Source organism: Pristiophorus japonicus, chromosome 15 (genome assembly GCF_044704955.1).
Source record: "Pristiophorus japonicus isolate sPriJap1 chromosome 15, sPriJap1.hap1, whole genome shotgun sequence".
Classification (NCBI taxonomy): Eukaryota; Metazoa; Chordata; class Chondrichthyes; family Pristiophoridae; genus Pristiophorus; species Pristiophorus japonicus.
The window spans coordinates 124,384,302-124,651,235 of NC_091991.1; the positions used below are offsets into that span (position 1 = coordinate 124,384,302).

General features: G+C 46.7%; 1 protein-coding gene and 2 pseudogenes across 1 annotated transcript; all 3 read right to left on the reverse strand.

The window, feature by feature from the left end:
* Positions 1-10,713: 10,713 nt before the first annotated feature.
* On the reverse strand, positions 10,714-10,948 carry LOC139225960 (U2 spliceosomal RNA; annotated as a pseudogene).
* Positions 10,949-11,074: 126 nt separating this feature from the next.
* LOC139226071 (U2 spliceosomal RNA) lies at positions 11,075-11,305 on the reverse strand (annotated as a pseudogene).
* An 11,577-nt stretch (positions 11,306-22,882) lies between these two features.
* On the reverse strand, positions 22,883-243,229 carry LOC139281594 (transmembrane protein 114). Its single transcript, XM_070901744.1, has 4 exons — positions 243,046-243,229; positions 242,741-242,821; positions 173,753-173,890; positions 22,883-23,118 (listed from the first exon to the last, which is right to left on the reverse strand). Exons 1-4 carry the CDS (start codon positions 243,227-243,229, stop codon positions 22,883-22,885), a joined length of 639 nt encoding a protein of 212 aa, XP_070757845.1.
* Between the last annotated feature and the right edge of the window lie 23,705 nt (positions 243,230-266,934).

Genomic DNA, 266,934 nt, shown 5'->3' on the forward strand with positions numbered 1-266,934 from the left:
GATGGATCGCCCCGGCCAGTGTGAGAACACCACCGCAGGTAAAGGCTATAAGTAGAGCTGGAGCGCTGGGCTCTGGAACATTGTGGGCCGCCCCGATCTGTCTGAGAACACCACCACAGGTCAGGGCTATAAATAGAGCTGGAGCGCCGGGCCCTGGAACATCGTAGCGGAGGTGCAGTGAATGAGGATACGGGGTCCAGAAGGGCCACGGGCCCAGGGGCAGCACGGACCTGCCCACACTGTGATATGTTTGCGCACTAGGTCCATGAAGCAGAGCTGGTCTCCAGTTGTCCTGGTTAGTCCTTGCCACTGGATAAAGGCCTAGCTCTGTCATGCCCGTGTGGTGGCTGATGTGCAAGGGCCACCACACATTAAAAAAATTCACTCACAGGCATCTTCCACCCCCTCAACTGGAATTCAGGACTAGAACATCGTGCCCTTCATTGAAACATCTGTGAACTCTCGTGGAAGCAAGTCATCCTCGTTCGAGGGACCGCCTATGATGATGTAAGATGGATTATACCACTCGTACACAGTCAGCCAAAAGGTGACTGGAATGTTTTCTGTAATTTATTTAGTCTGATCTTGTGTTCAGACCAAATAAACACCCCGTTGAATTTTGAGTTCCTCTGTTACACTAGCCCAGATACTTAATTATGGAATATTTCCTTCTTTGGCCTGTGGTCAATTTTTGACTTATTATGCCCTTGGGATGTTTTGCTACATTATAGGCACTATATAAATATAGCTTGTTGTTGCTGATTTGGTGGAGTACTCCAAGATTCTGCTGGGTCTCAGAAATACTACTTTATGTTGTGACAAAGTATAGTCTATCAAATGCATCTCCCAGACATACTGATGATCAAGAGAGGAGAAAAATGGGATATTTGTAATGTGTCTGCATTATCTAATCACCAGGGAGGTTTGAGTAGGGACACTGATGTTCTTGACCCAATTTCTCAATACTGCTTTTCACTTTCATGTTTTAAATCACCCTTTCTTTCAAAAAAAAACCTTTTAAGCCAAAATAATCATGGCACTGCACTCTGTCCTCACAACAGGGAGCTGTGTTCAAAGTGAGTACGGGTCGGAGATCGGGCGAGAATTCTGTAATGCCATTCTCCACCACACTGCCTTGAAAATCAGCTCCCCGCTGGAAGTACCAGGCCAATGAACTGATAAGATGAGAGCAAAAGAATTAAGTGAAAAAACTATGTAAATCCAATGTGGAACAGAATTTAAACAAATGAAAGACAAATAAATGCTAGCACATAGGGATATTGACATTAAAAAGGCAGAAAACAGGATGAAAACGCCATAGGAATGTTAGCTGGCATTTGAAGCTCCATCCTTAGCTTTCCACCATGTCAAATAGAATTTGTTACCACTAATGCTCTGCCATTCTTTCATCACATCCTGCCAAAGTGATGTCAATTAAGCTTTGTCAATGTTCCAAAAGTGGATTGATGCTGTCAGTTCTCCAATGCTCCTGACCGCAAGTTGGAATTAGTGTGGCTCTGGGAATTGCGAGCATGCTGGTTACTAGTAGGGCTGCAATATGTATGTTTTTCATTGCCACAAATGAGAAGTGGGAGCTAAGGGTAGACAGAAGACTCATAGCCAACCCTGAGGCCGGGGGGTGGGGGGGGAGTTTCCTGGGATCTTCTCCCATTCCACCATCGTATATTCAGCAGACAAACAGCAGATACGTGCGTAAACAGGGTCCTCCGCACTTGTGCCAAAATTACCATGGTGGAAAGAGAGAAGCTCTGAGGAAATTCGCCTCCGTGTGTACATGGCAAGAAGCAGCTGCTGTGCTAATGAAGTAGCATTGCTTTGCCAGGCAAGCCATGTGGTGGTTACTGATCTCTGCCAACTCACAAAAGACCAGCTGTATATAAAAACAGATAGCAAGAGTTTTTATAGGTATATAAAAAGGAAAAGAGTGGCTAAAGAAAATGTTGGTCCCCTAGAGGACGAGACTGGGGAATTAGTAATGGGGAACATAGAGATGGCAGAAACTCTGAACAAATATTTTGTATCAGTCTTTACGGTAGAGGACACTAACAATATCCCAACAGTGGATAGTCAAAGGGTTATGGGGGGGGAGGAACTTAACACAATCACAATCACTAAGGAGGTGGTACTCAGTAAGATAATGGGACTAAAGGCAGATAAATCCCCTAGACCTGATGGCTTGCATCCAAGGGGCTTAAGAGAACTAACGGCAGGGATAGTGGATGCATTGGTTGTAATTTACCAAAATTCCCTGGATTCTGGGGAGGTCCCAGCAGATTGGAAAACTGCAAATGTAACACCCCTATTTAAAAAAGGAGGCAGGCAAAAAGCAGGAAACTATAGACCAGTTAGCCTAACATCTGTGGTTGGAAAAATGTTGGAGTTCATTATTAAAGGAGCAGTAGCAGGACATTTGGAAAATCAAAATTCGGTCATGCAGAGTCAGCATGGATTTATGAAGGGGAAGTCACATTTAACAAATTTACTGCAATTCTTTGAGGATGTAATGAACAGGGTGGATAAAGGGGAACCAGTGGATGTAGTGTATTTGGACTTCCAGAAGACATTTGACAAGGTGTCACATAAAAGGTTACTGCACAAGATAAAAGTTCACGGGGTTGGGGGTAATATATTAGCATGGATAGAGGATTGGCTAACTAACAGAAAAGAGAGAGTCAGGATAAATGGTTCATTCTCGGATTGGCAATCAGTAATTAGTGGGGTGCCGCAGGAATCAGTGCTGGGACCCCAACTATTTACAATCTATATTAATGACTTGGAAGAAGGGACCGAGTTTAAAGTAGCCAACTTTGCTGACAATGCAAAGATGGGAGAAAAAACAATGTGTGAGGAGGACACAAAAAATCTGCAAAGGACATAGACAGGCTAAGTGAGTGGGTAAAAATTTGGCAGATGGAATATAATGTTGGAAAGTGTGAGGTCATGCACTTTGGCAGAAAAAAATCAAAGAGCAAGTTATTATTTAAATGGAGAAAAATTGCAAAGTGCTGCAGTACTGCGGGACCTGGGGGTACTTGTGCATGAAACTCAAAAGGTTAGTATGCACGTACAGCAAGTGATCAGGAAGGCCAATGGAATCTTGGCCTTTATTGCAAAGGGGATGGAGTATAAAAGCAGAGAAATCTTGCTACAGTTATACAGGGTATTGATGAGGCCACACCTGGAATACTGCGTACAGTTTTGGTTTCCATATTTACGAAAGGATATACTGCTTTGAAGACAGTTCAGAGAAGGTTCACCAGGTTGATCCGGAGATGAGGGGGTTGACTTATGAGGAAAGGTTGAGGAGGTTGGGCCTCTACTCATTGGAATTCAGAAGAATGAGAGGTGATCTTATTGAAACTTATAAGATTATGAGGGGGCTTGACAAGATGGATGCAGAGAGGATGTTTCCACTGATGAGGGAGACTAGAACTAGAGGGCACGATCTTAGAATAAGGGGCTGCCCATTTAAAACTGAGATGAGGAGGAATTTCTTCTCTCAGAAGGTTGTAAATCTGTGGAATTCGCTGCCTCAGAGAGCTGTGGAAGCCAGGACATTGAATAAATTCAAGACAGAGCTACACAGCTTCTTAACAGATAAGGGATTAAAGGGTTATTGGGAGCAGGCAGGGAAGTGGACCTGATTCTATGATCAGATCAGCCATGATCGTCTTAAATGGCAGAGCAGGCTCGAGGGGCCGTATGGCCTACTCCTGCTCCTATTTCTTATGTTCTTTTGCATTCTCCAGTCAGTGATGCCTTTTCTGTAGAATCAGGGTAATTTCTGCACTCAAATGTTAAGCCACTAATCATTTCCAAACTGTAACAATGAAATCACAAGAGTGAGCCTCTGTGTAGTCATACAGCAGATGATGAATATATTGTTGAGCATGAACAAACTGCATATCAATGTTCGAACCTGTGGGCTCCCTAGGTTTCAGGGATTAATTGAATGTCACTGGCTATTTAGGCACTGTCCTTCAATTCTGTAGCATACGTAAATCAAAAGAACTTTCATTCCCTTAACGTGCAGATAGCCAGTTACCATCAAGAGAGCCTTCTTGTGCTTTGCTAGTGCACAGCTGGGACTGAGTAGCTCCAGAAAGGTGTTCTCTGTACCTGGTCTAAAGTCAGCAGGTTACACATATGTCAGTTAAAGAACTTGGCAAGACTGGAACTGGTATTAGTCAGTCAAAATGGGCGTGATCTCCAGTGTTAACATTAGCTCCAAGGTGGTGAAAGATTTCCTTCAGTAGAAGCACAGGTGACATCACAATGGAAGAACGTTAGCATTAGTAAACCAAAAAAAGTAGTTCTCAATGTCCCAAGTATGAAAAGCTTAAAACGTACCCAAACGGATTTTAAGAAAAAGTACAAGTAAGTACAGTGTCAAAATCAAATGTAATCTTCAAGTGTAATGGGTTTAGAGGATGGAGGATATTGAACCAGAGTGGCAAGATGTAATTCAGTACCAATTTAAAGTTGTTATAAATTCCTATGATGATTGTCTCACACTGAACCAGATTGATCACAAATTCAACATTCCATCCTACCCCAAGCTGAGTTGCTAACGACATATCTTCTCCATCACAAAGACCATCTACGTCCACCTCATACTGTTGCCCATCTCTCTCCCATCCTCAGCCCATCTGCGCTGAAATCCTCATCCATGCCTTTGTTACCTCCAGATTAAACTATTCCAATGTTGTCCTGGCAGGCTTCCCATCCTTCACATTCTGTACACTTCAGCTCATCCAGAAATCTGCTGCCCATATCCTATCTCATACCAGGTCACATAAAATGACTCCTGTCCTTGCTGACCAACATTGGCTCCTAGTCTCTCAAAACCTACAATTTAAAATTCTCATCCTTATTGTTTAAATCTCTTCTTGACCCCACCTCTCCCTATAACTTCCCAGGGTTAATTTCTACATCGAAAGGATTGAAAAGCAGAGAAGTTATTTTAAACCTGTATAGAACCTTGGTTAGATCGCACTCAAGAAGCTCGACAACATCCAGGACAAAGCATTCCCTCCACAAAAACTCCCTGCACATTCACTCTCTCCAGCACTGGTGCACCGTGGCTGCCGTGTGTACCATCTACAAGATGCACTGCAGCAACTCGCCAAGGCTTCTTCGGCAGCACCTCCCATATCCGCAACCTCTACCAGCTAGAAGATCAAGGGCAGCAGGTGTATGGGATCACCACCAACTCCAAGTTCCTCTCCAAGTTACACACCATCCTGACTTGGAAGTATATCACCGTTCCTTCATCGTCACTGGGTCAAAATCATGGAACTCCCTCCCAAACAGCACTGTGGGAGTACCTTCGCCACACGGACTGCAGCGGTTCAAGAAGGCAGCTCACCACCACCTTCTCAAGGGCAATTAGGGATGGGCAATAAATGCTGGCCTTGCCAGCAACGTTCATGTCCCAGGAATGAATTGAAAAAAAAGAATACTGTGCACAGTTCTGGTCTCCATATTATAAATTGGATTTTGAGGCACTGGAGAATGTGCAAGATAGCTGTGCAAGGATGATACCAGAACTGAGAGGTTATACCTAGCGGGAAAGATTGAACAGGCTGGGGCCCTTTCTCTGGAAACAATAAGGTTCAGCGGTAACCTGATAGAGATCATGAATATTCTGAACGGGTTTAATAAGGTAAACATAGAAAAAAAATTTCCACCTGTGAGGGCATCCAAAACTATGGGCCATAAATATAAGATAGTCACTAATAAATCCTGTAGGGAATCTAAGAGATACGTCTTTACCCAGAGAGTGGTGAGAATAAGGAACTCACTACCACATGAAATAGTTGAGGTGAGTATCATGGATACATTTAAGGGGAAGCTCGATAAACACATGAAGGAGACAGGAATTGAAGGTACTGCTGATAGGGTTAGGTGAAGAAGGATGGGAGGAAGGGTATGGAGTATAAACATCGGCATGGAACATTTGGGCCAAATGACCAGTTTTTGTGCTGTATATTCGACGTCATTCCTCCAGCCCTACAACACCCCTCCCTAATATTTTCAAATACCTCTCCTCCTTCAAAGCACTCCTTAGAACCCACCTCTTTAACCATGTTTTTGCCACACGTTCTAATATCTCCTTCTTTGGCTCAGCATCTATTTTGTCTGACCTTGTGAAGTTTTCCTACGCTAAGGGCACTACGTAAATACAAGTTGTTGTTGTGCACATGCATATATTATGCTGTAATTACACCCATCTCCCAGTGTGTCACTGCAGCACCTCCAATGGTTGGAGGTTGTCATTCCAGCATCACATTTCCATTTTAAATACGGAAATGGGAATTCATAATGGAAAAATGTTGCCAGAAAATGTGCACAGATATATTATGTTGTGAGTGTATATATATGTATACTTTCCTTCATTTTCATGTCTATATAATTGTTGTAAATGAAGCCACTAAGCACTTTGATAAGTGCTTGCAGTAAGAGTAAATTGATTATTAGCATTCTTTAATATATGATTTGAGAATACTACATGCCTATTGGTAAAGGCAATTTTGTTCACTGTTGATATCATTGGCTCACTTGTGTTGGAGGAGGAAGGGGCTACGGCACACGAGTGTTGGTGCATCGTTTTTTTCTCACACCCCAATTAATGGAATTAAATTACGACAATTAATGGGTTAATACTCTCCAAATAGCTGAATTTTTCACTTTTGCACTACTTCAGTCATTTTATTGATGTGCATGAAGGAAAATCTATTTTATACATCCCTGACAACAAAAAGAAATTTAAACAAGAGAACTTTTAATTATGGATAAACCACATTAAAATGCAAGTTGAGAACAGGAATCTGGGGGAACATTTTTAACAGACATTGCTCAGAAAAAAAAGCAGTTGTAGCCGAGGACAAATCTGGGATTGCTATGGAACCAGAGGAACCGACCAGCACGGTCTTCAGATAAGACCCTCATTAAACTGCAACAAGTCACACTCATGATGAAGTAACCCCATTTAACTTTGAACCAACCAGGAACAACAAGGGGAAAAGCCATACTTGAAGGAGCCAAGGGAAGGTGCAACGAGACCTGGGTGTCATGGTACATCAGTCATTGAAGGTTGGCATGCAGGTACAGCAGGCGGTTAAGAAAGCATACAAATTGGCCAGAAATAGCAGCGAACCTGGGGACTGGGAGAAATTTAGAACTCAGCAGAGGAGGACAAAGGGTTTGATTAGGACAGGGAAAATGGAGTACGAGAAGAAGCTTGCAGGGAACATTAAGGCGGATTGCAAAAGTTTCTATAGGTATGTAAAGAGAAAAAGGTTGGTGAAGACAAACGTAGGTCCCCTGCAGTCAGAATCAGGGGAAGTCATAACGGGGAACAAAGAAATGGCGGATCAATTGAACAAGTACTTTGGTTCGGTATTCACTAAGGAGGATACAAACAACCTTCCGGATATAAAAGGGGTCAGAGGGTCTAGTAAGGAAGAGGAACTGAGGGAAATCTTTATTAGTCGGGAAATTGTGTTGGGGAAATTGATGGGATTGAAGGCAGATAAATCCCCAGGGCCTGATGGCCTGCATCCTAGAGTACTTAAGGAGGTGGCCTTGGAAATAGCGGATGCATTGACAGTCATTTTCCAACATTCCATTGACTCTGGATCAGTTCCTATGGAGTGGAGGGTAGCCAATGTAACCCCACTTTTTAAAAAAGGAGGGAGAGAGAAAACAGGGAATTATAGACCGGTCAGCCTGACCTCAGTAGTGGGTAAAATGATGGAATCAATTATTAAGGATGTCATAGCAGTGCATCTGGAAAATGGTGACATGATAGGTCCAAGTCAGCATGGATTTGTGAAAGGGAAATCATGCTTGACAAATCTTCTGGAATTTTTTGAGGATGTTTCCAGTAAAGTGGACAAAGGAGAACCAGTTGATGTGGTATATTTGGACTTTCAGAAGGCTTTCGACAAGGTCCCACACAAGAGATTAATGTGCAAAGTTAAAGCACATGGGATTGGGGGTAGTGTGCTGACGTGGATTGAGAACTGGTTGTCAGACAGGAAGCAAAGAGTAGGAGTAAACGGGTACTTTTCAGAATGGCAGGCAGTGACTAGTGGAGTGCCGCAAGGTTCTGTGCTGGGGCCCCAGCTGTTTACATTGTACATTAATGATTTAGACGAGGGGATTAAATGCAGTATCTCCAAATTTGCGGATGATACTAAGTTGGGTGGCAGTGTGAGCTGCGAGGAGGATGCTATTAGGCTGCAGAGTGACTTGGATAGGTTAGGTGAGTGGGCAAATGCATGGCAGATGAAGTATAATGTGGATAAATGTGAGGTTATCCACTTTGGTGGTAAAAACAGAGAGACAGACTATTATCTGAATGGTGACAGATTAGGAAAAGGGAAGGTGCAACGAGACCTGGGTGTCATGGTACATCAGTCATTGAAGGTTGGCATGCAGGTACAGCAGGCGGTTAAGAAAGCAAATGGCATGTTGGCCTTCATAGCGAGGGGATTTGAATACAGGGGCAGGGAGGTGTTGCTACAGTTGTACAGGGCCTTGGTGAGGCCACACCTGGAGTATTGTGTACAGTTTTGGTCTCCTAACTTGAGGAAGGACATTCTTGCTATTGAGGGAGTGCAGCGAAGGTTCACCAGACTGATTCCCGGGATGGCGGGACTGACCTATCAAGAAAGATTGGATCAATTGGGCTTGTATTCACTGGAGTTCAGAAGAATGAGAGGGGACCTCATAGAAACGTTTAAAATTCTGACGGGTTTAGACAGGTTAGATGCAGAAAGAATGTTCCCAATGTTGGGGAAGTCCAGAACCAGGGGTCACAGTCTGAGGATAAGGGGTAAGCCATTTAGGACCGAGATGAGGAGAAACTTCTTCACCCAGAGAGTGGTGAACCTGTGGAATTCTCTACCACAGAAAGTAGTTGAGGCCAATTCACTAAATATATTCAAAAGGGAGTTAGATGAAGTCCTTACTACTCGGGGGATCAAGGGTTATGGCGAGAAAGCAGGAAGGGGGTACTGAAGTTTCATGTTCAGCCATGAACTCATTGAATGGCGGTGCAGGCTAGAAGGGCTGAATGGCCTGCTCCTGCACCTATTTTCTATGTTTCTATGTTTCTATGTTTCTATGTACACATGAGAACCACGGGAAAAGTCTGAACACAAAAACAACTGGCACAATACCTGCAGTCGGCCAGGATAAACGTACCCTGGCCTAATGAAGAGAAGCCGTCTAAAGACTTCAACAGACTTCAAGCAATCGTCAGTTTGGTTCCTACATCTGTCTGTAGATATAAAGTTGGGACTGTTATGTAATGATGTGTGTATCGTCCCAGTACCGTAAATGTAATGTAAGCACTATGCCACACCACAGAGGGCGCTGTGGTGGGAAACCCTGGTAGTACCTGTAACAAGGACTATATAAGGCTGACCACCATACCTGAGAGGCACTCTGGAGCTGAACAATAAAGGACGAAGGTCACAGCAGTTAGACTTACACCAGACCGTGTGGAGTCAGTGATTTGTGTGCTACATACACCACATTGGCAACGAGGAAGCGGACGAACTCCACACAATCATGGCTACTCTGGGCTCGCTAAAGGATTTGACCGTGGGCAATGATTGGGAGGCCTTTACGGAAAGGTTCGAGTACTACTTCACAGCAAATGACCTGACGGAGGACACATACGCAATGAGAGAGAAGCGTAAGGCGATATTGCTCTCCAGTTGTGGAGATGAGGTTTACTGTCTCGTCAGGGATTTGCTGGCACCTGGGAGCGCCAGGGACAAGTCATACGAGGAGCTGACTGAACTCATTCGTGACTAGTTGAAACCAGAGGAGAGCATCCTCATGGCCAGATACAAATTTTACCATCACTGCAGACCCGAGGGTCAGGATGTCACCAAATATGCTGCGGACCTCAGGAGACTCGCGGTGCCGTGTGATTTTGGCGCACACCTTGACGAGGCGTTACGGGACGTTTTCGTTATGGGGATTGGCCACGAGGGCCTCCTTCACAAGCTGTTAGCCACAGAACCCACAGTCACTCTGACAAAGGCCATCACCATCAGCCAGGCATATATGACCCCGACTTGCAGCACCAAGGAAATAATCCACACAGTCTCAAACCCGGCAGGCACTGTCCACAGGATAGCGCCCACCACGGACAAAACTGCAGAATATGGCTCTGCCCGGGGCAGAGAGCACAGACCGGGATCCTGGGACTCAGAGTCCGCTGAGGGGGGCCAATCAAGTAGCACCATGCTGGCGTTGTGGAGGAAGCCATGGGGCTCACCGGTGCAGGTTTGCGGAGTACACGTGCAATACTTTTTTTTTAAATTCGTAGCCAATCTTTCCAATTCTTTGTCAAATCACAAAAGCCAGAGGTCACCTTGCACACATCAAGGATCACTCTGCGCCAATGCTCTTAGCCAAAAGGCCGAGAGCCACTGCACCGTTCCTGGAAGTACTGCAATACCAGGTTCGTGCCATGGAGGTGGATGGGTCAGGCCCCCCACACACCTCCGTGGAGGTGGATGGGTCAAGCCACCCCACCGTGCAATACTTTTTTTTTTTTTTAATTCGTAGCCAATCGTTTCCAATTCTTTGTCAAATCACAAACGCCAGAGGTCACCTTGCACATGCCAAGGATCACTCTGCGCCAATGCTCTTAGCCAAAAGGCCTAGAGCCACTGCACCGTTCCTGGAAGTACTGCAATACCAGGTTCGTGCCATGGAGGTGGATGGGTCAGGTCCCCCACACACCTCCGTGGAGGTGGATGGGTCAACCCTCCCCACCCACCTCCTGTTTCCAAAAATGCAAGGATATACCTTCCTGACCAGGGAGAAACCACCATGAGGTCATGGTGGCTGGTCAGAAACGGTACTACACTTGATCTTAGCCAAAAGGCCGAGAAGTGATACTTTTTTTTTAATTATAAATTCGTAGCCAATCGTTTCCAATTCTTTGACAAGTCACAAACGCCAGAGGTCACCCTGCACCAGTCAAGGATCACTCTGCGCCAATGCTCTTAGCCAAAAGGCCTAGAGCCACTGCATCGTTCCTGGAAGTATTGCAATACCAGGTTCGTGCCATGGAGGTGGATGGGTCAGGTCCCCCACACACCTCCGTGGAGGTGGATGGGTCAAGCCATCCCACCCACCTCCTGTTTACAAAAATGTAAGCATATACCTTCCTGACCAGGGAGAAACCACCCGGAGGTCATGGTGGCTGGTCAGGTTAGTTATGCAGATCTTAGCCAAAAGGCCGAGAAGCGATACTTTTTTTTTATCCACAAATACTGCCTACCTTATTCCAGTATTGGCGGTTAATTTGAGGACAGGATTCCTAACATAAATAGTACCTTTGCATTCTTCAAATCCTCATTCTGTTTTCTTTTATTTCCTGGAAATATTCGACATAACTAGTGCATAAGAGCAAAGTTATGCCTCTTTCTCCGAAGAAATTCACATGTAACCGATTTACGGCAAAACATTGCTATGTACTAATTTCCCCGATTGTTTGTGCCACTTCCAAGATACATCCACCAAAACTTTCTGCCGCTCATTTACATAGCCCCGCCCCCATGCAAAAGGACAGCTCATGTGCGCTTCCGGGATTTAGGTGAATAATGTGATGATGTAGATCTATACCCAAACTTTCTGTGCAGCACAACCTAAAGTCTTCTGATATTGGCATAACTGAGTTCCATAGTAGCTTTGTTCAAGTTCCTTTTGAAATTTTTCTTACTGAGACCTGCACTGTTCCTCACTGTTAGTCTCAGGCAATCTCAAATTTTTCAGAACCCTCCCCATTCCAGCCCATGTGTTCAGAAGAACTAAGAATCAGCAGCGGCCTTACCAATGGATAAACCCCTGTTCTGCAAATTAATGGAAGAGGAAGAAGACCAACAGAGTCAAAAGACACTGAGCGTGAGGCTCCATGGCAGAAGACACATCGCTATTACTGTTATTGGTGACACTGCATTTGCACCTGATTTATGTCAATTTTTATGGACTGGTGTTTGCAAATGAGCTCTGCAAGAAGTTACGGCATAAGTTGCCATTAGTAAAAAAACTGGGTAAATTTCAGCGTAAATTCAGTGTACGTGAGATCTAGGAAACCCTAGGCTGATAATTCAAGCAGTGATCCTACCTTGATTCCACCTCCCCTTTTTAATGTCTCTTTGTTCTACTTAATCTCCCTCTCACCCCTTTACACCATCACCACCCACCTGCCCACACTACACTTGGAGTCTATTCTGCAGACAAACATGCCGGTTGACAGTTTATGACCACAAGTCATGTGGAAAGGATTCTTCTTTACAATTTGTCCAAGGTTGATAAAGCTAACCTCTCAGGACACCTTGCATGTAAGATTAGAATTGCACCTTACTCTTGAAGCCAGGGAGATCTAAAGATTTGTACGTTATAGCTGCGAGACCACCACAATACGATTATGTCATCTCACAACCCGTTTGAAGTATTTGGTTTGCTTATATATAAGGGGAAAATAATCAGTCTCTTTCCTAAACCAGTCTGACATTGCGATCATTACCTGAAAGTGTACAGTTGTTGAAACTCAGTAATGATACCATTACCTTTACTTTCATCTGTCTTTTTGCTTCCAAGTAAAAAAAAAAGCTTTGGTCCCCACTTTGACTTGTGTATTCAAGCAACAGCATTTTTTTGAAAAAAACCAGAAGGTTATCAGTGATATATTTAATCATACCAGTGCAGAGCTGATGATCGATTTTCTATGACTTACAAACAGATAAAATCAGAATGATTTATTATCGACTGACTCCAAGCCATAAATATGGTTAGGTGACAATTAAAATTTTTAAAAACTGAAAATAATAAATCCGCCTAATTTTAGAGGGGCATTTTAAATAGTGTACATACTTAGTATTTCCTGCCCAAATGAACAGGTATGAGTTGCCAAACTCACCTCCAACATCCTTGACACTGGGATAATCCCAGAGGTTTAGCACCGTTCCAAAGTCATTGCCACCCTAAAGCCAGGAAAACCAGCCAATGATCCCAAAAATGTCCACCCCTTCGCCTTTCTGTCTACGGTCTACAAGGTGGTCAAACAGCTCGTCCTTAACCGGATAAACCCGGTTTTAGAAGCCGCCCTCCCAAACGAGCAGGCGGGTTTGAGAGAGCGAGGAAGCTGCTCTGACCAGGGCCCTGCACTCATTGCCAACATCGAGACAGGGCTCCAGAACCAGCTGATCGGAGCGTCCTTCATAGACTTGTCATCGGCCTCCGGCACCGTCTGGTGAGAAGGTCTGGTACTGAACCTTTCAATGGTCATCCAGTGCCGCAAGACCCTCGGGCTGACCAACACCCTAATGAGCAACAGTGTGTTCCGCCTCTATCTTAGTGAGCAGACCAGCCGAACACGGACCCTGAACAATGGTCTGCTGCAGGGATCGGTGCTCACACCGACACAGCGGACGTGCCCTGCACCAATTCCCGGAAATTCGCATATGCCGATGAGATGGCACTGCAGACACAGGTATCAACGACGGAGGAAGAAAGTAACAAGCGACCTGCACCTACTGAAACGCTACTTTTGGTCCTGGCCAATCCGGAGAAGACATCTGAACACCAATGTTGCCAGGAAAGAACTCAACATTTCATGTGGAAGGCAACTTGCGAACTGCACCAAAAGTACCTGGACTCTCACTATAGGCCTCATCTCACCAACACCAACTAAAAAATAAAAACCCGGGTGCACCTGGGCCAGAAACTGGCTGGAACATCACGGGGGAGCAGAGCCGCAACACTTCGCACTGCAACAGTGTTCCTAGTCTACACTACTGCACAATACTGCTCTGCCTCGTGGTCCTGCAGCCACCACACACAGATCGTGGACGTACAGCTAAAAGCTGCCATGAGGACAGTGTCAGAGACGCTCAAAGCCTCTCCAACTGAGTGGCTGCCGGTGCTGTCCCGCATTGCCCCACCTGCCATTCGCCATGATGCCACCGTGCTCCGTGAGATGGGAACAACCAACAGCAACACCGACCTTACCATTCACCAAGACTTGAATAACCCACTATGAAAGCGCTTAAAATTGCGCCGGCCAATCTGGGAAACAGCAGCCAATGTTTAAGCAGCTGGCCTTCATAGCAAGGGGATTTGAGTACAGGGGCAGGGAGGTGTTGCTACAGTTGTACAGGGCATTGGTGAGGCCACACCTGGAGTATTGTGTACAGTTTTGGTCTCCTAACCTGAGGAAGGACATTCTTGCTATTGAGGGAGTGCAGCGAAGGTTCACCAGACTGATTCCCGGGATGGCGGGACTGACCTATCAAGAAAGACTGGATCAACTGGGCTTGTATTCACTGGAGTTCAGAAGAATGAGAGGGGACCTCATGGAAACGTTTAAAATTCTGACGGGTTTAGACAGGTTAGATGCAGGAAGAATGTTCCCAATGTTGGGGAAGTCCAGAACCAGAGGTCACAGTCTAAGGATAAGGGGTAAGCCATTTAGGACCGAGATGCGGAGGAACTTCTTCACCCAGAGAGTGGTGAACCTGTGGAATTCTCTACCACAGAAAGTTGTTGAGGCCAATTCACTAAATATATTCAAAAAGGAGTTAGATGAGGTCCTTACTACTAGGGGGATCAAGGGGTATGGCGAGAAAGCAGGAATGGGGTACTGAAGTTGAATGTTCAGCCATGAACTCATTGAATGGCGGTGCAGGCTAGAAGGGCCGAATGGCCTACTCCTGCACCTATTTTCTATGTTTCTATGTTTCTATGTTTCTATGGTATCAACCCACTATCAGGATGGATGGAATTGTGAGACGCATGCAATATAAAGGCGACGGCTGCGAAGCCAGGTCGCTGATTGCAGTGCGGGCAGGCACAGCAGGAGGGGCGAAGGAACAGCAAGAGTTTGTAGAAGGAAGTGACCAGGGCCCAGGAGAGGCGTGAGTCTGCGGCCCAGAAGAGGCGCGGGCCCAGGGGCAGTACGGGCCAGCCCACACTGCGATATGTGCACACACTAGGTCGGTGCAGCAGAGCTGGTCTCCAGTCGTCTTGGGTAATCCTTGCCACTGGACCAAGACCTAGCTCTATCAAGCCCGTGTGGTGGCTGGTGTGCAACGGCCACCACACATTAAAAAAATCCAAGCACAGGCATCTTCCACCCTTCAAGATGTAGTTCGGGACCTGGAATATTAGGTCCTTCATTGAAACACCTGTGAACTCATTCCTTTTTGGCATGGAAGCAAGTCATCCTCACTTCAAGGGACTGCCTATGATGATGATGATGATGAAAGAACCAATACCCCATCACTGACCCAACAGCAGAGATCCCTGGCTTTGACCTCCCTCAAAGACAGTGGACAGCACTCAACCCAATCCGCACAGGGCACGGACTATGCAGCCACCTGATCCAAAGTGAGACTGCGGCCACGAGTCCTAGACCATGGACACATCACATCAACCTGCCCACTGAGATCTGTTGCGGGAGGCACCTCATTTCCCCACTCGGTATCTCACGAGGGTAGTGAATGGAGAGCCAAACTAGACATCCCATTGTAAGCTTTTCCCCTCATACCAAACACTAACAATTTTCTGTCTGGTTTGAAGAAGCAGTTTGTAACTTTCATGAATGTATAATTGATGTTTTTCTTTCCTTTGTAAAATTATCGTAGTACAGTAAGCTTTGAATGTTGACTCTGCTTCAGCTATTGATGCCCTAATAATTTCAGACAGTTGTATAGTTCTGGTACTGCGAAGATTAATCTATTTCTACAATACCGCTCTTTGATTGATCAGTAATTTGTAACCTGGTACTTCCTGATTTATCCATCATTTTGAGCCCAGCTTCAGAGCTACGTGCATTAATTGGTGCCATGCTGTACATAATATGCTAATTATCTACTGACTAACATTTCTGTAAAATAAATACTTATTCCTTACGTTGAAACCAAAAACTAAACACCAACCGAGGTGAATTTCGGTGTTTATAATTTTTTTCATTTTTGAATCATTATTTTCTTTGATCTATAATTAATGGAACATTTTGCAAACCAAGGCTCCTGGAGTGGAGCCTTGCAAAACAGTTAGCATGGTTTGGACGATTAGTCATGGGGATCTCAGTTTGCAAACGATTAATTGTAATGTCTGAAAATTGTCAGTGCGGTGAGTTGGGCACACAGCCATCTGTCAGTAATTGTCACATTGTGCCTGAGATCTTATTTCCATTATTTTGTTTGTTTTCACATTGACACTGATAGAATGTGAGTGCTGAAACTTAGCATGTTTTATTTGGCAATACAGGGTGTTTTTTTTTTAAGTTGTGCTTTTGTTCAGCTGCCGTTGTTTAGCTGAAATGTGAAGATGAATACTGTACCATTTCAACTTAACAAAAGTTACGGGGAAATAATTGGATCAAGTGAAGCTGGCACAAGTTGGCCAACAGCAAGCATGGTGTTTCTGCCTCCCTGTTGTGGTGTATGAAAATCTGGTTATATTATTGGTAGGAGTTTAAATGCAATGCTTTAATTGTATGTTGTTGATCATGTCTGTATACAGTATGTATAGTGTGTCACTCTCCAGCTCACAACGAAGATGAAAAACCTACTAGCTGCAGTCTCACAGTTTAAGGATATAACCCCACACAGTTGCCCAGCTCTGGTGTGGCATAATTCCACCGTTGCAACTTGCAGGAACATGTGTGAATTGATTTCAATGTATCTTCCACTTGTCAGTTGCGCCATGCAGCATGTGTTTTTTCTCTCTCACTCACTATCAGCAAAATAACTGTCGCTATATTTTCTCCTATTTATTACCGGCTGATGATTGTATATTAACTCCAGCCTAACAAGCAAGAATCCAGTATGAAGTAGAAATAATTTGGCTATTGTTTTGATAATGTAGGGGACATCTTCAGACGTAGAGAAATGTTAATCTCCCACCAGTGCTGATACCATATTATTTTGACTCCAAATCCAGAATTTTTTCGCTTCCGTGCGTGTGAGATTGGAGGCGGGTCGAGAAAGTTGAAATAAAGTGGAGCTGGTCCTGAACCCGGCATCATACCACCTCCTCAGACCTTTTACATGGGAGTGTTTACCAGCGAGGCCACAGCCTGAACTGTAGAGGCGGGCGACCTAATTTAGTTCATTATTAGGTAGTTGTCAGACCCTTAAGTGTCTTTTTAACCCTACAATTTCCCTGGATGACCACGGGAATCATGCAGCTCGGGAACCATGTCTGTGAACCCGAGGCAGAAGTTCAGTGGCCATTGATCCAGCTCATTAGTGCAAAGCATGAAAAGTACAATAAATACTCCCACCTGACACCTGGTCATTTTACTAAGGCAGATGTTGTTGCTGAGTGCATTGTCACCACAGATTTAGTTCTCTGGAGGTTGGAAATGTTTTCAGCAAATTGGGGAACCACTGGCACCTCATTGGTACAACTTATCTCACCATTGACAGATTGCTTCTCTCATCTCAGCTTTGCCTGCCATCTATTACTTCAGCATGAGTGCCATTTATACTGTCTCACCTTGGTGCACAGAATTGGACCACTATCAGCCCTAACACCAGCAGCAGCAGGTATACCAGTGGCACCAATAACAACGCCAATCTTCTCCTCGATGACCTGATGCTGCACAGGATGGAGGACATCAGCACAAGGCTGCACCGCATCGGAAGCAATAAGAGGGTATACAGGCAGAGGATGAGCTTCCCCAACATGACTGAGCAGCAGTGTCAAGGGAAACTCAGGTTGTCGCGCCAGGTTGTCGCAGGCATTTTCAGCTTGCTGGAGCAAGACCTGCAGCCCAGAGTACCGGGTGGGCACACCTCATTGAAATCCCGCCCAGAGAGGTAGTCTATGAGCCTCTGCCAGTTATTCCCCATAGAGACCATGTGTTCATGTGAGTGGCGCATCAGTTACTCCATGCAGGTGGCCATCCTTTCCATGGAAGAGCCTACAGTCACCATCACCTGCGACATGGTGGTGCTCATGTTGGAGATGGACTCCTCCATTCTCTGCACATTTGCTGACATCGCGGTTGCAAAAGCTGTTACAGCCTCCTGCACTTCTTCCTGCACCTCCAGGATCGCCCTCTATCTGCATGGCCCCCGAGGCTCAGCGTCTGCATGCAGCTGAGCAGAGCTGGGAGCATTCTGCGCCCTCCAGCGAGGAGTCTCCACTGCTGTCCCTGTCTCCACCACCTGCTCTTGCTCACTTGTGACGTGAGACACCAGGAGACAACACTACTCTATCTCACGTGGGATACACCGAGGTGTGCGTATCTGCACTGGCATTGCTCAAGGTGCACCTTCAGAGACTGGAGGCTTCTCTGAGGAGTCGTCGTCATCTTCGTCTTCCTCCTGGACTCTGGGGTTGGGACGGGGGGGGTGGATGGGACATCCATTACTGGATGAGCAAAAATGTTCTCCAATAAAACTTTGGTAAGGCCGAAGCTATTGTTTTTGGTCTCCGCCACAAACTGTGTTCCGTAACCACTGACTCCATCCCTCTCCCTAGCATCTATCTGAGGCTAAACCAGACTGTTCACAACCTAGACGTCATATTTGATCCTGAAATAGGTTTCCGGCCACATATCCGCGGCATAACTCAACTTTTTCCACCTCTGTAGCATTGTCTACCTCCGCTCCTGCCTCAGCTCTTCTGCTGCTGAAACCCTCATCTATGCCTTTGTTACCTCTAGACTTGACTACTCCAACTCACTCTTGGCTGTCCTCCCACATTCTACACTACGTAAATTTGAGGTCATCCAAAACTCAGCAGTCTGTGTCCTAACTCGCACCAAGTCATGATCACCATCATCCCTATGCTCACTGACCTACATTGGCTCTTGATTAAACAATGCCTCGATTTCAAAATTCTCATCCTTGTTTACAAATACCTCCATGGCCTTGATCCTCCCTATCTCTGTAATCTATTTCAGCTTCACAACCCCATGAGATGTCAGCATTCCTCAAATTCAGCCCTCTTGAGCATCTTTGATTATAACTGCTCAATCATCCATAGCCGTGCCTTCAGCTGCTTGAGTCCTAAGCTCTGGAACTCCCTGATTAAACCTCTCCGCCTCTCTACTTCTCTTTCCTCCTTTAAGTCGCTGCTTAAAACCTGCCTCTTTAACCAAACTTTTAGTCATCTGCGTAATTTCTTCTTACATGGCTCGGTGTCAAATTTATTTGTTTTGTCTTATAACACTGCTGTGAAGCGCCTTGGGACATTTTACTACCTTAAAGGCGCTATATAAATAAAAGTTGTTGTTGAGAGTGATGGAATGAATGTAAGGAATGGTCGAGTTACATCTTTAGGGGGTGGTAATGCCAAATGGCCCCTTTGTGTGTTGTTATTGATTTAATTGCATTCAGAAGAGGGTGAGTGTGAGGGTTGGTTAGTCAGATGGGGATATGAGGATGTATCTAGAGGGATGAGTGGACGTGCAAGTTGGTGTGAGTAAGGATGTGCAGGAGTAGGTTACGGAAGGCAGAGTGATGGGGATGTGATGAGAGGCACAGCAGGATGAAGTTGAGTGTGGCTTTGTACTCACCTTTCCGGATCTAATGAGATAATTGAATGCATTTCCGGTAGCGCACCAGGTCCTCCTGACAGCATCCCTGCTGTTGACCTCCTTTGCTATCTCCAGTCAGGCTTGTTTTGTCTCCTGGGGAGGTCTCTACCGCACATAAGGGAAGAGGACCTACCTGCGTGCTCCGACTCCCTCTACAAGCATATGGAGAGAGTCATCCCGGGAATCAGTCTGGGTAAAACTCTCTGCCTCTGTGTAGTCATGTTTCCAAGCCTTAGCTGCTCCAACACTCAACTGCTCCAATACAGTGACTGCACAATCCTAGATGAACCTTCAAATGCATTGTGGCCAAGGCTCCTTTAAATAGGCTGGCTGAAAATGAGTCATCGATGATGTCATCAGACCTGCACCATTTAAGGATGTGTTTATTTGTACTGCAAAAATGGCCACCATGCTCCACCCTTTGTCTATGATTGGACCCCTTGGAGTTTCACAGAAATTTGTAACTGGAATCGCCCATTCTAAGGTCTCACTGACTTTGCAAATTGTATCTCGATCCACTTTGATTTCCCGAAGCGACAGAGGACAGAGCTCCCCAGAAGACAGCAAAGGCCAGCCAAAGTGCCTTACCCCAGTCCAAGAGCATGCCTCCCCCAGCCGAAGTGCTTTACTCCAGTCCAAGTGCATGCCTACCCCAGCCAAAGTGCCTTACCCCAGCGCAAGTGCATCCTTCACCCACCTCCCACCCCCCCTACCGACCCCACCATAGATGGGGCAGGCATTGTGTACGGATTGTCAATAGGTTTATTGGGTATGAAGTGAATAGTGACAGTGTCGTGACTTCTGGACATCATCCACTCCAACGATGTCCCTTGTAGGGGTTTGGAAGAACATGATCCTTCTTCCTTGAGATCCCCCTCTCCCCTCCAATTTCCCCCTCCCCCCACCCATATCCCTCCCCCACCTCCCTAGTGTCTCTCTCTCCCTCTCCCTCCCTCAGTGTCTCTCTCTCTTCCAGCCTCTCTTGACCTCCCACCACTTCTCTGCCCACCACCGTGGCTCTCAGCCCCCCAAGAGGGGCCGGGGTCGGAGCAGGGGAGTCAGGGTGGTGTGGGGGAAGAGAGTCGGGGGAGGAGGTGTGGAGAGTTGGGGAGGAGAGAGTCAGGGCCGGGGCCTGAGCGGGTGAAAAGGGTCAGGGCCTCGGCGAAAGTCTCAGGCCACAGGTCCTGCTTCTCGGCACCACATGGAGGGAATGATTCGGGGCAGGGAGGGGGCGGAGCTTGATGGGGCGAGACTTGACAGACACGGCAGGGGGGTGGGGCTTGATAGATGCATGTCTGTCAAAAAAAGTGCAGTACAAATAGTTACACTGCCTATTTAATAGGGCCGGGTAACGCGCAGGGCTGCCTTAATAGGCGACATTAAAGGAAAGTTGTTCTGAGGAGCGGCATGAAATGGGAATGGGATCCTGACCCGCCACACCCGACCCGACCAAGTGAACAAAGTTCCGGCCTAATAGTCCAAAGCTCATTCAACAAAGATACCAAGGGACTACAGAACATCCTTGCCACATATCTCTCTTTGTAGAGAAAACCGTGTTCATTATTGAGAGTTTTAATTAAGAAATGAATAAAAAACATTTCAGTAGTTTAATGCTTTTGGTAAAATTGTGGCCAAAGGAATTTCATACCCGGAGCTTCCACCTAAGGGCAGCCGCTGTATTCTCGGAATCGAGTTGTTGCGGCCTCGCTGTGAGCAAGCACCACAACTGCTTCACTATACAGGTTATTATTGCATGAATGCTTGGGAGCTTTTTATTCTTTTGAATTCCGAAACATTAAAAAACAGTTAGAATAGTATTTATCATAAACAATGAAAGTGATGATCGTAAAAGATTGTTTATTTAATATTTTGTTTATTAGGTACATTCATACCACATTTGTAGCTGCAGTGTATTAAAGGTCAAGCGACAAGTTTTTAACTTCTGTGCACCTGGCAAAAAGCAACCAAAGAATTAAATGTTATTCCCTTTCTTGCTGTTCCCAATCCAGCTGCAGTATTTTAAAGGCAAGTGTTTTATTTTTTTCTTCTATTCTGGTTAAAAATGAATTAGATTGGCTCCTCCCATGGCCCACGCAGTTCATGCAGTGAGTTGCTGAACCATAAAGACTTGGAAGATCCCAGACTGCATCACCAGTATGTGCTAACTTAGCTGGGGCAGTGATTGGGGAACCTCCAATTGACTTCAGCTAAGTGAGCTAGAGAGCAGAAAATCAGCTGGGGTCTTCTATCCTATCGTTCCTCAGTAAATCCTGCTGGAAAAGTGTATGTGTGGACAGGATCAGGGCTGAGATTTCTCCTGTGGGTGAATAGCCAGTCAATGTTCACTGTCAAGGCTCACAAATAAACAATGAACACTTGGGCCAGATGCTGGAGAGCGACAGGTGTACATGGAACCATAAACACGCAAAGAGACGAGGGAAGGGGAAACTTATTGATTTAAAAGAAATATATTTAAAAACATTTACTCTTGGCATTCTTTGTCACAAGTTATTGCTCGCTTGTGGTACTTTTTACAATGAAATATTTGTTTGCCTCTAACATTCCTGCAGCCAAAGGTTTAAGGGTTAATTCTGCAGTCCTACGCTCCCTATGGGAGCTCAAAACCTGTGCTCAAAGGGAGTGAGCATTCAAAACAGGATTGCAATGTTGGAGCCCAATTAACCAACTCATGTTCCCAGTGGGCATAAATCTCCGTAGGGCATGTAGGATTACGTGAATGGCCTATTAATCTTTTGGGAACAGTTCCAGTTTATTTAACGATAATCTGCTACATTTACTGTAATTGTAGATAATAGAAAATGGAGCAGCACACAAGAAATATATTTTTCTCTGCAAAAACATAAAACCTTGCCTTTGACCTGTAATTCTGGGAGCTCTCCCTTCACTGCTGTATTAAACTGGTACAGTCACCATGCACAAATCACCGGCAGCATTTCTTTGTTACATTTTTCTGTGAAAGTTACAACAGCAAAGATATCTTAATCTTATTAACAGTTAAACAACATAAACAAAACAGTGAATAAGAAGTGACTGCTTTCATTAAGTAGTTCAGCTACTAATATTTAATTCCACATTTTCAGCATTGAGAGCATTTAAAATCATTCTGACTTTGTGAGAGATACATATTTGGGCAGTTTCCCCAGATTACTGAAACCGTTCCATGATTTCTATGGCAACATCATTTACAGAAACCTTACTTAATTGCCTTTGTTTCATCTCAGTTTTGGTTGATTTTACACGAGGTACGTGTTAGCTTCTTGTTGCTTCTTCCTGCCTCCTTTTCATACCTGTCAATTTTGCAGCTAATATGAAAGTGACACCTGTGAAGACCTCGGCAATGAATGAGATCCATGCCAGAGCCAAGGACCACCCAAACCTGATGTTAATATCTTCCAGAATCTTCTTCCCAGACAGACAGACGGCTTCTTTGAACGCTGCTGCAGAATATCCGATGTACACACTGACCCCACCAAGAGTTACCAGCGCTGAGTTAAACAGAAGATGAGACTTTGATTAGATACTGGCATACTGATGATGCTTTTCCGACATAGAATCATAGAATTATAGAATGGTTACAGCACAGAAGGAGGCCATTCGGCCCGTCGAGTCCGTGCCGGCACTCTGCAAGAGCACCTCAGCTAGTCCCGCACCTCCGCCCTTTCCCCACAGCCCTGCAAAACATTTTTCTTCAGGTACTTATCCAATTCCCGTTTGAAAGCCACGATTGAGTCTGCTTCCACCACCCTTTCAGGCAGTGCATTCCAGATCCTAACCACTCGTTGCGTAAAGACGTTTTTCTACATGTTGCCTTTGGTTCTTCTGCCAAATCTGTGTCCTCTGGTTCTCGACCCTTCCGCCAATGGGAACAGTTTCTATCTACTCTGTTCAGGGCCCTCATGATTTTGAAAAGACCCCTCATGATTTCTTAGCCATTTTTTTTTGTCATATTAGTCATCTAACAGGCATTAATGTAATGTCATGTACAACTACGGAGCTCTATGTTAAATAATATAGCATGCCAAATGATTCTAATGGATCAATTGCCTGTAAAACAGAATTCTGTTTGTTACCATCACATTAGCAATATATTTCTATCTTTAGACACAGAGATGCCGATTTTCATTTTCGGCTCATAACAGGCAGGTGGTGGGCAGTACGATTGGGGTGCTCGCCCAATGTTATCTGCATGGTTGGGCCTTGTTACAAAATCGGTGAGCTGAGCAGGCGTGACAGCCAGCCAGTCAGTTGGTGGAGAGGCAGGAAATCCACAGAGCTGAGCCAAATGTGGGGCATTAAAGTGGGGGTAGGGGGAAACAATTCCAGGGAGGCAGGAAGAATTTTGTGGGACCAGGGGAAGCACCCATGCTCCTCTTGGCCCACAAAAATCATTAGCAAAGCTGGTTAATGAGATTACCTGGTCAGGCAGATAGTGTGCTCAGCCAATAAGGCAGCATTCCCTTTTACCGTTTTGAGACAAATGATGAAAACATTTTTACTATCATTAGAAATGGGAGTAATGCTCGAGGATTGGAAAGTAGCTAACATAACACCATTTAAAACAACAGAGGAGTGAGCCTAACATCTATGGGGTACAGTATTACAAGGCATCCTGAAAGAGGAGATAAAACATGGTTTATAAAGAGGGAGTTGGCATGCATTGTATGAGGAATCCAGTGGGGCTCTGCAGGGCTCAGTACAAGGTCCCTTGCTTTTTGTGGTATAAATCAATGATTAAGACTTGAATGTAGGGGGCAAGATTAAGAAGTTTGCAGATGATACAAAAATTGTCCATGTGGTTGATAGAGAGGAAGAAAGCTGTACAGGAAGCTATCAATGGGATTAGGTGGGAAGAAAAGTGGCAAATGGCATTCAATCCGGAGAAGTGTGAGGTAATGCATTTGGGGAGGTGAAGGAATACACATTAAATGGTAGGACACTGAGAAGTGTAGAGGAACAGAGGAATCTTGGAGTGCATGTCCACAATCCCTGAAGGTAGCAGGACAGGTAAATAAAGTGGTTAAGAAGGTATACGGGATGTTTTCCTTTATTAGCTGAGGCATAGAATATATGCCTCGGCTAATAAAGGAAGGTTATGCTAGAACTGTATAAAACACTAGTTAAGCCACAGCTCGAGAACTGCGTAGTGTTCTAATCACCACAACACAGGAAATATGTGATTGCACTAGAGAGGATACAGAGGAGATTTACGAGGATGTTGCCTGGACTGGAGAATTTTAGCTATGCGGAAAGATTGGATAGGCTGGGGTTGTTTTCTTTGGAACAAAGGAGGCTGAGGGGAGATTTAATTGAGTTGTTTAAAATTCTGAAGGGCCTAGATAGAGTGGCTAGGAAGCACCTATTTCCCTTAGCAGAGAGGTCAATAACCGGGGAGGGGTGGGCATAGATATAAAATAATTGGTAGAAGGATTAGCGAGGAGTTGAGGAGAAACTTCTTCATCCAGAGGGTGGAGCGAGGCAGAAACCCTCATCACATTTTAAAAGTTTGGGATACGCACTTGAAGTGTCGTAACCTATAAGGGTATGGACCAAGAACTGGAAGGTGGGATTTGGCTAAATAGCTCTTTTCCAGCCGGCACAGACATGATGGGCCAAATGGCCTCCTGCTATGCTGTAAACTTCTATGATTTTATGATTCCATGAAATAAATTGTGTCAACATGACAAGCGGCCACCAGTAATGGTGCCACAGGTATCTGTGCTGGGGTCCCTGCTGTTTAACAGTGTCAATTATTTAGAGCTGGGACAGGAACAAATCTGCCTATGACACCAAATTTGGAGGGCGGGTTAAAACAAAGGGGAGGAAAGGGTGGGAAGGTGAACTAGTAGATTAAATTAGTAAATTAATTTAATATGGATGAATACAAGGTAATGGGAATGGAAATAAACAGTGGAAATATAAGCTAAATGGCTCGAGACTACAGGACACAGTGCAGGAGGGGGAACTGGAGGTAGTGATAGGTAATCCAGTGACAGTGGTAGGAAAGGATAATCAGAGGTTGGAACATATACAAAAACAAAACACTGTGGATGCTGGTAATCTGAAATAAAAACAGGAATTTCTTGAATTACTCAGCAGGTCGGGCAGCATCTGTGGAGAGAGAAACAGAGTTAACATTTCAGGTCGGTGACCTTTCATCAGAACTGGAAAAAGTTTGAGATGTAACAGGTTTTAAGTACAGAGAGAGGGAAAGGAGAATGGGGAGGAAAGAACAAAAGGGAAGGTCTGTGATAGGGTGAAAGGCAGGAGAGATTAAATGACAAAAGAGATGATGGTGCGAGGGAAAAAGGGATGCTGATGGGACAAGTGAAGGAACAAAAGATGGGTCTGGGGGTGTGATCATTACCAACAGCTGCTGTCCGAAAAATGGGAGCACAAGTTAGGATCTGAAATTGTTGAACTCAATGTTGAGTCCAGAAGGCTGTAACGTGCTTCATCAAAAGAGGAGATGCTGTTCCTCGAGCTTCCGTTGAACTTCATTCGAATAGTGTAGGAGGCCGAGGACAGAGAGGTCAGTAGGATTACGGCTGAGAACTAAAATGACAAGTTTGAAAAAATAGCCAGAGAACATATCTCAAAAAGTGGCAATTCAGTCTGCAACTCACTTCCTCAAAAAGGTTGATCAGATAGGATTTTCCCCATTTGAAACCATTTTTGCTTATCTTGCAGATTATTTTTAATTTTGCTCCTGACAATTGGTTCTATTAGTAATGAATACTAATGGTTCCAGTTTCCAGAGTAGATTTGGTATTTTTTTGAAGACGGGTATTATCTTCACTTGTTTGAAATCTACTGGGACCACTCCCACTTTCAGTCACTTTCTCATCATGACTGTTAGCATCTCATGAATCTTGACTCTCATCTTCCTCTGTACACTGGGATAAGTACTATCTGTCCCTGAAGAATTGTTTGTTTTGAGTCTGTTAAGCCTCTCTGGATTATTTTCCTTGTTGATGAAAAAGAACATGATTTGTCCAACCTGACCGATGAACGTTGGACACATAATTTTTTATAGCAAAACATTCATCATACAATTAATGATAAATAGATGAAAATAAAAGTCATGCGTAGAGGCATACTTCCTGTGACATTTTCCCATCATGCCTTTTCCACCACGTCTGTCATCATACCTACATTTTACACTTAAACACATGGTCACAGAAAGTTGTTGAGGCCAGTTCGTTAGATATATTCAAAATGGAGTTAGATGTGACCCTTACAGCTAAAGGGATCAAGGGGTATGGAGAGAAAGCAGGAATGGGGTACTGAGGTGAATCAGCCATGATCATATTGAATGGTGGTGCAGGCTCAAAGGGCCAAATGGCCTAGTCCTGCACCTATTTTCTATGTTTCTAAGGGCTGGATTTTCGGCTTTGATGATTTTGGGGCAGTAATGGCGGAGGCGCGGTATAGTTTGCGCCCGGGAATAGTTTGCGCCTGAGTCATCAAAATTGGGCAGCTGGGCCCTGAGTGTGGGGCGCAGCGCTAAGGGAGGCGTTGTACACCTCTCTTGGGCATTAGCATGGGAAAATCCCGAGCTAGAGAGCCGGGCTGGAAGCACTCCAAGAAACACCTGGGGGGAAAGGGGGAGGAAGTGAAAAAGGAACACAAAAACATTCCCAATACATAGCCTACGCCACCACAACATAAATCACAAAAAAAGTTTTTTAAAAAATGATCACACTTACCTTCGGACTGCCTTACTGCAGTCGGTATAGGTTGTCTGCCCAATTTTCCAGGCAGTCACTGTGGGGCGCGTTGCGGGGCGTATGGGTTAAGCGAGAATCCTAAAGCCCGTTGGTGTCACAACCAGGGGCGTTGCACACCGGCGCAGCTCTTCCGCATGGTACTGCTCCGTGCCGCCACAAAACCGGCCCCGAAAACCTCTATCCACCCAGAAGACCTCACCATGCCATTGCCGCCACTCCGGGGCGAAAAACAGAGTGCAAAGGACTGGAAAATCTGCCCCTTAGATGTTCTATTAATCCCTGATTGGGTCCCCTCAGCTTTGTCTCTAAGGTAGGTAGCACTGTCCTGCACAGAGCCATCCACCTGCGGCCTGTAAAAATTGAGCTGCTTGCCTGATGCTTCCTCCAGCTTCCCCGCCCAGAGATGGCCTTTCCCTCTTCTCATGTGTCTCTTGTCACAGCTGTCCCAACCGCCCATGCTTTCCTTCCAGTCCCTTCCCCCAAAAATTATAGTACCATCCTCTGCTGTGACAGGAGAACCAGCTTTAACTTAAAGCCAATTTTTAGGCCTTTGTCTTAGTGCGGATGCAGGGACAGGATTACCCAAAGGACATTCCCAGTACTGAGCTGGGAATACTCTTCTAGTTATTTAACGTTTATTTTGTTCATAGCTCCTTGCTATCACCTATCACCGCTCCTGTCCCGAGTATTTCCCCAGCTCTAAGCTGCCAACACTTTCCCCAAGAAAAGCCTCGTAGTTGTATTCCCAGCTGTGGCCTGGGAACCAGCTTTATGTTCTTTATGTAGCTGCCAACCATCGGTGTTAGGAGCAGGAACCTGCTCTCTGAACCTCGCTCAAGCCGTGACTCCTAAAACAGCCTATCTGGTTCTGGCTAACTCTCGATCTATAAAGTGTCAAAACTCGTCTCTTCCACACGTGCACAGAAAAGGTAAACTCCTGTACTTTATGGAACGTATCAACTTTGCTGTTTTAGCAGCCACAACATGAATAGAGTGAATAGGGATTTGAAGGTATGTAGATGCTAATGCAGGAAAACACTTGGTTGTACAGGACGAAATGTATGCAGCATCTAAATAAGAAATGGTTTCCTGGCCGGCCTCCCTCCAGCACCCTCCGTAAACTTCAGCTCATCCAAACTCGACTGCCCATGTCCTAACTCACACCAAGTTCCACTCATCCAGCACCCCTGTGCTCACTGACCTACATTGGCTCCAGTTCCGACAAAGCCCCAATTTTTAAATTCTCATCCTTGTTTTCAAATCCTTCCATGACCTCACCCCTCCCTATCTCTGTAATCTCCTCCAGCCCCACAATCCGCCCCCCCCTCCACTCCCCGAGATCTCTCCACACCTCCAATTCTGGCCTCTTGCGCATCCCCGGTTTTTATCGTTCAACCATTGGTGGCTGCGTCGTCAGCTGCCCAGGCCCTAGCTCTGGGATTCCCTCCTTAAAGTTCTCCCAACATATTTTTCTTCCCTCTTTTTACAAAACAGACATGTTTATATTGGTTCATAGTGGAAGTGTATCAATTTCCAAAAGTCAATTACAGTGAGTTTATTGAGCAATATGGACCAAACCTCTGTTCTCATTCCAACATATTTTGTTCAGATACCAATGCTGCACAAGTAGCATGATGATATAAGTCAAAAGAGAACTGAATACTTCAGTTGAAAAATGTGAAAAATAAACCACCCGAAACCAGAACCAGAAGTGGGGCCCTGCAATGGGCCGACCACGTTGTTCCTCAGAGCTTGCGAGCGGCGGGGGGAGAGAGAGAGAGCCTGCGGGTGGGGGGGGGGAGAGAGAGAGGCTGTGGGTTGGGGGAGAGAGAGAGCCTGTGGGTGGGGGGAGAGAGAGAGAGCCTGTGGATGGGGGGAGAGAGAGAGCCTGCAGGTGGGGGGAGAGAGAGAGAGGCTGTGGGTGGGGGGAGAGAGAGAGAAAGCCTGCGGGTGGGGGGAGGGGGGGAAGAGAGAGAGCCTGCGGGTGGGGGAAAGAGGGAGAGAGTCTGCAAGCAGCGGGGGTAGAGAGAGAGAGCCTGCGGGTGGGGGGAGAGAGAGAGAGGCTGTGGGTGGGGGGGAGAGAGAGAGCCTGCGGGTGGGGGAAAGAGGGAGAGAGTCTGCAAGCAGCGGGGTAGAGAGAGAGAGCCTGCGGGTGGGGGTAGAGAGAGAGAGAGCCTGCCGGTGGGGGGAGAGAGAGAGAGGCTGTGGGTGGGGGGAGAGAGAGAGCCTGCGGGTGGGGGGAGAGAGAGAGGCTGTGGGTGGGGGGAGAGAGAGAGAGCCTGCGGGTGGGGGTAGAGAGAGAGAGAGCCTGCCGGTGGGGGGAGAGAGAGAGAGGCTGTGGGTGGGGGGAGAGAGAGAGCCTGCGGGTGGGGGGAGAGAGAGAGGCTGTGGGTGGGGGGAGAGAGAGAGAGCCTGTGGGTGGGGGGAGAGAGAGAGAGCCTGCGGGTGGGGGAGAGAGAGAGCCTGCGGGTGGGGGGAGAGAGAGAGAGCCTGTGGGTGGGGGGAGAGAGAGAGAGCCTGCGGGTGGGGGTAGAGAGAGAGAGCCTGCGGGTGGGGGGAGAGAGAGAGAGGCTGTGGGTGGGGGGAGAGAGAGAGCCTGCGGGTGGGGGGAGAGAGAGAGGCTGTGGGTTGGGGAAGAGAGAGAGTCTGTGGGTGGGGGGAGAGAGAGAGAGCCTGCGGGTGGGGGAGGAAGAGAGAGCCTGCGGGTTGGGGGAGAGAGAGAGGCTGTGGGTGGGGGAAAGAGAGAGAGCCTGTGGGTGGGGGGAGAGAGAGAGAGCCTGCGGGTGGGGGGAGAGAGAGAGAGCCTGCGGGTGGGGGGAGAGAGAGAGAGCCTGCGGGTGGGGGGAGAGAGAGAGTCTGTGGGTCGGGGGAGAGAGAGAGCCTGCGGGTGGGGGGAGAGAGAGAGAGCCTGCGGGTGGGGGGAGAGAGAGAGGCTGTGGGTCGGGGGAGAGAGAGAGCCTGTGGGTGGGGGGAGAGAGAGAGAGCCTGCGGGTGGGGGAAGAGAGAGAGCCTGTGGGTTGGGGAAGAGAGAGAGTCTGTGGGTGGGGGGAGAGAGAGAGAGCCTGCGGGTGGGGGAGGAAGAGAGAGGCTGTGGGTTGGGGGAGAGAGAGAGTCTGTGGGTGGGGGAGGAAGAGAGAGCCTGCGGGTTGGGGGAGAGAGAGAGAGGCTGTGGGTGGGGGAAAGAGAGAGCCTGTGGGTCGGGGGAGAGAGAGAGCCTGTGGGTGGGGGGAGAGAGAGAGAGCCTGCGGGTGGGGGAGAGAGAGAGAGGCTGTGGGTGGGGGAAAGAGAGAGCCTGTGGGTCGGGGGAGAGAGAAAGCCTGTGGGTGGGGGGAGAGAGAGAGAGCCTGCGGGTGGGGGAGAGAGAGAGAGGCTGTGGGTGGGGGAAAGAGAGAGCCTGTGGGTCGGGGGAGAGAGAGAGCCTGTGGGTGGGGGGAGAGAGAGAGAGCCTGCGGGTGGGGGAGAGAGAGAGAGGCTGTGGGTGGGGGGAGAGAGAGAGAGCCTGCGGGTGGGGGAAAGAGAGAGCCTGTGGGTGGGGGGAGAGAGAGAGAGCCTGTGGTGGGGGGAGGGGGGGAAGAGAGAGCCTGCGGGTGGGGGGAGAGAAAGGGGAAGCGGGAGGAGAGAGAGGGAACTCAGGGAAGACGGATCACATTCTTCTAACCCCCTTTACACCCACACCCAATTTCTCGGAAAGCTCGGTGCATGTGTTACAAGGGACATCGTTGGAGTGGATGAAATCCAGAAGTCACGATTCTGTCACTATTCATTTCATACCAAATAAAGCTGTTAACAATCGGTGACCTATACACAATGCCCCATCTATGGTGGGCGGGGGGAGGGGTGGGGGGGGGTGAGGCAGCACTTGTGCAGGTGTAAAGGACTTCAGCTGGGGGAGGCCGTACTTGCGCTAGGGTAAAGGACTTCGGTTGGAACTTGGTGGCTTTTGGGAGATCTATCCTCTGTGGCTTCTGAAGTCAAAATGGATCGAATTATAATCAGTCAGAACTTGGGCTGGACGGTTCCAGTTACACATTGCAGAGAAAGTTCAGGTTGTGGCTTATCCTTCAAGGGGACCAATCAGCAAAAGGTCAATTGATAATGGAGAGCCAATCAGAGACAAGGTGGCCATTTTGGCAGTACAAGTAAGTGCATCCTTTATATAGTGCCTTTAATGTAGTAGAACGTCTCAAGGCACTTCACAGGAATATTATAAGAGAAAACAATAAGTTTGACACCGAGCCACATAAGAAGAAATTACAACAGAGAGGTAGGTTTTAAGGAATGTCTTAAAGGAGGAAAGAGAGGTAGAGAGGCAGAGAGGTTTTGGGAAGGCATTCCAGAGCTTAGGGACCAGGCAGCTGAAGGCACGGTAACCAATGGTTGAGCAGTTATAATCAGGGATGCGCAAGAGGGCAGAATTTGAGGTGCGTTGACTTCAGGTTCTTTAGTCTTAGATATTTGTTAGTCAGTAGCAGTAGCAGGAGTAGACAGTTTATAGCGAGCATACTGTCTCTTGCTTTGTCTTTATAGGAGTAGCAGTCTCTCTGGAAGTTCACTTAGGTTCTCTTTGTTCTGTAAGAACTTTTACCAAGCAAATATAGAAAGGTGCCTTTACAGGCACCATGTATTAGGACAACAAGTAAAACACTGAGTTGGCTTGTGGGGCTGCTGTAGTGAGTTGCAGGCAAAGTTAATGTGTCTCTTAATGTTACAGGTGCGGAACTGAAGATCCAGAGAGCTCCGCCACCGAAAGGGGATTCATTGACCAAACACCCCAGCAGTGAATGCTGGGAAGGAAAGAGATCGACTCAACCACACCGCTCATAAAGGCGACGTTATGTAAGATCTGAAGGTTGTTAATCGCACATGAGCTATTTAATAGGCAGTTGTTCAAAGCGTAAATCGGAACTTGCACCCAAAATTACATTAATTCCCGTGCCCATTCTACCGTTGTCACATTACGCCAAAATATCCTGCCAATCTCATGAGCATATGCTGGAATGTAAAAATTAGCATAAATCAGTGTAAATGGCCATCACGGTTTGAACATAATTTGAACATAACGAATGGGGTCTCAAGGCGATAGGGTGGAGTACTATAAAAGTGTGGAAGCGGGGGCAGGGGAGAGAAATTACTTCAGAGTGAGGCTGGAGAATGCAAGGTAAGTGGCAGAATATTTCTCTGTCTTCAAGATTTTTCATTAATCATTTAACGGGAAAGTCTCCATTGTCTCAATTCTTTCCCTTCTCTGCTGCTGATTCCCCTGAGACGGCTAGCAAGGTGAGGTCTTTCAACTTCATGGAGGGAAACCTGCAGCTGCTCCTGGACAAAAAGAAGGTGGGATCGGTTGCTCAGCTCCCCCATATCCCAGCCTTTACATGCGGTTAGGAGGTGGCTGAGGAACTGTGTGCCAAATGCATGATCCTCAGTGTCACAAGAAATTCAATGACCTGATCAGAGCAGGGAAGGTAAGACACTCACCATGCTCTCGCTTTGTTCCTCGCCCACTGTGGACGCCGCATTCAAATCTCTATGGCGGATCTGATTGATCAGTGACCTTACAGCGAACCCCACCCCCACCGCCCCCCGGAATGATGCAGACCAGGTGTACCTTCAGTTGTTCCACACATTCAAATGAGTAGAAGTCTAACTTTTCTCTTTTTTTGTTTGTGCAGAGTGCAATGCCGGGTGGGGGGCACCCCCAACATCCCCTCATTGAGAACCCCCGCCCCCCCAACCCCATGAGCAGATGGTCCCTCCTGGGCTGCCACATCACAGTGGCTGCGTTGGAGGCCGAGATGGGGGAAAGTCCTGAGACAGGTGAGAACCTCAATTCTCCAGGACAGGCATTGAGAGCATTCACCTCCCCATTCCTTCCACCTCCCCATTTCTTCCTCTTCCCCATGGGGAATTCCAGCAGTGGCAAAAGCAACCATTCCTGCCCTCTATTCTTTGTTCCCAGAAGGCAGTTTTTCTGAAGGAGGAGGGGAAGAGGAGGAGGAGATGCAGCGGTGGTGGGGTTGGAGGTAGCAGCTTCAGGATGACCTGGAAAACACAGATGCTGGCTCTGTTATACAAGCTGTTTGCACTAGAGCTGCACACCAGAGCTGCACACCTTCCTTCTTGCTTCCACCTCTCTACCTCTCTCCATTAAGATGCTCCTACCTCTTTGGCCAAGCTTTTGATCACCTGGCTTAATATCTTCTTATGTGTCAAAAATCTTTTGATAATCGCTCCTGCAAAGCGCTTTGGAATGTTTTACTACATTAAAGGTGCTATATAAATACAATTGTGATTGTTGTTGGTGGTGCTGCTCAGGTCTCAGGCCACCTCCAATCAGAGTCAGAATCAGAGTCAGCTGACTCTCCTCAACATTCCACCAGGGTGAGCGAGCTGCAGGCCTGCCGAGGCACCTGCCGGCAGAACATAAGGAGCGGCAGTAAGTCTCTGGAATCTGTCCGCAGCAACATGCAGCTGCTTGCAGGAGTGGCCGTTGAGTCTCCTTTAATGCTGAGCACCGACAATGCACAGGTGATGTTAGAGCTGCGAGAAGCATTGGGACACACAGCAGGCACGAGCCAGGAGCCAGGGAGGGGGCCGGTGGGGCTTCCAACTTGATAAAAGCTCAGACGACAGTGCGGGATATAACTGCTGCCACCCTGTCACCTGTCAGGCTGATGACTGGGTCCGCTGATCAAGTTGATGGGCAACAGGTGCGGTCCAAGTGCCTACTGCTGCCAACTCTCACTCTTCCATCACCAGGTACTATGCCTAGGGTTGCCAACCCTCCAGGATTGTCCTGGAGTCTCCAGGAATTAAGGATTAAACTCCTGGTCACAGTTGCGAGTAACACAGGCGAAAAAACATCACAGTGGCATTAAATTTTTATTTTTTATTTTCTTTGAACACTTTTGCTTATTAGTTATAAAAATATTGAAGTTGGGGAAAAAAGGCTGTTTCATTGAGTCATGATTAATCCAATTGGATAACAAAGTGTCTGTTCCCTTTCCAATTGGCCGTGGGAAGGCAGCGTGCCAGGAGGATGGACCAATGGCAGGAGTGTGATGGCGGGCCAGTTGGAGGCAGGAGGTCATGTGAGGAAACCTTCAGGAATACACCCAATCAGAGGTGGCAATCCTATTGGTGCCACCAGCACAAGGCATCTCCGGATCTCCATCTCGGGACACAAACAGCAACTGCCCTGACATGGCAGCATCTGGCCGTCAGCATGCACCGGCCACAGTCCCATGACCCATCAGCTCAGTATCCATCCAACACGCCTCACCTTTCCTGTCCCAAGGAAACTGGAACACAGCACAGGGGAGAGCTGGCAGATGACTTGTCCAGGCACCGAGACCAAGCGGGGTGTGTGGAGGGAGTTGGGACAATTCTACTATCTCCTCTTTCTCCTCCTTGGTCTGGGGGTGAGGGAGGGAAGCCGGCTGGCTGGAAGGTTGTGATCGTCCCTGTCATGTCCCCTTTGTTTGATTTCAAAATGTTATTGCTGCGAAGTGAAAACATTTTGACTCATAGAGATTAATGTTTTATTTAAATCTGTCAAAGTTTGCTAAAGTTGTAAAATTTGCTCATGTTTACGTAAAGTTCCCAATCCGACTTTAACTCATCGCGCAGCAAGTCGGAGAGTCAGCTGATGGCCTTGTTTGTAAAGCGCAGTGATCACACGGTCAGTTTCCCCAACATCTCCGAGCCGAGGCCTGTACACTTTCCAGTTCGGGTACTTGTATGTGTGGTGCGCTGTCTTCACTGGTGGTGCTTCACTCTCTGGCCCTACCGTCTCCAGTTAGAAACATAGAAATCGACAGCGCAGAAAGAGGCCATTTTGGCCCATCGTGTCCGCGCCAGCCGACAAAGAGCCACACAGCCCTCAGTCAGCAGCCCTGAAGGTTACACATAAACGTTAGTGGGAGTTGTGTACAGACCTCCAAACAGTAATAGTGATGTTTGGGAAGGCATCAAACAGGAAATTAGGGGTGCATGCAATAAAGGTACAACAGTTACCATGGGTGACTTTAATATGCATATAGATTGGGCTAACCAAACTGGAAGCAATACGGTGGAGGAGGATTTCCTGGAGTGCATAAGGGATGGTTTTCTAGACCAATATGTCGAGGAACCAACTAGGGGGGAGGCCATCTTAGACTGAGTGCTGTGTAATGAGAGAGGATTAATTAGTAATCTCGTTGTGCGAGGCCCCTTGGGGCAGAGTGACCATAATATGGTGGAATTCTGCATTAGGATGGAGAATGAAACAGTTAATTCAGAGACCATGGTCCAGAACTTAAAGAAGGGTAACTTTGAAGGTATGAGGTATGAATTGGCTAGGATAGATTGGTGAATGACACTTAAGGGGTTGACTGTGGATGGGCAATGGCAGACATTTAGAGACCGCATGGATGAACTACAACAATTGTACATCCTTGTCTGGCGTAAAAATAAAAAAGGGAATATGGCTCAACCGTGGCTATCAAGGGAAATCAGGGATAGTATTAAAGCCAAGGAAGTGGCATACAAATTGGCCAGAAATAGCAGCGAACCCGGGGACTGGGAGAAATTTAGAACTCAGCAGAGGAGGACAAAGGGTTTGATTAGGGTAGGGAAAATAGAGTACGAGAGGAAGCTTGCAGGGAACATTAAGACGGACTGCAAAAGCTTCTATAGATATGTAAAGAGAAAAAGGTTAGTAAAGACAAACGTAGGTCCCCTGCAGTCAGAATCAGGGGAAGTCATCATGGGGAACAAAGAAATGGCAGACCAATTGAACAAGTACTTTGGTTCGGTATTCACTAAGGAGGACACAAACAACCTTGCGGATATAAAAGGGGTCAAAGGGTCTAGTAAGGAGGAGGAACTGAGAGAAATCCTTATTAGTCGGGACATTGTGTTGGGGAAATTGATGGGATTGAAGGCCGATAAATCCCCAGGGCCTGATGGACTGCATCCCAGAGTACTTAAGGAGGTGGCCTTGGAAATAGCGGATGCATTGACAGTCATTTTCCAACATTCCATACGCTCTGGATCAATTCCTATAGAGTGGAAGGTAGCCAATGTAACCCCACTTTTTAAAAAAGGAGGGAGAGAGATAACAGGGAATTATAGACCGGTCAGCCTGACCTCAGTAGTGGGTAAAATGATGGAATCAATTATTAAGGATGTCATAGCAGCGCATTTGGAAAGAGGTGACATGATAGATCCAAGTCAGCATGGATTTGTGAAAGGGAAATCATGCTTGACAAATCTTCTGGAATTTTTTGAGGATGTTTCCAGTAGAGTGGACAAGGGAGAACCAGTTGATGTGGTATATTTGGACTTTCAGAAGGCTTTCGACAAGGTCCCACACAAGAGATTAATGTGCAAAGTTAAAGCACATGGGATTGGGGGTAGTGTGCTGACATGGATTGAGAACTGGTTGTCAGACAGGAAGCAAAGATTAGGAGTAAATGGGTACTTTTCAGAATGGCAGGCAGTGATTAGTGGGGTACCGCAAGATTCAGTGCTGGGGCCCCAGCTGTTTACATTGTACATTAATGATTTGGACGAGGGGATTAAATGTAGTATCTCCAAATTTGCGGTTGACACTAAGTTGGTTGGCAGTGTGAGCTGCGAGGAGGTTGCTATGAGGCTGCAGAGTGACTTGGATAGGTTAGGTGAGTGGGCAAATGCATGGCAGATGAAGTATAATGTGAATAAATGTGAGGTTATCCACTTTGGTGGTAAAAACAGAGAGACAGACTATTGTCTGAATGGTGACAGATTAGGAAAAGAGGAGGTGCAACGAGACCTGGGTGTCATGGTACATCAGTCATTGAAGGTTGGCATGCAGGTACAGCAGGCGGTTAAGAAAGCAAATGGCATGTTGGCCTTCATAGCGAGGGGATTTGAGTACAGGGGTAGGGAGGTATTGCTACAGTTGTACAGGGCCTTGGTGAGGCCACACCTGGAGTATTGTGTACAGTTTTGGTCTCCTAACTTGAGGAAGGACATTCTTGCTATTGAGGGAGTGCAGCGAAGGTTCACCAGACTGATTCCCGGGATGGCGGGCTGACATATCAAGAAAGACTGGATCAACTGAACTTGTATTCACTGGAGTTCAGAAAAATGAGAGGGGATCTGATAGAAACGTTTAAAATTCTGACAGGTTTGGACAGGTTAGATGCAGGAAGAATGTTCCCAATGTTGGGGAAGTCCAGAACCAGGGGTCACAGTCTAAGGATAAGGGGTAAGCATTTCGGACTGAGATGAGGAGAAACTTCTTCACTCAGAGAGTGGTGAACCTGTGGAATTCTCTACCACAGAAAGTTGTTGAGGCCAATTCACTAAATATATTCAAAAAGGAGTTAGATATAGTCCTTACCACTAAGGGGATCAAGGGGTATGGCGAGAAAGCAGGAATGGGGTACTGAGGTTGCATGTTCAGCCATGAACTCATTGAATGGCGGTGCAGGCTCGAAGGGCCGAATGGCCTACTCCTGCACCTATTTTCTATGTTTCTATAAACCTATGAATATTGGCGGAAAGGTAAAGAGCATCCAGCCCAACCAGTCCAACCACACACAATTGTGATATCCCATGCATGGCAACATCTTACACTCCACCCCAAGTGATCTCCTGGGAGAGGTTAAAAACCCAGGCCAATTGGGGGGAAAAAATCTGGGAAAATTCCTCTCCAACCTATCCAGGTGATCGAAACAAGTCCAGGAGATCACTCTGGCCATATTCGATTCCAGAAGTACTTACCATTGTATCTGCGCCAGCCAACAAGAGGTTATCCAGTCTAATTCCACTTACCAGTTGTAGATCCGTAACCCTACAGGTTACAGCACTTCAAGTGCCCATCCAAGCACCTTTTAAATGTGATGAGGGTTTCTGCCAACTTTCCAGGCAGTGAGTTCCAGACCCCCACAACCCTCTGCTTGAAAAAGCTTCCCCTCAAATCACCTCTAAACCTTCCACCAATCACGTTAAAATTATGCCCCCTCATAATTGATCTCTCCACCAAGGGAAATAGGCCTTTGCTATCCACTATATCCAGGCCCCTCAAAATGTTGTACACCTCAATGAGGTCTCCTCTCAGCCTCCTTTGTTCCAAGGAGAACAAACTTAGCCTATCCAATCATAGCTAAAATTTTCCATTCCAGGCAGCATCCTCGTAAATCTCCTCTGCAACCTCTCCAGTGCATTCACGTCCTTCCTATAATACGGTGACCAGAACTGCACGCAGTATTCCAGCTGTGGCCTAACCAGAGTTTTATACAAGTTAAGCATAACCTCCCTGCTCTTGTATATCATGCCTCGGCCAATAAAGACAAGCATTCCGTATGGCTTCTTAACAACCTTATCCACCTGGCCTGTTACTTTCAGGGATCTGTGGACAAGCACTCCCAAAATCCCTTTGTTCATCTACACTTCTAAGTGGCCTATCATTTAATGTGTATACCCTTTTCTTATTAGCCCTCCCCAAGTGCATTATCTCACACTTCTCCGAATTAAATTCCATTTGCCACTGCTCTGCCCACCTGACCAGTAGATTGATATCTTCCTGCAGTCCATGACTTTCCTCTTCATTATCAACCACACAGCCAATTTTAGTGTCATCTGAAAACTTCTTAATCATACCCACTATATTCAAATCTAGATCATTGATGTATACCACAAAAAGCAAGGGAGCCAGTACTGAGCCCTGCGGAACCCGACTGGAAACAACCTTCCAGTCACAAAAACCTCTGAGCCAATTTTGGATCCAACTTGCCACTTGGCCTTGGATCCCATGGGCTTTTACCTTCATGACCAGTCTGCCAAGTGGGACCTTATCAAAAGCTTTGCTAAAGTCCATATACACTACATCGTACGCACTACTCTCATCGACCATCCTGGTTACCTCCTCAAAAAATTCAATCAGGTTAATCAAACAGGTTGATCTTCCCATAACAAATCCATGCAGACTGTCCTTGATTAATCCTAGCCTTTCTAAATGTAGAATTATCCTGTCCTTCAGGATTTTTTCCAATAATTTTCCCATCACTGAGGTTAGGCTGACAGGCCTGTAATTACTCGGCCTATCCCCTTCTCCCTTCTTAAACAAGGGTACCACATTAGTAGTCCTCCAGTCCTCCGGCACCATGCCTAAATCCAAAGATGACTGGAAAATGATGATCAAGGCCTCTGCTATTTCCTCTTTTGCTTCGCTCAACAGCCCGGGATGCATTTCATCCGGGCCTGGGGACTCATTCACTTTCAAAGCTGCTAAACCCCTTAATACTTCCTCTCTCACTATGTTTACTTCATCCAAAATTTCACACTCCTCCTCGAAAGCAGTATCTGCATTGCCCCTTTCCTTTGTGAAAACAGATGCAAAGTATTTATTCAGAACCATAACAGCATCTTCCGCCTCCACACAAAGATTACCCTCATGGTCTCTAAAGGCTCTACCCTTTCTTTAGTTATCCTCGTACTTTTAATATATTTATAGAACATCTTTGGGTTTTCTTTAATTTTACTTGTCAAGAATGTTTCATGCTGTCTCTTAGCATTCCTAATATCCTTTTTAATTTCACCTCTGAACTTTCTATATTCTTCCAGAGATTATACAGTATTTAGCCATCAGTATATGACATACGCTTCCCTTTTTTTCTTTATCCTCCCCTATAAGTCCCTAAACATCCAGGGGGCTCTAGAATTGTTATTCTCACCCTTTTTCTTTAAGGGCACATGTTTGGCCTGAGCCCTCCGGATCTCCGCCTTGAATGCCTCCCACTGTTCCGACACTGATTTACCTACAAGTAGCTGTTTCCAGTCCACTGTGGCCAAATCACTTCTCAACTTAGCAAAGTTAGCTTTTCCCTAATTTGGGACTTTTATTCTTGGTCTATCCTTGTCCTTATCCATAACTACCTAGAATCTGACTGAATTAAGATCACTGGCACCCAAGTGCTCTCCCACTATACCCCTTCCACCTGCCCAGCTTCATTCCCCAAAATTAAATCCAAACCCGCCCCCTCTCATGTTGGGCTTGTTACATACTGACTAACAAAATTCTCTTGAATGCTGTTTAAGAATTCTGCACCCTCTACACCCTTCCCACTATATTTGTCCCAATCAATATTAGGATAGTTGAAATCCCCTACTATTACTGCACTATGGTTTTTGGACTTCACAGAAATTTGCCTACATATTTGCTCTTCTATCTCCCTCCCGCTGTTTGAGGGCCCAGCAGTGTGATTGCACCTTTCTTATTTTTCAGTTCGACCCATATGGCCTCATTTGATGATCCCTCTAACATATCATCCCTACTCACAGCTGTAATAGTTTCTTTAATCAATACCACGACCCCCTCCCTTTTTATCCCCTTCTCTGTCTTGTCTAAAATTCCTGTAACCAGGAATATTTAGCTGCCAAACCTGCCCCTCTTTCAGGCATGTCTCTGTAATGGCTATAATGTCATACTCCCAAGTTCTCTTCCTCCTGCTCCATGATAATGGCAAGTAGGGCTAGATCCAGCAATAGAGCCATTTCTATTTCTCAGAAGGACTGGAAAATAGCTGTCGGGTTCCACAGGATGGGAGTAGCTTCAATGCTTCTTGGAGCACCTGGTTTGTGCCTGGTCCAGGTGACTTCAGGTGTCTGTTTCCCCGAAAACCTGGTTGTAATTTTAATAGAACTTCTCAACCAGTGTATTTGCAAGGGATATGGGTGGGGCAGGGGTGGCGGGGGGATGGGGGGGGAGAGGGGAGGAGGGTGGGGGCGGGGGAGAGTAGGGGAGGCAATATTATGAGCTTGGATATGTTTAGGTGCAGGAATTAATAAAAGATTGAAGAAATTTGGATGTATCATAATCATGTGCTTAATTTATTTATACTGAATGTTCCTCGATCTTTCACGCTGCATATATGCTTTGATTTCATGCGTCTCTGGCACAAACCCACAGGGCATTATAACCTGTGCCAGACTTGACAAATTTAGAACCAGCACTTTTCAAAGTTACTCAAGTAATTCCCCTGTTATTTTTTTTCCCTTATGAATGACCGCGTAAATACATCTGCTATATCTCAAATTACCTTTTCTTTTCGCATTATCCTGAAAGTGAAGCATTTTCATGAAAAAAATGAATTGATTAGTAAAAGGATTTACATAACTAACTCCTGACTATTTCATTCACTGAATGGTCTGGATTATATAAACAAGTCAAATAATGATTCACTGGTTTCCTCAGTTCTGTCAAATTAAATGTAATTATCAGGTTTCAGTTCATTGAAGTAACATAATTGGTTTGGTATTCACAGGTTATCCAACATGTTTCACTGTGTGAGGCCTCACTGAGTCCAAACATCTTTCCTGCACAGAATTTAATTATCAAACATAGTTCTATTCTGCAAGCATTCAATTGTGCAATGCATAACAGATGTCATCAACCCATTTAAAATATGTAAAGCGCTGAAAAATATTGCCATATCAGAGAACCTGTGTAATGAATGTCAAGTTCTGTGGGCAGATGCATGGTCTGGAATAGCCATCTTATCTAATCATTATATTCAAATGGCATTTTTATAAGACAAATTTCCTGCCAAAATCTCAATATGATGGGACTTGTGTGTTGGTAGAATTTGTTATATTTGGATACTGATCCAATGAGTTATTTGTCAGGGAAAGAGTGGCTGCTTTGACTAGGCACCTATTTACATGAGGTAAATATGTGCACTTGACACTGCCTCAGTTAGCAAGTTTTGCTTATTGATGGGTGCAGGTTCCATCTTACCCTTGACCCACACTTAACCTGGTCTTGTACTGGCCCCTCTCTCATTCCTACATGAGTCTGGCTGTTATTACACTGGGCTAGATCCCCTTCCCCTCTCAGCAACTCTCCCAGCACAAATTAGAGAGATTGCAGCCTCTTCACAGTGTCAGCTGTGGCTCAGTTGGTAGCACCCTTGTCTTGGACTCAGAATGTTGTAGGTTGAAGTCCCACTCCAGAGACATGAGCACAAAACTCTCAGCTGACATTGCAGTGCAGTGCTGAGGGAGTGCTGCACTGTCAGAGGTGACATCTTTCAAATTGCTGTTTGTGGGAGCTTGCTGTGTGCAAATTGGCTGCTGTATTTCCTATATTACAACAGTTTCAGAAGTACTTCATTGGCTGTAAAGTGCTTTGGGGCGTCCAATGGTTGGGAAAGGCACTACATAAATGTAAGACTTTCTTCCTTTATACTTTAGCCCAAAACAATCTGTTCTCCTTTTTGTCAGCAAATGCTGACACACTTACCAGTTTCCGAAAAAGCTGGGGTTAACGAGATTATCGCTGGATATTCTTATTAGTTCTCACACACATCACTCTCCTCAGCTCACTCACTGGTTTTAGTGGCTATGGCCAAATACAAATAAATCTTCACTCAGATAACATTCATCATCATAGGCAGTCCCTCGGGATCGAGGAAGACTTGTTTCCACTTTTACCTTGAGTTCTTAGGTGGCTGTACTGTCCAATACGAGAACCACAGTCTCTGTCACAGGTCGGATAGATAGTCGTAGAGGGAACAGGTGGGCAGGGAGCCTGGTTTGCCGCACGCTCCTTCCGCTGTCCTTCGCTTGATTTCTGCATACTCTCGGCAACGATACTCGAGGAGCTCAGCGCCCTCCCTAATGCACTTCCTCCACTTAGGGCGGTCTATTGCCAGGGACTCCCAGGTGTCAGTGGGGATGTCGCACTTTATCAGGGAGGCTTTGAGAGTGTCCTTGTAACGTTTTCTCTGCCCGCCTTTGGCTCGTTTGCCGTAGACGAGTTCTACTCAGAGATAATATTACATAACACCCAATTAGGTTATCTTGTGACAAAACGCAATACACAGACGCTGCAATACCTGCCATTCACAATAGCAGAGGCACTGAGAGCAGACAGCAACCCAGCCTAGTGCATTCACACTCATAGGAGTGGAACTCAGCGACCGATAGTGAATGGGTAGCATTGAAAGGGGCAAGTGGGTAGCAATTGAAGGGGGTAAACGGATGATAATTCAAAGGGACGGCAATGAGTGATGGGGAAATACATGTGCAGCAAGGGGATAAGGAGCATAGCAATAATGGGGTTGGGGAAAGATGGCAATGAAGAGGAGAGAAAAGGCACAGACCTGCCATTTGATCTTTTGGAAGGGGAGAATAAGAGCAATGTTAGAAGTCATATGTTTGAGGGAGTTGGGGAGGTAGAGCAGCAGTGTGAACTGAGGAATGGGGGAGGAGGGTGCCAGCGTGTGCTGAGAGGGAGTGGGGGTGGGGGGGTTTGCCAGGGTAAATTGAGAGGGAGTTGGGGGGGGGGGGGGGCGCGAGGATGCCAGTGTAAGCTGAGTTTTCCCTTACAGTTCATGTACATTTTTTTCTCCAATACAAATGAAGGAATGTTGTGTTCTAACAGCTTGCTAGAAAGATCATATAATTACTTGTTTTCATATGTCACAGGCGCCAGTTATTTTGAGGCGGTGGTCAGTTCTTGCAGCTTTCTGGGGTGCTGTGTGTAGACCCCATCTCTCCAGTTTAGCTGAGGACCGACTCTGGGGCAGAATCATTAGTCTGAATTATTTTGGACACCAACAGGTCAAGCCACGAGACCTGTACAAAAGGACTGCATTTGACGATTGTAACACTGGGTAGATAGAAGCTTTCATAAGACTGCAGCTGTTGACAGTAACATAGATTAAAATCTTCTTAAGGATGCCCATCCTTTTACCAGATGACTGTGGAGGTTTGGACTGACAGCCAAAGTAGCATCAAACTCTTTTTGTTTGTTTAAGTCCAATTAAAAAAAATATTAGGGGGCAAAATTTTCCTTTGTTTTGCTGCATTAGCGCCTCCGGGATCAGCAACGGGGTGCAAGACAGTTTTTGCCATGGGGAGGGGGGGTGCTACCGCCTTTCGGGAAATTGCCCGGGAGGTTTGGAGGTGATCACCGGCAGCGCCGCACCCCGCGGTTAGCAGCCCGGGCCGCCTTGCGACCGGAGATGATATCATCGCCATGCACGGCGACCCCTCACCGCCCTGTGCCGACCCCTCAATGCCCCGTGGGCCGAAAGGCTGGCGGACATCCGTTCTAGGTGTCGAAATCTCGACCTCCGAAAAGAATGACTCCGACACTTACAGCTCCGGCAGAAGTTTCTTTAATTTACTTGCTAGCAAGGGGCAGGTCACACTCAGTCAAGGGCTAAGTGAACACCTCTGCAATGGTACAGTTTCACGAGATATTTATACAGTAAAACCCAAGTTATGGCCTCTCCCTGTGTATTGGCTCTGTCTCGTAGTCAGTGAATACAGATAAAGAGTTAATTACTACATCCTTGTCCTGACATGGTTTCCAGATATTTCCTTTTGTCAGGGTTATTAGTTGGCCAGCCGGCCATTACTCCATGAGAGTGTGGTAATGAGCTATTACCTGTCTTGCATTGTGTCAGGATTAGTTTCCTAGTCAGTTATCTGTTTGCATCAAATGGATGAGGTCTCTACAAGAGATAATGGCTGGTGGTTTGAGTACTTCGAAAAGGGTGGGGTGGCATGGAACTTGTGTCATATAGACAATAGGAGAGCACCATGGGGGGGTACTTGTCTCAGCATGACTTGTCTCCTAGCTGTCTGATGGCCATCAGCCATCTCAAACCAGGTTTAGCTGTTTATGCAAGCTGACTGTTTTTATGCAGAAAGTTCTGGAAGGACCAGGACTCCATTTTGTTATATATATATTGCAAAGGGCACACGAATACCGTATGGTATCAGCTTAGATAAAAATACATTTCCACATAGGGGAGCTGTTTAAATGGGAAGCCTGCAGTGCCCCGGGCCGCCATCTTTGTTTGTCGGCTAACCCTTGGGTGGGCTCAATCGTGGTGGCCCTAGTGTGCTCCGGGCTGTCATTGTGCAGCCCGGCACTCCCTCTTGGATGCAGGGCTGCTGTAGTGCTGAACCCAGCACCGCAGGTAGCGTCCCGGGATCGCCCCGACAGGACACGGAGTGCCAGAGACAGCGCTCTGCTTCCTTTCAGGGGCGGCAGGTCTAATTCCGCGTCGGGGTGGGACTTCTGGGCCGGGCGATAAATGTCCCGGCCCAAGAAGGTTACTGCCTCCAATCGAGGCAAGGGCAATTTTCCCCACTTAATTTCTGTGTCTCACACAAAACATTCTGAGGCCGATTTCCCTCCCCCCCTCCATCAGCACTAGCCAGGGAGAGTAGCAGAGCATCTGAAGCGGACCATGCCGGTCCAGCCCACGTGTGCCTGAATTTCCTGTTCCAAGCAACTGAGAACAAGGCAGGAAACTGGAGCACAATGGCCGTCCTAAGATGCATTTGCATGGCTGCATGATCTCAAGCAGCAGCAGCCAAAAGTCCTGAAAGCCCAACGATCCTGTTTGGGAGCAACAGAAAAATGTTTGACTTATCTTCAGTGTGCCCCCTTAAAACCTCCAATCTGAGGAATAGTCCCCAATGCCAGCTTTGTGGAATACCCACTGCACCGCCACATTCCATTGCTGCATGAACAAGAAATCAAGGTGTGAGGGCTGGAGATGCCCCCTTCTGCTACATTAGTGGGACATTTGGAAAAACATAATTCAATCAAGCAGAGTCAGCATGGTTTTATGAAAGGGAAATCATGTTTCACAAATTGTCTGGAGTTCATTGAGGATGTAACGAGCAGGGTGGATAAGGGGCAACCAGTGGATGTGGTGTATTTGGATTTCCAGAAGGCATTCGATAAGGTGCCACATAAAAGGTTACTGCACAAGATAAAAGTTCACGGGGTTGGGGATAATATATTAGCGTGGATAGACGATTAGGTAACTAACAGAAAACAGAGAGTCGGGATAAATGGGTCATTTTCCGGTTGGCAAACAGTGACTAGTGGGTGAAGGATGAAGGGACCGAGTGTAATGTAGCCAAGTTTGTTGATGATTACAAAGATGGGTGGGAAAGCAATTTGTGAGGATGACACAAAACGTCTGCAAAGGGATATAGGCAGGCTAAGTGAGTGGGAAAAAATTTGGCAGATGGAGTATAATGTAGGAAAATGTGAGGTTATCCACTTTGACAGAAAAAATACAAAAGCAAATTATAATTTAAATGGAGAAAAATTGCAAACTGCTGCTGTACAGATGGACCTGGGGGTCCTTGTGCATGAAATACAAAAAGTTAGTATGCAGGTACAGCAAGTAATCAGGAAGGCAAATGAAATGTTGGCCTTTATTGCAAGGAGGGATAGAGTATAAAAACAGAGAAGTCCTGCTACAACTGTACAGGGTATTGATGAGGCCACACCTGGAGTACTGAGTACAGTTTTGGTCTCTTTATTTAAGGAAGGATATACTTGCATTGGAGGCTGTTCAGAGAAGGCTCACGAGCTGATTCCAGAGATGAGGGGGTTGACTTATCAAGATAGGTTGAGTAGGTTGGAACTATATGCATTGGAATTCAGAAGAATGAGAGGTGATCCTATCGAAACATATAAGATAATGAGGTGGTTCGACAAGGTGGATGCAGAGAGGATATTTCCACTCATAGGGGAAACTAAAACTCGGGGACAATGGGCTAGAACCTCCACTTTTTTTGCATGCTTAACGCCCACTTAATGCCAATTTTACCGCTGAAATGACATATAACGTCCAGATATCGCCCATTTAGCACAAAATGGAAACTGACGGGCTTTTTTAAGAGACTTATCACCGAGCGTTATTTTCTCAATGTGCTTAACGCCGGGAAAAAATATTACCACCCGCCCACTTTTTTGGGCAGAATCAGCAGAATGGGTGAAATTAACACCCATAATATCGCCCAGCGTTACTTTCCACACGGAATTAACGCCGAGATTCAATATGAATGCCCGCCCACTGTTTTTTGTCGTAAAGAGAATATTTACCCAAACTAGGGGCCATGGAGATCGCCCATCGTCAATTTCACCACCTCGCTCACATATCGTCCAGAAGATCGTTCGCTCAAAAAACTGCCCACAAAAAGTGGAACGAACCGGAACGAATGCCAGCGGTGTGGCTGGCATTTGTTAAATCCAACTCTTACGTGAGGAGCTGTTATCTGAAAGATTTGCCTGAAAGAGCGCTGATGTGAGTGACAATGCTGACACACTGCTGTGTGTGTGCAACTCAGACATCAATGGTGTCCATCACCTTGGTGCTAGTTAAAGTTTACGTTGATTAATGATCAGTTGCATTTAACCCTTTCATGGTAAGGAATCAACAGTGTGTAACGTTCCAGCTATCCGAGACAATGCGCTACAAGGTTATGTTCAATAACAAAAGTTTAATACCAACATTGGTCTGAAATCATAAGTATCACAGCCAATAACACCCAACCCCCGCCCACACCCCACTTTTTTCACCATTGACATAAATCACATGTTCAACATGTCCAGCAACACAGAATACAAAGGCAAAGCAGAAGCGTGGTCCTCAGCCCCCATACATTGCAACAAATTGCATACAACCAGATGGAGATATAACCCAGCCATCACCTGTGCATATGCACCTCACTTTCCTTCCCCCCTCTCCTTTCTCCACCTCTACCCCTTCCCCTCCTCGCTCCACGGTGCCTGGCTGAGGAGTTCCTCAGGCGGTGCCTCATTGGGAGGGATGAAGGCAGATGCGTTGGTTGGACGGGTGCGGGAGAGGGGGGTGCCGAGGGGGCAACATTCTCCGATGCAAAAGCAGGATCTTGGTCCTTGCTCTCATCTGTCGTTTGCGGTGGTGGTGCGGGACCTAAGGTGAAGTGCCACACTCGGGGACCACTAGGAGGCCTGTGGCAGCAATGTTCCTGGCTATCGCATCCAGGGACTCCGCCATCCACAGAATGTACTCGGCCATGGTGGCCAGTTGTCGGAATATGCCCCCCAATGCTTCGATGAGCTGGTCACCAATGTCTACAGTCCTCCTGGACAACTGTACCATTTCTCTGCTGTCATGTCGCGCTCGTGGAACAGACCTGCTTCGTCCGCTTCTGGACTATAGCGATGCAGGTTCTGCGAAGTCCGCGCTCTTATCCGTCGAGAACTCACGTGGCATCACTTCAGGGTCTGCAGATGCATCCGTGGCTGTCCGGGGGTGCTTCCCCACGAGTACGAGCACTTGCTCCTCCATCTCTGTGATGTCACTGGGGACTGGTGGCCCCCAGTCTCTGCACGGACCTCATTATTCTGTAAAAGGTGAAAGGACGACATGGCATGAGATCATTGCGTGATATAATTGCTAGGTACTGTCACAGTGTCTGATACAACAACACATAACCGACAGATGTAATCATGATTATTATGATTATTATCATTCTTTACCTAAAGACGTACACCGTTACCGCAGGCTTTAAGTAAAATATTCCCAATAAAAGTGCAAGACCTCACATCTGCTGATAGTCACTCATGACTGTTACAAATCAAATTATATAAATACATAAGTACATGTAAATCAATGTAATACTTACTCTTGCGGATCCCACAAGGTCGTTCCATCGTTTGCGGCATTGGTTGCCCTCAAGCACCTCGTTGGTCGCCGACGAGACCACCTCTGCTATCTCGGTCCATATCCTCTGGTAGGCCTTTGGGGTGGGCTTCACATGCCCTCCCTGTGTCAAATCACCCCAGCGTAACTCGACCTCCTGCAGGCGGGAGGTATTTGTCTCGTCCGAGAAACTCCTGGCTCTTTTGCAGCCTCCAATGTGCTCCTCTCCCACCTCACTGCTCTCTCTGGCATCAGTCTCCACAGCGTGCTGTGATGCCTCCTTCTCTCTCTCCATTATATGGCAAATTTGGTCAAATATGTGGCTGGTAACAGCTAATTTTTGTTTGCCTACTTGCTGTGAAACTCTAAAGTCTCCCTCCTTCCTCCCAAAGCAGCCACACCACACCCAGCCACGCCTTCAGTCCCTCTGATCTCCCCCTCTCTCTCTGTCTCCTCTTCTGCGCATGTCATGGTGACCCTTGACCTCCAAGATCACGGGAATCGAGCATTGCCATGCCGTTGCTAAGGATGGCCACACTTTACGGCAGCAGGTCAAAAAAATTTAACACTACCGCCCATTTGATATCGCTCGCGTTAATGCCCATTTTCAAAAATGTAAACTAGGTGTTTTGAGAATGGGTGAGAAGCCGGCGATCTGAAAACCTTTTTTTACTGCCACGCCGGAAATAACACCCATTTTTGGACGATAAGCACAACAGTGGAGGTTCTAGCCCATAGTCTCAGAATAAGGGGCCGCCCATTTAACACTGAGATGAGGAGGAATTTCTTCTCTCAGAGGTTTGTAAATCTATGGAATTGTCTGCCCCAGAGAGCTGTGGAGGGTGGGTCACTGAATACATTTAAGGTGGAGATAGACAGATTGTTGAGCGATAAGGGAATTGTTGAGTCCTCACACTCTACTGTAAATCAACACGAGGCACATACTGGGGACAAGGTCACTCTGTGACCTGTACCTTTATTCACAGGACCAAGGAGTGCTGACCCTGCGTGGGACCTCCCTTTATATACCTGGATGACCAGATGAGGAATGTCTCCCACAAGTTCAACCCTGTGGTCAAGGTGTGCATTTCATGTAGTGTTGAGTGTACAGTGTTGTTATATGAAGCTTACAGTTACATGAAGGTTGCATACATGACATCACCTCCCCCCCAATGTCTTTGGGTCAAAGATTGAGTCTTTCAGGCAGTCGACACTCTCTCGTGGAGCACCGCAGTTGGGGCTCTGGCTGTTGAGCCTTGGCATGCGTCTTTGTCACCTGTGGTGATTCCAGCTCATACAGGCTGGCTGCAGGGACTGTGCATGCTGCTGAAGGTTCTTGTTGCTCGTTCACTGGCAGTGGTGTGGGCAACATCTCATGATTTTCCTCAGGTTCCTCAGTGTCCATGCTAAACCTTTTATTTACTTGGTCCAGATGCTTGCAGCATATCTGTCCATTGTTAAGTCTGACTACTATGGGCCCCAATTGGGCCCCAATGCGTGATTAAGAACAAATACAGGGTCATCGATTTCTATACATCTCCCCTTTGAGTTACGGTCATGGCACTCATTTTGGGACTGGCGCTTGCCTTCAACAATGTTTGACAGGTCTGGCTGAATGAGGGACAGCCGAGTTTTTAGTGTGCGTTTCATGAGTAGTTCCGCTGGCGGGACTCCCGTGAGCGAATGCGGTCGGGACCTGTAGGCCAACAGGAGGCGCGATATGCGACATTGAAGGGAGGGTCCTTGAATCCGGAGCATGCCTTGTTTTATGATTTGGACTGCATGTTCCACGTGGCCATTGGAAGCTGGCTTGAACGGTGCTGTCCTGACATGTTGATGCCATTACCCGACATGAACTCCCGGAATTCATAGCTATTGAAGCACATGCCGTTGTCGCTAACCAGAATGTCCGGCAAGCCGTGGGTCGCAAAGACCGCACACAGACTCTCCACTGTGGTGGATGTCGTGCATGAATTCAACATGATGCACACAATCCATTTCAAGTACGCATCAACAACAATGAGGAACATTTTTCCCATGAATGGGCCCGCGCAGTCTACGTGAATAGGTGACCATGGCTTGGTGGGCCAGGGCCACAGGCTGAGTGGGGCCTCCCTGGGAGCATTGCCGTGCATCTGCGAACACAGTGTTCCAGATCTGCATCAATTCCCGGCCACCATACATGTGACCGGGCAATGGCCTTCATTAGCACAATGCCTGGGTGCTCGCTGTGGAGTTCCCTGATGAATGCTTCCCTTCCCTTCTGGGGCATGACTACCCAGCTGGTCCATAGTAGGCAGCCGGCTTGGATGGAGAGTTCATCCATCCGTCTGTGAAACGGTCTGACCTCTTCAGGGCATGCTCCGTGTGTGGGCGCCCAATCCCCAGTCAGGACACATTTCTTAATCAAGGATAGGAGGGGATCTCTATTTGTCCAGGTTTTGACCTGGTGGGCTGTGATGGGGGAGCCTGCGCTGTCGAAAGCATCGACAACCATGACTATCTCAGCGCTTAGCTCCGCTGCCCCCTCTGTGGTGGCCAGTGGGAGCCTGCTGAGTGCATCAGCGCAATTTTCGGTGCCTGGCCGGTGCCGTATGGTGTAGTCATACGCAACCAGCGTGAGAGCCCATCGCTCTATGCGATCTGACGCATTGGCATTGACAGCTTTGCTGTAGGACAACATGGATGTTAATGGCTTGTGGTCCATTTCTAACTCGAACCTTCTGCCAAAAAGGTACTGGTGCATCTTTTTCACCCCGTAGACACATGAGAGTGCTTCCTTTTCAACCATCCCATATCCCCTTTCTGCTTGGGAGAGCGACCTAGAAGCATAAGCCACAGGTTGGAGTTGGCCCTCATCATTACTCTGCTGCAACACGCACCCAACCCCATAGGATGATGCATCGCATGTCAAAACTAATTTCTTACAGGGGTTGTACAGGGTCAACAGCTTATTAGAACAAAGCAGGTTCCGCGCCCGATTGAAAGCCCATTCCTGACAGTCCCCCCAAAACCAATCGCAACCCTTACGCAGGAGCATGTGTAGCGGCAGAAAGTTCCCGAATAGTTCAATAGTCCCAGAAATGAACGCAACTCCGATGTGTTGCCAGGCCTGGGCGTGCGACGGATCGCCTCCGTTTTGGATTCGGTAGGCCGGATCCCGTCTGCGGCAACCCTCCTGCCCAAAAACTCGACCTCGGGGGCCAAAAACACACATTTGGACTTCTTTAGTCGCAGGCCTACCCGGTCCAGGTTGTGGAGGTGTTCCTCGGTGTCTCGACCCGTGATAAGGATGTCATCCTGGAATACGATTGTTCTGGGGATGGATTTGAGCAGGCTTTCCTTGTTCCTTTGAAAGATTGCGGCTGCTGAACGAATGCCAAACGGACGCCTGTTGTAAACAAACAGCCCCTTGTGCGTGGTGATGGTGGTCAGTAGCTTGGATTCTTTGGCCAGTTCTTGGGTCATGTAGGCCAAAGTGAGGTCCAACTTGGTGAACAGCTTGCCGCCTGCCAGCGTGGCACAAAGATCCTCCGCTCTCGGAAGCGGGTATTGGTCTTGTAGTGACACTCGGTAGATGGTGGCCTTGTAGTCGCCACAGATCCTGACCGAGCCATCCATTTTTAGGACAGGGACGATGGGGCTTGCCCAGTCGCTGAATTCAACAGGCAAAATTATGCCCTCTTTTAGCAACCTGTCCAATTCACTCTCAATTTTCTCCCGCATCACATACGGCACAGCTCTGGCTTTGTGGTGCACTGGTGTGGCGTCCGGGGTGATGCGTATCACTACTCTGGTACCTTTGAAAGTCCCGACACCAGGTTGAAATAGTGACTCAAACTTCGCTCCACAGATGAAATGGCGTGCACATCCCCCCATTTCCAGTTCATCTCGGCTAGCCAGCTTCTCCCCAAAAGCGCGGGACCAGTTCCCGGGACAATCCAGAGTGGCAGCCGGTTCTCTGATCCATTATGTGTGACCACCAACATTGCACTGCCTAGCACTGGGATGATCTCTTTGGTGTACGTCCGTAATTGCGTGTCAATGCGTTCTAGTTTGGGTCTGCTAGCTCTGAGTGGCCATAGTTTCTCAAATTGTTCGACACTCATGAGTGACTGGCTGGCTCCTGTGTCCAGCTCCATGCGTACCGGGATGCCGTTTAACAGTACTCTCATCATCATAGGTGGCATCTTTGTGTATGAGCTGTGGATGTTTGCCACCTGAACCCGCTGAACTTCAGCATCCATTACTGTGTCCCAAGCATAGCCCTGCCTTGCAGACCGCTCTTGTGGTTCATCTGCTTCGTAAACCAGCCTCTCTGTGGGCTTCCTGCACATTCTGGCTAAATGTCCACTGAAGTTACACTTTCTGCAGATAAATTTTTGAAACCTGCAGGTTTTTGCAGCATGCCTGCCCTCGCACTTCCAGCATGAGCTGAGATTATTGTGAACAAAAGAACTGCTACCAGGCATTCCTCTCTGATTGTCTCTTTGATTACTCTTGAGCACTCTGTTAATGGGTGTCAATGGCCCCGTCCCAGGACGTACTGTCCCTTGTGTTGGTGTAAATGTCCATTCCATCTGCCATTGTCTGTGTTGAGGACCCACCCTAGAGTCTGTTGCTGCCTGGTTGGTGTCGAATTGCCCTTGCCTGCCTGCGGGGCTCTGAGTCACGTTTACGTTAACTCCCTGCTCCATCGCCACATTGGGAGCAGAGTTGCGCGTGTATATGAGCTTGGTTTCCTCCTCCCCCGCCATGAAGGTTTCAGCCATCAACGCTGCTGCTTCCAAGGTCAAGTCCTTCGTCCCAATTAGCTTCCTAAAAATCCCGGCATGACCAATGCCCTCAATGAAGAAATCCTGTAACATCTCCCCCCTGCAGGTGTCTGTGAACTTACAGAGGCTGGCCAAGCACCGAAGGTCCGCAACAAAGTCCGGTATGCTCTGTCCTTCCCGACATCGGTGCGTATAGAATCGGTGTTGGGCCATGTGCATACTGCTCACCTGTTTGAGGTGCTCACCGATCAGTTTGCTGAGCTCCTCAAAGATCTTGTCCGCCGGCCTCTCGTGTGGAGCAGGTCTTTCATCAGCGCATACGGCTGTGGTCCGCAGCTGGTCAGTAGATGCGCCCTTCACTTGTCAGCCGTTGCCGCTCCCAGCCAGTCCTTCGTGACAAAGCTCTGCTGGAGCCTCTCAACAAAATCGTCCCAGTCCTCACCAACACAGTACCGTTCCTCTGTGCTACCAGTGGCCATTCTCGTGAGTCGTTGATCCCCGTTTCTCGTCACCAAATGTTGAGTCCTTCCACTCTACTGTAAATCAACACGAGGCACATACTGGAGACAAGGTCACTCTGTGACCTGTACCTTTATTCACAGGACCAAGGAGTGCTGACCCTGCGTGGGACCTCCCTTTATATACCTGGATGACCAGGTGAGGTTTGTCTCCCACAAGTTCACCCCCTGTGGTCAAGGTGTGCATTTCTTAGGTGTATACAGTGTACAGTATTGTTACATGAAGGTTACAGTTACATGAAGGTTACATACATGATAGGAATAAAGGGTTTTGGGGAGCAGGCAGGGAAGTGGAGCTGAGGCCAAGATCAGATCAGCCATGATCTTATTAAATGGCGGAGCAGGCTCGAGGGGCCAGGTGACCTACTCCTGCTCCTTTTTCTTATGTTCTTATGTTCTTATTACCGTGACATTGTTGGACCTGCTCCGCCCCAGTGTGCAAGCCGTGGAAATCGTGGAACACCGTAACGGAAAGGGAGATGTGACATAAAAAGCCTCTGCCTCTTTTTATCTGACCTTTGTGTCTGGGAAGTGGATGTTCTGTGGGGGCAAAGGTGAGGAAAATCTGTCCCCCTAAGAAAAGCTTTTATTCATTACCATATTTTCAGGAAAGATGCTCTGGGATGGGTGAGTGAGGATTGAGAATGTGGTAGTCGTAAATAACCCATAATCATCCCCAGTGTTAAATGCCATGTTGGCTCTGTTATAGTTAAGTGGAAAAAACACTTTTGTAATGTTACCACTCAAACACACTCTGATGCCAATTTTAACTGAACACTCCGGCAGGGAATCCCACGGATCGGGTGGAAGCTCAGTTTTACACCCCGTCCAATATTGTTCTTCATTGAATTTACTGGAGAGTAAAATCGGGTGTGGTCTAAAATCAGTAATGGGTGGGTTATGTTAAAATTGCCCCTTCTGAGTCAGTCACTGGGAGGAAATAATGATTTAGCATTGGTTCCTTTAGCATTGTCATTACATCAAAGTTAAATTTGGGCCAATGGGGGTAGAAATGGAACCTCCAGCAACATAAATTAAAGCAATGCCAAATATATACAGGGCATATTTTAACTTCCACAAAATATTTGTTAAAAAGCTCTAGAGATAAATGATCAGCTTGCTGATTACACAACACAGAATACTGTATAAGCACTAGTGTGGTTTATAAATGATCTGAATCCCAAGATCAGATCAGTGTCTCCAAGCCTCTAATAAACTATTTTTACTGTATGCTATTTTTGTATTTCCTACCAAAAATACATACATTTAATAGGCATAATTTTTCCCAGTTATCTGCGCCGTTTCTTTTGGCGCGAGCCGCTTTTTTCGGCCAAAATTAAAATATCCAAGTTTCCCCAAAGTTTCTGCACCAGCGTAACTCAGTTAGTTATGATTTTTTTAGGTTAGTTTTTTTTTGTGTCATAGGGGGCGTAACCTGATGTCTGCACCAGTTTTTCACAGTTAAGCAAGTTTGGCCAAGTTACAATTTTCCTAGGACGGCGTATGTGACCACTCTCAAAAAACCTTCTGGGCACTTAAGAAAAACCAGCGCACATTAAAAAATCGGCGCAGAAAGACACCATTGTTTTTATACAAAGTTTTGGAGGAAGTCAAGAAGACATTAAATAATGCATCATGAAGCTATATTTTTTCAAACTTAAAATGGAGAAAATGGAAGTCTAATGCAATCCTTTAATTTTGGATTTTTTTTTTAAAAAGTGCCACGCCACCAGCGAACATTTCCTTACTGGGCTCGAGAGTTGGAGCATCGGCCGGCAGAATCGTTCCCTTGCCCGGACACAGGGGCATGGTGCTCAATTTCAAAAGAAGCCCAGGGGGGGTTGGGGTGGGGTGAAAGCCGAACAGAAGGCATGAGAAGCCTTACACTATGCAGCAGCATCAAAAGAAGCCCAGTGGGTGGGGGGTTGGTGTTTGCCGAGCCCGTGTCCAGGCGAGGGAGCGATTCTGCCGGCCGACCCGCGAGCCCGGTAAGGAGACGTTTGGCCGGTGGTGGGGTGGTACTTTGAAAAAATCTAAAATTAAAGAATTGCATTAGACTTTGTTGCTACAAATGTCTTCATTTGAATGCCTAGCTTCCCATTGTGCATGCACAGAGCTGGGTGTGGTCCATACTAGGGCGTCGACCTTGCAGAGAGAGAGAACAATGAAGCTTTAACTCCTTGTCCTGCTGTTTTGAGCTTCTTGCAAAGGTACAATTTAATCATGGGGGCAATATTGACAATGCCATATCTCGTGCAAGCCTTCTGCTGTGTTTCCGCAAAGAAGTTGTAACTGAGATCTGTGAGTTAGTAAAAGCAGACCTGCAACCTAGAAGCATCAGGAGGACTGCTTTGTCAGTTGAAGTGAAAGTTACAGCTGCACTTTCATTCTATGCATCTGGATCATTCCAGGCCACAACTGGGGATGTGTGCGCCATTTCTCAACGTGCAACACATATCTGCATTCGGCAGGTGACTGCTGCACTATATGCCCAGGGGAATGACTACATAAAGTTCCCCATGACCACCCAGGCAATGCACGAAAGGGCTGTGGGGCTTCTCCAGGATTGCTGGCTTCCCAAAGGTACAGGGCCGTAGTGATTGTACCCACATCGTCTTGCGAGCACCTTTGGAGGATTCCGAGACGTACAGGAACAGAAAAGGCTTCCAATCCGTGAATGTGCAGCTCGTGTGTGACGACATGCATCGCATCATGTCAGTTGATGCGAGATACCCTGGGAGAATCCATGATGTGATCAGCCTATGCAAGAGCGTTATATCTGCCATGTTTCAGTAGCAGCCGGAAGGGCAAAGCTGGCTACTGGGAGACAAAGGGTACAGCCTCGACACCTGGCTCATGATGCCCCTACATGTAACCCGGATGAAAGCTGACCTGGAGTATATGTCGTACATTATAACATGCAGCATAATCGAGAGGACCATTGGCATCTTGAAATGGCATTTCCGATGCCTGGATCATTCCAGAGGCTACTTGCAATATTCCCCTGAAATTGTCAGTCAGTTCACTGTTGTGTGCTGCATGTTGCATAACTTAGCCATCATGAGGCAGCAGCAGCTGGGAGTAGAAGACCCACCTGTGGTGAGAGTGGCTGATGATGAGGAGGAAGAGGCAGATGATGAGGAGAAGGAGGAGGACAAAGAAGCCATGCAACTACCTGAATCTGGAGCATGACGGTGGAGGGCCGTCGTGCCCCTTTAACGATTGCTCGAGCTTTGCGCCAGCAGCTCATTCGTGAATACTTTGCTGCCTGAAGGCTCAGCAGTAACTATTCCAAATGGACCATGTTTACTGTTTGGACCTGTTCCGTAATGTTGTGTTGTGTTAATGGAACAAATAATGGAAATTATTCTTCTTTAGTTCAAAATGTTGTGTTAATAATGGAACAAATAATGGAAATGATTCAGTTATAATTTAAAATATATTTTATTCAAAAGTTTAACAAACATTTGTTTGTGTTTAACTTAACTTTAATAAAAATTATTCTTGTATCAAACTTCAAAGTTTTCAGTTAAGATCACTTACCAACTTTAACATCACTTACAAACTCTAAGATCACTTAAAAACTTTAAGATCACTTACAAACTTTTAAACTTGTAAATTTACATAACTTACAAAAAACTTTTAATTTGAGAACAGTTACACCAGTAACAGCAATAATATCAACAACAACAACTACAGCAGCAAAGAAAGGCTGCACCCATCTCTCCTCCACCTTATTCTAAGACCGCCCACTGCGCTTGGTCTTGGTGACTCCACCCCTGCCCGCAGGCAGTGGTGCAGCATTTCTCAGGTTGGTACCGAGCTTATTCTTTCGAACATCTCGGGTAATGCGCACTTCTTGATGCGGGGGGCGGGGGGGTGGGGGCGGAGGGATGGGGGTGGGGGGGGGAAGGCGGTAAAGTGGAAGGCCCGGCTTGGGCCTCTTCAGAGGCTAGTCTGGGGATTGGAGTGGGAGCGGCAATTGATTCTGTCAATGGCTGCGAGGTCTGGGAGTGTTCCCTTATTACAGCAGCTAACTCCGACATTCCCTCCCTCATGTACACTGACAGTGTCTCAACTACCTGCAACATTCCCTCCATCATGTCTACCGACAGTGTCTCAACTATCTGCGACATTCCCTTCCACATGTTCCCGGACAGTGTTGCCATTTCTCGTGAGAGTGTTGTTACTCCTTCCGACAGTCCCGATATCTCATCACCCACCCCACTGATGGTGTCCAGGAGTGATCGTGTAAGATCAATGCTCTCCGCACTCACTACCATCATCTGAACCATATCTATTAGATCCTGCACCTCAGGAGAGCGCTGTCGAGCTCTCCTTCCCCTCCTCACCCTGGGTGTGGCTCGCTGCATCCGACTGGGACGTGCAGCCTTGAACGGTGGGGCCCTGGGTGTGCCTTGCTGCATCCCACAGCCTCGGACTATGAGAAACCATGGAATGTCCCACCAACATTCGTACCACTCAGGAAAGGGCCTGGCACCTCAATGGGCGGCACCTGCACCTCCTCCAGAGTGAGTACATCAGTGGGGACTTCATCCATCCCCCCCACCCACCCCCCCCGCCACTACCCCTCCTCCTCACCCCCATGCTCTTGGTCTGGAAGGTGGGATTGGATGATGTTCTCCTCTTCAGGCTCGTCCACGTCTGAATCTTCTGCATCGGCTTCAGCCTCATCAGGATTGGCTTCAAGTTGTGCAAAATATAACAGAACAGACAAATGGTTAGCAGCAGAGGAGGGGGCAGGGTGGATGGCATGAGTAGACTCACACAGCGCAGGCAGCAGGCTCATTTGAAGGACCACGATGAATGATAGCACATTGCATCAACCGAAGCGTAGCAGATGGAGACATCCCCATGAACCGAAGCATGGCTAGCCCATGCAGTATTTAACATTTAGCAAAGCCAGATTGTGGAATTTGCAGGACTTACCCTCTTCCTCGAGTGTGGGCCCAGCTTATGCAGTGGTGGTTGCTTTTCTCCAGGCAGTGGTGGTTGCTTTTCTCCAGGCAGGACCCATCAAAGCAGCGACCCTGACTTCCACAGGTGTCAGTGGATGCAGATTTGCCGGGCCTCCTCCGATTAGAGTTCTTTCCCTTTTGTTGTGTGCCACTTTCCTCTGCAAAAATGAAAATATATCTTTTTAGAGAAGGTGTCTTTCTGCTGGGTGGGACATATACAGATGGTCACATTCACAATTGCAATTCCATTGAATAATTGAAAATATTACTTGACCAAGGTCCTGCCACTTCTTTTTACACTGGCCTCTGGACCTCGGGGTGATCATCATTGCACAGTAATCTTCTGCAAGTTGGTTCCAGCGTTTCATTTCTTTTGTTGAAGCTTTTATGTGACCTCTGCTGGTGTCCAGCTCATGCCATTTGGCCTCAATTACAGTAACGAGTGCCTCCACTTCATCCTGTGAGAAATTCTTGGTCCTTGAGCCGCATTGCATCTTGTATTGCAGCTCCGATTTTTCCAATGAGAATTAAAGTTCTCACACATAACTGGCTCTTTAAAAATGGCCGAATGCAGACCGGGAGCTTTACTGGGCATGCGCGCTCATAGAAATCACGTCAAAAACGTCCTTTTCTTTTCGCGCATGCACAGAAGGGGGGGGGGGTCATCGTTTTTTCGCCGCCAACATTAGGCTCCACCTCCTGAAGCTAAAGGACAGGCTGCCAGCGCCAATTTCAAAAAATAGAACGTGAAAACTTTCTAGTTTTTTTTTTGGAGTAGTCGGGGCCACAAAAAACGGGCATAACTCTGGCAATACGCCAAAAGATGGCATTGGGGAAAATTGAGCCCATGGTTTGTTGGCTCACATGGATGAAAATGCAGAATGAAAAAGGATCTCGCAAAGTGTTGATGCTATGTTTTGTAGAAATATCTGGTTTTCTTGAATGGTTAAATAACAATGGAATTCTCCAGTCCAATGCACAGTATATCGACTTTACAATTGGAAGCTTAAATTAATAATGTAAATCTCAATTTGATCTGTAGTAACCAGTGGTGTGTATCATCCTTCATCCTCCCCAGAGAATTTCTGAAAACATTTTTGTTTTTAGCATTAATTAACATCTGCGATGGGGAACTGTAAATTGAATGTTTCTATTTTAAGATGACTCGAAACACTGTGTAAAAGGACCGTGTTTCAAAGAAAGACACATTGGTCAATGATTTACAGGGATTAGCTGATCAGTTGATGAATTTAATATTGAGAAGTATAAAGTAACGTATATTGGTGCGAAAAAATAATCTGCATGATTTTTCAATTCAGGACCTATGTATTAATACCCAGAACAGAGAGACTTGGTGGCAGCATTTGACCAAATACTGCAATCGTCTTCACATGGTGAAGCAACAACTGCCAAAACAAATTGCACTTTGACATACACATGCGAAGAAGAATACAGGACTGAGAAAGTAATGTTAACTCTTCAATAAATGACTGAACCTATACAAACATAAGAGGACTAGAGTAATACAAGTCAGGATCTTGTTAGGTTTCACACCACTGAGCTGTGAAAAGAACAATTTGTACACTGTGAAAAATTGTTGATAGCAGGCAGATTAACCATTTTGAACCATGAAGTGAGAATCGGTCAGATGGATGCAGAGAAAATAACTAAAGAGCATAGCCTAGAACTTGGAGCAGGCTGGAAGCCTGCTGGTGCCACCATGAATCGAAGTTAACGATCACCCGAAATAATAGCGCTGACAGCACCAGTTTGTTGGTGCTGCCTGTAATGTCTGTAAGCTTGTAATGTTTGTAGCTCCACACTGTGGATGTGGACGTATTGTGTACTGCAATTGCAGAGTTAATAATAAACAGAACCAGGCAGATTCCGGAGGCTTCCAGAGAGCTGCCTGCCATGTAGGAAGCGGTGTGTGCTTGTGCTCTGTGAACATATCACACTTGGCGATGAGATGGGATTTTTCGGATGATTTAAAGCTTAAATTTTGTTGGGGAAGGATTCAGCCAGCTGACAGAGAGACTTTGGAAGTTTCTGTCTTTGGAACAAAGCTACAAAATCCAGGGTAAAATACAGCACACGGTGTGAACAGCTAGAGATTAAAATGGCAGGTGTAATCGGACATTTGGGGGAATATAGACACGACCAGGAACGTTTTAAAGCATATGTGGATCGGCTACAAATGTATTTCACTGTAAGCAACATAATCAAAGTTCCAGACAATGCAGTCCAGAATCGGGCTGAGTTGGAACATAAGAAAGCGATCTTCTTATCGGAGGCGGGTCCGGCATTGTATGAAATCTTTATAAATCTGCTTGTGCCTGACGAGCCACAGGATACAGCGGTTAAAGAGATTTTAATGAAGCTGGAGCAGCACTATAACCCCAAACAGTTAGAAATTGCTGAAAGCTATAGTTTTGGGATTCGGAATCAAAAGTCTGATGACGTATCAGTGATTACATCGTAGCATTAAAAAAGCTATCGACGCACTGTAATTTTGGAAACTTTCAAAACCAAGCATTACGGGATCGTTTTGTTTGTGGGGTGAAAAATGATGCGATCAGAAGGAAACTATTGATGATGGATTACTTGACTTTTGAGATTGCTTGTCAGACAGCGAGGTCGATGGGTATGACCGAACAATATTCCCGAGAATTAAATAATAATTACGGTCATCAGTCAACTGAGGTAAATCACCTGCAGGTTCAAAGTAAAAGACGATGGGGGCCCAAAGTCTCAGAAACTGGAAATTCTAACAGAGCATCGAAGTCGTGCTATATGTGCCTGGGACAACACATTGCTCAAAGTTGTCCATACGTGAAGGCAGAGTGTTTCTTCTGCAGAAAGATTGGGCATCTTGCGAAGGCATGCCGACTGAAGGGTAAACCAGCTTTCAAAGCTATGAGTCCAGCGTTCAAAGCTATGAGTAGAAATCCCAAGAGACTACATAGCATGGAAGAACAACAACAGGACGAGGAGATGTTAGAGTTCCACGTCATCAGGAGCACGAGGTTAATGGATAGCGATTCAGAAAGCATCAAAATCCACATAGATGTTGCGGGATTCAAGATACCAATGGAAATTGACACGGGTGCATCCGTGAGTGTAGTACCGGAGTCGATGTACCTCGACAAATTGCGTGATTTCCAACTGGAGAAATCCAAGATAGAGCTGCGAGGCTACTCGGGAGAGAAAATTCCTGTGGTAGGTCGTATCATCGTACCGGTGAAATATAAAGATCAATTTCAGAACTTGCCTCTAATAGTAGTGAAAGGAGACAAGTCTGCCTTACTAGGAAGAAATTGGTTGAGCTCACTGAAGCTGGATTGGAGTGAGATTTTCTGTTTGGAAGTGAGATTTTCATCAACGGATGAGGTTATCAAGAAGTATCCGAAGGTGTTCTGTGAAACGGGCAGTCCGATCCAAGGCTTCAAGGCAAGTGTCAGGGTACAGAAGGACGCTAGATCGGTTTACTACAAGCCACATTCCATACCATATGCACTCAAGGAGAAGGTTGAGCAAGAACTCAAAAAACTAGAGACTGAGAACATTAGTTGTAAGATAGATTGATGTAATTGGGCTACACCCATTGTTGTTGGACCTAAGTCTGATGGTAAAGTAAGATTGTGTGGTGATTATAAAGTAACCGTAAACCAGGTTCTAGAGGGTAATGTCCCCAATACATTGCCGAATATAGAAGATTTGTTCACAACACTGACAGGTGGTCAGATCTTCTCAAAACTGGATCTTACGAATGCCTACTTACAGCTTGAACTAGATGAGGAGTCCAAGTCATGTTTGACTATAAATACTCATCTAGGCCTATATCAATTTAATAGGATACCGTTTGGAGTGTCTTCCGCCCCTGCCATATTCCATGGGGTGATGAATCAGATTTTGCAAGGTATTGAAGGGGTAGTATGTCATTTGGATGACATACTCATTTCAGCACCAAATAGGCAAATTCATAACATATTGAATGAAGTCCTCAAACGGCTAGAGAAGCACAGAGTACGAGTGTCTGCTCGTAAGTGTGAATTATTTAAAAACTCAGTGGAGTACTTAGGGTACAGAGTAGACAAAGATGGTTTACATCCAACCATGGAAAAATTGGATGCAATTAGAAATGCACCCACTCCCAGGAATGACACTGAACTTCGTTCATTCTTGGGTCTTTTGAGCTATTATGGGAAGTTCCTACTAAATTTGGCTGCAGTATTACATCCACTGAATGAACTATTGAAAAAACAGGTCCATTGGAAGTGATCAAGAGAATGCAATACAGCATTCAAGGAGTGTAAAAGCAAATTGGTAGAGAGCACCATGTTAGTTCACTATGACATATCTAAGGAGATTAAGCTAGCATGTGATGCCTCTTCATATGGAGTTGGGGCAGTGATCTCTCATGTATCATGTAGTGGGGAGGAGAGACCAATTGCTTTTGCTTCATGCACTCTCAGTGCCAGTGAGAGTAATTATACGCAAATTGAAAGGGAAGCTTTGGCATTAATTTTTCGGGTCAAGAAGTTTCACAAATACTTGTATGGTTTACCAGTATGGAGCATAAGCCCCTAAGTTTACCATCGGTATGGAGCATAAGCCCCTAACAGCAATCCTCCATCCAAAGTCCCCAGTTCCAACATTAGCTGCAGCCCGAATGCAGAGATGGGCTTTGATTTTGTCAGCATATACATATGATATTGAATACAGACGATCAGCTGATCACAGTAATGCTGATGCAATGTCTAGATTGCCTTCCCCATCACAAGTTGCACCCGATAGGGAAGCAGTGTTTTATTTTTCATACATTGATAAACTGCCAGTCACAGCTGAAGAGATTGGTAGAGCAACCAAACGTGACCCAGTGATGTCAAAGGTGTATGATTATATTGCAAATGGATGGCCAAACCAGGTAACAGACAAAGATACACATCCATTCTTCATTCGTAGGAATGAATTATCAGTCGATAAAGATTGTATCATGTGGGGTGCAAGAGTGGTTATACCAAATAAATTCAGGTCCAAATTATTAGGAGACCTCCATGACCAACACCTGGGAATGTGCTTGACCAAGAGTTTTCACGCAGTTATTTATGGTGGCCAGGTCTTGATAAAGATATAGAGTACATCGTGAGTCAGTGTACAACATGTCAATCGGTAAGCAAGCAACCACCACCAGTACCATTACAGCCATGGAAATGGCCTCCCAGGGTGTAGCAAAGGCTACATATTGATTTTGCTGAGTTAGAAGGACAATTGTTCATTGTGATTGATAGCCATTCGAAGTGGGATGAGGTGTTCCCAATGTGGAAAATAACAACAAGTAAAACATTGGACATTTTACGAAAATTATTTTCTTCATTTGGCCTCCCTGAAGAAATTGTTTTGGATAATGGACCACAATTTCGTTCAGAAGAATTTGCACAATTCACGAGCAAAAATGGTGTGAAACATACAAAGGTTCCACCATACCAGCCTGCTTCGAATGGTGCAGCAGAGCGCACTGTACAAATTGTAAAACGTGCCCTCATAAAACAAATGTTAGATCTAAATCCAAGGAAACGACAGTTGCCATTGGCTCACAAATTGGCTAATTTCTTTATTACATATCAAAATACTCCTCATACAACTACTGGTAGAACACCAGAAGAGTTATTTCTCAAACGACAGCCACGAACCAGATTCTCGTTGTTAAAACCAAATTTGGCACAGTCCGTGAAAGAGACACAATTAAGACAGAAAGAGAATCATGATAGCGGTAGAGTAAAAGAGAGAAGTGTGAAATTAAACCAGAAGGGGAGAGTGAAGAACCATCACCATACATGGTTAAAGTGGTTACCAGGAAGAGTGGTGATATGTGGTCCTCGCACATATTTGGTAAAGATGTTTGATAATGGACAGGTTAGGTTTGTTCATATTGATCATATTTTACCTACAGACATGGAAGGAGTTGAAGGTGGGAATGAATCAATTATTTCTGACTCATCAGATAGTTTTGATACACCAGTAGCAAATCCTAAATTCAATGTACTGGAAACAAATCCAGGAGAGAATCAGAATGAAAGTCTGAGTCCGAGTCAGGAAAACAAAGAGCCTGAAGTTAGAGTGAGTTCAAATGAAAAGCAAGGAAATTCCGTGGAGGAAAACGTTCCTCAGGATGAGCCTCGAATGAGTGTGAAATCGACACCAGGCTTGGAAGGTTCTGGAGGCTTCGAGAGCGAAGGTATCCTCTTCGAAACAGAAAACAAGTGGTAAAGTTAATTTTGTAAATATGGAAAAAAAAATAAGTTTATATCCTGTGTTATGTATAAACATCAAAGTTATGTTTGATGTTTGTGATAATAACTTCTTCATTAAGGAGGGAGAAATGTAATGTCTGTAAGCTTGTAATGTTTGTAGCTCCACACTGTGGTTGTGGACATATTGTGTACTGCAAATACAGAGTTAATAATAAACAGAATCAGGCAGATTCCGGAAGCTTCCAAGAGAGCTGCCTGCCATGTAGGAAGCTGTGTGTGCTTGTGCTCTGTGAATATATCACATTGCCTGTTAATTTAAATTAGCACGGCGCAAAACCTGACGTGCAACCCTGTTTTTCCAGTGGTAGTCCCAGCAGGAGGCCCAGTGTAGCTTGGCTGTAGCGTCTCTGGAGTGAATGCAGCGTTATCTTAAAGCTAGCCTGTCATTTTAGAAAGCAGTGTCGGTTCCTTAAAGAGTAACTGCCTTCTAAAATGAAAAACTAAAAATCTTTACATAAAAAAATGGGAAAAGCACTTTGGCACTAACACAATAGACTCAAGAAGCCAAGGGAAGGTCTCACTTGCAGCACTGCAGCTTTGTGCAGGGTGTCAACACTGCAAGAGATGTCCTCTAACCAAAGGGGTCAACAAGCTTTCCAGAAAGAATGTTGTGGACCCACGTCTCCGAGGCCATTAATGCCAGCAGTGTCGCTCCATGACCTGGCTCCAATGCCCAAAGAAGTTTCATGACCTCAGACCAGTGGTCAAGGTCAGTGAATGCATCTTCAAAAGCCGTCTCCTACCGACTGCAGCACGAGCCTCACACACTGCTCAATGCATGAACTCCCCCTGGTCCCCACCCCAGACTGGTGACTTACCAATTAACAATTTGCATCAAACATGAGTCACAGCTCCCATTCCTTGCTGCTGCTCATCCTTAGCAGGGACATGACTGAGCCCTTGGCCAGCGGCGGGGCTGAAAGGATACAAGATGCTGGTACCCTCATACGTTATCCTCCTTCTCACATTCCACTTCCCCCTCTTCCCACAACATCTGCCCATTTGCAAGTTGCACGTGGTGTAAGCATGCAGCACTTGCTTTCCCGTCCTCCTCTCACCATGACTCTACCCTTGTGCCTTCTTCATTTCACACACCCAAGAACTCCAGCCTGCCCAGCCAGTGATTGAGCAAGGTAAGGGAGAGAAGTATGCTTTCCTGGCAAAGCCACGTGATTGCTTCACCTGCTGCTCCCTGGTCAGAGAGAAGACAATGAAGTCCCTTCTCCTGGCGTAAAGAGCGCCTGTCACCTCCCTTATCCCGTGGGCGGCGAACTGGGGAACGTTACAGATGTCGCCTGCTCCAGCCTGGAAGGATCACAATGTCAAGAAATTCAAAGCCACGGTCACCTTCACAGCCACTGGCAGCACTGGCCATGTCCTGGAGTGAGGCTGCAGGTCTGGATGCAGGAGGTGACAGAGTTCTGTGAGCACCTCCTTCGGAAAGCGCGGACACCTCACACACTGCTCCTGGCTCAGGCTGAGGTAAGAGAATTGCTTTCTGTCAATCTCCCTCAGAATCTTTTTTGTTTCAATGAGATCAACTCTCATTCTTCTAAACTCCAGAGGGCATAGGCCCAATCTACTCAATCTCTCCTCATAGGACAATCCTCCTCTCCCGAGGGAGCTGCTCGCTCGCAGCCTAACTCGCTGCTGTTAAATGTGGAAGTTGGCGGGTTGGAGCCGGCTTCATGGCACGCTGTCAAATTCAGCGCTTTTAACCCCTTCCCCCCATTCCCAAACCCACGTACTCATGCAAGTTAAAATTCACCACAATATACATTCAAAATGAAGTTATGGTAATATAAGGTATCAGAACTCTAATCATGAAATTGTATTTTATCACATACAATAGATAAATATAACTAAGTTGCGAAAGGCATATTATTCCCAGTCATTTTACTTTTATTAAAAATTGGGAGTCTCATTTTCTCTCACTGTTTTGATAAAAATCAGTGTTTGATGGAGCGAATTAGATTCTTTTTTCATTAACTTGCATTTGTGTGGTGAAGGTTGCTTAGATATTAATGTCCTTAGTGCTTCCGAGTTTCTGCAAGAAAATATCACACAAAGAAGCGTGAGACAAATTTTAAGCAATTATTAGCAACCGAAATGAGAGCCTTATGTGTATATTCTTTTAGAAGGGATTAGAATTCAGATTATTTTAGACTAGGCTCAAAATTAGCTTCCACATCCAAGCCCCCTTACTCCACTAAAAGCACAGTACAATAAGATGACAATAGCATTAAACCAGGAGGCCGAAATTGCCCCTTTTTGTGCACCATTAGTGCCTCCGACCGGGCGCAATGGTCTTTTTGTCCAGGGGCGGGCAGTGGTAGCACCTTGGGCAAACATGCCCCTGAGATTTTGAGGGCGATTTTTCGGTAGCACTGCAGGTCTGCGCACAACAGGCGATGACGTCATCGCTATGCGCGCGACCCCTTTGCATTTGCGGTCCACGGGGGGGAATTGCCCCGCAGGCCGCGAGACTGGCATGGGTCGATGTCAGAGTCAGCTTTGCGGGGTGCTGACATCCGACCGGAGCGCCCCTTAAAGGGGAGGCCGTGTGCGCCCCGGGCTGCCATTTTGTCGGCCGACACTTCGGTTGGCCCGACAATGACAGAACTTGCCTCGAACGGGCTGCCATCCTGAGGACTGGCACTTTCTTTTGAGTGCCGGGCCATTGGCCCGGTTGAGCGTGTCCCTGGTGGCCTAGTGGTGGCCACCAAAGGGCCTGCAGAGTCCGTAGCAGCCCTCCCCTTTAACTGAAGGGGAGAGGCGTTGCAGCGCGACATCTCTACGCGGAGCTCCCGGGCAGCGCTGATCTCTTCAGCACGGTGCTGAACTGGACCCCGGGAGTGCCCCTCCAACGAAGCAGAGTGCCTGAGTCAGTGTCCGCCTCGTTTGAGGGGCGGCAAGTCCAACTGCATGCCGGGGGGAGGGGCGGGACTTCCGGCCCTGGCAGTTAAAGTCCCACTCCCCCGGAAGGTTACCGGCCCCAAACGGGGCAAAGGGCAATTTCGGCCCACAGGTTTTTTTGCAAATGAACAATTTCAGCAATAGACAATGGGATATACTTTTTGAGCGATGAGTGAGTAAAGGTTTACGGGGAGCGGGCAGGGAATTGGAGCTGAGTCCTTGATCAGATCAGCCATGATCTTATTGAATGGCGGAGCAGGCTCGAGGGGCCAAATGGCCGACTCCTGCTCCTATTTCTTATGTTCTTATGTTCTTATGTTCTTATACTGCAGCAATACCAGGCAGTTTCACATTGACTTTGTAGTATATGTAGGCACCTTTAGTAATGACTCCACAAGGCAGGGTATGATACTTAAACTGTGCAGACCTGCAGTCCTTTATTTGCAGCTCGAGTGCAGACAACAAGCTGTGTGGTCCTTTTTATACTGGGTAACCTGCAGTGTGCAGATAACCCTTAGGTCTCCAGCAGCAGCATCCTCTTGTGTACAGGCAAGGTGTGTACAGTGTAAGCGTACATTCAGTGTTGCATAACAGTGTTACAGACATCACACAGTAAACAGGCATGTATACACAACAACGCTTCCCCCCTAAGCATTTTTCATATCCTTATTGTCATGCCCAGGGGAGATGATCAGTGGTGGGCTATGGGAGGTTGTGGTGAGGGTTGTGTGGTTGCCAGGTGTGACCCCTGTGCTTGAGGCTGGCCTCGAACGTTTCCCCTCCCTCACATACAGACCATGTGGGTGTTATTGTTATGGGATCCCTCGGAGGGGGGGGGGGTAGCCACGGCAGCAGTGGGTGGTGTGTATACACTGTGATGTGGGTAGTTATGGGCAGGGCCACAAGACTGGGTGGGTTCCTTGTCCACTGTTGTTGTGGGGTGGTGGGCAGGGCCACAAGACTGGGTGGGCTCCTTGTCCACCAATTGGGATGAGGGTCAGGTCATCCCAGGATTTGCCAGTGAAGCTGGAGGGTATAGGCCTCATGCTCCTGGTGTTGGCCCTGGTGGCCAGGGGTTGTAGGGCTGATCTGGTGCAGGTTGCCATTGGTGGTGGCTGGGCTGTCCATTGACCACTGTCCCTGTAGTGGGTCTGCTCCCACTGGCTGTGTGTGTCCTGCAAGGGGCATCACATTGGTTCCAAAGGTCCAGGCTACATGGTCAGGTAGCCTGCTGGACCTAGGGGTCTCCCACAGGGGGATTCCATTGGCATCAGCATGGTCCCTGTAGGACCCAATGTCCTCTGGCAGTGTCCTACTAGTATACATAACACCTTGGCTCTGATCACACATAGTTGAGCCTGCATTATACATTCTAGCATTTGCATCACTTTTGGATGTCCTGGTTTCTACAGACATGGTTACATTAGGCATTTCACATTCTTTATCATTATTGTTAAGCATAATAAACTTGTTCTTAGCCTTACTGACACCTGCGTTCATCTCATTAGTCACATTAGTTAAACCAGCATCACAATTCATGGTTACATTGCATACATTTTTATACTTGCACCCTTTAATTGCATCTTTAGCTTTAAAATCCGTGTACTCAAATAGTAGAAACTTCCCTTTTACATTTTTTTGGTTACCGGGCTCCTTTAAGGGAGCCTTCAAATCCGATTGACCGCTCGGTGTCACGCTTTGCTCCTCCATGTTCACTTGTGGTATGGCTGCGGACATTTTGATTACAAGTTTTTCTCCTTGTGCTGCGGCTGCCATTTTCTGGCTTTCCTGCAGGTAGGCTGTGGTGCTCGTTCCTTCCACAGGTTAGACCCTGGACGTCGGGAATCCATTTCTTTCGCCGCTTGGAGTGCTGCCTTGGCTTGGAAAGTGGAGTTTGGATCCTCGGTCTTGGAGATTTCACCAGGATGCTATGGGTAGTCGAGCTGGACAGTGGAACCTCCGGATGCAGCAATGGATCCATGTTCGAGGTCGATTGGCGGGATTCATCCAGAGTTCTTCAAAGGTCACTTGGCTCATCACAGACTGGCTCGCCCCTGTGTTGATCGCCATAGAAACTGGGACCCCGTCGACGCCTACTTTCATCGCCCACGGAGAACTTTCGGTGGAGCAGGTATGAGTTCCATACTCTTCTTCCGGGGTTGAGCAACTTCACCTTCCTCTGTGTCGGAGCCCCGGTGATCAGCCAACTCATCAGAGATGCGGTGAGTAAAGCTTTTTCTGCGCATCCTTTGAAGGTGCCTTTTCTCTTTGCATGCATAGTCTTTGTAGTGGCACTGGTGGGCCCTGTAGTTTCCTCCACAACGTCAGCACGGGGCTAGCCGGTTTGCCCCATGTGGTGGACTCAGGGTTGCGGGACTCGGGGCAGCATTTCTGCCCTTAGAAGTATCAATGCTGTGCACTGCTCTCGTCAGTTTAGAGTCCCTTAGTGCTTCATTTAGGTGGTCGCCAAAGTCACACAGTGCAGCCAGTCTCCATAAATGTTCCAATCTTTCTACAAAAGCATCCCAATCTTCCCCATCGGTAAATTGCTGAAAGTTGCTGAGATTCAACATGCTGAGCATGTGGTTCGTGACCTCGTATTCCCATCGCCAGTTGTAGCGTATGTAGGCACCTTTAGTAATGACTCCACAAGGCAGGGTATGATACTTAAACTGTGTAGACCTGTAGTCCTTTATTTGCAGCTCCTGAGTGCAGACAACAAGCTGTGTGGTCCTTTTTATACTGGGTTACCTGCAGTGTGCAGGTAACCCATAGGTCTCCAGCAGCAGCACCCTCTGGTGTACAGGCAAGGTGTGTACAGTGCAAGGGTACATTCAGTGTTGCAGAGCAGTGTTACAGACATCACACAGTAAACAGGCATGCATACACAACAGACTTGATACAGAAACTGCGGTTTGATCATGCCAATTTCAAAGCGATTCAAATCTTTCCAACCATGGTGAGACTTCTTTGCGGAAGTGGTTTTACATTAGTTAATCTTCACACATATTACAATCTGCAATCAGTAGGGAGCCACTTTTTAAAATGGGTTTTATATATTTGATGCTCTTTTTGTTATGTTTAATGCAAAAATGTAACATACCTAGTGAACTGTAGTCGTGACATTTGTAATTCTGATCTTTCCATACTGAACGCTTACTGATCAGTAAAATAAATTTACTGTAGAGAGAAGGAATGACAGAATCCAAAATACATAACAGCACCAATTCTGTGAGGCATCACCAGTACAGGGCTCACAGGCAGTGGGTGTAGGTTGAAAAGTCGGCCACTGACCTCGAGCAACAGGGCATCCAATTTTCCATTAATTGAGTTGGGGCGAAAAAGTAATGCTGCACTACCAGCATACAGCCTCATTTTAAAATGTAAATGTACCTTAAAAAAATTCCCATGCTCAATCTCGTGACTACAGCTGAGTCCCCTGCCACTATGTTTACATATCTTTCCTGGTTTATGCGACTATCCACCAAAGTTACAGTGGGCGTGCGGGAGAACCCCTGTGGAACTTCACACCTTCTGTAAGAGGTAACACCGTCATTCCTTTTCCTGTGCAAAGGAAGCATCAAATGGACATGAAACACAGCTTCCTCTGGGCAGCAGGGTTCCCTGAGTGCACAGCAAGTGGGCATCAGTGCTGTTTGTATCAATCTCATAATATTCATGAACCGAAAGAGTTTGCACTTAAACACTATAGCTGACCAATAGAAAAAATGACTTGCATTTTATACAGCGCCATTCACGACATCCCAAAGCACTTTACAGCCAATGAAGTACTTTGGAAGTGTAGTCACTGTTACAATATAGGAAACACAGATGCCAATTTGCACACAGCAAACTTCCACAAACAGCAATGTAATAAAGACCAGTTAATCTGTTGTTGTGCTGTTGATTGAGGGATAAATATTGGCCAGGTTACCAGGGATAATTCCCCTTCTCTTCTTCGAAAGAGTGCCATAGGATCTTTTACGTCCACCTGAGAGAGCAGACAGGGCCTCGGTTTAACGTCTCATCCAAAAGACGGCACCTCCGATAGTGCAGCACTCCCTCAGAACTGCACTGGTGTATCAGCCTAGATTTTTGTGCTCAAGTCTCTGCAGTGGAACTTGAACTCACAACCTTCTGATCCAGTGGCAAGAGTGCTACCCACTGAGCCACGGCTAACACCTGAAACATCATTCTGCATGTTATCCAACAAGCAGCCATGATGGCTTCATTGTGCAGCATTCCACATTGCCCAATTTATTTGAAGGAGAAAAACCATCAGGTGGGTGCCTCCTAGGGAAACACTGATCCCACCGAGAAACCACAAACAGCCTGCATACGTCAGCATCTGTTTGCTGTTCTGTGGGTGCCAGCTCTACCCCCAAGAAAAGTGTGCCACACAGCTTAGATGTAATGGCCTTGAAATTGTAGTGTCTGCGACAGCATGCTGTCAGAGTAAACCATTTGAATGGCCCCCAACTTTCAGGTTGCGGTTGCGCGTGCAGGAAATCCAGAATATGCAATCTGTCAAGGTATCCCTTGACTGATCATCTGAACCACATGGAAAGTCAGTATTGCTGGCACAGAGTTGGGCTATTTTACCCAGCAATTGTCCACGAAACTCCTGCGACTGGTAACAGCAGGCATAGGGCCTGTGTTCATCAGCGTAAGGTTATACATAGGCCTTAAATCAAACATTTAAAAATCAAAAATGATGCATATACTCTTTAAATTAGTTTATGCAAATATTGGCGTGCATTAAGATGTCTAAAATTAATAGTCAAAATGTTTTATTTTTATTGAGTTTGGTGCAATGAAGGGACTTATGAAGAAAATTGAAATTCAGTACATTTATAATTATTAGAATTGTGTAAATTATGTAATTATTTGAGGATTTCATTGCATAACATTAGGGGATTCCCTTTGTAAATGATTGAAATGGAATCCTCCTCTCTCATTGGGATGCTTCCGAACTGCCTGCCTCCCGTGGGCCTTTACGCTGCTGTGTGCCCACAGGCCCGAGACTGGAACTCTCCACAGCCTGGGGTTAGATTCGGATTTGTTTTGTGTGTCGGAGGCATACTCCGGAGGTACTCCTCCGACCACAATCTCCACCCCAATGAAAAAGTGTGCAAAGGGACAATGGCTTGCACAATGCTTCGAAGGATATCTCCCAGAGGAGTACTCAGCTTCGGTTTGTAACGTGGCTGATGGGCTGATCAGAAATATGTGCAAAAATGAGGAGCGCACTTGCTTATCTTCTTCTCCATTTGAGAGATCTTCACGAGAGAACTGTGTGAGTGCATGGACTTGTGTTGGTGACCTCCCTCTTGGCTCTTGTGCTTTTACTGCTGAGTGGCCTTCAGCCCGTGTAGGGCAGCCCTCCATTTGTGCAGTGTTGCCCACTTGTCTCTGCTGTGTCATTGTGAACAATTAGTCCACTTTTCTGCCATGACCATATGCCCTTTTAAGGCAAGCTGAAGCCCTTTAAGTAGCGGTTTCTGTGCTTCACAGCTAAGTGTGTGACAGGTCAAACTCTTTGGTCAAGCTTACCCTGTGTTCATAGCCTATTCATATTACAGGAAGGAACAACAGTTGGTGTAGCCTGCCTCCCCCCTGTCTCAGCCCATCTGCTGCTGAAACCCTCATCCATGCCTTTGTTACCTCCAGACTTCGCTATTCCAACACACTCCTGGCTGGCCTTTCGAACATACGACAGGTAAAGACTATCTGTCCCATCGAGCCTGTCCCACCACATATACACTCACTCCACCCCTCCCGAAACCATGTGAGGCAAAAAACAGATTTTAAAAAATATGCCGATTTGGGGGAAAAAATGTGGGAAATTCCTCTCCGACCCAGCTAAGTGATGACTGTAAACCTGAGTTCATCCAAAACTCTGCTGCCCAACTCTCATTCACCCATCGCTCCTACATTTGCTGCACTACATTGGCTCACGGTTACGCAACACCTTGATTTTATAATTCACATCCTTGTTTTCAAATCCTTCAAAGGCCTCTCCCCTCCCTATCTCTGTAATTCCTCCACCCCTACAACCTACCGAGATATCAGCGCTCCTCCAATTCTGGCCTCTTGATCATCCCAATTTTAATCACTCCACCATTGGTGGTCATGCCTTCAGCTGCCTAGGCCCTAAGCTCTGGAATTCCCTCCCTAAACCTCTCCGCTCTCCACCTCTCTTTCCTCTTGTAAGATGCTCCTTAAGACCTGCTAATGACCAAGCTTTTGGTCATCTGGCCTTATCTGGCTCGCTGTCAAATTTTGTTTGCTAACAGTCCTGCAACGTGCTTTACCATGTTAAAGGCGCTATATAAATACAAGTTGTTGTTGAGTTACCAGCACATTACGCCTGTGCCATGGGTCAACAGAATCCCATTTTTGACCAACGATCAATTGGGGCTATATCGAAACTTCTGGCTCACGCACTACATCAGTTGTTGCCCACATTAACAAATGTTATTAAAATCGGCTTGTTTTCTTAGAACTAGTCCAATGTATCCACATGGGGCTATCATCTTATTGTGGTTTTATAGGCAGGCAAAACTCCCCTCCGTGCTCAATCTCATCTTGGATTAATTAAAGCAAAGCTTTGGAGACTAGGGAGATCATTTTGAGTAAATTGTCAATCTGGTACTTCAATTATCTGACAACTTCAGAATAATTTCTCTTCAATACTTCATGTTGCTTCATTTGCTGTTTGCTCTGACATCTATTTGTATTGTTTGAAATGGCTCAGGCTGTTTTGAACAGCAACGCATTTTTAAATATCAGCCGCAGAAATTAAGCATGTGCCTGTGATAGTAATAGTGAGGCCTTTGAGTCACCTGAGTTGCATCATCACATCGTTCTGCCAATGTCAGGGCAATCGGCACCCCTCTTAATACCATGGGCCCGAACGTGGTCGACTCTAAGGCCCGCCCATTTCTCGGCGGTCCCCGAGCGGCACCTACCTTTTTTCCGCCCTCTGTCACTGGGGCCAGTCGGGAGCGAGTTTCACCGCGGGGTGAGTCGGCGGCTGGGAGTGGTGTCAGCAGACAGTGGCTGCAGTGGGCGGTATGTGGCAGACCTCTCAACTCGGAAGATTTCGGAGGCGCGAGACTTGTTTTTTTTTGTAGTTTCATTTTCCAGCTGATGTGATTGTTGAGGCGAATCGGGTTGATGGGACAGCTGCGCATGCACTTAAAACTCTTTTGAGTTGAAACTCACTTAAATTCTGATCGCTGCTTTGCACCTGCCAGTTGGAGAGGGGAGCGTGTTGGAAATACAGAGCAACAAAGTATTCAGCAGCCATCCATCGAGACAATTAAAATGAGTGGGCAAAAAGCTTCAAGGAAGACTGTTAAAACCAGACCCAGAGCTCCCTGGTGTAATGATGAAGAACTGGAGGAGCTTGTATCAGAGGTGGAGCACAGGTACAAAGACTTCACCCAGGATGGTCGTGGAAAGCCTCCACCACCCCAATATAGACGCATTTGGTGGGAGATTGGTGAGGCCGTGTTCTCAATGGGCAACATTGTGCGCGATGGAGACCATGTAGGAAACGTTGGAACGATGAGTGAGCATCAGCAAGAATGAGTAACCATTTATTGGTGCCCTCCCGTACAACTCTAAAAGGTTCTGTGCCAGACGTTTGTGTGTGTGTGTGTGTGTGTGTGTGTGTGCGCGAGTGTGGGGCATGTGCAAAAGGGGTCAAGGTTGCAAAATTTTTTTCTGCAGAAGAAGACATTCAAGTCAGCAACCCTGAGAGCCACGGCAGAGGGCCCAGCAGAGGTCATAGAATTGAGCAGCCCGGGGGAGCGTGCCTTGGCATTGGTGGGTGACCACCACCGTGCAACCATAAAGGGTGATGCAGATCCTGTTATAGAGCATGGTAAGGGTATAATAATCTCCGGTGTGCGTGACGCTCACGTCATGAAAGGTCACGCAATCTTAAATCAAAAGTGTTTTCACACACACTTTGTCGGCCATTCTTGCTGTGTCCAAGTAGCGATGGAACTCCTTGATGCAGCAATGCGAGATTGGACGGCTCAAATGTCATCCTGACCAACCCCAGCCCCTTGAAATGTTGTCCTCTACCTGCAGATGGTGAGTCGGACAGCAACAAGCAATGCACACCATCCACCTCTGGCACACAAAGGAGAAGTGTTATCTCAAGTTCTCCATTCCCGACGTTGTCACCAGCCCAAGACAACAGCTCATTCATCCAACCCTCGCCAAGATCACCCATGTCCATCACACCCACCTCCACCACCCATAGTCAGGAAGACCAGGAGGGAGAGGAGGGAGAAGGGCCCGTGGTAGAGCCACTTGAGCTCGTGGAGCTGCAAGAGGAAGACACAAGCCTCCTGACATGTGTGCCACCTGTCCAGAGAGCCTCGGCATCGGGATCCGAATTCATGGGGTTCAAACCGGACGAACCAGGAACAAGTGCTGGCAGGGGCCGAGACCGTTGCGTTTAACCAACCATGCCACATTCACACACATAGACCCAACAATCACCTGCGGATGCAGGACGGCTTGCAGCCATTAACGAGATAGTCCAGCTATCGAGGATGAACGCTGAGCTAGGTCGCGATCTGCTGCAGACCATGGCTGGGATAGCTGCCAGCATCACCGCCTTTACTCAACACCATACTGACAGCATGGAGTGGCTCATTAGTGCGGTGGAGCGCAACACAGAGTTTATCGAGGCAATGAGGCAAGTGATGGCTGGTGGCCAGGTCGTGCACAGTCCTGAGCCCACGCCCTCAAGACTTACAGATCCCGAGGAGCCGGACAGACCGGCTCCATCAATCAGGCCCCCAACCTTCTCGCCAAGATGGACATGTCTGCAGAGAACCGGCTGCCCTCCTGCACAACCTGATCAAGCAGAGGCGCTGAAGGGCAGGGGCACGGTACGCCGTGTTGAAGGCAGAGCGAAGAAGAGGACGAGGGAGGGGGGAGAGAGGTGGTGGTGGCAGGTAGAGGGGCGGCTGTTGGTGGTGTATTTGCTCGTTAATGTTATGATATTAACATAGTCCCAAAGCAGAGAGGACAGCAGAAGCAGTGCCGCAAAAAAGCTAATGCCGGAGCACTTAAAGACCCAGCTAAGAGAGTCCTATACAGCCAGCGCCTCACAGCTAATCTGCTGTGTCTTGATGAGACTGAGATGCTCAATGCCCACAATGCTTGGTCTGCCCTCCAGGCCTCTATAACCAGTGCAAGAGACACTTGGTTACTCAACCAGAAAACACCAGGACTGGTTTGATGAAAATGATCAGGAGATCCAAGAATTGATAGATCGTAAGCACAGAGCATTTCTGAGCCTCAAGCAACAACCCAACTCAGGAGCTGCAAAGCAACATTACAAACAGCTCAAGGTTGAGGGCCAACAAAAAAAAACGGGACCTAAAGAACAGGTGGAGAAAGCATAGGAGATACAACAACTAGCTGACAGCCACGATATGCGAGGATTCTTCATTGCAGTCAAGGCCACCTACGGTCCAAGGCCCCACCCAACTCCTGGCCAAGAACGGGGAAACACTCATCAAGGACACCGAGGCTATCAGGGCCCGCTGAAGGAGCACTTTGAAGATCTCCTCAATCGAGATTCTGCCTTTGACTCGAGTGTTCTCGACTCCATCCCACAGCATGCGACCAGCCACCACCTCAGTGGAACCCCAACGTTGCACGAGGTAGGCAAAGCCATAAAACAGCTCAAGAATAACAAAGCTACGGGTACGGATGGAATTCCTGCTGAAGCGGTAAAGTATGGTGGAGAGGTGCTGTTGGCGCTGATACATTACCTCATCTCTCTCATTTGGAGGGAGGAGAGCATGCCGGGATATCTGAGAGATGCAGTGATCGTGACCATTTTTAAAAAGGGCAACAAGTCCGACTGCGGCAACTACAGGGGAATCTCCCTGCTATCAGCCACTGGGAAGGTTGTCGCTGGAGTTCTCCTCAACCGTCTCCTCCCTGTGGCCGAGGAGCTCCTACCGCAATCACAGTGTGGAATTCGTCCCCTACGTGGCACAACGGACATGATCTTTGCAGCATGACAACTACAGAAAAAATGCAGGGATCAGCGCCAGCCCTTATACATGGCCTTTTTCGATCTTACAAAGCCCTTTGACACTGTCAACCATGAGGGCTTATGAAGTGTCCTCCTCCTTTTTGGATGCCCCTAAAGTTTCTCAACATCCTTCGCTTGCTCCATGACGACATGCAGGCTGTGATCCTTCCAACGGATCCATTACAAACCAATCCACGTCGGACTGGGGTCAAACAGGGTTGCATCATCGCTACAACCCTCTTCTCAATCTTGCTCGCTGCCACGCTCCACCTCACAATCAACAAGCTCCCTGCTGGAGTGGAACTAAACTACAGAACCAGTGGGAAGCTGTTTAACCTACGCCGTCTCCAGACCAGGTCCATAGAAACATAGAAAATAGGTGCAGGAATAGGCCATTCGGCCCTTCAAGCCTGCACCACCATTCAATATGATCATGGCTGATCACTTTTGCAACTTTAGTACCCATTCCTGCTTTCTCTCCATACCCCTTGATCCAGTTAGCCGTAAGGGCCACATCTAACACTCTTTTGAATATATCTAACGAACTGGCCTCAACAACTTTCTGCGGTAGAGAATTCCACTGGTTCACAATTCTTTGAGCAAAGAAGTTCCTCCTCATCTCGGTCCTAAATGGCTTACCCCTTACCCTTAGACTGTGACCTCTGGTTCTGGACTTCCCAACATCGGGAACATTCTTCCTGCATCTAACCTGTCCAATCCCGTCAGAATTTTAATATGTTTCTATGAGATCCCCTCTCAATCTTCTAAATTCCAGTGAATATAAGTCTAGTCGATCCAGTCTTTCTTCATATGTCAGTCCTGCCATCCCAGGAATTAGTCTGGTGAATCTTCGCTGCACTCCCTCAATAGCAAGAATGTCCTTCCTCAGATTAGGAGACCAAAACTGTACATACTATTCAAGGTGTGGCCTCACCAAGGCCCTGTACAACTGTAGTAAGACCTACCTGCTCCTATACTCAAATCCCCTAGCTATGAGGGCCAACATGCCATTTGCCTTCTTCACTACCTGCTGTACCTGCATGCCAACTTTCAATGACTGATGCACCATGACACCCAGGTCTCGTTGCACCTCCCCTTTTCCTAATCTGTCACCATTCAGATAATATTCTGCCTTCCTGTTTTTGCCACCAAAGTGGATAACCTCACATTTATCCACATTATACTCCATCTGCCATGCATTTTGCCCACTCACCTAACCTGTTCAAGTCACCCTGCAGCCTCTTAGCATCCTCCTCACAGCTCACACTGCCACCCAGCTTAGTGTCATCTGCAAACTTAAAGATATTACATTCAATTCCTTCGTCTAAATCATTAATGTATATTGTAAATAGCTGTGGTCCTGGCACTGAACCTTGCGGTACCCCACTAGTCACTAATTCTGAAAAGGACCCGTTTATTCCTACTCTTTGCTTCCTGTCTGCCAACCAGTTCTCTATCCACATCAATACATTACCCCCAATACCATGTTCCTTAATTTTGCATGCTAATCTCTTGCGTGGGACCTTGTCAAAAGCCTTTTGAAAGTCCAAATACACCACATTCATTGGTTCTCCCTTGTCCACTCTATTAGTTACATCCTCAAAAAATTCGAGAAGATTTGTCAAGCATGATTTCCCTTTCATAAATCCATGCTGACTTGAACTGATCCTGTCAATGCTTTCCAAATGCGCTGCTATTACATCTTTAATAATTGATTCCAACATTTTCCCCACTACCGATGTCAGGCTAACTGGTCTATAATTCCCTGTTTTCTCTCTCCCTCCTTTTTTAAAAAGTGGGGCTATATTAGCTACCTTCCAATCCATAGGAACTGATCCAGAGTCTATAGAGTGTTGGAAAATGACCACCAATGCATCCACTATTTCTAGGGCCATTTCCTTAAGTACTCTGGGCTGCAGACTATCAGTCCCTGGCAAGGGACCTACATTTGTCTTCACTAATCTTTTACTCTTCACATATCTATAGAAGCTTTTGCAGTCAGTTTTTATGTTTCCAGCAAGCTTCCCCTCATACTCTATTTACCCCCTCCTAATTAAACCCTTTGTCCTCCTCTGCTGAATTATAAATTTCTCCCAGTCCTCAGGTTTGCTGCTTTTTCTGGACAATTTATATGCCTCTTCCTTGGAACACTAATACAGGAGCAACTAAAACCGAAAGAAAGCATCCTCACAGCCAGGTACTGGTTCTACACTTACCGGCGACCCAAAGGCCAAGAAATTACATTTACAGTTGCACATTTACGAAGATTGGCTGCACTGTGTGATTTTGGCGACCACCTTAACGAAGCACTAAGAGACATATTCGTCAACGAAATCGGCCTCAAGGGACTCCTCCACAAATTGCTCTCTGCGGGCATCACAGTCACCCTGCAGAAAGCAATTAAAGTGAGCCAGACCTACATGATTTCAGTCGGCGACTCCAGGCGAATACTGACCCAGGACTCCAAACCGATGAAAGCAATGCACTGAATGGCTACTTCTAAATGCAGAAATGCTGCCCCGAGTCCCGCAACCCTGAGTCCACCACATGGGGCAAACCGGCTGGCCCCGTGCTGGCGCTATGGAGGAAACCACAGGGCCCACCAGTGCCGATATAAAGACTATATTTGCAAAGGCTGCAAAGAGAAAGGGCACCTTTCAAAGAATGTGCAGAAAAAGCTTTACTCACCACGTCACTGAAGAGTTGGCTGATCACCCGGGCTCCGACACAGATGAAGATGAAGCTGCTCAACCCCTGGAAGAAGAGTATGGAATTTATACCTGCTCCACCGAAAGTTCTCCGTGGACGATGGAAGTAGACATCGACGGAGTCTCAGTTTCAATGGAGATCGACACGGGGCGAGCCAGTCTTTGATGAGCCAAACGACCATTGAGAAAATTTGGATAAATCCCACAAATCGACCAAAACTGTCTCCTGTCCAAGCGAAGCTGCTCACCTACACCAAAGGTAAAATCCCGGTCGTTGGGAGCGTGGATGTCCAGGTCTCCCAGGGTGGCATGTTGAACAAACTCCCCCTGTGGATCGTTGCCAGCGATGGTCTCACGCTGCTGGGAAGAAATTGGATGAACCCGGTCCAAGTCGGTCGAAGTGGCGAAGGCGTCCGGGCTCCAGCTATTGACATCCCACGCAGTTCCGAACGTGAATCCATCGCTGCATCTAGAGATCTCACCGTCCAGCTCGACTGCGTGGTGACGACTCCACAACACCACGGCAAAACCTCCAGGACCGAAAGTCCAAACTTCACCTTCCGGGCCGGGGCAGGACTCCAAGAGACAAATATCATCAAGAAAAGTGGATTCCCGACGTCCATGGCCGAACCTGAGGAAGAAAAGACCACCACAGCCTACCTGGAGGAGAGCCAGAAGATGGCAGCCGCAGCAAGAGAAGAACCACCTACAATCAAAATGGCCGTGACCAGACCACGAGGGGTAGGGTTGAAGGAGCGACACGTGGCACCGAGCGGTGAATCGGATTGGAAGGCTCCCTTAAAGGAGACCGGTAATCAAAAAAATTTAAAGGGACAGTTTCAACTGAAAGATGACGAGGACTTTAAAGCTAAAAATGCAGTTAACGGGTGCAGGTATGATAGTGTAACCATGAATTGTGATGCTGGTGTAACTAATGTGAAAAATGAAATTAATGCTTGTGTAAGTAAGGTTAAGAACAAGCCTGTAATGTTTAATGATTTTGATAGAGTTTTCAAAATGCCTAATGTAACTATGTATGGTGAGACCATGATAGCTTAAAAAAAAAAGTTGAAATCTTTCGAGGGTCCAGGCCACTCATCAGTGGGGCCCCACATATGTTGTTGTGGATGCTGGTATTTCTCCACTCATTTGGCATATTGGCTGCAAATCAAACACCAGGTCCCATCTGAGAAACAGGAGCAGGAACTCCCAGCTTTGGATGTCCCTATCCCTGTTCTACCCATCATTTGCCTTGTCCGAGGCAGCAGAAGTTCCACCAGTCGTCAATATGGAAACTCCCAGATCACCACCGTTTCCTTGGTGATTTCAATGGGCTCGCCCTGGAGTCAGGGACTGTATTTCAGGACCATAATAATTGCAGTTGGAAAAGATGACATGAATTGCGAATAAAATGTATTGTTGTCAGCATGCAACCTTCAAGTCATTTTTCAACATAGATCGAAAAAAGATTTTGTTTGGTGACTGCCCTTTCTCTCCAATTCTTCAATTTGAACTTAGTCTCATCACGTAAGAGAACAATGTACTTTGACTGCCAGTTTACTGAGCAAAATGAGTCAAACATCAATTCAGAGTAGACATGGCCACAAGACAAAAGACAAAAATTGGAGTTAGTTGTTCATAATTATCACAAAAAATGAAAAGTCAAATCTGTGAACTAAAATAAACTTTGTTAAATCAAACCCTTAGATAATATTGTTTTAAATTGAAAAGAATTGAACCTTTTGCTGTTCACAAATCAGAAATCTCCCACTCGAATCTACTTATTCCCTGGTACCACAGGAAGCTGCACTTAGGTCCTTCAAACTTCAGTTATGAGAACTACATCAGAAGGACTATGGCCTGGATGCACCTCCCGTTTGCGCCTCCGCGGGGCGGTAACTGGGCGCTAAGGGCTTACCGATCTGGCGCGGTGAAATCACCAACACCCGTGAACTTCTCTGGCAGTTTTGTGCTGGCACTGAGACTTACCACCTCGATCTGTTGCGCCCCAAAGATCATGACATCATCCAGTGCGCAACGCCCCGTTACCGCCCTGGATGCAACATTCGCTCCTGCCCCCTGCAGCATCGCCGGGCATCAACAACAGCACTGCAGGAGGCGTTGTCACCTCGGCCGGCCACTTGGGGAGTGCTAATTAAAGTGGTCAGGTAGGGCAAAATTTATTATGTCCCCATTCTGCTGTTTTTTGGGGATTTTTTTGGTCCCTGCGATTGCTCAGCCCTGCACTCTCTCAGTGCTTGAGGCTGCTATGCGCCTATCGCAGGTGCCGTCGCCCAACAAACAGCCTGAGGATTCATTCAATGCAGCATTGGCCCTTCCCTTTAAGGTAGGGAAGGAGGCTGTAAAACCAGCAGTGCTGTACTGAACATTGCTCAGCACTCTGCCACTACCCCCCTCTCACTCCCTTTAGCGCTCTAAGGGAAGTGGTACCAATTGATTTAGTGCTCCACTTCCCTCTCGGAGCACTAAAGCAGAAGTTTCCAGCAGAATCAAATCTTTACCGCCCGCCAGTACTTTTACGTTATTGCCCCAAATGGGGCGCTATGCAATTTCTAGCCCTATATTTCTAAGACCCAAAAGTTTCTAATAGAGATTTGACTAATCCGTTTTCTCATCAAGCAAAATTTTATTTGGAAAGCTGATCTATCAGTTTATTTTTCAACTTCTGTGAAAGAGATTGTATTTCTCTTTTTTTCCAAACTTCTCAATTATTTTTATGAAGTTGTTGATTCCTATTGGATGTCCTTTTTCAGGTGCTGACAACCCTCTAGTACCATACCCAAATGCACAGTGTGTAAGTAACAACATGATTGTCAGCAGATTATTTGGCAACAAGCAGCATCACATCTGAACCAATCCCAGGGATAGATTCTCATCTTCACCATCTGGGCAGTAATCTGGCAGGCCAATCTCCTGCCCTTTGGAGAACCTACCTATTCTTGCTCCATTGATTTCACTGGAAGAAAATCAGGTGGGTTTGATAAAGGATGAGCAATCTGACACCATCCGCCATCCCCCCCCCCCCCCTCCCACCGTACCCCAGTCATAATGGCCTAGTTCTAATTTTAAGATTATGCCTTTTCGTTCAAACTATTTCTCTGTATCTGCACTATCAAGAGGGAGCCAACCTGAATTGTATGGTAAGAGGAAGTTTTTATTTACCCATCATGGGATGTGGGATAATCAATGTCCATAAGAGTGGCTCGATAGCATCACTACTGACCAAGCTGGCCAAGTCCTGAAGGACATAGCTGCCAAACTGGCCCTGTGGCAGATGGTGCGAGAACCAACACAAGAACACCTAATTGACCATGTCCTCACTAATCTACCTGTCACAGATGCATCTGTCCATAGCAGTAATGGTCAGAATGACCACCGGACAGTCCTTGTGGAGACGAAGTCCGGTCTTCACACTGAGGGTACCCTCCATCATGCTATGTTGCACTACCACTGTGCGATAAATGGAATAGATTCAAACCAGATCTAGCAGCACCAAACTGGGCATCCATGAGGATCTGTGGGCCATCAGCAACAGCAGAATTGTATACCACCACAATCTGTAACTTCCTGACTCAGGATATCCCTCACTCTATAGCATCAAGCCAAGGGACCAACCCTGGTTCAATGAGAAGTGTAAAAGGGAATGCCAGGAGCAGCACCAGGTGTATCTAAAAATGAGATGCCAACCTGATGAAGCTACAACACAGGACTACATGCATGCTAAACAGCGGAAGCACCATGCTATCGGCAGAGCTAAGCAATCCCACAATCAACGGATCAGATCAAAGCTCTGCAGTCCTGGTACATCCAGTCGTGAATGGTGGTGGACAATTAAACAACTAACGGGAGCAGGAGGCTCTAATAACATCAACATCTTCAATGATGGTGGAGCCCAGCATGTGAGTGCAAAATACAAGGCTGAAGCGTTTGCAAACATCTTCAGCCAAAGGTGCTGAGGAGATGATCCATCTTGGCCTCCTCCTGAGGTCCCCACCATCACAGAAGCCAGTTTTCAGCCAATTCAATTCCCTCCACATGATATAAAGAAACGGCTGAGCGCATTGGATACAGCAAAGGCTATAGGCCCCAACAACATCCCAGCTGTAGTGCTGAAGACTTGTGCTCCAGAACTAGCCGTGCCTCGAGCCAAGCTGTTCCAGTGCAGTTATAACACTGGCATCGACCTGACAAAGCGGTAAACTGTGCAGGTAAATCCTGTTCACAAAAAGCAGGACAAATCCAATCCAATTACCGCCCCATCAACCTACTCTAGATTATCAGCAAAGTGATGGAAGGTGTCATCGACAGTGCTATCAAGCGGCACTTTTTCACCAGTAACCTGCTCACCGATGCTCAGTTTCGGTTCTGTCAGGATTATTCAGCTCAGAGCTCATTACAGCCTTGGTCCAAACATGATCAAAAGAGCTTAATCCTAGAGATGACGTGAGAGTGACTGCCCTTGACATCAAGGCAGCATTTGACCGAGTGTGGCATCAAGGAGCCCAAGTAAAATTGAAGTCAATGGGAATCAGGGGGAAAACTCCCTACTGGCTGGAGTCATATCTAGCATAAAGGAAGATGGTTGTGGTTGTTGGAGGTCAATCATCTCAGCCCCAGGACATCACTGCAGGGCAGTGTCCTTTGCCAACCATCTTCAGATATTTCATCAATGACCTTCCCTCCATCATAAGGTCAGAAGTGGGGATGTTTGCTGATGACTGCACAGTGTTCAGTGCCATTCAAAATTCCTCAGAAAATGAAGCAGTCCATGCCTGCATGCAGCAAGACCTGGACAACATTCAGCCTTGGGCTGATAAATGGTAAGTAACATTCGCGCCATGCAAGTGTCAGGCAATGACTATCTTCAATAAGAGAGAGTGTAGCCATCTCCCCATGACATTTAACGGCATTATCATCGGCGAATCTCCCATTATCAAAGGCCTGGGGGTCACCATTGACCAGAAACTCAACTGGACCAGCCACATAAGGGGCTACAAGAGCAGGTCAGAGGCTGGGTATTCTGCGGCGAGTCTCTCGCCTTCAAAGCCTTTCCACCATCTACAAGGCACAAGTCAGGAGTGTGGTGTAATATGAACACCATCACTTGCAAGTTCTCCTCAAAGTCACACACCACCCTGACTTGGAAATATATCGTTGTTTCTTCATCATTGCTAGGTCAAAATCCAGGAACTCCCTCCCTAACAGCACTGTGGGAGTACTTTCACCTCACGGACTGCAACGGTTGAAAGAGGTGGCTCACCACCACCTTCTCACAGGCAATTAGGGATGGGTAAACGCCCCCGATCTGCAAATAAAATTCTTATGTACCTGGTGGTCCGGGAGGTACGGAGACACTCGGTCCTGGGCCTCTCTGGGTATCCGCGGGTAGAGGCCCACGTATCCCAGGGGTGCAGGCGGTTCGCAAGGGGATTCCGTATGTACAGAAATACCATAAGTATCAATGGGAATATCCCCAAAAAATACCTCTACACTTCAAATAAATAAAAAAACCATCACATATTTAAAATGAATTAAAATGACATTTGAGGCACATCCATCTCACTGATCTCTGAAGAGGGCAAGGCCAGGAGCGGAGCAAGGGGCTGAAGAGGGCAATGAATTAGGTTTATAGACACCGATGTCAATCTTTATTGGTTTATATTTAAAAAAAAATAGCAACTCATATGGGCAGGATTTTCGGTCTTCTGCCGCCCCTGTTAGTGCCCCAGAGGGGCGGCAGTGGTGAAGGTAAGCACTTCCGGGCAGGCGGCCAGCTTCTAGCACCCCGCCGGGAAATTCGGTGCCGGTTTCGAGGGGGCGCAGAGGATTACCGTCCGGATGTGGCGAGCCGGAGAGCAAGGCCCCTGGTTGCGACACCTCGATATTTGGATCGCACCCGACCCATATCGTTCTGTAGAGCGCCCTCGTGGAGATGCCTGTGGAAGCTGGTGGTCCGAGCTGTAGCGGCCACAGTGAGATAAGTAATGTCGATCCCAGGTAAGTGTGATTGATTTTTTTTTTGCGATTTACGTTGTGGTGGCGTGAATTATGTATTGGGAATGTTTTTGGTGGGTTTTTTTCAGGTGTTTCACCCTCTTCCCCCAGGCCCCTCTCAGAGCGCTCCGAGGCCGGCTGTTTAGCTCGGGATTTTCACTTGCTCAGCCGGCCTAGCACTCTAAGAGAGGTGTGCAACGCCTCCATTAGCGCTCCGCTCCAAACTCCAGGCCCAGCTGATGAATTCTGCGGCGGCAGACACATATCCATTTGGCGCCGTAAAATTTACCGCTCCACCCGGGACACCGCCGTAACAAGGGCGCAACCGAATCTCTCATGCATATGATTTCTTACCACATTTCCTGAGTTTTATGAGTTTGTCTCTAGATTGATGAAAGGTTGGGATTGGCATTACTGAATACATGTTTTCTTAAAAGCAACTCTAAAACACTCTTTACATGTAGTACTTTGATGATATGAGTATTATATATTATTATTAATAAATTTTAATGGTGGTTGGAGGGGGTTCTGATGGTAGAGTGGGGAGCAGATGGTAGTTGGGGGGGTGGGGGGAGGTCCAATGGATGTGGGGGTGCAGCAGGCAGATCGCTGGGGTGGGGAGGAGTTTACTAGGTAGTTTATTGGGCCTGGAGGAAACACTACTCCTCCTGGCCCACAGCAGTACTGTAAAGGCACTGAACTCATGGAGTCAGCCCTTCTCATCTCCTTTCACCTGTCCGGTTTCCGGAGGCCTGAGAAACAGCCACTAGCACCATTCTCTTCAAGCTTGCTACTCTTTGCACCAACTTCTCTCATGGCTCTTTCCTCACCACGCTGCACTCATCTGCTTTCCGTTCAACACCTCCCGATCTTGATTGCCTCTTGCTTTCAGCATCTGCACAACAAGCGGGAGCCCCACAAATCTGCGCTCTCCTTTACATGAGACACTCAATGAATCTCGCCGTCTCTCTCCTTGCAGGACAAGACATTTCGAAGCTGGGAGATTCTGTGAACTGAGCCTCTGACTATTACTCAGAATCCTTTTGAAAAATGCTCAATCACGCAGATCAACTACATTAAGTTTAAAATTAATCTTATTTGGTTTTTTTTAAAGCTGCATTGTGACGCCCATCATCAGGAGGCGAATGTTCAGCCTCTCAGTGCCATCCTAACGCTTGTATCTTTTCTGTTTCCTCTAGGTTCTTCTCAACAGCCACAGCCTCCTGAAGAAGACACTTCAGAGGAAGAGAATCCTTCTGGAAATGCACCAATCCCAAACACCAGTACGGAGATTTGTACCCTAGCTAGGTTAGACAGTGAGTGGGAGGGCCCTGCACGCGGTGATGCACACAGCATTAATAATAGCAGGTTCTGGTGGCAGGGACAGTCCAGGCGAAGACTCACCAGAAGGCAATGTCCTCTCCCAGTTCCGCTGAGGAGATCAGCGATGTGGACTTCAGGGGCCCAGCAATAAAAAGAAAACTGCTTGCCTCACACAAGCAGTTATATCAGTTATTGGCAGACCTTCCACAGAGTTTCACCAACATGGCTGAAAGTGTGGATCAGTTCACTTCCAGCCTGTGTTGTCATCTCGCATGGCTTCAGCACTCTGTAGGCTACCTTTGAGAGTGGGATAACCTCCATGAACGCTGCATCCGGGTCCTCATAACCAGAGTCCATGTTCAGTGTTTGCAGATTTGGTGGAAGCTCAAACAGCTGTCATGCAGACTCTGGGCTGAAACTTTGGAGAGACAGATTTCAGCCTTGGAGTGGGAGACGTCCACCTTGCCCAGACTGATGGAACAAATGGACAGGAGCTTTCAAGGTGTCACTCATGTTCTGTAATCTGCTTTCCCACATCAGTCTGATGTGGGGCTGACACTCGAGTGCAGTGCTGAGGGAGTGCTGCATTGTTGGAGGTGCCATCTTTCGGATGAGACTTTAAACTGAGGCCCTGTTTGCTCTCTCACATGGATGTAAAAAATCCCATGGTACTATTTCAAACAAAAGTAGGGGAGTTATCCTGTCCTGGCAAATATTTATCCCTCAATCAACATAACAAAAACAGATATTCTGTTCATTATCACATTGCTGCTTGTGGGAGCTTGCTGTGCACAAATTGGCTGCCGCGTTTCCCACATTACAACAGTGACTACACTTCAAAACTATTTCATTGGCTGTAAAGCGCTTTGAGACGTCTGGTGGTCATGAAAGGCGCTATATAAATGCAAGTCTATCTATCTATCAGTAAAAGTGCTGAGTCCCAACCCCATGGCGATGGCAGTGGCATGTGTCGCGAGGCGAGAGGCGACAGTCCAGGGTGCATGGAGGCCTACAAAAGGCCACGAGTGCAGGAGTCGGGCAGCGTCGGCGAGAGGCTTTGCAGCTACAGAAGGAAGGCAAAAAACAAAAAAGTAGAAAGAAATAGAAAGGTGATGTCACAGCCAAGGGGGTAAGTGATTGGCTGGTGATTGGTGAGTAGTTTTTCTTTTTGCTCTTCTATAACAGTGAGTAAACTTTAGCATTGTTGTTGCCAATTTAAGTGTATCTAAAGGTTAAGTCATGGCAGGAGAGCTCGGTCACGTGATATGCTCCTCCTGTACCATGTGGGAACTCTGACACTTCCGGTGTCCCTGACGACTACGTGTGCGGGAAGTGTATCCGCCTCCAGCTCCTGATGGTCCGCGTTGCGGAATTGGAGCTGAGTGGATTCACTCTGGAGCATCCACGATGTTGAGAATGATGTGAGTAGCACGTGTAGCAAGTTGGTCTTACCGCAGGTGAAGGATTCACAGCCAGATAGGGAATGGAAGACCAGCAGGAAGAGCAGTGCAAGGAAGGTAGTGCAGGGGTCCCCTGCGGTCATCCCCCTGCAAAACAGATACACCGCTTTGAGTATTGTTGAGGGGGATGACTCATCAGGGGAGGGCAGCAGCAGCCAAGTTCATGGCACCGTGGCTGGCTCTGCTGCACAGGAGGGCAGGAAAAAGAGTGGGAGAGCGATAGTGATAGGGGATTCAATTGTAAGGGGAATAGACAGGCATTTCTGCGGCCGCAACCGAGACTCCAGGATGGTATGTTGCCTCCCTGGTGCAAGGGTCAAAATGTCTCGGAGCGAATGCAGGACATTCTGAAAAGGGAGGGTGAACAGCCAGTTGTCGTGGTGCACATTGGTACCAACGATATAGGTTTAAAAAAAGGGATGAGGTCCTACGAGACGAATTTAAGGAGCTAGGAGCTAAATTAAAGAGTAGGACTTCAAAAGTAGTATTCTCGGAATTGCTACCAGTGCCACGTGCTAGTCAGAGTAGGAATCGCAGGATAGCTCAGATGAATACGTGGCTTGAGCAGTGGTGCAGCAGGGAAGGATTCAAATTCCTGGGGCATTGGAACCGGTTCTGGGAGAGGTGGGACCAGTACAAACCGGACGGTCTGTACCTGAGCAGGACCGGAACCAATGTCCTAGGGGGAGTGTTTGCTAGTGCTGTTGGGGAGGAGTTAAACTAATATGGCAGGGGAATGGGAACCAATGCAGTGAGACAGAGGGAAACAAAATGGAGACAGAAGTAAAAGACAGAAAGGAGATGAGTAAAAGTGGAGGGCAGAGAAACCCAAGGCAAAAAACAAAAAGGGCCACTGTACAGCAACATTCTAAATGGTCAAAGTGTAATAAAAAGGCAAGCATGAAAGCTCGGTGCCTCAATGCGAGGAGTATTTGGAACCCAGGAGAGGGCTCTGAGCTAGTTAGAGTGGGTGAGAGCTCAGATGAACAGGACCCCAAGAAAGAATGCAAAAGGCAGGAGGCAACAGAGCAGAGTAGCACTGGAGTAAGTGTAAACCACAAGGTGATAGGAAGGGACAATATGTATGAATATAAAGGGACTGCAGGAGGGGTCAAAACTAAAAATCATGGTTTAAAAACTAGTATTAAAACACTCTACCTAAACGCATGCAGCATTCAAAATAAAGTAAATGAGTTGACAGCACAAATCATTACAAATGGGTATGATTTGGTGGCCATTACAGAAACGTGGTTGCAGGGTGGCCAAGACTGGGAATTAAACATGCAGGGGTATCTAACAATTCGGAAAGATAGACAAGAAGGGAAAGGAGGTGGGGTAGCTCTGTTAATAAAGGATGATATCAGGGCAGTTGTGAGAGACGATATTGGCTCTAATGAACAAAATGTTGAATCATTGTGGGTGGAGATTCGAGATAGTAAGGGGAAAAAGTCACTGGTGGGCATAGTTTATAGGCCCCCAAATAATAACTTCACGGTGGGGCGGACAATAATCAAGGGAATAATGGAAGCATATGAAAAAGGAACGGCAGTAATCATGGGGGATTTTAATCTACATATCGACTGGTTAAATCAAATCGCACGGGGTAGCCTTGAGGAGGAATTCATAGAATGCATACGAGATTGTTTCTTAGAACAGTATGTTACAGAACCTACAAGGGAGCAAGCTATCTTAGATCTGGTCCTGTGTAATGAGACAGGAATAATAAACGATCTCCTAGTAAAAGATCCTCTCGGAATGAGTGATCATAGTATGGTTGAATTTGTAATACAGATTGAGGGTGAGGAAGTAATGTCTCAAACAAGCGTACTATGCTTAAACAAAGGGGACTACAGTGGGATGAGGGCAGAGTTGGCTAAAGTAGACTGGAAACACAGACTAAACGGTGGCACAATTGAGGAACAGTGGAGGACTTTTAAGGAGCTCCTTCATAGTGCTCAACAAAAATATATTCCAGTGAAAAAGAAGGGCGGTAAGAGAAGGGATAACCAGCCGTGGATAAACAAGGAAATAAAGAAGAGTATCAAATTAAAAACCAATGTGTATAAGGTGGCCAAGATTAGTGGGAAACTAGCAGATTGGGAACATTTTAAATGACAGCAAAGAATGACTAAGAAAGCAATAAAGAAGGAAAGATAGATTACGAAAGTAAACTTGCGCAAAACATAAAAACAGATAGTAAAAGCTTTTACCGATATATAAAACGGAAAAGAGTGACTAAAGTAAATGTTGGTCCCTTAGAAGATGAGAAGGGGGATTTAATAATGGGAAATGTGGAAATGGCTGAGACCTTAAACAATTATTTTGCTTCGGTCTTCACAATGGAAGACACAAAAACCATGCCAAAAATTGCTGGTCATGGGAATGTGGGAAGGGAGGACCTTGAGATAATCACTATCACTAGGGGGGTAGTGCTGGACAGGCTAATGGGACTCAAGGTAGACAAGTCCCCAGGTCCTGATGAAATGCATCCCAGGATATTAAAACAGATGGCGGAAGTTATAGCAGATGCATTTGTTATAATCTACCAAAATTCTCTGGACTCTGGGGAGATACCAGCGGATTGGAAAGCAGCTAATGTAACGCCTCTGTTTAAAAAATGGGGCAGACAAAAGGCAGGTAACTATAGGCCGGTTAGTTTAACATCTGTACTGGGGAAAATGCTTGAAGCTATCATTAAGGAAAAAATAGTGAGACATCTAGATAGGAATAGTGCAATCAAGCAGACGCAACATGAATTCATGAAGGGGAAATCATGTTTAACTAATTTACTGAAATTCTTTGAGGATATAATGAGTATGGTGGATGGAGGTGTGCCGATGGATGTGGTGTATTTAGATTTCCAAAAGGCAGTCGATAAAGTGCCACACAAGGTTACTGCAGAAGATAAAGGTACGCAGAGTCAGAGGAAATGTATTGGCATGAATAGAGAATTGGCTGGCTAACTGAAAGCAGAGAGTCGGGATAAATGGGTCCTTTTCGGGTTGGAAATCGGTGGTTAGTAGTGTGTCACAGGGATCGGTGCTGAGACCACAACTGTTTACAATATACATAGATGACCTGGAAGAGGGGACAGAGTGTAGTGTAACAAAATTTGCAGATGACACAAAGATTAGTGGGAAAGCGGGTTGTGTAGAGGACACAGAGAGGCTGCAAAGAGATTTAGATAGGTTAAGCGAATGGGCTGAGGTTTGGCAGATGGAATACAATGTCGGAAAATGTGAGGTCATCCACCTTGGGAAAAAAACACAGTAAAAGGGAATATTATTTGAATGGGGAGAAATTACAACATGCTGCGTGCAGAGGGACCTGGGGGTCCTTGTGCATGAAACTCTTTTAGAGTCTACCTGCGAAAACATAAACATTAAACTGTGCCACCCGACCTGGGTGACACTCCAGACATTTACAAGGCCCATTTTTTTTTTCCCCCCTTTTTTGTGTTTTTTTTTTTGTTTTTTTTTTGTTTTTTTTTTTTGGGCACTAAAATCACAATTTTTCCCCAGTGCCCCCTATAAAAGGGAAGGGGACACTAAAAGCACCGGCAATTAAAACAAATTAACTTTAAAACGTAAAATCAAATTAAAATTTGGTTGCCGGGCGTGATGATGCACTCCAGTCCCTCCGGTGCCCACCTCTCGCGGAAGGCCGCGAGCGTACCGGTGGACACCGCGTGCTCCATCTCCAAGGACACCCTGGACCGGATGTAAGAGCGGAAGAGAGGCAGGCAGTCAGGTTGAACGACCCCCTCGACCGCCCGCTGCCTGGACCGGCTGATGGCACCCTTGGCCGTGCCCAGGAGCAGTCCTACGAGGAGGCCTTCGGACCTACCCGCTCCCCTCCGCACAGGGTGCCCAAAGATCAGGAGAGTGGGACTGAAGTGCAGCCAGAATTTCAGGAGCAGCCCCTTCAAATAATGGAACAGGGGCTGCAACCTCGTGCACTCAATAAAAACATGGAACACGGACTCCTCCAGACCGCAGAAATTGCAGGCGGCCTGGGAGTCCGTGAACCGGCTTAAAAATTTGTTGCACGGCACTGCTCCGTGCACCACCCTCCAGGCCAAGTCCCCGATGAATAGTGGGAGGACCCCTGCGTAGAGTGCCCTCCATCGGGGACCCCCGCCTCCTCCGGACGGCAAGATGGTGCGCCATGGCGTGTCCGGACGGCCGGCGAGGATGGCAAAGTTGAGGGTGTGCAGGAGCAGCCCGTACAGGAAACCCCTCCGCGCGGAACTGAAAGGCACGGAGGGGATTTCCCCGAGGCGGCTCAAGTTGTGAGGCGCCGGCCCCCGAGGGAGGTTCCGGGGTTTGGCGCCGATGAGGAATTCCGTCCGGACGGGGGTCAGTTCGGACGGGATCTCCCCACGTGCTTGAGCCTCCTCGATACACCTAACGGAGTCAGGGCCCAGAGCTGTTTTTAGCGACTCGATGGCATCGGCCGCGCGGCGGACGTTGGCAGAATTTAGGCGCCGCGCCAGCGTGACTGGCGCCATCCAGCCCGCTCCTCCGCCATCGAGCAGGTCCCTGACCCTGGTCACCTCACCAGCCACAGCCCTCTCTTCCGACCGCCACATGAAGCCTCGGCCGTGGAGGTACGGATTCCCGAGCAGCGGCTCCTGCAGGACGGCCGCCACTCCAGCCGGCGGAGAGCTGCGCTTGGTGGAGACTTTGTTCCAGACCCTGATGAGTTCCCTGTAAAAGACAGGCAGCTCCCGGAGGGCGGTCCTGGCACCCCCCAAGTTCACAAACAGGAGCTGCGTGTCATAATTGAGGTCGAGCTGCTGGCGGAAGAAATACCTCGCCAGAGCACACCACCTAGGAGGGGGCTCGACGTAAAGGTATCTCTGCAGGGTCTGAAGACGGAAAGTCGCGAGCTGGGCGCTGACGCACACCAACGACTGACCGCCCTCCTCAAGCGGGAGACTCAAGACCGCGACAGAGACCCAGTGCTTCCTGTTGTTCCAGAAGAAGTCCACCAGCTTCTTCTGTATCTTGGCGACAAACGCAGGGGGAGGGGTCAAAGTGACCAGCCGGTACCACAGCATTGCGGCCACCAGCTGGTTTATGACTAGCGCTCGACCCCTGTAGGACAGCACTCGGAGCAGTCCTGTCCAGCGCCCTAGGCGAGCGGCGACCTTGGCCTCCAGCTCCTGCCAGTTCGCCGGCCAGGCTTCCTCGTCGGGGCTAAGGTAGACTCCCAGATAGAGGAGATGGGTCGTGCTCCAGGCAAAAGGCCTGAGCTCCTCCGGCAGGGAGTCCACCCGCCACTGACCCACCAGGAGTCCGGAACATTTCTCCCAGTTGATCCTGGCGGAGGACGCGGCCGAGTAAATCTCCTGGCACTCACGCATCCTCCGCAGGTCAGCGGGATCCTCTACCGCGAGGAGCACGTCATCGGCGTAAGCCGAGAGGACGACCTCCACGCCCGGCCCTTGCAGAGCCAGTCCCGTCAACCTCGTCCGCAAGAGGCGCAGGAAAGGCTCCACGCAAACGGCGTATAACTGGCCGGACATGGGGCATCCCTGGCGCACCCCTCTCCTAAAGCGAAGGGGCGCCGTCAAGGACCCGTTAACCTTAATCAGACACTCCGCGGCGGCGTACAAAAGTCGGATCCGGGCGACGAAATGCGTCCCGAACCCGAAAGCGCGCAGAGTTCCGAGCAGATAGTCGTGATCCACCCTGTCGAACGCCTTCTCTTGGTCGAGGGATAGGAAGGCGACCGACAGACCAGCCTCCTGGGAGCAATGGATGAGGTCCCGGACCAGATGGATGTTATCGTGGATCGTCCGGCCCGGGACCGTGTATGACTGGTCGGGGTGGATCATGTGGTCCAGCACGGCACCAAGGCGAGCAGACATCGCCCTGGCGAAGATTTTGTAGTCCGTGCTGAGGAGGGAGACCGGGCGCCAGTTCTTAAGGAGGCGGAGATCGCCCTTCTTAGGCAGCAGGACGATGACTGCCCTGCGCCAAGAGAGGGGCATCTCCCCGGTCGCCAGACTTTCCCCCAGGACCCGCGCGTAGTCGCTCCCCAGGACGTCCCAGAACGCCCTGTGGAACTCCACGGTCAGCCCGTCCAGCCCCGGGGATTTTCCCCTCGAGAGCCGGGCGAGGGCACCGGTCAGCTCCGCCAGGCTTAGCGGAGCTTCCAGATTTTCGGCGCCCTCCGGGCCGACCTTCGGCAGGTCCTCCCACAAAACTCTACGCGCTTCCTCGCTGGACGGATCCGGAGAGAACAGAGCCCCGTAATATTCACGGACCCTGTTGTTGACGCCCTCCGGATCCGAGACGAGAGAGCCGTCGTCGGCCAGCAGCGTCAAGAGCTGCTTACGGACACTCTGCCTTTTTTCCAGCGAGTAGAAGAAGGGGGAGCCGCGGTCCAGATCCCGCAGGAACCGGATCCGCGACCTCACGAACGCGCCTCGGGACCCGACGAGCTGCAGGTCCTTCAGCGCGGCCTTCTTCGCTTCGTACACCGTCCGCAGGGCCGGGTCCTGGACGACTTGACCGAGACGGGCTTCCAGGTCGAGCACCTCTTTTTCTAGGCGCCCGACTCTGGCCGCCCGCCTCTTGGTCGACCCCCTCGCGTACTCTTGACAGAAGACGCGGACGTGAGCCTTGCCCACGTCCCACCATAGCCTCAAGGAGGGGAAGCCCCCCTGCTTCCTTCTCCAGTCGGACCAGAATCGACGGAACGAGTCCTGGAACCGCACGTCCTCCAGCAGCCGGTTGTTAAAGTGCCAGTACGCGGACCCCGTCCTCGCGCGGAGCGAAGCGAGCTCCGCCCACACCAGGTGGTGGTCCGAACACGGCACCGGCCGCATGGAGGCCGCCGGGACGCAGGAAACGTACGCCCGAGACACGTAAAGGCGGTCGACTCTGGACCATCCAACTCCAGGCCTCACCCAAGTAAAGGCGCTGGAGTCGGGGTGGAGATTTCGCCAGACGTCCACCAAGTCGAAGGACCCGACCAGGTCCCTCAACTTCTCCATCGCCGTCATGCACTGCGGGGCACCGGAGCGGTCCCTCGCCTCGAGGGTGCAGTTAAAATCCCCCCCGAGGACAATGCAGTCGCCGACGTCGACGGAGCCAAGAAGAGCGGACACCTCTTCAAAGAAGCGCGTCTGCTGCGGGCCGGGATGAGGGGCGTACACGTTCACGAGATGGAGCGGCACGTCCCCCAGGCGAACCGTTACGTGCAGCAAGCGGCCTGGCACGGGCTCCTCGACCCCCAAGATCTCCGGCTGAAAATGCGGGCCCAGCAAGATGGCCACCCCACTTGAAATGGCGGTGAGGTGGCTCATGCGGACCTCTCCTTGCCATTCCAGGAGCCACGTGGCTTCGTCTCCCGGAACGGTGTGGGTTTCTTGCAGGAAGCACACCGCATATTTCCCCTCCCGCAGGAGCGAAAAATTGTCAAATCTACGGCGTGCCCCTCTGCCGCCGTTGATGTTGAGGCTGGCTATGGTTATCTTCATGGCAAAAGCATAGTGCAACCTCTACCTTAACCTATTGTGGGGGAGGGAGCGAAGTCTTTTGTTGAACTCCGCTCCCTCCGCAGCCCAGCGAGGAGTCCCTCGAGCTCGCGCAGCTCAAGGTGCTGCTCCTTTGTCACGGGCCCGCCCGCGGCCAAGGTTTTAACGGCGGCGCGGACGGACCCCTTGATCAGCTCCGGCTCGGACCATTTTTCCAGGGCCAGTCGGGCTTGGTCGCGGCGACCCCGGCTCTGGGCCAAAAAGTCCCGGAGTTCCTTTGCAGGAACGAGGAGGGCCTCAGCGGCGGCCGCGAGCAGATCCACCGCCTCACTGGCGGTGGTCTCTAGGTCTTCACCCGCGTCCCCCACCGAGTCCCCGTCCTCCTCCGGGAGGTGGCCGCCAGCAGCCGGCCCATCGACCGCACAAGGTACGGCAAATGAACCGGCCGCTCCAACCGGCCCTGGCACTGCCCCGATCCCACCCCCAGGATCGTCGGCAGAGGAGTCCCCACTGGGCTCTTTTAAAAATGGTGCCGGGTCGGGAAATGACAGCGGAAGGGGTTCCCCCTCCGCCCCAGGAACCGGAGAACAAGGAGAGACCCGGCCATAGGAAATCCCCAGGCCCTCCAAGTGCTCCAGCTCCAAAGTAAGGGGCGAGGGTGGGTGTTCCTCCCCCTCCCCGCTGCCACCCCCCGGCCCAGCATCTACAGTACCATTAAAATCAATATCTTTTGTTTCTGCCGGGTCGAGCAACTCCCGGGGGAAGTTGGGTAATAGCTGGGCGGGCTCAGGTTCGGCCTTTTCGGCCTCGCCCGCCTCAGTCCCCGGGACGCCCGGCCCGGAGGCTACGCATTCCTCCGCGGTCCCCACGCCCCCCACGACAGGCAGATCTTCCACTCCATCCCCGGGAGGCAGAGGCTGGGCAGCCTCAACTGTCTCACCCTCCCCGGGGAAAGACTCCTCGCGCCTGCAGCGCAATTTGGGGGCGCTGGTGGGGGACGCGGGACACGCGGCGGGCACCGCCTCCTCCGCGGAGGGATGTTGTTCCCCCTCCGCCTCATTGGGGCGGTGCCTCTTTTTGTTCCTGGGGGCGCGCGGAGTCAGGGAGACCTCCATGTCTGCCGAGGCCTCCCGCTCCGCCCCCCCCTTTTCCTTTTCTTGCCCGCGCCTGGGCCCCTCTGTGGTGGTATTCAAGGGCCCGGGCACGGGCTCGGGGCACCCCGCGCTCGCCGGTGACTGGGTTGGGCTGAGCGCGGTGGTCAGACTTTCCGGCGCACCGAGGGGACCCGCCTCGAGATGTTTCGCCTTCTTCCGCGCCTTCTTTCCGGTCGAACGCTCTCCCTCCCCCCCGCCGGAGGCCCTGAAAACAAAGGCCTCCGACGATGCCCGCGCACCCATGGCTCCCGGCACGCGGACGCAACTAGGGGGAGGGGTGGCGGCGGTGCCAGCCTTGGCCGCCTTCGGTGGTTTGGCGGCCTTGGAGGCGGGGCAGTTCTTACGAACATGCCCCACCTCCCTACAGGCATGGCACCGCACGCCGTCCGACGTCCAGAAGACGCGGTAGGCAGTCCCCTCGTGCACCACATTAAAGCTCCCCTCCGTCGTCTCCTCCCGCGCCAGCCGGACAAAGAGCTGGCGGCGGAAGGAGAACACGTGGCGCAGGCTGTTCTCCCTGAGGCCGAGCGGTATGGGGTTGATCCCCGACCTTACCTCCCCCAGTTGGTGTAGGTGAGGGAGGAGGAGCTCAGCGGGAACAAAGGGCGGGACGTTTGAAATGATGACCCTCTGCGCGGTGGCCTCGAGAGGGTCCACCGGCAGGAACGTCCCGCCCACCGTGAGCCCCTTTTCAAGGGCCAGGGACACCGCCCGCTCCGACCCCAGGAAGAACACGGCCTTCCCAGACATCTTGGAGGCTGCGACAATGGCCGAGGGGCCGACTACCCCAGCCATCGCCCGCACGCACTCCTCGATGCTCATTGTGGGGTGAGTGTAGCTCTTGACCCCGTGTTTTTTTGTTATTAGTCTGAAAGGTGGCAGGGCAGCGGCTGGCGCAGGAGGTGCCGTGGATGTGGACACCGCCTGCGCATACGACCTTGCTGGCCCTGCCACCGGCGTGGATGGGGTCGCCATCACGGGGTCCCTTTAAGGGCTACACCCACCCCAAAGTCACAGGCCTTAATGGTCTTTATTAGGCCTCTTGTAGATTGACTGAGCAGAGGAGCCCTTAATGAGGTACCTCTCCCCTAGTTGGCAATTGGGGAGGGGCCTTGCTCCCTCTGCTCAGTTGTCTTAAATGTTTTTTTTTTTTTAAATTAAATTTGGAAGAAAGAGGCTCTCAGAGAGAGAGGGGAGAAACAGAGGGTAACGGAGAAAGAGAGAGGGGGGTGGGAAGGGGGGGGGGCTGCGAGGGCAGGTCTCCCCTCGCAGCTGTGGGTGGGTGCACTCCCCAGATGGCAAAACACAAAAAGTCTTTGGGGTGGTCTTCAGGTGGGGGGAGAAGATGTCTTCACCTGGGGTAGCTGGAGCCACCAGGCACTCCTAACGATCTTTAATTGGGTAATTAATAACAATCTTCAGCCTGGTAGCTCCAGCTATCCCAGGCTAGGCAAATGTGGGGGGGTGGGGGGGGTTCCAATTGTGGGGGGGGGCCTAGTTGTAAGCACGGCCCCCACGCACACTACCGCACACACACACACCCCCCGCGATGTTCCGGCCCTCAGTGGTCTTCTTTCCTCCCCCCACCGATACAACAAAGTCTGTTTGGGGAAATGCACCCACACCCACCTGTAGAATTGTTGAGTCTCCCTCCTTCCACACTGGATGTTTTTGGCTTTTCCCCCTCTCTCCAACTCCTTGCAGAAATGATAAAAGTTGATAAAGTTTTCTGCTTCCTCCTCCTCTCCCTCTGGGTAAAGTTGGTGTTGAAGCCCCTTCCTTCCTTCTGTTCCTGGGCTGGTCTCAGGGCTCTCCAAGCAGGAGCTCAAGTTGCTAGCTGCCTCTCTCACTGCTCACAGCTCCAACTGTGCAGGACACGCCTCCACTGCTGCACAATTGGTCCTTGTGCATGAATCCCAAAAAGTTAGTTTGCAGGTGCAGCAGGTAATCAGGAAGGCGAATGGAATGTTGGCCTTCATTGCGAGAGGGATGGAGTACAAAAGCAGGGAGGTCCTGCTACAACTGTACAGGGTATTGGTGAGGCCGCACCTGGAGTACTGCGTGCAGTTTTGGTCACCTTTCTTAAGGATGGATATACTAGCTTTGGAGGGGGTACAGAGACGATTCACTAGGCTGATTCCGGAGATGAGGGGGTTACCTTATGATGATAGATTGAATAGACTGGTCTTTACTCGGTGGAGTTCAGAAGGATGAGGGGTGATCTTATAGAAACATTTAAAATAATGAAAGGGATAGACAAGATAGAGGCAGCGAGGTTGTTTCCACTGGTCGAGGAGACTAGAACTAGGGGGCACAGCCTCAAAATACGGGGGAGCCAATTTAAAACCGAGTTGAGAAGGAATTTCTTCTCCCAGAGGGTTGTGAATCTGTGGAATTCTCTGCCCAAGGAAGCAGTTGAGGCTAGCTCATTGAATGTATTCAAATCACAGATAGATAGATTTTTAACCAATAAGGGAATTAAGGGTTACGGGGAGCGAGTGGGTAAGTGGAGCTGAGTCCACGGCCAGATCAGCCATGATCTTGTTGAATGGCGGAGCAGGCTCGAGGGGCTAGATGGCCTACTCTTGTTCCTAATTCTTATGTTCTTATGTTCTCTCTGAGGCTGCCAGCATGTCTGCTTTCTTGCCATCCACTCACCCAATACCAACCAGGGTGCTGGAAAGCCGACTGGGCCAGACTGTGCCAGCAACAGCTGAAGTGCTGCAGTCTACAGCCGAGCCCTCAGAGCCTTAAACACCTGGAAGTCACGGGCCACAAGCAACTCAAGTGTCTCCACAAGAGCAATAGCAGTCTTCCACCAGCTCTGCTGAAGCCGGGGAGGGGGGAGGGGGCGAGAACCTCGTAGGAGTAGTTGAGTTAGTAAACCTTTGAAGAAAGACACTCAGGGTTGATCACTTGGGTGAGAAAGAAATCCACTACAATAAAAATCTACATCTTTATCTCATATGGTCTGTAATTTCTTCTCATTACAGCTCCTTGGTCTGCATGGTCTCAGGATAAGGGGTCGGCCATTTAAGACTGAGATGAGGAGGAACATCTTCACTCAGAGGGTTGTGAATCTTTGGAATTCTCTGCCCCGGAGGGCTGTGGATGCTAAGTCTCTGAATATATTCAAGGCTGAGATAAATAGATTTTTGGAGTCTCAGGGAATCAAGGGATATGGAGATCGAGTGGGAAAGTGGAGTTGAGGTCGATGATCAGCCATGATCTTATTGAATGGCGGTGCAGGATCGAGGGGCCACATGGCCTACTCCTGCTCCTATTTCTTATGTTCTTATGGTCAGAAAGTACATGCTAGAAATGTTGGCTGAATAGTTTCAATGTTCTCTTATGCAGAATCAAGGGAATGATGAAGGGACAACAAAGATGGTTGATGTTGAGGGAATTGTTGTGACTTTTCAGATAAGGGGATTTTGAGGAGGTCATTGAAAGCACAGCTCTATCAGATGCTTTCTGGCCTGTCTAACTGCAATGCTGTCCTTCCTCATGGGGGTTCTCCCTTGTCTTCATTAAGTTCTTTCTTGTCTGAGGAAGTGGGCGAGGAAATTGATGGAAATGAAAATCAGGAGAGATGTGTAACTGGCGACTGATCTGATATCACACAAAGTCAAAATGACCCCCACAGCGTGTGGAAGAAACTGATGGGAAAGTTATAGTACATGAAGTTCTGGTATTTCTGTGTTCCCTTAGGATGGGGGAATAGAATGAACGCCTTTGCAGAAAGGATTTTGTGGTATTTATTTTTATTCAAACTCTGACAACCATGTCCCTGGCGAGATACTTTTATATGTCAGTGATTTGCTCCAGATTAGAAAGACTTCAAATATAATGTTCTTATCAATGATGAAAATCATGATGAACTCAGTTAAGATGAGCTGTTTGAAAAGGTGGCTCTCAGTCACTTTAATAGTCAGTTTATTGCCATTATAACAGACTTCAAAAATCAGACTGTCATTCTGTGAAATGAAAAGTCAGAATGATGGATGAATTTAATCATGAATTTTAAAATAATGAGGCAAAAATGGCACTGCAAAGAAGTATATGCTCGTTAGTGGAAAAGTTCCTTTTGAATGCTGTACACATCTACTGTATATTAAATTTTGAATGCGGGATGTGTGTTTTATTAAAAACTTTCCTGTGAAGCTTGCACTTATAGGAAAACCCATTATAGTATCTGTTTCACTTGTAGGTAGTATTGTGATAGGAATTTTCAATTTTAATGCAACATTTGTCAAACGAATGGGTCTTACTTTGGCAATAAGCATGACTTGCTTTTTGCCTCCAGTAGTTCTCGTAGCCTCTAACGTTTTTGTGAATTATTAGCAGTAACAACGCTGCTTTGCACAAACAAAATATCCTTTGTCAATTTTTTAAACTTTTAAGTGTGATATTTGTGTTAAATGTTTGTACAGTCTATTCCTGCATCAAAATAGCTAACTCAGTAAATAGTATTGCCTTCTCCATGGAACGGAAAAAGGCTTTTAGCTCTTGATGTGGTCATTATTTTATCTCCTTACACACACGCGTGGTATAGATCATGCTATTCTACAGGTTGCTCTGTCTTAAAATTTAAATTCTTTAAATTATTTTAACTGGCACCTGAAGGTGCGGATTATCTGTGCTTTTCTGAGGCCCAGAGTGGGCGGACAACCAGGTTAAATGCAGGGAGGATTTTTCCCCTGGCTGTGGAGTCCAGAACCAGGCGTCACATTCTAAGAATAAGGGGTCGGCCATTTAGGACTGAGATGAGGAGAAATGTCTTCACTCAGAAGGTGGTGAACATTTGGAATTCTCTACCCTCAGAGGACTGTGGATGCTCAGTCATTGAGTATATTTAAGACAGAAATGGGGATAGTGCGGGAAGGTGGAGTTGAGGTAGAAGATCAGCCATGATCTTACCGAATGGCCTACTCCTGCTGCTGTTTCTTATGTTCTTATTTTCCTAACTGTTATTTCACTTTAATTTGCTTTACAGCCAATGAAGGGCTTTTCAGATATAGCCACTGTTGTAATGTGGAAACTCAGTAGCCAATTTGCGCACAGCAAGATCCTGCAAACAGCAATGAGATAATGACCATAACATCTGTTTTAGTGATGTTGGTTGAGGAATAAAGATTGTCCAGAACACCCCGGCTCTTCTTCAAAATAGTGCCATGGGATTTTGTTTAATCCACCTGAGAAAGCAGACAGAGTCTCAGGTTAACATCGCATCCGAAAGACAGCACTGAGCGAGTATCAGCCTAGATTATGTGCTCAAGTCACTGGAGTGGAAGTTGAACCAAAAAACCTTTGGATTCAGAGAGCTACCACTGGGCCAAGACTGACAATGGTGGCACTCTGCAGGAGGAGAAATGAATTTACATGAAAAGTAACTATTGCCTTTTGGAATGAATTTTGTTAATTTAGCCAGAGCAAGGCAAGGCACAACAGCAGAAAAGAGAAAGGCGTCAGTTTGACATTCATTTCCTCGGTGGTGACTCACAGTTTCACATTTTTAACTGCTGAAAAAGGACACCGAGGGGGTGAAATTCAACTACAGCAGGGGCTAGAAACAGGCGGTACTAGATTGGCCACAGAGGGATAGAGCACGGGTCTCAGGATCTGTGTAACCAGAGGGATAGAGCACGGGTCTCAGGATCTGTGTAACCAGAGGGATAGAGCACGGGTCTCAGGATCTGTGTAACCAGAGGGATAGAGCACGGGTCTCAGGATCTGTGTAACCAGAGGGATAGAGCACGGGTCTCAGGATCTGTGTAACCAGAGGGATAGAGCACGGGTCTCAGGATCTGTGTAACCAGAGGGATAGAGCACGGGTCTCAGGATCTGTGTAACCAGAGGGATAGAGCACGGGTCTCAGGATCTGTGTAACCAGAGGGTTAGAGCACGGGTCTCAGGATCTGTGTAACCAAAGGGATCGAGCTCGGGTCTCAGGATCTGTGTAACCAGAGGGATAGAGCACGAGTCTCAGGATCTGTATAACCAGAGGGATAGAGCACGGGTCTCACGATGTGAGACTGGATTTGTAGTGGAGACTGGTCTGGCCCCATCTGAAGTCCTAGGTAACATTTTGATCAACATATTATCAGGAAGACATGCAGGCGTTGGAGAGGATGTGTTAAAGGGCAACTAATCCGAAAGGTGGAAATGGGCATCTTAGTCAAGAGAAGAGGCTGCAGAATCTCGGAGTCTTTGTCCTGCAAAAGGGAGGGGTTGGGGTGAACTTACTGAAGTATTAAAGATCGGAAACATTATAGAGAAGATAAACATCCACAGGTTTAACACAGTCAGAGTCCACAACAAGTTCGGGATAGCCCAAAGGGCAGGTCTAATGGTGGTATTAAAATTGAGAGGTTTTAATGAAGGAGGTGAGGAGAAACAGTTCCCTCGGGCAAATGATCTCTAACCAGAGGTCATAGATTGAAAATAATTGGCAGATGGAATACAATGTCGGAAAATGTGAGGTCATCCACCTTGGAAAAAAAAACAGTAAAAGGGATTATTATTTGAATGGGGAGAAATTACAACATACTGCGGTGCAGAGGGACCTGGGGGTCCTTGTGCATGAATCCCAAAAAGTTTGCAGGTGCAGCAGGTAATCAGGAAGGCGAATGGAATGTTGGCCTTCATTGCGAGAGGGATGGAGTACAAAAGCAGGGAGGTCCTGCTACAACTGTACAGGGTATTGGTGAGGCCGCACCTGGAGTACTGCGTGCAGTTTTGGTCACCTTACTTAAGGAAGGATATACTAGCTTTGGAGAGGTTACAGAGATGATTCACTAGGCTGGTTCCGGAGATGAGGGGATTATCTTATGATGATAGATTGAGTAGACTGGGTCTTTACTCGTTGGAGTTCAGAAGGATGAGGGGTGATCTTATAGAAACATTTAAAATAATGAAAGGGATAGACAAGATAGAGGCGGAGAGGTTGTTTCCACTGGTCGGGGAGACTAGAACTAGGGGGCACAGCCTCAAAATACGGGGGAGCCAATTTAAAACCGAGTTGAGAAGGAATTTCTTCTCCCAGAGGGTTGTGAATCTGTGGAATTCTCTGCCCAGGGAAGTAGTTGAGGCTAGCTCATTGAATGTATTCAAATCACAGATAGGTAGATTTTTAACCAATAAGGGAATTAAGGGTTATGGGGAGTGGGCGGGTAAGTGGAGCTGAGTCCACGGCCAGATCAGCCATGATCTTGTTGAATGGCGGAGCAGGTTCGAGGGGCTAGATGGCCTACTCCTGTTCCTAATTCTTATGTTCTTATGATACACCCCACCCGATTATCATTGACTTCTTGGAAAGGAACATCAATCCATTACCACCTATTTTGAGCCCCCCCACCAAAGATGAATTTCACCCACTAGTCTTTCGTAACTTGCAAGTTATGTGTGTTTGATTAACTAAAGAAAATATTTGTACAATAGAATATTTAAAAGTTAGACAATATTTAACCTAGAATAATATTTCCCAATTGCGAATTAGACATTAGAAGCAAGTCGCATTCTTTACAAAATTGACGTTTAAATTACTCTGATCTTTGCTTCTCTTTTAAAAGTAATTATGTTCTGATGACAATATAATGTGCCTTTCAGTTCTAGGGGGCAATGTATCAGCCATGAGCAGGTTCTGAATCCTTCCTCACAACTGAATTAAAATAGGCTTGCATTATAAGAACATAAGAACATAAGAATTAGGAGCAGGAGTAGGCCACACGGCCCCTCGAGCCTACTCCGCCATTGAATGAGATCATGACTGATCTTCGACCTCAACTTCACCTTCCTGTTATATCCTCATATTCCTTGATTCCCTTAATATCAAAAAATCTATCAATCTCTGTCTTGAATATACTCAAAGACTGAGCCACCACAGACTCTGGGGTAGAGAATTCCAAAGATTCACAACCCTCTGAAAGAAGAAGTTTCCCCTCATCTCAGTCCTAAATGGCAGACCCATTATTCTGAGACTGTGACCCCTGGATCTAGACGCCTCAGCCAAAGGATACATCCTCCCTGTATCGACCCTGTCAAGCTTTGTAAGAATTGTGTATGTTTCAATGAGATCACCTCTCATTCTTCTAAACTCTAGAGAATATAGGCCTAGTCTACTCAATCTCCCCTCATAGGACAATCCCCCATCCCAGGAATTAGTCTGGTGAACCTTTGTTGCACTCCTTCAAAGGCAAGTATATCCTTCCTTAGGTAAGGAGACCAAAACTGCACACAATATTCCAGGTGTTGTCTCACCAGGCCCCTATGTAATTGCAGTAAGATATCTTTACTCTTATACTCAAATCCTCTTGTACCATTTCCTTTCTCAATTGCTTGCTGTACCTCCATCATAACTTTCAATGATTTGTGTACAAGGACACCCAGGTCCCTCTGAACATCAACAATTCCCAATCTCTCACTCTGCTTTTCTATTTTTCATATCAAAGTGGATAATTTCACATTTTTCCACGCTATATTCCATTTGTCATGTTCTTGCCCACTCACTTAGCCTGTCTATATCCCCTTGAAGTCTCTTTGCATTCTCCTCACAACTTACATTCCCACCTAGCTTTGTATCATCAGCAAATTTGGCTATATTACATTTGGTCCCCTCATGCAAATCATTGATAGAGATTATGAATAGCTGGGGCCCAAGCACTGATCATTGCAGCACCCCACTAGTTACAGCCTGCCAGCCCAGAAATTACCCATTTATTCCTACTCTCTGTTTTCTGTCCGCTAACTAATCCTCAATCCATCATCATCATAGGCAGTCCCTTGAAATCGAGGAAGACTTGCTTCCACTCTAAAAGTGCGTTCCCGGATGACTGTACAATCCAATATGGGAATTACAATCTCTGTCACAGATGGGACAGTCATTGAAGGAGAAGGTGGGTGGGAATCTAGTTTGTCGCACACTCCTTCTGCTGCCTGTGCTTGGTTTCTGCATGCTCTCAGCGACGAGACTCGAGGTACTCAGCGCCCTCCCAGATGCTCTTCGTCCACTTAGGGAGGTCTTGGGCCAGGGATTCCCAGGTGCCGGTGGGGATGTTGCACTTTTTCAAGGCGACTTTGAGGGTGTCCTTGAAACATTTCCTCTGCCCGATCCCTAGGGATCGCTTGCCTTGTAGGAGTTCCGAATAGAGCGCTTGCTTTGGGAGTCTTGTGTTGGGCATGCGGAAGATGTGGCACCCCCAATGGAGCTGGTCGAGTGTGGTCAGTGCTACGATGTTGGTGATGTTGGCCTGATCGAGAACACTGACGTTGGTGTGTATATCATCCCAGGGGATTTGCAGGATCTTGCGGAGGCAATGTTGGTGATATTTCTTCAGTGCTTTGAGGTGTCTACTGTATTTGGTCCACGTATCTGAGCCACATAGGAGGCCGGGTATCAATACAGCCCTGTAGACCATAAGCTTGGTGCCAGATTTGAGGTTCTGGTCTTCGAACATTCTCTTCCTCAGGTGACCGAAGGCTGTGCTGGCGCACTGGAGTCGGTGTTGGACCTCATCGTCAATGTCTGCCCTTGCTGATAGTATGCTCCCATGATATGGAAAATGGTTCACGTTGTCCAAGGCCACGCCGTGGATTATGATGACCAGGGGGCAGTGTGTGTGGCGGGGTTAGAATGCTGGTGAACCTTTTTCTTAGATTTTTAGTGTAAGGCCCATGCTTTCATCCGCCTCAGTGAAGATGTTGACAATGGCTTGGAGTTCAGCCTCTGAATGTGCACAGATGCAAGCGTTGTCCGCGTACAATGACAGAGGATGGGACGACCTTGGATCTAGCCTGGAGGTGATGAAGGTTGAACAGGTTCCCATTGGTTCTATAGTTTAGTTCCACTCCAGTGGGGAGTTTGTTGAGTGTGAGATGGAGCATTGCAGCGAGGAAGATTGAGAAGAGCGTTGGCACGATGATGCAACCCTGTTTGACCCTGGTCCGGATGTGGATTGGGTCTGTGGTGGATCCGTTGATCAGGATCATGGCTTGCGTGTCATCGTGGAGCAGGTGGAGGATGGTAACAAACTTTTGGGGTGAAGCTGAAACGGAGGAGGACGCTCCATAGTCCCTCACGGTTGACAGTGTCAAAGGCATTGTGAGGTCAAAGAAACCAATGTACAAGGGTTGGTGCTGTTCCCTGCATTTCTCTTGTCGTTGTCATGCGGTGAAGATCATGTCTATTGTACCCCTCAGTGGATGGAGTCCTCATTGTGACTTTGGGAGGAGCTCTAGTATATTACCTCCAATCCAATGAGCCCTAATTTTGTTTAATAACCTCTTGCGTTGCACCTTATCGAATGCCTTCTGAAAATCTAAATATACCACATCCACTGGTTCCCCCTTATCTATTCTGCTAGTTACACCTCAAAAAACAGATTTTTCAAACGTGATTTCCCTTTCATAAATCCATGTTAACTCTGCCCAATCCTATTATTATTTTCTAAGTGCCCTGTTACCACGTCCTGAATAATAGATTCTAGCATTTTCCCTACTACTGATGTCAGGCTAACTGGTCTGTATTTCCCCATTTTCTCTATCCCTCCTTTCTTAAATAGTAGGGTTACAGCAGCTACCTTCCAATTTGCGGGAACCATTCTATAATCTATGGAATTTTGGAAGATGACAACCAGTGAATCCACTATCTCTATAGCCACCTCTTCCAAAACCCTTAGATGTAGGCCATTAGGTCCATGGATTTATCAGCTTTCAGTACCATTAATTTCTCCAGTAATATTTATTTACTAATACTAATTTCTTTCAGTTCCTCATTCTCGCTAGACCCTTGGTACTCCACTATTTCCGGGAGATTGTGTCTTCTTCCGTGAAGACAGACACAAAGTATTTGGTTAATTTCCCTGACATTTCCTTATTCCCCATTATAATTTCTCCTGCCTGTAGGGGACCCACATTTACTTTTGCTAATCTTTTACTTTTTACATACCTATAGAAGCTTTTACCCTCTGATTTAATGTCTCGCGCTAGTTTACTCTCATATTCTATTTTCCCTTTCTTTGTCCTCCTTTGCTGAATTCTAAAACCCTCCCAATCCTCAGGTATACTGCTCTTTTTGGCAACATTATAAGCTTCTTCCTTTGATCTAATACTATCTTTAACTTCTCTTGTTAGCCACGGTTGGATCACTTTTCCTGTAGGGTTTTTCTGCCTTAAAGGAATGTATCTTTGTTGTAAATGATATATTAATTCTTTAAATGCTAGCCATTGCTTGTCTACCATCATACCTTTTAATTTAAATTCCCAATCTATCTCAGCCAACTCGCCCCTCATACCTACGTAGTTTACTTTATTTAGATTTAAGACCCTAGTTTCAGATTTAACTAAATCACATTCAAACTTACTGTAAAATTATGGTCACTCTTCCCTAAGGGCTCCTTTATATAAAATTCTGACGGGACTGGACAGGTTAGATGAGGGAAGAATGTTCCTGATGTTGGGGAAGTCCAGAACCAGGGGACATAGTCTTAGGATAAGGGGTAAGCCATTTAGGACTGAGATGAGGAGGAACTTCTTCACTCAAAGAGTTGTTAACCTGTGGAATTCCCTGCCGCAGATAATTGTTGAGCCAGTTCATTGGATATATTCAAGAGGGAGTTAGATATGGCCCTTGCGGCTAAAGGCATCAAGGGGTATGGAGGGAAAGCAGGAACGGGGTACTGAAGGAATGATCAGCCATGATCTTATTGAATGGTGGTGCAGGCTCAAAGGGCCGGATGGCCTCCTACTGCACCTATTTTCTATGTTTCTAAGTTTCTATGTTTACTACCATGTTATTAATTAATCCTTTCTCATTGCACAAAACTAGATCTAAAATATCCTGTTCTCCAGTTGGTTCCTCAAAATACTGATCCAGAAAACCATCTTGTATACATTTTATGAATTTGTCCTCCACATTATTACTGCAAATTTGGTTTGTCCAGTCAATATGTAGATTAAAGTCCCCCATGCTTACTGTATTACCCTTGTTACATGCAGCTCTAATTTCCTGATTTATACTGTGCCCTGCATTACCACAACTGTTTGGGGCCGATAAACAACTCCCACTAATGTTTTCTGCCCCTTGCTGTTTCTTAGCTCCACCCAAACTGATTCTACTTCTTGATTTTCTGAGCTAAGATCCTTTCTCTCTCCTGTCTTTATCCCATCCTTTGTTATCAGGGCTACCCATCCTCCTTTTTCATGTTACCTTATCTCTTCTAAAAGTAAAGTATACTGGAATATTTAGTTCCCAACCATGGTCACTTTGCAACCACATCTTTGTAATGGCTATTAAATCAAACCTATTCATTTCTATCTGCACTATTAATTCATCTACTTTGTTACAAATGCTTCGCACATTCAGCTATATTGTCTTTAGTTCTTACCTTTGTCTATTTTTCCCTGATGTCACCTTAGTCAGTAATGCCCTATTACCTTTGTTATTCTCTCTGTCCCTTCCTGACCCACTCTGCTTATTTTTACCCAAAACTCTGCTCTGCTCTAGAGCCTTGACATTTCTCTTGCTGCTCTTAAATGTTCTCTTTCCTGAATCCTCTCATCCCTTCATTAATTTAAAGCCCTGTGTACTGCCCTACTTATTCAATTCACCAAGACACTGGTTCCAGCCCGGTTCAAGTGGAGCCTGCCCAACGGAACAGCTCCCTCTTTCCCCAGTACTGGTGCCATTGCCCCATGAAGCAACACCCCTGTCTCCCACACCACTCTTTGAGCCACGCATTTAACTTTCTAATCTGCATATCCTTATGCCAACTGGCACGTGGCTCAGGTAACAATCCAAAGATTATTACCTTTTGAGGTTCTGCTTTTTCATTTGGACCCCAACTCCGCAAACTCTTTCAGCAGAACCTTAATCCTACTTCTACCTATGTCGTTGGTTCCTACATGGATCACAACAATTGGATCCTACCCTTGTAGGATCCATTCCACCCCCCCCCCCCCCCCCCCACCAACGGTAAAGATTGGACTGTGAAATATAAAAAACTCAGAACTGCATTACAGTCTGCAAAAAGAGCTGGGCAGCAAAGGGTTCATTCAAACATTGCAGCAAAACCATGAGACTGGAAGGTCATCATCAGGTACAGCTACCTGTCGTTTGATCTAATCAACACACACAATAGCACAGAAGAGAGGCATTCACACCTTCACTGGTCCCTGAAGAAGGTACAGGAACATTTACCTTAAGGGGTTACATTGTTAAAGAGGCATACCTTGGACCATGGCTTCAGAAAGACTGGTATCAGCGTAGGCCTAGACAATGGACCAGACCCTGAATGATTTGAATACTAATGCTACTCGGAACCAACAATTAGCATATGCATTCACCTTGGGACACATTTGATACTGCCATCATATTCACATGAGAGCAACAGGAAATCTGGACTATGACCCTAAACGAGGGACAATTAGCCATCAAGAGCTCTCTGCTGGAGACATTCACACATTTGATGCTGCCATCGTATTCACAGGAGGGAACAGGAAATCTGATTCAAAATTGCAAGTTGGTTTTTGGTGTAAATTAAGAGCCATTTTCGAGAAGGACGTACTCGAAACAGCAACAGAAAGACAACAGCAAGAACCGTGTGTCTTCGGGATGCAAGCTGCAACTAAGCTCCAGGCCGACAGTCAACCTCAGCAGCCAGTCAGGGAATTGGTGATTGTCCGTTTCCAGTCAAATCATGGAAGGGTTTTGTGATTGGGTCTGGGTAACTTTATGTGTAGCAGTCAAACCGCGGACGGGTTTAACTGTGTCAGATTGCGCCGATGCAAATGACCCTTTCGTAGGGGTTTGTATTCTGGGGCTTCATATAGATCGTTGTGATTTATCATAGGCAGTCCCTCGGAATCGAGGAAGACTTGCTTCCACTCTTAGCATGAGTTCTTAAGTGGCTGTACAGTCCAATACGAGAACCACAGTCTCTGTCACAAGTGGGACAGATAGTCGTAGAGGGAACGGCTGGGCAGGGAGCCTGGTTTGCCACATGCTCCTTCCACTGCCTGTGCTTGATTTCTGCATGCTCTCTGTGGTATGGTAACTGTGTGTACATTCAATAAATGAATGAATCTTGGTTGAGCCAAAACCCGGTGCCAAGTGTATTTTGTTCTTATAAATCCTGAAGTCAAAAAACTGTGTGTAACGGGGGACTAGAAACCCTTACAGCTTCCTACCCCAACTTCTTCTCCAGCCGCGAGGAGATGTCTTTAATCCTGGCACCTGGCAGGCAACAAAACCTTCGAATCTCCCAGTCGTGTTTGCAGAAAACAGTATCTATCCCTCTGATTATACTGTCCCCTACCACAACTACATCCCCTTTCACTCCCCCCACTTGAATGGCCTCCTGCACCATCATCATCATAGGCAGTCCCTCGGAATCGAGGAAGACTTGCTTCCACTCCTGAAGTGAGTTGTTTGGTGACTGAACAGTCCAATACGAGAGCCACAGTCCTGTCACAGGTGGGACAGATAGTCGTTGAGGGAAGGGGTGGGTGGGACTGATTTGCCGCACGCTCTTTCCACTGCCTGCGCTTGATTTCTGCATGTTCTCGGCGTTGAGACTCAAGGTGCTCAGCGCCCTCCCGGATGCACTTCCTCCACTTAGGGCGGTCTTTGACCAGGGACTCCCAGGTGTCAGTGGGGATGTTGCACTTTATCAGGGAGGCTTTGAGGGTGTCCTTGTAACGTTTCCGCTGCCCACCTTTGGCTCGTTTGCCATGAAGGAACTCCGAGTAGAGCACTTGCTTTGGGAGTCTCGTGTCTGGCATGAGAACTATGTGGCCTGCCCAGTGGGAGCTGACCGAGTGTGGTCAGTGCTTCAATGCTGGGGATGTTGGCCTGGACGAGGACACTAATGTTGGTGCGTCTGTCCTCCCAGGGGATTTGTAGGATCTTGCGGCGACATCGTTGGTGATATTTTTCCAGCGACCTGAGGTGACTACTGTACATGGTCCATGTCTCTAAGCCATACAGGAGGGGGGGGGGGGGGTATTACTACAGCCCTGGAGACCATGAGCTTGGTGGCAGTTTTGAGGGCCTGGTCTTCAAACATTCTTTTTCTCAGGCAGCAGAAGGCAAAGTGTTGGATCTCATCGTCGATGCCTGCTCTTGTTGATAGGAGGCTCCCGAGATATGGGAAGTGGTCCATGGTGTCCAGGGCTGCGCAGTGGATCTTGATGACTGGGGGGCAGTGCTGTGCGACGAGGACAGGCTGGTGGAGGACCTTTGTCTTACGGATGTTTAGCGTAAGGCCCATGCTTTTGTACGCCTCAGTAAATACGTCGATTATGCCCTGGAGTTCAGCCTCTGTATGTGCGCAGATGCAGGCGTCGTCTGCATACTGTAGCTCGACAACAGAGGTTGGGGTGGTTTTGGACCTGGCCTGGAGACGGCGCAGGTTAAACAGGTTCCCACTGGTTCTGTAGTTTGGTTCCAATCCAGCGGGGAGCTTTTTGACTGAGGTGGAGCATGGCAACGAGAAAGATTGAGAAGAGGGTTGGGTGATGACGCAGCCCTGTTTGACCCCGGTCCGGATGTGGATTGGTAAGGACACGGTCTGAATGTCGTTGTGGAGCAATGTGTCATGGTCAGCCTGCTCATCCATCCTGCAGGCTTTGCCCTCATCCACACAGGCAGCAAAAACCTCATATCTGTTGGATAAGGCTCCTCCAACACTGCACCTGGTGTCCCCTTATCTGTCTGAGTTGCAGTCACACTCTCCTGTCCCTGACCACTAACCAGACCTGCACCAGTACCTAACCTAAGGGGTGTGACTGCCTCTTGGATCAAAGTATCCAGGTAACTCTCCCCCTCCCTGATGTCCCACAATGTCTGCACCTCAGACTCCAGCTCAACAACTCTGAGCTGAAGTTCCTCAAGATGCAGGCACTTACTGCAAATGTGGTTGTCTGGGATCACAATGCTCTCCACAAACTCCCACATGCTGCAGTTGTGGCACACCACCTGCACTGTCATCCCTATATGACCTTGTTCTATTTAATTAAAAGTAATTAAATTTGTATTTAAGTAACTTGGTTTACAGTTTAGTTCTTTGAATTCTTAATTGATCTGGATTAAATAATGGGTAATGAAATTAAATATCTACCTGTAACACAAAGCACTACAAATAGAGTGGGCAAAACACTGCAACTCCTTCCCCCTCTTCTCCGAATTCCCACTCTTTCCAAATTCTCAAATAAACCACTCTTTAAGTCCACCTATTCAAGACTAACACTTACAGCTGACTGACAATTAACTGCCACTGACAGGCAACTTCTGTTAACTACAGTTTTAAAGTTCTAGGTTTAAATTAAAATGTTAAACTAATTTTCACTTTTTAAGCTTCTACTTACCCAATACTTACCAGAAATTCCCACTCTTTCCAAATTCCCAAATAAACCACTCTTTAAGTCCACTCTGTGGAGACCACTCTTCTTCATGTCAGCTTCAAAATGTAAATATAACATCCTGAAATGTAGGTTAGAAAGTATAAATTTGTTCTAGTGTTATTCTTTCTAAGGCTGTAAGCAAAAAAGAAAATTACAAAGACTTCATAAGGAATTCTAGGATCATTATTGTTTTTAACTTTACAGTTAACTCCATCTATGTGTCTCTCGTTTACATTCCTTTCCAATTTGGATTGAGCAAATGTTTATTTTTATTTTCATATAAATTCCATGTCAACAAGTTGATTTGCCTCTACAGCATTGTGGAATTGAATATTTTGTTTTTTGAAAAGGGAATTTATTGAACCATTCACATATAATTATTTTTGTGCCCTTTATTGCTTTAATCTAGTAAACTAATCCACACTTTCAAAACCAACTTAATAGTTCCATTGAATATACTTTCACAATAGGCTATGCCATATTGTCTCAACAATCAGCTGCTGGAGGTTCAATCTAACCTCTTCGGTCCAAATGACAGATAGCTACAAATGATGCTAGAACACCTTTAATATCTAAAGCCAGTCATCCTGATGTTATATAGGATGCCCTCCAACAAATGTCACATTGTGAATTCCTTGCTCATAATTGCAATTGCTTTTCTCTGTAATAACCTTGGAAGATGGTAACTGTTTCTCACTTTCAAGGGAGATTCACAGTTGGATGGAGAGGAAGACTACCACTGGCTAAAATTCTGTTTAGCTTTAAAAATAAATAGATTTCAATTATTACCAAACAACAGCTTATATTCATGGAACGTAATTAAAATAAATGCAGTTTGGGAAAATGATCAGTTTCTTTCAAGTTTTGGCTGCAAAGCCATAAAATGCAATTACTCAAAAATCTAAGGATTGACCAAACTTGATAAAAACAGGTCAGTCTGCAAACAGCTGAGTACACAATCAATCAGATTTGTCCTTGATCACCATCCTAACTCACACCAGATCCCGTTCACCCATCACCCCTGCTCGCTGGCCTACACTTCTGGTTAAGCAATGCCTTGATTTCAAAATTGTCATCCTTATTTTCAAATCCCTCCATGGCCTCTCCCCTCCCTATCTCTGTAATCTCCTCCAGCCCCAGAACCCTCTGAGATATCAGCACTCCTCTAATTCTGGACTCTTGAACATCCCCTAATTTAATCGATCCACCATTGGCAGCTGTACCTTTTAAGATGCTCCTTAAAATCTACCTCTTCGATTAAGCTTTTGGTCATCTACACTAATATCTCTATATGTGGCTCGGTGTCAAATATTGTTTGATAACTCTCCTGTGATGGTTTATTATTTTAAAGGCACTGTATAAATACCAGTTGTTGTTGTTAGTTGTCATTTTTTCCAGTAATTGGCCTAGTTACAGTTGGAGGCCATCTGTTTCTTTTTAATTTAGTTTGCAATTATGTGGGATGCTTCCATTGTATGCGTGTATTCAATCCCTGATTTCAGAGTAAATGTTGCATTTGCTCTGGCACCTACTGCATAAACATTTGTGTCAGCTTGGCTCAATGGGTAGCACTCTCACCTCTGAGTCAGAAGGTTGTGAATTCAAATCCCACTCCAGTGACTTGAGCACAAAAAAATCTAGGCTTTCACTCCACTGCACTGTTGGGGGTGCCGTCTTTCAGATGAGACGTTAAACTGCTCTCTCAAGTGGATGTAAAAGATCCCATGGTACTATTTCAAAGAAGAGCAGGAGAGTTCTCCCTGGTGTCCTTGCCAACATTTATCCCTCAATCAAAAAAACAGATTATCTGGTCATTATTACATTGCTGTTTGTGGGAGCTTGCTGTTGGCAAATTGGCTGTACTGTTTCCCATATTACAACAGTGACTATACTCCAAAAGTACTTCATTGGCTATAAAGCGTTTTGAGATGTCTGGTGTTTGTGAAAGGCGCTCTATAAATGCAAGTCTTCCTTTTAAAAAGAAAAAAACTACAAATGTTGCGAGCTGAAATTTAAACAGGATTGCTGGAAATTCAGTGTAAGTCCATCAGTATATACAAAAATAGAAGAATTTACCTTTATGTGGGGCTTTTCACTCCTCAGACATACCAAAGAGCTTCATAGCCAAGTAAGTACTTTTGAAGTGCAATTGCTATTGTTTTGTAGGCTAACATAGCAGCCAATTACATACAGCAAGGTCTCATAAATGGGATGAATCACCGGATAAGCCGTTTTGGTGGAGGTGATTGAGGGAAGGGTGTAAAATCCTCATCCTCCGATGAAAAGTGTACACCCTAAATAGAAAGATTTTTTTTTCTCCTTACAAATGTTGGCAAACCTGTTGCGTATTTCAAGCATTTCTGTTTTTAATCCCATTTTTCAATTGTAATTAGGCATTTGACCATGATGATTCATTTCAATACCAAAGTAAAATAAATTGACCTACTTTTGAAAAACGGTCAATTGTACAGCTTATTTCTAATCTTATTATTCTGGGCGATCAAATAAGCAGCCCACAGAATGAGCCCAGAATTCCAGACCATGCAATTACCAACAGTAAAGAAATCACGGCAGAGGAAATGAATCATTTTTTGTTCTGAATCACCCTGAACATAAATCTTTTATATCAAGCCTCCAGCATAATGATGTTCTATAAACATCTATATTGTATATTATTGTGTAGAAGCGAATGTATGAAAATAATCCTCAGCAGATATCTTTAGAATTTAGTAGTAAAACTAAAGCTTTAGCCTTGCTACTGGGAATAACATCCAAAGCTTTAATAGTTGTGCTTTATCAGTACACCAACAAAAAGAAACACTTTTTTGGCACAACATTACACAGGCCTGCTATATGACTCTGTAAATGTCAAACACAGTAAGTAAGTATGTACATTCAAGGGGGTAAGAGAAGCAATGGGATCTGGGAGTACAAATGCACAAATCACTGAAAGTAGTGCCGCAGGTTAATAAGACCATACAAAGGCAAACTAAGCACTGTTTTTTTACCAGTAGGACAGAATTGAAAAGTAGAGAAATTATGCAAAACATAAGGGTTGAAATTAGATAATGCCCGAAAACAGACATGGGTATGGTGATTAGCTGGCGCCCGCTGAATCCGATGCAGGCAGCACGCAAACCTGGTGCAGCCTGCCAATTACAATGATTGCACCGGTAAACGCACTATTCAGTGGCTTAGTGCCTGAGCAGGGGACCCAAGTTTGTGTGAGGATAGCACCAATTAAAGCTAGCCTGCACTTCTTAAAGGCAGCCTGCACCTCTTTCAGGGGAGGCTTATTCTGGCATTAGCAGATGATGAAAGTGGCTGGGAAACAGACTGAGGAGCAAGAAAACTCAATCTTGTTGCAACATGGCAGAGAGAGAGCTCTCAGATTTTCAGAAGCAGCACTAGAAGCCTTGGTGCGGGAGGTGGAAGGAGAAGTGAGGTCCACAAGGGGCCAGTGGTGCCTCCAGACAAACTGTGAGAAGGCATTGAGTCCAGATTGCTATCGTGTGCAATGCGAGCAATGTAGCCCCGAGGACCTGGATGCAGTAACTCAAAAAGTTTAATGACTTCATAACTAGTGGTCAAAGTCAGTGAATTGATTTTCAAATGCCATATCCTTACAACTGAACCACGAGGCTCAGACGCTGCTCAATTAACCACCCTCCCTTCAATCACATACGAACAATCTCTATTATTCATGACTCATATACCTAACATTCATAGCTTCACCGCACCCTCACACACTTAACATTGCTGCCAGCCTCACACCCACATTTCACAGTTTACACACACTGCCAGCTATTCTACCATGGTAACCACATTACCCAAACACTTTGCACCACACTCACTGACACACTTCTCTCTTTCTTGCAGGAGAAGATGGCGCATAACAGCAGGCAGCAAAGCTGTGCGAAGGGTAACAGGCATGCCTGCACAACCTTACCCCAGTGGAGGAGGCGGTGCTGGCCATTATTGGGAGGGACATTGCTGAGTCTGTGGCCAGCCATCCTGCAACATAGGGAAGCCTGCAATCCTAGTGAAGCCAGGGATTCGCTCGGCCTGCTGCTCTCAGGCAAGAAAAAATTAAACGTAATTAGCTCTCTTATAACAGAGGGCCTTAGTGACCTCCCTTACTCAACAGTGAATGGCAAACTGTGAGATGTTGCTAATATCTCCAGCTCCAGCCTGGAAGGAACCAGACACATAAAAGATCATCATCACAGTCACTTTCAGAGCCGCTGGCAATGCAATCAGTCCTTGCCCTGCTCTGAGGTTACAGTTGTGGCTGTAACAGGTGGCAGATTTCAGTGAACATGTCCTTACTGAAGTACAGACATCTCGCACACAGTTCCTCGCTGAGGTTCAAGGAGGAGAATTACTCCCTGAAAACCCTGGGCTGATATGACCACCTGTTGAGAGCCCTTCTCCCCCTCCTCCTCCTCCCTCTTCCAGCAGCTTGTCCTGCTCTGCGTGGCCTCTGCTCATTCTCCAAGTCATGCTGTACTCCAAGAGGAATGCCTATTAGTGCACCCATGTCTGGTAGCTAGTGGTTTGTGCAGAAGCCTTGAAGTCCTCCAGCATCTGTCACACCACTGCCTGTAGACTTTAGCAACTTGAAACAACAACAAAAATCACCAAACATTTGTAGAATCATACCAACAGGCAGTAGAAATCAATCAGCAACTAACCTGTAAATAGTGCAAGGTTAAGAGAGGGGCGTTGGCTCCAGTGTTGAGCTCCAACATGACAGCGCTGGAGTTAAATCAGTGTTACTCGCTGATTGACATCATGATCTGCCTACTCTGCATACTTCCGGCGGAGGTTCATCGCGTGCTAACGCCCTCACCAATATGGCATCCGGCGCAATTAATTACATAAGTTCGCACCACAGATGCCATTTTGGAATCAAAATGTCAGTTGTAGTGCCAAAAAAAATGGGTGCTAATGATCCGAATTTTGCACCCTATATAGAATGTTAAAGGTAAATGTTTTCTTTTAGACCACTTCAAACCATGTTTGTGTTTTTTATTTCCTACTGGCACTCCTGTCCATCAGTATTCCAGGGGTCCAGGTCCTTTAAATGTTAAAGGAGGGCACATGCACTGTTCCTGGTGCAAATAGGTAGCACACCTGACTGGAGGGGGGAATGTTATTGCGGTACCTTGTAGTATCTGTGATCCCTCGGGGGGCTCGGGAAAACAGAATAAACAAGGTTCTTGAGAATTGAAAACCTATTGTTACAATTACTGTTCAAAGTTTGAATTGCTTTCACTGATTTTCAAAATATATTCATTGATAGATAGCCAATTCCCAACATGCTCATTTTCAAAACCAACACTCACAACGAGTATAAAAAACCCATCAAAGGGTGATTGAAAAAACTAAAGACTCCAGTCCCACCTGTCACTCAAAATTGCATTGGGCGACTGACACTACTCAATTATAATGTTGAAAAGTCACTGTGGTGTTTAACGCTTTACATCATTGGGCTGGGAAAAAACTAATCAAATCACTCCTGCTCCACAGAAGCACACTGCTATTGAAAGGTACAGTGACAAGGAACAAACATATAGTTCATACTGACACAGTCAACTGCAGGAGCTACCATGCCAGCAGAAGTGAAGATGAAGACAAGATGGAGAGGGAAATACTTTCCTAAAAGCAATTGAGGCGGAACATTGGAATGAATTCAAAATTTAGGAATTGGACCACAAAAAAAAACAAGATTCAATGCAAGTATGTAGAGAAATAATTTATCCAATAAACACCAGGATGTTCCCACATATAACTCCCCACCCCACTGAACCACCACCATCATCATCATAGGCAGTCCCTCGAACGAGGATGACTTGCTTCCACAACAAAAGGGATGAGTTCAATGCAGGACCCGATATTCCAGTCTGAACTCCAGGGGTGGAAGATGCCTGTGCAGAGATTTTTTTAACGTGTGGTGACCATTGCACATTAGCCACCACATGGGCTTGACAGAGCTAGGCCTTTATCCAGTTGCAAGAGTAAACCAGGACACCTGGAGACCTGCTCTGCTGCATGGACCTGGTGCGCACACATAGCAGTGTGGGATGCTAAAGCCAGGCCATCCATGGTGCCCTCTACAGTTCACATTTGACTCTTGGTTTGGAAATATCAGGTGGTTTGTAGACCTGTATCAGGTGGGCCACCCTGACCTGCGAGAGGACACCACCGCAGGTGAGGAAGTGTAAGAGCTGGAGCGCAGACCCCTGCAACATTGTGGGCCATCCCGAACTGCGAGAGGGCACCACCGCAGGTCAGGAAGTACAAGAGCCCCACTGAACCACCAGGGAACACAAACATGACATGCCAGTGGGAAGCTCATTCCACGAGATTCATACCGCTGTCCTTCCCTGTCCTTTCCCACCTAACTACCCAACAAGTCCGCATGTCAAATCCATTGATGTCAAGCTGAATTCTATGAGAATTATCACCGGTACGCTTTTATTGACACAAATACCTTGGTTGCCTGTGCTTGCAAACATCGCACTACCACACTGACGCCGCGAATATGTAATCTCCAGAGAATGCAACTGCTACACCAACACAGACATGCCGATCCAGGCTGACTTGAACAACCTACCACCAAGCTGTCTCAAATCTAGAAGGCCAGTTGGGACCGTCGCCGAAGCCCTTCAGCAATCTCCCCTCAGCCTAGATGACTGAAGGCGAAATGCTTGGAAGAACTGTAACATACCGAATGGACTCCTTATTCCACACTACAACCTGAAGGATCAAACCTTCCTCGTGCAAGAGTAGTTATCCCAAAATAAGTTCAGGTCCAAATTATTAGGAGATCTTCATGACCAGCAACTGGGAATGTGCTTGACCAAGAGTTTTGCACGCAGTTACTTATGGTGGTCAGGTCTAGATAGAGATATTGGTGCCGAAATTGATGGTCCTACCACCGGGTGCTGCCGAGTTTTCATGGCGGTTTCCCCATTTCTTTGGCGCTCTCCCCTCTGTGGGAGATTGGTGAGGCCCTCATGCCGGTGGTTTGGAAGGACCGCTGGGGAGCGTCCGTCGGCGCGCAATGCCGAAAGAAATCCTCCCATCTGCTCCCGCCCGAGACTCATCTGAGCGGTCCTCCGCCCCTGCAGGAGAAAAGACCGCCATGTGGCAGCAGGCCTTACCTGGGCGGTAGGTATGGAGACCTGCAAGAAAAGGTAAGTGAGATTTTCTTTTTACTTCTTTTGCAGCGATTTTGTGTTAAAGGGTCCTCTGAAGGTTTTGTGATTTTTTTTGTTTTTTATTTTTTGAACATTTTTTTTTGTGCCCCCCTCCCTGGGCCTGACTCCAGCCTCGGCATAACTTTCTCCAGGATTCCATGTGCAGGTCAGAATCGGCGTGTAATGCACATTTTTGCCACCGGGCGCTTTTTTCCTCCTTTTTTGACCAAAGATCCGCCCAAAATATCATCAGGATCTTAGCAGCCTTTTCAACGGTAAATGGGCAGAACTTGCCTTTGATCAATTTTGACCCCATAGAGTACATTGTTAATCAGTGTACAATATGTCAATCGGTAAGCAAGAAACCACGATCAGTACCATTACAGCCATGTAAATGGCGTCAAGAGTGTGGCAAAGATTACATATAGATTTTGCTGAGCTAGAAGGACAACAATTGTTCATTGTGATTGATAGCCATTCAAAGTGGTTAGAGATGTTGCTGATGTGGAAAATAACAACAAGTAAAACACTAGACAATTTGCGAAGATTGTTTTCTTCATATGGCCTCCAGAAGAAATTGTGTCTGATAATGGGCCGCAATTTTGTTCAGAAGAATTTGCACAGTTCATGAGCAGAAATAGTGTGAAACATACCAAGGTTCCATCATACCACCCTGCTTCAAATGGTGCAGCAGAGCGCACAGTACAAATTGTAAAACATGCTCTCCTCAAATAAATGTTGGATCCAAATCCAAAGAAACAGCAGTTGTCGTTGGACCACAAACTGGCAAATTTTCTAATTACTTATCATAATACTCCTTATACAGCTACTGGTAGAACACCAGCAGAGTTATTTCTCAAATGACAGCCATGAACCAGGTTCTCATTGTTAAAGCCAAACAGCGCAATCAATAGAAGAGAAACAATTAAGACAGAAAGAGAATCATGATAGAGGTAGAGTAAGAGAGAGAAGTGTGAAATTGAATCAGAAGGTGAGGGTGAAGAACCATCACCATAAATGGTTAAAGTGGTTACCAGGAAGAGTGGTGAAGATTAGGTTTGTTCACATTGATCATAAGTTACCTACAGATGTGGAAGAAGTTGAAAGTTGGACTGATGCGATTATTTTTGATGAGTCAGATAGTCTTGTTACCAGTAGCAAATCCTACATCAGATGTACTAGAAACAAGTCCAAGAGAAAGTCAGAATTTAAGTCTGAGTCTGAGTCAGACAGGCAAACAGTCTGAAGATCTAGAGAGTTCAAATGTAGATCAAGGGCTACCCTTAGAGGAAAACTCTCCGTAGGCTCAGCCTAGAATGAGTCCAAGTTCGACAACATGCTTGGGAAGTTCTGTTCAAGAGTGAAGGTATCCTCTTCAAAACAGAAAATCAGTGGTTAAGTTTGATTTGTAAATATGACAAAATAAGTCCATGGGCTAGAACCTCCACTTTTGTGGGGCGATATTTCCAGTAAAAAAGGGTTTGCAGATCGCCGGCATCTCGCCCACTCTCAAACCACCTAGTCTCCACTTTTGAAAATGGGCGTTACCGCGAGCGATATAAAATGGGCGGTAATGTTAAATTTTTTTGATCTTCTATTGTTAAGTGTAGCCGTCCTTAGCAATGGCCATGGCAATGCTCGATTCCCGTGATCCTGGAGGTCAAGGGTCACCATGACATGTGCAGAAGAGGAGACAGAGAGAGAAGGAGCTCAGAGGGACTAAAGGCATGGCTGGGTGTGGTGTGGCTGCTTTGGGAGGAAGGAGGGAGACTTTAGAGCTTCACAGCAAGTAGGCAAATAAAAAGTAGCTGTTACCAGCCACATAGTTGACTGAATTTGGCCTATAATGGAGAGAGAGGAGGAGGCATCACAGCACACTGTGGAGACTGCTGCTGGAGAGAGCAGTGAGCTAGGAGAGGAGCACATTGGAGGCCGCAAAAGAACCAGAGGTTCTCGGACGAGGCAAATGCCTCCCTCCTGCAGGAGGTTGAGTCACACTGGAGTGATTTGACACAGCGAGTGCGTGGGAAGCCCACTCCAAAAGCATACCAGAGGATATGGACCGAAATAGCAGAGGTGGTCTCGTCGGCGACCAACGAGGTGCGTGAGGGCAACCAATGCCGCAAATGATGGAACGACCTGTGGGATCCGCAAGAGTAAGTATTACATTGATTTACATGTACTTATGTATTTATATCATTTGATTTGTAACAGTCATAAGTGACTATCAGCAGATGTGAGGTCTTCCACTTTTACCGGGAATGTTTGACTCAAAACCTGCGGTCACGGTGTACGTCTTTAGGTAAAGAATGATAATTATCATAATAATCATGATTACATCTGTTGTATCAGTGTCTGTGACAGTCATCATCATAGGCAGTTCCTCGAACCGAGGATGACTTGCTTTCACGTCAAAAAGTTCACAGGTGTTTCAATGATGGACCTAAAATTCCAGGTTCAAACTAAATCTTGAAGGGTGGAAGATGCCTGTGCTTGGATTTTTTTAATGTGTGGTGACCGTTGCACACCAGCCACCACACAGGCTTGACAGAGCTGGGTCTTAGTCCAGTAGCAAGGATTAACCAAGACGAATGGAGACCTGTTCTGCTGCACGGGCCTATTGCGCACACATTTCGCAGTGTGGGCTGGCCCGTGCTGCCCCTGGGCCCTCGCCTCTTCTGGGCCCCGAACTCGCGCCTCTCCTGGGCCCCAATCACATCCCTTTACAGTCTCTCACTGCTCCTTCACCCCGATCTCGCCGCTCCTGCTGTACCTGCCCACGCACCAATCACCGACCTGGACCTTGATGATGTCCCTTTTCACTGCCGTTGCTCTCCTGCTCCAGCGCATGCTGCTCCCTGGAGTGGTACGCTGCCACGCTGCTCCTTCCATTCCCCGGCCTGCTACGATGGTGCTCACAGACTGGGGGCCGCTCTGCCTGCTGGGCAAGGCTGCCACGCTGCTCCTTCCGCTCCCCGGCCTGCTCCGATGGTGCTCGCAGACCGGGGGCCACTCAGCCTGCTGGGCTAGGCTGCTACGCTGCTCCTGTGACAGTACCAACAATGATATCACGCAATGATCTCATGCCATGTTGTCCTGCCACCTTTTACAGAAGAAGCTATCGACGATGAGGTCCGTGCAGAGGTGAACAGGTGGGGGGGCCACCAGTCCCTAGCGACATCACAGAGATGGAGGAGCGAGTGCTAGTACTCATGGGGAAGCACATCTGGACAGCCACGGATGCATCTGCAGACCTTGAAGTGATGCCATGTGAGTAAAACTTACACCATTGCGTCATGTAAATCTATAGATGCCACAACCATTCATACCCGAACAATCATGATTTCTAAAAGTGTCATAGAAATAACGCTGGCCTAATGAAAATCATTGCAATACACAATATGTTGATGGTCATGAAATGTGATGTCCGTGATGATTTTGATAGCGGTGGTGCTTTTATCGTGCATATGCTGTGTGTGCTGTGCATATGCTGTGGAATCACCTTGTCACCCTAGCACCCCCTTCTCCTCTAATAATCTCATTTGTGTTTTGCAGCTCAGCCAGCAGCGTGGCCCCAGGCAAGACCACAGAGGCCAGAAGGTGGGAGCATGGGGCAGGAATCGGCGGACGATCCTACTACATCTGGTGCTGAGGAGCTCCAATTCTCGCCCGTCAATCCGCTGGGTCTGTTCTCGATGGATGAGAGTGCGGATTTCGGAGAACCTGCATCGCCACGCTCCAGAAGCCATTCCACCCCAAGGCCATGTAATGGTCCTCCGGTCATTCACGCTTCAACTCTGGAGGTACCGGCCCCTAGCACCTCTCCACAAGGCACCCCATTTGTCCTCAGGACGGCGCTGACCCCGCGGAGGCCTCGTGGACTTGGCAAGTCTGTTCCATGGGCACGACATGACAGCAGAGAGATGGTACAGTTGTCCAGGAGGACTGTAGACATTGGTGACCAGCTCATCAAAGCATTGGCGGGCATATCCCGACAACTGGCCACCATCTCCGGCACCATGACCGAGGACATTCCGCGGATGGCGGAGTCCCTGGAGCTGATAGCCAGGAACACTGCTGCCACAAGCCTTCCAGTGGTCCCCGAGCGTGGCACACCACCCCTGGGTTCCGCATCACCACTGTGAATGACAGATGAGAGCAAGGACCAAGACCCTGCTTCTGCATCAGAGAATGTTACCCCCTCAGCATCCCACGCTCCCGTACCCGTGCAACCACCGCCTCTGTCTTCATCCCCCCCAATGAGGCACTGCCTAAGGAGCTCCTCGGCCAGGCACCGTGGAGCGAGGAAGGGAATGGGTAGAGGTGGGGAGAAGGAAAGTGAGGTGCATGTGTGCAGGTGATGGCTGTGTTATATCTACATCTGGGTGTATGCAATTTGTTGCAATGGATAGGGGCTAGGGACCACGCTCCTGCTTTGCCTTTGTATTCTGTGTTGATGGACATGTTGAACATATGATTTCTGTCAATGGTGGAAAAAGTGGGGTGTGGGCAGGGGTTGGGTGTTATTGGCTGTGAAACTTATGATTTCAGACCAATGTTGGTAATAAATTTTTGTTATTGAACATAACCTTGTTGCGCATTGTCTCAGATAGCTGAGCCGTTACTCACTGGTGATTCCTTACCATGAAAGGGTTAGCAAAACTTAACATCAATCAACATAAACTTTAACTGGCACCATTGATGTCTGAGCTGCACACACACAGCCGTGTGTCAGCTTGTCACTCACATCAGCGCTCTTTCAGGCAAATCTTTCAGATATCAGCTCCTCACATAAGAGTGGGTTTAACAAATGTCAGCCACACCTTTGGCATTCGTTCGGGTTAGTTCCACTTTTTGTGGGCATTTTTTTGGGCGAGCGATATTATGGGCGATATGTGTGCAAGGTGGTTAAATTGACACTGGGCGATCTCATGGCCGCTAGTTTGGGTAACTATGCTCTTTATAACAAAAAAAGTGGCCGGGCATTAATATTGACTCTCGGCATTAAATCCATGCGGAAAATATCGCTGGGCACTATTATGGGCATTGAATTCGCCCATTCTGCTGATTCTGCCCCAAAAAAGTGGGCGGGTGGTGATATTTTTTCTCGGCATTAAGCACATGGGGAAAGTAACGCTCAGTGCTAAGTTTCTGAAAAATACCCGTCAGTTTCCATTTTGTGCCAAAATGGGTGATATATGGGCATTATACGTCATTTCAGCGGTAAAATGGGCATTAAGCATGCAAAAAAAGGAGGTTCTAGCCCCATATCTTTTGTTGTGTATAACCATGCAAGTTATGTGTGATGATAATTTTGTTATGGTTACTTCTTCCTTAAGGAGGGAGAAGTGTAATATAGCTCCACCTAGTGGACTGCTGCTCCGTCTAGTGGACTACTGTGGTAATGCAACTGTTGCTATAAATACAATAAAAGTCACATGATGTTAGGAGCCATTTTGTGTGTAGTGTGCATTGTGATGTCGTAGAGAAGATATCACAATTACCATCGCCGAATTCCCCACCATCAACATCCTGGGGCTCACCGTTGACCAGAAACTTAACTGGACCAGCCACATAAATACTGTGGCTACAAGAGTGGGTTAGAGGCTGGGTATTCTGCGGCAAGTGTCTCACCACCTGACTCCCCAAAGTCTTTCCACCATAAAAGGCACAAGTCAGGAGTGTGATGGAATACACTCCACTTGCCTGGATGAGTACAGCTCCAACAACACTCAAGAAGCTCGACACCATCCAGGACAAAGCAGCCCACTTGATTGGCACCCTATCCATCACCTTTAACATTCACTCCCTCCACCACCAGTGCACCATGGCTGCAGTGTGTCCCATTTATAAAATGCACTGTAGCAACTCGCCAAGGCTTCTTTGGCAGCACCTCCCAAACCCACGATCTCTACCACCTAGAAGGACAAGGGCAGCAGGTACATGGGAATACCACCACCTCCAAGTTCCCCTCCAAGTTACACACCATCCTGACTTGGAAATATATCACTGTTCCTTCAATGTCCTGGAACTCCCTCCTTAACAGCACTGTGGGAGTACCTTCACCACAGGGATTTCACCAGTTTAAGAAGGCGGCTCACCACCACCTTCTCAAGGGCAATTAGGGATGGACAATAAATGTTGCCCTTGCCAGCGATGCCCCCATCCCGGAACAAAATTTTTTTAAAAGAGGAGAATGGCCATGTTTGCACATAAGAGCACAAAGGTAAAATGTTGATGGAGGAGATGGCAGTGCAGATCATTGCGGTCTCAACAACCCAGAGGTTGGGTTACAAGTAAGGAAACATTTCAGAGACCTTGCTTGATTAGTTATGGTAAGAGTGGCCATCTTTATTTTATTCTGAATAGCTGGGGAAAGTCTGCATTCCACAAAGTTTGTTTTTCACCTCACACTATCTTATAGCAGATTGAGAGCGAACTGTGCATGCCCATTTTACAGCAGAGTACATTTTGCAGCAGCAATTTATACCTGCAATTCTTCTCACACTCACCTCCCTAACAAGCTGCACCCCAAAAATCTTTCCATCTGAATCTGGTTGCATGATGCACACACTTTGGCCACTTAGATTTCACTGTGCACTCCTAAGACCTCTAGGGGGAGAAATTCGTGATCGTCCCATTTGGGGCGCTAACTTTTGAAAGCTGGAAAAATTATCACCAGGCGCTAATGTTTTTCAGCTTTCTGTAAATTCTGCATCAGTGCTCCAGGAAGCAAGTGGTGCATTAAATCAAGCTCTCCACTTCCTTCCTGGAGCACTAAGGGACGCAGGCGGGGCGGAAGTGGTGCACTGCTGCACACTGGGCCGTGCAGCGCTGCCGAGATCCGAGGTTCCTTCCCTCCCTTAAAGGGAAGGGCCATCACTGCAGGCTCTGCATTGGGACCAGTGAGATGGTCCCTGACGGCAACTGCGATCCGGTCCAATCAGATCCATGCACTGCAGCAGAGCGCCGGGCTGATCGATCGCGGCCAAAGAGAATCGAAATAATTGAAAATAATGATTTGAACAAGTTTGGCACTTACCTCGGCAACCTCCCCTTTAACTTTTGCCCCCGAAGCGCCCGGTCTCCCGAACAACACCTCCTGCAGCTGTCGGTGTTTTCGCCCAGCGATGCTGCAGGGGATGGAACCGAAGTTAGGGTCCAGAGCACTACTGGGGCGATGCGCACGGCATTAACGTCATGATCCCCTATTTCTAGGCCCCAATATCTTAAAGCTAAGTCTCTGCTTTCAGACCAAGGCATCACATGCCAGATGGAAGCTGACACAGACTGGAGGAAGTCCATGAAACATCAAGTCCTTGAGTGCTTTTGCAGGTGCCACATATTGAGCTGGTGGATATCGAGGTGTAGTTTGGTTGGCGGTGAGAAGGACCCTACTCGTCAGATCCTTCATGCACAGCCGGGGTTTCAGAGACACGGCACTCTGCCCCCGAGTCAGCTGTGCTGCGGACGAGACTGTCATCCATCTCCTTCGGGATTGCCCCTTTGCAAAACAGGTCTGGAAGGAGATGCAGTGGTTGCTGTCGAGGTTCATCCCAAGCAGCTCCGTAACACAGGACTCTGTGCTCTGCGGACTGTTCCCAGGGACACCAAGACAGACATCATCTGCTGCTGGAGAGCCATCAACTCGGTGAAAGACGCACTTTGGTCTTCCCGAAACTTGCTGATCTTCCAGAGCAAGGAGATGTCCATGGCCGAGTGTTGCAGACTGGCGCAATCCAAGGTCCAGGTGTACGTGCTGAGGGACGCACTAAAGGTTGGTGCAGTCGCCGCAAAGACACGGTGGGGAAGAGCCACAGTTTAAGGCCCTTCCGCCACGGTAAACCCAAGGGATGGAATCAGACCCCCCTTGGGCTGTACTTGTTAATCTGCTTGTATACATAGAGCACCAGGTATTGAAAAAAACCTGTGTTGTGCCATGTATAATGAAAGTCTCTGCACTGTTTAGTAACTTGTAAAGAAATATAAATGTATTCTCATCCGTTCCGTGTACTGCTTTCATCTGCACAGTGCTACATGTAATGTGATTCGTGATCAGTATTGAAATGTATCCTGGAATGTAATGTAAACCTGTTCTCATCTGCTCCATGTAATACCCTTATTTGCACAGTACTACATGTAACGTGATTTACAGATTGTACTAAACTGTACCTTGAAATGAAATGCCCGCAAGTGCATTGTATGGAACTGCTGTCAGCATTCAAACGAATTGTATGGAATTGCTGACCGCAAGGTACTGAACTATTTTCCAATGTATTGTGAAAATTTTATATGAATAAAGTATATTTTTGGAAAAAAAAAATCGAGGGAGCTCATGAACTCTGTACCTGCCCCCCTTTAAACAGAATGAAGTTGGAGGCTTCCCCCACTCAGTGTAACTTTCTTCTCATGTTCTTCCTCCACACCATACTCATACACTCAGTCACTCATTGCACAACAGCATACACGCAAGCACAATGCCATGTGACATATAATGAACATCTAGCTCCCCACAAACCAAATGATAGACCATGTAGCAAAAAGACATAACTAAACAGCCACCACAGCAGCAGAGATGGTTTCATGAATACCTCATGAAATTATTTTAATGTATTGATGCTCTCCCAAGATCTTCTCCCATCCATGTTACATATCTTTCCCTTGGAAGTAAGTAATTTAGTTGCTGACCCGCCAATTGGGTTCTCCCAATTTTTTAATTCCCTCACTCCCCCATTCTGTGCGCCTGCCACCGCAGGGTAATGATCGGCAAATACAGACTCCGCAATATCTAAAGAAGTCGTTTTAGCCGGTGTTCATGTTGCAAGAGAATGAAAAAGGAAATTAAAGCTGAGGAACATGGAATGTGGGAGTGTGGACTGAAAGTCTAAATTTCACTAAATTTGAATGGAATTTGCATGAAGTTAAAGACTGATGTCATTTATTTCCATGGGGAATTCTTCCAATTGTCCGCTATAACTTCCCCCGAGTCCACGGGTGAGTCGCCCACTTCAGTGCTCACGCACACTGTGTCTGCCACCCCCCACCCCCAAACCCTCTTTAAAATCGGGGCCACAATTTGTGGCACCAGGAGGATGCTGTGCAACAATTTCTCCAGTCACGGACAGATGATGAGTGCTATGAATTAACACAATTAGACGTCATGAATGTAATCAAATTAATCTGAAACTTCTTTCTCTTTTTAAACCATATTTTTTGCAAAATGTGTTGATCGGAATACAATTAGCTCATTTGAAATACCATTATCATCATCATAGGCAGTCCCTCGGAATCGAGGAAGACTTGCTTCCACTCTTAAAATGAGTCCTTAGGTGGCTGAACAGTCCAATACGAGAACCACAGTCCCTGTCACAGGTGGGACAAATAGTCGTTGAGGGAAAGGGTGGGTGGGACAGGTTTGCCGCACGCTCTTTCCGCTGCCTGCACTTGATTTCTGCATGCTGTCTGCAATGAGACTCGAGGTGCTCAGCGCCCTCCCGGATGCACTTGCTCCACTTAGGGCGGTCTTTGGCCAGGGACTCCCAGGTGTCAGTGGGGATGTTGCACTTTATCAGGCCCACCTTTGGCTCGCTTGCCGTGAAGGAGTTCCGAATAGAGCGCTTGCATTGGGAGCCTCGTGTCTGGCATGCGAACAATGTGGCCTGCCCAGCGGAGCTGATCAAGTGTGGTCAGTGCTTCAATGCTGGGGATGTTAGCCTGGTCGAGGATGCTAATGTTGGCGCGTCTGTCCTCCCAGGGGATTTGTAGGATCTCGCGGAGACATCGTTGGTGGTATTTCTCCAACGACTTGAGGTATCTACTGTACATGGTCCATGTCTCTGAGCCATACAGGGGGGCAGATATTACTACAGCTCTGTAGACCATGAGCTTGGTGGCAGTTTTGAGGGTCTGGTCTTCAAACACTCTTTTCCTCTGACACACAGTGCTTCTGGTTTTGAAAATTTGTATCTAATTTGTTTTGAGAAATTGTCACAAATGATGAAATGTGTGTTGTTTTATATTAGTACATCAAAAAGCTCACCAGCAGCATTCTTCCTGAGCTAGTTTTTTAAAACGTGACTTTTTCTACGACAAATGGCCCATAATATGCGGTCAGTGGTGAAGCAAATGCGTTCCCCGCTGGCCCTGGAGGAAGCTTCCCACAAAGATCTCTATGGCGACAAGTTCGGCTCTTCCAAGATGCAACTGAAATCAATGTAAGTTAATGGGGAATCCCTAATGCGAGCTGCTGTGATGTCAACAAGCTATCTAAGCAGCCAATCAAAATGCAGAATTCTGAGAGTCAGGGAACCAGGAAGTGAGTAAGCTCCCTTGATTTTAACGTTGCAAAAATGTTAGAGAGAGCAAAACAAAGTCTGGGGCTCTCACATGGGGAAAAGGTAAACCTGAAATAAAAATGAACCAACATTTTTTAAATAATTTTTCTGTTAAGTTTCTTAAAAATGTTTGTTTTTATTAAAATGGATGAATTTGACACTCCACAAAATGAAAATTAGTTTTTTTTAGGACCATAACCTTTGTTTAGCAGTCAATGCGCTGTTACAACCCCAGTTGCACCTAATCCCCAACCTCGCCGCTCCTGCTGTACTGGCCCACGCTCCAATCAGCGACCTGAACCTTGGTGACAATCCAGTTGCCCTCTTCACAGCCGTTGCTCTCCAGCACGCGCTGTATCCAGTGGCAGCATGGGCCAGCTCACACTGCGATATGTGTGCCCACTAGGTCTGTGTAGCAGAGCTGATCTCCAATTGTCTTGGTTGATCCTTGCCACTGGACCAAGACCGAGCTCTGTCAAGCCTGTGTGGTGGCTGGTGTGCAACGGCCACCACACGTTAAAAAAAAATCCAGGCCTCTTCCGCCCTTCAATATACAGTTGGGATCTGGAATATTAGGTCCTTCACTGAAACACCTGTGAACTCATCCCTTTTTGGCGTGGAAGCAAGTCATCCTCGATACGAGGGACTGCCTATGATGATGATGATGATGATGCTAATCCAAAAGGGTCTAACTTTTAATGGAGTATTTAACAGTGATATTACCGGGGAAGAGACAAAATTCTCATCAGTGTTCCTGATTTCACAGATTACACTGATGCTGGCTGTGGGAGGTGGGGGGTGGGGGGGGCGGGGGGGGGGGGTGGTGCGGTGGTGGGTGTGATGTATGTAGCACTCAAATCACTGACTCCACACAGTCTGGTGTTGTAGTAACTGCTATGACTTTGGTCCTTTATTGTGTAACTCCAGTGTGCCCCTCAGGTGTGGTGGGCAGCTTTTTATACTCTGTCTCGCAGGTACTTCCGGGTCTCCCACCACAGTGCCCCTTGTGGCACACCATCGTAACTATACATTTAATGTACATGGACAATACATTACAGTGGGGGCGATGGGGAGTGCCACAGTGCAACCAGTGTCGGAGCAATGTATGACTGACCGCAACTTCAGGATTGCTACGTTTGGATGCACGTGCGTTACACTCTGAAGTTGTGTTCAGTTTCCAACGTTGTTCGTTCGCTGATATTACCCTCCGCAAATTTAGGGCCTTTGTTCTTGCTGATTAAATTATTTGCTGTTGTTCATGCAGTAGCTAGGATTACCAGGCTTGGAGTCTTAAAGATTTAACAGGGTGGGATTTTGTGAGTAGTCCCAACTATTCAATTGGGAATCAGGAATGTGTGTGTGAATGTTGCTATTGTGTAAGTCAGACCTAAATGTGACTTTGCTGTGTTTACATGTTAAAACCTGCTAACTGGTATGAATGAAAGTGGTTACGTACTATCTTAAAGCTACAAAGTGTTATTAAAATGTAATTTTGTTTGTCAGTATCTTTAAAGAAACTGAATAGGTGAAAGCAGAGGATATCATTTTTACTGAAGGAACATTGTTGATCCCTGGATCCAGCACAATGTAAGAGGAGGAAGTGTGGGGTGGGGGGCAACAGAAAATTCTGGAAACACTCAGCAGGGCATGCAGCATCTGTGGAAAGATGAAGGTAGGGTTAAAATTTCAGGTCACTGACCCTTCATCAGAACCCAGGAAGTGGGGGAAAAAAAGGATTTCAGTTCACATAGGAACAGGAGTCGGCCATTCAGCCCCACAAGCCTGTTCTGCCATTCAATGGGATCATGGCTGATCTGCAATCTAACCCCATATAATCGCCTTTGGCCCATTTCCCTTAATACCTTTGATTAACAAAAAGCTATCAATCTCAGATTTAAAATTAACACATGATCTGGCATCAATTGCCGTTTGCAGAAGAGAGTTCCAAATTTCTACCACCCTTTATGTGTAGAAGTGTTTCCTAATTTCACTCCTGAAAGGGCTGGCTCTAATTTTTAGACTATGCCCCCTCGTCCGCGAATTCCCTACCAACGGAAATAGTTTCTCTCTATCTAACCTATTTCCCCCCCTTAATATCTTGAAAACTTTGATCAGATCACCCCTTAACCTTCTAAATTCTAGGGAATACAACCCTAATTTGTAATCTCTCCTCGAAATTTAACCCTTGAAGTCCATGAACCCATGCTGCACTCCCTCCAAGGCCAATATATCCTTCCTAAGGTGGGGTGCCTAGAACTGCTCACAGTACTCCAGGTGTGGTCTAACCAGGGCTTTCTATAGCTGCAGCATACCTTCTACCCCTTTGTATTCTAGTCCTCTAGATATGATGGATATGATGCACTTCCAGAAACGGATATGATGCACTTCGAGAAACTGTTGGTGAAGAAAAAGGTAAAAGGAAAACCCATAACAGAAGCAATGAATAAAATATAACACTGGTTCAGCAAGAAGAAGTTGGGAAAGTTATGGGAAATGATTCCTCACACTACTGACCACATAGAGGAAAAACATAAATTAAAACAGACAATGCTGGAAATACTCAGCAGGTCAGGCAGCATCTGTAGCGAGAGAAACAGAGTTAACATTTCAGGTCGATGACCCTTTGTCAGAACTATGAAGTTCATCGTTCAGAACAGCCTTGAAGTTCTGCAGCTGGATACAGTTTCATACTTTAGTGGAAAAACATGTCACTCACAAGTGTCAATGATGTGGGGTGTAAGCTTGCTTGGAATTATTTTTATCAAAATTGCTTAATCAGTTTCTTATTGAAAAACAGATCAATGCTATTTACAAAGCCAAGCATTTAATCAAGCAGATTGTTTTATAGATTCATAACCCATGCATTTATATAGACTAATTTTTCCTTGATGCTCCTGGTGGGAAGAGCTCAGCAAGACACAATTTGCAATAGTCTAATTGCTTTATTACAACTCTGTGGGGTCGAAATTCGGTCCTGCCGTGTTTGAGGTGGTGTCACCGGCTGAGTGCTGATTCTAACGCCAGGCGGTAGATGCCGCCTCAAACTGCAAAGTTCAGTTTTGCCGCCCAAAGACGAGGGAGCAGCGCTAAAAGTGGCATTGCACACTCGTCCTCGGGCGGCAACGGAGCGGCTTCTCAGGAGGCCTACCGGATTTCCCGACGGTAGGCTGCCGGCATGCGAGTTAAAAAAAAAATGGGGGAAAAAAGTTTTCTCGGGAGGGCAGCTGGAGAAATGCCAAGGCAGGGGAGGCCGTGCCTGTCCTTTTGGGGCCAGCAGGAGCTCCTCTTCCTCCTCCCTCACAAATGAAAGATAACTGGTAGAAATTCAGTACCGCCCCATCTGGGGGCGGTAACAGTTGGGAGACACGAGACTTAGCGCCAGGCGCTGAAGTCTTGACCTTCTCCAAAAATTCGAGTTATCGCCCCCGGAAGGAAGCGCAATGCTAAATCAAATGCTCCACTTCCTTCCTGGGGTACTAACAGGGCAGACGTCTCATCAGCGTTGCACACGGGGCCGTGCAGTGCTACTGTGTCCGAGGGGCCTTTCACTCCCTTAAAGGGAAGGGCTCATGCTGCCGACTCTGCAAGGAGAAATGTCACCTATCTGGACCACCATGGAGCAGGGGTGCCATGCAATCGCAGCCAGGATCCCGTGAAGAAACAGAATCAGCAGCACCAACAAGAAGGTACTTTTAAAAAAATTTTCACTCGCCCATCTCGCCTTTAACTTTCCCCCCAGTAGCGGCCAGCTGCCCGATCTGCGCCTCCTGCAGCTGCCGGTGTTTTTGCCTGGCGCTGCTGCAGGGGGCAAAAGTGAATTCCGGGATAGGGACGCCAACGGGGCAATGTACGCAGTGATGATGGCACGATCCGCACGACGATGCCGCCCAATACGGTGGGAGTCGTTAACAGTCGGTAACTCATTTACGCCCCGGACTAACGGGAGGCGCAAATGAGTTGAATTTCCAGCCCCTGGACTTACCTGAAAGGCCTCTTCTGTCTTCAGACCAGTTGCAGACCTGATTCTGCCTCGTGGACAAGCCGCTCAGGCCCTCCACGGAACATTGCACATCTTAGACCTTCATACGCAGAGAGAACACGATCCATTTACAAAGCTCTATACGCATACACACAATTAGAAATCCACTTGCAGCTTCTCATTAGGGGTGCAAATGTGTCCGGAAATATTTCATCAAAATTGCTTATTCAGTCCCTTATTGAGAAACATATCAATACTATTTACAACGCCAAGCATTTTATCAAATATATTGCTTTATGGATGCATATCCCGTGGAGCTATTCGGACATTTATGTGGACTTATCTCCCTCGATGTGCTTTGACTGCATCGGGGTCCGAGTGATGTAATAAATTTACGAGGTTCTCTCCTGCGTTAGGCGGACACTTCATCTGCCTGCAAAACCCTGCGGGTTAACATTGAAAATAGTCGGGATTTGAGTGGGTGGGGAACCTGCTCGTTTCTAACGGCCTAACTGCCCAACCATTAATCTGCTAACCCACTTGATTTTACACAATCGGTTTCATTAAAATAGTTTTGATGAGCTCCCATTCCATACCTGACCTGACACCGGGAGGGAACTCAAGTGGGCGGAATATCATACGTAAGCAAACATTAAAGGGACGGTGGGTTAAATTTAAAGGGATGTAGCCTTCAAAGATAAGTGGGCAGTTATGAGGAAAAATTATATTTAGCCTTTACAAAGGCTGTTAATATTTTTAACATATATTTCAGCCTTAGCAAAGGTTGGAACAAAATGTCTGGAAAATCTAATGGCTAGCGCAATAAAAGTGAAGGTGGGAATTGTAGTCTGTGGCCAAATGATGAGCAGCATAACACTCCAACTCCTGGCAGTAGGGAGATGGTGATAAATGAGGTGGTGACGATGTTGTTGGCATTGGTGCCACTTCAAGGCAGCCTTCTCCCAGGAAAACATTGCAGCATACCTGAAAGGAGGAGGAGGAGAAATCGGAGTTGAGAGTGCAGCTGACTGTTACTGCAATGCCAGTCCTCTGATACAAGTTAACGTCAGGCATTCTTGCAGTCGGTGGCACAACATGGCACCTGGCTGCCTGCTAACCTGAAGCGTGTGTGGTCGGTTCTGCATGGTATTGCCATAGGTGCATCCCTACCTGTAAATGTACTGGCACCGTCACTCGATCTGCCACTCCCACACACCAGCTTAGAAACTGGCACTACACGTACTTTAGAGGGTAGCAGAGAGGAGGGATCTACACGTGGTGAGTCACCAGGCACGAGTGGGCTGCAGCCAGGGCAGGGGGAAAGGGTAGCGCAGGTGCCAGTTCCCCAGAGAGCGAGGTCGCACATGAGTTCTGCTGCAGAGGACTCAGGTGTGGACTTCAATAGGGCGGCCTACAGAAGAAAGCTGATGGGCATACATACAGAAATGCTTGGTGCATTGGCAGGCCTGCCAGAGAGCCTGCTGTCACTGTGAAGGAGCATGGAGGAGTCCGGCACCAACTTCGCAACTTTGTGCAGAGCTTGGTGTGCCCATGTTTTCCAGGATGGAAGTGGTGGGCATCTCGATTAGCGCACTTGTGGACCCAACCATAATGCTGAATGTGATGGGCGGTGTGGCAGATTCCATTGCAGCACAAGCGGAAGCAACCCAACGTCTGAGTGCTGCAGAGGAATCTCAGACTTCTGTCATACAAGCTCAGCTTGCTGCCAAGGTGGCTGGATTTACCAGTGTGGAAAGGGGCTTGCAAGGTGTCACAGCAGTCCAGCAATCTGACCTCCAACAGATGACTAGGATTGCTCAGGCGCTGCCCCAGAGGAGTGGCTCCGGCTCCTTGGAGCATAAACCTGCTGTCCTCTCTCAGGGTGACAGCATTCGTCCTCCCACCACTGCCACTCCGCCAGTGCCTTTGCTGTTGCCGGTCAGCCAGTCAGCCCGGACTGCTGCCGTCCACGCCGGGATGGTGAGGTCTGCAGCCGGGCCTTCTAGGCCCAGAACTGCTCGAGGTCGTTCTCCAAGGCCATCTGCAGTCTTCCCCACTGAAAGTCAGCAGCCTTCCACCAGCTTTGCTGCAGCCCCTGAGGTAACACTCTGTAGGAGCATTAGAACAGGCAAAGGCACACGGAAGATAGGCACTAAAGCAATGCACAAGGTTGATTCATTGACTTTGTTATTTAGTATTGGATTGAATGATTTATAAATGTGGTTTGTAATGTTTGTTTTGTGGTGGCTTTCATTTCAGCATTGTGGCCAAGAGGACGCTGTGATGTTGCGTGACAGAGGGGCGGTAAGGTGGGGATGTGTTGAGCAACGGGAATCTGGGGTTTCATTCAGGGGAAGTAGAGTTTGATGATGCTCTTACGGACAGCCCATATGAAATGTGGATGTGCAGGCTGCCTCCTCCCTTCCTCCTCCTTCTCTTCTTCATGAGGTGATCACAGAACCAGTGGTGGCAAGGGTTGCACCCTCTTGAAGGAAGCAGCAAACCACCATGAATTGGGACACCTGCTCTGGCGCGTACTGGGGGGCTTCTCCTGAGCGGTCAAGGCAGCGGAACCCTTGCTTCAGCACCCAGATGGTCTGCTCGATGAGGTTCTTTGTGGCAGCATGGCTCTCATTATATGAGTGCTGGCCACGAGTGGTGAGGATGCGGAAAGAAGTCATCAGCCAGGTGTAAAGTATATAGCCCTTGTCTCCGAGCAGCCACACTCGGGTTCCAAGTGGTGGCTGGAAGATTGTTGGCACAGTGCACTGGCGCAGGGATGAACACTTCGTAACTGCTGCCAAGATAGCGGGTATTCACCAGCATGATGTGCTGGGGGTGGTCGCCCACCAACCGCACATTAAGTGAATGGACCCCTTTGCGGTTACGGAACATCTCACCATTGAGATGCGGTACAGAGAGAAGACAATGAAGTCCCCTCTCCTTGAGTACAGAGCCTCTGTGACCTCCCGGATGCAGCGATGGACGGCAAACTGGGAGATGTTTGCTGTGTCACCTGTTCCAGCCTGGAAGGATCCACTGGCGAAAATATTCAAGGCCACGGTCACTTAGAGGTTGGCCACTGGCAGAGCTGTCAACACCCAGCTCTGAGGCTGCAGGTCTGGTTCCATGAGATGGTAGAGTTCTGTGACCACCTCCTTTTTTTTATTTATTCGTTCCTGGGATGTAGGCGTCACCGGCAAGGCCAGCATTTATTGCCCATCCCTAACTGCCCTAGAGAAGGAGGTGGTGAGCTGCCATTTCAGTGGGCAGTTAAGAGTCAACTACATTGCTGTGGGTCTGGCGTCACATGGAGGCCAGACGGGTAAGGGTGGCAGATTTCTTCCCCTAAAAGATATTAGTGAAGCGGTGCTGCCGAACACACTTTTAAACAGGCATGTCTTATTAACACAGCTGCCATTTAGTGCCTGTTTACACCCTTTCCCCAAAATAAACACCCCTAGTCTGTCTGAAGTTAAAAAAAAATGATAATAGTCTTGTTGTGTAATGCATGACCAGTGCTTAGCAAATTAAAATTTTCCCTGATATTTAAACAAAGAAACTAGAATTCAATAGAGAAGAGGAGCCCATTCAGGTCATTCAACACCTTGAGTCTGTTCCAGCCATTCAATAAGATATCTTATATCTTAACTCTATTTACCCGTCGTGATTCTATATCCCGTAATACCCACACCTAAGAAAAATCTATCAATTTCATTTTTGAAATGTTTAAATCACCTAGCCTCAGCAGCTTTTGAGAAAAAAGTTCCAGTTTTCCAGGACCCTTTGTGTGAAGAAGTATTTCCTGACAACATTCCTGAACCACTTAGCTCTACCTTTAAGGTTATGCCCCTTTGTTCTCGAGTCTCCCCCAGAGGAAATAGTTTCTCTGGGCCCAAGTTTGCCCAGGAGTTGCTCCAGTTTTTTTTGAGCTACTAGATTTTTTTGGAGTATCTTAAAAATCGCAATTCTCCCCATTTAATTTGCTCCAGTGTAAGTGAGTTAGTTAGGTTTTTTTTTAGTTTAGTTTTTTTTCAAAAGGGGGCGTTACCAGCTACTTATGCCTGTTTTGACCATTTAAGCAAGTTTAGACAACTAAAAGTTACTCCAAACTAACTTAGGCCAGCGTATGTGGCCACTTGTGACCGCACAGAAAAACCTTGCGGTGAGCTAAGAAATCAGTGCAGGTAAGTACATTTAAAGCACCAAGCACTAAACAAAGCACAAAAATAAGCATTCAATAACAAATAAAAAAATGCAAGGAAGCTGAGAGGACCTGCACCTAGCACCAAGACTTAGAAAGCACTAAACAACTAGATTAAAAATGGATTGGTAAACTAGTAAATACATTATAGCAAGTCCTGTATATAAGAGTTTCAGCCAAACTATTTTACAGAATTCCTTTTGAAAGCAGATGAAGAGTACTTGAATGTAAATCAAACAAGAATTTATGACCACATAATCAATCAATAAATAAATAAATAAACAAATAAAAAATAGAAGTCCGACCTTCAGCAAAGCTTTACTGCAGAAAAACATGAGCAGCTGGCCGGCGATGAGGGAGCCATTCGGCCAGGGCTAGGGGCGGTAAGATTCACATTGGGAGGCTAGGCTCAATGCTGCATCGGTAAAGGAGTGGGGGGGCGGAAGTGAACGTGGCATCGGTAAAGGGGGGGGGGGAAGGCTGAACGCGGCAGGGAAAGCTGATGAGGGAGCCCATTCAGCCAGGGCTAGGGGCCTACAGTGATTCTGGGGGCGAGGAGCTACTACACATGCGCGCACACTCTAGTGCGCATGTGCAGAGGTCCCGGCACTGTTTTCACCCCCACTGCTTGTGCTGCTCCACGCCAAGGTCTGCAACGTTCCAAGGAGCGGGGAGAATTCCTAGGTAAGTTTTCGGCACCGTTTTTAGTGTAGAAAGTCGGCGCACCTCACGGAGTTGCGCTGTTTTAACCACGGGGGCAAACTTGGGCCCCCGATATCTACCCTAAACTGACCTTTAATCATCTTAAATGCTTCGATAAGATCATCCCTTAATCTTCTGCACTCAAGGGAATACAAGCCCAGTCGATACAGCCTGTCCTAATTTAACATTCGAAGCCCCAGTATCATTCAGGTGAATCTGAGCTTTACCCTCTTCAAGGCCAAGATATTCTTCCTGAGGTGTAATGTCCAGAACCATATACAGTACTCCAGCTGCAGTCTAACCACAGCTCCAGACACATATAGCACAACTTCCACCATCTAGTATTCCAAAAGCAGCTGCCCGCAACATGAAGGCAGTATTTGATTAAGCATCACACACAGGAGCCCTCATAAAACTGAGATCAATGGGGGTGAAACTCTCCAGTGGCTGGAGTCATATCTGATACAAAAGAGGATGGTTGTGGTTGTCAGGATACAGTCATCACAGCTCCAGGACATCACTGCAGGAGGGTTGGTAACCATATGACACAGCTTTAAAATAATTGGCAAAAAAAAGCCAGGGGGAGATGAGGGGATATTGTTTTATTGTTCTGGTCTGGAATGCACTGCCTGAATGGGTGGTGGGAGCAGATTCACCAGTAACTTTCAAAAGAGAATGAGATCTTTGCTTCCAAAGGAAAAAAGTGCAGGGACCAGGGGAGTGGGGCTAATTGGTAGCTCTTGCAAACAGCTGTCACAAACATAATGGGTTAGAATGGCCTCCTTTTGCGCTGTACTTTCTATGATTTTATGAATCTAATTTTGCCAATTCGAACTCCTGCCAGGAGCCTGTGTGAAGAAATATTTGTTCCATGCCAGGAGCACATATCTGTAAAATTACTCCTTATACGTGCATGAAGCACTTTAAAAATCTAAAACAGACTCTCCATATTAACACTGGGAAGTCACTCTATTACCTCCTTAGGGCAGGGGGGAATTTAGAAAGACTTACAGCCATTGTTCTCCTTCAACACCCCGCCCAAAAATAACATTCAATTCTGTTATGTCTTTGGACGCTCTGATAATGACTCTACAAGGCAATGTATTGCACTTGAACTGTAGTGACCTTAGTCCATTTAATATAACTCCAGAGCGAGGATCACACATGCTGGCCTGCCTTTTATACTAGGCCTGGCATACCTGTACAGGTAACCTACAAGTCTCCCACTGCAGTGCCCTCTGGTGGCACACCTTTGTGACCACACAGCTGGTGTACAAGTTTCCCATAGTAGTGCCCTCTGGTGGCACATCATATGTAATAGTACATGCAGTAAACATGTCTGGATACATGACATCACTCTCCCCCAAGTCCTTAGTGCAAATCACCTTCATGCATTGACTGTGCTCTGGGCTTAGCTCTATCTGGTTGACCCTTGGAGGGTCGTTTCCATCTTGGGTGAGTGGGTGGTGTTTCGTTGGCAGTAGAGGTGCTGGTGGTTTCTGTTTGTGAGTCCATGCCACTCCATTCTCTCCCCCCGACCCCGCATATAGATTATGCCAGTGGCTCATTACATTCATATACATTCAAGTCCAGAAAAAAAAAATTGTATTACATCATTACATTTGTGGTACAGTTGTGAGACAAATATATTTGAATGGTGAGGGACATTCTTCATACATACTTGGAATCAGTACTGGTGTCAGCACCGGTACGTGAGGACAAACTAGTACCAGAACTGCTGGATGGTGTCCAGGTAGTCTGGTGGTGGCGCAGTGCCCAGTGCTGGCAGTGGGAACCCGGTTGGCTCAAATTGCCTGCTCTCGGGGTCTTTACCGTTGCTCCTAGCATCGGGGAGGTTCACAGATGCCTGTGATCTCCCTGTCCTTTCCTTGCACCCCGGGTCGCTGCTGCTCCCTGAGGAGCTGTCGTCTGGCAGTGCACAGGGAACTGCTGACTCGCTTGCCTGGGCGTTCTATGGTTTGGGATCCTGGCTAGTCCCAGTCCCATTTGGGAGAACCATTGCGGGTGAACCTTTGTTCCCAGGTGTAGCCTTGGTGGCGCTAGGATCTAAGGGCTGTGCCTTAGCGCGGTTTGCTCTTTCGGGCTCGTGGCGGTTAGTGCCATTGGGTGCCTGAGTGATGGAGCCGGTCAGGGACAGGGTATCGATACCAGTGCCGTTGCCCTCTTGAGATCGCTTGCTCTGCAGCTTGTCTATATTAGCTGCTTGTGGCCACACTCTGTGGTGCATCACTCTGGCCCTAGGGACGCAGGCTACAGCATTGGGTAGCTCGCTGGACCTGTGTGCTCCCGATGGGTGCTTGCCCACTATATTAACTGAATGCAGTTGAAACCCTACATCGCACAACGTTTCATTACTCATTGTAGATAAACTGTAGCTCCGATCGCAATCGCACGACCTTTCTTTGCTTATTACATGTATAAAACGCTGATCATCAAGTACAAGCTTTACATTTAACTCACAGTTGCTATTACATTGATTGAGAATGTGGACCTGTCCCTTTAAGTGTGGTGGGTAGCTGGCCTCCTTTAAGAGAACCTTGCTATCTTTACCCCAACCATCTTTTTCGCTTGGTACTACGTGTTGTTCCATCAGCGCTGCACCTCGTGGTCTGGCTGCCGCCATCTTTTTCTTCAGCGCTTCACCTCGTGGTTTGGGCGCCATCTTTCTTCCATCCATGATGTTGACTGCTCTGATCCTCTTCTCCCCGGGTTCTGCCACCGAGGCTGGAAGTCACCTTTGGATCCGATTTTCTTCCTCCGGAATCCTGCCACTGGAGCCTGGAAGGTGCGTTTGGGTCATCTCAGCTGGATCATCTCCGCGCAGTCGTGCTGAGTGGTCTGTGCCTCGGGTGCTGTGCTGATCTGCTCTCTGGTGCCGAATCCAACCTCAGGTGGGGGCTTCCTTTGCCTCCGAACGCGGAGGACGTCGATCGCTGGAGGGATGAAATCTTCCCAGCTCCAATGGATCTTCTCCATCCACCTTCTTCTGAGTAGCGTTGGTCCATCACCTGCAACAATCCACAGAGGTAACTTGTGCACCACACCATCATGGAGTACCTTTACAACCACACTACCAATGACTGGGATAAGTTCATCGGTGTAGGTGCGCAACTTTGCCTGAACCGGGACCAACTTAGGTCATTCAGCTTGATTGTCCCATAGCCTCTCAAAGGCTTCTTGATTTATTACTGACTGGCTCGCCCCCGTATCCACTTCCAGGAAGAATGGAACACCGTTTATCTTGACTTCCATCCTCAATGGGGAACACTCTGTGGTGCATATCATAAACCTCATCGAAGGGCTGAGCTGCCTCTCTGACTATCGCTTCATAATCCGCGCTGGATTCACGGCCATCTGCAGACTCTTCATCAACACAGTGAATCATATTTCTTTTACACATTTGCTGGAGGTGGCCCTTTGTGCTGCAGCCTTTACACACATAGTCCTTAAAACGGCACTGGTGAGCCCTGTGATTCCCTCCGCAACGCCAGCATGGTGCTACTCGATTAGGCCCCTTCGGTGGACTCTGAGTTAAGAGATTCGGGGGCCTGTCCTCTCTCCCCTGAGGAGATTCACGTTCTACAGTCCAGCCTCTAAAAGGCGCCAATCTATGTACAGTACTTGCCGGGTTTGAGTCCTGAGGATGAGTCATCCGCCTAGAGCCGCAGGTTGAGGTCATGAATGCCTAGCTCATGGCGCCACCCACCTGGTGACATTAGAGTGTGCAATGCCCCCTTTGCAATGCATTTCCGAAATTGACTGCTTTCGCCGTAGGCCTGGCACTACTCCCGACAGGGGGTAGCAGACGGTGCACAGAGGATCCCGGGGCGATAATGCAGGGAATGAAGAGGTGTTGAGAGTCAAATATTTAACAATTTACTTATCTCTCTTACCTGTCTGTGGAAGGCTGTTAGTAGCCTCCATTCCATTTATTTGCAAGTTTCAGATGGTCGACCTCAGCTCCTCTCTACGCGCTAAGAAGGGCACTAAAGCCGATAGCAAAATCACTCCTCTTATTATATGATCAATGACTCATAGCAGTTCAGTATAGAGTCTGTGACACTGAAACAGCGAAGTGTTTTAGATGCCATAGTGAACACAATTGGTTGTGGGCACTAGTCCTGCATCGGTCTATGTATGAATGATGCCTGCTTCAGCTTTCCATCTTACAATAACCTATTTGGATTGACAAGAATTTAATTTACTAACCAAAGTAGGTGTAAGGACTGAACTCAGCACCTTAGGTCCAACATACAGCAGTATATTTGTCCAGTTTGAACAAGTTGAGGGACTGGATTGAAAAAGCCATAACCCAGGGCTCCAGCAACCTTGCTGCAGCCTAGCAGTCTGCTGCACACAAATTATAGAACATGCTGAGGGAGTGCTCAACAGCAGAGGGTTAGCAAAAGTTGGTGTTGATGAGTAAGCCGCATTCAAATCCACACACCCCACCCCAAGCAGCTTGCTCAATGTCTTGCAATATGTCATGAGGTGTGCAGAACCAGGCAAACGCTGCAACAATCGCAGTGATCTTATGAACCAGCACAAAGAGATCCTGGACGAATTCCATCCGTGCAGGTATGCATTGACTCCCAGTTTCCAGCCACCACAATTCCTCCTCCCACTGGGGAATCCCTCGGATTGAGCATTAGGTTAAGTAGTAGAAGACATGCAACATAAAGGAAAGCACCGGCTTAATGAGTACAGAAGTACCTCTTAATGGATAGATTTTATTTGAACTACAGCCTGAAAGTTCACTTAGAATGGGGCAGAATAAGATAAAAGAAACTGAATGGATGGTAGTTAAGGTCGGGCAGAGGCAATGGTGGGAATAGTTTGCTGATTAACTTTATAGGGCACATGTCGATATGATTGGTTGTGCATTCAGTGTGTTACCGTAAGTGAAGGTCTCATTAATTAGATGCATCCTCCAAACTGGACCTCAGAAAGATACCAGTGTCCAGATTCAGAGGCTATTGGGGAATTTTAATTCTCTCACCCAACAAATACAAGGCAGATACACAAACCTCCAGGACATGATAGTTTTCACCCCAGGGTACTAAAAGGAGAAGGTGGGGAAATTATCGATGCTCCAGTCATGATCTTCCAAAACTCTCTTGATTCAAGAATTTTCCTCTTAGATTACAAAATTGCCAATGCCACTCCACTATTTAAGAAGGGTAAGAGAGATAAATTCAAAAATTATAAGCCTATCAGTCTAACGTGTCTTGTGGGGAAGTTACTGGAATCTAATTTTAGGGACAGAGTGACCTAGCGTTTGGACAAATATGAGCTGATCAGAGATAGCCAGCATGGATTTGGAAAGGGTAAGTCGTCTAATGAACCTAGGTGAATTTTTTGAGGAGGTAACTAACATGACAGATAAGGGAATATCTATGGATGTTCTTTATATGGACTTCCAGAAGGCATTCAATAAAGTTCCACATAAGAGGGTAGGGATTTGGTTTGGAAATAGGAGATAGAGGGTAGGGATAATGTGTATGTACTCAAATTGGCTGGATGTGACTAGTGGTGTCCTCTAGGGATCTGTACTGCAGCCTCAGCTTTTCACCATATTGATTGATGGTTTGGATGAAGAAAGCCATATATCCAAGTTTGCTGATGATGCCAGGTGACATAGAAAATAGTGCAGATGGGAGCAAAAAGTTGCAAAGGGACATTGAGAGATTAAGTGAGTCAGCAAAACTGTAGCAGATGGAGTTCAATGTAGGGAAATGTGAGGTCATCCACTTTGGACCCAAGAAAGATAGATCAGAGTATTTTCTACATGTTGAGAAGTTAGGAACTGTCGAGGAACAGAGAGATTTAGGGGTCCAAGTACTGAAGTACTAAAAGCTAGTGAATAGGTACAAAAAATAATTTACAAGGCTAATGGAATATTGGCCTTTATCTCAAGATGGTTAGAATAAAAAGCGGTGGAAGTTATATTACAGTTATATAAAGCTCTGGTTAAATCTCATTTAGAGTACTGCATTCAGTTCTGGGCAGTGTATCTGAGGAAGGATATATCGGTCTTGGAAGGATGCAACACAGATTAATCAGAATGATACCAGGGCTATAAGGGTTAAATTATGAGGACAGGTTGCAGATTCTAGTCTTATATTCCATTGAGTATAGAAGATTAAGGAAGGACCTAATTGAGGTGTTTCAGATGATCAACGGATTTGATAGGGTAGATAGGGGAAAACTATTTCCTCTGGTGGGGGAGTCCAGAACAAGGGGGTATAACCGTAAAATTAGGTTGTCCAGGTGTGATGTCAGGAAGCACTTCTTCACGCAAAGAGTAATGCAAATCTGGAGCTCCCTCCCCGAAAAAGCTGTTGAGGCTCGGTCAATTGAAAATTTCAAAACTGAGATAGACATTTGTAAGGCCAAGGTATTAAGGGTTACAGAAATAAGGTGGATAAATGAAGTTAAGATGGAAATGAGCCATGATCTAATTGAATGCTGGGGCAGGTTTGAGGGGCTGAATGTCCTACTACTGCTCCTATGTTCCGAACAGGAGATAAAATGGAGCAGCTCAATTTGCCACTCTATTCTCCCCCTGCAGCAGGTTTTAATCTGATGGCGGAGGCATCCACTTGACTCAGGCAGAAGCCTCATTCATTTATACTAGTCAAGTTCCTGTGACATACATCGGATCGTGTTGGCACCTCAATGGAGCACTGAGTGGGGAGCCCGCCACGAACACCCCTCTCAGTAAAATCTGTCGAGGAAGAAGCGGAGACTGCACGATAAACTTGTCTTCGTGGGGCCCGTAGGAACCCACACACATTTTCCAACAATGACAGTCTACGCCTCTGCTGTCCCAGGCTCCCCCTCTTCCCACCAGCACGACCCGTCCAAATCTTTCCCCACGCCTTACCTCAGCGCCTGATCTCCGCCTGCCAGCCAGCTGCTGCTTTATGGCCGTTTAGAGTGGGCAGCTAGCCAGCAAGGTGTAACTGAGACTCGGCAGTTAACATTGGCTGGGCCTCCCACAGAGACAGTCGGGTAGCCAGCCCTTGCAACCTGGCTGGAAGATAAAATCCCCCTTTATGTCTCCTTGTACCGATTTGTGATCTTCCTTTGATCTTGTCTCAGGTTGTGATCAATCTGAGCAGTCCATTTAATGGGCGCAAGTTTCGGGCCGTGCCGGACCTGGACACCCGTTTTTCATGCCACAAAGTACGCCGAAAAAAAACTCACCCATTCTCTGGCTCCCTGCAGGTCCTCTGGAGCTGGGCGCGGCGCAGCACGAGCTGTGGGGGGCGGAGCCAGGTCCCTGCGCTGAAAACAGTGCCGGGACCTCTGCACATGCGCGCTACAGTGGGCACGCATGTGCAGTAGCTCCAGGCGCCCAAAACTGTGGGAGGGGCCCGAAGCACGCAGCCCCTAGTCCTGACCGAATGGCCTCACTGGGGCTGCGTGGATAAGGCTCCTCCTACGCCCAGCTCCTGCTTCCTTCGGACCGGGACCCAACCCGACTTGACTCCCGCTCCCCCCACCCCGGCGACCCGACCTCCGCTCCCCCAACTCCCCACTCCCCACCGGCGACCCGACCCGACCTCTGCGCTCCTCCCCGATCCGAACTCCGCTTCCTCCCCCCTCGGCGACCCGACCTCCGCGTCTCCCTCTCTCCCCCGACCCGACCGCCGCGACTCCCTCTCCCCCCCGACCCGACCTCCGCGACTCTCTCTCCCCCCCGACCCGACCTCCGCGACTCCCTCTCCCCCCGACCCGACCGCCGCGACTCCCTCTCCCCCCCGACCCGACCTCCGCGACTCTCTCTCCCCCCCGACCCGACCTCCGTGACTCCCTCTCCCCCCCGACCCGACCTCCGCGACTCTCTCTCCCCCCCCACCCCGACCTCCGCGACTCCCTCTCCCCCCCGACCCGACCTCCGCGACTCCCTCTCCTCCCCGACCCGACCTCTGCGACTCCCTCTCCCCCCCGACCCGACCTCCGCGACTCCCTCTCCCCCCCGACCCGACCTCCGCGACTCCCTCTCCCCCCCGACCCGACCTCTGCGACTCCCTCTCCCCCCCGACCCGACCTCTGCGACTCTCTCTCCCCCCTGACCCGACCTCCACGACTCTCTCTCCCCCTGACCCGACCTCCGCGACTCCCTCTCCCCCCCGACCCGACCTCCGCGACTCCCTCTCCTCCCCGACCCGACCTCCGCGACTCCCTCTCCCCCCTGACCCGACCTCTGCGACTCTCTCTCCCCCCCGACCCGACCTCCACGACTCTCTCTCCCCCTGACCCGACCTCCGCGACTCCCTCTCCCCCCCGACCCGACCTCTGCGACTCTCTCTCTCCCCCCCCACCCCGACCTCCGCGACTCCCTCTCCCCCCCGACCCGACCTCCGCGACTCTCTCTCCCCACGGACCCGACCTCTGCGACTCTCTCTCTCCCCCCCCACCCCGACCTCCGCGACTCTCTCTCCCCCTGACCCGACCTCTGCGACTCTCTCTCTCCCCCCCCACCCCGACGTCCGCGACTCTCTCTCCCCCCCGACCCGAACTCCGCGACTCTCTCTCCCACCCACCCCGACCTCCGCGACTCTCTCTCTCCCCCGACCCGAACTCCGCGACTCTCTCTCCCCCCCCACCCCGACCTCCGTGACTCTCTCTCCCCCCCGACCCGACCTCCACGACTCTCTCTCCCCCCCCACCCTGACCTCCGTGACTCCCTCTCCCCCCCGACCCGACCTCCGCGACTCTCTCTCCCCCCGGACCCGACCTCTGCGACTCTCTCTCTCCCCCCCCACCCCGACCTCCGTGACTCCCTCTCCCCCCCGACCCGACCTCCGCGACTCTCTCTCCCCCCCCACCCCGACCTCCGCGACTCTCTCTCCCCCCCGACCCGACCTCCACGACTCTCTTTCCCCCCCCCAACCCGAACTCCGTGACTCTCTCTCCCGCCCACCCCGAGCTCCGCGACTCTCTCTCCCACCCACCCCGACCTCCGCGACTCTCTCTCCCCCCCGACCCGACCTCCACGACTCTCTCTCCCCCCCACCCTGACCTCCGCGACTCTCTCTCCCAACCACCCCGACCTCCGCGACTCTCTCTCTCCCCACCCACCCTGACCTCCGCGACTCTCTCTCCCACCCACCCCGACCTCCGCGACTCTCTCTCCCATCCACCCCGACCTCCGCGACTCTCTCTCCCACCCACCCCGACCTCCGCGACTCTCTCTCCCCCCCGACCCCGACCTGCGCGACTCTCTCTCCCCCCCACCCCGACCTCCGCGACTCTCTCTCCCCCCCACCCCGACCTCCGCGACACTTTCCTCCCGACACTCTTCCCCCCCCCGACACTCTTTCCCCCGCCCCCAACCTCCGCGACTCTCTCTCCCCCCATTCCCTCTCCCTACCCCCCTCCTCCCCCCTCCTCCCCCCCCCTCCCAAGACCTCCACGACTCTCTCCCCCCCCGACCTCCGCGATTCTCTCTCCCCCCCACCCCGACCTCCGCGACTCTCTTTCCCCCCCCGACCCTCTTCCCCCCCACCCCCCCCCCGGACCCGAGGCCCAACGCCACCTACCTGTAAATCCAGCCCGAAGTCTTGGACCCGGACGTTCAGTCTCCTTCTCTCCCTCCCCTCCCTCCCTCCCCTTCCCCTCCTCTCCTCTCCTTCCCTCTCCATCCTCTCTCCTTCCTTCCTCCCTCCCTCCTTCCCTCTCTCCTCCTCCCCCCTCCCCCTCTCCTTCTCCCCCTCCACTCTGCTCCCTCCCCTCCCCTTCCTCTCCTCCCCTCTCCTCTCCCCTCCCCCCCTTTCCGTCCCTCCCCTTCCTTCCTCTCTCCTCCTCCCCTCTCCACTCTCTCCTCCCCAACCCCCCTCCCCCCCCTCTACCTCCCCTCCCCCCTCTACCTCCCCTCCCTCCCCTCCCCTCCCTCCCTCCCCTCCCCTCCCTACCTCTCCCTCCCCTCTCCACACCTCCCTATACCCCACCTCCCCTCCCCCCACCCCACCTCCCCTCCCCCCACCTCCCTCCTCCCCTCCCCCCACCTCCCTCCTCCCCCCACACCCCTCCCCTCGCCGTCAGAAACACAGACACTGACAGACAGAAAGTGAGAGACACACACACAGACAGACAGACAGAGAGACAGAGACACTGACAGAGACACACTGGGGGGGCCGTCCCAGCACGCTCTAGGAGGACTCCCGGTGCTGCAGTCGGTAAGTAGAAAATGTTTTATTTATTGATTTTTTAATTTTAATTTTTATTAATTTTTTTTGATTGATTTATTGGTTGATTTATTGATGTATTTATCATTTATTATTGATGATGGCTCTTTATTTGTAAAACTGAAGTGTTAAATGTTTGTAAACTTCCTTTTAAACCACCCCCCCCATTCCCTATGCCTGATTTGTAACCTACGCCTGATTTTCTAAGTATAGACAAGGTTTTTCTGAGCGTACAAAAATCTACACTTACTCCATTCTAAGTTAGTTTGGAGTAAGTTTTCGCTGTCTAAACTTTCAAAACGGGCGTAAGTTGCCAGACATGCCCCCTTTTGAAAAAAAAATCTGTTCCAAACTGAAACTGTTCTAACTGACTAGAACTGGAGCAAACTAAATGCCGAGAATTGCAATTTCTAAGATACTCCATTCTAAACCAGTTGCTCCAAAAAAACAGGAGCAACTCAGCCCAAAGCTTGGCCCCAATGCTCCTTTATTCTAGATCTATTCTTTTTATCCCATTTTTACTGCAACACAAATTGTCTGCTTCCAACATATTCATGATTTTGTGCAAGAGCATTTATAAATACTTATATGTGGAGCACATATTCTCTGATCTTTCTTTATATTCTTTGCCTTTGATGTTCATCAAGAAAAAGAGAATGTATCCTTTGTTGTGCTATTTAACATTAGTATTCAAATAAAAACTAAACAATTTAGTTTAGGTTTTCATTCATTTTTTACTTTGCTTATGTGTTTAATGCAGTTTGTAATATATATTTAAAACTGAAATATCCATTTCAATTTTAAAGCTGAAAAAATGTCAAATGTTCCAAAAAATCAATAATAAATAGATTTACTGATTCAATCTTCACATTAGGCAAAATTATGCATATTCATTGATACAGCTGTGGCCAATAATTCCATACAGGTAAATCTCTTTTGAAATATGAGCCAGAATAGAAAATCAAAGAAAGGTTGGCATGCCAATCTCTCTGCAAGACAATGTAAGTACTGGAGATCCCGACCATCGTAGATGCCAGTGTTCACTCTACGTGACATTCAAATAGGCTGAGTGTACAGCACACGGTAAAAGCTATGCGCCCTGACGATATTCCGTTCGTAATGCTGAAGATCTGTGCACCAAAACTAACAATACAGCTATGACACTGGCATCTACCTGACAATAAGGAAGCTTGCCCGGGTATGTGCTTTCCACAAAAAATACGAATAAATATAACCCGGCCAATTTCTGTTCTATCAGCCTTCTCTCAATCATCAGATAAGTGATGGATGGAGTCATCAACAGTTTTTTGATATTCATTCATGGGATGTGGGCAAGGCTAGCATTTATTGCCCATCCCTAATTGCCCTTGAGAAGATGGTGGTGAGCCGTCTTTTTGAATCGCTGCAGTCCTTAATGTGAAGGTACCCCCACAGTGCTGTTAGAGAGTTCCAGAATTTTGACCCATGACGATGAAGGAAAGGTAATATATTTCCAACTCACAAAAGTGAATTGGAGGGGAACTTGCAACTGATGGTGTTCCCATGCAGCTGCTGTCCTTGTCTTTCTAGGTGGTAGAGGTTGTGGGTTTGGAAGGTGCTGCCGAAGAAGCCATGGCGAGCTGCTGCAGTGCATCTTGTAGATGGAGCACACTGCTGTCACGGTGCGCTGGTGGTGGAGGGGGTGAAGGTTTAAGGTGATGGATGGAGTGCCAATGAAACAGGCTGCTTTGTCTTGGATGATGTTGAGCTTCTTGAGTGTTGTTGGAGCTGCACTCATCCAGGCAAGAGAAGAGTATTCCATTCCACTCCTGATTTGTGCCATGAAGATGGTGGAAAGACTTTGGGGAGTCAGGAGTTGAGACACTCACCACAGAATACCCAGCCTCTGACCTGCTCTTGCAGCCACAGTATTTATGTGGCTGATCCAGTTAAGTTTCTGGTCAGTGGCGACTCCCAGGATGTTGATGGTGGGGGATTTGGCGATGGTAATGCTGTTGAATGTGAAGGGCTGGTAGCTAGACTCTCTTGACTCAAAATTCAGTACCGCTGGAAAGCTGGTGCTCTCCCTACCTTCCAGTGGCCATTAGCGCCGAAAATTTATCCTGGCTGGGCCATCCCATATTCAGCTCCATAAGTGAACAAATGGCTTCCGGCGCTAATGAACTTTTCCAAAGTGGATTTTTCAGCACTGTGGCTGTCTTCATTTGAGCGTTATCACCACTGAGAAATTCAGCATGCAGGTAGAAACATAGAAACGTAGAAAATAGATGCAGGAGTAGGCCATTCGGCCCTTCGAGCTTGCACCGCCATTCAATAAGATCATAACTGATCATTCAACCTCAGGACACCTTTCCTGCTTTCTCTCCATATCCCTTGATCCCTTTGGCCGTAAGGGCTATATCTAACTCCCTTTTGAATATATCTAATGAACTTGCCTCAACAACTTTCTGCGGTAGAGAATTCCACAGGTTAACCACTCTCGGAATTAAGAAGTTTCTCCTCATCTTGGTCCTAAATGGCTTACCCCTTATTCTTAGGCTGTGACACCTGGTTCTGGAACTCCCCAGCAACGGGAACATTCTTCCTGCTTCTAACCCGTCCAATCCCGTCAGAATTTTATATGTTTCTATGAGATCCCCTCTCATTCTACTAAACTCCAGTGGATACAAGCGCAGTTGATCCAGTCTCTCCTCATATGTCAGTCCAGCCATCCTGGAATCAGTCTGGTCTCCTTCACTGTACTCCTTCAATAGCAAGAATGTCCTTCCTCAGATTAGGAGACCAAAACTGAATACAATATTCGAGGTGTGGCTTCACCAAGGCTCTGTACAACTGCAGTAAGACCTCCCTACTCCTATACTCAAATCCTCTAGCTATGAAGGCCAACATGCCATTTGCCTTCTTTACCACCTGCTGTACCTGCATGCCAACCTTCAATGACCCAGGTCTCATTACACCTCCACTTTTCCTAATCTGTCACCATTCAGATAATATTCTGTCTTCCTGATTTTGCCACCAAAGTGGATAACCTCACATTTATCCACATTATACTGCATCTGCCATGCATTTGCCCACTCACCTAACCTGTCCAAGTCACCCTGCAACCTCTTAGCATCCTCCTCACAGCTCACATCGCCACCCAGCTTAGTGTCATCTGCAGATTTGGAGATATTACATTCAATTCCTTCACCTAAATCATTGAAATATATTGTAAATAGCTGGGGTCCCAGCACTCAACCCTGCGGGACCCCACTAGTCACTTCTGAAAAGGACCCGACTCTCTGCTTCCTGTCTGCCAACCAGTTCTCTATCCATGTCAATACATTACCCTCAATACCATGTGCTTTGATTTTGCACACCAATCTCTTGTGGGGGACCTTGTCAAAAGCTTTTTGAAAGTCCAAATACACCACATCCACTGGTTCTCCCTTGTGCACTCTACTAGTTACATCCTCAAAAAATTCCAGAAGATTTGTCAAGCATGATTTCCCCTTCATAAATCCATGCTGACTTGGACCAATCCTGTCACTGCTCTCCAAATGCGCTGCTATTTCATCTTTAATAATTGATTCCAACATTTTCCCCACCACCGATGTTAGGCTAACCAGTCTATATTTCCCCGTTTTCTCTCTCCCTCCTTTTTAAAAAGTGGTGTTACATTAGCTACCCTCCGGTCCATAGGAACTGATCCAGAATCGATAGACTGTTGGAAAATGATCACCAATGCATCCACTATTTCTCAGGCCCTTCCTTAAGTACTCTGGGATGCAGATTATCAGGCCCCAGGGATTTAGCGGCCTTCAATCCCATCAAATTCCCTTACACAATTTCCTGCCTAATAAGGATATCCTTCAGTTCCTCCTTCTCACTCGACCCTCGGTCCCCGAGTACTTCCGGAAGGTTATTTGTGCCTTTCTTCGTGAAGACAGAACCAAAGTATTTGTTCAATTGGTTCAATTGGTCCTGAGGCCTCTGGGGCACTGCCGGGAAAAGTCCTACATTTTCCTCGGTGAATTTCGCTGTGGTATTCCCTTTCCAGCGGCCCGCACGCTGCAGAGTTCACCGCTGGAAAACTTCTTTTACTGCCGCTTCACCGCACCGTTTCCGGTGGAAGCGAATACCGCTGAAATCCTCCCCGAGCCGACCACGGCGGCCCATCGATTTTTTCGGCCAAACTCTGTGGTAGCCGTCCCTTTGGGGACGGTGAATTTCTGGCCCTCTCTTGTTGGAGATGATCATTGCCTGACAATTGTGTGGCACGAATGTTACTTGTCACTTATCAGCCCCAGTCTGAATGTTGTTCAGGTCTTGTTGTAAATGGGCACAGACTATTTCATTACCTGAGGAGTTGTGAATGGAACTGAACACTGCAGTCATTAGTGAACATCCCCACTTTTGACCCTATAATGGAGGGAAGGTCATTGATGAAGCAGCTGAAGATGGTTGGGCCTAGGCATTGCCCTCAAGCAACAACTACTCACCAATAATCTGCTCACCAACACTCAGTTTGGGTTCTGACAGAACCATGCCATTCTATGGCTTATCATAGCTTTGAGCCAAACATGGACACTGGAGCTGAATGTCAGAGGCGAGATGAGAGTAGTTGCCCTGCCCTCAACATCAAGACAGCATTTGACTGACTATGGCACCGAGCAGCCCTGGCATATCTGTGATCAATGGGAGATGGGGTTATAGGGAAAACCCACTCGAGGCTGGTTATATCTGATACAAAGGAACATGGTCATGGTTATTGGAGAACAAACATTGTAACCTTAAGATATCGCTACAGGAATTCCTCAGGGCAGTGTCCTCACCTAGCCATCTACAACTGCCTCATCATGACCTTCCCTCTTTTATAAGGACAGGAATGGAGTTTTCTATTGAATATTCCAGTATTCAGCTCCAATCACAACTCCTCCAATAAAGAAGTAGCCACTGTTAGCCTAATGTATTGCTATAGATAAGACAAAAGCAGTCTACACAGTGGATGAGTTATTTGCAATTATGGCCTAATTGCCCGTGTGCAATGAAAAAAGACAAAAGATACTTAATGAAGGTAATTTTGCAAGTCTGCACTCACAGCAAGGAGCCTTAATTACCAGAAGCACATATCAGAAATGCAGGATCACACTGCCCATGATTTTCTGACCATTCACTTTATAAAATTAGCCTTCTGTATTCCATATATACTTTAAATAAATTTGTTACTGATACCCTTCATTATCTTATAATTTCTCCTTAGCTTCTTTATATATTTGCCTCAACATAGCATCCATAAGAAAAAGAGAAAATGCTGGAAACACTCAGCAGGTCAGGCAGCATAGGTTGAGAGAGAAACAGAGTTCACGTTTCAGGTTGGTTTCAAAGACCTGAAACATTAACTCGGTTTCTCTCTCCACAGATGCTGCCTGACCTGCTGAGTATTTCCAGTATTTTCTGTTTTTATTTCAGATTTCCAGCATCTACGCTATTTTGCTTTTGCAATAGCATTTTAAATACTATTTGTAAAAATAATCTTCATATTTCAGGAAATATAGTTACAAAAATAAGGAGAAACCAAAATATGGTGTGTACATTATGTGAACAAGTTAACGGATTGATCACTATTGCATCCCTAAATCTTGAAAATGTCTTCTCTATAAATTACATATAAACTAATTATATTTGATAGATTCATCTATTGATCAGACAGGAAAGTGGAAAATACTGAAAAATCCAGGTAAGGAGATTGAGTGGCACAGTGAGTTAGTACAGTGCTCCTTCACAATCAAGCTCAGAGTAATGGAATCAAAGGGGGCTGAATTGAGCTCATTAGCATTTGTTATTTAGGCGTTATGTGGTCACCTAACACTCAAAAATGTGGACGAAGTTGTGCAACAGGAAGCGCTTAGAACGCCATTTTGGTAAAGAGGTTTGGGCACGCATACCTTACAACCGCCGGCAGCAGGCAGAACAAACAGATCATGACATCAATTAGTGTGCAACCCTGATTTCATGCCAGTGTTACCATTTTCGAACTCCATACTCCAGCTTACGCCCTGCTTTAACCTCGCACAGCTCAACACAACATTAAATGGAATGAAGGACCCCCAAAAGCGCTATTTAAAGGGATCATGAACTACATACAGCTTAGTTGCTGTATGATTTATTTTTGTTTTTGGGACAATTGTATGTGTTTTTGGAGATTTGCTATATTTGGCTAAAGTTTGAATAGTCGACAGAGAGTGATCAGCTGGTGCTGAAGTACTTTTTTGTTCATTTACAAGCTTGTGCTGAAACAAGTGGCTTCCAGACATGGGTGACCTGGTGGGGCCTCCTCTGGAAATTGAGCATGACTGGGAGAATGAGTAGAGGCCACGCAGAGCAGGACAAGCTGCTAGAAATTGGAGGAGGGGGAGGGGGATAGGGGAACTCAGCAGGGGGCTATATCCGCCAAGGGTCTTTAGGGAGCAATTCTCTTACCTCAACTTCAGCGAGGACCAATGCTTCAGACTCCTGTGCTTCACAAATGAGGACATAACTTAAATCTGCCAAGTGCTGCAACCACAACTGCAACCTTAAAGCAGGGCAAGGACAGCATTACCTGTGGCTTTCAGGATGACTATTGCTCTTAACTTTAGTGCGTATGGCTCCTTCGAGGCTGCAGCTGGAGATATAAACAACATCTTGCAGCTTGCCATGCACTACTGCATAAGGGAGATCACTGAAGCTCTCTATACAAAGAGAGACAGCTGCATCTCATTCCCTCTTGCCAGAGATAAGCAGGCGGAGCGAGCACAAGGGTTTGCAGGGACTGCAGGCTTCTCCATGGTGCAGGGTGCCATTGACTATACGCACATTGCCTCATGTTAACTCAGCCATTATCATGAATCAAAAGGGATTCCAATCCCTCAATATGCAGCTGGTGTGTGACCACAGGCAGCAGATCATGCAGGTGAATGTCCATCATCCTACGACAGTCCTCTGTGCCACCTGTGTTTGACCCACCATGGCAAGTCAAGGATGGTTACTGGACGGCAAGGGTTATCCACTCATCTCATGGCTATGACGCCAGTCTTGAATCTACGCACACATGCACAGCAGGCCTACAATGAGAGCTATGTTGACACAAGGAATATTATAGAACACACCATTGGCATCCTTAAGAAACACTTCCACTGCCTGGACCGCTCTGGAGGAGCCCTGCAGTACTCAGCTGAGCAGGTATCAAGATTTGTGATGCTATGCTGTTCAACTTCGCCATCGTGAGGGAACTGCCCTTGCCACCACCTAACAGGTGAGAAGCTGAGGAGCAGGTCTACGAGGAAAAGGAGGAAGAAGTGAAACAGGAAGTGGAGGAACACAAAAAGGAAAGATACAAAGTAGGCAGCATCTTTCTGCCCAAGCTCGACGTGATCAAATAATTCATGAGCGATACCAGTAATCTCAACCACAACTCTCCATTCACCAAGTCTCACATTCCTTACCTTTCCTCTATCACTGACCATCACATCGTCCTCTTTCTAACAACACAAAGATAAAAACCTTAGAAAATGCACATTCGAATCCAATTTTATAAATTAAATCTTACATAATGCATAAAAAATAAATGAATCGCCCTTGCGCATTCCCTTATTGTCTGTCTTTCATGTGCCTTTGCCTATCATAATGCTCATACGAGGTGCTTCCCCAGTGACTGCAGCATGGGTGGTGGAAGTTTATTGACATTCAACTGAAGAGACTGCAGATGGCCTTGGATGGCGACCTGGATCAGCTCTGGGTCTAGAGGAGGCCTACTTCAAACTGCACCATCCCAGCCACTGCCACTCTCTTGGGGCGGTGCCTTAGCAGTTCTACTAGTGTGTTGGAGAACAGATTGATGGACTGCTATGATGTCTTGGAAACCGCTTTGAACAGTGGCATCTAGATCCAAGATGGCAGCAGTCTAAGCTTGCAAGGCAACAGTCTGTGCTTCCGCCATAACATTCAAACCTTTGATGGAAGTTGTTTGTGCTGCAATGGAAGCTGAGACACCAGCCATCAGATGCTGTATCATGCTGGGTTCCACAGTGTGCTGATGGAGGTAACCAGCCGTTCCCTGTTGGAAAGGTTGAGCACCAAGCTCGGCGCAAAGCCTTGTGCCAAGATGGTGCTGGACTCCACCATGCTCCTTGACATTGAATGCAGGATTTCCAGTGCACCAAGCATTTGGTTGTGTATACCCATCAGCCTTCTTCTGTAGCCTGGTCCATCAAAGTCCTCATCTGACTCCTCTGCAGCAGAACCAGTGTGTGAGCTCACCTTCCAGCAAGCTGGCACCTTTGCTATTAATTCCCGCCGCCCTGTCTCATCACACACTCCTCTATCTAAGCCTCTAAAATACACGCAGTGTCAGTCTCTGAGCTGGCGGTTGCGAGGGTAAATTCAAGTGACGGTGTCGTTTCATTTTCATTGCTTTCTTTCTCTGTCTCCTCCAGTAATTAGGTATCCGGAAAAAAAAATGGACAAGGTTTGGTTGTGGTGAGGGAGGAGAAATTAAGAAGTGTGTGCTTATACCATCTGCTGCTTGAGAGTCAGAAGAGACTGAGAGATGAGGGGAAAATGGGATGAGAGAGGAGGATTAGATATGCTGATACCCTCATCATCGATCACTTTTGCCCCTTCAGTGTCCACAGCTTCAACCATGCCACTTCCCATGGTGGCCAGCATCTGTATTAAGACATGTGGCACACTTGTCCTCCTTCAGTTCTTTCCTGCTGCCTCTTATCATGCATCACCTTCTCCTGCAAGAAAGAGGGAAATGTGTCAGCGAGTGTCCTGCAATATGTTTGGATGATGTGGCTGTCATGGTTGAATAGCTGGTAGTATGTGCAAGCTGTGAGATGTGGGTATGAGTCTTGTGGCAGTGCTAAGTGTGTGAGGGTGAGGTGAAGTTATGAATGTTAGGTATATGAGTCATGATTGATAGCGATTGTAGGTGAATGAAGGGGGTGGTGAATTGAACAGTGTACGAGCCTAGTGGTTCAGTTGTAAGGATATGGCATTTGAAGATTAATTCACTGACCTTGAATACTCATGTGAGGGAAGTGTGTAAGTAAATGTGGTGCAATGTGTTTGGATGATGTGTCTGTCATGGTTGAATAACTGCCAGTGTGCTTGCTGTGAGTTGTGGGTGTGGGGCTTACAACTGTGCCAAATGTGTGAGGTTGAGGTAAAGCACATGAATTGAATTGTTGATAGAGATTGTTGGTACGTGGGTGATGGGGGTGTGGTGAATTGAGCAGTGGATGAGGCTAGTGGTGCAATTGATAGGACATGCCATTTGAAGATGAACTCACTCACCATGCCAACTCATGTCAAATCATTAAACTTCTTCCTGCATTGTACCCATGATCTTGAAGTAACACTCCTGGCATTGACCTCCACTGTTATTTCTTCCCACAGCCTCTTGAGCATATTTCTAGAGGGCCTCCTGCCCAGATACAGGATGTCTCTCCTTCTTTCCACCTCTTGCACCAAGATATCCAGTACATTCTCAGAAAACCTCGGTGCTCACTATCTCGCCATTCTTCAAAGTAACACAACCCAGATCCACTTCTTGCAGCCACAGTGCACCTCTCCTTTAAGAGGTACAGGCTGCTTTTAAGTAGAACTACCCACTTGCAATACAGGGACCCCTGCTGATGCGTGTAGTATGAGCCAATGAGCAGAAATCATTTAAAACAGCAGACAGCAACAATATAATGCCCACACCCATTTTCGGGGGTTAGCCAATTTAACCCCCATTGTCTCATCTCTCTACTGGTCATAAAGGTCCTTTCTGAAATAAGTAGGCAGTCTCAGCCCAGGTCCCAGTAGATTTGGACAGAAAGACAAAAAATCCCCAAATCTGGCACAAATTGATAGTGTAACTCAGAGAGGCAAAGGGATCGCTGATGCAGAAATGGAAATGTCCCACTAGTACAGTGGGAGATGTGGCTCTGAATTGAGAAAATCTTCCGGGGACTTACTCTGCACCTAATATGTACCACATCTGCTCTGGTTATGTTGATACTGAGTTGAATAGAACGGGAAAGTCTTTTTAACATGGATGATTGAAAACCATTTTGTTTAATCCATATGGATATGTAGCAAAATACCACTCAGCCATGCAACAACACCCTAGCCTGGACTTTCCTCTTCTGGCATAATTTATGCTAGAATGGTAATTGATAGGCTTTAGAAGAAAAATAGGGCGCTTATCCCCAATTTTCCTAGCTCTGCTCATTAATCAGGAACAAATTAGTGCTAGGAGTTGAAAATTGCACTTAAGTGATATTTTAAAGTAGGATAATAATTAAAGAAGCTTTGTTACATCTGGGGGACTAATATTTCTGATAGTCTTTCAGGAGTCTCAGAAGTTATCTCAACCCATTAGCCAAGGTTGGAAGGGCAGGGGAGCTAAAAGAACATAAGCACATAAGAAATAGGAGCAGGAGTAAGCCATTTGGCCTCTTGGGTCTGCTCTGCCATTCAATAAGATCATTGCTGTCTTGGCCGCAACTCCACTTTCCTGCCCACTCCCCATAATCCTTGACTCCCATATCGTTCAAAAATCTGTCTATCTCTACCTTATATATATTCAATGACCCAGCCTCAACAGCTTTCTGGGGTAGTGAATTACAAAGATTCACGTCCCTCTGAGAGAAGAAATTCCTCCTCAGCTCCATTCTAAATGTGTGACCCCTTATTCTGAAACTATGCCCCCTAGTTCTAGATTCCCCCATGAGGGGAAACATCCTCTCTGCATCTACCCTGTCCAGCCCCCTCAGAATCTTATACGTTTCAATAAAATCACCTCTCAGTCTTCTAAACTCCAATGAGTATAGGCCCAACCTGCTCAATCTTTCTTCATAAGACAATGCCTTCATCTCAGGAATCAACCTAGTAAACCTTTTCTGAACTGCCTCCAATGCAAGTATATCCCTCCTTAAATAAGACCAAAACTGCATGCAGTACTCTAGATGTGGTCTCACCAACGCCCTGTACAGTTGTAGCAAGACTTCCCTACTTTTATACTCTATCCCCCTTGCAATAAAGGCCAACATTCCATTTGGCTTCCTGATTACCTGCTGTACTTGCATGCTAACTTTTTGTGTTTCATGTACAAGGACCCCCAGATCCCTCTGTACCGCAGCATTTTGTAGTCTCCATTTAAATAATAATTTGTTTTTTTATTTTTCTTACCAAAGTGGACAACATCACATTTACCCATATTATACTCCATCTGCCAATTTTTTGCCCACACACTTAAGATGGGCAAAAATGCAGAGAAATGAATTCAAGGTACGTGCTTACGTCTGCAGGTAAGTGGCAGTGCAGTTCAGCTCACAACCCGCTTTGTGATCGCTGCTGAGGTAGAGGGGGAGCTGCATGAGAGGAGGGTTTCCATCTGTCCACCTTCATAGCACCATTCCCAGAGGTCTGCATTGCAGGATGCCTGCAAAGGGGTGGAGCCATTCTCTGCGCCAAGTCCCACTCGCCCATCACCCCTGTGCTCGCTGACCCAAGTTGGCTCCCAGTCTTCAAACGTCTCCAAACTAAAATTCTCACCCTTGATTTAAATCCCTTCACTGTCTCACGCTCTCCTATCTCTGTAACCTCCTCCAGCCCTACATCCATCCAAGAACTCCACATTACTCCAACTCTGGCCTCTTGTCCATCCCCAACTCCCTTTGTCCCACTATTGGCAGCCGTGCCTTTGGTCATCGAGGCCCTAAGCTCTAGAATTCCCTACCACCTCTCTCTCCCCCTTTAAGAACCTGCTTGAAGCTTACCTCTTTGACCAAACTTTTAGTCACCTGTCCTAATATTTTTTCTTTGGCTTGGTGTCAATTTTTGTCTATTACCCGCCTCTGAAGCACCTTGGGATGGTTTCCTCCATTAAAGGTGCTATATAAATGCATGTTGTTGTTGTGGTGGTGTGAAAGGCAGGTACCAGTGAAAAACAACAGGAATCTTTACTGGGTGTCTTGTAGGAGCCATAACAAATGATCCCTGTCCAGTCTGTTCAGAATTTGATGATGATTTCAAGCTATGTAACCAGGTGAATTGCTAAAGGAAATTGAAGAGTCCAGTACAGTGCAATCACGTGGGCTTAGAAATGGCAGATGGATTTTATTCTGGTTTGAGTGCATCATATTCCACACTGTCTTGGAAACTTGAAAAGTGTCCACAATGAATATCTTTGGATGAGTCACAATTTCTTCCAGTTAAACATTGAGAAAACTAAAGCTATAAATCTCAGCCACTGCCATATTCTCCGCACCCTTGCCACTGATTTCACCTCCCTTCCCCCGGCCACTACCTCAGATTGAAGCAAACTATTTGTAACCTCAGCATCCTATTCGACCCCATCACAAAGAACGGCTACTTCAATCTTGTAGTATCACCAACCTTAGCCCATCTGCTGCTGAAATTCTCATCCATTCTCAATTTGTCACCTCCAGTCTCGACTATTCCAATGTTCTCTTAGCCTCCCATCCTCCAGTCTTTAAATTTCAGCTCATTCAAAACTCCACTGCCCATATCCTATTGCACACCACTCACTCCGACCCTTGCTTAGCTACATTGGTTTCCAGTCACCCAATGTCTCCAGTTTAAAATTTTCACCTGTAAATTGAAATGACCTTGCCCTTCTCTATCTCTGTAACCTCCTGTAGTTCCTTCCACCCACCCCGCACCCCCCCAGAACACTCTGTTCCTCATACTCTGTTAACTTCATTAAGTGCCAGCTGAGAATGATAGATCAGCAGACCCAAGTTACACTGTTGGTTCCAGTGTTATTCTCTGGTCAGGGCAAATAGATATCCTACATATGCTTGCTTGCACTTTTTAAATTCTACTTCACACCTGCTGCAGTATAACTAGATGTAGCCTCAACCTTCTTGCCCACCTGCACTTAGTGATTTTGCACCTAAATTATACAATACAATATAGTTTGCCTGTAACTCATCAGTATGACTAGAATAGAGCATTTTGTGTATTTCTAACAAATTTACCTTCAAAAGAAAATTGATACATAGAACAAGGTTCACAGAATAGCATAAAGGACATTCCAGGAACTCAAATAACTCATTTTTATTTACTGAAAAATAGCTTTATTCATTTTTTCCAGAAGCTGCAACATATGGAATAACATAGATGTAAGCAGACTACTGAACTTGGGCTGCGAATGCAGAATTAGAGAACAAGGACATAATTAAAAAGACCCAGGACCAGTAAAGTATAACATTGTATTACCTAGTATTTACAGTGCAGAAACAGGCCATTTGGCCCAACAGGTCCATGCCGTTGCTTATGCTTCATACGAGCCTCCTCCCACCCCTCTTCATCTAACCCCATCAACATACCAAAATGAATTTAAGGAGCTAGGAACTAAATTAAAAAGTAGGACCTCAAAAGTGGTAATCTCGGGATTGCTATCAGTACCACGTGCTAGTCAGAGTAGGAATTGCAGGATAGCGCAGATGAATACGTGGCTTGAGCAGTGGTGCAGCAGGGAGGGATTCAAATTCCTGGGGCATTGGAACCGGTTCTGGGGGAGGTGGGACCAGTACAAACCGGACGGTCTGCACCTGGGCAGGACCGGAACCAATGTCCAAGGGGGAGTGCTTGCTAGTGCTGTTGGGGAGGAGTTAAACTAATATGGCATGGAGATGGGAACCAATGCAGGGAGAAAGAGGAAAACAAAAAGGAGACAAAAGCAAAAAACAGAAAGGAGATGAGGAAAAGTGGAGGGCAGAGAAACGCAAGACAAAGAACAAAAAGGGCCTCTGTAAAACAAAATTCTAAAAGGACAAAGGGTGTTAAAAAAACAAGCCTGAAGGCTTTGTGTCTTAATGCAAGGAGTATCCGTAATAAGGTGGATGAATTAACTGTGCAAATAGATGTTAACAAATATGATGTGATTTGGATTACGGAGACGTGGCTGCAGGATGATCAGGGCTGGGAATTCAACATCCAGGGGTATTCAACATTCAGGATGGATAGAATAAAAGGAAAAGGAGGTGGGGTAGCATTGCTGGTTAAAGAGGAGATTAATACAATAGTTAGGAATGACATTAGCTTGAATGATGTGGAATCTATATGGGTAGAGCTGCAGAACACCAAAAGGCAAAAAACGTTAGTGGGAGTTGTGTACAGACCTCCAAACAGTAGTAGTGATGTTGGGGAGGGCATCAAACAGGAAATGAGGGGTGCATGCAATAAGGGTGCAGCAGTTATAATGGGTGACTTTAATATGCACATAGATTGGGCTAACCAAACTGGAAGTAATACGGTGGAGGAGGATTTCCTGGAATGCATAAGGAATGGTTTTCTAGACCAATATGTCGAGGAACCAACTAGGGGAGAGGCCATTTTAGACTGGGTGTTGTGTAATGAGAGAGGATTAATTAGCATTCTCGTTGTGCGAGGCCCCTTGGGGAAGAGTGACCATAATATGGTGGAATTCTGCATTAGGATGGAGAATGAAACAGTTAATTCAGAGACCATGGTCCAGAACTTAAAGAAGGGTAACTTTGAAGGTATGAGGATTGATTGGCGAATGATACTTGAGGGGTTGACTGTGGATGGGCAATGGCAGACATTTAGAGACCGCATGGATGAACTACAACAATTGTACATTCCTGTCTGGCATAAAAATAAAAAAGCGAAGGTGGCTCAACCATGGCTACAAGGGAAATCAGGGATAGTATTAAAGCCAAGGAAGTGGCATATAAATTGGCCAGAAATAGCAGCGAACCCGGAGACTGGGAGAAATTTAGAACTCAGCAGAGGAGGACAAAGGGTTTGATTAGGGCAGGGAAAATGGAGTATGAGAAGAAGCTTGCAGGGAACATTAAGACGGATTGCAAAAGTTTCTATAGATATGTAAAGAGAAAAAGGTTAGTAAAGACTAATGTAGGTCCCCTGCAGTCAGAATCAGGGGAAGGAACAAAGATATGGCGGACCAATTGAAAAAGTACTTTGGTTCGGTATTCACTAAGGAGGACACTAACAACATTCCGGATATAAAAAGGGTCAGAGGGTCTAGTAAGGAGGAGGAACTGAGGGAAATCCTTATTAGTCGGAAAATTGTGTTGGGGAAATTGATGGGATTGAAGGCCGACAAATCTCCACGGCCTGATGGACTGCATCCCAGAGTACTTAAGGAGGTGGCCTTGGAAATAGCGGATGCATTGACAGTCATTTTCCAACATTCCATTGACTCTGGATCAGTTCCTATTGAGTGGAGGGTAGCCAACGTAACCCCACTTTTAAAAAAAGGAGGGAGAGAGAAAACAGGGTATTTTTGACTGGTCAGCCTGACATCTGGGTAAGATGATGGAATCAATTATTAAGGATGTCATAGCAGCGCATTTGGAAAGAGGTGACATGATAGGTCCAAGTCAGCATGGATTTGTGAAGGGGAAATCATGTTTGACAAATCTTCTGGAATTTTTAGAGGATGTTTCCAGTAGAGTGGACAAGGGAGAACCATTTGATGTGGTATATTTGGACTGTCAGAAGGCTTTCGACAAGGTCCCACACAAGAGATTAATGTGCAAAGTTAAAGCACATGGGATTGGGGGTAGTGTGCTGACATGGATTGAGAAATGGTTGTCAGACAGGAAGCAAAGAGTAGGAGTAAATGGGTACTTTTCAGAATGGCAGGCGGTGACTAGTGGGGTACGCAAGGTTCTGTGCTGGGGCCCCAGCTGTTTACACTGTATATTAATGATTTAGACGAGGGGATTAAATGTAGTATCTCCAAATTTGCGGATGACACTAAGTTAGGTGGCAGTGTGAGCTGCGAGGAGGATGCTATGAGGCTGCAGAGCAACTTGAATAGGTTAGGTGAGTGGGCAAATGCATGGCAGATGAAATATAATGTGGATAAATGTGAGGTTGTCCACTTTGGTGGTAAAAACAGAGAGACAGACTATTATCTGAATGGTGACAGATTAGGAAAAGGGGTGGTGCAACGAGACCTGGGTGTCATGGTACATCAGTAATTGAAGGTTGGCATGCAGGTACAGCAGGCGGTTCAGAAAGCAAATGGCATGTTGGCCTTCATAGCGAGGGGATTTGAGTACAGGGGCAGGGAGGTGTTGCTACAGTTGTACAGGGCCTTGATGAGGCCACACCTGGAGTGACATTCTTGTTATTGAGGGAGTGCAGCGAAGGTTCACCAGACTGATTCCCGGGATGGCGGGACTGACCTATCAAGAAAGACTGAATCAACTGGGCTTGTATTCACTGGAGTTCAGAAGAATGAGAGGGGACCTCATAGAAACGTTTAAAATTCTGATGGGTTTAGACAGGTTAGATGCAGGAAGAATGTTCACAATGTTGGGAAAGTCCAGAACCAGGGGTCACGGTCTAAGGATAAGGGGTAAGCCATTTAGGACCGAGATGAGGAGAAACTTCTTCACCCAGAGAGTGGTGAACCTGTGGAATTCTCTACCACAGAAAGTTGTTGAGGCCAATTCACTAAATATATTCAAAAAGGAGTTAGATGTAGTCCTTACTACTAAGGGGATCAAGGGGTATGGCGAGAAAGCAGGAATAGGGTACTGAAGTTGCATGTTCAGCCATGAACTAATTGAATGGCGGTGCAGGCTAGAAGGGCCGAATGGCCTACTCATGCACCTATTTTCTATGTTTCTATGTTTCTATACCCTTCTATCCTTTTCTCCTTCATGTATTTATTTAGCTTCCCCTTACATGCATCTATGCTAGTCGCCTGAACTACTCCTTGTGCAAGCTAGTTCCACATCCTATCCACTCTCTCGATAAAGATGTTTCTCCTGGATTCCCTATTGGATTTATTAGTGACTATCTTGTAGTTAGGGCCTCTAGTTCTGGTCTCCCTGCGTGGAAACAACTTCTCTACATCTACCCTATCATACTCTTTCATAATCTTAAAGACCGTTACCTGTTCACCCCTCTATAGAAAAGAACCCCAGCCTGTTCCCTCTTTCTCGATAGTTATTGTTATGTAATGATGTGTGTATCATCATCCTGCGTCCTGGTGGGGGGGGGGGGGGGAAGGTGATGTTATGTAATGATGTGTGTATCCCAGTACCTTAAATGTAATGTAAGCACTATGCCACACCACAGAGGGCGCTGTGGTGGGAAACCTGGTAGTACCTGCAACAGGCGCTATATAAGGCTGACCACCACACCTGAGAGGCACTCTGGAGCTGAACAATAAAGGACGAAGGTCACAGCAGTTAGATCAACACCAGACCGTGTGGAGTCAGTGATTTGTGTGCTACATACACCACATTTATAATCTCTCAGTTCTGGGATCATTCTAGTCAATCTTATCTGCAACTTCTGTAGTGCCTCTATATCCTTTTTATAATATGGAGACAAGAACTGTTCACAATACTCTAAGTGTGGTGTAACTAAGGTTCTATGCAAGTTTAACATAACCTCTCTGCTTTTCAATTCTATCCCTCTAGAAATGAACCCCAGTGCTTTTTTTTACTACAGCCTTATTAACCTGTGTTGCTACTTTTAGTGATTTGTGTATCTGCACCCCCAGATCCCTCTGCTCCTCTACCCCATTTAGACACTTTCCAAGGAGTATGTGGCCTCCTTTATATTCCTACCAAAATGTATCACCTCACACTTATCAATATTAAGGTTTTCCTATATTTTGTCACAGTCTTCCTCAATATTAAGTATACCCCAAACTCCACACACCCCCCAACCCCAACCCCACAACCCATTTGGTGTCATCCGCAAATTTTGAAATTACATAGAATATACAGCACAGAAAAATACCATTTGGCCCAACCAGTCCATGCTGTCATTTATGCTCCACTCGAGCCTCCTCCCATCTTTCCTCATCTAAATCTATCAGCATAATCCTCTATTCCCTTGTCCCTCACATGCTTATCTAGCTTCCCCTTAAATGCATCTATACTATGCACTTCAACCACTCCCTGTGGTAGCAAGTTCCACATTCTCACCACTCTCTAGTAAATGTTTCTTCTGAATTTCCTATTTGATTTCTTGGTGACTATCTTATTATATTGATGGCCTCCACATGTGGAAACACTTTCTCTGTGACTACTCTCAAAACTTCATAACTTTAAAGCCTCTATTTGGTCACCCCCTCAACCTACTCTTTTCAAGAGAAAAAAGCTCCAACCTGTTCATCTTTTCCAAATAGGTTCTGGTGTCAACCTTGTACATCTTTATCGCACCCTCTCCAGTGCCTCAATCCGTTTTTAATAATATGGTGACTAGAACTATACACAGTACTCCAAGTGTCTAACCAAGATTCAATAAAAGATTAGCATAACTTCTCTACTTATGAATTTTATCCCTTTAGAAATGAACCCTGGTGCTTAGTTTGCTTTTGCTATGGCTTTATTGACCTGCATTGCAACTTTTCGTGATGTGTGTATTTGTACTCCCAAATACTTTTTCTCCCCTACCCTATGTAAATTTTTATTTTCTAAGTAATATGTGACCTCCTTATTTTTCTAATGTAATATCTCACACTTATCTATGTTGAAATTAATTTGTCAATGATGTGCCTATTCTTCAAGCTTATTAATGCCTTCTTGTAATTTGTTGCAGTCCTCCTCAATATTGATTACCCCTCCCAATTTACTGTTGTCCGCAAATTTAGAAATTATATTTCTGATTCCCGAATCCAAATCTTTTATGAAAGTTGTGAACAACAGTGGTCCCAGCACTGATCCTTGTGGAACACCACTTTCCACCAATCTGAGGTACTACCTTTAACCCCTACTCTCTGTTTTCTGTTTTGTAGTCAGCTTGCTATCCATTCTGCTACTTGTTCTCTGCCTTCCCGTCTTTTGGATGTTAAACTGAGGCCCCGTCTGCTCTCTCAAGTGGACGTAAAAGATCCCATGGCACTATTTTGGAGAAGAGCAGGTGAGTTATCCTCAGTGACCTGGCCAATATTTATCCCTCAATCAACATAACAAAAAACAGATTATCTGGTTATTATCACATTGCTGTTTGTGGGAGCTTGCTGGTGCGCAAATTGGCTTCTGCGTTTCCTATATTACAACAGTGACTACACTCCAAAAGTACTTGATTGGCTGTAAAGCGCTTTGAAACGTCCGGTGGCCGTGAAAGGCGCTATATAAATGCAAGTATTTATTTTTTCTTTTCCATATGTTCAAGGAGTAGATCTGTAGTACAGACGCTAAGCAAAAGGAGTTAACACTGTGTCAATTAACTCCTTCAAAAATAGTTGAATGAATAAATGGGTAGGAATGGAATTGAAGATTGTGAGAATCTGGAAAAACAAATTGAACACATATTAAATGGAAGACTGTGATTCCTATCCTGCTGCTACCATGGAAATGTAATCTGTGAAATGCAATTGCTCAGAGTTCAATTATTAAGGTTGATTCTCTTCTGACTTGAACAATTCTTACAACACTGTATTCATAGGAGTGAAGAAGTACATTTGAAATGTTGTGCATTCACTCCAAGGACACACATTGCTTGTAACATTGTGAACATTTCTGGACATCATTTATCCTAATGCTTCTACCACAGGGATTCATTCTTCACTGCCTGCTGCCCAGCTTGTCCTTTCCTGTCTTCCACTACTAATACTGGGGATGAATTAATCTGGGGTTTTCCGTAACTTTGGTGGAAGAACGATGTTTGTGCCATTTTTATGAGGTTTCCTCGGCTTTTCTGACAAAGCTATAACAGACAAGCAGGTGAACCCCCATGGACAGTCACCTCCACTGCATTTTGTCAAGGGTTGACATTCAATGGCCTTGATATTAACCCCACCCCCATGATGGGTGGGACAGGGTCGAGGGAGACTAAATCGTGAAATTTGCAGAAGCCGATCACAAACAGCCCCGCAAGGCCCACGGATATTTTTTCAACGGTGGATATCGGGGAATCCGAGTGTCCCGGCATGGAGAGGGAGGATGCTGATTAACATATTTACATTCGGCTCCTACAATGCAATTGGGACCCTGATTTGAAATTAAATCGTGCTGCATAGCCGGAGACGGGAGGTGGTGGCTCCCCAAAGTAAGTAACTCTTTCAGCACTCCTTGTGGACCAAGAGGAACAGAAGTGCTCCACCCGGGCCCCTCGAGGTCTCCATCACCACCCGCCCCCAGCCCTGATTGCACACCTCCCCGCTTCCTCCAGTTGCCATCCAGAGCTCCCTGCCCCCCTGACGATTACCAACCTCCCACTCCTTCCCAAATTGCCGATTTCCTACACCCTCCTGATTGCCGAGCGGAGCTTCCTCCCCCCCTCCTATTCCCTCCCGATCACCTCTCAATCGCCTCTCAACTGCCAACCCCTTCTTTCCCCTTCCCGATTGCTTTCTTATCAGTCCCAATTGCCATCTAGAGCTTCCTTCCCCCCCTCCCAATCGCAAACCACCCATTCCCTCCCAATTGCCGATCAGCCGCCCAACCCCTATTTGCTAATGGGAGCTTCTTCCCCAGCTCCCAGGTGCCGACCTCCTCCCTCGCCCGATTGCCAAGTCCCTCCTCCATCCTGCTGCTAGTCTTATCTCCCGCCCGGCTTCTAGGCTGCCTATGAAAATTGAAGACATGTAACTATTTCAAGCAGTCCGATTGGATGACATGCTCCACCTCGGAGCCAACCATAAAATATTCTGTTGTGTTCTTCCAGGAAAATATATACAGATATACTTAAATGGTCTTCAAAACTGCGCAGGCTGACACTTAAAAATTGCTATTACAGACATGTACTTGGTTTCCATAGAACCTGTCGTAGTTAAGAAAAATGTAACCTCCAATCTGCGAACTTGTACATGGTCCATCACTTGAACTAAACCTGGAGAAGAAGGAAAAGTGCTACCCAACTGCTCGTTCCATTTGTAGAAGGCTCAAATCAATGACAAAAACAACTTGCATTGATATACCTTTAACACAGTAAAACATCCCAAGGCACTTCTCAGGCAAAAAATGGATGCACCAGAATCAAAGAAGAAGCTATTAGAAGAGATCACCAAACTTGTGGTCATAGGATTGGGCTTTAATAAGGAATTTCAGAACATGGTGCCTCGGCAACTGAAGGCATGCATGCCAATGGTGGGCTGAAGGGAAAGGGGGTGCATAAGAGGCTGGATTCAGGAATACAGAGGGGTAACTTTCAACTTATCACCCAGATGTAAATCCTGCATTTGGGATTGCCTGCCCATTATAGAAAGGTCATCGACCTGAAACATTTACTCTTTTTCTCTCTCCATAGATGCTGCCTGACCTGCTGAGTATTTCCAGCATTTTCTGTTTTTATTTGAGCTCCTCACACTTGTTGTTAGAGGTGAGGGTGGAGGGGACAGGGGAAAGGAGTTTAAGGAGGTGATTGTTAATGGGAATAAAAAGCTGCGGTTGTCATTTGTTCTCCAGGATATTCCGAGAGCAGTCAGAGGTTTTGGCAGAGGAGATTGAGGGCTGGCAGTGTTTGATCCGGTCCAGCCAGATCTGATGATGGATTCGTAAACCAGTTGGTGCTAAATACACTCAAGTCTGCACCCCCTTGAATTTGAAGAAGCAAAGATGAGGGCTATACCAGGTAATGAAGGTTTTGCTGGGGATATGGCCATCAAGTTGGAGGTGCGATAGTAGTTGAGCAAATCAACAGCTATACACCAATCGTGATTAATGAAGCATTGAAGCATGGGCAATTTGGAATTAGAAAGTGCAGTCTTAAAGACTTGAAGCAGAGTTTTCTCTAGAGGCATACGCAGAAGGAATTAGGTTGGAAGGAGGTAGAGGATCGTGGATGGTGAGGGATACTATGAAATGGTCAAAGTTACCTTTGTTAAGTGACCGAGAATGCAGGAGTAGAGCGACCACTAAAGATGGCAAGGTCGAAAGGATGCCCATAAATATGAGTAGGAGAGTGTATAAGGAGGGAGAGACGTAGGGAAGACAAGAGAGCAGTGAATTCAGAGGAGAGAGAGCAAAGAGAGCTGAAATGGAATTTCAAATCAGTAAGGATGAGGAGCCACTCTGTGCAGAAATTGAAGGAGGGTATCTCAGGGACAAAGCCAGAGTGGAACGGAAGAGGGGAGGAGTAAAAGAATTCAGCAAATGAAACAAGCTAAGAAAAGAAAAAAGACTTAATTTTCAAGTTAGTCTTACCTCCAAAAAGAAAAAGAGTTCCAGTCAACAGCAGTAAGGCATAGGCTCGTGCTAAAATGCTAATAAACCCCATCATTCCTCCAAAGATCATCAGGATGAGGCTGAGTGGAAGCAGCACTACAAAGGTTCCATGCATATCTGTAAGAGAAACACAAATCAAACCTATTTCATCCAACTGGAAAATCGTACGGCAAGGTGCATTGCTGGGAAATGGGGAATGCCCAAGTTATTTCACAAATTGTGGATCTGATCAGAATCTATAGCTCCACGGATCCATACAGGCAAAATGTCAGAATTTGTTGACCAATTCTCTGCCAGCTGCAGTAACGGACAAACACTTACCGCTTCATTTGTGTGCAATGACTAAAGTGGTATGACTGCCTCAGGAACCTGAATTTGCCAAATTTATGGCAATAGTCGAGGAAGAGATAGCTCTGGTCGCAGTGTTATATTATGAAATAATCCCCTCTGTGGAATCGATTACCTTGTTATAATAATGATTCGGGGCTTTCAGAAGGCCTCAAAGGGAATCACACGTGGCCTTAACTGGTGCGATGCCCACTGAGACCTTTCAAGAACACAAAAGGAAGAAACTCCTGCCGTGCTGGGAAATTCCTGCCAATGTTCCCCCTTGGGTTGGGTGAAGATCGGCACATGGCACCCGTGACCAGGATTTAACGATCCGATCCAAATGGGGCCAAATGCCAACAGAGCAAGTTCCAGCCCATATTCTGGGTCCCCCTTGGAAGAAATGGGACTTGCGCCCTCTCTCAATCGAAGAATATTGGCTAAGTCACTTGGCTCATTTTAATTCTCCACCCGCCCGGTTTCTGCCAGGTAGGTAGAGTTAAAATCAGTCTTTTGGATGACTGTTAGATAGTTCCCCACATAACGACAATGGTAGAAGTAACCCAAGCATACCAGACAGTCTGGGAAGCGTATTTTCTCCAGTCTGGAGAAACAGCTAGCAGTAACTAATTTGAATCCAGTGTGTTTCTGTGATCAGCGAGAAAGAATCCGGTAAACAATCTATCATAGACAAAAACGCTCTGGTTCACGGGTGCTAACATTGGTTTTAACGCTAGAAACGGAAAACCAGCCAACGTCCTGCTCCTGCCGGTTTTCCGGTGCCATGTAGCAGAATGGATTGAAGGATGGCTACAAAACAGAACACTGAGGGTAGGAGTTTATCAGATGTTTCTTGGATGGGCAGAAAATGGGAAGGGATCTATGCTGGGACCACTGTTATTCTCCATCTGCATAAATGAAACAGAGATATGGTGTCATAATTTGTAGAGGATAACAAATTGGGAGGTATAGCTAATAATGTGGAGGACTACACCAGAATACAGGGAGACATAAACAGGTTTGCAGAGTGGGCAGATAAATGTCAAATCAAATTCAATATAGCAAAGTGTGAGGTAGTTCACATTTTGGTAGAATGAACAAGGAGATCACTTATCCCTTGGGGTAAAGGAGCAGAGAGAACTGGAAATATAGATACATATATCATTAAAAGTAGTAACACAAGTTGATAAGGCCATATAGAGTGCAAGCAAGATGCTGAGATTCATTTTTAGAAGAATAGAACACAAGAGCAGAGGGGTCCTGTTTAATTTGTTGTGAACCTTGGTTAGACCACACTGTGTGCAGCGGTCTCCATATCACAAAAATGATTCTGAAGCACTGGAGAGAATGTAGAATATACTTATACAAGGATACAACTATCAGGAAAGATTGCGAGGCTGAGGCTCTTCTTTCTGGAAAAGAGAAGACTAAGAGGAGAACTGATGGTGATTTTTAAAATTATGAAGAGGTTCTATAGGGTGGATGTGGAGAAACTGTTTCCTATTGTGGATGAGTCCAGACAAGGGGGCATAAATAGGATAGCCACTCACAATCAAATAAAAATGTTATGAGGAATAGAGCGTGGTGAGAATGTAGAATTCGCTGCTACATAGAGTGGTTGAAGCAGAAAGCACTGATGCATTTAAGGGAGAAGGGAATTGAGGGATAAGGGTGCATGGTGAGAAGTGGTAATCAGAGTGCATGGAGAATAAACTCTGTTATATACCGGTTGGGCCAAATTTTCTGTTTCTGTGCTGTAGATTTTATGTAATTCTATTCATAACAATAGTAGGCGAGACTTTCTGCATACTGCAATATAGTTTATTTTCACAGCATATGACACATTCTTACACTATTCAAAGTTATGCATAGTTCAGTGGCCATTTCCCTAGCTCCCTCAACCATAGTTTTAGGCCTGGACCTCGAGTTCTTATAGACCAACTGATGACGTTATGGCTGATTCCAGTTTTCAGAGCCCTCTTGAAATTTGGATGCGTTGTGGTCGGGTGTGCTGGGGTCTCACTGCAGACCTCACTATGTTCTCTTCTGCCAGTCTTTCTCCAGGTGTTGTCTTTCCTCTGACAAATGTCTAACTCAGTGCTGGGTTTCCCCGTGCCTCTGCTGTACTCAGAGCTCCATTATCTGTCACTCAGGGACCTCTGTCTTTTTCTCTTCCCTGCACCAAGGACCCATTGTAAGCTCACTTCCGGCCTGTGTTTCTAAGTCCTGTTGCTCTTGCACACTCTCTCTGTGTGCTTCCCACTCTCTTGTAATCACCTTGGTGTGTCTCCCTGCACTGGTCCCTGAATCCTCTTATTTGCATTTTCCTTCTTTCCATTCAGCCACTGTTGCTGCTCCTTTTATCTTTATTGTTCCTTTGATAACTTTCTCATGCTACAACACGCAAACATAAGAACAAAAGAAATAAGAGCAGGAGTAGGCCATTTTTCCCCTCGAGCCTGCTCCGCCATTCAATAAGATCACAGCTCTCTGGGGTAGAGAATTCCAAAGACCTTCCGAGAGAAGAAATTCCTCCTCATCCAGCTCCACCCCACTCTGATGATTTGTGTGTTCCTTGCTCCCACCCAGTCTTGGTATAATAGCTTCCTTTTTCTCTTTCTGGTTTTACCCACACTAAAAGATGAGCTTGCAGCTTGTTGCTCAGATCTGATATTAGAAGGTAAGAAGCAGAATGGCCTATTGTCTTAATTCACACTAACCCTCAATCACTCCTCTCTGAGCAATCTCAGATTTGCATTTTGTACGCTTCCTGGACTTCTGATTGTTGAACTAGGCTGCCAGATTTTTCCCAGGCCAGCCTATATGTGATTGTTTTTTTCTTGTGCCACATGCATTTGTGATTTTCCAGACCAGAACAAAATGGTTGCTGCCCTTCAGTGCTGGGTTTTGTTGTTCAGTAATGTGACTGGCACTTCTGATAGCACTTGAATGTGCAGAAGATGAGAAACGATTCAGGTCACAGAGTGTACACAACAACTGAACCAGCAAGACTTGAAGCAAGAAGAGAAAAAGCACAGCATAGAATAATCGTTCATAGGATTGAGAAGGATAGAACAGGCAGTGATTTAAAAATAATTGAAGAAAAAAGAATGAACAATGGAAAATAATGTGACAAAAACAACAGAGAATGCAGAGTCAGAAAGTAGCGATGTGAGATCCAAAAACAGAAACAAAGCAATTAAGAAACAATAAAAATATTGAACTGTTAACTCGGAGGTGAAATAGAAGACTGCGTTTCATATCAAGGCGCAATAACTAGATTCTCTGAGTACAACACTGGAGTCAGGTTCCAATCAGACTCGGGAATGTGTTAAAATTAAGCAGTTTGGGACTCGCCCCTCCGCACCCCGCCTCCCCACCCCCAAGGAACCTCTCTCTCACTGTTAGCCCTGGCACTGGGTCGAGTATAACTCTTGTGTGAGACTGTCATCTCTGACGTGAACCTCTGACTATTGTTTTCTTCAAATATCTGTTCATTTTCTTCTTCCTTATTAGTTAAGATTGCAAGAACCACACAGGGTTTATGAGTCAGAGCTGCAGATGGATTTAAACTTGGAACAGGAGCTCTGCCGCACAGGGGGGATTAGTGTAAAATCAGAAACAATATTCAAACACTGCTATTATGAGTAACCCCACAGGACATCGAGCAGATAGCCTGCAAAAATAATGAAACTGTTGCATTTTTGTAACCACTGATGCAAATACATGAGGATAGAAATTCCACCTCATGGGGTGGCGAAAATCCAGTTTGCAGGATCTGCCAGATTTTTGCCCCATCCTAAGCTGCTGAGGAGTCCAAGAGAAGAGAGTGCTTATTCTGCCCACCCCAGTTACATTGAACCAGCAACTGGGTGTCACATCTCGGGTCATTCTCAGGCTATTCCAGGATTCCAGCCAGACATGGCCTGGATAGACACAGTTGGACCCACGTGTGCTGAGAACAGGCATGGGTCCAACTCTGGGCCAGCTGAAGGCCCGAATAGTGCAAAATCAAATGTTGATAAACAGCCCTGCAGTTACTGGGAGAATATTATTTTAAATGCTTTCACTTTATTCTTTGGTCCAATCCGGACTCCCGCTCTCCAAGCAGCAGGACCCACTGCTTCCTTGGGGTGTGGCCTCTGTTGCATCATTATAGGTACAAGGGCCCACCGCAATTATTTTAATGACCTTGTCCCTGGGACCTTGTCCCTTTGGTCCATCTAGCCCACCTATTTACTGTAGTATATGCAAGCACTCTAATGATGACTCCATGAGGTAAGGGTATAGTACTTGAACTGTAGTAACCTTAATCCTTTATTGCAGTTCCTAGAGTGAGGACACCAAGAGGTGAGCTCCCTTTTATACTTGGTTACCTGCAGTGTACAGGTGACCCTTAGGTCTCCAGCAGTAGCACCCTCTGGTGGTACAGGTATGGTGTATATAGGGTGAAGGTACATTCAGTGGTCTAGTGTTACAGTATATACATACATAACAACACTCCTCCCTAAGTCTTTCCCAAGTCCTTATTGCCATGACATGGAGAGGTGATCAGTAGTGGACGGTGGGAGGTTGTGGTGAGGGTTGTGTGGGTGCCGGGTGTGATCCATGTGTTCATGGCTACATCCATTTCCTCCCCCCCCCCCCCCCTTCCCCCAATACATAGACCATGTGAGTATGTCACTGTTGGATGATTCCGCAGTGGTGGAGCAGTGTTGTTATGGGTAAGGTACATACATTGTTAATTGGGTAGGTGGTGGCGTTTAGTGGTGGGCATGACCACAGAGTGGTGTGGCCTCCTTGTCCTCCATTGGGGGCTGCAGGGCCGCCCTGCTGCCCTTCATGGTGGTGGAAGTCTGGTCATCCCAGGTCCCGCCGGGAAAGCTGAAGGGTACTGGCCTCTTGCTCCCGGTGCTGGCCCTGGTGGCTGGGGGGGGGGGTAGGACCAATCTGGAGTAGGCTGCCAGTGGTGGTGGCTGTGCTGTCCATTGACCGCTATCCCAGCAGTGGGTATGCTCCCACTGGGTGTGTGAGAACCCTCCCTGGGGCATCACATTGGTCCCGGAAGCACAGGCTACATGATCTGGTAGTCCGCTGGGTGTTTCCCACGTGGGGTTTCCCTTGGCATTGTCAGAATACATGTAGAACCCTGTGTCATTTCTCATTCTATTATTAGCATACATGATACATTGGCTCCGACCGCAACTAGTCGACTCGACATTGTTACTTCTCTTTACACTTTCATATTTGTCAGTTACAATGCTTTCTTGTGTGCTATCAGTATCTCTGTGCATGGTTACATTTGGATACCTGCCTTTGTTACTTACAATTGTCTCGTTAGCATTACTAGCATCACTGTTCAACAGTACAATTTTGTCACTTACATCACTTTTTGGAGTATTAGTTGCATTTTTCTCATTAGCATTACCGGCATCACCGTTCAACAGGACATTTATATACCTGCATTCAGTAATTACATTTTTATCATTAGTGTCACTGGCATCGCTGTGCCAAGAGTGGAACTGTCCCTGTAATTGTTTTGGGTTGCCGCTCTCCTTTAAGAGGGCCTTGCAATCTTTACGCCAATCCGGTTCGCCGCTCGGCAATACGTGTTGCTCCCTCAACGCTGCCCCTCGTGGTCTGGTCGCGGCCATCTTGATTTCAGGTGCTTCACCTCGTGGCACGGGCGCCATCTTCTTTCTCTCCACGAGGTAGGCTGCGGTGATCCTTTCCTCCCCAGGTTCTGCCACTGACGCCGGGAATCTACCTTCTGCACCAATCTTCTTCCCTCAGAGTACTGCCACTGCAGCCTGGAAGGTGAGGACTGGTCATTCAGGTTGGATCATCTCGCCACTGAGTTGTGCAGTTTGTGTCATCGCCGCGCAGTCGAGTCGGACGGTAGGATTTTCACGTGCTGCGATGGATCCAAGTTTGGGGCCGCATAGGATGACGATCGCCGGGGCCTGGAGGCCTTCGTCGCTCCAACAGGTTTGGACTTGCTTCATCCATCTTCTTCCCAGCAGCGTTGGATCATCACCGGCAACGATCCACAAAAGAAGCTTGTGCATCACGCCGCCATGGGATACCTGGACCTCCTCGCTGCCAACGACTGGAATGGTGCCTTTTGTGTAGGTGAGCAGCTTCGCCTGGATTGGGGACATTTTGGGTCGTTTGGCAGGGTTGTCCCAGAGTTTCTCAAAGGCCGTCTGATTCATCAGTGACTGGCTCGCCCCTGTGTCGATCTCCATTGAGACTGGAACCCCATTGATTTTCCATGGAGAACTCTCGGTGGAGCAGGTATACACTCCGTACACCTCTTCCAGGGGCTGAGCCGCTCCGGTTTATCGGCCAACTCTTCAGGGACTCTGAGTAAAACTTCTTCTTCACATTTGCTGAAGGTGACCTTTAGTGTTGCAGCCTTTGCAGGTATAGTCTTTGTATCGGCACTGGTGGGCCCTGTGGTTTCCTCCACAGCACCACCACGGGGCTAGCCGGTTGGCCCCATGTGGTGGACTCAGGGTTGCGGGACTCGGGGCAACAGTCTTGCTTCTGAAAGGCACCATCCAGTTCACTGTACTCATTGGGTTAGAGCCCTGGGGTGAGTCATCATCCTTTTGGAGTCGCAGACTGAAATCATGAATGCCTGGCTAACTTTGATTGCCTTCTGCAGGATGACCGTAGTGCCCGCAGAGAGCAGTTTATGGAGGAGGCCCTCGTGGCCAATTCCAATAACGATGATGCCCCTTAGTGCTTCAGTGAGGTAGTCACCAAAATCACAGTGTACCCAATCCTCTCAGATTTGCAGCATATTTAGCAATTTCTTGGCCTTCGGGCCGCTGGTGGGTGTAGAACCGGTGTATTATAGTTACGAGCTCCGCATACGTCTTGGTTGTCATCTTCACTGGGGCTAGCAGGTCCCTGATGAGGCCGTGGACATTGGGCCAACAACTGCTGAGCAGGATGGCTCTACGCTTGTCCGCAGGCGAGGTCGGCGAGTCCCCAGCCAGGTCGTTCGTGATGAAAAAGTGTTCCAGCCTTTCCACAAAGGGATTCCAATCTTCCCCATCAGCGAATTGTTGGAAGTTGCTTAGGTTAGACATATTGTGCATGGAAATTCATAACCTCGTCGCCAGTTGTAGTATATGCAAGCATTCTAATGACGACTCCATGAGGTAAGGGTATAGTACTTGATCTGTAGTGACCTTAGTCCTTTATTGCAGCTCCTAGAGTGAGGACACCAAGAGGTGAGTTCCTTTTTATACTTGGTTACCTGCAGTGTATAGGTGACCCTCAGGTCTCCAGCAGCAGCACCCTCTGGTGGTACAGGTATGGTGCATACAGGTTGAAGGTACATTCAGTGGTCTAGTGTTACAGTACATACATACATAACATCCACAATATTCCCTTGGTTTTCTAATAACCCTGAATCCCATCAGTTGTCTAGTTCCCTCTTGAGACCCATTAAGGTTTTGTGTCCGACCACCCATGCTGGTAATCACATTACAACAGTGACTACACTCCAAAAGTACTTCATTGGCTGTAAAGTGCTTTGAGCTGTCCTGTGGTCGTGAAAGGTGCTATATAAATGCAAGTCTTTCTTTTCTTTTTTAATTTGTTCCACATTTAGTTAAAAAAAAATCCTGCTGCATTTCTTATCTTGTAAATAAGAAAGTTGTATATTTTTGCACTTGGCAGAGAAAGGATAGCATTTGTCAACAGTCTGGGCTAAAATCAAACCAAGGTCCAGAGATGAAAGGCTGGTCTTGAATGTTGTTGAAATGACTTACATCACTGTTGCACCTTTACAAAGTTCTGCGTCTACCAGAGGCCTCTAGAGGGAGTTACACATTGGTTGAACCACTGGTGTAAAACTGGTATAAGCAGCTGAACTACCTGGAAACTTCTGTGCAGTCTTTAAAAAACACAGTTCACCCTGAACTATTCAGCAGCAGACTGGAAGACAATCAGGTAAGAGAGAAACAGTGCTTGATTCTTTTATTTTACTCTCAAATATTAGCTGTGGCTCAGTGGGTAGTACGCTTGCCTCAGAGGCAGAAGTTTGTGGGTATAAGTCCCACTCCAGTGACTTAAACACAAAAATCTAGGCTGACACTCCAGTGCAGTGTTGAGGGAGTGCAGAATTGTCTGTGGTGCCATCTTTTGGATGAGACGTTAAACTGAGACCCTGTTTGCTCTCACAGGTAAATGTAAAAGATCAATGCCACTATTTCAAAGAGCAAGGGATTTATCCCTGGTGTCCTGGCCAATATTTATCCCTCAATCAACATAACAAAAACAAATTATCTGGTCATTATCACACTGTTGTTTGTGGGAGCTTGCTGTGCGCAAATTGGTTGCCGCATTTCCCACATTACAACAGTGACTACACTCCAAAAGTACTTCATTGGCTGTAAAGCGCTTTGAGATGTCCGGTGGTCGTGAAAGGCGCTATATAAATGCAAGTCTTTCTTTTCAAATAACTTTACTGTATGTTTTAGCAATATTTATATTACACTTGTACTGAATTATGAACACCCTTTTTCTTATCATTCTCAGGAAGTGGGTGTTGCTGACAAGACCAACATTTATTACCCATCCTAGCTGCCCTGATAAAACTGAATAGCTTGCTTGGCCATTTCAGAAGGTAGGTAAAAGTTAACCATGTTGGTGTAGGACTGGAGTCACGTATAGCCCAGGCGTGTAAAAACACCAGATTTCCTTCTCTAAAGGAAATTGGTGAATCAGTTGGGTTTTTAACCTGACAGGTTCATAGTCACTTTTTTTAGTGACACCAACTTTTTATTTTTCACATTTTTTTAAATTCAATATAAATTCTCAAACTTCCACCATTAATATGTGCAAGCAATGTTGTTTCAAAACCTTTTTATTTTTTGAAACCTTGGGTGTATTAATACCAGCTGGATATTACATTTTGGCATAAATAATATATTAGGAACGATGGGTGCGAAATTGGGTGCCTTTGCGCCTCCCATTACAGCCCCTGGGGGCGCTAACAGGTTGCGAATGGCTTTGCGACCGAGCACGGCAATGACAACGACTCCCGCCATATTCGTGATGCCATTGCTGTGCCTAGCTCCCCGGACCCAAACTTCGGTTCCGCCCCCTGCAGCATTTCCGGGAGATAACACAGACAACTGCAGAATGAGGCGATCGAGAGGCCGGGAGTTTCAGAGGTGAAGTTAAAGGGGTGGTGGCTTAGGTAAGTAGCGAACTTTTAGCACAAAATGTTTTTTCCCCCAGTAACAGGGGAATATTAATTGCATTTTCACGGCCAGCAGACCTCTGTTAATTGGAATTTGCATCGATGTGATTGATATCTTTGAATACAAGCAGTGACAAAGACCAAAGGGAATGTCGTTACTTTGAAGCCACCAGCTCTGTTCCTCACAACTCACTTTGTTCATTTTTTATTTTAAAAATAATTTTTCTATAAAAATTAAACATTATCAGTCATGCTTTGAACATAAGAACATAAGAACATAAGGAATAGGAACAGGAGTAGGCCATACGGCCCCTCGAGCCTGCTCCGCCATTCAATATCATGGCTGATCTGATCATGGACTCAGCTCCACTTCCCTGCCCGCTCCCGACAACCCCTTATCCCTTTATTGGTTAAGAAACTGTCTATTTCTATCTTAAACTTATTCAATGTCTCAGCTTCCACAGCTCTCTGAGGCAGCAAATTCCACAGATTTACAACCCTCTGAGAGAAGAAATTTCTTCTCATCTCTGTTTTAAATGGGCGGCCCCTTATTCTAAGATTTTGCCCTCTAGTTCTAGTCTCCCCCATCAGTGGAAACATCCCCTCTGCATCCACCTTGTCAAGCCCCCTCATAATCTCATACATTTCGATAAGATCACCTCTCATTCTTCTGAATTCCAATGAGTAGAGGCCCAATCTACTCAACCTTTCCTCAGAATTCAACCCCCTCATCCCCCGAATCAACCCAGTGAACCTGGTATTCCATTATAAATTCTTGTTTTCGTGCGGGCCATGTTGCCTGCCAGCTCCAGGAGCTCAGCGGTCAGTTACTAGAGGACAGCGGCCAGGGGGACGGGGGCTCCAGCCCTGGCATGGTCGGCACGGCGACCCTTGAGCAGTGATTGCGGCTGACAGGAAAGTGAGACCGGCTCTGGAGCTTTTGATTTGGGCGTGTCCTTACCATTCCCTCCAGTTTTACCGGAACCAGACAGCGACAGCTTCTGCCTGCAGCACGTGTCACGTCCCAGCGGGCGACATCACACATCATCTAGTGAGAACCCCTGTGATAGAGCTCTACGATGCTGAGAATGACGTGAATAGCACGTTTAGCGAGTTGGTCACACCGCAGGTAAAGGGTACTCAGCCAGATAGTAAATGGGTGACCAGCAGGAAGAGCAGTGTAAGGAAGGTAGTGCAGGGCTCTCCTGCGGTCATCCCCCTGCAAAACAGATACATCGCTTTGGGTACTGTTAAGCGGGATGACTCATCAAGGGAGGGCAGCAGCAGCCAAGTTCATGGCACCGTGGCTGGCTCTGCTGCACAGGAGGGCAGGAAAAAGAGTGGGAGAGCTATAGTGATAGGGGATTCAATTGTAAGAGGAATAGATAGGCGTTTCTGCGGCCGCAACCGAGACTCCAGGATGGTATGTTGCCTCCCTGGTGCAAGGGTCAAGGATGTCTCTGAGGGGGTGCAGGACATTCTGAAAAGGGAGGGTGGACAGCCAGTTGTCGTAGTACACATAGGTACCAACGATATAGGTAAAAAACGGGATGAGGTCCTACGAGCCGAATTTAGGGAGCTAGGAACTAAATTAAAAGTAGGACCTCAAAAGTAGCAATCTCAGGATTGCTACCAGTGCCACATGCTAGTTAGAGTAGGAATCGCAGGATAGCTCAGATGAATACGTGGCTTGAGGAGTGGTGCAGAAGGGAGCGATTCAAATTCCTGGGGCATTGGAACTAGTTCTGGGGGAGGTGGGACCAGTACAAACCGGACGGTCTACACCTGGGCAGGACCGGAACCAATGTCCGAGGGGGAGTGTTTGCTAGTGCTGTTGGGGAGGAGTTAAACTAATATGGCAGGGGGATGGGAACCTATGCAGGGAGGCAGAGGGAAATAAAAGGGAGACAGAGGCAAAAGATAGAAAGGAGAATAGTAAAAGTGGAGGGCAGAGAATCCCAAGGCAAAAAACAAAAAGGGACACATTACAGCAAAATTCTAAAGGGGCAAGGTATGTTAAAAAGACAAGCCTGAAGGTCCTGTGCCTCAATGCGAAGAGTATTCGGAATAAAGTGGACGAATTAACTGCGCAGATAGCAGTTAATGGATACGATGTAATTGGCATCACAAAGACATGGCTCCAGGGTGACCAAGGCTGGGAACTCAATATCCAAGGATATTCAGCATTTAGGAAGGATAGACAGAGAGGAAAAGGAGGTGGGGTGGCGTTGCTGGTCAAAGAAGAAATCAATGCAATAGTAAGGAAGGACATTGGCTTGGATGATGTGGAATCGGTATGGGTGGAACTGTGGAATACCAAAGGGCAGAAAACGCTGGTGGGAGTTGTATACAGGCCACGAAACAGTAGTAGTGAGGTTGGGGAAAGCATAAAACAAGAAATAAGGGATGTGTGCAATAAAGGTACAGCAGTTATCATGGACGACTTTAATTTACATATAGATTGGGTTAACCAAACTGGTAACAATGCGGTAGAGGAGGATTTCCTGGAGTGTATTAGGGATGGTTTTCTTGACCAATACGTGGAAGAACCGACTAGAGAGCTGGCCATCCTAGGCTGGGTGATGTGTAATGAGAAGGGACTAATTAGCAATCTTGTTGTGCGAGGCCCCTTGGGGAAGAGTGACCATAATATGGTAGAATTTTTTATTAAGATTGAGAGTGACACAATTAATTCAGAAACTAGGGTCCTAAACTTAAGGAACGCTAACTTCGTGGCATGAGGCATGAATTGGCTAGAATAGACAGGCAAATGATACTTAAAGGGTTGAAGGTGGATAGGCAATGGCAAACATTTATAGATCACATGGATGAACTTCAACAGTTGTACATCCCTGTCTGGAGTAAAAATAAAACAGGGAAGGTGGCTCAATCGTGGCTAACAAAGGAAATTAAGGATAGTGTTAGATCCAAGGAAGAGGCATATAAATTGGCCAGAAAAAGTAGCAAACCTGAGGACTGGGAGAAATTTAGAATTCAGCAGAGGAGGACAAAGGGTTTAATTAGGAGGGGGGAAATAGAGTATGAGAGGAAGCTTGCCGGGAACATAAAAACTGAGTGCAAAAGCTTCTTTACATATGTGAAGAGAAAAAGATTGGTGAAAACAAACGTAGGTCCCTTGCAGTTGGACTCAGGTGAATTAATAATGGGGAACAAAGAAATGGCAGACCAATTGAACAAATACTTTGGTTCTGTCTTCACGAAGGAAGACACAAATGACCTTCCGGATGTACTAGGGGACCGAGGGTCTAGTGAGAAGGAGGAACTGAAGGATATCCTTATTAGGCGGGAAATTGTGTTGGGGAAATTGATGGGATTGAAGGCCGATAAGTCCCCAGGGCCTGATTGTCTGCATCCCAGAGTACTTAAGGAGGTGGCCCTAGAAATAGTGGATGAATGGGTAATCATTTTCCAAGTCTATTGACTCTGGATCAGTTCCTATGGAGTGGAGGGTAGCTAATGCAACACCACTTTTTTAAAAAGGAAGGAGAGAGAAAACAGGTAATTATAGACCGGTTAGCCTGACATCAGTAGTGGGGAAAATGTTGGAATCTATTATTAAGGATGAAATAGCAGCGCATTTGCTAAGCGGTGACAGGATTGGTCCAAGTCAGCATGGATTTATGAAAGGGAAATCATGCTTGACCAATCTTCTGGAATTTTTTGAGGATGTAACTAGTAGAGTGGACAAGGGAGAACCAGTGGATGTGGTATATTTGGACTTTCAAAAGGCCTTTGACAAGGTACCACATAAGAGATTGTTGTACAAGATCAAGGCACATGGTATTGGGGCTAATGTACTGGCGTGGATAGAGAATTGGTTGGCAGACAGGAAGCAGAAAGTCGGAATAAACGGGTCCTTTTCGGAATGGGAGGCAGTAACTAGTGGACTGCCACAGGGCTCAGTGCTGGGAACCCAGCTCTTCACAATATACATTAATGATTTGGATGAAGGAATTGAGGGTAATATCTCCAAGTTTGCAGATGACACTAAACTGGGTGGCGGTGTAAACTGTGAGGAGATTGCTAAGAGGCTGCAGGGTGATTTGGACAGGTTAGGAGAGTGGGCAAATGCATGGCAGATGCAGTATAATGTGGATAAATGTGAGGTTATCCACTTTGGTGGCAAAAACACGAAGGCAGAATATTATCTGAATGGCGGCAGATTAGGAAAAGGGGAGGTGCAACGAGCCATCAGTCATTGAAAGTTGGTATGCAGGTACAGTAGGTGGTGAAGAAGGCAAATGGCATGTTGGCCTTAATAGCTGGAGGATTTGAGTTTAGGAGCAGGGAGTCTTACTGCAGTTGTACAGGGCCTTGGTGAGGCCTCACCTGGAATATTGTGTTCAGTTTTGGTCTCCTAATCTGAGGAAGGACGTTCTTGCTATTGAGGAAGTGCAGCGAAGTTCACCAGACTAATTCCAGGGCTGGCTGGACTGACATATGAGGAGAGACTGGATCAACTGGACCTTTATACACTGGAGTTTAGAAGGATGAGAGAGGATCTCATAGATACGTATAAGACTCTGACGGGACTGGACAGGTTAGATGCGGAAGAATGTTCCCAATGTTGGGGAAGTCCAGAACCAAGGGACACAGTCTTCGGATAAGGGGTAGGCCATTTAGGACTGAGATGAGGAGAAACTTCTTCACTCAGAGAGTTGTTAACTTGTGGAATTCCCTGCCGCAGAGAGTCATTGATGCCAGTTCATTGGATATATTCAAGAGGGAGTTAGATGTGGCCCTTCCGGCTAAAGGGATCAAGGGGTATGGAGAGAAAGCGGGAAAGGGGTACTGAGGTGAATGATCAGCCATGATCATATTCTATGGTAGTGCAGGCTCGAAGGGCCGAATGGCCTACTCCTGCACCTATTTTCTATGTTTCTACGTATGTTTCTACCTAGTGGACTACTGCTCCACCTAGTGGACTACTGTGGTAATGCAACTGCTGATGTAAATACAATAAAAGTCACATAATGCATTGGAGCAGCCGTTCAAAGGAAAGAAATACTGGTGTGGGATCGTGAGATCGCGAGTTGGGGAGCACGTTGTGTCCTTAGATGCTCTAATAATGACTCCACAGGCAATGTGTTGTGGAACTGTAGTGACCTTAGTCCTTTATTTGCTAACTCCAGAGTGAGGATCACATCTGGTGGCCTGCCTTTTATACTAGGCCAGGCACACCTGTACAGGTAACCTACAAGTCTCCCACCGCTGTGCCCTCTGGTGGCAGACATTGTGATAGTACCAACAGTAGCCATGTAGGATACATGACATCACTCTCCCCTAAGCCTTTAATGCAAATCACCTCTGCGTTGATTGTGCTCTGGGCTTAGCTCTATCTGGGCTCTATCTGATTGATCCTTGGCAGGTCGTTTCAATCTTGGGTGAGTGGTTGGTGCAGTTGAGTGCTGGTGGTTGCTGTTTGTGTGTGTCCCTCACCACTCCATTCTCTGCCCCACCCCCACCCTCCCGCCACATAGGCTCATTGCATTCATATACATTCAAGTTCAGAAAAACAAGTTTGCATTACATTTGTGGTTCCATTGTGAGCCAAGTACGTTAGACTGGTGAGATACATTATTAATGCGGTGACCGGTGCATAAGGACAAACTAGTTCCAGAACTGTTGGATGGTGTCCCTGCAGTCTGGTGGCAGTGCAGTGCCCAGTGCTGGCAGTGGGAACCCGGTTGGCTCAAGTTGCCTGCTCTTGGGACTGTTGCCGTGGTTCCTAAAGTCAGGCAGGTTCACAGATGCCTGTGACCTCCCTGTCCTTTCTTTGCACCCTGGGTCACTGCTGCTCCCTGAGGAGCTGTCGTCTAGCAGTGCACAGGGAACTGCTGACTCGCTGGCCTGGGCGTTCTATGGTTTGGGATCTTGGCTGGTCCCGGTCCCCTTTGGGGGGGGACTGTAGTGGGCGACCCTTCATTTACAGATATGGCCTTGGTGGCGATGGGGTCTGGGAACTGTGCCTTTGCACAGTCTGCTCTTTCAGGCTCGTGGCGGTTGGTGCCATCGGGTGCCTGAGAGGTGGAGCCGATCAGGGGCAGGGTATCGATACCGGTGCCATTGCCCTGCTGAGGTCGCTTGGTCTGCAGCTCATGTGTGTTGGCTGCTTGTGGCCACACTCCATAGTGCATAACTCTGGTCCCTGGGATGCAGGCTACAGGATTGGGCAGCTCGCTGGACCTGTGTGCTCCCGATAGATGTCTGTCCGCTGCATTGGCTGCGTGCAGTTGAAATCCTACATCGCACAACTTTTCATTACTTATGATGGATACTCTGTAGTTCCGATCACGATCGCGTGACTTTTCCTCGCTGGTTGCATGTACACAATTCAGATCATCAATTACAAATTTTACATGATCGGGCGACTTTTCCTTGCTTATTGCATGTACACAACTCTGATCGTCAGTTACACGTTTTGTCTCTAACTTACAGTTGCTATTACATTGCTTGAGTGTGTGGAACTGTCCCTTTAATTGTAGTGGGTTGCAGGCCTCCTTTAAGACAGCCTTGATATCTTTACTCCAATCCTCTTCTCCGTTTGGTGCCACGTGTTGCTCCATCAGCGCTGCACCTCGTGGTCTAGCCACGGCCAACTTTTTCTTCAGCGCCTCACCTCGTGGTTTGGGCGCCATCTTTCCTCCATACATGATGTCGGTTGCGGTGATCCTCTTCTCCCCGGGTTCTGCCACCGAAGCTGGGAAGACGCCTCTGGATCCCATTTTCTTCCTCCGGAGTCCGGCCACTGGAGCCTGGAAGGTGCGTTCGGGTCGTCTCAGCTGGATCATCTCCAAGCAGTCGTGCTCTGTGGTCTGTGCCATGGGTGCTGTGCTGGTCTGCTCTCTGGTGCTGGGTCCACCCTCAAGTGGGGGCTTGCTGTGCCTCCGAACGCAGAAGACATCGATCGCTGGAGGGTTGAAGTCTTCCCACTTCCAATGGATCTTCTTCATCCACCTTCTGCCGAGCAGTGTTGGTCCATCACCTGCAACAATCCACAGAGGTAACTTGTGCACCGCGCCATCATGGAGTACCTTTACATTCGCACGACCAACAACTGGGATAGTTTCAACGGTGCAGATGCGAAGCTTTGCCTGAACCGGGACTAACTTGGGTCGTTCAGCTTGATTGTCCCATAGCCTCTCAATTCATTACTGACTGGCTCGCCCCCGTGTCCACTTCCATGACGACTGGAATGTCATCTATCTCGACTTCCATTTTCAGCGGGGAACACTCGGAGGTGCAGATAAACATGCTATATACCTCATCGTGGAGCTGAGCTGCCTCTCTGCCTATCATTTAAAAATCCACGCTGGATTCATGGCCATCTGCAGACTCTCCATTGACACACTGAGTCATATTTTTCTTACACATTCACTGGAGATGGCCCTTTGCTCTGCAGCCCTTGCATACATAGTCTTTAAAGCGGCACTGGTGAGCCCTGTGATTCCCTCCACAACGCCAGCATGGAGCTACTCGATTAGCCCCCCTCGGCGGACTCTGAGTTAAGGGACTCGGGGGTCTGTTCTCTCTTCCCTGAAAGAGTTCATGCTCTACAGTCCAGCCTCTAAACGGCACCGCTCTGTGCACAGTACCTGCCAGGTTTGAGTCCTGAGGGTGAGTCATCTGCCTAGAGCCGCAAGTCAAGGTCATGAATGCCTGGCTCACTGGGAGGCCTTCTGCAGTGTGACTGTGGTATCCGCCGAAGATAGAAGTGTAAGAGAAATATGACTCAGTGTGTCGATGAAGAGTCTGCAGATGGCCATGAATCCAGCGCGGATTATAAAACGATAGGCAGAGGGGCATCTCAGCTCCACAATGAGGTATATAGCATGTTTACCTGCACCACCGAGTGTTCCCCGCTGAAGATGGAAGTCGAGATAGATGGCATTCCAGTAGCTTATGAAGAAGACTCTCATGGCCAATTCCAATGACAAAAATGTCCCGCAGTGCTTCCAGCCTCCTGAGGTCTGCAGCGTATTTCGCGATTTCCTGGCCTTTGGGCCGTCAGTGGGTGTAGAACCGGTGTCTGGCTGTGAGGATGCTCTCCTTGGGCTTGAGTTGTTCATGGATCAGGGTTATGAGCTCCTTGTATGTCTTGGTGGTTGTCTTCACTGGTGCCAGCAAGTCCCTGATGAGGCCATAGACATTGGGCCCACAACTGGTTAGCAAGATAGCTCTGCGCTTATCAGCCAGTGTGGCCGTGTCGTCTCCTGCCAGGTCGTTTGCTGTGAAGAAATGGTCGAGCCTCTCCACAAAAGCATCCCAATCATCACCATCGGCGAACTGCTGCACCGTACCAAGGGTAGCCATTTTCGCGTGAAAGTTCGTAATCTCGTCGCCAATTATTGTGTCCTTCGATGCTCCAATAATGACTCCACAAGGCAATGTGTTGTACTTGAACTGTAGTGACCTTAGTCCTTTATTTGTTAACTCCAGAGTGAGGATCACACCTGGTGGCCTGCCTTTTATACTAGGCCAGGCACACCTGTACAGGTAACCTACAAGTCTCCCACTGCTGTGCCCTCTGGTGGCACACCTTGTGATAGTACAGACAGCAGCCATGTAGGATACATGGCAGAGCATTTCCATTAAAAATCCTGTGTCTCGCGACATGGCATTACTGCCCACACTCCCTTTACAATTAAAATTCCCCCGAGTCACAAGCACTTTGTAGTTTCTAAAAGGTTAAATGAATCCATAGGCGTCCACATCCATAAGCCGTCACCCATATTTCTCAGTATTAACTTATACCAGTCTCTATCAAGATGTTCCAGACCTGCTAAATATTTGCCTCCATTCTGATGTCTTATGGTCCCGAAGTTCCCCCCAAAAACACCAGTGTTTAGGATTAGGAGCTGTACTAGCATAATGGGATAACTGGTCTCCAATTTGCAGTGATAAAGCAAATCTAAATGTAAGCCTATGCAAGCTGGGCTCAAAGAAGGCTGCAGTTAACCTTTGTACAGACATATACTGCCATTTGCACTGCAGCTTTGTAATTCTAACTTTTAACTAGATAACTAAGATAAAATGGAGGCAAATATAAGTGATTCTTTCATATAAAATGGATTCTCTTACTATTTCTCAATCTTAATCTCTAACAATACCCTTACCTAACAAAAATCTATCAATCTTAGCCTTAAAAATTTCAGCCATCCCAGCATCCACTTTCTGGGAGACAGTTGCAGATTTCTACGATCCTTTGTGTGAAAAAGTGCTTCCTGATTTCATTCCAAATGGCTCAGCTCTAATTTTAAAATGATGTCCTCTTGCTCTGGATTCCCGCCCTCACCCCCGGAGGAAATCGTTTCGCTGCATCTACCTTATCACATCTCTTTATCATTTGAAAGACCTTGATTGGCTCACTCTTCAATGTTCTACACTCAAAGGAATACAAACCAAGTTCATGCAACCTGCCTCATCATTTAAACTTGTAAGCCTTGGTATAATTCTGGTGAATCTGCACAGTACCCGTTCCAAGGGCAATATATCTTTCCTGAGGTGCATTGCCCAAAGCTGAATCTTCAAATTTCCAGGGAATACTATCCTAATTGTTTAATCTCTCCTCGTAATTTAACCCTTGGAGTCCAGGTATCATTCTCGTAAATCTACGCTGCACTCCTTCCTAAGGTATTGTGCCCAGAACTAATCATAATACACCACGTGGAGATTTAACTCGGGCTTTGTATAGTTATAGCATGACGTCTAACACCTTGTATTCTAATCTCCTAGATATAAAAGCCAGCATTCCATTAGACTTTTTGATTATTTTTTGTACCTGTCCATGACATTTAAATGATCTATGTCCATGGATCCCTAAGTCTCTTTGGACCTCCAGTGCTTCTAGCTTCTCACCATTTAGACAGTACTCTGACCTATAGGGCATTTGATAAAATACCACATAATAGATTTGTTAGCATAATTGAACCCTATGGGATTAAAGGGACAGTGGCGGTGTTGATTTGGGTATAGTGGGCAAAATGTTAAAGTTTGCAGATGACACAAAACTCGGAAATGTAGTAAACAGTGAGTAAGATAGGAACAGACTTCAGGAGGACGAGGACAGACTGGTGAAATAGGCAGACACTTTGCAGATGAAATTTAAAGCAGAGAAGTGTGAAGTGATGCATTTTGGTCGAAAGAATGAGGAGAGGCAATATAAAGAAAATTGTACAATTATTATGAGAGACCTGGGGGTGTATGTACACAAATCTTTGAAGGTGGCAGGATAAGTTGATAAGGTTGTTAACAAAGTATACGGAATCCTTGGCTTCATAAACAGAGGCACAGAGTAAAAAGCAAGGACGTTATGCTAAACCTTTATCATCATCATCATAGGCAGTCCCTCGGAGTCGAGGATAACTTGCTTCCACATTAAAAATGAGTTCTCAGGTGACTGAAGAGTCCAATGCAGAACCTACAGTCTGTCACAGGTGGGGCAGACAGTGGTTGAAGGAACAGGTGGGTGCGGGGCCTGAGTTGCCGTGTGCTCCTTCCGCTGTCGACACTTGGCTTCAGCTTGCTCTCGGCGAAGAGACTCGAGGTGTTCAGCGCCTTCCCGGATGCTTTTTCTTCACTTTGGGCTGTCTTGGGCCAGGGATTCCTAGGTGTCAGTGGGGATGTTACATTTATTTAAGGAGGCTTTGAGGGTGTCCTTGAAGTGTTTCCTCTGCCCACCTGGGGCTTACTTGCTGTGTCGGAGCTCCGAGGAGGGCGCTTGTTTTGGGACCTTTATAAATCACTGGTTATTGCGTAGAATGGGCTTATATTCTCTGGAGTTTAAGAGAATGAGAGGTGATCTCATTGAAACGCATAAAGTTCTTAGAGAGCTTGACAGGGTAGATGCTGAGAAGATGTTTCCCCTGGTTGGAGAGTCTAGGGGGGCCGAAATTCAGGCCTGCCAGAAAGACTTACATTTATATAACGCCTTTCACAACCACCGGATGTCTCAAAGCGCTTTACAGCCAATTAAGTACTTTTGAAGCGTAGTCATTGTTGTAATGTGGGAAACCCGGCAGCCAATTTGCGCACAGCAAACTCCCACAAACAGCAATGTGATAATGACCGGATAAACTGTTTGCAATATGTTGATTGAGGGACAAATATTGACTAGGACACCGGGGATAACTCCCCTGCTTTTCTTCGAAATAGTGCCATGGGATATTTTACATCTATCTAAGAGTGCAGACAGGGCCTCGGTTTAATGTCTCATCCGAAAGACGGCACCTCTGACAGTGCAGCACTCCCTCAGCACTGCATTGGAGTGTCAGCCTAGATTTATGTGCTCAAGTTCCTTGGAGTGGGACTTGAACCCACAACTTTCTGACTCAGAGGTGAGTATGCTACCCACTGAGCTACAGCTGACACTAGGGTGATGGAAGTTTGGAACTCTCTTCCGCAAAATGCAGTTGATGCTGGATCAAGTGTTAATTTTAAATCTGAGATTGATAGATTTCTGTTAACCAAAGTTATTAAGGTATATGGGTTAAAGGTGAATATATGGAGTTAAGCCACAGATTAACCATGATCTCATTGAATGGTGGATCAGGCTTGAGGGGCTAAATGGCCCATTCCTGGTCTTATGTTCCTATTTTGAAAATCCATATACACATCAACCGCATTACCTTCATCAACCCTCTGCATTACTTTGTCAAAGGACTCAATCAAGTTAGTCCAACATGATTTGCCTTTAACAAATCCATGTTGGTTGTCATTAATTAACCCATTGTTTTCCAAGTGACAATTAATTTTGTCTCAGATTATCGTCTCTAAAACTATCCCCAGCACTGACGTTAGGCTGACTGGCCTGTAGTTGTCAGGTTTATCCCTCTCCATGTTTTTGAATAGGGGTGTAACCTTTTCAAACCTCCAGTTCTCTGGCACTGTTGCCATAGCTATGGAGAATTGGAAGATTGTGACCAGAGCTTCCGTTTTCCCACCCTTACTTCCCTTAGCAACCTACGATGCATCCCATCCGGACTGGGTGACTTTTCTACTTTGAGCGCTGTTAAACGTTTAAGTACCTCTACATCTATTTCATTTACTCACTTTGGCATTCTAGCCCCCTGCAGATAAAGGCCAGGAGTTTTTTTTAGTCTTTTTGATTACTTTTTCGACCCATACATTTGCGAAAGTGATTTTTGCGCATGGACATCTAAATCTCTTTTCTCTTTCACAGCTCCTTGTCTCCCACCATTAAGAAGGTATTACAATTTGTCTTTCTGAGATCCAAAGTGAATGACCTCACACTTCCTACATTGTATTCCACCTGCCATAGTTTTTCCCATTCAGTCTTTCTTTGTCCATTGTTTAATTCCTGCTCCTATCTACACTACTTACTGAGCCTCTTAACTCCATCTGTACAACCCTCTATTCCTTCATTCAAGTCAATAATGTAAATATACAATATATATATATAGCTGAGTACCCCAGTACAAATCCCCGGGTAATACCATGGCCTATAAATTTGATAGGGCCCGAAACCGAGCAGTGGCAAGATTTGCTCGCACCCATTTAAAAATCATCAGTAGCACATTATTTTTGTCTTGCCTGCGGATTTCAATGATTTCGGCACACAGCCTAGTGCAGAGCATGCTGCTTCAGGCTGTGCACTCAACATGAGGCCCAGTGTCACCCCACCACCTGATTCCAGTGCCCAAAGAAGATTCATGACCCCCGATGAGTGGTCAAGGTCAGTGAATGCATCTTCAAAAGCCGTCTCCTACAACTGCACCACTTGCCTCACACACTGTTCAATGCATGAGCCTGCCCCCATCACTCAACTACCAACAACGTACCAAATACGAGGCTTAGCTAACTGTCCCTTAATTGCATCTATACTAGTCACTTCAACTACATCCTGTGGTAGCGAGTTCCAGATTCTCACTAGTCTCTGGGTAAAGAAGCTTTGATTTCTTGGTGACTATCTTATACTGATGGCCTCTAGTTTTGCTCTTCCCCACAAGAGGAAACATTCTCTCTCTGTCTACTCTATCAAAACATAGAAACATAGAAATTTACACCAGCAGAAGAGGCGATTTCGGCCCATTGTGTCCACGCCGGCCAACAAAGAGCCGCATGGCCCTTGGTCAGCAGCCCTGAAGGTTACATATAAACCTATGAACAATGATGAAAGGCAAAGAGCACCCAGCCCAACCAGTCTGCCTCATACAACTGCGACACCCCTTGTACTGAAGCATTCTGCACTCCACCCCAACCGGAGCCATGTGATCTCCTGGGAAAGGCAAAAACCAGATAAAAACCAAGGCCAATTTAGGGAGAAAAAATCTGGAAAAATTCCTCTCCAACCCATCCAGGCAATCGAAACAAGTTCAGGAGATCACCCTGGCTGTATTCGATTCCCTGCAGTACTTACCATTATATCTGCGCTGGCCAACAAAAGGCCTTCGAGTCTAATACCAATTACCAGCTCTAGGTCCGTAACCCTGCAGGTTACGGCACTTTAAGTGCCCATCCAACCATCTCTTAAAAGTGATGAGGGTTTCTGCATCCACCACTCTTCCAGGCAGCGAGTTCCAGATCCCCACAACCCTCTGCGTAAAGAAGCCCCCCCTCAAATCCCCTCTAAACCTTCCACCAACCACCTTAAAACTATGCCCCCAAAAATAGACCCCTCCACCAATGGAAATAGGCCCTTACTATCCACTATGTCCAGGCCCCTCAATATTTTGTACACCTCAATGAGGTCTCCTCTCAACCTCCTCTGTTCCAATGAGAACAAACGCAGCCTATCCAATCTGTCCTCATAACCAAGATTCTCCATTCCAGGCAGCATCCTAGTAAATCTCCTCTGCACCCTCTCTAGTGCAATCACGCCCTTCCTATAATACGGCGACCAGAACTGCACGCAGTACTCCAGCCGTAGCCTAACCAAAGTATTATACAATTTAAGCATAACCTCCCTGCTGTTATATTCTGTGCCTCGGCCAATAAAAGCAAGCATTCCGTATGCCTTCTGAACCGCCTTATTCACCTGGCCTGCTACTTTCAGGGGATCTGTGGACCAATGGTGGAGCTTTGGAGGCGTGGCCTAATCTGTTGGAGCTGTGCTGCTGTGAGAGAAGGAACTCCCTGCTTTTGCTCCTGGCTCGAAAGCCTGGAGTGAACCCTGAGACCAGCCCAGGAAGAGGAGGAGAGGGCTGGCTTACGACACATTCAACGTCCAGAGGGAGAGGAAGAGAGCAGAAAATGTATCATTTATTGCTACTACAGAGAGTTGGAGAGAGGGGGACAAGAACATCCTGAGAAAGCACCATCCAGTGTGGAAGGAGGGAGAGCCATTTCGACAATCCTCGACAGGTGGGTGTGTTTTGGTGCATTCCCCGAAAGACTTTGTTGTATCGGTGGGGGGAGGAAAGAAGACCTTTCGAGGGCCGGAACATCGCGGCGGGTGTGTGTGTGTGTGGAAGTGTGTGTGGGGATCTTGCTTACAGCTAGGCCCCACACACCACTGAAGCACCCCTCCCCCATTGCCTAGCCTGGGATAGCTGGAGCTACCTGGCTGAAGAATCTTTAATCACCCTATTAAACATCATTGGAAGTGTGTGCCTGGGTGGCGCCAGCTACCCCAGGTGAAGACATCTTCTCCCCCCACCCGAAGACCATTCTACAAAGACTGCGTTTTTTGCCATCTGGGGAGTGCACCCCAAGAAACACCCACCCATCGCTGTGAGGGGAGACCTGCCCTCGCAGCTTCCCTCTTTCCCACCCCCCTCTCTCTTTCTCTCTCTCTCTGTCTCTCCCCTCTCTCTTTCTCTCTCTCTCTGTCTCTCCCCTCTCTCTTTGAGAGCCCTTTCCTCCTAATTGTAAAACAATTAAGACCTGGTCGGGTCCTTCGACTTGGTGGACGTCTGGCGAAATCTCCATCCCGACTCCAGCGCCTTGACTTGGGTGAGGCCTGGAGTAGGATGGTCCAGAGTCGACCGCCTTTACGTGTCTCGGGCATACGTTTCCTGCGTCCCGGTGGCCTCCATGCGACCGGTGCCGTGTTCGGACCACCACCTGGTGTGGGCGGAGCTCGCTTCGCTCCGCGCGAGGACGGGGTCCCCGTACTGGCATTTTAACAACCAGCTGCTGGAGGACGGCGGTTCCAGGACTCGTTCCGTCATTTCTGGGCCGACTGGAGAAGGAAGCAGGGGGGCTTCCCCTCCTTGAGGCTATGGTAGGACGTGGGCAAGGCTCACGTCCGCGTCTTCTGTCAAGAGTACGCGAGGGGGTTGACCAAGAAGCGGGCGGCCAGGGACGGGCGCCTAGAAAAAGAGGTGCTCGAACTGGAGTCCCGTCTCGGTCAAGTCGTCGAGGACCCGGCCCTGCGGATGGTGTACGAAGTGAAGAAGGCCGCGCTGAAGGACCTGCAGCTCATCGGGTCCCGAGGCGCGTTCGTGAGGTCGCGGATCCAGTTCCTGCGGGATCTGGACCGCGGCTCCCCTTCTACTCGCTGGAAAAAAGACAGAGTGTCCGTAAGCAGCTCTTGACGCTGTTGGCCGACGACGGCTCTCTCGTCTCGGATCCGGAGGGCATCAACAACAGGGCCCGTGAATATTACGGGGCTCTGTTCTCTCCGGAGCCGTCCAGCGAGGAAGCGCGTAGAGTTTTGTGGGAGGACCTGCCGAAGGTCAGCCCGGAGGGCGCAGAAAATCTGGAAGCTCCGCTAAGCCTGGCGGAGCTGACCGGCGCCCTTGACCGGCTCTCGAGGGGAAAATCCCCGGGGCTGGACGGGCTGACCGTGGAGTTCCACAGGGCGTTCTGGGACGTCCTGGGGGGCGACTACGCGCGGGTCCTGGGGGAAAGTCTGGCGACCGGGGAGATGCCCCTCTCTTGGCGCAGGGCAGTCATCGTCCTGCTGCCTAAGAAGGGCGATCTCCACCTCGTTAAGAACTGGCGCCCGGTCTCCCTCCTCAGCACGGACTACAAAATCTTCGCCAGGGCGATGTCTGCTCGCCTTGGCGCCGTGCTGGACCACATGATCCACCCCGACCAGTCCTGCACGGTCCCGGACCGAACAATCCAACATAACATCCATCTGGTCCGGGACCTCATCCATCATTCCCAGGAGGCTGGTCTGCCGGTCGCCTTCCTATCTCTCGACCAAGAGAAGGCGTTCGACAGGGTGGATCACGACTATCTGTTCAGAACTCTGCGCGCTTTCGGGTTCGGGACGCATTTCGTTGCCCGGATCCGACTTTTGTACGCCGCCGCGGAGTGTCTGATAAAGGTTAACGGGTCCTTGACGGCGCCCCTTCGCTTTGGGAGAGGGGTGCGCCAGGGATGCCCCATGTCCGGCCAGTTATATGCCATCTGCGTGGAGTCTTTCCTGCGTCTCCTGCGGACGAGGTTGACGGGACTGGCTCTGCAAGGGCCGGGCGTGGAGGTCGTCCTCTCGGCTTATGCCGATGACGTGCTTCTCGCGGTAGAGGATCCCGCTGACCTGCGGAGGATGCGTGAGATTTACTCGGCCGCATCCTCTGCCAGGATCAACTGGGAGAAATGTTCCGGACTCCTGGTGGGTCAGTGGCGGGTGGACTCCCTGCCGGAGGAGCTCAGGCCTTTTGCCTGGAGCACGACCCATCTCCTCTATCTGGGAGTCTACCTTAGCCCCGACGAGGAAGCCTGGCCGGCGAACTGGCAAGAGCTGGAGGCCAAGGTCACCGCTCGCCTAGGGCGCTGAACAGGACTGCTCCGAGTGCTGTCCTACAGGGGTCAAGCACTAGTCATAAACCAGCTGGTGGCCGCCATGTTGTGGTACCGGCTGGTCACTTTGACCCCTCCCCCTGCGTTTGTCACCAAGATACAGAAGAAGCTGGTGGACTTCTTCTGGAACAACAGGAAGCACTGGGTCTCTGCCGCGGTCTTGAGTCTCCCGCTTGGGGAGGGCGGTCAGTCGTTGGTGTGCGTCAGTACCCAGCTCGCGACTTTCCGTCTTCAGACCCTGCAGAGATACCTTTACGTCGAGCCCCCTCCTAAGGTGGCGTGCTCTGGCGACGTATTTCTTCCGCCAGCAGCACGGCCTCAACTACGACACGCAACTCCTGTTTGTGAGCTTAGGGGGCGTCAGGACCGCCTTCCAGGAGCTGCCTGTCTTTTACAAGGAACTCACCAGGGTCTGGAACAAGGTCTCCACCAAGCGCAGCTCTCCACCGGCTGGAGTGGCGGCTGTCCTGCAGGAGCCGCTGCTCGGGAATCCGTACCTCCACGACCGAGGTTTTAGGTGGCGGTCGGACAAGAGGGCTGTGGCTGGTGAGGTGACCAGGGTCAGGGACCTGCTCGGTGGCGGAGGAGCGGGCTGGATGGTGCCAGACACGCTGGCGCGGCGCCTAAATTCCGCCAACGTCCGCCGCGCGGCCGATGCCATCGAGTCGCTAAAAACAGCTCTGGGCCCTGACTCCGTTAGGTGCATCGAGGAGGCTCAAGCACGTGGGGGGATCCCGTCCGAACTGACCCTCATCGGCGCCAAACCCCGGAACCTCCCTCGGGAGCCGGCGCCTCACAACTTGAGCCGCCTCGAGGAAATCCCCTCTGTGCCTTTCAGTTCTGCGCGGAGGGGTTTCCTGTATGGGCTGCTCCTGCACACTCTCAACTTTGCCATCCTCGCCTGCCGTCCGGACATGCCATGGCGTACCATCTTGCCGTCCGGAGGAGGCGGGGGTCCCCGATGGAGGGCACTCTACGCGGGAGTCCTCCCAGTATTTATCGGGGACTTGGCCTGGAGGGTGGTGCACGGAGCAGTCCTGTGCAATAAATTTTTAAGCCGGTTCACGGGCTCCCAGGCCGCCTGCAATTTCTGCGGTCTGGAAGAGTCCGTGTTCCATGTTTTTATGGAATGCACGAGGTTGCAGCCCCTGTTTTATTATTTAAAGGGGCTGCTCCTGAAATTCTGGCTGCACTTCAGTCCCACACTCCTGATCTTTGGGCACCCTGTGCGGAGGGGAGCGGGTAGGTCCGAGGGTCTCCTCGTAGGACTGCTCCTGGGCACGGCTAAGGGTGCCATCAGCCGGTCCAGGCAGCGGGCGGTCGAGGGGGTCGTTCAATCGACTGCCTGCCTCTCTTCCGCGCGTACATCCGCGCCAGGGTGTCCTTGGAGATGGAGCACGCGGTGTCCACCGGTACGTTCGCGGCCTTCCGCGAGAGGTGGGCGCCGGAGGGACTGGAGTGCATCGTCACCCCCGGCAACCAAATTTTAATTTGATTTTATGTTTTAAGGTTTAATTTGTTTTAGTTGCCGGTGTTTTTTAGTGTCCCCCTCCCCTTTTATAGGGGGCACTTGGAGAAAAAATAAAATGATTTTAGTGCCCAAAAAAAAACTTTAAAAAAAAACAAAAACACAAAAAAACCACAAAAAAAACACAAAAAAAGGGCCTTGGAAATGTTTGGTGCGCCCCCCCCAGATCGGGGGGACACGATTTAATGATTTAATGTTTTAATTTTTTCACAAAAAGAGTTCTGTGGACAAGCAATCCAAGATCCCTTTGTTCATCTACACTATAAAGTGGCCTACCGCTTAATGTGTATACTCTTTCCTTATTAGCCCTCCCAAAATGCATCATCTCACACTTCTCTGAATTAAATTCCATTTGTCACTGCTCTGCCCACCTGACCAGTAGATTGATATCCTCCTGCAGCCCATGACTTTCCTCTTCTTTATCAACCACACAACCAATTTAGTGTCATCTGCAAACTTCTAATACCTTTCATAATTTTAATTAGGTCACCCCTTACCCTTCTTTTTTCAAGCGAAAAGACACCCAGTCTGTTCATCCTTTCCAAATAGGTGTACCCTCACATTTCTGGTGTCATCTTTGTAAATCTTCTCTGCACCCTCTCCAATGCCTTATATCATTTTTATAATATGGCGATCAGAAATGTATGCAGTACTCCAAGTGTAACCAAGGTTCGATACAAGTTTAGCAAAACTTCACTGCTTTTCAATTCTATCCCTCTCGAAATAAACCCTAGTTCCTGGTTTGCCTTTTAATGGCCTTGTTAACCTATGTCGCTACTTTTAGTGATTTGTGTATTTGTACTCCGAGATCTCTTTGCTACTCCACCCCACCCAGATTTGTACCCTCCAAGTAATAAGTGACCTCCCATTCATGCACCAACATGTAATACCTCACATTTATCTGTGTTGCATTTAATTTGCCAATTATATGCCATTCTGCAAATTTATTCATGTACTCCTGTAATTTGTTACAGTCCTCCTCAGTATTAACAATTTGGTGTCATCTGCAAATTTAGAAATTGTGTTTTTGATTCCAAAGTCTAAATTGATAATATAAACTGAGAACAAAAGTGATTCCAGCACTGATCCTTGTGGAACACCACTATCCACCTTATGCCACTGTGAATAGCTATCCTTTACTTTCTGCTTTCTGTCTTGAAGCCAGCTAGCTATCCATTCTGCTATTTGTCCTCTACACAATGTTCTCTGACATTGTTCATTAGTCTATTATGGGGTACCGTATCAAAGGCCTTTTGAAAATCTAGATAAGTTACATCTACTGCATTACCCTTGTCTATTCTCTCTGTAACCTCTTCAAAAAATTCATGCAAGACTTTCCCTTTTGAAATCCATGCTGACTATTCATTATTATATTTTTGGCTTTTAGATGTTCTTCTATTTTCTCCTTTAGTAGGGATTCCATTATTTTTCCTACCACCGATGTTAAGCTAACTGATCTGTAGTTCCCTGGACATGTTCTATCTCCCGTCTTATATATAGGTATTAGGTTAGCTATCTGCCAGTCCTCTGGCATTACACCTTTTTCTAATGAGTTATTAGATATGTGCAGTAATGACTCTGTTATCTCTTCCCTAGATTATTTTAAATTGCGTGGATGCAATCCATCCAGAGAAGGGTTTTGTTTTCCTGTTTCAGTTTGATTCGTTTATTTAATATATCTCCTCTTTTTATTTTAACTGCAGTTATTTAATTACTAATCTCATGATCCAATGTGATGTCCACCTGTTCTATCTCCCTGGTCTATACTGAGGCAAAGTAATTATTTAATATTTCTGCCATTTCGCTATCTCTGTCTGTGGTATTATCCTGTTCATCCCTTAGTGGCCCTATTCCCATCCCAATCTTCTTTTTTTCTTGATGTGCCTGGAAAATATTTTACTATTTTGTTTTATGTTCCTTGATAATTTACTTTCATAGTTCCTCTTTGCGTTCCTAATTGTTCTTTTGACTTCTTTCCTAATTTCTTCATATTTACACTTATCATGCTCTCCCTTGCTGTTCATGTATTTAATTTATGCCTCTTTTCTTACCTTCATTTTTCCCCTATGGTTTTATTCATTCATGGAGTCTCATTAGTGTTTAGCTTGTTTTATTAGCCGAATATATTTTTCCTGAACTCTGCTGACCACCATTTTAAATGTTTCCCATTGCTGTCCTACATAATTGTTTGCCAATATTGTTTACAATTTTATTTTCCCAAGTTCTATTCTCAGCCCCTCAAAATCTCCAATCTATTACCCTGGTTTTCATCATATTTATGTCCTTCTGATGATAGAATCCACCAACTTCCACACAACTGATGCTAAACTGATGGCTCAGTAGTTACTTGGTTTCTCCTTCCCATCTTAAATAATAGTGACATATGCAATTTTCCAATTCAATAGCACAGTTCCTGAATTTAGAAAGCTTTAGAAAATTATGACTAACGCATCTGCAATTTTCTCACCTATTTCTTTTAACACTCTGGGGTGGAAACTATTAGGTGGTGGGGATTTGTCTATCTTCAGTCCCATTATTTTCTCCATTGCTACTTTTGAAATATATTAAATCAAATAAGATCTTCCCTTGGCTTATTTTCAAGATCTCTTGTAGCACTGGTATTTTTTTCTCTTCCTTACTATAAACATTTAACAAGACTGCCCTTATCTGTCTTTACTGGGCCCACATTTCTCTTTACCATGCTCCTTCTCTAATACATTTATACAAACTTTTCCTGTTAGTTTTGATATTCCTTGCTATTTCCTTTTGCAACTCTTTTTACTTTCTTTGCATCTATTTGTTGTTTTTATGTCTCTCCCAGGAATTCCACTTTCCTTGCATTTGCCTAAGCCTTTTCTTTTAACTTGACACTGTCTCTTGCCTCATTTGTTGGCCATGGTTGCCTAAGCACACAAATAGGACCTTTATACTTTAGGGGATGTACTGGTTTTATATCATACCAAACACTTCCACAGTCTGTCTATAGGTTTACCCAGTAATAGTTCAACCCAGTTCGCTGTGGTCAATTCACTTCTCACCCCTTCAAAGTTTGCCTTACTTAAATGTAAAACTTTGGTTTGTTACTCTCCATACTTTACACTTGTCTTTATTAAATTTCCTCTGCCATTGTTCTTCTTATTTACATACCTTGCTCAATTCAATGAGTAATTTCCTATTCCACTGCCCCTTGCTGTTTGGTATCATTTGCAGATCTAACCATTTGCACTGTATTTCCAAATCTCAGGGCTGGATTTTCGGCTTTGATGATTTCGGGATGGTAATGGTGGCAGGACGGTAAAGTTTGCGCCTGGGAACAGTTTGCGCCTCAGTCATCAAAATTGGGCAGCTGGGCCCTGAGTCTGGGGCACAGTGCTAAGGGAGGCATTGTACACTTCTCTTAGGGTATTAGCATGGGAAACCGCTGAACTAAAGAGCCGGGCGGGGAGCGCTCCGGGAGACGCCTGGGGGGGGGGGGGGGAAACCCGAACAAAAACAACCCACAAAAACATTCCCAATACAACATAAATCGCAAAAAAAATTGAAAGAAAAAACAATCACACTTACCTTAGCATTACTCACCTCTCTGCAGTCAGTGTATGTTGGACCGCACGCGGTCACTGCGGGGTGCATTGCAGAGCGTATGGGTCAGGCAGGAGTCAAAACTCACGCCGGTGTCGCAACCGGGGCGTTGCACACCAGCGCAGCTCTTCCAAGCGGTGCTCCTACGCGCCGCCGCAAAAGCGGCCCCGAAAACCCCCGCGGGGCACTGGAGACTGACAGTCCGCCTGGAGACCTCACCACCGCAATTGCTGCCATTCCGGGGCAAAACACGGAGCACAAAAGACCGGAAAATCCGCCCCTGGGTCATTTATCTAACTCAGGAACAGTCATGGTCCAAACACCGAGTCCTGAGGCACCCCACTCTGACATTACTCCTGTAATGAATATTCATTGTTTCCTATCCTTCAGCCAGCTTCATATGCCTTCACTATATATATGACGTAGAGAAGAAGACTTCCTCATAGGAGAGAAAATATTCCTTATCTTGGTTGTTTTAAATTTATAATTGTAATGATTAATTTGGCTTTTATAAAGATGATGGATGTCCGTGATGGGGAATAGAACAGCTAACTACTTTTGCCACTCATTGGATAGTCCCAGATCAGGTGTAGAATGGGCCAGAGTCAGAGTCCTGTTGCGCTGACACAGCCCCGACAACATAAATTAATCTCATTTTCAGAGGCGTGTTCATTAATGTCCCAGTTCTCATAGCTTATCAAAGTGAGTCCATTTGTGATGAAGTGTGGGAAATTATATACTGTTAACCTACAGCTGTTCAGAGCTGGGTTAAGTGGCTCAACCACTTTCACTCAGCAACCTTGCTATTCGTAGAAACAAGCGATTTGAGCCGAGTTCCCAGAGGTGAAAGGGAACATATTTTTGCACCATCCATTCTCTTGACAGCTAATTTCCTAATTCGGAAAGCATGGTCTCTTGTCCTTTAACTATTTGTTACAGAGATTTAATATCCAACTTTATTACTTGATATCTCTATATTACGTTCATTACTTCAGAAACCTTATTTATATTTCATCTCTTATCCAGCTAAGAAAAATCACATCACATTATTTAACTTATCTTCACAGCCCAGTAATCCAATGCCACATTTGTCTTGAGAGTGGGTGATCTAGAATAGTCTAAATTTTGTCCTCATTTGATCCAAAGTAGTTTGCAACATTCATAGCAGCTATACTAACCAGGATCTTCAAATTCATTCAGAGTGCAGCAACGGTGTACGTACATATGCTACTTACCAACTGTTGCAGTTGGCAATCCGAAAAAGAAATTTGACTTGACATTTCAAGCTTGTTATGATGCCTAAATGCCAGTTGTCGAAGGTGTTGTGTATCTGTAAAGTATGCACTCCCACGTTCTGCCACCAGGGAGCTCATCCCCTGAAGTCCCAAGGGATCCCAACATCCCTTGGGAGCACTGTATATAAGCCGGCCCCTAAGGCCTGTTCCTCACTCTGGAATGTCTTATTAAAGACTGAGGTCACTGTTACTTTAACCTCCCTGTGTGCAGCCTCATCTGTGTTAGGAACACAATAACTGACGACAAGAATACGAATCCAACGCAAAGATGCAGCAAACTGTGGGCATCCTGGAGAAGTTCTCGGAGGGTGAGGACTGGGAAGCCTATGTCGAACAGCTAGACCAGTACTTTGTAGACAACGAGCTGGATGGAGAAGGAACCGCTGCAAAAAGGAGAGCGGTTCTCCTCACAGTCTGCGGGGCACCGACCTACAGCCTCATGAAGAATCTTCTGGCTCTGGTGAAACCCACAGATAAGTCGTATGAGGAGCTATGTACACTTGTTCGGGAGCATCTTAACCAAAGGGAGAGCGTGCTGATGGTGAGGTATTGGTTCTACACGTGCCAGCGATCTGAAGGTCAGGAGGTGGCGAGCTATGTCACCGAGCTAAGGCAACTTGCAGGACAATGTGAGTTTGATGGCTACCTGGAGCAGATGCTCAGAGACTTTTTTGTACTGGGCATTGGCCACGAGACCATCCTAGGAAAACTTTTGACTGTGGGGACACCGACCCTCAGTGAGGCCATTGCGATAATGCAGGCGTTTATGTCCACCAGTGATAACACCAAACAAATCTCTCAGCACACAAGTGCTAGCAATGTTCATAAATTAACTGGAACTGTGTTTGCGAGCAGAAATGTACAGGACAGAACCCACGAGTCTGTAACTTTGAAGGTATGAGGCGTGAATTGGCTAGGATAGATTGGCGAGTGATACTTAAGGGGTTGACAGTGGATGGGCAATGGCAGACATTTAGAAACCGCATGGATGAACTACAACAATTGTACATCCCTTTCTGGCGTAAAAATAAAAAAGGGAAGGTGGCTCAACTGTGGCTATCAAGGGAAATCAGGGATAGTATTAAAGCCAAGGAAGTGGCATACAAATTGGCCAGAAATAGCAGCGAACCAGGGGACTGGGAGAAATTTAGAACTCAGCAGAGGAGGACAAAGGGTTTGATTAGGGCAGGGAAAATAGAGTACGAGAGGAAGCTTGCAGGGAACATTAAGATGGACTGCAAAAGCTTCTATAGATATGTAAAGAGAAAAAGGTTAGTAAAGACAAACGTAGGTCCCCTGCAGTCAGAATCAGGGGAAGTCATAACGGGGAACAAAGAAATGGCAGACCAATTGAACAAGTACTTTGGTTCGGTATTCACTAAGGAGGACACAAACAACCTTCCGGATATAAAAAGGGTCAGAGGGTCTAATAAGAAGGAGGAACTGAGGGAAACCCTTATTGGTCAGGAAATTGTGTTGGGGAAGTTGATGGGATTGAAGGCCGCTAAATCCCCAGGGCCTGATGGATTGCATCCCAGAGTACTTAAGGAGGTGGCCTTGGAAATAGCGGATGCATTGACAGTCATTTTCCAACATTCCATAGACTCTGGATCAGTTCCTATGGAGTGGAGGGTAGCCAACGTAACCCCACTTTTTAAAAAAGGAGGGCGAGAGAAATCAGGGAATTATAGACCGGTCAGCCTGACATCGGTAGTGGGTAAAATGATGGAATCAATTATTAAGGATGAAATAGCAGCACATTTGGAAAGAGGTGACATGATAGGTCCAAGTCAGCATGGATTTGTGAAAGGGAAATCATGCTTGACAAATATTCTGGAATTTTTTGAGGATGTTTCCAGTAGAGTGGACAAGAGAGAACCAGTTGATGTCGTGTATTTGGACTTTCAGAAGGCTTTCGACAAGGTTCCACACAAGAGATTAATGTGCAAAGTTAAAGCACATGGGATTGGGGGTAATGTGCTGATGTGGATTGAGAACTGGTTGTCAGACAGGAAGCAAAGATTAGGAGTAAATGGGTACTTTTCAGAATGGCAGGCAGTGACTAGTGGGGTACCACAAGATTCTGTGCTGGGGCCCCAGCTGTTTACATTGTACATTAATGATTTAGACGAGGGGATGAAATGTAGTATCTCCAAATTTGTGGATGACACTAAGTTGGGTGGCAGTGTGAGCAGCGAGGAGGATGCTATGAGGCTGCAGAGTGACTTGGATAGGTTAGGTGAGTGGGCAAATGCATGACAGATGAAGTATAATGTGGATAAATGTGAGGTTATCCACTTTGGTGGTAAAAACTGAGAGACAGACTATTATCTGAATGGTGACAGATTAGGAAAAGGGGAGGTGCAACGAGACCTGGGTGTCATGGTACATCAGTCATTGAAGGTTGGCATGCAGGTACAGCAGGCGGTTAAGAAAGCAAATGGCATGTTGGCCTTCATAGCGAGGGGATTTGAGTACAGGGGCAGGGAGGTGTTACTACAGTTGTACAGGGCCTTGGTGAGGCCACACCTGGAGTATTGTGTACAGTTTTGATCTCCTAACCTGAGGAAGGACATTCTTGCTATTGAGGGAGTGCAGCGAAGGTTAACCAGACTGATTCCCGGGATGGCGGGACTGACATATCAAGAAAGACTGGGTCAACTGGGCTTGTATTCACTGGAGTTCAGAAGAATGAGAGGGGATCTCATAGAAACGTTTAAAATTCTGACGGGTTTAGACAGGTTAGATGCAGGAAGAATGTTCCCAATGTTGGGGAAGTCCAGAACCAGGGGTCACAGTCTAAGGATAAGGAGTAAGCCATTTAGGACTGAGATGAGGAGAAACTTCTTCACCCAGAGAGTGGTGAACCTGTGGAATTCTCTACCACAGAAAGTTGTTGAGGCCAATTCACTAAATATATTCAAAAAGGAGTTAGATGTAGTCCTTACTATTAGGGGGATCAAGGGGTATGGTGAGAAAGCAGGAATGGGGTACTGAAGTTGCATGTTCAGCCATGAACTCATTGAATGACGGTGCAGGCTCGAAGGGCCGAATGGCCTACTCCTGCACCTATTTTCTATGTTTCTATGTTTCTTAACTGCCAGCAGGCCTCAGGTGACCCAGGTGACTCAGAGTCCCCAACAAAGGATGAATGCAAGGCAATTCACACCTTGTTGGCGTTGTGGAGGCTTCCATTCAGCCTATTCATGCCGCTTCAAAGGGTATGTTTGCAAGAGCTGTGGAACAATGGGGCACCTCCAACGAGCTTGCAAACGAGCTGCAAGCTCTGCAAAACCTGCTAACCACCACGTGGCAGAGGAAGATCGGTCCATGGTGGATCAAAGCAATTTTGAGCCTCAGAGAGAGGAGGCAGATGCTAAAGTACACGGGGTGCACACATTTTCGACGAAATGTCCACCTATAATGCTAAACGTAAAATTGAATGGCTTACCCATAGCCATGGAACTGGACACGGGCGGTAGCCAATCCATCATGAGTAAAAAGATGTTTGAGAGACGGTGGTGCAACAAGGCATTCAGACCAGCCCTGAGCCCCATCCACACGAAACTGAGAAACTGAGAACAAAGAGCTTATCACTGTCCTGGGCAGTGCCATGGTCAAGGTCACCTCCGAAGGCACGGTGCACAAACTGTCACTCTGGATTGTCCCGGACAATGTCCCCACACTGCTTGGAAGGAGCTGGCTGGGCAAAATCCGCTGGAACTGGGATGACATCCAAGCGCTATCATATGTCGATGAGGCCTCATGTACCCAGATTATTGACAAATTTCCTTCCCTTTTTGAGCCAGGCATTGGAAACTTTTCTGGGGTGCAGGTGCGGATCCACTTGGTCGCAGAGGCACGACCCATTCACCACAAGACGCGAGCAGTACCTCACATGATGGACAGTGGAAATCGAGCTGGACAGGCTGCAACGCGAGGGCATCATCTCCTCAGTGGAATTCAGCAAGTGGGCCAGCCCGATTGTTCCAGTACTCAAAAGTGATGGCAAGGGTCAGGATTTGTGGCGATTATAAAGTAACTATTAATCGCTTCTCGCGACAGGACCAATACCCGCTAACTAAGTCAGACAACTTATTTGCGACGCTGGCAGGAGGCAAGACATTCACCAAGCTCGACCTGACTTCGGCCTACATGACGCAGGAGCTGGAGGAGTCTTCGAAGGGCCTCACCTGCATCAACACGCACAAGGGACTGTTCATCTACAACAGATGCCTGTTTGGAATTCAGTCGGCTGTGGCGATCTTCCAGAGAAACATGGAGGGCCTACTCAAGTCGGTACCACACATGGTGGTCTTTCAGGACGATATACTGGTCACGGGTCGGGACACCGCCGAGCACCTACAAAACCTGGAGGAGGTCCTCCAGCGACTGGATTGCGTAGGGCTGCGGCTGAATAGGTCAAAATGCGTCTTCATGGCAACAGAAGTGGAGTTTTTGAGGAGAAAGATCGCGGCGGACGGCATTCGGCCCACAGACGCCAAGACAGAGGCTATCAGGAACGCGCCCAGGCCACAGAATGTCACGGAGCTGCGGTCGTTCCTGGGACTCCTCAACTATTTTGGTAACTTCCTACCGAGGTTAAGCACCCTTTTAGAGCCCCTACATGTGTTATTGCACAATGGTGAGAACTGGGTATGGGGATAAAAACAAGTTATTGCTTTTGAGAAAGCCAGAAATATTTTATGCTCCAACAAGCTGTGTTGTATAACCCGTGTAAAAGACTTGTGCTAGCATGTGGCGCGCCGTCGTACCGAGTCAGGTGTTTATTACAACAAGCTAACGTTGCGGGGAAGTTGCAACCTGTCGCCTTTGCCTCCAGGAGCTTGTCTAAAGCTGAGAGGGCCTACAGCATGATTGAGAAAGAGGCATTGGCGTGTGTGTTCGGGGTAAAGAAAATGCATCAGTACCTGTTTGGCCTCAAATTTGAGCTGGAAACTGATCACAAGCCCCTCACATCCCTGTTCGTTGAAAACAAGAGGAATAATACTAATGCCTCAGCCTGCATACAAAGGTGGACACTCGCGCTATCAGCATATAACTACACCATCCTCCACAGGCCAGGCACCGAGAACTGTGCGATGCTCTCAGTCAGCTACCATTGCCCACCACGGGGGTGGAAATGGTGCAGCCTGCAAACTTGTTGATGGTGGCGCAGCCCGCAGAGCTGTTGATGGTCATGGAAGCGTTTGAAAATGATAAATCACCTGTAACAGCCCGCCAGATTCGGACTTGGACCAGCCAAGATCTTCTGCTGTCCCTAGTAAAAAACTGTGTACTGCATGGGAGCTGGGCCAGCATTCCAGTTGAAATGCAAGAGCCAATCAAGCCGTTCCAGCGGCGAAAGGACGAGCTGTCCATTCAGGCAGACTGCCTGTTGTCGTGTAACCGCGTAGTGCTACCAAAAAAGGGCAGGGAGACGTTCATCTCGGATCTCCACAGCACACACCTGGGTATAGTACTGATGAAAGCGATAGCCAGATCCCACGTGTGGTGGCCCGGTATCGAATCTGACTTAAACTCCTGTGTACGGCAATGCAGCGTGTGTGCTCAGTTGAGCAACGCGCCCAGAGAGGCACCACTAAGTTTGTGGTCCTGGCCCTCCAGACCATGATCGAGGATCCACGTCGATTATGGCGGGCCCGTTTCTCGGTAAAATGTTCCTGGTGGTGGTGGATGCTTTTTTTAAAATGAATTGAATGTGAAATAATGTCGGGAAGCACTGGCACCGCCAACATTGAAAGTCTGAGGGCCATGTTTACCACCCCATGGCCTGCCTGACATACTGGTCAGTGACAACGGGCCATGTTTCACCAGTTCCGAATTTAAAGAATTCATGACCCGCAATGGGGTCAAACATGTCACCTCAGCCCTGTTTAAACCAGCCTCCAATGGGCAGGCAGAGCGGACAGTACAAACAATCAAACAGAGCCTCAAACGAGTCACAGAAGGCTCACTCCAAACCCGCCTGTCCCGAGTACTGCTCAGCTACCGCACGAGACCCCACGCGCACACAGGGGTGCCCCTGGCTGAGCTACTCATGAAAAAGACACTTAAAACCAGACTCTCGCTGGTTCACCCCAACCTGCATGATCAGGTAGAGAGCAGGCGGCAGCAATAAAATGTAAACAATGGTCGCGCCTCTGTGTCACAGGAAATTGATCTGAATGACCCTGTGTATGTGCTAAACTATGGACATGGTCCCAAGTGGATCGCGGGCACGTTGATAGCTAAAGAAGGGAGTAGGGTGTTTGTAGTCAAACTAGACAATGGACAAATTTGCAGAAAGCACCTGGACCAAACGAGGCTGCGGTTCACAGACTGCCCTGAACAACCCACAGCAGACACCACCTTTTTCGAGCCCACAACACACACCCAAAGGATCAACGACACCATTCCCGGACCAGGAAATCGAACCCATCATGCTCAACAGCCCAGCAAGGCCAGGCTTACCCAGCAGCGCTGCAGGGCCAACAACACGCCAGCCCAGCGAGGGCACAGCCAATACACCAGAACAGACATTTGTACCGAGGCGGTCCACCAGGAAAAGAAAGACACCCGACCGCCTCACCTTGTAAATAGTTTTCATTTTGACTTTGAGGGGGGAGTGATGTGTATCTGTAAAGCATGCACTCCCACGTTCCACTACCAGGGAGCTCATCCCCTGAAGTCCCAAGGGATCCCAGCATCCTTTGGGAGCACTGTATATAAGCCGGCCCCTAAGGCATGTTCCTCACTCTGGAGTGTCTTATTAAAGACTGGGGTCACTGTTACTTTAACCTCCCTGTGTGCAGCCTCATCTGTGTTAGGATCACAATAGAAGGTACCAATGTTCTCCCCTCTGCCCTTTCCAATGCATTATTCTAAGTACAGTGTTGCAATGTTCTGCTCTTCACAGCTGTCTATCACATTAGATATAAATATTTAGGAGGTAGTACTGATCATGGCACAGTCACAGGTTGGACTGAGATTAAGGGGCCAAAATTGCGTACCACCCCGGTGGCAGCCGTGAGGCGGGAGTTCTTGCATCAGGCACGGAGGTCCCGCCCCGCGATCTATATTCGGGTTACCGCCCCCGGAGCAAATGGAGTGCAGAATATCGCGCTCCACTTGTTCTGTGGGACGCAAGTGGGGCAGAAGGACTCCACGAGGGGTGCAGAGCAACGCGGTAGGATGCGTAGCTCTGCCGTGTTGACAGGACACTCCCCTTCATTAAAGCGGAGAGCCAAGCTGCCGACTCTGCGGCCAAGAAACAGGGCCATCCCAGGACCACCAGCGAGCGGGGTGCCGTGGCACACAAGAGGAGTGCCGGGCTGCAAGATCACGGCACAGACCCCGCAATCGAGTGTAAAGAAGACCGCGACCAGTAAGGCGGCCAATATTTTTCAATTCCCCACCTCCCCTTTAATTTTCGCCTCGCGAGCGGCCTACAGCCCGGTATGCACCCCCTGAAGCTGTCACAGTCATCGCCCGCCGCAACTTATCATAAAATCATAGCAATTTACAGCACGGAAGGAGGCCATTTCGTCCCTTTGTGTCCGCGGTGGCCAACAAAGAGCTATCTAGCCTAATCCCACTTTCCAGCTCTTGGTCCATAGCCCTGTAGGTTACAGCACTTCAAGTGCACATCCAAGTACTTTTTAAATGTTGAGAGGGTTTCTGCCTCTACCATCCTTTCAGACAGCGAGTTCCAGACCCCCACCACCCTCTGGGTGAACACATTCCCCTCAAATCCCCTCTAAACGTTCTACCAATTACTTTAAATCTATGCCCCGCTGGTTGTTGACCCCTCTGCTAAGGGAAATAGGTCCTTCCTATCCACTCTATCCAGGCCCCTCATAATTTTATACACCTCAATTAGGTCTCCCCTCAGCCTCCTCTGTTCCAAAGAAAACAAACCCAGCCTATCCAATCTTTTCTTACAGCTAAAATTCTCCAGTCCAGGCAACATCCTGGTAAATCTCCTCTGTACCCTCTTCAGGGGGCACTACCAAATTTTCACTCCGGGGTAAAACCGGGTCGGCGCGCAAGGCGATGACGTCCTCAGTGCCGGCACAGCAGAATGGGTGCTACCAGTTGCCACGCCCAGGCGAAAAGTCATTTGCGTCCCATTAGCGCTCCCGAATTTCACCCCCTAAATATTTAGTTCAAAGATGAAATAAAAAATTCCAGTTCTTGTTCCATTATATTTTGTGAATGATAACATTGTTTAGCAGGCAGGGAAACAGGAAAAATTTAATTGCGTTGACATAAAAAAGTAAAAGTGTGAATTTCCATCATTCTTTTGTCAAAAATATCCTGCTGAAAACATACATAATTTTACGTAAACATAAACATAAATATTGCATTCCCAAAGTAAATGTCTACTGCATTATTTCAATTTTAGGACAGATTTAAATTCTATAAGAACATAAGAATTAGGAGCGGGAGTAGGCTATTCGGCCCCTCGAACCTGCTCTGCCATTCAATGAGATCATGGCTGATTGTCTACCTCAACATATTTTCCTGCACTATCCCCGATGCCCTGTTTCCCTTAGTATCCAAAAATCTATTGATCTCTGTCTTAAATATACTCAATGATTCAGCTTCTACAGCCTTCTAGGGTAGAGAATTCCAAAGATTCACAACCATCTGAATGAATAAATTTCTCCTCATTTCAGTTCTAAATGGCCAACCCCTTATTCAGAAATTGTGCCCCCTAGTCCCTAGTTCTACAATTCCCAGCCAGGGGAAACATCCGACCAGCTTCTACCATGTCTAACCCTGTAAGAATTTTATATGTTTCAATGAGTTCACAACAACAAAAATAACTTGTATTTATATAGCGCCTTTAACATAGTAAAACATCTCAAGGGGCTTCACAGGAGTATTATGAGACAATAAATTTGACACCGAGCCACATAAGGAGAAATTAAGGCAAGTTTTAAGGAGCATTTTAAAGGAGGAAAGAGAGGTAGAGAGGTGGAGAAGTTTAAGCAGGGAGTTCCAGAGCTTGGGGCCGAGGCAACAGAAGTCACGGACAACAATGGTTGAGCGTTTATAATCAGGGATGCACAAGGGCAGAATTAGAGGAGCGCCGATATCTAGGGAGTTTGTGGGGCTGAAGGAGCTTACAGAGATAAGGAGGGACAAGGCCATGGAGGGGTGATGGGTGAGCGGGACTTGGTGCGATTTAGGACACGGGCAGACGAGTTTTGGATCACCTCAATTTTACGTAGGGTAGAAAGTGGGAGGCCAACTAGGAGTGTGTTAGAATAGTCACGTCTAGAGGTAACAAAGGCATGGATGAGGGTTTCAGCACCGGATGAGCCTCTCACCTCTCTTTCATCTAAATTCTAGAGAATGTAGGCCTAGTCTCAGTAATATCTCATCATAGGATAATCCCAGTATCCCTGGAATCAGTCAGGTGAACCTTTGTTGCACTCCCTCAATGGCAAGTATATCCTTCCTTCGGTAAGGAGACCAAACTGTCCACAATAGTCCAGGTGCGGTCTCACCAGGGCCCTATATAATTGCAGGAAGACTTCTTTACTCTTATACTCCAATCCTCTTGTAAAAAAGGCTAACATACCATTTGCTTTCTTAATTTCTTGCTGTACTTGCATGTTAACTTTCAGTGATTTGTGTACAAGGACACCCAGGTCCCTCTGAATACCAACATTTCCCAATCTCTCACCATTTACAAAATACTCTGCTTTCCTATTTTTCCTACCAAAGTGGATAACTTCACATTTCTACACATTATATTCCATCTGCCATGTTCTTGCCCACTCACTTATCTCATCTAAATCCTCTTGAAGTCTCTTTGCATCCTCTTCACAACTTAATTTTCCACCTAGCTTTGTATTGTCAGCAAAATTAGATACATTGCACTCGGTCCCCTCATCCAAATCATCGATATAGATTGTAAATAGCTGAGTCCTAAGCACTGCTCCTTGCATTACCGTGCTCGTTACAACCTGCCAACCCGAAAATGACCCATTTATTCCTACTCTGTATTCTGTCAAACATGATTTCCATTTCATAAATTCATGTTGAATCTGCTCAATCATATTCATCATCATAGGCACTCTCTTGGAATCGAGGAAGACTTGCTTCCACTCTTAGGATGAGTTCTTAGGTGGCTGAACAGTCCAATACGAGAGCCACAGTCCCTGCCACAGGGAAGGCGTGGGTGGATCTGGTTTGCCGCACGTTCTTTCCACTGCCTGCAGTTGTTTTCTGCATGCACTCGGCGATGAGCCTCGAGGTGCTCAGCGCCCTCCCGAACGCACTTCAGGGCGGTCTTTGGCCAGGGATTCCCAGGTGTCAGTGGGGATGTTGCACTTTATCAGGGAGACTATGAGGGTGTCCTTGTAACATTCCTCTATCCAACTTTGGCTCGTTTGCCATGAAGGAGGTCTGAGTAGAGCGCCTGCTTTGGGAGTTTCGTGTCTGGCATGCAGACAATGTGGCCTGCCCAGTGGAGCTGATCAAGTGTGTTCAGTGCTTCAATGCTGGGGATGTTGGCTTGGACGAGGACACTGATGTTGGTGCATCTGTCGTCCAAGGGGATTTGTAGGATCTTGCAGAGACATCGTTGGTGGTATTTCTCCAGCGACTTGAGGTGTCTACTGTACATGGTCCATGTCTCTGAGCCATACAGGAGGGCGGATATTACTATAGCCCTGTAGACCATGAGCTTGGTGGTAGATTTGAGGGCCTGGTCTTCGAACACTCTTTTCGTCAGGCAGACAAAGGCTGCACTGGCGCACTGGAGGCGGTGTTGAATCTCCTCATCAATGTCTGCTTTTATTTATAAAAGGCTCCCGAGGTATGGGAAATGGTCCAAGTTGTCCAGGGCCACACCGTGGATCTTAATGACTGGGGGGGGGGGGGCAGTGCTGTGCGGTGAGGACAGCCTGGTGGAGGACCTTTGTCTTACAGATGTTTAGCTTAAGGCCCATGCTTTCGTACGCCTCAGTAAATAAGTCGACTATGTCCTGGAGTTCAGCCTCTGAATGTGCGCAGACGCAGGCATCGTCCGCGTACTGTAGTTCGATGACAGAGGTTGGGGTGGTCTTGGACCTGTCCTGGAGACGGAGAAGGTTGAACAGTTTCCCACTGGTTCAGTAGTTTAGTTCCACTCCAGCGGGGAGCTTGTTGACTGTAAGGTGGAACATGGCAGCGAGGAAGATTGAGAAGAGGGTTGGGGTGATGACGCAGCCCTGTTTGACCCCGGTCCGGACATGGATTGGGTCTATAATGGATTCATTGGTAAGGATCACGGCCTGCATGTCATCATGGAACAGACGAAGGATGTTGACGAACTTTTGGGGGCATCCGAAACGGAGGAGGACGCTCCATAGACCCTCTTGATTGACAGTGTCAAAGGCCTTTGTAAGGTCAAAGAAGGCCATATATAAGGGCTGATGCTGCTCCCTGCATTTTTCCTGCAGCTGTCGCGCTGCAAAGATCATGTCCATTGTACCCCGTAGGGGAGGAAATCCACACTGTGACTCCAGGAGGAGCTCCTCAGCCACAGGGAGAAGACAGTTGAGGAGGACTCTAGCAATAACCTTCTCAGTGGCTGATAGCAGGGAGATTCCTCTGTAGTCGCCGCGTCGGACTTGTCCCCTTTTTTAAAGATGGTCACAATCACTGCATCTCTGAGATCTCCCGGCATGCTCTCCTCCCGCCAGATGAGAGAGATGAGAGATGGGTCTGTAATGGATCCGTTGGTAAGGATCACGGCCTGCACGTCATCGTGGAGCAGGCTGAGGATGTTGACGAACTTTTGGGGGCACCCGAAACGGGGGAGGATGCTCCATAGGCCCTCATATTATGATTGTCTAAGTGCCCTGTGTTATGTATTAATGCTTGGGGGCCACCAAACACCAGAGGATGCCGCGGTCGGAGGTCATCGGGCTGTATGCATGTGTCATGTGTGCTTGGACACCTGTATATATGCTGTGTGTCTTTGTCACGCTGGCACTCTTGGGCTGAAATAAAGATGGATCAGGTTGCACCTGAGTGAATTTACACCCTGTTACCATGTCCCTAATAATAGATTCTCGCAATTTCCCTGTTACTGATGTCAGGCTAACTGGTCTATCGTTACATTTGCTACCTTCCAATCTGCGGGGACAGTTCTAGAATCTAGGGAATTCTGGAAGATTAAAACCAATGCATCCACTATCTCTGCAGCCACCTCTTTTAAAACCTTAGGGTATAGGCCAACAGGTACAGGGGACTTTTTGGCTTTTTGTCCCATTAATTTCTTCAGTCCTATTTCTTTACTAATACTAATTTCTTTAAGTTCCTCATTCTCGCTAGATCCTTGGTTCCACACTATTCCTGGAATTTTTTTTATGTCATCATCCATGAGGACAGATACAAAGGCTGGAATTATCCCCCCACAAAAAATGGGTAGGTTTAGAGTGTTGAGGCAGTTAAATTGTTAAAAATGGGATTCCCAACCTGATCTCGCCTCCAACCACCACACTTCCGGCTTTGCCGGAAGCAGGACGGGGGGGGTGGGGGGAGGGGAAAGGGGATGACCAGCCCTCCCCCCCAGGGGGCGTTACCTCAACTTAAATACAGTAATGAGGCTTGGAACCGCTTTTTCCCCTCTATTTTGAATTTAATTGCCTGGGGACAGAATTCCCACAATTCATGACACCCGGCAGTTAAACTGGACTGCTACATCCAGCAGGTAAGTGACTTGCTAACTACCTCCTGAATCCAGGGTCCCTACCTAACCAGCCCCCATGATTTGAGACCCCTCCCCCAACGAGGCCTCTGCTCAGCTACCCAGGCCTTCCCACCTCTCCAGGAGTCCTACCTCCCCAAGACTCCCACCCCCATTGATGATGATGAGGCCAGCCATGATCCTCTAGCCCCCCTGTCGATTCTCCACTCCCGATCCCTGGCCAACCTCCCCAACCACCGCCGATCCCTGACCTCCTCTATCCCCGACCACTTCCCGCTTGCCTGCCAATCTCCGACTTCCCTGATTCCCGATCCCCTGCCAATCCTGCATCCCTCCCCCGCCCCCGCCAATCCTCTCTCCTCCTCCGATTACCAACCCCCTCCTGATTCCCGCCCGCTGATTGCCGACCCCCCCACAATTCCCGACCCCACCATCCCCCCGCCACCCCCCCCCCCCCATGCTGATTGCTAACCGCCGTCCCGCGATTCATGGACCGACCCCTTGCAGCTGAGATCTGAGGTTTCCCACCCACCTCGGACCCTCTCACACCCCAGCCAACCCGCCTCCCCGAAAAAAATTCCGGTCAAAGTATTTGCTTAATGTCTCTGCCATTTTCTTATTTCTTAAATCTCTGCCTGTAAGGGGTCCACCTTTATTTTGCTTTCTTTTTACATACCTATAGAAGCTTTTACAATCTATTTTCATGTCTACTAGTTTACTCTCATATTTTTTTTTCTCTTTTTTTTAATCAATTTCTTGGTCCTCCTTTGCTGAATTCTTAAATCCTTCCAATCCTCAGGCTTACTTCTCTTTTTGACAACATTATTAGCCTCGACCTTTAATCTAAAACTGTCGTTAATAGGCTGGAAATTGCGGTCGGAGGCTTCTCACGGACGAATGCCTCTGAACTGCAACTAAACTCCACACTCACCTGGTGCCTCTGTATCTTTGAACACTTGCACTCCTGGGCCTGCAGGTGTACGCTTGTGTAAAGGCACATGTATCCCAGGGTCGCAGGTGGTTCGCAAGCGTCCTTGGGATCATGTGGGCCAGCCCAACCAATCACAAAGGGGGATTCCCATTATGCTAATGAGGTTGCCATTTACGTACAGAATCCCCATAAGCATAATAGGAATCCCCTAAAAAATACATTTCACAGCACTTAAATAAAAATAAATCATCACATGGTCTAAATTAATTGAAATACAACTTAATTAAACATTTAAAACAAAAATGTAATTTTTTGAAAGATAAATTTAAATATTTTTCAAAGGGCCAAAAATAACCTAAACTAATTTTACAGGTTTTTGGATGATTAAATCATAAAAAAAAATATATTTTAATATTTATTTAAACCCACATGCTGCTAAAAGAAGGCCTTATGCCTGCTTTTACCAGGTATAAGGGTTTCGTGGGCATTCGCTGAGCAATAGTTGGGCAATTAGCACAACTTTCCGCCAGCAAATGCTCATTTCCTGCGGATTCGTACGATCCATCAAGCTGAAACATGGCAGCTAAATCTGGGCCATTGTCTCGGGTTAGCAACTGTTGGACCATTTTTCCCGTGGGGTTTTTATTCCTTAAGGGGAAGCATATTTGTTATGAATTATTTCTTTAACTGTTTGCGAATGCTTATCTAGCATTACGGGCTTAATTTTCCCCAATGCCGTTTTATGGCGTATTGCCAGAGTTACGACCGATTTTTTTGGCTCCAACTACTCCCAAAAAAAAAGCAAGTTTCCCTGTTCTATTTTTTGAAATTGGTGCCGCGCAGCCTGTCCTGTAGCCTCGGGGGTGGAGCCTATATCTGCGCCGAAGAAACGATGCCCCCCTTCTGCGGATGAATGGAAATAAAAAGGGACAGTTTTGACGTGATTCCTATGGGCGCGCATGCCCAGTACAGCTCCTGGTCTGCATTTGGCCATTTTTAAAGAGCCAGTTGTGTGTGAGATCTTTAATTCGCATCAGAAAAATCGGAGCTGCAATACAAGATGCAACGCGGCGCAAGGACCAAGAATTTCTCACAGGATGAAGTGGAGGCACTGGTTACTGTGATTGAGGGCAGATAGCACGAGCTGGACACCAGCAGAGGTCACATTAAAGTTTCACCAAAAGAAATGAAGAAATGTTGGAACCAACTTGCAGAAGATTACTGTGCAATGGTGACCATCCCGGGGTCTAGAGGCCAGTGCAAAAAATGGCAGGGCCTTGATCAAGTATTTAGTGTAAAAGTAATATTTTCATTTATTCACCGGAATTGCAATTGTAAATGTGACCATCTGCATATGTCCCATCCAGCAGAAAGACACCCTCTCTAAAAAGTTATAGTTTCATCTTTGCAGAGGAAGGTGGCACACAATAAACGAGAAAAAAACTCGAACAGGAGGAGGTCTGGCAAATCTGCACCCACTGACATTCTTAGAAGACAGGGTTCGCTGCTTTGATGGGTCCTGCCTGGAGAAAAGCAACCACCACTGCACAAGCTGGGCCCACACTCGCGGGAGTGGGTAAGTCCTGCAAATTCCACAGTCTGGCTTTGCTAAATATTAAGTACTGCGCGGGCTAGCCATACTTCGGTTCATGAGGATATCTCCGTCAGCTACGCTTCCATTGATGCAATGTGCTATCATTCATCGTGGTCCTTCAAATGAGCCTGCTGCCTGCACTGTGTGAGCCTACTCATGCCACCCTGCCCCCTCCTTTCCTGCTAACCATTTGTCTGTTCTGTTATATTTTGCAGAACTGGAGGCCGAAGCCAATACAGAAGAAGATTCAGATGCAGACGAGCCTGAAGAGGAGAAGATCTTCCACTCCCACCTTCCAGACCAAGAACATGGAGATGAGGGGGAGGGAATGGATGAAGCCCCAGTTTTGTACTCCCTCTGGAGGAGGTGCAGGTGCCACTCATTGAGGTGTCAACCCCATCCCTGAGTGGTATGAGTGTTGGTGGGACATTCCATGGTTTCCCACAGTCCCAAGCTACGGGTCCCAGTGGGATGCAGCGAGGCACACCCAGGGTGAGGTGGGGAAGGAGAGCTCGACAGTGCTCTCCTGAGGCGCAGGATCTAACAAATGTGGCTCTCAGATGATGGCAATGAGTGCGGAGAGCATTGACTTACCCGATCACTCCTGGACACTATCAGTGGAGTAGGTGATGAGGTATCGGGACTGTCAGGAGAAGAAACAACACTCTCACAAGAAATGGGAACACTGTCCGGGAACATGAGGGAGGGAATATCTCAGTCAGCGGAAAGAATGTCGGTGCACATGAGGGAGGGAATGTCGCAGGTAGCTGATGCGCTTTCGGCGAACATGAGGGAGGGAATGTTGGAAGTAGTTCAGACACTTTCAGGGCACATGAGGGAAGGAATGTCAGAGTTAGCTGCTGCTATAAGGGAACACGCCCAAACACTGCGCCCATTGACAAAATCAACTGCCACTCCCATTTCAATCCCTAGACCAGCCTCTGAAGAGGCCCAAGCCAGGCCTTCCACATTACCGCTTGCCCTCCTCCTGCCCCCCGCCCATCAAGAAGTGCATATTACCTGAGATGTTAGAAAGAATAAGCTTGGTACCAAACTGAGAAATGCTGTGCCACTGCCTGTGGGCAGGGGAGGAGTCAACAAGACCAAGCACAGCGGGCGGTCTTAGAATAAGGTGGAGGAGAAATGGGTGCAGCCTTTCTTTGCTGTTGTTGTTGTATTTGTTATTATTTTTGTTACTGTTGTAACTGTATTCAAATTAAAAGTTTTTTGTAAGTTATGTAAATTTACAAGTTTAAAAGTTTTTAAGTAATCTTAGAGTTTGTAATAAGTGATCTTAAAGTGAAAACTTTAAAGTTTGATATGAGAATATTTTTATTAAAGTTAAGTATCAACAAATGTTTGTTAAACTTTTGAATAAAATATGTTTTAAATTATAATGAACCATTTACATTATATGTTCCATTATTAACACAATCTTTTGAAATAAGCAAGAATCATTTCCATCATTTGTTCCATTAACTCAACACAACATTATGGAACAGGTCCAAACAGTAAACATGGTCCATGTGGATTAGTTGCCACTGAGCCTTCAGACAGCAAAGCATTCACAGATGAGCTGTTGGTGCAAGGCTCGAGCAATCGTTAAAGGGGCATGACGGCCCGCCCTCCTCCACCGTCGTGCTCCGGGTTCAGGTAGTTGCATGGCTTCCTCATCCTCGTCCTTCTCCTCGTCATCTGCATCTTCCTCATCATCATCAGCCACTCTCACCTCACGTGGGTCTTCTACCACCAGGTGCTGCTGCCTCATGATGGCTAAGTTATGTAGCATGCAGCACACAACAGTGAATTGTTCAACACTCTCAGGGGAGTATTGTAAGTAGCCTCCGGAATGGTCCAGGCATCAGAAATGCTGTTTCAAGATGCCAACGGTCCTCTCTATTATACTGCGCATCGCAATGTGCAACATGTTGTATTCCCAGTCAACTTCTGTCCGGGTTACGCGTAGGGGCGTCATGAGCCAGGTGGCGAGGCCGTACCCTTTGTCTCCCAGTAGCCAGCTCTGCCCTTCTGGCTGCTGCTGAAACATGGCAAATATAGCTCTCTCGCGTAGGATGAATGCATCATGGGTGCTCCCAGGGTAACTTGCATCAACTGACATTATGCGATGCATGTCATCACAGATGAGCTGCACATTAATGGAGTGGAAGTCTTTTCTGTTCCTAAACGTCTTGGAATGCTCCAAAGGTGCTCGGAAGGTGATGTGGGTGCAATCAATGCAACCCTGTACCTTTGGGAAGCCAGCAATCCTGGAAAAGCCCATAGCCCTTTCACGCCTGGGCGGTCATGGGGAACTTTATGCAGTCATTCCTCCAGGCATATAATTCAGCAATCACCTACTGAATGCAGACATATGTTGCATGTTGAGAAATGGTCCACACATCCCCAGTTGTAGCTTGGAATGATCCAGATGCATAGAATGAAAGTGCAACTGTAACCTTCACTTCAACTGACAAAGCAGTCCTCCTGATGCTTCTAGGTTGCAGGTCTGCTTTTATTAACTCACAGATCTCAGTTACAACTTCTTTGCGGAAACCCAGCCTTCTGACACAGTCTGCATCACTCAGGTGCAGGTATGAACGCCTGTCTCGATATACCCGATGTAGGTATGGTCTCCTGTCCATCATCTTACATGCTCTGAGGTTCCTCATGCAATGACGTTGAATCAATTGTCTCCTCTGCAGCACCATAATGCAGAAGGCTGCACAAGGTATGGCATTGTCAGTATTGCCCCCATAATTTAATTGTACCTTTGCAAGAAGCTCAAAACGGCAGGCAGGACAAGGTTCTTTGTGCACTCTCTCCCCAAGGTCGACGCCTTAGTATGAACCACACCCTGGTCTGAGCAAGCGCAATGATCGGGAAACCCCCATCCTGGGCTTCATTTGAGGCATAGTGTAAGGCTTCTCATACCTTCCGTTTGCCTTCCACAGCTGCCCACCACCCCCCCACCGCCCCGGGCTTCTTTTCAAGCCAAGCCCCAAGCCCCTGTGTCCGGGCGAGGGATCGATTCTGCCAGCCGACGCTCCGACCCTCGAACCCGGTTTGGAGACATTCAGTGATGGCATGTCAGTTTAAAAAAAATCAAAACTTAAAGAATTCCATTAAATTTCCATTTCCTGCGTTTTAAGCTTTAAACATTTAAGCTTGCTTATGCATATTTATGTGTTCTTGACTCCCTCCAAAACTTTGCCTAAAAACAATGGCGTCTTTTTGCGCCGATTTTTGAATGTGCGCTGGTTTTCCTTAAGTGCCCAGAAGGTTTTTTGGGAGTAGTCACCGTCCTAGGAAAAATGTAAATTGGTCAAATTGGCGCAGACATCAGGTTACGCCCTCTATGACGCGAAAAAAAGCTAACCTAAAAAAATCGTAACTAACTGAGTTACACTGACGCACAAAGATTGGGAAACTTGGATTTTTAAATTTAGCCCCAACAAAGTGGCACACACCAAAAGAAAACGGTGCAAATCACTGGGGAAAATTGAGCCCAAAATTTTTTAATCTAGTTTCGCAACCTACCCTAACACACTCGCCTCTCATACCTACGTAATTTGCTTTGTTCAGATTTAAGACTCTAGTTTCATATTTAACTAATCATTCTCAAACTCAATATAAAATTCTATCATATTATGATCACTGCACCCCAGAGGCTCCTTTACTACAAGGTTAATAATTAACCCTGGAGAGGAAAACAGTGTTAATGTTTCAGGTCAATGACCTTTCATCATTGCCCTCAAACATTAACTCTCTCCACAGATGCTATTTGATCTGCAGAGTATTTCCAGCATTTTCTGATTTAGTTCAGATTTCCATCATCAACAGTATTTTGCATTTGTATTCGTAAATAACCCTGTCTCATTGCACAATACTCGACAAAATAGCCTGATCCATAGTTGGTTCCTCAACATATTGATGTAGAAAACTATCTTGAATGCATTCCATGAATTTGTCCTCTGTACTATTATTGCAAATTTGGTTTGCCCAGTCTATATGAAGATTACTGTATTACCCTTGTTACATGCATCTCTATGTCAATGAGTGTTATACATTTGGGCCTTTATTTTGACCTCACTTGATTTCTGGCTGACCAGGCAAGGTCATTCCTTACTTATAATCAAGTTTCAAATGATTTCAGCATCATTATGAGGCATATCATTCAGCATTCTAATCGTATGTCGCTGTCTTACAAAGTGTCAGCTGTGGCTCAGTGGGTAGCACACTTGCCTCTGAGTCGAAAGGTTGTGGGTTGAGGTCCCACTCCAGGGACTTGAGCACATAAATCGAGGCTGACACTCCAGTGCAGTGCTGAAGGAGTGCTGCTCTGCTGGTGGTGCCATCTCTTGGGTGAGATGTTAAACTGAGGCTCTCTCAGGTGGACATAAAAGATCCCATGACACTATTTCAAAGAAGAGCAGGGGAGTTATCCCCAGTGTCCTGACCAATATTTATCCCTCAATCAACATAACAAAAACAGATTATCTGCTCATTATCATGTTGCTGTTTGTGGGATCTTGCTGCGAACAAATTAGCTGACATTTTTCCTACATTACAATAGTGACTACACTCCAAAAGTATTTAATTGGCTGTAAAGCGCTTTGAGACGTCTGGTGGTCATGAAAGGCACTCTTTAATTTCAAGTCTTTCTTTTTTTGTGTCGCTCAAGCTTCATATCATTTGATTAGATATCACTCCAGTTCAAAGCAATGACACTTTCAAAGGCCCTGCACCACTAGCAGAGCCTCACATGCAGCAGGCGACATGTCTGAAATTCACAGATGCTTTTGCTGTAATTTTCCAATCATTGATATTAATGGGAGGAAAATAATTGGCAACGCACCCACAATTTTTCAATTGCCAACTGCATGTGAGGCCCTGCCAGTGACACGGGGCCTCGAAAACGCCACGACATGCGCTTTCACGGTAAAAAAGCAATTATGATTACTTTTATTCCCGATGACATCGATACCAAATTACTACTGTGTATTTGTTGTGAAAAAAGGAGACTTTTTCAGAGATGAGGAGAGATACATATAATGATCTCTCTTTACCTGAATCAGTACTAGGCAGCAGCCTCTTGCCGAGAAAGAAATTAAGACAATATGATGTCAGGTTTCTACAACGACCACCGCTCGGTGATATGAGCGAAGTGAAGGGGGCCAAAATTTCCTCTTCCGGTTCGGTCTGTGGCCGCCGCGAGGCGGCGCGGAATGGCCGCCGACTCTTCGCGGAGGGGCCACCATTTTGGAAATTGCCCTTTTTTACTTTTGATGGGGTGTCTGGGACCGCTCCGCCTGTTTTCCCACCGCAGTGGCATCACCGACCCCTTAATGACCAGCAGCGACCCCCTCGCAAAATTGCCCCTCAGGAAATTGCCCCTTCTCCGGTATTGCCCCATGGGAGCGGCCCTGCTGTAGGTCGGTGCCCCCGACGGCTTTGCGTGTCGGTACACTCTCTGTGTCATGGCGGTCGGCTGCTCTTAAAGGGAAGGTGCGTTGCCACGGCTGCCATGTTATTTTGTTTTGTCGGCTGATTGCCTGGTTGGCCCGACAATTATGCCCCCAGGTTCGACCGCCTACAATCCTCTTCGGTGCCTGACCGCTGGCTGGCCCTCCCTGATGGCCCAGTGTTTGCCACTAAAGTGGTTGCAGAGTTCGCAGCAGCCCTCCCCTTTAACTGAAGAGGAAGGACGTTGTGATGCACCAGCGCGATGACGTCATCAACGCGGCGCCGATGACTGACAGCCTTGGATACTCCACCCCGCCCCCACTTCTGCCCCGCTACTGATGGCCATTCCGCCCCGCCCCCATGATGAGGCCACTTCCACCCCGCTGAAAGAAAACCCAGAATTGCAGAATTTCGACGGATAGGCTGCCCCCAGAACACATCAAAAACGAGAGGTGCGCCTCGTTTCTGGCAGTGAGCAATTTTGACCCCCAGGAGATCTAGCTTGTGGTTTTGTCTTTCTGCCCTGTAAGGAGCCTCACCTTGCTTAGTACCTCTCCATGACTGATGGTGAAACACGTTCTTTTTGGGGATACTTGTTCCCTCTCTTTATTTTTTTCAGGCATGTCTTCTGAAAATACATTTTGTGTATGTTTTTTTGTCCCACTTGCCGCAGGGTTTGAACATGTTACAGAGATGCTACATTTCCAAATGTAATAAGGTGACACTAACGGGGAGAAATTTGCATTACCCCCGTTTGGGATGCTAACTTTTGAAATGTTGACCATTTAGCACCAGGCCCAAAGGATTCCAAACTTCTTCTAAATTGGCTGTAGCATCCCAGGAAGGGAGGGAGCAGTAAATCAAGTGCTAATGACTTCAGTGGGGTGCTACAAGGGCGCTACCACCAGAGCGTTACCAAATTTCCCGTGATTTGCATTCGGCAATCATCCTTCAATCCTTCACACTGGCTCATTTCAGCTCTTAAAGGGGAGGTTGTATCAATGTGTAGCTGCTCATTTTCAGCATTTCATGGAACTGAAGTCGACCTGCTCGCAAGTGAAATACCTCACGGCTATGGTTGTTCCCAATCCAAACCCTGGGGAGAGAGCTTGTTGGTTCACTGACATCACATTGGAGGCATTGGTGGCTGCAGTGGAGCAAAGGAGGGAAGTGCTGTTCCCAGCCAGTGGAAGGAGGCCATTGCCCCAAGTCTTCAGGGCAATGTGGAGGGAAGTGGCAGAGGAGGCCTCGGCAAGTAGTGTCGTGCAACGTAGCCTGAAACAGTGTCGGAAAAAATTCAACCTCCTCAGTCGGGTGGTCAAGGTGAGTACATGCTTCAACAGGTCCTGCATAGCAGCATCCGAACCTCTGTCTGTGCACACTGCGCAAAGCACCAGTCCCCCACCACAAATCTCCACCTACTCAAACTCACATCCTCATCTCATGCCTTGCCTACATTCAAAGCTATTTAATGATGTCAAGCATATCTCCCAAACACATAGCTGGACTCTGACTCACATTCGTTCCTTTTACAGGCCAAGATGGCACACAATAGGAGGCAGCAGCAGAGAACAGGCAGGTGTGATGCGCAGCTCCAGCAGCTCTCAGACCTGGCAGAGCGAGTGTTGCGACTCATTGGGCAGTAGGTGGTGGGTGCTGTGGCCATCAGTGACGTTGACCCCATTGGGGGAAACAACAGTATCTTCATCCCCTTTCCTTTTCTCATCCCACTTCCCCCTCATACCAGAAGGCTTTATCACTTTCCAGCTCCTGGTACTGTCTGCATTCCTTGCTCCATTCCTGCCCTCCTGCCCTCACCTTAAGGGGAGTCTTGTGCATTTATGCTTTCAGATAATCGGTAAGCAGATGACCAGCCTGTCCCTGAGCACCCCCACTGAGAGTGACGAAGGAGGAGGAGGAGGACCCAAGCACTGCGTCACTGCATCTCTCACCCGCAGGCACCAGCTCAGAGACTGGTACTACGCGATCGTTAGAGGCAAGCTTAATAGAGGGGTCTGCACTGGATGATGCACCGGGGACGAGCGGGCGGCAGCAAGGCCAAGGGGAAAGGATAGCTCGGGAGCCAGATCCCTGGAGGGAGAGTGCGCATACAAGTTCTGCTGCACAGGACTCAGATGAGGACCTCGATGGAGAGGCGTTCACAACAAGGATGATGGTCATGCACTTAGAGATGATAGGTGCAATGGCAAGGATGCCCGAGAACCTCTGGGCAATGGTAAGGAGCATGGAGGAGTCCGCCTCCAACATTACGCAGAGCTCTGCGCATACCACGGAGCCCATCATTTCCAGTCTGCAGACGATGATGGACTCCCAGAGAGTTTGTGGGTACCCAGACCTCCTGATGTGTGTCATGGGTGATGTGGCAGCTTCCATTTCAGCACAGGCAGAAACAATGCAATATTTAAGTGTTGTAATGCAGTCAATGGTTGCTGGCATCAAAGCTCAGACTGTTCTCATGCAGTCTCAGCTGGATGCCCGCAAGCTCTGACAGCTGCCATCGTCGCTGGGTCCACCACAGTCGACCGGGGATCTCACGGTGTTGCAGCAGGCCACCAATCTGTGCTCCAACAGATTGCTAAGGATGCTAAGGTGCTGCCCCGGGGGAATGGCAGTGGGTCAGTGGAGCAGGAACCTATCAGGGTAACAGCACTCCTGAGCCCACCACTGCCTCTCTGCCACTGCACATGTCGCTGCTTATCACCCTACAGCCCAGACTTCCGCGTGAAGAGGGGATATAAGGTTTTGCACACGGGTGAGTAGTAAATGTAATTGTTGTTTATATATGTGGTTAATGATTTTGGATAAAAATGTAATTGGAATGTTGCATATTTGGTGCTGTTTCTCATTTCAGTTTTGGGGCTGTGGTATGGAATGAGAAATTTATGTAATGATGGGGATGTGCAGAGCAACCGGAAAGTGGGCGGGAATTCATTGGAACTGAAGTCTGATGAGGCGGTTGTGGACCGCCCTTGCAGAAGGCCGATTGAGTGTCTGCCTCCTCTGTCGCTGCTGCTGCTGCTGCTCCTCTTCATCCTCCTTGTCCTCCTCTTCCTGCTCCTCTTGAGGTGGTGCGGCTATGCCTGGTGGCAATGGCTGTGCCCTCATGGTGGCCACATTGTACAGCATGCAGCAGATGATGACGAAAAGGGACACCCGCTCAGCCGAGTGCTGGAGGACTCCTCCCGAGTGGTCAAGGCAGCAGAACCGTTGCTTGAGCACTCTGATGGTCTGCTCAATGATATTCCTGTTGGCTCTCATTATATGAGTGCTGGCCAGGAGTGATGTGGTTACAGAGGGGAGTCATGAGCCAGGTGGCGAGCAGATAGCCCTTGTCTCCCAGCAGCTAGCTGCGAGCTTCATGTGGTGGCTGGAAGAGATCTGGCACATCGGTCTGGCGCAGAATGAAAGCATCATGGCTGCTGCCAGTATAGCGGGCATTGTCGGTGAGGATTCCGCATGTGTGGTCGCACACCAACTGCACATTCAGTGAGTGGAAGCCTTTGTGGTTATGGAATACCTCAGGATTGTGATACGGTGCCTGCAAAGCAATGTGAATGCAGTCAATGCCGCCCTTCACCATGGGTGAGACCGCTATCCTGACAAAGCCACACGCACGCTCGTCCTGCTTCTCTCTGGTCATGGGGAAGGTAATGTAGTCCCTTCTTCTTCTGTACAAAGCATCTGTGACCTCACGTATGGAGCAATAGACAGCAAACTGGGAGATGTTAGAGTTCGTGAGAGGCGGGAGTTCGTCGAGAGGCAGTGGCCTATAAAGGCTCAGCAGTTGGGCAGTCCGGCAGTTCATGAGAGGCGGGAGTTCGTCGAGAGGCAGCGGCCTATAAAGGCTCAGCAGTTGGGCAGTCCGGGGAGTTCGTGAGAGGCGGGAGTTCATCGAGAGGCAGCGGCCTATAAAGGCTCAGCAGTTGGGCAGTCCGGGGATTTCGTGAGAGGCGGGAGTTCATCGAGAGGCAGCGGCCTATAAAGGCTCAGCAGTTGAGCAGTCCGGGGAGTTCGTGAGAGGCGGGAGTTCATCGAGAGGCAGCGGCCTATAAAGGCTCAGCAGTTGAGCAGTCCGGGGAGTTCGTGAGAGGCCAGCCGGTGCAGCTGCAGCGGGGAGGCAAAAAAGAAGTAGAAAGAAATCGAAGGGTGATGTCACAGCCAAGAGGGTAAGTGATTGGCTGGTGATTGGTAAGTAGTTTTTCTTTCTCTTTTCTATATCAGTAAGTAACATTTAGCATTGTTGTTGCCAAATTAAGTTTACCTAAGGGTTAAGTCATGGCAGGACAGCACGGACACGTGTTATGCTCCTCCTGCACTATGTGGGAAGTCAGGGACGCTTCCGGTGTCCCTGATGACTACATGTGCGGGAAGTGCATCCGCCTCCAGCTCCTGACGGACCGCATTGCAGCACTGGAGTGCGGGTGGATTCACTCTGGAGCATGCACGATGCTGATAATGATGTGAATAGCACATTTAGTGAGTTGGTCTTACCCGCAGATAAAGGGTAGACAGCCAGATAGTAAATGGGTGACCAACAGGAAAAGCAGTTCAAGGAAGGTAATGCAGGGGTCCGCTGCTGTCATCCCCCTGCAAAACAGATACATCGCCTTGGATAATGTTGAGGGGGATGACTCATCAGGGAAGGGCAACAGCAGCCAAGTTCATGTCATCGTGGTTAGCTCTGCTGCACAGGTGGGCAGGAAAAAGAGTGGGAGAGCTATAGTGATAGGGGATTCGATTGGAAGGGGAACAGATAGGCATTTCTGCGGGCACAACCGAGACTCCAGGATGGTATGTTGCCTCCCTGGTGCAAGGGTCAAGGATGTCTCGGAGCAGGTGCTGGATATTCTGAAAAGGGAGGGTAAACAGCCAGTTGTCGTGGTGCACATAGGTACCAATGATATAGGTAAAAAATGGGATGAGGTCCTACGAGACGAATGTAGGGAGCTAGGAGCTAAATTAAAAAGTAGGACTTCAAAAGTAGTAATCTCAGGATTGCTACCAGTGCCACGTTCTAGTCAGAGTAGGAATCGCAGGATAGCTCAGATGAATACGTGGCTTGAGGAGTGGGGCAAAAGGGAGGGATTCAAATTTCTGTGACATTGGAACCGGTTCTGGGGGAGGTGGGACCAGTACAAACCGGACAGTCTGCACCTGGGCAGGACCGGAACCAATGTCCGAGGGGGAGTGTTTGCTAGTGCTGTTGGGGAGGAGTTAAACTAATATGGCAGGGGGATGGGAACCTATGCAGGGAGACAGAGGGAAATAAAATGGAGGCAGAAGCAAAAGATAGAAAGGAAAATAGTAAAAGTGGAGGGCAGAGAAACCCAAGGCAACAAAGAAAAAGGGCCACATTACAGCAAAATTCTAAAGGGGCAAAGTGTTTTAAAAATACAAGCCTGAAGACTCTGTGCCTCAATGCGAGGAGTATTCGGAATAAGGTGGACGAATTAACTGCGCAGACAGCAGTTAACGGATATGATGTAATTGGCATCACAGAGACATGGCTCCAGGGTGACCAAGGCTGGGTACTCAACATCCAGTGTTATTCAACATTTAGGAAGGATAGGCAGACAGGAAAAGGAGGTGGGGTGGCGTTGCTGGTTAAAGAGGAAATTAATGCAATAGTAAGGAGGGACATTAGCCTGGATGATGTGGAATCGGTATGGGTGGAGCTGTGGAATATCAAAGGGCAGAAAACGCTAGTTGGTGTTGTGTACAGACCACCAAACAGTAGTAGTGAGGTTGGGGACAGCATCAAACAAGAAATAAGGGATGTGTGCAATAAAGGTACAGCAGTTATCATGGGCGACTTTAATCTACATATTGATTTGGCTAACCAAACTGGTAGCAATGCGGTAGAGGAGGATTTCCTGGAGCATATTAGGGATGGTTTTCGAGACCAATATGTCGAGGAACCAACTAGAGAGCTGGCCATCCTAGACTGGGTGATGTGTAATGAGAAGGGACTAATTAGCAATCTTGTTGTGCGAGGCCCCTTGGGGAAGAGTGAACATAATATGGTAGAATTCTTTATTAAGATGGAGAGTGACACAGTTAATTCGGAAGCTAGGGTCCTGAACTTAAGGAAAGGTAACATCGACGGTATGAGGCGTGAATTGGCTAGAATAGACTGGCAAAGGATAGTAAAAGGGTTGACGGTGGATAAGCAATGGCAAACATTTAAAGATCACAATGATAAACTTCAGCAATTGTACATCCCTGTCTGGAGTAAAAATAAAACAGGGAAGGTGGCTCAACCGTGGCTAACAAGGGAAATTAAGGATAGTGTTAAAACCAAGGAAGAGGGATATAAATTGGATAGAAAAAGTAACAAACCTGAGGACTGGGAGAAATTTAGAATTCAACAGAGGAGGACTAAGGGTTTAATTAAGAGGGGGAAAATAGAGTACGAGAAGAAGCTTGCAGGGAACATAAAAACTGACTGCAAAAGCTTCTGTAAATATGTGAAGAGAAAAAGATTAGTGAAGACAAATGTAGATCCCTTGCAGTCGGATTCAGGTGAATTTATAATGGGGAAAGAAATGGCAGACCAATTGAACAAATACTTTGGTTCTGTCTTCATCAAGGAAGACACAAATAACCTTCCGAATGTACTAGGGGACAGTGGGTCGAGTGAGAAGGAGGAACTGAAGGATATCCTTATTAGGTGGGAAATTGTGTCAGGGAAATTGATGGGATTGAAGGATGATAAATCCCCAGGGTCTGATAGTCTGCATCCCAGAGTACTTAAGGAAGTGGCCCTGAAATAGTGGATGCATTGGTGATCATTTTCCAACAGTCTATCGACTCTGGATCAGTTCCTATGGACTGGAGGGTAGCTAATGTAACACCACTTTTTAAAAAAGGAGGGAGAGAGAAAACGGGTAATTATAGACCAGTTAGCCTGACATCAGTAGTGGAATCAATCATTAAGGATGAAATAGCAGCGCATTTGGAAAGCAATGACAGGATCGGTCCAAGTCAGCATGGATTTATGAAAGGGAAATCATGCTTGCCGAATCTTCTGGAATTTTTTGAGAATGTAACTAGTAGAGTGGACAAGGGAGAACCAGTGGATGTGGTGTATTTGGACTTTCAAAAGGTTTTTGACAAGGTCCCGCACAAGAGATTGGTGTGCAAAATTAAAGCGCATGGTATTGGGGGTAATGTATTGACATGGATAGAGAACTGGTTGGCAGACAGGCAGCAGAGAGTCAGGATAAACGGGTCCTTTTCAGAATGGCTGGCAGTGACTAGTGGGGTGCCGCAGGGCTCAGTGCTGGGACCCCAGCTCTTTACAATATACATTAACGATTTGGATGATGGAATTGAGTGTAATATCTCCAAATTTGCAGATGACACTAAACTGGGTGGCGGTGTGAGCTGTGAGGAAGACGCTAAGAGGCTGCAGGGTGACTTGGACAGGTTAGGTGAATGGGCAAATGCATGGCAAATGCAGTATAATGTGGATAATTGTGAGTTTATCCATTTTGGGGGCAAAAACTCGAAGGCAGAATATTATCTGAATGGCGGCAGATTAGGAAAAGGGGAGGTGCAACGAGACCTGGGTGTCATGGTTCATCAGTCATTGAAGGTTGGCATGCAGGTCCAGCAGGCGGTGAAGAAGGCAAATGGTATGTTGGCCTTCATAGCTAGGGGATTTGAGTATCAGAGCAGGGAGGTCTTACTGCAGTTGTACAGGGCCTTAGTGAGGCCTCACCTAGAATATTGTGTTCAGTTTTGGTCTCCTCATCTGATGAAGGACGTCCTTGCTATTGAGGGAGTGTAGCGAAGGTTCACCATAATAATTCCAGGGATGGCTGGACTGTCATATGGGGAGAGACTGGATCGACTGGACCTTTATTCACTGGAGTTTAGAAGAATGAGAGGGGATCTCATAGAAACATATAAGATTCTGAAGGGACTGGACAGGCTAGATGCGGGAAGAATGTTCCCAATGTTGGAGAAGTCCAGAACCAGGGGACATAGTCGAAGGATAAGGGGTAGGCCATTTAGGACTGAGATGAGGAGAAACTTCTTCACTCAGAGTTAATTCCCTGCCACAGAGAGTTGTTGATGCCAGTTCATTGGATATATTCAAGAGGGAGTTAAATATGGCCCTAACGGCTAAGGGGATCAAGGGGTCTGGAGAGAAAGCAGGAAAGGTTTACTGAGGGAATGATCAGCCATGATTTTATTGAATGGTGGTGCAGGCTCGAAGGGCCGAATGGCCTACTCCTGCACCTATTTTTCTATGTTTCTATGTCTCCTGTGGCACACTGGAACGATCCGCTGGCATAGAAATGGAACGCGATGATTATCTTGACTGCCACTGAGAGAGCTGTGGTCACGCTTATCTGAGGCTTGAGGTCTGGTTGTCGACAGTTGCAGAGCTCTGCGACCATGTCCTTGCTGAAGCGCTGTCTTCGAACACACTGGTCCTCAGTGAAATTGACAGAGAACGGCTGCTGGAATACCCTGGGAGGGTAAGGTCTCCATTGACAGCCCTGCGTAGCCTACTCCCTCTGGCCACATTTTACTGTCTTTCTCTCTGCCTTTCTCTCTGCCTAAATTGCCCCTAACGGTTACGTCGAAAGAGGAGGTCTAGTGCCAACACAGCCCGCATGAAATTATATAAATGTTGTCATTTCAAATCTGCCCTGAATGAAAGACAGGAATGTTTAACAGCCAGAACACTTCTTCAATTGAAAATTGCTGAAATCTGTCAAAAGGCCAGTCTGCCTATGTTGAAATGAGCTGCAAAGAGTAATGGCCGACTAAAATATTTTCCAAAGATAGAGCCTTTAAATAGCGCTCCTCAGCCGACTCCCAACTGAAACGCGACAGTTGAAGCTGTGGATGTCAGCACCAGGCGGGAACACAGGGGGCGCTGCACACGGCGATAACGTCATCATTACCGGGTGCAGCCTGGGAGTGACGCTGTGATGCCCCTGCAAATTTAGCTGGAGGTGCTGATCTCGCCGTGCCCGGGCGAAAACTCATTTACGGGTGCTAACGGAAGGTGCAAATCCCAAATTTTGCCCCCCTAGTGTAGGCTTTTGATATCCCTCGCAAGTTTTTTTCTTGTATTCCCTTTTCGCAGCTCTTACATGTATCCATTTGCTATTCCTTATCTCTCCCATTCAACGGGATCTCTACTTTTGTTTGCATTCATATAAGCCGTTTCTTTTAGTTTTTACTGGGCTGGACATTTACTGAGGCAGATTGCACAGGCGAGGAGGTTGAGTTTCGGATGGAAATCCCGGGAGTTTGGGTTTCCCCGCGTGCTGTGGGGCTTTAACTCCACACTGTGCCTCATTTGGTCCTGACAGATCCCCGTCCCAGAAGCCAGCCTGATTGACAGGTTTGGATTCCAGTTGGGCGGGGAGCACTCTGGAGGAGGCAGCAGGACCAGGTAGATCCTGGGGGGTGGGGGGGTCCAATCCCAAGAGAAATCCAATCCCTGACCACAAAAGGCGAGGTCCAATCCCGGGTGTTTATATGCGGGGTTCTGATAGTGGGGGATCCTGGAGGGCCAGGCTAACTGCTGCTCCTCCTGGCCCACTTACCTTCTCCCCAAAGTCCGGGAAACCCGTCCAGCCACGTAAAGCCCGCAAAGCAGATTAAATCCGAGGTTTCCAGCCTCATTAACATAGTTAAAAGCCAACCCACCTCCCCCTGTTCATCTGTAGTTTCATCCGTTAATTGTTCTATCCAGTCTATTGTGGGCAATTTATCGCTCCAAAGCCCGCCTTATCTAAATTTAAAGCCTTAGCTGGTGACTCCCCCTCTCACTCTCAAATCTAATATCGAATTCAATCATATTGTGGTCACTGTTAGCTCGGTGTTCCCTCACCATTGACTAATTCAGGCTCATTACTCATTGCTAAATGTAATATGGCCCAACTCTTTGAGGTTGTGAACTCTTCTTGTACGCCTCAGGTGATGTTCCTGTCCCTTCACTGACTGTCATTCCCACCTGCCCCTGCGGTATTTTTTCTTGAAGTGGCACAAATACACTCATGGAACATTCAGTGAAGCTATCTGTCAGGGAACTGACTGATAACTGCTGCTCCCCCAGTCTGCTGCTGCAATCTTCAGACAGAACTGTTTTATTTAAGGCTGCACTCTAATTTATAAACACCGCAACGCATTAATCTTGTTTTAAACAGGGTTAGCACTAAATGGTGCCTCCAATGGATAACACATATATGCTAATGCACGAAATCTGGTGCAAATACTTTCCAGGTCATCAGTGGGTGTTAGGTGTCTCATTGACACAAATGCAGCACAACTCAGCCCATGGAAACACAGTCCAAATGCTGTTTGGGTTAATTTTAGTAACTCTATTGTGCTCAACTAGAAACCAAAGATGAATAGTAAGCAGCAGGACTTGGGAAAATCAGAGACTAAAACCAGCCAGCATTAATTTTTTAACATTTGTTTTAGTATGAATGCAATCCTTCGTTATAAGGGTAAATTCACTGATCTTCCAATCCTAGCAGGGACTCACTCTGTTGGATTTTCTAATTTAAAACTTGATTGCCTCCCCTTGCACATGTCATGCTCGCATGTTAACGCAAACTTTTCCTGACAGTCTAAATTGGCAATTACTTTGTTCAATAGCGGGCTCTCACATAACATTAGATGGTGTCCCATCATACTCAATTAGTCATGTCATCACCGTCACAGGCAGTCCCTCGGAATCAAGGAAGACTTGCTTCCACTCTTAAAATGAGTCCTTAGGTGAACAGTCCAATACGAGAGCCACAGTCCCTGTCACAGGTGGGACAGATAGTCGTTGTGGGTAAGGGTGGGTGGAACAGATTTGCCGCACACTCTTTCCGCTGCCTGCGCTTGATTTCTGTATGCTCTTGGCGATGAGACTTGAAGTGCTCAGCGCCCTCCCAGATGCTCTTCCTCCACTTAGGGCGGTCTTTGGCCAGGGACTCCCAAGTGTCAGTGAGGATGTTGCACTTTATCAGGGAGGCTTTGAAGGTGTCCTTGAAATGTTTCCTCTGCCCACCTTTGGCTCACTTACCGTGAAGGAGTTCCGAGTAGAGCACTTGCTTTGGGAGTCTCGTGTCTGGCATGCGGACAATGTGGCCTGCCCAGTGGAGCTGATCAAGTGTGGTCAGTGCTTCAATGCTGGGGATGTTGGCCTGGTCGAGGACGCTAATGTTGGTGCGTCTGTCCTCCCAGGGGATTTGTAGGATCTTGTGGAGACATCGTTGGTGGTATTTCTCCAGCGACTTGAGGTATCTACTGTACATGGTACAATACCTGGTACTGTCCTCGATCAGGCTAACATCCCCAGTATTGAAGCACTGACCACACTCGATCAGCTTCACTGGGCAGGCCACATAGTACGCTAGTACGCATGCCAGATACGAGACTCCCTAAGCAAATGCTTTATGCGGAGCTCCTTCATGGTAAATAAGCCAAAGGCGGACAGCGGAAACATTATAAGGACACCCTCAAAGCCTCGCTGGTAAAGTGCGACATCACCACTGACACCTGGGAGACCCTGCAGACCTCACGAGGTGGAGAAAGTCCATCCGGGAGGGTGTTGAGCTCTTGGAGTCTCAACACAAAGAGCCTGAAGAGGCCAAGCGCAGGCAACGGAAGGAGCGCGCGGCAAACCAGCCCTACCGACCTCTTCGCTCGACGAATGTCTGTCCCACCTGTAACAGGGTCTGTGGCTCTCGTATCGGACTGTTCAGCCATCAAAGAACTCACTTTGGGAGTGGAAGCAAGTCCTCCTCGATTCCAAGGGACTGCCTATGATGATGATGATGTACATGGTCTCTGAGCCATACAGGAGGGCATTACATTCACAACATCATTTATAGGCTCTGCATCTTTAGAATCTTGAGACTACCCACTGCTTTTAATATACAATAGATATATAACCAATTACAATTCATGCAGATTATGGTGCTTCTTAAATTGTTTTATAGAGGATGTAAATATTAAAGCTGTGATCTAAAGTAAAATCATTGTTATATAGTTGTAAGGACTAAAAGAATAATGGGCCAGATTTTATTCTCAGCAGCAAACAAATGGAGCCAGCCATTCATTACACTTACACTTGCCCGCAGACTTTCTGTGGCACTTTGCACTGGAACTTGCTGTGATTAGAGAGCCATTTCCATGCAGCGCCCTCTACAGGGGATCTGAGATCTCTGTGAAACAGGACAGGTAACTGTAGCTCCTTCACCAATCAGACTGAAGAATTGTTAATGAGCCGCGCAAAATTTGAACCAGGAAGTATCAGTTAGAATAATCAATTCAATGCCAAATCGTGCACAGAAAGCAAAGTAAAGAGGAGGAAAGAAAGATGGGATTAAGAGAAAAAGAGATAAAAGAGACAGAAAGAAAACATTTTTAAAGATCATCACTTTTTTAATTTTCTAAATCTCCAACAATAATTAAAATCTTAAAGAATGATACTCCATTTTCAGGGCTAGAGAGGTTGTTTGACAGTAATTAAGACTTATCACACCATCAAAAATTTACTTACACTGGAATGGGCAAGCCCTAACTTTTTCTGTCAAGTTTAGTGTGTATCTATCACGTAAGTACAGCAACTCCATGCCAATCTATGTATTTATTTGCCGAGTCTCAGCGGGAATCTGTTATTGCAAAGCTTCTGGAGGAGCAGGCAATTCGGACAGGAACTTCCTAATTTCCACGTTTAACTGTGCATACGCAGCCGCTGAAAGTTGCTGTCCAATTTACACTTTAATAACAATGAACGCTGTTAGCCTCACCATTATTTCTACAGCAAAATCCAGCCCAATATTTTTCATTCAGTCAACTTAGCAGTCAAATCAAGTGGACTTCTATTAACTCTCTCCTCACATTATTGTCAATTACAGAAAATCCCAGCATTCTTCAAAAATGTCAGCAGTTTTCAACATAAACTGTTTATTAGAGAAATAATGGACAATGACTTGGAAGAAAGTCACCCATGACCCCACGACTTTGTATGCTAGTAATCTTACTATTTATTCCTATTTGGAATCTACAACAAAGGTTATTTGGGTTTCATGAGCTGTAAGCCATATATATAATCATTATGCACTGTTAGCTCTTAAAATTGTTCATTACATTTTTTCAGCAATAGACTGTGAAACACAAAGCTTTATTCAGCAAATAAATGTCCTAGTCACAGCTATTTCTGCACTTTTAATAAGGTTGCTTTGATAACAAGTTACTTGAAGAGAATTTTCAAGTCTTTGGTATGCCGAGTTTGTATCAGGAGCAATCCAACCTCTGAACCAAGAAATAATGAAGTTATAAGTGGATTACAATGATTGATGTCACAATCCAGATCAAGGGGCCATGCTCCATGAAATATAGTCTGCTAGAGTGTAAAATTATGATTAAAATGTTGTTGAAATAGCATTGCCATTGGAAGAAACAGATTACACAATCAACTACGTATCATAATAATACTGACCATTTCTATAATTTATTTTAGGTTTAATTTAAATATTTTTGATTGATAGACCAATTTGATCAAAGCCCGTAGTGCAGGATTCCACAGGCTGAAAAGAATAAACCAGATGGTTAACCAGGAAATAGTGATTGTATGATACCCAACCTGGAGTTTAAAATTGTTAGGAGAAAGAAAGGATTCCACAATTTTGGGAAATACTGAGACTGTGCAGTGAGTCAGATTATAAAGAAAGTCTTGTATTTATATAGCGCCTTTCACTACACCGGACATCTCAAAGTGCTTTATAGCCAATGAAGTACTTTTGGAGTGTAGTCACTGTTGTAATGTGGGAAACGCAGCAGCCAACTTGTGCACAGCTAACTCCTACAAACAGCAAATAATCTGTTTCTGTTATGTTGATTGAGGGATAAATATTGGCCAGGACCCCAGGGATAACTTCCCTGCTCTTCTTCGAAATAGTGTCATGGGATCTTTTACATCCAGCTGAGAGGGCCTCCGTTTAATGTCTCATCCAAAAGACAGCACCTCCGACATTGCAGCACTCCCTCAGCACTGTCAGCCTAGATTTACATGATCAAGTTCCTGGAGTGGGAGTTGAACCCACAACCTTCTGATATCAGAGGCAAATGCGCTACCCACTGAACCACAGCTGACACTGTAAGCAAAATGAGAATGGAGGATAAGTGTGTCTGGCAAGAGTATTTGAAGCTTAGCAGGAACAAGAGAGGAATGTTCACTAGTAGTATCAATAAAATAGAGAAAGGCAAGCTTGTGACAGAGATTAATGGTGAGTGGTGACAAAGGGATCATCTATCGCGTGACCTGATTTGAATCGTATTCTCTATAGCAGTACAAAGGAGCCTATGCAGAAATGGCATTAAAGTCAGACAAGTTTGGGATTTTTTAAAGCATTAAGGGATGTTGAAAGAAAAAAAATATTTAAAATTGCATCAAAAATATTTGTGCTGCACCAGATAGAATATGTGTGGCGGTTAAAACTGTTGTAGATGCCAGCATGTTGCACAGCACCTGCATTTTTGAGAGATTAGAACCCCTTTAAAGATTAATAAAGAATGAAAACTTGCATTTCACCATCTATCAATATTGCCTCAGATTTACTAATATAAGCATTTCCTATTAGGAAGTCAAATATTAAAATGTCACAGTTTTTCTGTAAATGTTATCTGTCCTGGGAGTAGGTGGTACAATAATGATCATTCCAATGTTAAATGATACTGACTTGCAACAATTACCTTTCACACCATTAGGTGGTGCTGTATCATCTTTTCCCCACAAATCATTCAAAATGCTTTCTGGCAACAGCAAAAAATGCCCTCAGTTCTTAACTATAATCACATTGCCTCTTTGGGTGGTTGATTGTAGCTGCAGTTACCCTTAAACCAGGTGGCAAACTTCAGCTCCAGTGGATGGCTAAGCCTGAAGCTCATCGTGCACTGGTCCTCCGGGGTCCCGCGGTAGGTGATTCTGGTCGAGTAGGTTTACTCCCTGGAGCAGTCTGTTTTGTGAGCACTGCCCATCCTGTGCTCCCTGCAGGCCCAATCCTCCACACGCCACACGCAAAACAAAGTTAGCAATAACTTCTGGATCCACTTTGTGTGGTTGAAAAATCCTCTGTACCTGTACCATTAACGCCGTGCATCCAAATGTTATCCTTTCAAGCTAAAATAAATCCTTGTTCTGAACTACAGTTCAGGGTTCATTTATACCCCAACTTAGCCCACACAATTTTCTCAGGATAGGCTTTAACAACGTCTTCAAATTCCTTATTAACGCCTAAAAGGCATGTTTCCCACAAATTTGCTTATGCCCATTTGAGACTGGGGCAGCCCTTACCATTTTTCACCAGTCTTGCACGCCTGTTCACGGGAGTCTACTTTTTAACTTGACACCCAGAAGCAAGGATATGTTACCTTTTAACTATTTGTTTTACATTGTACTGTATTTCAAACGATGGTTAGTAACTTTCTCCGCGCTCAGCGGGCGACAGGTGCAACAGATGGGTTGCTGGGCACATTGTTCCAAATGATCATTTTAATGTGCCGTTTAATGAGCTGGCAATAAAAAGACTTACTCAGAAGTTGTCTTTGCGATGCTGTGAAGTTGGTGTCTCCCTGCCAGAAAGGATTCATCAAATGGAAACATTTACTTTCAACTGTAAGCAAAAACACAAAACACTCTGTAAAGGAAAGCTGCATGATACAAAATAAAGGAGATTGCACAAGGAAAAATGTCAACTGCCATTATCCTACAGTAGTTGACAGTACAACGAATTATTGCAAATATTTCTGAGATTACATCTATAAAAACATTAAATTGTGAATATATTAAATAGGACAGCATCTCACATTTCTCCAGAATTTAAACTAATAGTCTTACATTTGCAAGTTCTCCAAAGCCCAGAATGGGAGCTGAGCTGATCGGAGGAATTGGAGAAGGTTTGCAGTTTGGAGGCATCGATAATGTACCAGAAATCTGTCCCAATTGCCACCACCAGAAAGACGAAGCTCATCGCACCCGTCAAAGCAACAGACACCGAGAGGACGCTGAATGTTAACTTCATCCTGGAAAATGAAGAATCAGCAGGCTGGGGAAATTCGCAGTCACTCCGCCGTCTCGGTGGACAGCCCAAGAAAGCTATAGTGATGCCACTTCTTTATCATGCGTGTTTTGGTGCAAATACGGCGACCTCTCTGTGTTTCTGCCTCAGCTATTCGTTGCAGCGTGAAGATAAAATATGCATGTCAGACGTAACTCGCAGAAACTGCTGTGTGTGTGTGTGTGTGCTGATCTCAAAGGAGCAAAGCCCGACAATCTATCAGCACGTTTACCTTTATTTCCCTATGAGTGAAGATCCTGCTCCGTTTACTTATATAAGCCCTTTCATTCCCCAAAGCAGGGGACGTTTTCCGTTTGGTAACCCTGCTGGATAGCTGTGTATGTGTGAGAGGGCAGTGGGATTGCGGGCTGCTATACAGCACACCTGAGACCCGCTGGAACTGCTTCTGCAGGCTTCTGGTGAAAAGCTAACAAGACTTCAATTACACAGCAGAGATTAAAAGAGAAAAAAAAAACAGAATGCTGTAGATCTGAAATAAACAGAGAACATTATAAAAATATACAACAGGTATCCGGGAGAAAGGGAAACAGCTTGATGTTTGGGTTGAAACTCATTGGTCAAAAGTTCTAATGGAGGAAATGTTTGGAGTTCGATTTCGAATGTAAACAAAACAGATTGCAACCACATTTCAACAAAATGGAGCTGTCTTGAATGAAAACAGAAAATGCTGGGAATATCAGCAGATCAGACAGCGTCTGTGGAGAGGGAAAAAGAGTTAATGTTTCAGGTCGATGACTCTTCGTCAGAACTGACGAAAGCTATCTCTATTCAGAAGACTGGTATGCATCAAAATAGTTTATTTTTTAAACGGGAATAATTTTAACCCCAAAAATAAGATTTTGACATTTATTTGGTTGTTTTATTTTGCAAACTGCATTCAGAATTTTAGAACTGGGCAAGTAAAGTTCAGTAAAAATAAATCAGACTGCTGCCCTTCAAACCCAGACGGAGTGCATAAATACACTGGAAACACGCAGTCAACATCTTCAAAATACAGAATATATTAACACCAAGTACAAAGCAATGCCAAAAATATAAGAACATAAGAAATAGGAGCAGGAGTAGGCCATTTGGCCCCTCGAGCCTGCTCCGCCATTTAATAAGATCATGGCTGATCTGATCTTGGACTCAGCTCCACTCCCCCGCCCAAAACATGCAAGAAATATTGAATCAAAAAATCCCAAGCAATAAAGATGCAGCAGTTATAATGGGTGACTTTAATATGCACATAGATTCGGCTAGCCAAACTGGAAGCAATACGGTGGAGGAGGATTTCCTGGAGTGCATAAGGGATGGTTTTCTAGACCAATATGTCGAGGAACCAACTAGGGGGGAGGCCATCTTAGACTGGGTGTTGTGTAATGAGAGAGGATTAATTAGCAATCTCATTGTGCGAGGCCCCTTGGGGAAGAGTGACCATAATATAGTGGAATTCTGCATTAGGATGGAGAATGAAACAATTAATTCAGAGACCATGGTCCAGAACTTAAAGAAGGGTAACTTTGAAGGTATGAGGCGTAAATTGGCTCGGATAGATTGGCGAATGATACTTAAGGGGTTGACTGTGGATGGGCAATGGCAGACATTTAGAGACCGCATGGATGAATTACAACAATTGTACATTCCTGTCTGGCGTAAAAATAAAAAAGGGAAGGTGGCTCAACCGTGGCTATCTAGGGAAATCAGGGATAGTATTAAAGCCAAGGAAGTGGCATACAAATTGGCCAGAAATAGCAGCGAACCTGGGGACTGGAAGAGATTTAGAACTCAGCAGAGGAGGACAAAGGGTTTGATTAGGGCAGGGAAAATGGAGTACGAGAAGAAGCTTGCAGGGAACATTAAGGCGGATTGCAAAAGTTTCTATAGGTATGTAAAGAGAAAAAGGTTAGTAAAGACAAACGTAGGTCCCCTGCAGTCAGAATCAGGGGAAGTCATAACGGGGAACAAAGAAATGGCAGACCAATTGAACAAGTACTTTGGTTCAGTATTCACTAAGGAGGACACAAACAACCTTCTGGATATAAAAGGGGTCAGAGGGTCTAGTAAGGAGGAGGAACTGAGGGAAATCTTTATTAGTCGGGAAATTGTGTTGGGGAAATTGATGGGATTGAAGGCCGATAAATCCCCAGGGCCTGATGGACTGCATCCCAGAGTACTTAAGGAGGTGGCCTTGGAAATAGCGGATGCATTGACAGTCATTTTCCAACATTCCATTGACTCTGGATCAGTTCCTATCGAGTGGAGGGTAGCCAATGTAACCCCACTTTTTAAAAAAGGAGGGAGAGAGAAAACAGGGAATTATAGACCGGTCAGCCTGACCTCAGTAGTGGGTAAAATGATGGAATCAATTATTAAGGATGTCATAGCAGCGCATTTGGAAAATGGTGACATGATAGGTCCAAGTCAGTATGGATTTGTGAACGGGAAATCATGCTTGACAAAGCTTCTGGAATTTTTTGAGGATGTTTCCAGTAGAGTGGACAAGGGAGAACCAGTTGATGTGGTATATTTGGACTTTCAGAAGGCTTTCGACAAGGTCCCACACAAGAGATTAATGTGCAAAGTTAAAGCACATGGGATTGGGGGTAGTGTGCTGACGTGGATTGAGAACTGGTTGTCAGACAGGAAGCAAAGAGTAGGAGTAAATGGGTACTTTTCAGAATGGCAGGCAGTGACTAGTGGGGTACCGCAAGGTTCTGTGCTGGGGCCCCAGCTGTTTACATTGTACATTAATGATTTAGACGAGGGGATTAAATGTAGTATCTCCAAATTTGCAGATGACACTAAGTTGGGTGGCAGTGTGAGCTGCGAGGAGGATGCTATGAGGCTGCAGAGTGACTTGGATAGGTTAGGTGAGTGGGCAAATGCATGGCAGATGAAGTATAATGTGGATAAATGCGAGGTTATCCACTTTGGTGGTAAAAACAGAGAGACAGACTATTATCTGAATGGTGACAGATTAGGAAAAGGGAAGGTGCAACGAGACCTGGGTGTCATGGTACATCAGTCATTGAAGGTTGGCATGCAGGTACAGCAGGCGGTTAAGAAAGCAAATGGCATGTTGGCCTTCATAGCGAGGGGATTTGAGTACAGGGGCAGGGAGGTGTTGCTACAGTTGTACAGGGCCTTGGTGAGGCCACACCTGGAGTATTGTGTACAGTTTTGGTCTCCTAACTGGAGGAAGGACATTCTTGCTATTGAGGGAGTGCAGCGAAGATTCACCAGACTGATTCCCGTGATGGTGGGACTGACCTATCAAGAAAGACTCGATCAACTGGGCTTGTATTCACTGGAGTTCAGAAGAATGAGAGGGGACCTCATAGAAACGTTTAAAATTCTGACGGGTTTAGACAGGTTAGATGCAGGAAGAATGTTCCCAATGTTGGGGAAGTCCAGAACCAGGGGTCACAGTCTAAGGATAAGGGGTAAGCCATTTAGGACCGAGATGAGGAGAAACTTCTTCACCCAGAGAGTGGTGAACCTGTGGAATTCTCTACCACAGAAAGTAGTTGAGGCCAATTCACTAAATATATTCAAAAGGGAGTTAGATGAAGTCCTTACTACTCAGGGGGATCAAGGGGTATGGCGAGAAAGCAGGAAGGGGGTACTGAAGTTTCATGTTCAGCCATGAACTCATTGAATGGCGGTGCAGGCTAGAAGGGCTAAATGGCCTGCTCCTGTTTTCTATGTTTCTATGTTTCTATGTAAACACTCCAAATATTGGGAAACGCACGTGTACAACAGGTTTCTATTTAAGTCATAATCCCAATGCATGTAATGAAGGATATCAGATGATTCTTCCCCCTTTCTTTACCTATCTCTCTCTGTCTGTCTGTCTGTCTATCTATCTATCTAACTATCTATCCATCTATCTATCGAATGGACTGTGATTTTCCTTTGTGCCTAAAAATTCCTATGTAATGACTCAATTAGCTCTTTTGAACAATCCTACATTAGCCACATCTGAACTAAGATAGATCTGTCAGCAACAAGATTACAGGAGAACCCTGGGCAAAGTGCGACTGAACTCTTGTTTACTAGGGCACCAAGCAGAGTCAGACAGTGCTGAGGTGTTATTAATGCTACTTTATTTAATAACATTTACTATACAACAATTAGAACCATCATAAGGTTTGGAAAAAGTAATTGATAATTAATATGAATCAGCATGCTGTATTGACATAAGCAGACTAACAACTTTAATTTTATGCATCAGTCTAAGGATAAGGGATAAGCCATTTAGGACCGAGATGAGGAGAAACTTCTTCACCCAGAGAGTGGTTAACCTGTGGAATTCTCTACCACAGAAAGTTGTTGAGGCCAATTCACTAAATATATTCAAAAAGGAGTTAGATGTAGTCCTTACTACTAAGGGGATCAAGGGGTATGGCAAGAAAGCAGGAATGGGGTACTGAAGTTGCATGTTCAGCGATGAACTCATTGAATGGCGGTGCAGGCTAGAAGGGCCGAATGGCCTACTCCTGCACCTATTTTCTATGTTTCTATCACAAAATCTAATCCTTAGCTGTGTTTCATTTAATAGCTGTACAGCATAATAACATTTAATGTGCAAGATTGCAATGCAGGCTTAGCAAAGTTTAATTCAGATGTTATATTCAAAGTAGGTTTCCAGTGCTAAAGCAGTTCCTTGTTATATTAGCATAAAATATGCAACCTCTTTCCTTGGGTAGCAGGCTGGCTGTGGCAGATTTACCCTCCTCTGTGGTGTTCTGGTTCCACCTCCTGCATGGTCATTGTCTTCTTTGGTTGGCAAACAGTAAAAGGGAATATTATTTGAATGGGGAGAAATTACAACATGCTGCGGTGCAGAGGGACCTGGGGGTCCTTGTGCATGAATCCCAAAAAGTTAGTTTGCAGGTTCAGCAGGTAATCAGGAAGGCGAATGGAATGTTGGCCTTCATTGCGAGAGGGATGGAGTACAAAAGCAGGGAGGTCCTGCTGCAACTGTATAGGGTATTGGTAAGGCCGCACCTGGAATACTGCGTGCAGTTTTGGTAATCTTACTTAAGGAAGGATATACTGGCTTTGGAGGGGCTACAGAGACGATTCACTAGGCTGATTCCGGAGATGAGGGGGTTACCTTATGATGATAGATTGAGTAGACTGGGTCTTTACTCATTGGAGTTCAGAAGGATGAGGGGTGATCTTATAGAAACATTTAAAATAATGAAAGGGACAGACAAGATAGAGGCGGAGAGGTTGTTTCCACTGGTCGGGGAGACTAGAACTAGGGGGCACAGCCTCAAAATACGGGGGAGCCAATTTAAAACCGAGTTGAGAAGGAATTTCTTCTCCCAGAGGGTTGTGAATCTGTGGAATTCTCTGCCCAAGGAAGCAGTTGAGGCTAGCTCATTGAATGTATTCAAGTCACAGATAGATAGATTTTTAACCAATAAGGGAATTAAGGGTTACGGGGAGCGGGCGGGTAAGTGGAGCTGAGTCCACGGCCAGATCAGCCATGATCTTATTGAATGGCGGAGCAGGCTCGAGGGGCTAGATGGCCTACTCCTGTTCCTAATTCTTATGTTCTTATGTTCTTATGTTTTCCTGACTTTAGCTGACCTTGCAGGTACAGTAGTGCATGTTTTCTGTTGGCTGTTAAATTGTACTTTCTCTCTGATCTTTGAAATGTATACTTTTGAGCTCATTGTTGGCACATATTTTACATTCTTCACTCCTACTGGGATGTAAAACAACTTAACCTTGTGAAACTTTCCAGCACCTCCCAACTGCCTTCCAAAGCCTGAGAAACATAGAAACATAGAAAATAGGTGCAGGAGTAGGCCACTCGGCCCTTCGAGCGTGCACCACCATTCAATAAGATCATGGCTGATCATTCACCTCAGTACCACTTTCCTGCTTTCTCTCCATATCCCTTGATCCCTTTAGTTGTATCTAACTCCCCCTTGAATATATCCAATGAACTGGCATCAACAACTCTCTGCGGTAGGGAATTCCACAGGTTAACAACTCTCTGAGTGAATAAGTTTCTCCTTATCTCAAACCTAAATGGTTTACTCCTTATCCTTAGACTATGTCCCCTGGTTCTGGACTTCCTCAACATCGGGAAAATTCTTCCTGCATCTAACCTGTCCAGTCCCATCAGAATTTTATATGTTTCTATGAGATCCCCTGTCATCCTTCAAAACTCCAGTGAATACAGGCCCACTCGATCCAGTCTCTCCTCATACGTAGTCCTGCCATCTCAGGAATCAGTCCGGTGAACCTTCGCTGCACTCCCTCAATAGCAAGAATGGCCTTCCCCAGATTAGGAGACCAAAACTGAACACAATATTCCAGGTGAGGCCTCACTAAGGCCCTGTACAACTGCAGTAAGACCTCCCTGTTCCTATACTCAAATCCCCTAGCTATGAAGGCCAAGATACCATTTGCCTTCTTCACCGCCTGCTGTACCTGCATGCCAACTTTCAATGACTGATGTACAATGACACCCAGGTCTCATTGCACCTCCCCTTTTCCTAATCTGCCGCCATTCAGATAATATTCTGCCTTCGTGTATTTGCCACCAACGTGGATAACTTCACATGTATCCACATTATACTGCATCTGCCATGCGTTTGCTCATTTACCTAACCTGTCCAAGTCACACTGCATCCTCTTAGCGTTTTCCTCACAGCTCACACTGCCACTCAGCTTAGTGCCATCTGCAAACTTGGAGATATTACACTCAATTTCTTCATTTAAATCATATGTATATTGTAAATAGCTGGGGTCCCAGCACTGAGCTTTGCAGTACTCCACTAGTCATTGCCTGCCATTCTGAAAAGGAACCGTTTATCCCGACTCTCTGCTTCCTGTCTGCCAACCAGTTCTCTATCCACATCAGTACATTACCCATAATACCATGTGCTTTAATTTTGCACACCAATCTCTTGTGTGGGTCCTTGTCAAAAGCCTTTTGAAAGTCCAAATACACCACATCCACTGGTTCTCTCTTGTCAACTCTACCAGTTACATCCTCGAAAAATTCTAGAAGAATGTCAAGCATGATTTCCCTTTCATAAATCCATGCTGACTTGGACTGATCCTGTCACTGCTTTCCAAATGCGCTGCTATTTCATCTTTAATAATTCATTCCCACATTTTCCCCACTACTGATGTCAGGCTAACCGGTCTATAATTATCCGTTTTCTCTCCCTCATTTCTTAAAAAGTGGTGTTACATTAGCTACCCTCCAGTCCATAGGAACTGATCCAAAGTCAATAGACTGTTGGAAAATGATCACCAATGCATCCACTATTTCTAGAGCGAATTCCTTCAGTACTCTGGGATGCAGACTATCAAGCGCCGGGGATCTATCGGCCTTCAATCCCATCAATTTCCCTAACACAATTTCCTGCCTAATTAGGATTTCCTTCAGTTCCTCCTTCTCACTAGACCTTCAGTCCCCTAGTATTTCTGGAAGGTTATTTGTGCTTTCCTTCGTGAAGACAGAATCAAAGTATTTGTTCAACTGGTCCGCCATTTCTTTGTTCCCCATTATAAATTCACCTGAATCTGACTGCAAGGGACCTATGTTTTTCTTCACTAATCTTTTTCTCTTCACATATCTATAGAAGCTTTTGTAGTCAGTTTTTATATTCCCAGCAAGCTTCCTGTCATACTCTATTTTCCCGCTCCTAATTAAACCCTTTGTCCTCCTCTGCTGAATTATAAATTTCTCCCAGTCCTCAGGTTTGCTGCTTTTTCTGGCCAATTTATATGCCTCTTCCTTGGATCTAACACTATCCTTAAATTAACTTGTTAGTCACTATTAGAGAGAAAGATTTTCCGTTAGGGCAACGGCACCTGTAGTATAGATGTTAGAATGAAATATGTAATTGCAGTATTAAATGCGTGTGTAAAATGTATAAAGATGGCTACTTGTGGTTTAGCAAAGTCCCAAGGGATTTCAGCCAGCAGAAAGAGGCTTAATTCTTAGTTACTGATAACTGCTGTGTTTCTCATGCAGGTATATACATGAACTCCACAGATGTTCCCAATTAGCGGGCTAACAGGCCTTAGACAAGACATCCTGGTTCATGTTAGAACAATACGACTCTGTAACAGGACTAAGATAAGGAGACTGCCCAAAGACAGCACCCAAGGACAGTAAGGGGGGAGCCCAGACCATGTCACAAGACCATGAATAACCCTTAGTAACACATGAGACAACCACGCAGTCACATAATGGTTAAAGACTACTTCTATTGGTCTATTTGAATCTATATGTAATCTATAATCAATATGATTGTATAGTGTGCGGCCGAAATTTGCTGATGTAACTGTAGTAAACTTTTGTAACACATATAAAAATCCATGAAACCCTTTGTTTGGTGGAGAAAGGTACCTTGACCCACCAGTTGCTTCATCTCCCCGCCAGCGTAATAAACTGTTTTGATGTATGGACCGACCCTGAGTGACGAGTGATTTTTGGAGGGTACATTCGCGCTAACAAAAAAAAATAGAGCTGGCCAAACATTAAGCTTTGTTGAATGAAGAGAGACTTTTATGAATGTGATTGTGTGATTTTTTTGACTGCGGAATGATTTTTTCATGTGTCTGTAAGCCTGTTTGGGAAAGTGGTGGAGCTGTCTGTTTGTTTTAGCTCCATCCACTTTTTCAGACAGAGTGAAAGTTTTTGTTTAACCCTTTGGAGTATTGTCCTGTATGTAGGAAGTTTTAAGTTAGAAACGCAGGTGTGGATTTATTCGGATGATAAGTTATGGAGCTAGGAAATGCCCAAAGGATATAGGTTTGTTGAGCAAAAGATAAAAAATACATGGTCCCGGTGGATTTAAAAAAAATTTTTTATTTGACACGCTCACTTACTTGTCGAAAGAAAACCCGCAATCATTGATAACATTGGGTTGAAAGATATAAATTTATGTCTGGGAATGAGATAAAGAATGCCTTTTAAAAAAAAAGCCTTTGTGTAAAACCTTGACGCGAAAGCTTCTAGCTCAGTAATAAGAGTTTTAAATGAAAGATTAGCATTACAAAATTTGAATTGGGATTTTGAGGTATTAAGAGAAGGCACAGCAAATACTGAGATAGATTCAAACTAAAAAAATATTAAATTAAATCTGATGTTAAAACGGCAAGCTTTAGCAGTTTAGAAAAAAAGCACATTGTAACAGCCTTGAAACTGGAACATTTGAGATAATGAAAAGCAGCTCTCAAAGCCTACGTGCTAGACTCCGTTCTAGTTATGGAAAAGACAAAAAAAAGATAAACACGCAACCTTGAAAGAGAATAAATTGAACAAATTTGAAAGAAAAAGTGACTTTAATTGTCTGATGATTTTAAATTAACAAATTTATGGAGACACGAGCCCCCTGTGTAAAATACAAAACCTAATTTGAAGAAAGAAGATCTGAAAAAATAAGACGCAACGTACTAAATAGGTGCTGAAAAAAAAGAGTGTTTGCAATGGAAAAAGACATAACTTACTAAATACTAGTTGATCTTGGCTGTGAAAAAGATATTAGTTTAATTGAAAAAATTTTGGAAGAGGTAAAAGACACTCTCCATTGATAATGATTTTAAATTACGAGAAAGTTTCACTGCAGTTTAAAAAGATTTCCAGAATAGACGTTGTTTATCAAGAAAAGTCCTAAACAGTCTAAACAAGCAGGAGGGTTTTGAAAATAACGAGGAGAAAAGATCTAAGCTATGCAAACTCAGCAGAGAGAGAAATAAAACACAAGATTTGCCCAGTGAACGGGACCGTAAAAAACCCAAAATGTTGGAATGTATATAGCTTGTGTGAAAATTGGATTTCAGTAAACAAAATAGCTATTAAAAATGTGTGGTCTCGTTTTAAATCAATTAAAAAAAAAATCTTTGGCAAGAACTTGAATTAGAGGTTAAGAAAAAATTGGAGTTTAATCTAAAATGCTGTCTTTCCTGATGAGAAGAATTTTATTATGATGTCTTTACTCATGATTTCTGCTGTTTTAATTGATTCCTAATTTCTAAGCAAGTTTTGAAGGCACAAAGACTTAAAAAAAAAATTTCGGATGATTACGCAAAGTCACGTAATGACATCAGGCCTTCTTACAAACCTGTAAAGGAGTTGACCCTTTCCATTGACAGCTGTTTTATATTGGACATTATTAATTTTGGGTTTCTTAATAGAATAAAGAAGACTCACTTGACAGATAAAGGAAATGGTGGGAAATGGTCAGGATAAAAAAATAAAATAGAACTGGCCTATGTAATGTTACAATAAAGAAATAGATACTCAAACAAAACAAATTCAAGAGTTAAAAACTAAAATAAATAAGCTGGAAAAGATTTTTAAAAACGGGACCAGACGGATAGTGCAGTGCGCAGCCATAGTACCATCACCTATGGCAATAGAGTCAATGTACCCCACGGAGGGAGTCCACAAACCCAACCTAACCCTTACCTCCGATTTCACAGAGTGACCGCGACATGCATAGATAAAAGATGAGTAGTCCAACACCTGGTGACGACCAGGCTATCTGTTTAAAATTTGCAGATAAAACACTCACCGAGATGGGACCGCAGCGGCTACTTCGACTCTGGAGACTCATGATACTGAAAACCTTAAGGCCCACGCAAGCACTGGATAATACAGACGGACTACGAGAAATATAGCACATGCAGGAAAGACACACTTACCCGAACTATGGGACCTTGTTTAATCTAACTGATGGAATATGTATCCCAGCAGCCAAGGACTGGAGCGAGGACAGAACTTATTTTAACGCATAATGTTAAGTATGAAATTGTGCCTGTTCTGATCAATATTTCAGGCATACAAATGCCGGAGTATCATACGGAACAAGCAAGGAAGATGTGTAGCATATTAAGTAAGGTTGTAATGCACCAGGCTGCCAATGCCATGGGTGCCAGTAGGTTCCGAAAACAAGAGCAGGTGCATAGGCATAAGAGGGGAATAATTAATGACGCTGCTACCGGCTTTAATACCGGGACCTCCATAGTAAATTCACTGGATATACAAGGGCTGAATAAAAAGGTGGAACAACTTAAAGAGGTAATGAGGGAACTGTTAAAGCGGGCAGAGCAGAATCAGAAAGACCAAGCCGACTTAGGAAGGGAAGGCATGGAGATACAATTAGATGGAATTTCAATAATCGAGACACATGCCAAAACAATTAATCGTCTAATCGACAGAGAAAGGGAGGATGCCGGAAAGCTCCGACAAGGGCAACTCTGTCATGCTTATGGTTTGTGGATGGTAGGGCAGATACGACACAACCTCGATCAGATCCAAAGGGGGGAGGTACCAGACTGGATAGACAGCTCACATCTGGCTCAGCTAGCCAAGCTGAAGGGGACACTGGATAACTGCACTCGGCAGGAACTAACCAGAGTATACCCAGCGATCCCAAACTGCCAGATGGGCACAGCCGCGGGAGTGGGGATTGTCTTGATGATCCCTATAGTCACACGAGACTCAGGTCCATTTCCCCTTTATCAACTGGAGAATATTGGAGTTGTGCAGGACAATGCCTCCCTCCGTTACTATTTAACCACAGACTCCGCTATCCATAGAGATAACACGCTATATGGCGTCTCCCTGACAGGGTGCAAGCAAAGGGACAAGATCACGGTGTGCCTCCATCCGGTGGGACAGGGAGAATTAGATAAGAACATAAGAACATAAGAATTAGGAACAGGAGTAGGCCATCTAGCCCCTCGAGCCTGCTCCGCCATTCAAAAAGATCATGGCTGATCTGGCCGTGGACTCAGCTCCACTTACCCGCCCGCTCCCCATAACCCTTAATTCCCTTATTGGTTAAAAATCTATCTATCTGTGACTTGAATACATTCAATGAGCTAGCCTCAACTGCTTCCTTGGGCAGAGAATTCCACAGATTCACAACCCTCTGGGAGAAGAAATTCCTTTTCAACTTGGTTTTAAATTGGCTCCCCCGTATTTTGAGACTGTGCCCCCTAGTTCTAGTCTCCCCGACCAGTGGAAACAACCTCTCTGCCTCTATCTTGTCTATCCCTTTCATTATTTTAAATGTTTCTATAAGATCACCCCTCATCCTTCTGAACTCCAACGAGTAAAGACCCAGTCTACTCAATCTATCATCATAAGGTAACCCCCTCATCTCCGGAATCAGCCTAGTGAATCATCTCTGTACCCCCTCCAAAGCCAGTATATCCTTCCTTAAGTAAGGCGACCAAAACTGCATGCAGTACTCCAGGTGCGGCCTCACCAATACCCTATACAGTTGCAGAAGGACCTCCTTACTTTTGTACTCCATCCCTCTCGCAATGAAGGCCAACATTCCATTCACCTTCCTGATTACCTGCTGCACCTGCAAACTAACTTTTTGGGATTCATGCACAAGGACCCCCAGGTCCCTCTGCACCGCAGCATGTTGTAATTTCTCCCCATTCAAATAGTATTCCCTTTTTTTGTTTTTTTTCCCAAGGTGGATGACCTCGCACTTTCCGACATTGTATTCCATCTGCCAAACCTTAGCCCATTCGCTTAACCTATCTAAATCTCTTTGCAGCCTCTCTGTGTCCTCTACACAACCTGCTTTCCCACTAATCTTTGTGTCATCTGCAAATTTTGTTACACTACACTCTGTCCCCTCTTCCAGGTCATCTATGTATATCGTAAAAAATTGTGGTCCCAGCACCGATCCCTGTGGCACACCACTAACCACCGATTTCCAACCCGAAAAGGACCCATTTATCCCGACTCTCTGCTTTCTGCTAGCCAGCCAATTCTCTATCCATGCTAATACATTTCCATTGACTCCGCGTACCTTTATCTTCTGCAGTAACCTTTTGTGTGGCACCTTATCGAATGCCTTTTGAAAATCTAAATACACCACATCCATCGGTACACCTCTATCCACCATGCTCGTTATATCCTCAAAGAATTCCAGTAAATTAGTTAAACATGATTTCCCCTTCATGAATCCATGCTGCATCTGCTTGATTGCACTATTCCTATCTAGATGTCCCGCTATTTCTTCCTTAATGATAGTTTCAAGCATTTTCCCCACTACAGATGTTAAACTAACTGGCCTATAGTTACCTGCCTTTTGTCTGCCCCCTTTTTTAAACAGAGGCGTTACATTAGCTGCTTTCCAATCTGCTGGTACCTCTCCAGTGTCCAGAGAATTTTGGTAGATTATAACAAATGCATCTGCTATAACTTCCGCCATCTGTTTTAATATCTTGGGATGCATTTCATCAGGACCAGGGGACTTGTCTACCTTGAGTCCCATTAGCCTGTCCAGCACTACCCCCCTAGTGATAGTGATTGTCTCAAGGTCCTCCCTTCCTACATTCCTGTGACCAGCAATTTCTGGCATGGTTTCTGTGTCTTCCACTTTGAAGACCGAAGCAAAATAATTGTTTAAGGTCTCAGCCATTTCCACATTTCCCATTATTAAATCCCCCTTCTCATCTTCTAAGGGACCAATATTTACTTTAGTCACTCTTTTCCATTTTATATATCTGTAAAAGCTTTTACTATCCGTTTTTATGTTTTGCGCAAGTTTACCTTCGTAATCTATCTTTCCTTTCTTTATTGCTTTCTTAGTCATTCTTTGCTGTCGTTTAAAATTTTCCCAATCTTCTATTTTCCCACTAACCTTGGCCACATTATACGCATTGGTTTTTAATTTGATACTCTCCTTAATTTCCTTGGTTATCCACGGCTGGTTATCCCTTCTCTTACCGCCCTTCTTTTTCATTGGAATATATTTTTGTTGAGCACTATGAAAGAGCTCCTTAAAAGTCCTCCACTGTTCCTCAATTGTGCCACCGTTTAGTCTGTGTTTCCAGTCTACTTTAGCCAACTCTGCCCTCATCCCACTGTTGTCCACACAGATGAGTGCGGTTTTAATCGAACCGATGGATGCATTCTGGAAATAGTACCTGCCCCTACACATTTTGCCCGGGCCGGGTACGGAGGCAAAGTGAGATACTGTGTCATCACCACGGAACATTCATAGCAGTATAACGGCTTGCAATGCCAGATCCCGCAAACAAACTTTTGCTTTACACCCTTATGACCCGTTACCATAGGGCAAGCCCGCATTATCCAAGTTAGATGGCAAGGTACCGAAACCACCGATCAGCTCAATGATCACCTGCAGAACTATGATGAGACAGAACAGGCTCCTATTCCCCATTTAGCGGAAGTACTAAGGGAACTAAGACTTAAAGTCGGACAGTCTGTTAAACTCTACCACCACCTATGGACAAAGATTGAGATACTGGAGAAAGACACTGACACAGAGCTGCAGGGTGAGAGTTGGTGGAGGAGAGTTTGGAACTGGGGGATGAATGTTAACATTCACCCTTGGATTTGAATTATATCACATATACTGGTCGGAATACAGCTACCCCTAGCATTAGCATGAGAAGTCATGGCTTGCTGGCCCTGCAGGTATTATGCACAACAACGGAGGTTTAACACCAGAGCTCAGATGAGCAAGGAAGTTTGCGTGACAGGCGAAAGGGGCGATTCGAACTATATTAATTTGAGCTAAACAACTGGGACGCCTGAAATCGCATGACTGGCCAGCACATCGAAGCAGGGAGTACCGGGTGATACACAAACATAACATAATATAAATTAGTGTCAGTTTCAGGGGGCTAGGACTTACCGAAAGGGGGGATTGTTATAGAGAAAGATTTTCCCCTAGGGCAACGGCACCTGTAGTATAGATGTTAGAATGAAATATGTAATTGCAGTATTAAATGCATGTGTAAAATGTATAAAGATGGCTACTTGTGGTTTAGCAAAGCCCCAAGGGATTTCAGCCAGCAGAAAGAGGCTTAATTCTTAGTTACTGATAACTGCTGTGTTTCTCACGCAGGAATATACATGAACTCCGCAGATGTTCCCAATCAGCAGGCTAACAGGCCTTAGACAAGACGTCCTGGTTCATGTTAGAACAATACGACTCTGTAACAGGACTAAGATAAGGAGACTGCCCAAAGACACCACCCAAGGACAGTAAGATAAGGGGGGAACCCAAACCATGTCACAAGACCATGAATAACCCTTAGTAACACATGAGACAACCACGCAGTCACATAATGGTTAGAGACTACTTCTATTGATCTATTTGAATCTATATGTAATCTATAATCAATATGATTGGATAGTGTCCGGCCGAAATGTGCTGATGTAACTGAAGTAAACTGTTGTAAAACATATAAAAATCCATGAAACCCTTTGTTCGGCGGAGAGAGGTACCTGGACCCACCAGCTGCTTCATCTCCCTGCCGGCGTAATAAACCGTTTTGATGTATGGACCGACACTGAGTGACGAGTGATTCTTGGAGGGTACATTCGCGCTAACAGTCACGGTTGAGCCACCTTCCCAGTTTTATTTTTACTCCAGACAGGGATGTACAATTGAGGTCTTTAAATGTTTGCCATTGCCTATCCACTGTCAACCCTTTAAGTATCATTTGCCAGTCTATTCTAGCCAATTCACATCTCATACCATCGAAGTTACCTTTCCTTAAGTTCAGGACCCTAGTCTCTGAATTAACTGTGTCACTCTCCGTCTTAATAAAGAATTCTACCATATTATGGTCACTCTTTCCCAAGGGGCCTCGCACAACAAGATTGCTAATTAGTCCTTTCTCATTACACATCACCCAGTCTAGGGTCGCCAGCCCTCAAGTTGGTTCCTCGACATATTGGTCTAGAAAACCATTCCTAATACACTCCAGGAAATCCTCCTCCACTGCATTGCTACCAGTTTGGTTAGCCCAATCAATATGTAGATTAAAGTAGCCCATGATAACTGCTGTACCTTTATTGCACGCATCCCTAATTTTTTGTTTGATGCTGTCCCCAACCTCACTACTACTGTTTGGTGGTCTGTACACAACTCCCACTAGCGTTTTCTGCCCTTTGGTATTCCGTAGCTCCACCCATACCAATTCCACATCATCCAAGCTAATGTCCTTCCTTACTATTGTGTTAATTTCCTCTTTAACCAGTAATGCCACCCCGCCTCCTTTTCCTTTCTGTCTATCCTTCCTGAATGTTGAATGTTGGATGTTGAGTTCCCAGCCTTGGCCACCCTGGAGCCATGTCTCCGTGATGCCAATTACATCATATCCGTTAACAGCTATCTGCGCAGTTAATTCGTCCAGCTTATTACGAATACTCCTCGCATTGAGGCACAGAGCCTTCAGGCTTGTCTTTTTAACACACTTTGCCCCTTTAGAATTTTGCTGTAATGTGGCCCTTTTTGCTTTTTGCCTTGGATTTCTCTGCCCTCCACTTTTACTATTCTTCTTTCTATCTTTTGCTTCTGTCAATATTTAAAAATATATAACAGATTGACATTGAACAATGTCTGACTTTAAACATTTCAATCTAAGAAAGAATAAAGAAAGAACATGCACTTATATCGTGCCTTATCACTTCTGCAAGATGTCTCAAGTTGCTTTGCAACCAAATTGAATCGCTGTTGTTACGTGGCAGCCAGTTTGCGCACAGTAACTTTCCACTAACAGCAAACGAATGACCAAATCATGTGTTTTCAGCCTTGGCCCTGCAATAATATGTGTACACACAGCACAACCAGTGCTTTGCATGCTATCTATAAACATTTCATCTGAGCCTAGTTAGGTTTCAACCTCCAAGTCACTGTTATGGTAGTGGATTCAAGACAAGTTCAATCAAGGAAAAGTTGGCTATAATTCCTTTGCTTGTTCATTATCCGGTGACTCCTGTCCCCTCAGTACTTTCAGTCAAATGCCCAGGTGATGCTCATTGTCTCAAAATGAATAATGGTTGCTTCGGAGAGGTGACCGGACCCCAACAAATAGTTAATGATATTGGAAGTGAAAGAGCGGGGAATAAGTTAGCAAGGCGAAAACAAGTGAAAAACAAACAAAAAATTTAAAACAAACAAAAAGTGTCAGTATGTTCGAGATGTACTAAATAGATGAGTTTTAATAGCATTTCATCAGAGCATGGTTGCAACAATTGTGATTACATATAGATTGTTCACTGTGATATATTTGGCAGTACAGTTAGAATTAATAATTACTTGTTCCAGTTTGAAAGGAGTAAGTGCACTCGATTTTATTTATTAGAACAATATGTCATACTGCCACTAGGTGGAAGAGCGATACAGTCTTTCATATGTTAAGCTTATAAAGTTTGTCACTTTTAAAAGGAAATCCATGGCTGCTAGGGTATGTTTGTTGTAACTAAAGAACTGAGATAACAAAAATTGCAACTGAATAAATATAGTGTGACAATGTTGCTCAGCTGTGTGGTGACAGCATGACGCCTATTTGTTTCTTTACTGGCTATCCTTATAATTTAATGCAAAACAATTTTTTGTTTTGGATCAGTAAAGATTTAAGGAATTTCCCAGACCTGTGTCACAGAATAATCAATACAAGTTCAACGGAGAGAAGTTTTTTATGTTTAGAAAACTTATTTTTGGTAAATAATAGGGCTGTTTTCACCAAAGTGTGGGTGCAACAGATACAATTCAATTTAAATTACAAATACATTCAACATCCATTTACCCTGCCCTAGAAAAAAAATTCAAAAGCAATAAGAATTGATGTGGATATCCAGAGTGCAAACTACTTTCTTGACTGTACTTAACAAACCTTACATTCTGGAATTACTATTACTACAGTCATTGAAATTACATGTATACACATTGTTAAACATATGAAGGTATAGAACAAGAAAGGCCATTAACCCTATCCCATCCAAAAAACCTCAGCTTGCACTAACCTTCCCAGTTTAGTTAATCTCCTGAGACAGATGAATAGTTGAATAGGATTTTACCGCATCCTCAAAGCTAATTGAATAGAAACTTCAGAATATTAATCAGAGCTTACAATATACGGCAATGTTCAGCCATGAACTCATTGAATGGCGGTGCAGGCTAGAAGGGCCGAATGGCCTACTCCTGCACCTATTTTCTATGTTTCTATGTTTTTTTAACATTTCTCCGTGGACCAACATTACCATAACAGATTAACTAGCTATTTATCTCATTGTTGTTTATGGGATCTTGCTGTGCGCACATTGACTGCCTCTGTAAGATCATCATCATCATAGGTGGTCCCTCGAAACGAGGATGACTTGCTTCCACGCCAAAAAAGAATGAGTTCACAGGTGTTTCAATGAAGGACCTAATATTCCAGTCCTGAACTACATCCTGAAGGGTGGAAGATGCCTGTGTGTGGATTTTTTTAACGTATGGTGGCCGTTGCACACCAGCCACCACACAGGCTTGACAAAGCTATGTCTTGGTCCAGTGGCAAGGGTTAACCAAGACAACTGTAGACCAGCTTTGCCGCACGGACCTAGTGTGCACACATATCGCAGTGTGGGCTGGCCCGTGCTGCCTCTGGGCCCTCGCCTCTTCTGGGCCCCCGAACTCACACCTCTCCTGGGCCCTGATCACATCGCACTACAATCTCTCGCCGCTCCTGCGCCCCGACCTCGCCGCTCCTGCTGTACCGACCCACGCTCCAATCAGCGACCTGGACCTTGATGACATCCAATCCAGTTGCCCTCTTCGCTGCCATCGCCCTCCTGTACCAGCTCGCACTGTACCTTGCAGTGGCATGCCTCCACGCTGCTCCAGGGCCGCCGCTCGCCACTCCTTTTATAGCCCTGACTTGCCACTGATGGTCTCTCGCAGTGTACAGAGGAGCAGTGAATGATAGACCACAACTTTAGGATCACTGTAAGATAACCTAGTTTTGTATACATATTTTGGCATCAATTTTGCCCAGCACTGGGAACAGTTTTTTTGGCACCCAGTGAATGTTTTGGCGCCGAAGCTCAGTCCAAAGATTCCCCAATGTCGGGGCACTGGCGTCTACTACCAGCGCCAGAATGTTTGATGCCAAAAATGTTGGTGCTGGTGTACCTGTAAAAGAAGGTTGCATGCCATTTCTGTGGATAAGGCAAACTTTCCCCAGTAACGAAATGTTTAAAACCGGCGCATAGACCCTCGAAGCACCATAGGAAAAACCCTTACCTGCAGTTAGAGAATCCATGCTGGCCCGCTCCTATCCCTGGCCAAAGGGACTCCCTGTCTCTTACAACTAAACTTTAAGGTAATTTAAAAACTAAATATTAATTATATGCAGGTATAAAATTTAAAAAAAATATAAACTTAGCAATACCAATGCTCTTGCGATGAAAAATGAATGCTGGCAAAACAAAAAAAAAATCTTTACCTTTTTCCATCGATGTTCTCACTGCCCAAGATAGTCCAAATAGTGCAGGGAAACCTTTTGAAAGCTCCGGTAATGAAAAATCAGCATCCAATACAGCCTTCTCCCCATTCTCCTTGACGTCGACTGCAGCCGCTGCTAGCCCCCGGCCGAAGGTCCTCCACCCATACGGCCCGCTGCTCGCCCAGGCTGAAGGTCTGCACACAAAAGACAGTGCAAGATATTCCAGGCTCAAAGGGAAGCAGCAGTGATCTCTAATAAAGGTGGAGCATTACATTGAATTAAAAAAAATAACCCCACTGCAACTCTTTTATGTTTTTATGGATTATTGGAGTGCTTAGGTGGACATTACATAATTTATATTAAATATTCCCATCACAAATATTTTATGTTGTAAAGGAGTGTTGACTGAGTATTTTCTTGAACATTCTCTCCTTCAACTTCAGGTGCACTTTCTGTCTCCTCCTGATGCTCAGCCTCTGCGAAACAAAAGATAGATGCTTGGTTAGCAGCATTGAGGAAGGAGAAGCGTAGGAAGCACACGCAGTACGTAACTAACCCAGACTGCACAATTTGCAGGGCTTACCATCTAATGGAAATCTAGGCCCAGCTTCCGCATGAATTGTTGGTCTTCTCCTGTGACATTTAATCATTGACGCTATCCTCTGCTCCACGGATGTTAGGTGCAGCCGACTTGGTGGACCTCCTCCAGGTGGTGACCATTCTTAGTTGATCTATGACACTATGTTCTGCAAAGATGAAAATGGAACATTTTAAGAGAGAGTCCTTGTGAACACACGCTGCACACACACATGCACACGGATTACATTTATAGATGTTATTGCATGCATAAATATATATATATCTTTAACAGCGCAAAGAAATGTAACTTTAATGTGTTACTTACAGTCACTGCTTCTCCGAGGTCCTGCCACTTCTTTTTCAGCTGCGCACCAGTTCTCGGGGTCATGGAATTTCCATTAAACTCGACTGCGACCTGGTCCCAAAATTTTGCGCGTGCAGACGGTTTAAGCTTATTTTTTTATCAAAGCTCCCCTTGTTCTCAAGAAATACCCATCTACTCCCCATTAAAAAATAGGACCTCAAAAGTAGCAATCTCGGGATTGTTACCAGTGCCACGTGCTAGTCAGAGTAGGAATCGCAGGATAGCGCAGATGAATACGTGGCTTGAGCAGTGGTGCAGCAGGGAGGGATTCAAATTCTTGGGGCATTGGAACCGGTTCTGGGGGAGGTGGGACCAGTACAAACCGGACGGTCTGCACCTGGGCAGGACCGGAACCAATGTCCTAGGGGGAATGTTTGCTAGTGCTGTTGGGGAGGAGTTAAACTGATATGGCAGGGGGATGGGAACCAATGCAGGGAGTCAGAGGGAAACAAAAAGGAAACAAAAGCAAAAGACAGAAAGGAGATGAGGAAAAGTGGAGGGCAGAGAAACCCAGGGCAAAGAACAAAAAGGGCCACGTTACAGCAAAATTCTAAAAGGACAAAGGGTGTTAAAAAAACAAGCCTGAAGACTTTGTGTCTTAATGCAAGGAGTATCCGTAATAAGGTGGATGAATTAACTGTGCAAATAGATGTTAACAAATATGATGTCATTGGGATTATGGAGACGTGGCTCCAGGATGATCAGGGCTGTGAACTCAACATCCAGGGGTATTCAACATTCAGGAAGGATAGAATAAAAGGAAAAGGAGGTGGGGTAGCATTGCTGGTTAAGGAGGAGATTAATGCAATAGTTAGGAAGGACATTAGCTTGGATGATGTGGAATTTATATGGGTAGAGCTGCAGAACACCAAAGGGCAAAAAACGTTAGTGGGAGTTGTGTACAGACCTCCAAACAGTAGTAGTGATGTTGGGGAGGGCATCAAACAGGAAATTAGGGGTGCATGCAATAAAGGTGCAGCAGTTATAATGGGTGACTTTAATATGCACATAGATTGGGCTAACCAAACTGGAAGCAATACGGTGGAGGAGTATTTCCTGGAGTGCATAAGGGATGGTTTTCTAGACCAATATGTCGAGGAACCAACTAGGGGGGAGGCCATCTTAGACTGGGTGTTGTGTAATGAGAGAGGATTAATTAGCAATCTTGTTGTGCGAGGCCCCTTGGGGAACAGTGACCATAATATGGTGGAATTCTGCATTAGGATGGAGAATGAAACAGTTACTTCAGAGACCATGGTCCAGAACTTAAAGAAGGGTAACTTTGAAGGTATGAGGCGTGAATTGGCTAGGATAGATTGGCGAATGATACTTAAGGGGTTGACTGTGGATGGGCAATGGCAGACATTTAGAGACCGCATGGATGAACTACAAGAATTGGACATTCCCGTCTGGCGTAAAAATAAAAAAGGGAAGCTGGCTCAACCGTGGCTATCAAGGGAAATCAGGAATAGTATTAAAGCCAAGGAAGTGGCATACAAATTGGCCAGAAATAGCAGCGAACCCGGGGACTGGGAGAAATTTAGAACTCAGCAGAGGAGGACAAAGGGTTTGATTAGGGCAGGGAAAATGGAGTACGAGAAGAAGCTTGCAGGGAACTTTAATACGGATTGCAAAAGTTTCCATAGATATGTAAAGAGAAAAAGGTTAGTAAAGACAAACGTCGGTCCCCTGCAGTCAGAATCAGGGGAAGTCATAACGGGGAACAAAGAAATGGCGGACCAATTGATCAAGTACTTTGGTTCGGTATTCACTAAGGAGGACACAAACAACCTTCCGGATATAAAAGGGGTCAGAGGGTCTAGTAAGGAGGAGGAACTGAGGGAAATCCTTATTAGTCGGGAAATTGTGTTGGGGAAATTGATGGGATTGAAGGCAGATAAATCCCCAGGGCCTGATGGACTGCATCCCAGAGTACTTAAGGAGGTGGCCTTGGAAATAGCGGATGCATTGACAGTCATTTTCCAACATCCCATTGAGTCTGGATCAGTTCCTATCGAGTGGAGGGTAGCCAATGTAACCCCACTTTTTAAAAAAGGAGGGAGAGAGATAACAGGGAATTATAGACCAGTCAGCCTGACATCGGTAGTGGGTAAAATGATGGAATCAATTATTAAGGATGTCATAGCAGTGCATTTGGAAAGAGGTGACATGATAGGTCCAAGTCAGCATGGATTTGTGAAAGGGAAATCATGCTTGACAAATCTTCTGGAATTTTTTGAGGATGTTTCCAGTAGAGTGGACAAGGGAGAACCAGTTGATGTGGTGTATTTGGACTTTCAGAAGGCTTTCGACAAGGTCCCACACAAGAGATTAATGTGCAACGTTAAAGCACATGGGATTGGGGGTAGTGTGCTGACATGGATTGAGAATTGGTTGTCAGACAGGAAGCAAAGAGTAGGAGTAAATGGGGACTTTTCAGAATGGCAGGCGGTGACTAATGGGGTACCGCAAGGTTCTGTGCTGGGGCCCCAGCTGTTTACACTGTACATTAATGATTTAGATGAGGGGATTAAATGTAGTATCTCCAAATTTGCGGATGACACTAAGTCGGGTGGCAGTGTGAGCTGCGAGGAGGATGCTATGAGGCTGCAGAACGACTTGGATAGGTTAGGTGAGTGGGCAAATGCATGGCAGATGAAGTATAATGTGGATAAATGTGAGGTTATCCACTTTGGTGGTAAAAACAGAGAGACAGACTATTATCTGAATGGTGACAGATTAGGAAAAGGGGAGGTGCAACGAGACCTGGGTGTCATGGTACATCAGTCATTGAAGGTTGGCATGCAGGTACAGCAGACGGTTAAGAAAGCAAATGGCATGTTGGCCTTCATAGCAAGGGGATTTGAGTACAGGGGCAGGGAGGTGTTGCTACAGTTATACAGGGCGTTGGTGGGGCCACATCTGGAGTATTGTATACAGTTTTGGTCTCCTAACCTGAGGAAGGACATTCTTGTTATTGAGGGAGTGCAGCGAAGGTTCACCAGACTGATTCACGGGATGGCGGGACTGACCTATCAAGAAAGACTGGATCAACTGGGCTTGTATTCACTGGAGTTCAGAAGAATGAGAGGGGACCTTATAGGAACGTTTAAAATTCTGATGGATTTAGACAGGTTAGATGCAGGAAGAATGTTCCCAATGTTGGGGAAGTCCAGAACCAGGGGACACAGTCTAAGGATAAGGGGTAAGCCATTTAGGACCGAGATGAGGAGAAACTTCTTCACCCAGAGAGTGGTTAACCTGTGGAATTCTCTACCACAGAAAGTTGTTGAGGCCAATTCACTAAATATATTCAAAAAGGAGTTAGATGAAGTCCTTACTACTAGGGGGATCAAGGGATATGGCGAGAAAGCAGGAATGGGGTATTGAAGTTGCATGTTCAACCATGAACTCATTGAATGGCGGTGCAGGCTAGAAGGGCCGAATGACCTACTCCTGC

What these genes read in the sequence shown, in the direction of transcription:
- LOC139281594 (XM_070901744.1), bottom strand. Translation starts at nt 243,229, where the DNA reads ATGAAGTTAACATTCAGCGTCCTCTCGGTGTCTGTTGCTTTGACGGGT. An exon ending in ATCGCAAAGACAACTTCTGA is followed by an intron (nt 173,891 to 242,740) that starts GTAAGTCTTTTT and finishes TTTCTCTTACAG; the next exon opens with ATATGCATGGAACCTTTGTA. An exon ending in AACTCTTTTTCTTTTTGGAG is followed by an intron (nt 23,119 to 173,752) that starts GTAAGACTAACT and finishes TGTTTAACTCAG; the next exon opens with CGCTGGTAACTCTTGGTGGG.